This window comes from Corvus moneduloides, chromosome 8, assembly GCF_009650955.1.
Source record: "Corvus moneduloides isolate bCorMon1 chromosome 8, bCorMon1.pri, whole genome shotgun sequence".
In the NCBI taxonomy this organism is placed as follows: domain Eukaryota; kingdom Metazoa; phylum Chordata; class Aves; order Passeriformes; family Corvidae; genus Corvus; species Corvus moneduloides.
This window is the reverse complement of record NC_045483.1, coordinates 23,934,550-24,178,342: the sequence shown is the minus strand read 5'-3', so window position 1 is coordinate 24,178,342 and position 243,793 is coordinate 23,934,550. Positions and strand designations below refer to the sequence as shown.

Below are 243,793 nucleotides of genomic sequence, written 5' to 3'. Positions count from 1 at the left end.
GCAGTTCCCTGGGTAGTCTTGTATGAATTGCCAAACTTAGTACCACTGAGGCCCTAGGATTTTTTTTTCATTTAAGAAATCTTCAAGGTTTTCACTATTTGCAGAGGGCTGCCATCCAAAGCGATCACACTTCTCTCTGCAATGAGTGATGGTGCAATTCCTATTGCTTTCCTAGCAAATAGGGAGAGGTATAAGGAGTGGCACTTCATTTCTTATTTTGGTTATGAGTCATCAGCTCTCACCTTAAATACTAGGGCGAGGTCTCCCAGTCAAAAAAAAAAATTACTCTAATAGTGAAAGAAAAGTAGCCAAGCCTGGAGAGAAGGTTTAAACTGATAGTTGTGAGGGGCTTAAGTAATCCTCACATTAATGAAGCCAAAACCCCTATAGCAGATGATACTTTGATAAAAACCAGGGCCTCTACTGGCTTAGAAAAGCCATTGAGATTGTGCCCACTCCTGTCACTCTGTGGCATCTCACAGGATTAGAAAACTTCTTGTTTTAAGCTGTATTCTTTCTGCAAAATTAAGCCTTCTGTTTCTCTTCCCCATCACCTAAATTGCTGATAATTATAGCAGTACTACGAGAGATGCTAATTCTCAGGCTTCTGGAAATAAACTACCCCGCTATTCTGAAGCGGAGATCTGGTGCTTGTGCACAGCAGAGCCCCTGAGCCAGCTCCTCCATGGTGCAAACCTACACTGAACTGTGAAGGAGGCAGGAAGGAATGCTGATTTATACCTTCTGAAGAGCTGACCCAGAAGCTGAAGTAAATGGGCTTGATCTAGCAATTCCCAACATCCTCACACTCCAGCAGTATTAACGATCAATTAGGAGGCACTTTGTTTCCATACCGCAGCAGCAATAGCTTTAGCCCTCCCTTGAAAGGGCACAAAAGGGCAGAGGGCAATGGCAGAGCAGAGAGATGACCAAATAAAGTGGGGAGAAACCAGGGACTCTTAGGAACCTAACTGCAAATCTTGTAACAAAATGCAATTGGACAGAAGGGGTTTGTTTTCAGAAGTAAAGTAAGCTAAATAGGTGAAAGAGTTCTCTTTAAACTGTCATCATTAATTTAAGCCAAACTTAATTAAAAAAATAAACTGAAACAGCTGGGTGTAGGAAGTGGCTGTCTGACCTCAGTGCTGAGGCTGTTTTCCTTTCTCCTTTTAAACCATTGTTCATCAGCTTCCACTTAAGGCAAACCAGAACCGTCAGACTAACCACAATCAAAACCATAGGGCTTGCTTGCATCTAATATTTCTCTCTGTGTCATGACATCCATTAAAAGAAAGTAAGGAGTATCACTGGAAAATCCCTTTTACAGATTCACATGGTGCCATGCTGTTACCTGAATGAGAGGACCAGTGAAATTTTAAAGCCTCAAAAGCATCTTCTATTCCAAAAGATCTATGAATGTGCTTACGTGTTTATAACATTTAAAAAACAAGATTTCTACTTCTTATTCTACACAAACTTCTGAATAAAAGCAAAATCACTGCTTTATCCCTGCTTCTTACCCTGGCCATCCTTTGTCAGTCTGAGATAAATAGTCAGATCTTTGGGGTAGGTACTATCTTATGATGTGTGTCTTCAGAGCCTCTCTACTACATTTCTACCTTGTTCATCCATGCAGAAATGCAGTACAAGTACATGCTAATGGCTGAAAGGCAGCCTATTTCAGCTCCGGGTGCAAAACAGAGCACTGCTCCTCTGGAGGGCATACAAAGCATCTAATTTACTTCTTTCCAAATAGTAGGAATATAATAAGCCTGCCCCAAAACCCTTCTAGTCCTAATGTCACTGTGCTAGTCCAGACCAATGGTGGGCTCATTCCTGCACTGCTGTCACAGTGGAGCCCTCTCAGAGGGAAGGACTACTTATGGCTCACCTACTATTGATCTTCTGTTGTGGGATGTCCAACGGAACATCTGTTTCTATTCGAAAATACTAGAGTGTTATTGAGACTCATCAATTCTGCAGTAGGAGGAGATTACTAACATACAGCTCACTCCTTATACATTTCAAATACAGATCAAGTGATAGTTTCTGGGAGAAGTTACTCCACAAGTAATCAATTACCCTTGTGAAGGAAACAAGATCTCTCAGCTTTTTTCTTAGCTGATAGTCATCAGTGCCCTAAAGCACATCCTTTTTACTTTGGTGGGACTTACTAATGTGTCTGAAGTTAATAATACGTTTAAGACCCATATTTCAAGAGTCTGAAAGACTTACATAATGCAAATAATCATCTTCCCTTTGCAGGGCTTGCTTTAGCTTGGAACAGGCATCAGAAAGACATTCAGGAGCAGTTATGTTTTACCACACAGAGAACAGAACTTAAAAAAACCTTTAACACCACACACAAAAACCAGGATGGACTAGTGTATATTTTTGTAGTAGTGAGAAACCTTAAACTCATTCATCATGGTAACAAAATGGTGGTTACATCACAGCTCTTACTACAGCAGGGAACACTGGTGCACACACAGGTGCCATGTACAGACAACAGGTTACAATATTTTTCAGTATCTCAGTAGCATATTGCCATACTTTGGAATTTCTAAAGGCAATTCAAGTCAAATATCCCAATCTGCAAAACTTTTAAGTCACTCTTTTTTTCTGTTAGTTATCATGTCTAGATTTCCAGTACCACTGTAACAAAGTAGGAGTTTCTGGTAGTTTTGTGTGAGTTCTCTATCCCTTTTAAATTAATCTAGTTAATGCATTTTTATCTCAGTGACATTTGTCCTTCCAGCCCACTGCCATGGCTACCTGAGTTGTGTAATGGCTTTGAAAAACCTACTGTCATCTCTGGATCATTTCACACATTTAAAAGCACCATCTATCAATTCACTGTTAAAAAAACACATCAAACTCAAACCCATGGTGGTTCTGTCTGTGGAAAAGAAATGGTGATCTGCCCATCCAACCAGGATTAAAGTTACCTTGTTCCTTTCTCTTCTGGCTAGCTCCTAAAAATCAGCTGTGACCATTGTGGATGCACTCAGAAATGTGCAAACCACAGCAGGAGCTTCTGCTGTAAAGGGCAAAGTGTTCCTCAGTGCTGTGCCTGGCACATCCCACTGTGGGCTGGGGGAGCACTTACCTGGTGCAGCTGGGGCACCGCTGAGCAAATCCCAGAGCTTCTGTCCCCTCCGTGGTGGGACTCCAGCCACCTGTAAATGCTGATGTTGCCTGGCCCTTGCTGCAGGGGAGCCCAGGAACCATGAGATGAGTGGCAGGAGCTGCCTTCCCAGGCTCTGCAGCACCTTGTGTAGTTGGAGTGGTGGTAGAAAAAACAACAGAGGGAATTTTCCCTGAAAAGCTTTGAAATCAATATTCCAGTAAATCATCAGATTGTGAGGAATAAACAGGTTGTCCCAGGATGAAGCAATTAATTTGTTTTACTCTTTGACCTGCTAAAATGCAAAAATTGCTGTGGAATTTACTCAGTGTGACACGTTCAAGCAACAGAGCAGTCTCTATTAGTGCTAGTGTTTTTCTAATTACAGCTATAAATAAAAGCTAACCTCCATCCTGATTCAAAATGGATTCCATGGACTTCCAGGTGCATAGGTGACACAATGCAGAGAGATGAATGCAGCAGCATTTGCATTATCATATTGACTTACAACTTGGGGGTTAATTATTGCATTCTTTTGCCAAGTTCTGGGACAGCCATTTTTAGCCATTTCTAAAATGCTAAAAAGAAACTTGACAGCTTCTCATTAGATTAGAATAGACAAGATGCTTGAATCAACAGTGGAATTTTATTAGCGATGCTCAAGTATAAAAACAAGAGCTTTTCATTTTGAGATTGTATACTTTATGCTGTATTGATTTGGTTTTATTGATTATAAATAAAAAAAGTGTAAGTGTTTCTCCAGTGGTGTAAATTAATTGTTATTGTGCCACAGAAAATGGAAGACTGCACCACAGTAATTAACATTTCCTGGCAAGGAAACTAAGTGAGCTTGCTGCTGAAATGGGCTTTAAAGCATATTTTGACATAGCACAAACACGAGCATATGCCTGTGAGGGGGTGATGTGGCAGGCACGGCAATCGCTCCGGGGACTCGGATCAGAGCAGAAGCCTCGCAGCTACACAGGGTCCTGTGTCCCTGAGCTCAGCTGGGGCAGGAACAGGCTCCCAGCCCTCCTCCTCCTCCACAGCAGTCCGGGGGCAGCTGTGGGTGGAAGGTGGAGTGCACCCCTCACGTAGCAGCTATTTTGAGGCAACCCACGGGACTGCAGAGGTGCAGCCATGAACCTTTCTGATACCTTCAGCTCTTGGCATCCACGCGTTCTCCTCTATCATTTCCAGGATGCCCTCCGTAGGTGTAGCTGGCTTCTGGGCAGTTTGGCACACAGAGAGGCCCTCAGGCCTGTCTGGAACTGCTGGGCACTGTAACGGACTGAGGAGCTTGGTCCTGTCAGACAAGGGAAAATGAAACAACACTTACAGCAGCTATCTCCAGCATCAGCTGAAACAAGGAAACTGAAGAAAAATGCCTCTTCTCCTCCTCCATGAGGCGCCTTTAGAGGACTTGAACAACTGTCAGCACAACGAAGTCAATACAGCTGATTCCTAAAAGATTACAATTTAACTAACAAGGAAAAAAAATAAAAGCACCTTCTCTCTGGGTAATCAGTAAGGAAAGGGAGGTACAGATAGTTGAAGAGATTAATTAGCAGCTGGGAGATGAACACCATTCTGCTAGCTACTGTAACTTAAACCAACTCAATCCCTTCTTTTGAGACCATCTACTTTACTAACTAATTATAAGCTGTGTGCTACAAGACAGGAAGCTCTTCTTAAATAAGTTAAAACACATCCAGTGACAGTGATAAATCCATTAATAAGAAAAAGCTCTCTACACTTTTTGTCACACAATCAAGTTTTCTTCTTTTGCGCTAAGAGAAAATTTTGATCAAGTAAATAATATTTTATCTCAGCAAAATGGCTCCATATCAAAAAATCACCAAAATCCAGGAGCTGGTCTGTATGCACCCTCAGAGAGAATGTAAAAACTGCTGGTGAAGACTAACCCTAAAGCTGGAAGTAGCATGGCATGGAATATTTAAAGGAATATTTAAAGGAAAACCAATATGAATGGAAAATCTCTGCAAGAAGGGAGAGCCCGTTTACCACCCTGACTGCTGTAGTCACTAAGGTCTTCAGACTCAGCTGAGAGAACAGCTAAAGCCCACCCTCCAGCTCAGGAGTCAGCATTCTTTGGCCTCTCAGGCACCTGGTTTATATCTCTTGTCCCAATCTCCAGTGTCAGGGAAGCTTACACTATTATTAACTCCCTGGTTCCTAGTTCTCTGGTGAAGATCCTGTATCTAGGCAAAATCTGAAAGGCATTGTGTAACTAGGCAGAAGATTTCTGTAACTGTGTTTTCATCGGGAGTGACAAAAAAGTGCAAATTGATTGTGCTTTATGTTTTGTTCAGAGGGACATGGGTAACATGGAAAGGTAAATCTGATCTCTCACCTATTTTCCCAAAAGTGTAGCTAAAGCTCAGGTTATTTCTGGATACTCCATCCCACTGCTATCTTTCCCTCTTGTGCAGATCTTCACATCAGGGTCTTGCTGTGGCATGCAAATCAGACTCAAAAGGGTGTCCATATGTTATTTAGCCTTTGGTAATGCCATCCAAGAGGTACCAACCTTCTTGTGAGAGCACCAGCGTCGTCCAACTATCCGGAACAGAATTCAGTTCTGGGGTGCATTAGAGGCTCCTTTGTGAAGTTTCTATGAAACGGGTTTCAATAACTTTGGACAATTGAACTAAATATTGTATCAAAACAAAATTTTCTGTCAAGGTAGTATCTTGCTATCTACTCTTCCTATTGTCCAATTGATTTTTGCCTGTAAAGGGTACTTTTTAGTGTACACATACTCCCAAGTACTTCAGACATCCTGCTTGTTGATTACAGATAGCTCCAAATCAAAGCCTCAGATTTCCAAACCTTGATTGGAAAGACAGATTTAGAAATAAAAGAACAGAAAACTTTATTCCATCAAAGTAATATTTTTATGAGATTAGTTATAATACAAAATTTATTCTTCATGAGTACCATTTTCCATTCTCATGCAATTTTCCAGAAGTCCTGCTACTGTATGAATGACTCAGAAAGCTTTAGACCCAACAAACACAGCCTATAGGAGCAGATGGTAGAAATTAAGGAAGTTGTGCTGTGTTACTTCAGCCGAGAATCTGAAGTTCAAATTTTTGTCTCTGTTTTTCATATAGCTGTATTTGATATCAGGAGCCTAAATCAGAGAAACTACCAGCAGAACTCTTACTGGTGTAAGAGGAAGACTGAGATGGGCAGGACTGCCTCCGAACAGGCTTGATAGAAGACATCTGTCACAAAAGTGACAAAAAGTATAAACAAGCACATGGGCAAGATGAGACCTATAAGGCAAGAGCAAAGCCATGGGTGTTTCTAACACCACTTGGTAGAGCACTGCATGATCAAAACTTGCTTTAAATTTTAGGAAATTATATATTCCAACGGGCTGGAACAAAAAATATCTATACCATTGAGTGGATCGAGACATTATGGTGTTAGTCAAGCTGATAAGGTTTTGTTAGCCTTATGGTGATCTGTAGGAGAAAGAATGTTTGCCTGCAGAAGAGATAAGACAGTAAAACTGCTCTGCTCTTGTACTGCTGTGATTCAGCGGTCAGGAGCTGTTTCCACTACTGAGAAGTTCAGGTCCAACAAAAATCCTCTGGCAGTCTCAGCTAGTGACTTCATGATAGCTTCAGACAAAGCCTTTTGCTCGAGATCGGATATGAATTGAAACAATCTGGTAAAGAAAAACATCCAGTCAGTACTCAATAGAAGTGTAAATATAAAAGTCTCCCCCCAGCAGATGTATTTTAATGAATGCATAGTTACAGGGTGACTATGTTATCTCATAGTTGTCTTGTATCATTAACTGAGAAGAGAGTTTCAAAAAAAGTGTCCCCACAGAAATCTTATTCATATGTTTTATTATATGTTCCAGCACGGGCACCACTTTAGTTTAATGGTATGTTGGATGATGGTACAAATTTATAGCCAAAGGTTTACATCACAGACAGCTGGAATGAATAACAATAAATTAATTTAAAGTGCTACAGAAGTGCTCCCCATAGTATGCAGTGCTTATGTGCTCAAGACTAATAATTTATAAATGCACGTCTTTTATAATACTGATCTAAAGTCCTTAAAGCACCTAGTTAAAAAGCAGTCACATGACATAAATTATTTTTATTAATATTTCAAATGCATGATTAGGGTGGGCACCATGGTCATTAGCATTAGATAGCTTTCATTTATGACCAAGTGCAATGAAGCAATAGCCAGACACAGAAACCAGTTAAGCAATGGCAAACAACCATTGGGGGAGTCCTGGGATCATTCCTGGTGCTTCTTCCACGTGCTTTTTATAAGCTAGTGGTCATCACAGCTATGGCTGTTTCCCTTCCTTTTGCTGCTCTGCTGTGTTTGTCACACTAGATACTCAGAAGGCCTGAAGAATAAGATGTGCTACTGAGTGCAGTCAGAAGCAGCTGTGCACCTCTGCATGGCTTTCCTTCCATCCCCAAACACTGAACAGCAGCGGTGCAGAAGGCAGTGAGGGGGCCAAAGGGTGCTCTAACCCCTGCCCTCACTACACCAGCAGTGCTAATTTCAACACTGAGTGAATACTGAACTCTCGTACAAACTCTTGCTTGGACGGTGTAGGTTACTTGAAAGTATTTTACTTGCTTTGGGATGACACATTTTTGGTTCTGTGTCAGGGAATAAGAGACAAGTGATGCCTCCAGGCAAACAAGTATTTGCAGTGAAGCATTGTGGAGACAAAGGATCAGGGCAGGCCATAAACTTCCCTTTTGGGGCACTGGACTATTTGTTTTGCTAGCATAACCCAATGTCTTTCTCTAGTCTCCCATGGTGAAAGAGTATATTCACTATTACTAGTGAGGGTAAAAGAGCAACCAGCTCAAATAACTTGGATAATGTTGCATCTTTTTCCCCAGTGCAGCTCTCTGGCATACCTCAGTGCAGGGATGTCACTTGCCTTAATACCAACTTTACTTTCCCCAGGCAAATTTGGCTGCTCCTCACTTTTCTTGGTGAAAATAATTTACTTCTTAAATGCAGAGTTATTAATCTGAGGTTATAGAAGGAGTCTTTCACACTGAAAGAGGGATCATGAATAATTTCTGTGTCTCTTCTTCTGGGCCATTGCCATATATTAGACTACATATTTGAGTCTTGGCAGATTGAAAAAATATGCGCCACAATCAACCCCATTCACTTTGGTGGTTCTCTAGCAAAGGAAGTGGAGTGAGACACAAAGTGGCCATCATCATCTGGTCCCTCCTTCCCTCTTTTTAAAGAAAAGAAAACTGTTTGTGCGACACAGAATTCAAGCTTCTAGGTAACAATTCCTGATTAATTTTTTTTAGTATCACAAATCTTTGCAAATTCATACTCTCTCTCCTCTTCCTTTCTGGTTTTCTTTGAAAGTACTTTGTAATGTAACACATTTTTCCAGAGGTCAATGGGGACATATTTGCATTTTGATACACTTTAAATTTTTGCCTCCAGTACGCCACTCAAATGCGCTCTGCTAATCAGAAGCCAGTAATGATCTCCTATATACTTCAAGCGGGTGGCTGGGCATATAAAAGCACCTCAAAATGCAAAATCTGTGAGACAGCAACACAGGGTAAAGACAAATAAATACAAAAAAGGGACAATGCTGGCAAAAGCAGTTTGGGTTTGTAAGCTGAGGGTTCTGCCTGAAATAAGCAGCTAATGTGTTTATGTGCACCACTGGAGTGATAAGGGGATTCAGGGGACTCCTGCCTCAGCCAGCTGCACTGATGGACTGCAGGTTTCTCTGAGCAGATCACTTGTATGTCAATATACCCAGATGAGGCATGAGCATTTCTGAAGGTTTTTATACTGTCAGTGATACCTCATGTTCTGAACAATCCAAATCCAAGATTAGGCAGGATCTAGAAAAATGAGGCAGCCCCAAAGCATGGGTTTAATCTGTGTGGAGATCTTTTATTTTTAGCAGTAATAATAGGTTTACACTCAAATTTGCCTGCCCAAAGTGAGAGGGTGTGTGAAGCTGTGTGGGAAAGAAAAAACAAACCCCAGAACTCAAGAGATTATTTATTAAAAATACATTTTTTTAAAGCATGAGTATCTTTGACAGACAGAGTTGCAAGAAAACCTGAACAGTTTCTCACTAACCACTGCATCAGGAGAAAAACTCCCAATAAGCAGATGTTGCTTAGGCAGCAATCAGCCAGGCAGTGTGTGTGTGTGTGCGTGTGTGTGTGTGGAGGGGGAGAGGGATGGAGAGAGAGCCAGGCAGTCAGGTCTTAAGGCACTGTGCTGAGTGTGTGTGTGGCTGCAAAGGATGGCAAATTTGTGTGAGAAAATCACATATGAGCAAAATCAAGCTGCTCTGCTGGATATTTTATATGTATTTTTAAAAGAAAGCAGCAAGAAGAAACCAGGGGAGAGAGACTGAAAAGACAAGGCAGGAATGACCAGGCAATTGTGTGTCTGGGCTACCAGCAGCATAAGGCAAGAAATCCAGGCACCAGGGAAATCATTTAAAGCCATATTGATTCGTTTTGGAGGTGAGAAAAAGCAGATGCACTCAGCTACTATGGAATGGCTCTGACAGCAGCTACAGCTGCTTGGTTTTACTTTTTTTTTTTTTTTTTTTTGACGAGTTTCATTCACAGAAAGCCGGCACTGTGAACGCAAAGCAGCCTGCACCCCTCACTGCGTCACCCCTTCCCCCAGCAACGGGAGCTGCCATCAAAGCCTGTCCCAGCCAGGTAGCGCCGCCAGGCAGCCAAATGAACCCTCGGGCAACACCAGAATGGAAGAGGGAGAAAGAGGGGGACAGAGGGAGGGTGGAGGATCAATGGCTGACATTCAGCAGCTCTGGCCATTTCCAGCGGGCTGGGAGCGACTGGAGGCAGAGCAGGTTCAGAGCCCATCCATCTCCGCGACAGACAGCAGCTCTTCCCCGGGAACTCTGCCCGGCCCCCGTCCTCAGCAGCACACAAAGCAAGGCTCCAGAGGAGAGAAGGATCCAGTACTGTGTGGTGCTGGTCCTTGCAGCTAGAAAATAGGAGGTGAATTGCACATGACATGGGAAAACAAGCGGGTTTAGTATTCTGTAGGAAATCCTATGTTTTGGGGAAAGAAAGGGTGGGGGTTTCTACATGGAAATACGGTCAGGTGCTGCCTGCACCAATACCAGTAAAGCAAGCACTCTGCCAGGCTGGGCCTTTGCTCCTTACCTTAATTCAGCTGGTCCTTCATCTATTTATCCAAAGATGTAATTATAGAATTCATACAGAGACGCTGTGGCTGAGATCTTTAAAACACTGCTTTTCTGGCAACCAGATACCTGTGAAGATCTGCCCTAGGTGACTTATCCTCAGTCACGGAGTGAACCTGATCCTCAGACAAGGCCTCTGAGTCTTCCCCAGATTCAGATTTTTCTCATGCAATCAACTTATTCACTGTGAGGTGTGGTTTCAGACTACAAAATTCATTCAAACTTCATGCATTTTTACAGCATGCAGTTCAAAAATTTCATTTTCTGTTCAAAAAGAAACCAGACTCCACAACAGGGAGGGTAAGGGATGCTCAGGAAGGTTTCCTTAAGAATAAAAATAGTGCTGTTTTATTTAATCTGAAATGAAATTTGGTATGGTTTTATTCTTTCTGGAAACAAAAATCTAGGTGCTCTTCTGAGTTAAACCCCAGTTGCTCTCATAGCACCTCAGATACTGTCCCATCCTTCCTGTTTTCTACTCCAGGAACCTCAAGTGTAACCAGGTAGGGATGTGTATGTGTGTGCTCACCAGCTTGGTCTTTCACAAACATCTGCTGAGGGGCATCTTATTTGTATGAATTGTGAGTTTGGCATAAAGCAAGTCAGAGAATTTCCATCAGGACAGTTCCTAAAGAAAACAGCTTTCTGTTTTCAAGAGATGAAATAGTTTGTAACAATATAAAACTCCATTTTTCCATAGAAAATAGGTATTCTGGTCAAAATTTAATATTCACTTCACTGAAGGTGCATGAAAAGATAATCAAACATTTTCTTAACTGGCACTAATTCACATTTTTTATTGGCTACACACTGAAGAGTGTAAATCCAGAGTAACTTCCTTGGCCTCATTCAAGTTACTTTGACTTACCCTGTTGCAAATAAATTTGAAATCTCAGTCTGTGTAATTGGTTCTTGCGATGAATATCTTTTTCTTCTAGGTATATACATACAGACAAAAAATGTAACAAAAAACCCAGTGCAATTCAAACCAAGAGGCTTAATGGATTCTGAGTCAGGACTGTTATGAAGAGTTCCAACTCCTTGTGGATTTGGTTTCAGTACCACTGGCTAGAACATGCCAAAACGTGTACATTTATAATTAAAAGTAAAAACATACAGCCAAGTATTTAAAATAATTTACAACTATATTTTTATCAGCCATAATTTGAAAATGATCAGTGTTACACAGAACACTGGCTCATTTTTAAAGCTTAGGTACATCTTCCACTAAATTAAACTTACCCTAAAACATCTTTAGATCTGATGACTGAGTAGTTTAACAGCATCTTAACAATACTGAGGCATCTTTGTAAGTCTTTAGATTTATTTGTAGACCAATACATTTTCTTTTTCACTTGCTAAAAAAATTAATCCTTTGCTTTAGATAAAGAAACAAAAATTACCACAAGATAGGGTGAGTGTCTTGTCTTCAGAAAACCTCAGACCGTTCCCACAGGAGCCAAACGCAGTGTACAAAGTCTTTGTGTTACTGGAAGTACTTCAGGATCTGGATTATGAGTCAATGGTAGTTCCCTGCATGGATTCAAGTAGAGAAGTTACTTATTAATATGCAATGCTACTTTTTGTTTCTATTTCAGCTGGTTTGCAGCAGGCCAGATCACTTCATCTAAAAGTATCAATTAAAATGATCATGAGTGCTGCACTGCTTTAGCGTGACAGGTATCACCTTGAGTAGGATCTCTTGTAATTGGCTTTTAATGCTTTTCCAAAGGGGTGCCACTTTTCTACATCTGATAAATGACTAAGTTGGGGTAATTCTGTTTTCCAAGGCAAATAAATAAAGTGAAGAAAACAGGATGAGGGCACATTTATCCTTAGTGTAAACTCACTGACTTCAGTGGTATTACACTAGAAATACTTGCAGATTGGGGTTTCTTATGCAAAACCTGATGTGAATTGTGCCTAATAAGAAAGTACCTTAAATCATGCCTTGGGCAAAATAGCTCAGTTAATCCCAAAATGTTGTTGCAAGAAAATTCCTTCCTTTCCACAGTTTTCTAGGGGAGTTATAAGGCATGTTACACAGCCAAGCTTTTCCAAGGAATTAAAATAATTTCTTTTCTTGATTCAGATCAGCCTACTATTTTTGTGAAGCATTTTTTGGTTAATTTTCATCTCTTTCACCCTCCCAGCCAAAAACCAAATAGATTTACAAGGTTACTTACTGCAAAACTTCACAGCTTTTTCAGTCAGCTCTTGCATATATTAAAGAAAATGCCAATTCTGCTTCCTTGTCTGTAAGCCCCTAAAATAATCTGGGCTCCCTTTTATTTCTGCTTGTATGAAGTCAGGAAACATTTTCCTAGAGTTACATGAGCACTAAGTAACACAACTTGCCCAGAAAGAATTTTTTAAAAATTTCAATATATAATAAAACCAAAATAAAATGAAGTGAAAATGGCCAGTGTAATGAAACGTTGGCACTCAGTCAGAAGTTAGGTGCTGAGTTTTACTTTCACTTTCCTGCCCTACCCTTTCTAAAATACTGAGAGAAAATAAACACTGAGATGACAATATTGAAATAAACCCCAAAACATTTCAGAAAAATCTTTGCAATGATTTTTCCCCCCGTAATTGGCATATAAACTGGTAAATGTTTTTGACAAAATAGTGTTTACAGGAAAAACGATTCTGTCAAATAATTTTCAGCCAGCTTTCCAAAGCAACCCTGCTGTAAAAAAAAAAAAAAAAAAAAAAAAAAATTCATCCCAATGTGTCTGTGTGGTGTGACCATGCCCATTTTGTGACTAATCCCTGAGTCCAATAGTCTCAGATTTGCCCCAGTGCTGAGTGATTGCTTTCTTTCCTACCGATTGCTTCATTTCTGGAGATGGCAGCTTTCACATGAACAGAGCATCCTGCTCCCTATTCCCTGCACAGCACTTCCACATACAAAACAGCAGCGACAAAAGTCCACTCTGCTTTGCTGGTGATGAGCTGTGCATCAGACCCGCTTGCAGTGCTGGCAGTCTGCAATATTGCTGAGTAGGGGCAGCAGGAGCTGGATCTTAATGATTTGCCCCCTCCCGATCATTTGGGTTCATTGATTTCTCTAATTAAATATGCATTCCACTTCACCATTATTCCCAATGATTGCATTTAATCTCAACGACAGGGCCAGGGATGAGAGCCTTTCTTACAAACTGCTTTTGCAAGCCCTGCTGTTCTGTAGGAGCTCTTGGATTCCTCCAGGTATTTGTCCAGTGCTGTTGGGCTCCATCCTCCTTTCCTCAACGAACTGTTTTCCCCCACGTATTCAAGCCTCTCTTCCTTTCAACTGAGCCTTCCAGCGTCGCTTTAGAGGGCTGGAGCTGCAGTTCTGTCTGACAGTCGTGTATGTAAAGCTGATTTATTTGGCTGCTGTGGCACTGCGCCAGGGAAGAGGCCGTCTGAATGGTGAAGCTGTTAGGAAACTAATTGCATGATGGACTGCAGTTACAGGAGAGTCTTCACTGTCTGCTTCATCTAATCACATTTGCTACGAAGGATTTTTCTTGTTTGCCCCTTTTCCATTGTTTGAATTGGAAGAATACCAGGTTTACACCAGGGATGGGCTTGGCTGATTGGTTCCCAAGCCTGTATCACTACCTTGTCAGTCCCTTCATTTGCTAAAGAGACTCAAATATTGTCACTGCTGTGAGTGTTCCCTTGCTTTCACCTCTCAGACTGGGAGGCTTTGAACTTGCCAAGTAAGCACTCTGTTCAGCACTCTGTGTTGTTCAGCACTCTGTGTTTGTTCTTCTTGTGTGGATGAAGTCAATAATCTCTAAATGAAGGGCAAGAGCTGTTTGGGTTAGCAATTTCATCATCTTCAACACAGAAAACGGACAGCCTTGCGATAGAGGTGGGTTAACAAGAAAGGAATTTCCCTCTGCCTCGCTTTCAAATGTCTTTCTGAACACTGAGTCTGAACTGAAACCTTGGGCTGCAAAATACTGGCCTATGGAAAGAACAAAATCTTGGAAGAACTCTGTGTCACCAGATCACCTTTATTTGGGCCATGCTCCATTTCTTTGCAAGCAAACATGCCTCATTAGTCATTTACCTGACAGAAAAGCAGCCATACTGCTGCTTGTCTCTACTGTTTCTACCCAGGGAAGGAGCGTTGGTAAATGGTAGACCTAATGATAAGCTAAGTGACTTCCATCCTCAAATCACAGCTCCCTTGGGGCCAGTGCCAACCACTCTTCCCCAGTAGCAGCAGATAGATTGTCACTCTGCTTGCATGGCAGCACTGATGCTGTTTGCATGCTCTTGGTGATCACATTTTTCGTTTGAGAGGTTTATGTTCATCTTCCTGATAGGTACCAGGTTCAAGTCAATATTGACTCATTCCAAACTAGTGCGAAGTGAAAACTCTGAGTTTTTCCTGATTCCACCACAAAACTTTCTCCACAGCCACCGCCTGCCTCCTGGGAGATGTGAGCTGAAACTTGAGCTCAGACCGCATGCTGGCACAGGGGAATGGCTGCAAATGGCTTTATGGATATTTTGCAGGCCCCTGATAAGAAATAGTTTTAGAACCCAGTCTTATTTAAGCCACTTTTGGGTAACCTTTGGCTGTTACAAGTATGTTTCAAATTGGACATGTATCACTCAGCTTTTCAATTTCAGCTGGTGTTACTCTACCCTTCTCTTTGCATAAAACAGAATTGCGCTGTTGGTCGTTTTTTTCTGAGGTCAAGGGAAAGTCTCCCATCAACTTCACTGAGCAGTGAACCAGACCTGCTAAATTTCAATTGTCAGGGCAATTTCCTCCCCTCCTTCATGGTCTCAAAGAGCCAAGGCATATTGGAAGGTGTGTACTTGCAGCAGTCTACCTGAGCTGTAGGAGGTGCTCCCTCTCAAAAGCCAAGAGCTTCAGATGGGAGCCTGCACCCAGTGGTAACAGCCAGCAAGCAAAAGGAAATGACAGCTGGAGCTCAATGCAAAAAGTCAGTCTGACAGCTTTGCTACATCCTCCCAAAGAACTCAGAGTGAAACTGTTGTGAGCTGAAATCTTATTTACAACCCCTGGTGTTCCTTCTGCAAGGACAGAATAATTTTTAAAGCAAGATTGGCTACAGCTTTCTCCATCTCCTAAGGTAGCCACTAGTAAGAGCTCTGCAACTTAAGCAATCTCAGGATGTTGCAAATTTCTATCTAGCTCCCTCATTCATGAACTTCAGCCCAAACTTGAGGAAGTTCAGCCAATACATCATCTTAGATCTCCCCCATACACTTCCTTGCGTAGGAAGCTGCAAACCTTGCCAAGCCCCAGGCAGTCACCCTTCCTTTACATAGCTACACTTCTCAGCAATAAGGGGCAGGATGACTCGGACAACAGAAACATTCACAAAACAAGACACCATTGCAGAAGTTTTCAGAACTTGGACTTTTGAGTAGGAAAGGTTTGGAGAGCTACAGTTTCTTGGGAAAGTGGAAAAAGGAAATAATTAAAACAGGATGATGAGTAGAGGCTTACTTTGATAGACCCAATCATAAATTTTAGCGAAGAAGCAGAGTCTGGTTGTCCTTGTGATATTGCACATCAATAAACAAGGACTGCTCTGTTATATTCTGTACAAATTAGACCTTATAAATCTCTCCCTGCCCTAACCATGCATGTTTCAACTCAAAGAGAGACTGCAGATTTGATAAGCAGGAAAACTACAAGAAAAAGCTAAATCAGGGAGAAACATACATGCTGCCTGGTCAGATGATGGTAATAGTAGATGGAGGCTTTGTGGAGCCTGAGGACATTCAGAGCATTGTAGAAACACTGCAGAAAAGAGCCAGTGGCCGTGCCACTGCACTGGTGGCAGCTTTGAAGAGATCAGATCAATGTAGAAGATTTCTTGTGCACAGTGACTACCAACAGTACAAAATGCATAGATGTACAGAAACCCATTTTCTATCAGTGGTTTTTTTGTGCATCCCCCTCTAAGCCCTCGCATAGTTTGAGCTGCACATCCTCCTCATATACCACACTCCCCCAAAAGATTAGCAGTGCTTATCTTGTGTGTGCCTGGGGAGCATGTGCCAGCGCACCTGGGCAGGGAGTTCTGGGCCAGCCCCAGTCATTTTTCTGGGTCCTCCTTAAAAGCAATTAGCAGCTTCCCCCTTTAACTTCAGAGGGCAAACTCAATCATAGAATAACTTTCCTGCAGCCGGTACAATTAGCAGGAATGCGTTTGACCCCAGCTTCACCTTTTCTGAAATGCAGTTCCTGGTACAAAATGTTGCAGTGCTCTTGAGAGTGACATGTTATGAGTAACTGGATGTCAGGATCCTTGTATGAAAACAAACAAATCCCCAAATAACTGGAAAGTCCTGAGCCAGAAATGGGCATAATAAAGGTAGAAATAATTCCTATCTTCACGTGTTACTTCTCCTTTCTCTTAATACCAAACCAGTGCAGTGCATCACAGCCCTCACCCCAAACATGTTCTGATACATACTGTGTCTTAGAAAAGCACAGCCAAAATTTGGGGTTTGACAGCTGCTGCTATGTGGAAATGTAAGTATCTGCTTTCACAGAGACAATGTCTGAAACACTTCTGGGTGCCATGAGGAAAGCGGAAACCTTTTGTTTCATACATATTTTTCTTATGCATCTTGATATTTCAATTAATTTTTCTAAGGAAACAACAATAACAACAATCTCCCTAGGCTTGCACTGCTTCTCTATTAATATGTAGAAAAGAACCATCTATCTTAGAGCTATGAGGCTGGGATTTCTAAGTCAGGAGGAAAGTCCTGGACACCCAACAGACCAGCAGTGCTGGCATGTGGCACCCAGTCTCATCTGTGGTATACTCTGGGAATATTCTTATTTCGTGAGAAATACCACACACACCACCCCGTCCTTTCCATGATGTATGTCCAATGACCTCTCTTTTCCATGTCATACATGGTCTGATCTTTTTCCCTGAGCATTATTTGCACAGTAATCCTTTTCCTTCTATGACACAAACACAAAATTCCCTTTCCTCCACTGTCACTTGTAGAACAATCCCTTACTTCTAGTGGCATGCAGGCAGAAACCTGTTATCTTTGTGCCAAACACAAAATGATCATCCCTAGCTTGCCTCCAGTGTTTGACAATGCAGCCCTTATGTCAATTCTATGAAGAACACACCACAGTCCTTTCATTCCCAATTTATCCAAACACAACCTTCACCTGACCGGTGAGCAGTATGAAATACAATAGTGGAAAATGCAAGGTATACAGCCCAATTTTTAAAATCTCCTTTAGAAAACTTCAACTTTTTCAAATGTTTGAAGAGAGAGACAAAAACAGGTGTATGGATATTCTAGTATGTTTGCCATTACTTTTTTTTCCTTTTGCTCCCCTCTTTTTCAATGACATGATGAAAAATCGTCACGGGGAGGGGAACAGGAGGAAGATAGAAATTTGGATGTGACTCAGAACTTGAACCCAAACCTAGCCTTTTAAATTTCTCTGGCTTGGGTATCTTACATGTGAAGGATTTAAATTTTTTTTTAAGTTAAAAAATGTTTTGGCTTAACACACACACTCCCACCCCACTTGCATCAGACCAGTTACCACAGCAAATCAGAGTGAGAAGGTAAGAGAGCAGTAATCAGGACTGCCAGTGTCATCAGCTGAACACGTAATTTAGCCTGCTTTACTCTGAGCCCTATCCAAACTCAAACAGATACCTGTTTAACCAGGGCTTAACAGGAAAGCCTTATCTCTAACTCATCCCCTGGGAAGCTGCAGCAAGACAGGAATCTGGTGGGGGGTGGGAATCAGCCCCCTAATTTGATATCCCCTGTACACAGCAGCACTGCATTTAGTGATGATTTGGGCTTAAAGTGATCCTGTTTATTTCTTTGGGATGCCTATTTCCACCCTGCTGCACAGCATGCTTTCAAAACAGGGCTCAATTAAATAAATATTGATTGTGACCTTTTGCAGAAACCCCAGTTTAGACCCACTGATTCTAAATGGGTTTTGCCTGCTCTTGGAGTGACATATGTGTGCCAGGGTTGGTTTGGCACTGCACCTTTGGTTACTGCACACAACTTCCTTGTAACAGGACTGACCAATACCTCAAGGTGCTCCTGTGTTTGTGACTTGCTATCCCATGTAGCTGCTGCATTTGAGGCATGAGATTTCGTGTGTTTGCTCCCAGAGCAGTCGCAGTCGGTGCCTTTAGCTCCTGACTGGTACAGCCACAAGGGCTGCTGAATGAAATTCAGGGTGGAAAACCACCACTGCATTTCCTGAACAAAGATAATAATTATGGTAATTGTATCACTTTAGCACATTTCTCACTTGTGTTTTTGAATAAATGGTGTGAGCCAACGAGATCAGCAGCTTCTTCCCTTCAGATTAAGTTGTGCTTTGAATAGCAGCATAGATAGGACAAGACTTTTCGTTTGCTATGTTTTCTTCTGCATCTTTTCAATGGTGCATTACACAGTCGCCACAATTCTTCACCTCTACTGTCACTTTTATGGCAGTGTTTTCCTTTTCCTCCTCTTCAGTCATGGGCATGCTAATCTTTTGTGTCACAAGCAGCACAACCCCTCCTTTATATGGGCCTCCTCCTGCCAGTGCACAGTTCTGAATTACACAGTTAAAAGAAAAAATCATTTCACCTACAAAATGTAAAACAATGTAATTTTTACCATTGCTATTTTTATTTCCATTACCACTAAATCCTGTCTGGATTGAATAATTAAGCAGCTATTTGTGTCATGGGTTTCAATGCTGAATGTAACCCATTAACCCTGCAGGAGCAAGGTCCTTGAATTCTGAATAATTCTGCGACTAAGCTGTGATGAATCAGGACTGAGATAAGAGCCATGCATCTTTAAAAAAATCTGGAGCATGTTCTTGGCATTCGAGGTTTTTTCTGTGTTGCGAGCAGTTTCTGCTCTTCCTTTTCTTTTTGTCTTCCCTCATTCAACTGACTGTCATGAGAAATGCAGAAAACCTCTACTTAGAAAAAGTGTTTGTTATAGTTCATTCTATTATTTTATTTTTTCCCCTCTGAAATATTTGTATGTAAAGAGCACCTTACCATTCTTCGAGGCTCATCTGTTTGTATTGCTTATTCTGTGCTTGAAATTGTCATAAATCTCACTCTGGTCTCATTTTCCCCCTCAGATAGACCCTTATTAGCTGTAACTAGTCTTGGACATGCTGATACAGCATGGTTGGGTGAGCACAATCAGTAGCAATATTCCTGGCACCAGTATGAGTGTGCTGGCCTGTCTTAACCTAGCAAGCTGTGGGGCTAAGCTGGTCTGTAAACTAAAGGTGGGCAGTTCTCTCCTAATACATCAGCTGCTGCTGGAAGAAAGGGAATGAATGTTTTCTACATAACACAGTCCATTTTAAGATCTCTTCCATAACAGGTACCTGGGAGGCAGAATGACAGCTCCACCCATAGATGCACAGTTCTGCAAAATAAATAAAAAAAAAAGTACCTCTGGGTGTACACTACACCCTCCCCAGATAAAATTCGTAGTATCACAGCATGGTTGGAAGAGATCCACAAGGATCATCAAAGTCCATTTCCTGGCCTTGGACAGCATCACCCCCAAGAGTCACACCCTGTGCCTGAGAGCATTGTCCAAACACTGCTTGAGCTCTGTCAGGCTGGTGCTGTGACCACTTCCCTGGGGAGCTGTTCCAGTGCCCAACCACCCTCTGGGTGAAGAACCTTTCCTGGTATCCAACATAAACCTCCCTGGCTCAGCTTCAGGCCATTTCCTTGGGTCCTGTCAGCAGAGATCAGTGCCTGTCCCTCCTCTTCCCCTCATGAGGAAGCTGTAACTGCAACGGGGTCTCCCCTCAGTCTCCTCCAGGCTGAACAGACCAAGTGACCTCAGCCGCTCCTCATTTGGCTTCCCCTCAAGGCTCTTCACCATCCTCGTTGCCCTCCTTTGTACTCTCTCTAACAGCTCAGTGTCTCCTCCTATGCTGTGGCACCCCAAGATGCCCCCAGCACTCGAGGTGAGGCCGCCCCAGTGCAGAGCAGAGCAGGACAATCCCTCCCTTGCCGGGCTGGCGATGCTGGGCCTGATGCCCCCAGGACACGCTTGGCCCTCCTGGCTGCCAGGGCACTGCTGACTCGTATCCAACTTGCCACCGACCAGGACCCCCAGGTATCTTTCCTCAGGGCTTCACTCCAGCCTCTCACTCCCCAGTCTATACACACACTCAGGGCTGCCCTGTCCCAGGTACAGAATCCCCTTGTCTTTAATCTGGTCTGCTGCATAAAAGCAGCGATACAACTATTTTGCCCCCTATTTTTTCTGTCGGCCCCAATCACTTCTAACTGGACTGTCCCTGTCTGAGAGATGACCAGCTCTGATTTAAAGACTCTGACTGATGGAGAACTTTCCCACATTTGTGATCAATTACAAAGTTTAGGTAATTAACTGCTTGCTGTTCTCATGGCTACAAAGCACTTATCAGCCACATGCATTGGCATAAACCTCATGTGTAGTCAGCTATGTGAAAAGGGCTTCTTACCTGAGTAAGGGTGGTGAGAGCAAGCCCTGCCCTGGGCCTGTTGATTCAGGAAATGCAGACTGTCAGATTCCAAGGAAGGTCTCAGCCTGGGATCGCTGCTGGTCAGGATTGACACCACCACTGCATCTGGTGCTCTGCAGTGTTGGAAACTTTTGTTCTTCCTGATTCAGTTCCCCTTTCTCTGCTTGAGACCACAAACTACTTCTCAGATTTAAAACTGCTTACCTACTCTGGCTGGGGAGAAGATGAAAAGAAATAAATAAAAAAGAAGAATGCATTAGGTGTAACATCCCCTTCTTTCAATGCTAGCCATGTCACAAGGCAGACTACCAGACAAAGGGCTAAATCCTGAACTTCAAGTATAATCTTTCTGTACTCTAAGAAAACATGTACAACCTGAGAAAAGTAGGAATAGCATTAAAAGAATGTTATGAGAATGTTCATGAGTATATTCAGATATCTCAAAATATATCCTCAATCCAAATACCAGATTGAACAAACAAAACTAGATATAATCCATTAACATTAGTAATGCTGTGTAAGCTGGGAGAAATCACCATCATTTAATGATTGGTTGTGAGACATATTCCAGAATATAGTACATTAGTAGTGAGCTTTGTTTTTATCACAAGAACATAATAACTGCTAGGAACAAAATACCAAAGAGGGGCAAAGCACAAAAATGAAACCACTGCTTTTCAGGTAATAAAGATTCTTAAGTTTTCTTACAGTAAGTTAACACTTTGCAGAACAGCATAGAACCAGAGCCTGATGATGGATGCAGGATTGAGGGCTGACTAAGGAAATGTATGAGCATTTGCAGGAGAAGGACCTTTGTTTCTTAAAGAAAATTTGGCACTATAGTAATACAGAGATTAGCTGCCTACAATACCTGACATGAAATAGATGAGCATGCTAGTGAAATCTGGTAGTGAAATTTAGACATCTTTGCAATATCCAGAAGTATCCTTTTCCCTTTGTCTTCCTCTCTCTTCTTCATTATCTCATTTTCCCTCCCTGAGGAAGAAACAATAATTTAATTCTGTTTAATATACAGAAAGTCTCCTACAATTGAGATGGTTAGCTTACAGTGAAATACGTTATGAGCCACGGCTTTGGCTTAACTGAATGGCTTCTGTGCAGCTTTAGCTTTGCCTTATGACTCTCTAAGAACATAAGGCCTCAGCATATAAGCAGGACCTGTAGCCAGTGCTGGAGATTGAAGGGACCTCCTGAAGTAAGACACTGACCTGTGAAAGACCTATTGTCTTGGGAAAACTGCACCGGTTTTCTTCTAGAAACCTAGAAGAAAATATAACCACAGCAGAAACCAGCTTGCACATCTGTGAGCTGCCTCCAGCTCCTCATAAACAAGAGCTGTAACCTCATTGCCAAAGAGTGAAAGAGCCCCAAGAGAGACCTGTTGTTTTACTTGTGCAAGAAACCTCATTCCCACTTTCTCCACAGAAATAGCAGGAGTAGAGAGGTTCTGATGCGAACAAGCCCTGTCCCAGGCATCCCAGCCCATCCACTTGCTAGGGAGGCTTTCAGTGGACTTCAGCCACCCATGGTGGCTGAAAAACTGAATCAAGACACTACAGAAATAAAGTGCTGGTATGCCCAACCCAGGGTGCTAAGGGTCAATGGCTGAGATGACCAAACTTCATGTACCTGTACTTGGCCTACAGGCTGGGTCACTTTCAGTGGCCTGTGTGCTTGGGGTGAGCCCCTGCTGTCTTTTGCCATGTTAGGAACCAGCTCATTCCCTGAAGCTATGGAGGCATGTGCTGCTGGTCGAAAAGGACCTTGCCTCAGCCTTGGGCCATGAAGACAGGTGTCACGCTGCCACCTCTGCTGCTGCCATTGCCATCATGCCCAAGGATGTGGTGCCAGGGCACGTTTCACTGAGCGGGGATGTTGCTGACGCTACTCCAGATGGACATGCAGTGAGCTGTGCCTTCCCATACAGAAATGCCACATATTTCTGAAGGGTTGGAGACTGCTAATGAGATCCCTGGTGTACACGACCTGCCACAGTGACAGGTTCTTATCTCGCCAGTAGACGTGTGTTTCTCAAGGAGAAAGTTACAGTCTGGGGAGGCACTCTAGGGGCTCAGAGTGTACAGGAAGCAGCAAACAGAAGGCGGCTGTGGTGTTGGAGAGAACGTGGCACAGTTGCATGAGTCAGTCTGGTATCAGAGTATTAGAGAACAAATTGCACTACCCCCACCCTAAGGACTGCAGATAATGCACAGCAATGAAGTTTTATCTGTGCTCAAGTACGTATTTTTTATGCAGCTAAAGCTATGTTGCAGATGTTCTTCACTAGAATAGATTTTGCCTTTGCTAATCCTGTGTTAATCTGCTGGTAGAGCTATAGCTGCGTGATTACCACTGGGCTCCTTGCAGAGAGGAGCCCCTGGTCACTGAGGGCACGGTTCCTCCGCCTCTCCCTCGGCAGAGCTGCAGCTGGGGTTCGGGTTTGTTGTGCCGGGGAGCACCCCCTTCCTGTTCCCAGTGCGGTGCTCTGCCAGGAGAGGGAGCTAGGACTCTGGGATTCAGGGGCCTTTGATGTTTTCTGTTCACAAACCATGAAGGTGTTACAGCTGTCCAACACTAATGTAGGCTTTGCTCTGTGGCTGGGTGCATATTCAGGGGCTCATGATTTTCTGTGGAGGCCACCTACTGCAGAGGAGTTTGGTTCCTGCCAGAACTCGGAGGACTCTGCTGACCTGAACTGTGTTTTGAGGCTCTCAGTCCCTTTTTCTGACTGCTTCATCAGGTGAACTCCAATGGGAGTTTGGACTGGGTGAAAACAGTGAAGTGAAACCTATGGATTCTGGAATCATGCAGTAGGTTCAAAGCCACTGCTGGAGTGGAGAAGGCAACCAATGGGTGCATAGCAAGGCAAGCAACAGCTGGGAGGAGGGAAAATTTTTGGTTAAGGCTACCATGTGGTAAACAGATGTTGGACAACATTTCTTTTAACATAGAAACACATCAGCCTTCTTCCCCCTGCAGTATATGTGTTTCATTTTGAACAAGTAACTGGCAGCTGGAGAAAGTTATTAGAAAATGCTCCGTCTATATTCCAGCATTTGCAACAGCAGCAAAATTACCTATTTCCTATTCTGCCCAAGCTTTCTGTCTCCTTTTTGGAGATATTGTTGGCATCAAGTCAAGTTTTGCTTAAGTTATGTATCAGAAAGAGAATAAGTGGAGCTCCGACCTTATTTAAAGAGTAGAAAAGAGAATTTAAACAAAGCTGACACAACTATTATCTAGGTTCTGAATGTGGTTGGGCCTGCTGGTAAGAAAACAGGAAATAAGTGAGAAAACAACTCTTAAAAATGTGAAAACCAGCCAATTTTACAGGGCTCCACTCTGTGTTCAAAAGTCTGTAAGTACTGATAAAAGAGCACATGTGATGTGGAAGTGCTGTGTCATTATCACTGGCCCTTTCAGTCTTATTATTGTTTCAGTTTTCTCCAAGTGATGAAGTCTGGCAAGGGAAGGAGAATAACCCCATTTCTGCTTTGACTAATGAATTGTGGTCACTGACCAATCTGCCCTCTTTGCCCTCAAGTGGATAGTGAGTTGTGGTTTCCTGATGTTTCCTACCTGATTTGAAAGTAAGAACAGAGTAATTTGTTTGTGACAATTTTAGAGGCTAAAAGAAGAGCTTCTCAGTCATAGCTGGGCTCTGTTAGCCAGGAAGGGGCCAAGCTAGAGAAAACATTGTTGAATAAAGCACGGTGTGAGCAGACACTGGAAACAGTAAATAGTAAGGGAGGCTCCTTCCTAAGAAATGCATTTTATTGTCTCTGTATGAGTCAGACAAATCCTTTGATCTGTTGCCCTCAATGCACATTACCCCGTGGTCCAAGGGGTTGGCTTTGACTGCTGGTGGCTGGGAGGCACCAGGAGGCACTGCAGAGCACTGGAAAAGAATCTGCTCCCAGAAGTGTGGCCAGTGGCCATCAGGGTGCAGGAGGTGTCGGTAGCCAGGCCCCCAAGTTTATAGCTCTTAGCATTTCTACCTTCACAAGGGGCTCTGACTGATAAGAATGAATGGTGTGGAGTTGTGCATGCAAGAGCTGTGGTTGTGACTTCCTATCTCTGTACCAGCCAACAAGTTATTATAAAAATAAATACCTCAGTGGCAGCAGCAACATCCCCAAGGGCCTATTTACTTCCGCTGGCATGAACTAATTCCTGCAGAGGAGCTCAAGCCAAATCCTGCAGAGACCAGTGGGAATCTCTCCAGGCTCTTGCAAAGGCAGTTTGCACACTGGAGAAAATGTTGGTGCTTGGTCAAATTTATTGCCATGTCAGTTAAAACATGTTGTCAGTTAACACCTTCCCTAACACAACATATATTTTCTAAATCTGAAGGAAAGAGCTTTTTTACCTCCTTTTATTCTTCAAGTAGTTATTCTGATTTATTTCTGAAATTGCACAACACACTAAATGCTGGTTCATGAAGTGGCCAGGGATCAATTATTACCTTTTCATGTGCAAACTGATCTTAAGGCATCTATCAATCTCTTATAGTCCTATCTGCAGAAGATATGTTCAATTTCAGAAAACTGAAAACATACAAGGGAAGCTAAGGCAGGGTGACATTTGCTTTCCGTGGCTTGCTCTCTAGATGTTTGATGGGTGACTTTATTATCCATAGGAACAATGAACAAGCCAATACACCCTTTTCAAGGTTTACAGGTACCTTAATGTAACTTGCTCATTTAATTTGGATCTATATACCTCATGAGAAGGGCAGAAGATTTTCACTTTCAAGGCCTTATTTAGCCATAAAATGTGTGTCCTGTTAGCTAAGAGCAGATCTATGAATTTCATTTCATTTGGTGACAGGAGAAATAGCGATAGATGTATCACCCTCTCAGTAACTGGTATTAAAAGGTGCATGTTTCATGAAGGAACAGTGTATTCCATGCCATAACATCTTTCATGAAATAAAATTCAGGGCATTTGTAGTATAAGTATATGAAAAATATCAGTTCGCTCTTATTTTAAGAGTGTGGGGAAAATAAAAGCCCCTTTTGTGGCTGGAGCTGGTCACCTGAAAAATTAGGATGGATTTTGCTGGCTCCAACAAAATCAGTAGGAGATTTTCTATGGCCTCAATGGGGCCAAAAATTCTCCTAGATTTCATAGTATTATAGATATTGTACAATTTAGCCACCAAGGTCATTAAAATGCTATAATCCCTCGTGTGATACATGATGGGGTAAAAGCACTTACAAAGGTATTGCTTTCTAAACTGGTGTAATTATGGTAGTAATTCCCAAAGAAGCATTTCAAATGCATTTCCAGTTCCAGTTTCTCAATTTTTTGAGTGTTCATTACAGTAGTGATATGCTTGTGTCTAAATCTTGTTGATGTCCTTCCAGAGGGCACTAAAAACCCTAAAGTAAGTAAAGAAAAATTTAGTTGGTGATTCTGACTGGCTGCTGAATTGCTGCATTTTGAGCCCTGTCCCTCAGGTTATATTCTATAATGTTTGCTCTTATACTGCACAGACTACTCACTCTTTGTTTATATCCATTCACTTACAGTTTGTCTAACTTAAAGAGAATTAGGGAAAAAAAAAGGAAAATTTAAAGTTCTCCCCACACCAAACATGGATGGTATGGGGCTAACAAGCCTGAGACAGCTGTCAACACTGAGCTGTATTTTCAGCCCCTGGGAAGTTCACAGCTGGGGCAAAGCTGCCCTGTGGGGCAGTGGGGGCTGCTGTCAGTCGGGCTCTGGTGACAGTGCATGGGGCTCGGGCACCAAACCTCAGAGCAGAGGGTCTACCCTTCCTGGCAGTGCAGAAAACAGGAAGCTTCTCAAGGTACCAAAGAAACATTGAGTTGTGAGCCCCCTTTTGTGGTTTTAAGAAAGGAATGGACATACAGGTCTCTGAATTATGGCAATGGAAGATTAAAACTGAGATAAACACAAGTCTTGCAAAGGGTGAGGAAAGGGCCTGACTGTTTCCTGATGGTGATCCTCTCAACAGTGACAAATATCAGCTAGAGGTAAATAAAATTAAATGTTGTCTTTATGAGAAATGAGAAACCTGATCTTAGGGCCCACTTAATTTTAACCTTGCAGTTGTACCACATTCCTCAATGGCTGGGGATGGGGCACAGAGGTGCTGGAGGCTCTGGTATTTTGTTTTCCCCAGGGCTTGAAATTAGCCTCGTGCTCTGTACATGGGTGATACATGAATTTCCATCTGCTCTGAAGATGTGGATTTCTCTTTGCTCCATAAAGCCACCTCCTTTCCTCCTAAACTAAGCTCTCAGATGTTATTTGAACAAAGAAGTGCTGTTCTTTACAAAGAAAACCAGGAATAAGCCCAGGGTGCTTATTCTTTTCCTTTGAGTGTGTCAGTCCTTTGACTAATGCTGACAGGATTTCTGTTCCTGTAGAGTTGCTAGCTTCTTCATAGGTGCTACCACATAAATACCTCAGTTTGGAAGATGATTTCTTACAACTGCCTGGCAAATTGCAGTGACGCTGTCAACTCATTCCCCATATGCTTTTATCAGACAGATACCAGACTAAACACTAAATGAACAATACCTACTTTGATCAGATACAAGATTAAATATCAAATGAACAATACTTACTCACCTAGATTTGAAATGGTCACTGGGTTCACTGTGGTTTTACATCTCCTTATTAGCCCCTGGAGGTATCCAGTCACTAACAGAAAACATTGCAACAAGGAGCTTTGTGTCTTCTAAGGTAGAAGGAAACCTGCAAGTAATAACATTTTGATTAAATAACCCTCCTGAAAGCTGGTGGTGTCTCAAACAGACTGCCAGTTTGGAGTTTAAGAAACCATGCAATTCAGTGTTTCTTAAGAATGAAAAGCATACAACACTTACATCTCAGGATTTCATACACCCTTTTCTAGTAAATAAAGCCAGGAATTTCTATTTTGTCTTTAACAAGAATTTTGTTGATGTTTAGTACCTGTGTATAGTACACAAACAGTGCACTAAATCCATGTTTACAGCTTTGTTGAAAATTAAAGAGACATAGAGATGAGTGGATATAACACTGAGCTGGGATTTACCATGCTCCCACCTGGCTGGGAAAGACCCAGTTATTCCACAGCTTTTGGATTTAGTTGTGGGCTTTCTGCTTTTTGGCTTGAGATCTTTTGGCTGGCAGTGCCAAGAAGCCACCACATTCTAGGCCAGGATCTCCAGTAATTACCCAGGAGGTGTTGCAGCCCTTGGTTAATGTGACAGTCTGTACCACAGTACAGGAGACACAACAAGGGTTCAGCAGCTCTGTTGGCCACGTAGGTGAGCTGTGCACAAATCAAGCCCTTTAACCAAGACTTTATGGAACAGAGGGCTGCAGTATATTTTACTGATATAAAAGAGCTCAAATATCCCATCTGGTGGCTTTGGTTGCTGTAATAACAATTATACTAAAATTAGTACCTGATATACTAAATAATTTTTTCACGATAAATAGCTTGATCAGTTCTATGAGAAGGACAGAAAACTTGATAGGACATATAATCTACTGGGACAGCAGGAACTCTCTGTGATTACTCATGTATCTACATGGGAAACAGGAAAGCAAGAAAATGTAGTGCTTCAAGCATATTCTAAACGGATTGTTGTGCAGAAAAATTCTCTCAACACAGAAATCAAAAGGTTTATAACAGGGAGAGGCAGTGCCTGCTCTGCAGTGACAGCTTCATGTTTATTTATTCTAGAAAGAATAAGAAGGAGATACTAAAGTAAAGACAGGATAATTTTATTCCCAGATCAAATAAAGGAACACAGAGTGTGTTCTCAACAATGTGATTACTTTAGGGAGAACTAATACAATGAATGTTATTAAATTAAACAACTTTTTTATAGGGCATCTCACATTAAGGATTTTAGTGTAAGTAATATTTCTGTCAGGCAAAGTGATGCAAGACAAAATAGCTTTTATAGAAGTATTCCTTAATAAAGATATTCCTGTAAAAATGTATTTTATCCGGTATACTTCCTCTGTAGCAAATTATCACTTTGCTTAACAGCTCTGAGAAACACGGATGTCAGGAGCAAAGATGACTATTCTCCTTTCACTAGCTGCCTGAAATCTTTGATTTTAAATTAGTTTTTAGGTGCTAGTATACATAAAGCTGAGGTAAATGTCTGCTCAGCACAGATAGCTGGGAGAAATCCTCAGCTCCATAGGAGCTGTCTTCAGTGCAAATCCCAACGACTTGCCTGTCTGCCTTACCATCATGTGGGAAGCCTTGGGAGCGAACCCTTGCAGTGCTGAGTGGGAGGTGCAGCTCAGCTGAATTTTTTACAAAAACCATGCTTTCTCAGTACATTTACACACATTAGCTGTGGCAATCAGAGCTAAGAAATGTGGACCTATTGCATCTTTTCTTATCCTGAAATGGACATCCGTATATCACCACACTTGAAGACCCAGAGCTACATTTTATTATCCTAGAATCTGAGAGGTCTCAAGGGGTAATTATGTATAAAATGACTAAAACATCTTGCCTCAGGTGCAGAGTTCTGGAAAGCCATGTCTTCTCTAAGGGTCGTGAAAGTGAGATGAAAAAGCCTGACTGCATCATCTTGTATTGTTCCCTCCAGTGCCTTTGCTAGTAATTTATCAAATCTGTATTTATCTTAGCATTTATATATGGCTCCCATTGCACCACTTTGCAATATTCAATTCCTTTATTCTCACAAGGGCCCTATCTGGTATATTCTGCATCACATCTCATGCAGTCTTGAGGAGAAGGATCATAGCAACAGAAAATGACAGGAATGTAGTCCCTTTTACTTATTTCCTACCTCAATCTCTAAATTGTGGTTGGATACTTACTTGATAGGGCTTCCGTCTCTCATGTGGCAAATATGAAATGAATAGGAGGAAACTGAGTTTATTTAAAAATATGAAGGGCTCAGAGTTGTCCTCTATTTTCTGCTACTTTCTTCCAAAATATTGAGGAGTTTTCAGGAGCTAGAGAATTTACACAACATGTCACTGAAATTATTTGGTCAAGGTCTATAGCTTTTATTATTCAGGAGGTTTGACCGCAAAATGCACATGTGCTTTTTTGTGCTGGGGTATACTTTTCTTTTCTTAAGGCACTTGCTGAAGTAAGACCTGCATGTTTTAAGCCATTTTTTATTTTAATTCCTTTTACTTTCTCAATAAAAATCTAAAAAAGCCCCCCAGAAAATCCCACACAAAACAAAGAAACAAAAAACGTTAAATTAATAAATAATCAATCCTCCAACCCTTTTGTTTCTTCCTGTATTGGGAAGGATTTTGAAATCCTTTAATCCTTGCTCTGACCAAACATTACTAACCCCAAGTGCTGAGATGACATCTTCACTGGTCATATGTGGAGATAGTAGAGATCTCTTCTCCAACCCAACTCTTCTCTGGTACAAGAGATTTTGAACCTCTGTGGTTCCTGAAGTATTGGATAATCCCAGAGAAAGGCTGTTTGGGTTGGGTAGAGAACCAAGAGCAAATTGCTGGGCAAGGCAGTGTCTGCCTATTTTCTTTATAATTCTTCCAAGGAGAGAAGCATAGTACATGCTGTTAGCTATTTATGCTCATCCTGACTTCATAGAATCATGGATGGACACAGCCAAGTGACACATGGAGATACAGGACTCAAGAGTTCTACTGCTCCAGCAGAGCTTAAGTGGTAAAAGCACTATCAAAGAACAATGGAGGATATATTTTGTATGGAAAATATATTTCTGGTTGGGCCTAGACTCAATTATTAACCTTAGAATTCCCCAGGTTTTTATTAGCAAAGCACACTACCTTCAGTCACAGCACTTTCAGGTAATGTCAGATCCTGCTGTCAGAAACCACCTGTGCTGACTTGAGTGGTTTATTGGTCACTTGCACAAGCTATCAGCCAAAGTACAGTGGAATAATAAAACAGATTTCAAGAAAGTCTGCTAGAACTCTTTCAAAAAGTTAGAAAGTTACCTACAAATACGGAAAAGGAGGTGCAAGCTCTGGCACTTTCATGTCTAACCCTCAAACAGCCATTCTCTCCCTATCAATTTGATAGTAATACAAGTTTTGAATAATACATTGAAAAGACTGGGATCTTGAGGACTTGTTACAGACATTCTCTCAACAGTCCTAATCCAGACTGGAGGCTGGAGGCTTTGGCTACAGGCTAATTGTTGATTCTTGTTTACCCTCTGGGCACTTTTCACAGTTCTGGCAGAAAAAAACAGCCTTGAAGTGTTTGTAAAATATGGAATACATTTGAATCGTAGCAAATGAGAAATGAGTCCCAAAGTCTTAATGCTAATGTTGATATGAATGTAAATTTAATAGACCTGCAGTTTTTCCTTAACAGCCCCCCATATGTTCTCTTTGTGATTCACAAGAGAAAATAACCCTTCTATAAAAAATATTTTTACCTTAGAACCATGCAAAGAAATATTATCATTCTATGTGAAGAAAAAGCATAAATTCAATATTATTTTCCATTATTTTTATTTTACTTTTCACATATAACTATATAAGCCTTCCCATTACTCCTGTTATTGACATACAGAAATGTTCAGCTGCAGAATTTGCCCCGGTGATGAGGTTCTCTGAGTTGTTCTAAACCACAGATGTCAATGCCCAGACTGCCAAAAGGTATCATTCTTTCATTTATGAATGCACATTTATGAATTTCTGGGATACTGAACTGCCTCTGACTACATATTTTGAGATAAGATAAGGACAAGTGCTGATCAGACTTAAATCATCACCTTTGAAGACTTTTTATTAAGGGGTTTGCAATACACATAAATGCTTTTATTATAAATAAATGCACCAAAAAGTGTATTAAAAAAAATCTCTGATATCACATACTGACTTCACATCTTTTTTGAACTCAAATTTAATCATGACAAGTAAAACTGGATAAAACACTTCTTACCAGCTTTGTAGTTTCAGACAGATTATTTAATTTACTGCTGGAATTTTCTCACCGACAAACCTGAAGGAGTAAAACTAAAAATCATGGACTACCAAACAGCCAGTGACAATTTCTTCATGCCAGATAAAGAACGGGCACAAAGACTTTTTTAGTAGGCTTAAGGGCAGGTATTCTACAGTCTCATTTTTAAAGTTCATTCCTCAATCAAGGCAAATAATCGTGAAAATAAATTTAAAAATATATTAAAAGTTTGCTCAGTTCCTGTATTTAAATCATGTGAGCAGTTTAGCTTTCTCAGTACTTCAAGATGCTTGAAAACTGAGCTATAAAGGAAGCTAGACACCCAATTTGCAATGGAAATATATAAGATGATGAATTGGATTTAATGGGCTCCAGTAAATCATAACATTAATGCTGTTACATGATACTTCACCTTAGCACCAGATTAAAGAAAATCTATCTCAAGCTGAAAAACATATGCTCCAAACCCTCCAAGTTTGAGAAAAGAGCCAATTACTATGAGATCTCTAAGCATATTAAGCACTTCTGACTTCTGGTTTCAGTACAGATATGAAACATGGATGAAATATCCTTAAAAATTTTACTCTTTAAAATTTAATATAGGAATTTTCAGGACTGATGGACCTTTATAGATTAACATGTTTGTCACAGTTTTAAAAAGAATTGAAGAGGACGTCTGTTTTTGTGATGAAGAAACATAACCAATTTCACAAATCCCTTTTATCAAAACATCAATCCAAGAGAAAACACAAATATCACACAGAGAAATAATTAAAAAATGTATGAGCTGTTAATCTTGGATTATAACCAACTTAAAAAATTGCAAAGTCTTAGTAACTTTGTTAGATGCAACTATTTTGTCTGAATTTTCTACCTGGAACTCCTATGCCTCCTTTGAAATCACATATCATAAAACAAAACAAAATGCTAAAACAGGTCCTCATTTGTTTAAAGCCCAGTGGAAATTCTTCAGGCAGTTATTTTCCTGGGTTTTTGTTGTTGGTTTTTTTTTTTGGTTTTTTTTTGAGGACTGTACATTAGCTATCTAAAATTTTGAGTGCAGTAGAAGCTTCCATCATGGGGAATGGAAAGGAAAAAATATTTTGGCAACTGAGTAACTTTAACCCAGAGTGTCTGTTGCTTAATCTTTGGTCAGGATATTTTCCTAAAGTTCTTCAACATGAAAAAGAAACCACCTTCTTGGGAACTTCCAAGTTTGAGCAGTAACAGAGTTCCTTACGATTTTCCAATGGCCTTTTGAAGGATAAGGAAACTGTAGTGTTCACTTATTTCTGGCCCTTCCTTCAAAACTGCAGAAGACATTTGTTCAAGCAAATGATGCATATATCATTTAAACATAACCCTAAAAAAGGCAAATAATTTGTCAACCCGGGAACCTAGCAAAGAAAGAGATATTAAAATATATATATAACTGTAACAAGCCATAGAAAGGTCACAGAAGTGCAGGCACAATTACATAATATTCATGCTTAGGAGAAAGATAATCCAGAAATTCTCAGTCGTACTAAATCAACTAAATCAAATGAGAGAACAAAGTAAAAAACAAAGCCTCCAGACACAGACTGGAGTGAAACAAAATTTCATTATTCCTAAGCTTGCGTTCAGAAGGGCCAGACACGTGTCCAGGTGCGTCTGAGCTCCTTTGGGGCACACATAGAGCAGGCAACTCCTGCCTCTACCAGCGTGGGCTTTGGCAGTGTCTCTGGTCCATGGTCCCTCCCAGGAGCCACAGAACCATTCCTCCCCTTTCTGCAAACTTTAGTGAGTTATGAGCAGCTGTGCAAAGACCTACTTGTTTGCCCCTTGTTACCAGTGTCTAATTAGATACTGCCTAACTCACAGGAAAACAAAGAGAAACCTTGGGGAGGAGGTTTTCAGCTACAATGAAAGAACCAAAGCTCATGAAGAGTCTCAGAACATGGGTCTCCATGTGCACAAGTGGAGGAAACTCTTGACTGACAGCCACGTTTGGGGATGAAGCAGCATCTTTTGGGTGTGTACTGCCTCCGAGGGACACTGAATACCTCAGCCCCCTTTAGCAGGACAGACTTCCTGAAACAGCCTCTTTCCAAACATTTGAATGATTGGGTGTGGCAAAGACAGCATTGCCATTTAGTGGCATCTTTGTCTAAAGGAGTTAGTTAAGTAGCCATTGAAGAAAAATGAGTTAAAGAATTCACTGTTTCTCATTTTCAGTAGAAATAGAGGAATTTCTTCACACTGCTTCAGAAAAGGGGAATCTTTTCCGGCAGAGAGGGAGTGGGAAATGGGCAGCAAGGACAGAATCACAACAGCTGACTGTCTGTGCAATTATGGCATGATTTTTCAGAGAGAAGTGCCCCATCTGTGCAGACTAAAGAAGCTGCCAGCAGTAGAAACAGGCAAGGTTTTTTTATATACTTGGAGGTGCTGATGACATTTCCCACTTGAAGCTAAGGACAGAAATGTGGGGTGCAAAAGGAATGGTAGAAGTATTCCATGACCTGTTTAAACATGGTTTTAACAAAATTAGGGCTACGGTCACCTAGGCCATCTACATTTTTACTGCAACTGGGCATTTTGTTTTAGCAGGTTCTGAGTGTCATACTGAGAATTTCCATACTTGATTCCCTCTATGCAAATGCCAGCCTGCTTTTCAATTGTCCATACATTCGAGTGAGGAATTTGCACTCTGACTTGTGCATGAGAGACATACCAGAAAGGGGATGCATTTTATCTTTGGCAGTGCAGCAAAGCTTTTAACCTGTGGTTCACTTACTAGCTGGACACCAGCCTTTAAGAGCTGCTGCAGTTATTATTTATCCTAAAAATGTGATACATTTTCTACTGTCTTGTTAGGTATGACAGAAGAGGAAATTACTCAGATTTTGCCTTCAACATCTCAATAGTTCAAAGAAGCAAGCACAAAATGATTACGTGAAGCAAAGGGAAAACTGAAGCAACCCCATAATTATTGTCTCCCACACAAATAGCTTTACTGGCATTTGGAATTTCCTCCTGCCATCAGGAGAACACCTGGATTTCCCTTTCCATTGTATGATTTAAGCTTCTATAATTTCTGCACACCCAGAGCAGAAATATCTTCTTCTATTCCCTTGCAAATACTCTACAGTAATTAGAAATGACCTGACAACACAGTAGGATGTTGGCAGTTTCCCAGGGAAATCAAAGATGGGAGTTGCTGGGAGAATTTGGGTTGGGAGGGCTGCGTCCACACTGGGCTGACAGCACCCACAGAGCATCAATTGCATGGTGAGGCAGAGAAAACAAGAGGGAAAGGTGGCTCTCAGCCAGGTCAGAGGTGGGAGCTTGGGTCCTGTGTACTGGTGTGACACACTGCGCTCAGCTCATGTCACCATGCTGCATATGAGGTGGATGTGGACCATAGAACTTCTTTTTCATGTACCATCAGCCTCAAACCAAGCTAATCCAGGAGGCTGGCTAAGCTTTGGGCAAGTCAGAATGGTTTTCATGCCAACAGATCATATTGTGCTATTGACCTTGACTTAGGAAGATAGTGGGTTTTGTCTGAGTCACTCAAACACTGAAATATGTCCTTGACTTTAGGCCTGGGACTAAGTCCCACTAAAACACTGTTTAGGGTGCAGAATAGTTACCATGAACAGTCCTACTTAAAGCCAGAGTAAACTTAGAGCAAAAGTATTCACAGTTTTTAATAAAGGCAGGTAATGAGACCCCTCAGAACAGCAGGAATTGTGCCTGGCCAGATGCGTCTGTGCAGCCAGGTTATGAGATCTAAATTTAGACAAGAGCAACCACAAACATAAACAATGTGTAGTAAGTGTTTATGGCCTGCTCATTTATATATGCCATGATTTTGTCTGAGCATCCGGATCCCATAAAATCATGGAATTGTTTAGTTTAGATCCCAGAATATCAATTTGGGTACTGCTGGTTTTTCTCCACAGGAAGAACTTAATTTTCAGGAGGTGCTGAAAGAGATCTATTCAAACTTATCTTGTGCTGTGCATCGATACAATAGGGGATGACAGCTGTGGAAATGATGGCTGCTCTTATAACTTCATTGCACAGACCAGTTCAAAAACGTACTGTAGGTGAGGAGTTCTGCGATCGAGAGGTGCACGTGCATGCCAGCACCACACATTCAGAAATCCACATCTTCCAAAATGATAAACCTGGCTTATAATGTTCTTTAAGAAACAGATGTTTGCCTTGACATATAACAGCCCATATAGAAACTAAGATCTTGGTAGGAGAGGGAAGACTTCTTAGGCACAAAGAAAGAAAAAATCAAGGCTCAGATAAAACTATCTTGACACCTGAAAAATGAAAGGAAGAACTGAAAAAAACAACACTATCTATATTGTAAATATTCTGGAGTCTTTCCTGGAAGAGAAAAAAAAAAGAGAGGAAAAAAGGTTCTTCTGTAGATATATGTAAGAAGTTGAAGGTTTTGATTTGATCAGTTACTGGCATGATGCCATAACTGACAAGATTCTTCAATAAGTTAGATTATCCACCACTAAAATCCTGAAATATAGGGTTATTAAGATCCAAAGTCTTGCTGAAACCAAAGGAATTTAGGATCCAATTCTTAATTCAGTTTAGATTTACAAGGTAGGACCCTCTGTAGAGCTGAGAATAAATCCTGCAGACAGGTAGTTCTGGCACTGTTCCACCTCTTATAAAAGCTCTGATGTCTTTCTAAGAGGTCCAGAAACCTCGGCACTTTGTGATTTTGTCTTTTTGAAGATACCTGCTGTGTCCACGAATGCTCCTGCTTCTCAAACCCCACTGGAAGAACAGGACCTCTTAAAACCAGTGTGGTGGTGATAAAATCTCACCTTAAATGGGCATTTTGCTATAAAGTACAGGAAGGGTTTGAACATTCACAGCTTTTACTGTCTCCTTCTACATGCCTAGTACATACAGTGCCCTGATATACCTCTTCTCACACGTACAACAAATGGTGCACTCTGTTGCTTAAAACCCACTGTCTGTGCACTTACTCTCATTATGAAATGTTATTGTATCTGGAACTTGACATAATGATGACCATAACTGACCTGTCAGTGTAGATCAGAACAAATCATATTCAGCATGGCAGGTAATTGTGATTAAACCTTGGCCCTACTTCATAATATGAACAAGCATCTCAAGACCTGACTGAGAAGGGTTCTAATAATCAGACCTCTATTTTCAAAGGTACAGAAATTTTGTCAAAATAAGACAATGAAAGGGAGACAAGAATTTTAAAAATTAAAGGAATTAACACGATGTATATGCTGCAGGCTGTAGTTTAACCTTTGAGAAACACAGCTATCTGTGGCATTCTTACAGAGGCATATAGTAAATTTTTAAGGTAACCAATGGTAAAGGTATAACTTCCTTTCAGAACATCATCCTGTACATTTAAAATCACTGTTGGAGCAAGCCAGTGTTTTCAAGCTGCTCTCTGCCAAAATGCCCAGTGTGTCCTATTATCTACAACAGTGTGTGTGCTATTCTTTCCCAAATCAAAGCTGGTATTCAAAACTGGACACATATGAGTAAAAACTAGAAAGGAGCAGGACCTGAATATGGCCCAGGAAAGATTTTTAGTATTTAAAATCAGAGCATTTTACTCTTTTGGAAGGTGTTTGCAGGTGCTTGTTTTTTGTGCAACATGATATTCGCAGGTATGGCTCAGAAGATACTGTCCTCACACACAGGAGTGAATGGATCCACGCCTGCGTGGCTGCACTAGATATTGATCATGTCTGCTGGGAATACGCAAGGAAAGAAAAGGAGGATTTTTCCCTTTTAAATCCGTGTTAGGAATTATGCAGTCCTCCAGTGGAGCCCCTAGCTGGCTGTATGTGCTGCTTTGTTTCCTGTAGGGAGAGGGATATAAAAAGTGCAGATAACGAAACCTAACTAGAAGGGTAGGCCTCTTAAAAGTATTCATTGTCTGGGGAAAGAGGGAGGAAGGAACTCACCTGACCTTGACCACCCAAGCTTTTAACACTCAAAAAGAATTTCAAAGCTTTCTGAGGGAGATTTACAACTGTGAAAGGACGCTGGAATTACACTGCGGCAGAAGGAATATAATTCACCTTGACTTACTCCCCTCCCCCAAAGTCACCCAAGTCACTTCTGCATTTTTAGAAATGTGAATACATCGTTTTGGAATTGATTGACAGAATCAAAGGAATTCCTGGCTTAACACCCTCACACAGTCTCTTCCTCTAAATTTCTAGCACTTCTCTTACACTGGCTGCCTTTGCTGTGAGAGTCAGCCTCCATGTCCCAGCTCTCTGTGCTCCGTGCAACAAAACAAACCTGTCACCCAGGGTCTGGGGCAACTAACACATTGCAGCCATCATAAGTTCCTAAAAGGACTTACTGATAAAGGATAAGCCACAGTTCTCAGCCCTCTACGCTCCTATTATCAACAGCAGTCCAATCTGGATGCCTCTTTACTAAACTACTGCAATATTATTGCTGGCTCTGTCCCCAGAAAGTCCAGACAGGGTTAGGGAGCCACTGTGTTGCACACTCAAAATTCACACTCTCTAAATTTTGCATGATATTGTTATTGTGCTAATATGTCCCAACAGCAGTAATCAACAATATCTGCTTCCAGAAGCACCGAGAATGACTCCAGTTCCACCCCCCGTCCAGTCCTCCAAGAGGTCAAAGGTCTTTTTGTCAAAGTCTTCTTGAGTAATGGGGAGTATACATATAAAGCTCCCTGAATTCTCAGCATCTAAGGTTGTTGTTTCAGTTTTAACTTGCACAAGTACAGGATTGTTCTGGTGGTGAAAAGCAGGTGCTTTTCTATTCTTATTGTATGTGAACAATTTCAGGGTCTTTGGGTTTTTAGCGCCTAAGGGTACAAAACAAGTCAGTGCCTCAGAGAATGTATCTCTAATAGTTCCTTGCAGCCAGAGAGGCTGCAAAAACAGAAGAAAGTTTTCTTTTTTACACTTCTTTTCATGCATCAAGAAATGATTAGAGGCTGGGGTAGCTTCTGGCAGGTGCAACTCCCAAAGGGGCCCTGTGCCACTGATGCCGGCGGTAGGCGATGTGTCAGATAGCACTGGGGACTGCTGCGCTGAGCCCCAGCCTTCTTACAGTGCTCCTGCCCAAAGAGAGCTTTGGAGTGCTGGGATCTCTGAGTCTGCTTTCAAGTTCTTTACTGAAGGTACGAATAATCATGACAAGCTACAGGAATGTGATCTCTTCCCTTCTCTCCTTTCTCTCTGCTGTGATGTATTATAATGAACATTCTGGGGCAAATCAGTAGAAAACCCCTGAATATATGCCTCTGCACTCAAAATATTAAAATTGCAGGTAGGACTGTTTTTCCGGAGCTTTGGAAAAAAATGGTACAATTTTATTTGCAGGCTTTACTGCTAGGATCTTCCTGAATTATTTTATTCATTATGTTTCTTCTTTACAATCAGTATTCATTTCACAAGTCAATAACATATGGGATGTATCAATACGCCCAAGTGAAGATGACACATTCATAACTCACACAGCTGTTTTTTCACACCTGAGAAGGAATATAATGCTCCACAGCAGTGCTCATCCACAGCTGTACCACATAAATAAAAAACGTAGATTGTGCGGAAAAACGAAACAGTGACTTAAAAGAAAACTCAGCTGCCTAACTGCACATTGCTGCACTCTTAGGGAAGCTAGGAATCTATTGAGCCCAGTTGTGAGAAGTTGTTCTTTTGAGATTAACTCTTTCCCAGGGAACACTGCCCTGCTGACTGTGAGCTATGCTTGGAAATGAAACGTGTAAAGCACCAGGAGGAGAAACAGCTGTGTCCTGAGCAGGGAGCATCCCTGGGAGCTGTGCTGCATCCCATGACCTCGGAGCATTTTGGACCAGCAGGAAGGGGCTGTAGATTTTGCTGCATATTTAGGTCTTTACTAAAACTCATGTGTCATCAAGACCCAGCTGGAGCTCTCTAGATGAACTCAAAGAGCCAAGACCCACGCCCCCCATAGCTTCTCTTCCCAGAGCAAAGCAAACCAACAGCCACTTCTGACAAATGCCAAAACTTCCCCTTTCTTGCCATCTCTCCTCTTCCTCAGCATTTCTTCCTCATCTGGCAATGCTCAGACTTAGGAACCTTTGCTCTCCTGACAGCACTCATCCTGGCCCTGTCCATAGCAGGCACAGCCAGGTGCCCCAGCAGCCCTGAGGTGGCAGCAGCTCTGCTGTGAGCAGGTGGGCACAGAGGGCACAGTGGCCCCAGGCCCCAGTCCCTGCCCAGCTCTGGATTTTTAACAATGCTCAGACAGTCTCCCCTTAATATCCCCACCTGCTTACTTTGCTTCAGCTTCCTCATGCTGTGTATTCGTGGGAGCGAGAGCTACAGAGCAAATTCGAAGTATTTTGTTCAAAGTACATTAAGTTGTCAAGATTTTTTAAAATGGTTTCCACTCTTACCATTTTTTTTGACAGCACTATCTGATTTTAAAAAAGATCATCTGTAGAAAGAAAAAAAAAAATCTGTCTTTTAAAAAATCTGCCAATTCTGAGACTTTAGAAGAGAAAGAAATAGCCACTGTTTCTCTCAAACCTAGCCAGGACCAAAGCTGTATGTTCCTGCAGAAATTATGTAAATAAATGCCCTGATCTCAGAGAAGCACTGGCCTTTGTTGATGTTTGTGAACAAATAAAATAGCAAACAGAAAGCACAGTTATGATCACACTTCTCTAGGAACAGCCAGAAGGCAATTGGTATTTCCTGAATAGATTGGGGAGCAGCTGAAATTAGCATTTCCTAAACTCTTTTTTTGGGTCTAAAAAAATAATGGAGGCAAAAATAACTACTAGTAAAATTCATTTACTTAAGGGTTATGAAACTCCTTCCTGTTCCTTGTTCCTGGCTGTCTGCTGGACAATCTATTGCAGGACTGTGACAGCATTTAGGAGTTTAATGCCCATGGAACAGAAAGTTGTCACAGGTTGATGGGCTCCTGCTGCTAGATAGTGTCCACATCATTAATCATGGACACTTATCTCCTCTGCCTCACAGGAGAGCCATAGTGACATTTGTTCACTGTACAGTGGAGGACACCAAAAACTATAATCTACCAGGGGTAAATTTACCATGAGATTGTGACAAGGATCACAGACAAATACAGGCAGCTCAGGAACACATTTATCACCCAGTGATGAGGACTCCAGCTGACCTCTGGCCTTACCTCCACATCCCTGCTCCCATCTGCAGACCCCACAGGGCCGCTTGGCCCCTGTGCTGGGGACTGGCTGCAGGTAAGCCTGGTCCCCAGCTGCCACTGTGCCAGCACCTCAGTTTGCAGTCTGATCTGATGCACCAGTAAAAACAACAGCCAAGTTTGTGCTTGAACAGAAAGGAACTTTTTTCTTTGCATTAAAAACGCAAACCTCCTTTGCTTTCATTTGACACAGAACTTTGTGGGGAAGAAAATTATTTGCCTTATTTTCTTATAGACATTCCTGATGTAATTAATTCAAATGAAAAGGAAAGGTTAATTTCATGCTGCAATCAGAAGACAGAAGTGCGTGTAAAAGTAAAACATGAGTCAAAAGACTCTGGAAACCCAGATTAGATGAAGTTCTAAATAGGACTTGAGTTAACAAGTCCATTTTAAACAGACTATTGTAACTCATGGATTACAGAATATTCTAAGTGCTGTCAGCTTTTTCTCTTTAAGCTGTCCAACACTACAGGGAGATAGGGGACACTACATTGTCCAACACTGTAGAGTCAAGTCACTTTGAGATTTGAGAGACGTGCATAAAGAACAGAGCAAACATCTGAGTCACGTTCTACCAAGCTACCTAGAAAAGATGTGAACACACACACTGTATAATATTCTGGTTATTTAGCACTAGCTGGAACTGGGACAGCAAATACAATATAGTTAAGAAGAAAGAGAATTACCCACTGCTATGACTTAGTGAAGGGAAGGTAGATGGCAGTGTATTCTATTACTTAAGGTACCTAAATCTGTCTACTTTTATACAAAACAAACATATAAATTTAAAACAACTACATTTGAGTATGTAGGGAGAATTTTCCCATGGGAGGTTACTTATCAGCCCTCACAGATTTTTTTTTTAGTCAGCTGAATAAAACTTTTTTTTGCAGGTCCTGCTTTTCTGTAGGTAGCTGATAATTTACCTTGGACACCTCCCTTTACACGAACCAGGATTTCCTTAAGAGCTGGAGAAGTGCTAATGACAAATGACATGATTATAAGCAAACAGTCCTCTTGATATTTGCAGCTCATATCAAAGGGCTGGTCAGTGTTTTATTTAGTTTCTTTGGAGCAGATTTTGTATCCAAAAGCCAGAAACTGGATATTTTGAGTACCAAAGAACATCACAACTGATTATGTAATCACAATGGGAATTATATTTTTCGTTATTTTCTTCTCTATTGCTTTTACTTCTCTGTATGATCTGTAATGTGTCCCATATGTAGAAATAATAAGCCAATTCTTACTGATTTTAAAACGAAAAGAAGATGTTAGTGTTAAAAGTACAAATAACAAATCATTATAAATGTTAATACATAAAATAATAAACAAATAAAGAAATGTGCTAGATGTTATTCATCATGTTAGATGACCATTCAAGCAAATGAAAAGATGAGTACATTGATAAGGATGAAGTACTTTGAAAAGATTTTGCTTAGAACTCAGTGTTACAAACACTGAAGGTGGGATTTTGATCCCACTGTGGCTTAAAATTGGTGTAATTTTGCTGAGTTAATTTGGCTTTATTGAGACATAACTGAGGTCAGAACTGTATCTTGATGCTGCTGTGAGTGAATAAAGGATGAATCAATATTAAGTTTGTTCTTTCCACATTTGTGGTTTTTTGATGGCCTGTAACAATGAGACACCAGTGTGCTACTATTATCCTTCATAATGAAAACTTATCTTGGCTTGGACTCTGCATTTCAGAACTTCATTTTTTGATATTTTCAGATAGTTTCTCTGTAAAGATATGTGTATATTAATGTTATGTTGAAGGAGAGCAATAAGATACTGTTCTAGCTGAGATGCCAGCAAAGCTAACTCATGCAATTTATTTTTTTCTGTTTTGCCTCCATGAAATTCATACTGTTTGATATTATTTTGAAAATGAAGGAAACTCAGTGATACCAGATCACAGAAATAAATGATCCTTTTTCCTTGTTTCCATAAACCATTTAACTATTTGCTATGTGACATAAAACATGTGAACCACACACAAAGAAAAGAAAGATAAAAAAGAGGTGTATGTTCTTAGGTGATTCTGACCAGATCTGTTATGATCACTTAGATACAGTGGATATCTTTTGTGCCATTGGGTAGCCATACTACAGTATTACATAAATAGAAACAAAATGAGTGACCAGCGATGTCTTCTTTAGAGTAAAAATTGAAATATTAGACCAGGAGATAATCATCAACCTTTTGAATATTTGTGAATGTGTGATTATGAACACATTTTGAGGATACTAGGAAAATTCCAGGCACTTTCATATTTTCCTCATTTTTTCACAAATTGTAAGCTTTCAGATGTATTGGCCTGCTGCAGGTACGCTTGAAACCTCCCTCTATGCAAACACAGCCTAATGGAAACACTCTTGCCACAGAATTACTTTGAAAGATATGCTTTGCACATATTAGCCTATTTTAATGCCAAACATATGGTAAACCTTTATTAGTGATCACGGGTCAGGGTGGAAACGAAACAGTCAAGGTAGAAAGGAGGAATACTTGTTCACCTTGAATTTATTTCAGGTTTATTAATTTTTCCCATGTTTGAGCCTGTCTCTCATTCATCTTGCAAACTCATGAATGAAACCTAGAATTAGTGTACATGAATAATTTAGTGTAACCACATACAGTATATGAAAGCAAAGCTCAGGAAGAAAGAATTACTTGACATGAATACACCTGTTTTTCTGACAGTTTTTCTGGCCTGATAAAATGCTATATTTGTATATTTGCAGTGCAGTGTTCCAGTAGCATGTGCTCCTATATAATTCCATCCAGTTTCTCAACCTCGAAAAACAGACCTGATGCTTTCTATCTCATATTTTACTTGAGATATTTTATTTACTTTTAGTTATTTTCAATGCTTTTAAAGATTAAAATATGGAATATCAATAAACTGGTACCATAATTTAGGACAATTTGGTTATTTACTATCTTCTGTGACACTCCCTTGCTCTCAGGTTTAAGAGAGCTGGTGAAAGGCAGAAAAGCTACACTCGTGTAGAAGGAAGAAATGCAAATCTCCATTTCCCCTGGTCCCTTGCAGCATTTCAAACTCTTTATATCATTAGGAATAACCTCCCTTCACAAGTGCTTGGGTCTATGGCAGTAGGAAGTTAGTTCAGTGTCTATTCGATTTTAAAACATATAATTGTGTTTGTTTAATCATGGTCTCTGCTCAGACATGATCCTATGATCCTATAATTTTTTTACCAGGCTTCTGGGCAATAAAAATCCCAGAGAATTCAATGCATCTCACAATGCTGATGATTTCAATGTTTAAAAATTCGCCATTTAAGAAGTCACTACCATGGGCTGTGGTAACAAGTTCCAAGTCCATCTCAGCACAGGATTGCTTAAATTACCTCTTCACAATGGATCAAAATTGAATCACTTTTATAAACAGCTGTTTCAGGGTAAATATGTGAATAAAATCATAGACTTTGGGACTTTCAAAGACATCTGAGAGAATTCAGCATCTTGGTTGTATGTCAGTTCTACAAGCTTTGAAAACTTCAGTTGCGTGTGCTGAAAAACTCATCCTATATATTTTTAGATATTCACAGTGATAAGAACATTTTGTATTTGTACAATATGTGGGTACATATTGTCCCCACTTAGTGACAGGTATGAGGAAGTGTCTTAAAGAGAAACCATGTCATGTTGGATGCATGCAGCCCTCCGTAACATCAGTGTTACATGCTCAAATACTGAAATTTTATCACAACTTCTCTGTTGTTTTCTGGGGAGACAAAGCTCACTTACAATACTCCAACAAATGTTTATCTCAAGGATTATTGTTCCTTAAGGAATAAAAATTAATATGAAGCACCAGTAATCTGAAGGTTATTTGTGAACCCTAGTCACATTTGCATTTATTCCTCTGTCAATTGATACAGGGATGTTATGTCACATTTTGAATTTGCAGATAATTGAAGGGAAATAACCACAATAATGAAATCACTGCTGGATTACATTCTGATAGGTGACAAATCAATTCATTTATGATACTTCCTTTGTCATACTGAGGTGTTTTATTGTGCAGAGGAAACCTCTCAAATTAATAAAACTGTTAAATCCATAAAGTCCTATGTACCAAATAGCACATAATAGAAAAAGTATCAATCATTAAAAGAGTAAAACTGATAAATGCTAGCAAGAGAGATCATTTGGGAAAAGAATCTTGCTTTCAAGAGGATTATGCTGTACCAGTAGTACACCACGGTATGTATACATGCTTATAACATCACTGCGCATACATTTGTAGATATGCGCACACACAGCTAGGCACACACACAGATGCTGTGACCTCTATTATCTCTTTTGTATTCAATTAGTTCTGCTGGCAGGTACCAATTGCACGCTACACAGAAAGAGCCCAGTGAGTCCCAAACTGTTGCATCACAGCGTTATTTAATAAGGTTTCTGTGGTGCTTTTTTTTTTTCTAAATGAAATATGATTTAATAACAAGAAATAAAGCTGTTATTAGGCTCTTTCTAACATGATTTAGCTCAAATGGGGTTTTGTAAAATTGCTAAACTTGCGTAAAAAGGAAAGAGATTAGAGAGACTTAAAAATTACATAATAATGTATTTATTCACCCCCCTCTTCCACCACAGCCTGTGTACATTTGCAAAAGACTCATTCATGTTGCACAATACACTTTAAAAGGTCATAATGAAGCTGTGACACCAACCACCTTGCCAAAGATACTGCATTGAAGACCCTGGCAAATACAGAGTACAAAAAGCTCTACAGCAGTGTCCTTCATATTCATGGTCTCTCTTTAATGATCCCACCACTAACAGTCACTTATTTGGTAACACTGAAAGAAACATTTTCCTTCTTTAAGACACTGAAAAGTGACATGGCACAAAGCAGGCTAGGCTGAAAAGTTTAGGGAATTGACATATCCTGAGGAAACAGAATTATGAATTACTGGAAGACTGAAAATGCCTAGCCAATGGATCAAGACTAACTTTTAATTAATTATTTAATGCATGTTAATGTTTTTTTGCATTTTGAAGGCTCTCAAAGTGCACAAGGCAATAGTGCTAACTAATATTTCAAAGAACAGCTTGTGTGCTTTCAACAACAACAACAACCACAACGACAAGAAAAAAAAAAAAAAGAAAAAAGGAAAAAGGCTTTTAGTTCTTTAATTTCAGGTTCTGGATGTTCAAATGTTCCAGTGCTCTATGGTGGGGTTTCAGTTTACCACTTCTTTTTTAACAAAGGAGTGGATGAATGGATGGATGAAGAGGGGACTAAGGAATCCCAAAGCTCACCCAATCCTGGCTGCACTTCACAGTTGAATAAATGACAAAACCTACTGAAACTTGCTCAGCTTCCAAAAATTGAAATAAAAACAGAAACTGAGGTAGAAATTTCCCAAGATTTCCTGGGAAATCTTCATAGCTATTTTCTCCATTGCCCAGGTAACCCTGTTCAGATTATTTTCATAACCAGACCCCTGAACCCCAGGCTCAGCAGTGTGAGTCCTGCTGGCCCAGCCCACACGCCAATTCAAAGGAAGAAGCGCGGGGTGAGGGAAGGACCAGCCTCAGCCAGCTCTTCTGCCCCCTTCTTTTTGAACCCACAGGAAAGGGTGCCCAATGTATTCAGAGGATGAGGAGAGGCTCTGCATGGAGCACTTGAGTCTCCTCTGAGGCTGGAGGAGTTCCTCAATAAAACCACAGCAGGGTCTGTTGGACTGACACCAGCGAATCTTTAAACATGGGTGGGATTTGTCCTCTTAGTAGCCTTTCAGCTCATGTGAAACCACCTATAGTGCAGAGACAGAAATCTGGATGGTGGGGATTCCTGCAGTTGTTAGAGGCTTTTCATGATCCCTCCTGGATCAGGCATTCTTATGCTACTTGTCATGTCACAAGTTTACCTTTTAAGAGCTCTTTGAAACTGTCATGTCCTATTTGACACAGATACATCCCCAAGCCAATGTACGGAAGATGAGTAGATAGCAAGAGCAGTGCTTTTCACCATATGCATAAAAATTCCCAGCAAACAGAGAAAAGACAACACATGTATTAATACCCTGAATAGGCTGTTAATTTTTTTCCTTCAAACTGGAAACTTTTGCTAGAGCGTCAGCAGTTTCACAGTAAGTAAACAACCTGTAGTTTCACAGTGATCAAATGATTACAGTATCTACCCAGCAGTCCTAAAAAAACCTTTTGGTACATCATGGGCCACCAAGACTGAATCTTAATCAAACACAATATATGTTCACTAAATAATGGAACACCTGAAAGATGAGAAATTCCTATAATAATTTTTTATTAATTTGATGCTCTGTGAATATGTTTAGTGAGTTGCCAAAACAAAATCTCAGCCTAGCTTAAGAATAGTAGAGGAAAATGTAAACTGCCCTATGGCACATCTGTATGGGAGGCTTGGCTTGCTAGGATTCCAGGCACCAATGCCAGCCTGATTTGCACAGATATAACTGTTGAATTTTGAAACAGCAGAAGCACATATAATTCACAATGAAATATGATTCTGTTTCCAAGTGGCACGTCAACAATGGAAATATCTTTATTTAGGCATTTAAAAAAAATATTTTTACTTTAAATGGAAGCATAATTTTTTTCCCCATGCGTTTACTCCTAATGAGGCAGTAGTGGCAATTGATCTGATTTACTGGAAAATATAGGCACATCTTCCATAAATTCTTCCTGCAAAACCAGTGAGTTAAAAGAATTTAGAATAGGGAGGTTTTACCTGCATCACTTGTGTCAGCAATCTGAACGGAGGTGACAAATAGGCATATAATGAGACACATGGCTTTATACCTGGAAATCTCACACATAAAAAGAATGTCAAGTGTATTTGACAGAATGAAATGAAACTAAAATGTTAGCATTAATTGCTACTTAGTGCTGTATTACCAGTCCCACAATCCAAATCAATTATGAAGATTTGTATCAGTTGTGAGACCAAAAAGATTTTGGAAGCCTGTCAACTCTAGGGTGTCATTACCTAATGATGATATGACTGCTCTGGGTTCTGCTCAGAACAAGGAGAATCACAACCACCCACTTCCAGGACTGCAACCAAAATGGTACAAATGGAGTGTTTTAAAGGAAAGTTGACAGGTGTATGGTTAAACATCAGAGGTTTGAGCAAAAAGATGTATTTCCCACGTGGAAATACAAATCTCAGATTGCTTATGGGAGTACACCTCACCCTTCCCCATCTAAGTTAAATGAGAATTACTTCCATAGTAAGTAGAAGCCATCACTTTTATTGGATTATCAAAATTAAAACACTGGTACGCTGAAAAATTATAGACTTCTTTTTTCCTAATAGTAGATATATTTTGGTACCTTAAAGAAACAGTTGTGTGATGACTTATCAAAGTTTGCTGCCTTGGTGAATTAGTCAAGGGAGTAGCTACTCAGTGGTGACAGCAGAGACGATAAAACCTTTCAGGTGAGTGCTGTTAGATGAACTTCAAACTGCCTTTCTCACCAAGAAAAAAAAATTCCATCTTAGGAGCCATGACATGGGATGCTTGCCACTTCATTCCATCAATGAGATCAAATAGATGGTGATTTAGGTAACAAGAAGAGATTTCATGTTAAGGAACACTAAGTAGATGTGGCTCTTTCCATAGGCCTTCCCACTGTGCTCACAGGAAGATAGAGAGTACTATACTCAAAGGACTGCTTTTATTCAAACAAAAAGCTTCCTCCATTTTCAAGGGAATAAATTAGTCTCCCTTTGGAAGCACAAAATGCACAAGACTGTCTAGAAAGTGTTGCCTCCACCTTTGTGGTGGGCAGCATCTCATCTCTGTGCACAGTGCATAACTCCTCTGCATCCCTATTGAATTGTTTCATTTGAGAGAAGTCTTTTCCATATACTGAGGAGAAAATACTCAGTAAAGCAAAATATTTCTGCAAAACAAATCTGCAGAATGGAAGAAAGATAAAAGCAGAGTTACCCAGAGGCCCAGCAGTCTCTGTCTCTTAAGGTTTCTTTTCCAACTACGCTGAGTTGTGATGGAACAGCAGCACAGACAGTTGTTACTCTTGTCTTGCATATTGGCCTGGTGCATCAAACATCTTCTAGTTTAAAACTGCAGCAGCGTTAAATGCCAATAACTGGTTAAATCACACAACCCCGAGTCCTGCTAAGAATAACACACCTGCATCCACAGGAGAATGGAAAGGAGAAGAAACTGTCAATGAAGCATGACTTCCTGAGTTCTGGTGGGTTTTGCTCCTTGGTTTGTTGTTGGGTGTGTTTTGGTTTTTTTTAATGCAGATTGAAGTATCTGAGTATAAATATGTCCCATCTTGCGAACACATTTAAACTATCCCTATCTGTCCCTGATCTAAACTCTAAATAGAAAAGAAACAAGCAGTGCCAAATGAGTGAAGTATGCCACTGGGTGAAAATATCCATTAGAGAAGGATTCTAATTTTAGAAATAAGTAGCTTAAGAAAAAGTATATTTAGCTTTTCTTCAAGATCATCAAAGCATACATTATTCTTTAATGAAAAAATGACAGCTACTTTGTGTTAGCCACAGTTTACCAAATAAGGATGCTCTTTGGATGGTGCTGGAAATGAAAGTATTAATATCAAAGCTGAATGAAGCACTGTTTTACCATATTTAATTCTTGCGATAGGAAACAGGCTCTTGATTTGCATCTTGGGACTGGCTCATCAGCACTTATCCCACCCATCAATTATCAGCCTGCAATATTTTACAGATGTTGACACTATGTGTTGGAAGACAGCAACAGTTCAGGAAAGATCACTGAGGGAAGGAACAGTATCCTTCATGTTCCTTAGTACAGAAGTTCACTGTCTGCTTCATCTCCCATCACCAGTGTATATAACTGAGGTCAAGAAGATTTAGTACTTTGGAGTATTTTAGTCAGCCAAAGAAACGTTAGAAAAGTTAGAGAGAAAATGAAATCAAGAGCCATATAACTTCTGCTTGGGCCATGTTCAGTGGAAAGAAGGACATGAGCCCATCACATGGAAAAGCTAGGTTAATGTTTATGCATTTTCAGTGGTTTTCCTCTCCATATGTAGGCAGTATAAAGATTAGTCACATAAGACTTGATTTTTGTCCCTCAAAGCCTCTAAACAGACTAGCAGTACAAAATGTTGACTGTGGAGCCCTTGTGATGGCTGGGCTCTGAGTCTCCTACAAACCTTGAGACTTACTGAAAGTTTATTTTTATTGAGCTACATCAAATCCTGTTTTAGCAAAATTTTCTAGTTTTCCTGACTCCTTTTCTTCTAAACTGCAAATTCACCATTCAAAAACAGTTTAAATAGGATATATATAGTAAAACTGCTAATAAGAGAATGGAAAACCAGTAAGTAATTGACTTTTCAGTAGCATGAAAAAATACAAATGTGCAAAAGTGGAAGACTTACAATTATGTCTTCCAAATGATACACTACTCAGTGTATTAGAGACAAAGTGTGAAACCCTGACCTGATTAATTCTAGTTGTCCGGGACACAAAATTATGTACCAACTAAAAAGACTTCCAAACTTATCAAATCTTCATAATGCCTGTTTTCCCTTACATTTCAGAATACCATTACCAAGGTGATCAGTGCTAACTACTACTGGTTACCTTCGAAATTTGTCTCATGGTCAAAGCATCAACATGTTTTGGACATGCTAAACAGCACAATACAGATAGTTCCTAGTAAAATTTTATACCTACTCCCTGCTCCTCCCTTCCCCCACTCCCAAATTATAATTGCCTTTCTGAAATCAATATAAAAAGTTAGTAATGTATCTGTGAAAGACTTTTAATGGCTACCATGTAATTTTTTTGATTACATCTTATCTTGCGTGCTTTCAGAGAATAGTATCAGGTGCTTAAAAAGAGACCTTAGGAGAAAGGCTAAACCCATGTGTCCTGCTAACTTTCCTGTGATTATGGGGTATTTTGCTAATCAAGAACATTCATTCACAAGTAATATCTTGTTATAGACTTCCTAAAAGAAACTTGTTACACATGGTTAATTTTTCAGCTAATAAGAGCCTATTCTGCTTTCTTCAGTAATTCCTAAGTTCCATGGGGCTTCTTTTTGATTACATCCTGGAGTTCAAACCAAACCAAACAAAGAAAGTACACAGAAGCAGTCCCTCAGATTTAGCTACTTCTGCCTGCACTACAAGAGCAGACTCTGAGGCAGGTTGAAGTCTGCCAGCTCTCCTGAAGTTTATGGCCTCTCAAGGATGAATGGTGCACTTCAAGGAATAAGATTCAGAAATGCACCCAGTTCTGAGGAACTGAGCATCATAGCACTATGAAACAACAGACTGCAAGGATGAATATTTGCTCTGGCTTTTATTAAGTCACAAAGGCTTAGTAAAACATTGCTGGGAGAGCAACTACATTTATCTTTTCCATTACAGCATTTGAACCCTGTGGATCTAAGAATTCCTATTCTTCCTTGATATCTGCTTGAAGACAACACCAGTTGCTGGTGTTAATATCATTGATGGACAGCATTCATATGTGTAAAGAAATAAGAATTTTACCTTCCTTCACACACAAATCCTTTACTTCAATTTTTGATTCTGTAATTTGTAATTGCAACTTGCGGTTGATTCACATGCTCATAGTCTGCTACTTAAGTGTTTTCCATTGCATTTTTGGGCATCTTTCATACACAGCAGGTGACAAAACTTGGTGCAAACCTATTCCAGGGAGACACCAACCACTCTGGATTCCAGTGCTCCAACACCCAGCCAAACATGGACAGGGCTGAGACCAGTCCTGGAGTGGCGCATGCCAAAGGGTGGCTGCTCTGTCCTGGAGCTCTGCCTTGTTACTGCCTCAGATCACCAGCAAGCATTTAATTCCCTCAAGCACCCGGCTGCTTAAGATATATTCCCTCTGAATTTCATGTCTTGTTTGAAAAGATTACTCAAAATCAATGAGGAAGACAGGCTAGGAAAACAAGTGTAGCCAAGTAATTTCTTAAGCACGGTTATCTTTACACTAAAGAGAACACCAGGGAGTTACTAATCTTTACAAAACAAAAAGGATCCCTGAGACGTGCTACTTTTCTTTGCAGCCCTTCAGCTGATATATGAACCCAAAGCCTGGTCAACACTTAAATCCAGACAGACTCCCTCTTGAATTCTCTGCACTGGCTCGCTGTTTTTCTGGCAAGTTGCAGTGGGTCTGTATTTAGCCCAGAGAGCATCTTCCCTTAAATACATTTTTAATCCTGTTTTGCCACATAGTCGGCCTACATTATTTGAATCCTGAGCCTGGGGAAGCAACCCAATAGAATAATTACCGAGTCTCTCCTAAGCGATGTGTCGGGCCAGGCTGTTACAGTAAAATCAACGTTTAGCATCAGCTCCCAGTCTCTGCCCCTCCTTTCCTCCAACTTCCAAATCAAGCAAGTTTTTCAATAAAAAGAGGCCCACACAGCATTTCACAGACAACCAAGGATTCGAAACCAGAGTTTACAAACCAGACCTGGTTTGATACAATAGATACTGACTAGGATGTACAAGCTTTGCTCAGTGTCCTCACCGACTTCTCCCAGTCATTAAAAACACCAGTTCCCAGGAGGATTGCTGCCTTTCCTACTCTGCCATATTTCAGTGCAGCTCCTGAAATTCTCTCTTCTAAATCTGTCTGTTCTCATTTCAGCAGGATACAGTATTTATTTACTTCAGAAAGGAAAATTCCTGCTCAAATTGACTGTTGCACTGCATGTCAACAGCATTTCCATTTGATTCCAAGGGGAAGAAATACATACAGAGACAATGTTAGTTCCAGAAAGTGAGAGTCTTTAAATTCTTTAGAAAGAGAACTGCTGAAATAAATAATTTCCATTAAAACTCCCATTGCAAAGAGTTTGATCACAACACAGACAGATTCAAGAGAAGTTTACCTTTAGGTCAACTAAGTGGCAAAATACACTGCAAAGTTTTAAGTGATGACATGGAAAATGGACTGAAGAATGGATAATGTTGATGTACAATTTATTCAGCAATCTTATCCTATTAACTTTGAAATAATGGGTTTCTGCATAAACAGGACTTTACTGGTTCAGACAGTATTTCTTTGTGGATTAAAGTACCTACTATATGGCCTATAATTTTAGGTACTTCTCAAAAGCATGCACAATCTCGAAGAGCCTACATTTTTTCCCTTTTTTCTTTCTTCCAAAATGAGCCTACAGTTCTTTTATCAGTTCTATTCTTGGTATTTAACCAGTTATTGCTTGAATTCTTTGGCAACACCCATAAATAAGAAGAAAAAGGGTGAAATTCAAGATTGCTTCCGTATCTCTACTGCTGCTTTTAACATCTTTCTATGTTTCAGAACAGTGATGGTTAGACTAAACACACAGTGCAGCATTATTTTTACTCAAGCCACTAACTATATTCTTTAAAGAAATTAGAAATCACATTTTCTTGTAAAAACAATACTGTCTAGCATAAATGCTGTAATAATAAATAGTATCTTCTAGATTAATAAAAAATAGCTTTTCAATTATCATCATAAAAAAAGGAAGTTTAAAATCCATTGGAAAATGCAAGTCATTTAAAGACCCTTTTGAAAAACAAGAGCTACTCTGGGCAGATCAGCATTGTATTTATTATTGTAACCATGGAAACCATATAAATTCCCATCTGCCTGCAAATGATGAGTATACTGTACTCAATAGGTGAATGAAATAGTTATAATTTCAATGAGTAGTCAGATATACATTTTTTTTTTTTCTCTGTAAAACACAGAAGAGAGCTCCGGGATGTGATTTAAAGTTCCATGAAATATTTGGAATGAAAGCACAAACTCTGGGAAATTTGCCTGGCTCCAATGCTTTATGATAAACCAGAAACTTGGACTCTGCCTTTATGAAGGTTCACACCAAGTTTTGAGAACCTGGGGAGAGAGGGGAGGGGGGAAAAGCAAAAGAAAAGCAAGAAGAGAAGAAGAAGAAAAAAAAAGCTGGGGGGAAAGAATAACTTTTGTGCCATCACAAGGTATGTTCAGTCAATCTGGTCTGCTTGATTGAGTCCTGCTTCAAGTTTTGGGCTCATGCAGTGTGTGACTACAGCAGAAGTGTCTGCTCCAAACTCTTTGAACTTTCCACATGCTGAGAGCCAGATCGGAGTTTGGGATTTGAACTCCACAGCTCAATCTGTCTGTAATGGGCTGCAATGAAACAGTTAAACTCAGCACTACAGAAGCACATTTGATTGTGGAATTCAGGCTTATTTCTGGTTCAAAATTGCAGTCAGAATTTCAGCTATGCACTTTTTATTGCTCCTTCGTGGGCACACTTTGAAATATGTGGCACCTTCCAGACATTCAAAAAGGTGTTGATTCTGTCTATCTGACAAAGACAGACTGTGTTCATCTGACTCTTTTGTCCTAAGGGAGCCAGCATCTAAAAGATAAGGAAGCTGACAGAACTGAAGAAAGAGGAGAAAAAAAAAGTTTTTATGACAGTTACTAAATTCTATATAAGTCTAAATGTTTCTTTGACAGAGATTCCTGGCAACCTTTGGGATTTTGCAAATAAACTTATTATAATACAGGTGCAATATGGGAAAAAGGGAGGAATTCAGAAAGAAGCCCAGATCTGTTGTATAATAATCCTTCTGACTCTGTGTACATCATTATCTTTTATAGTATGAAATAGTGATACAGGAAGGAGGCTTTTCTTGGACAGGACTTCTTTTCTTTGAATGTTTGAAAAGGTTGCTATCCAAGTGATCAACAGCCTAAGCTTTGAAATGCAGTATTTTTACTTCAGGGGGAAATCAAAGCTGCCAGCAATGACTCTAAAATGGTCAGAAGATGAAAATATTGAGAATGTCCGAAGAATGTATTGACTGATAACTTTTTTCCTTTTCATAATATCCCCAATTAGACTTAAAAACCTACTTTACATATACTGTGAGATGTTATGCACTATTGTCTTACAGAGTATTTTTAGTTAAGGAAAATATATTCAATGTCAACAAAGATGAAATTAAAAAATAATTGAAAAGTTACAATGCAAAAGGGATACATTTGTTACATGTAAAGCCTCTTTCCACGTGTTTTTCATTCAAACAGCCTGAGAGTGAAGTCTTAGGATGATAGCAGGTAGTCCCACGTAAAAATCACAAGAATGGACTTGCAAACTGGAATTGGTTCTGCTTTTCATATCAAAGGAGTTATCAATGGAGATCGGAAGTGACAAATATTTTTGGTAAAAATTCCCAACACAGAAAGAAAATGGATTGGTGTTCAGAAACTTAGGAGAACCTGCACAGCAGAATCTATGGAAAAAAACCATACTAACTGGATTTTGGGATAGTTTGTGGGAACTGAAGAGCCATTTGAATATAAGCATGCATTAAAAATATAAGGATTATTAATCTAATTTTTTAATTTAGGGGTTGTTTGAAAAATCTTCCTGCTTTCTCTTGCTGTGGTTTTAGTCCCTGTATATATATAGATATATATCTATATCTAAAAATAGTTGGAGGGAAAGGTATTTAAAAAAAAAAGGAGCACAGGAGTACTGAAATACATGCCCAGATTTAAAGTTAGAGCTGGACTTAAATTTAGAGGGTCCTCTCTGAGCAGGTAACTGTGAGAGTCATCTACATCACAACAAGCCAGAGAGCACACTAAGATCCTGCTGGGTTTGGCCATACACATAAGCTATTAGGTTAGAAAACATTTGCCTTAAATAATTGTCAAAATTTTCACAGAACATCTTTTCAGAATTTGTTGAGCATCTATTTGTACATTCTCTGTGAATGCAAATGGTACTCGTGTTAAAGTGCAGTTTAATGTAGAAAGATGCATTTGGGGAGCAGCAGCAGATTTTGTGGGCATATTTAAGAATGATAATTTGAAAATGTGTGCTATAAACTTTGATAATTTTGGAAAAGACCCTGAAGAACTCTCAAGTGGCAAACATACAACACCTACTCAAAAGAGAAAGAAAAATAAAGAGCACATCAACTCCATTATAGGCAAGCAAGCAGAGCAGAACAGGGAAATTACTGGGAGCAATTTTACAAGACTGAATACCAGAGTGCCTTGAAAGCCATCACCAACCTTCCAGACACAGCTGATTTATTGTCTGTGGAAGGACATGCTTAACTAACATGGAGGGAGGTTTTCTTTCCAGTGGTGACTGCTACAGTAAACATGGACCCAATGCACTGTACATTTTGATTTTCAAGAAGCATCTGATACTCACTTTCAGATCAGAGATTGCTGGCTTTGGCACTGAGACATTAGGAAAGGTAAAAAGCCACCTTCTAGGTAGGGAGCTGTATTTAGCAGCATCTTTATTGATGGAAATGCAAAGAAAGAGGAACTAAGAATGGCTCCCCTCTCTTTGGAATAAATACTAATGATTCAGTCAAAGAATGACATCGTGAGCTGTGAACTACGAGCTAATGACAATTGTAATGTTACAAATAAAACCGTATGTGTGCCAGAATAATCTCGCCACATTGTACCAGGAGGGCAAACACAGGAGACTCAATGTTTTATACACTCCCTTCCCTGAAAAATACTCATGCGTTTTAAAAGATGAACAAGGACAAAACTTGTTGAGTTGTAGAGATTGAAACAGACAGTCCAAGTAAATAACAAAAGTAGAATTAAAATACATGGAGGCTTTTCTGAGATGTCCTATGTATTCTCCTTAGAATCAATATACCATCACCATTTCTAACTGCAAACTAGAGACTAGATCCAGGTTCATTTGTCACATCAGCAATGTAGACTTGGTAGCACTTTCAAACTGAACCCAAGACCGCCAAACCTTTTCTTTCATCACTTCTTTTTTAAGTATATGACTGCTAAGTATAAGTAATAACATCTTTCTTCAAAGTAACTAGAGAGAGAAAATCCCTTCTCAGACTGTGAAGGAAAGGATTATACTAAGTCAAAGGCTTTTGTCTTGACTGCCCTGATCATGTGTTCTAATAATTTTTTAGATTTTATAAAACACAGCAGTTGTGCCTTAAATATTTATTACTAGTAAAATAAATTACTTAATTTTATAATATATGATCTGGCTAAAAATAATGCTTGCCCTAAACCCAAAATATATTTATAAATCACTAGTATGAAATATCTCTCAGCTGTCTTATAAGAGGTAGGAATTCTCCCAGGGATTCTTGCTCTTGGAGTAACTGTTTACTGTGCGTAGCTAGATTATTATTTTAGTAAGGTGTTTTCTCCTTTTTACTCCATCAGGTGTTACAGGCTGTTCTCATCTTTCAGGGGATTCTGAACAAAGACAGTATTTGAACTCAGAGATTTTATTTTTAATTTTGCTAACATTACAATAATTTAATTTATCTTCTGCTTCTTCCTTTCAGAGAATCAGATTTGATTTTCTGTCTCCCAAAACACATACAAGAAGGGAAGGCACAAGGTCTTGCACTGCAATAGAGAAGAGTTTGTTAGAGGTGATGCGTGCTCTCTCACGCCTCTGGAAGTCTCTCATTTTCGCATTCTAATGTAAAGATAAAGTCTTCTCTCAAATTCAAATCTCAGGCACAGAGACTCTAAGCAGACTGCAAGGAAAGAGAAACAACATTTGCTCGGGTTTTCTGTGACTTGAGGTCAGGAGAACTGTCAGAGCCTGTGCTGACTGTTGGTATTTCTCTGCTGGGCTTGGGTCTCTGATAAAGGTGATAGGTAGGTGGTCATCTCTCCTTTCAGCCTTCCTAAGGACCTACTGCCTGTTCCCTTTACCTCACCAACTGGCAGAGAAATTAGAAGTTTTGGGGATCCTGAACTAAGTGGGGGGGTGTGTGCAATCTCTATTCAGCCTGAACAATAATAAAGATGTGTAGGCTAACATGCCTTCACAGGACAATAAAGCACTGCAAACCCCCCAAAATATTCCCTTGCTATCAAAATCAATAGCCAAACTGTTTCTGATTTCACAGCTAGCATAGCTTCTGTTTGGGTCTTTATATTGTTCACTATTGCAAGGTGTCTGTATGTCCTCTTAATAGCTCTGTGAAATGCTTGGAGAAAGCATTTGCTATTGGTTATGATCACTGAAGGGACTTTTGCTAAAAGTAGAGGTAGCAGTCACCTAAGGCCCCCAGCACCTGGGGAAATACTCTGTACTCTGATAAGGTGCTGAAGCTGCAAGGTAAGACTACAGTCTTTCAAAAGACAAATACACACATCCAAGCAGCTACTCCAATGCGTGCATGAAATTGCATAAGCTCTGTATCTGCTGTGTCTCTCTCCCCTGCCCCTTGACCATAGCAAAAAGTCAAATTGCCTCTTCATGGATGCCAGAGAGAGAATGTTTATTTGGACCTGAAGGGCAGAATCAATAGGATCCATTTAGCAGATGAAGAATTTCAGCTCTTGACTGTTCTAGTTTATGTGGGGTAGCTCCTAACAGCACTGAGTAGCTTTATTTAACATGGTGGTAACACAGATTAGAGGCTACAGGGAAAGGTGTCAGAGAAGTATTTCTGGATAAACCCAAATATCCTGACAGCCAGTGTGTTCCTCTGAATTGCTAGAGAAGAAATAGGACAAGCCTGGGCAAAGTTGAGTCTGTAGCAACTGTATCAAAGTTTTTAAAAGCCCAGTAAGAATAAATTGCCATGATGAGATCACTCAGATGGACTTGTGTGGCATTGTGCCCAAAAACAAAATGCAGGAAGAATGGAAGCAACTGATGTCATACCCCCGTCCTAAGAGGAAGGGGTCAGTCAAGGGTGCTCTGTAGCAGCTCCTGAACTCTACCAAGTTCCTGGCTGAGGAACAAGAGTCAGGAAAAATGGGGATCTACTGCTGGTTTTACTTATCCCATCGGGTATATTGCAGTGGGTCATTACCAGAGTAAAGCTACAATTCAAGATTCACTTTGGGTCACACATTTAGAAGAGAGTGCCAGATGTCTCATCATAAAGAGAAAGTTGAAGGGCTTAAAAGGTCAACTGGATTTTTGCAGATGTACAATTAATTAAGAAGGCCAGAAAATATGAGAAATATAGCTTCTAGAGGGAGGGAAACTCCAAAATATAAATTCCAAAAGCAGGCCTCCTGCATGCATTCTGGTAGGCTCAAATCGAGAGATTTACCTGCCATGATTTCATGCTTAAACACTGGTGTCCCCAGTGGATAACCACTCACAACTTCATTAGTCTGACATGCCAATTCACCTTGAAAGTTCATATGTATGAAAAAGAATCACCACAGGAAGGGAACTGGAGAGATCTAACACCAGGCAGCAAATCAAACTTGGGATATGAGCACAAAATCAGAAAACTGTTTCTGATATCCTCTAGCCTGTGAATGGCACTAATAATCTTCTATTCCAGTTGTGAGATATTGATACTAGACAGAGGTGCCACTGAGGCTGACATCTGTACTATATTTTTTTATCAGTGTAGAGTCAAAGAAAAAATAATTACCAAAAAGCCTAAAGCCCAATCTCCCAAAAATCTAGTAGTTTTTACCCATACCAAGGTTCTGGTACAATTAATCCAGCAACTTGACCAAGTGCCCCAGCGAGATATCTTTTAGAAAAATACCACAGTGATATATATAGTATATATAGTATATATAGAGCCCTAGCCGAGACAGCAGTGGGTAGCAGGAGGCAAACAAGCAGAGAGAAGCAACAGATCCTGTATTGTCCTTCATGACTATTGAAAGAAAAGACTCAGGCCTTTCAGAAAAGACCAGGACAGTATCAAGTTGTGATAGAGAAGCCTGAGGGCCCATATTATGCCTCCTGCAAGAGGTCCATTTGCCATGCAAGGGCAGTACATAGACTAACTATTCTGCTTATGTTTCTGAGAGAATCACACTCAGAATTTTGAAGGCATTACAAAGCAGGAAGGCAGAAAGCGAAGATGTTCAGCTAAAGGACCTAAACATTTGTACAGTGGGGAGTCTTTCCCTTTAGATAAGGCCTGAGTAAAATCTCTCATTCGCACATTATCTGTACAACATCTCATATTCCATTATAACTGCCCAGACAGACATGCATGTAGTTCCTCCTTTCTGTGACACTTCTGGGACCACTGCTTGTCACTAACGGGGATAATTCATACCCCTATAGGGATAGATCCTGTTGCAACACTCTGAAGTGATGAGTTGATGCATCCCCTTCCTGACATACAGGAAAGAAGGAATGAACTAATAATTACTCGGAGTTAGAAATTACTAAAAGTAGTCTCCACAACAACCTCCTCTTGCTATATTTTGAAGCACTGAACTTCACTTGCTGTTGCCCAGCTACATCATCAATAATTATAATGTGCCTTGAAGAGAAAAATGAAAGAGCATGACCTCATGCTATTTCAGAAACAAGATGGGGTTTTTTGCATGTGTTTCATAGTGAAAATCCCTAGTATTACTCCCACGCTGTAAACAATACATTTGCCCAATAATGTCTGTATCAGTGTGAATAGCAACAATTTTTACATAATTAAAATAGGGAGTAATATTTCTCAGGCTCTTGCATTCCAAGAAAACACATTCTTTTTACTGGCTCAAATTTTTAAACAGAGGCAGGGAAAACACAGGTGATTAACATGTAAGACACAGAAGAATATGGGATCAACTCCCTTGTAGTTGCCAAGCAGTGCTGCTCCCCTGGAACTCCTGAGTTAGGAACTGGAGAGGCATCTGCTGCAGTTTGCTCCTTCTGTTTTGTTCTGTTAATATAGACAAGAGTTACCACACTTTGAGAAATATGGTCCATTCCCAGCTACCTCTTCAGGCCAAGGATATTCAGGGGACAGTGTAATTGCATTGCATACGGTACCTAGGAACTGTGCTCTAATCAATCACTGGTTGTTGGAAATGCTGCGGAGTTTAAGGACTGTAACTGCCCATCCCGCTCATTTAGGTGCAGCTCAAAACTTACTTGTTTTGTTGTGGAATGTTCCATATAAAAACCAGATTAATTTCTTAAGCATGGATGGAATTTTTAGCATAAAAGATGATTATCTAGATTACTCTGCTACTCTGTCTGCATGGTGTTATGATTTAATAAATAAAAACGAGAGCTATGGCTTTTTTCTTTTCAGGAATACTAAATTAATTATGAAAAAAGAGTTAAGATTGCAGAAGTGATGCTTATTTGAACCAAGAAATTGAAAATTCTGTGGCCATCAAAGGTGGACAGAAAGACACGATTGTATTGCAAACAAAAATACCTTCTGATATGATGAAAGCTGCTGCTGATTTTCAGTAAGAAAAAAAATGCAGACAGGATAGCTCACAGTCTATCAGGGATGCTTTTTACATAGCTGAAGTTACAGAAATAATTTTTCCCCCAATTTACACCGTATCCTGAAATTTGAACATGAGAATTTTATTATTAGAAAATTATTACTAATGAATAAAATATTGTGGGTTTTTTTTTTTAACTGGACACAGCAAAGCATTAACATTTATATGAATAACTTTTCTAGATGTGTTTGTGACTTTTTAACATCTTTCTTGTTAAATAAGGCTTTGGAGGCATAAAAAAATAATTTAAAGAAAGAAAAATTCATTTTCAATAGGTTTCCTTTGAGCATTCTCTGTTATATGGTATGAGGGCACTACTAAGTCTGTTGAACAAACAGTGAGGTCCAATTAATTTGTTTCAGTCTTTTGAATTTCCTCAAATTAAAATTTACCATTGATAACTTAAATCTATTGTCCTATTAGTGTTTCATTAATCCAACATGAATGTAATTTTAGTCTATGCTTACTCCTTATTGGCCCAAGGAAGGCATTTAGCAACGTTTAGGAACATGAAGAAAAGGTGTATTACTAAGAAAATTTATTACCAACTTTTCTCAAAAACAATTTCTTGGATCATTTATTTTGGCTCCCAAGTTATTTTTGAGGTTAACTCTGCCTGTGAAATTTAAAATATGTTTCTTAGACTGAAACAACAAGACTACTGATTGTCTTAGTGGACCCTCCCATTCTGTGCAGTTATCCATAGCTTCAAATCCAGTCCATTACAAATGCCCTCACATTAAGTCTCACAGTACAGTATTATTATTTCAATGGTCTAAACCAGTTTGAAGGATGTTTTTTTCTGTTAACTAAAGAAATCTAATTTGACCATATTTCAGGAAGGTTTCCTGAATGCTTTTTCTTTTCTTTATATCAAATGCCTTGGATTATATCAGAATGTTCTAAAATCAATGAGAAGGTACACTGAACACTGTTTATCTAGCATAGCAGGCAGAGTGTTGAAAGGATGATGACTATTTCTTCTTCCAATATCTGAATTCAATGCATAAACTGGGAATTGCATAAACTCGGAATTCCACTATAATTCCAGAGTTAACTGACACTGAGCATGAAGAATTTAAACATGGTACACAAACATTTGTACCTATTCAGCAGAGATCTTAGTGGCTGCTTTTTACCTTCCTTACTAGACCCTCACCAGGAATTTGAGAGGTATTTTACTGGTCTAGGGTTGGTTATCTCTGTATCCTCTCTTTCCCCCCTTCTCCATGGAATTCCTCAGCGTGAAAGAGAAGAGACCTCTTGCTCCCCCAGTGCTTGTGACTTTGGGTTTGAAAACTAGGTTAATTAGAGAAGAATTTCTCTTTGAGGCAAGTGTATGCTATCTTCTGCTCTGCATTCTGAATTCCTTAGGATTTAAGTCTGCAGCAGTGGTTTACATCAGTGGTGAATTACCTGGATTCCCTTGACTACCTTGGCTCAGTCTTTACTTTTGATTTTCTCAGGGGCTAACAGAAGACTCCCAAAGCACTTACTAAAGCCTCTTTTCAAACAATTGCCCAACTCCTTCCTCCTGCCCCCACAGGACCACCTCCATCTCAGTTGCTGTATCCCTGTTCCACACCGCTATACCAGCTCTGATTTCATGACCAGCAGGCAATAAAAAAATGGATACAGCTGATGGAGCTTTTCTCTTTCGCTTCCCCCATCTCACAAGGACTTTTCATGAATAATATTCACTGCCAAAGACACAACCACACTAAGCCTTGTACTGGGAAATGAACAGCAAGTGCTGCTACAGATGGCCTTGGAGTGGTTAGCTCCTTAGCAATCGCTGGTGCACATGCTGACAAGTGTTATGATTCATTTTGAGTGCCTGGTTAAGGCAGGTCACTTATTGACAGGGGACAGAAAAAGCAATCTCTTAACATTCTACCACATGGAAACAGTAAAGAATTAAACAAGAAAGGCAGCCACATTTCTCTACCAAAAATTCTTGAGCAAACATGCACATGATCCCTTGCAGAAGGTCAGGGAATGATATATTTCCAAAGTGGATGGTTCATTTAAAAGATTCCGTCTAATTTCTGTTAGCAAATCCTCTTACATAAGCAATACATTTTTAAAAAGTGCTTGAGGATTTAGGTATTCCTCAGTTTCAGAGCTCCCATTTTAGTAAGCTTTTAAAGAAACTAAAATTTTTTAAAAGAACCATTTTTTCAGCACTTTCTGTAAAAAAACTAGGTCACTGTCTCTCTGTCAGTCTGGAAGCACCAAAACAGAGTTTGGAACTCCCTACGCCAGGCAGTTCTGCAAATGGTGTCATTTGAAGCAGTGGTTCCCAATGATCAAGGTGTGATTACATTGCAGATCTTTGGGTATATTACAGGAGAGGTGTGGATCTCCCAGACCTCACATCCAGAGCCGTGGCATGACAGACTTGGGGCTGACAAGGATGGGACCTATGGATTGGGTCAAAGCTATGGTGCAGGGGTGGGGGAGGACCGAACCTGACTGGGACCCACGTAGAACAACTTGTCTTCTCCAGAAAGTTACAAATCACTGACTGGGGGGCTCACACCTTCTCTCCTTGAAGCTGCTGAAAATCTTGCCATTCATAAGAGGTGCTAGATCTGTAGTTCAGTTACTTAACTTTGAATGTGTAGTATCATTTCTTTCCACCCGCAGCAAAAAGAATTAGCTCCACTATTACATTTTACCATTTGACAGCACTCTGGTAAACAGTGCTCAGAAGTAAATATAGGAACACTTTTAACCAGAATGCTGATTTACAGCTCCAGAGTGATAAGTAACCTAATGCAAATAAAAATCAAATCCCACATATTGCCTTTTTTTTTTTAATTAACAGTCTCCATAGCTGTAAGCGAGAGAAATTAATTACGCCTGGCCTTACATCATGCTCAGTGTGTACTGATGCAAATGCACCCTATTTTAATTCCTCTGAATGTTAATAATAGAGTAAATGAGCACTAGATTATGTTATACAAAAGCAATGGAAGTAATTAAACTTCATTTAATAAAATCATCAGGGATACAGAAGCATTAATGACTTACGCTCCTCCTTTGCAAGGAGTGGAAGACATGTTGGTACACAGGAGCCCAAGAACCACTGAGATGAGAGCAATGTAAATACATAAACAGGAATGCTAAGGTAAGTAGTGTATCATATATGAAAAGTCTTGGAGTGAAAGCCCCAGGCTACAATAAATTATTTACTTTGAAGCACCAGGAAATAGTACCATCTCAGGCACATGACAACAGAAATATCTTCCATCCGCTCAGAGGCAAAGCATCAGCACTGAATTACTTTGTAAGTGCAAAGCTGGTTAAATGTTGTACTGGCAGCGTTAGAGAAAAAAATGCTTGACCTGTGAATGGTTGTTCACTTTGTACAGCCTTCTGTCCCTCTCTAAATTTATATTCACAAAGAGTATTGTGTTTGTACAACTCCTGTCTGGGATTGCTGTTAGCTCTGTGAATGCTCTCACTTGGACACAAAATCATATATTAATTTTTTATGACCATGAACACTGGCTGATCACCATTTATTCCTCGTTTTCACCCATCCCTAGTCATCATTTTTCTGTTAGAAAAAGTACAATAACTGTCTCCTAGTTAGGAAGAGGGAAAACTACCATACAAATTAGTAGACATGTACACAGTAGATAAGCTGTAAAAACTGCTTATCAGAAAGATAATTTAAAATCAAAAGGAGCTAGATTTGAAAGAAAATAAGAGAGAAAAGTCCACATCAACAAGCACTATTTTGTCCTCATTGCAAATGGAATGGAATTCACTTCTTTGCCATCATAGTACTCCCCCAAAAATCTTTCCATGGATATTAAACCTCCAACGACTGCAAGAATCTGTAGAAAGCAGATTTAAGTAAGTATTCATTTTTGTTTGGATTGTGTGGTTTTATTATAATTATCTTGACTGCCTACAAAGGATTAATGACAGCTGGTGGTAGCAATGATCATATCTCTGTAGTTTTTCTGTAGAGAAAAATCTTTGTGTAAGTATGAACCATTCATGGGAGAAAAAAAGCCTAACTGGACAGCAGACATTAGCAAAATGCCTCAGATATTTAAAGGTTTAAGTCTGGTTACAAATTTTACAATTTTTTTTGAGCATTTTTCAGAAAGTGTACTCATAGCCTAATTCATGCTGAGCCACTTAGCTGTGGTGGCATTCCACCAAGAGCTGCACTTCCTAATTTTTTGTAATTAAGGCAGCCACTAGTGATTTGTATGATAACTCGAATTTTTATTTGAATTCCAGAGAAAATAGCTACTAATGTTTTGTACAACATCTTCTGTCTGTAGATCATTATATTAATTGAGAAGATTTTCTTAAGTCTCTATCTCCTGAGTATTTCTTTTTTTAAATATACAAACTTTTTGATGTTTATCTCAGCTCAAGCTTCATACACCTTTTCACCTCGTGTATATTACACAAGCCAAACAAAGATTTACCAGCAGAGCAGAAAGGATTTGTCCTGAGCTTAGCTATGTCCATATCCGGCACTTTCTAAAAAGAGTTGAAGTGACATAAACTGAGCATAAAATATCTGTTGCACAGTAAATGAGAGCTGTGGTATGCGATGAGGCTTTATGGGATTTTCTTGGGAAAAAAAAAAGCTTTTATGAAAATTAAATGTTGGTATTACTGCTCATAAACGCTTGCAGAAATATAAATACATTTGGCATAGATGTGACCGTTAAGAAAATGTATTGAGACTGTGACATACATCAATGTTTGGTTTTATAAGCATCAATAATGAATAACAATAAATTTTCACTTCTGCCAAATGAGTCAGGGCTCTCTGCAGCACAGGTATATTAGATATACTGCTTCTCATTAGGTAAAAAATAAAACTTGGAGGTCAGTGGCTGGAGTCTGACCCCAGCTTCACAGGCCAACGTTTGGGGCATTGACTTCAGCTCCCAAGGAGTTACTTTTGGTTTGCATTACTGAGTCCGAGATCAATATCTGTCCCCACAAGTACAGCAAAGGCTGATTTTCCTTCACTTGATGTGCAAAGAAAAAGGGGTCATGCTAGGAACATTGTTCTCTTGAGGAAAGACAATAGCACAAAAAAAAAAGTAACAGCAGGGAAATGTTCAATCAATCCTGGAGCATTAAGGTGGCACATCAATTTGTGCAGCACTAGTTTTCACTGTGTGGAAGCTGGCACTGGTGCCATTGTTTATCCAAAGAGATTTGACTTATTTTGTGAGCAACAAAAAAACTCACACAGTACTAGGACCCCCTTCTCCACTATGAGAAACCTTTATTATTATTTCTATGACAAAAGAGATCTATTTCAAGCTTAAGGCAGGCTGGATAAAAGCAAAGAGTTCAATCAATAGCAGGATCCCTTTCCCACTTATATTAAAGAATGATTGAAGAGGAGTTAAAGACAGGTTGGTAAAGACAATTTCAGCAGTACCACTGAACTGCTGAGACACAAAACTTGGCTCTTTTACCTTCCTCTGACCAGGAATTAAATATCTTCTACTACTACTAGATATGCAGCGCCAGAAACAAGATTGTGGAGGTGTCCTCAGATTTACATCAGCATGATTGTGGTATTATTATCAGGACAGTGTTTTTATATTTTTGTGCTTCCGTAATTCCCATTGAAGGGCATCTGTTTGAGGTACAGTAAATAGTACCTGTTTTGAGAAGCTCTTTACATTTCTTCACTTGAAATATTGATGACTGTTTTAAGCTGGTATAATAGCATATCATATTTCATGAAAGTATTGCAAAACTGCTCATGCACAAAACTGCCTAAAGTGATACTCAAGCTAAAGACTGCAGAGGCTTTTAAGAACAGCAAGAAATTGCAGGAGTTGGTGCCACTGGTGTGACTCATTTCAGAACCTCCTTGCTGAAGTTTTCCTCCAATACACACATTGTCCCTGACTCTGCCCTGGTGGTGCAGCACATCTGGTGCATGAAGCACCCACTGCCTGGAGAACTTTTCCAGTTCAGCCTAACAGAGAAACAAAGGGTGCAATGCTGGAATGAAGGAACACATATTTAGTCTGAACTGCGTAATTCTGTGTTTCTGTAGGTTTAACACTAACATCCATTCTTCTACCTAATTTCTAACTTGTGATGCTACATGTACTACTCTGTATTTCAGACATATTGAAATGGTGGGTGGTTTTACAGACCATATGTGCTGTAATCTCTAGACACATCGCAGCATGTTAAAGATGGAGAATCAGATGCAGTCCTCAGATTGAATTTTTGGTTCCCTTGTTTTGTGGGTTTTTAACAGATTCGCCATAAAGTTAATTGAATTCTGCTTTCATTCGGCCTTAAGCAGATGTGTAAGTAAGAACTTTTCATGGAATTTGTTGTGACTTGAAGTGAAAGGTGAGATAGCCAGCAAAGAATTGATCACAATTCAGTGAGAATCAGGATTAAGCAAGAGACCAGTTCTTAATTCACTTTGAAAGTTTTAAAGTCACTCCCCTCTTCCATATTATGCAACATCAGAGTACAGTATGCTTAGCAGATACTATTAATTTCTAGTCTTGTGCATTCTGGCATGCATGATTGGCTCATGAAATAATGACTGTTTTAGACTATGATGTAGAAAGAAATGAGTATTACTATGAAGCCTTAGCCAATTTTAGAAGCAGTCTGTAGCCAAATCTTTCTTGAATTTTTTTGTGAGAATCTCAGCTTGATTTTAAAGCATTAACAATGTTAAGAACTTGACATATGTTTTAGAGAACCAGCTGAAGTGTGCAGGGTTCTCTGCATGGGCCCTAGCTCACTTTTTTTTTATATTTGGCTGCATATAGTTATAGAGGATGGTCTTTTCCATATTTTGCTTTTTTACAATGCTTATTTAAAAAAATAAAACAGACAATTAGTCAAATCATTTAAAATACCTTTTAGTTATCTCCACGGATTTAAAGATGGTGTCTCTGAAGATTTAAAAAGAGCCATGCAGAAACCCTCTGTTGGAAATAGAAGCTAATCTGATAACAATTTTGCAAGACTGTTTCCCGTCACCATTTCATTACATTAAGCATGTCAATGCCATACAGATACAGCTCCAGTCTCTGTCCCAGACTGACCTGGATGCTAATGGTGTGTTTTCGGCTTGTCTTATTGGTCCATTTTGATAATTTTTACTCAATCTAAGTAGTTTTTTTCTTCCTTTCCAAAGAACTGTTTCCAGAAGGACACTTCCAGTGTGGTTAAACAAGACTTAGAAGAACACACTTACCTCTTAATTTAACTAAGTGCTATAAATATTAAAAGGAAGTGAATTTTGGATGAAGTAAGACAAAACCAGAAAGCTTCAAGGATATTATCACAAAATTATAACCCGGGCAGATTGCAGAAACGAGATGATTCTGATCTAAATGAATGTTTAGAAGTGCAGTCACTACCTGTTTGTACCAGACCATAACCACTGAAGGTCTGAAACAAAAGCTAAAAAATTTCAATTAATACAAACTCTGCAGGAAAAAATTACAAGCATAGGTTTGAAATGTGCACATTGAATATTGCTCATTTAATGTTTTATATCCAATGGCACCATGGTAGTGTCAAAATTTATGCCTCAGCTGGATTGGGGTGATCCCCCAAAACCTTCACTTATACCTGTCTCTCAATAAAATTACATATCGCACAAATTTTTTTTAGGCTAGCAGCCTGTCAAATTAATGATACTATTTATAGTACCTTTAAATGATTACCAGTGCAGTCTTTTGAATGAGGAAATGACACCACTGGGATGTAATAAATCTGGGGGTCCTGACTTACAGAAGATGACTAAAATGTATGTTTGAACAAGACTGACAGCGAGCACACAATTCGCTGTAGAAAGTATTTGGCTTTAGTTTCAAGACTTTTCACACTCCACATCCCAAAGTATCTACAGAGTAAGGCAGAAGATATTATCGGTATGCTGCTGAGACATGACATGCCAGCATATTATGCATCAAGTGTAGTTTATTAAACATGACCTCTGGTAAGAGTTCTGGTGCAGAGTTTGTGTATTTATTACAAAAACCCAACCCAAGCAACCAGAACCCCAAGCCACCCACACCTTCATGATCAATACCTTTCATTTCATTAATTGCCCTGAATGTGTATAAACACAGTAAAAACAACTGAACAGAGTACAGCACACCTACTCAATGGTACATGGCCACCACTGTAACACCATCAGTGGTGTTCCCACAGGTATGCTGGGAGGAGTCTCACTGCGATCCCTTAATTAAGATATCAGAGTGCTGCCAGCTGAGCTGGTGTTGCATACTGAACCAGACCATGTACTTCCTGCTAGGTGACAACCACGTGCAGGTATTCATAGACAATCTCCAGAAAGTGCTACTAAATAAAACTCTTCAGTTCTGGCTTACCAGTGAAGATTAACATTTCTCTCCAGCCTAAGTATTTGTAAGGCATCTACCAGCTCAGTGTGCAAGCAGTGCTTAGCCATCTGTGAGCCAGCAAGACATTTGTGGACCAGTGTTATTTACAGAAGCTACAGGAGCACTTTTGCTGAATACCTACACTTGGGCAAGACACTTCATGGATATTCTGCATAGGAGATAATTTTCCTGATCATGCAAGAACACTTAGAAGAAAATGCACATTTATATCAGTGAGATGAACTGGCAGAGCTCCCTCCCCCATGCTGCACCCCAAGAGATGTAGAAAGCCATATATAACCAGACAGGAGCATCCCTGCCCCCAGATGTACAACCATCCATCTTTGGAAGTTACAGGTTGCCTGCCAGCTTTAAACTGGCCCAAGTTACCTAAACTTCATCTGATATTGCTATCATCAGAAGATTCTCTCCCCTCTCCACCCTTATCTGCCCTAAACAGGTCCCCCTCATACTGTTATAACATTATAACAATATAAAGTATAGCTAGTTAAGGCAATGGTCTTGGTTTTAAATGTTATTTCATTTTAATATATGACAACTTCAGGGTAGAAATAGTTCTTCTTTTTTCCTCCTTCATTAGACAGACTCTTAAACTAGATGCTAGGTTGTAAATTAGTACAATTTGTTTTTCTAGAGATGTAAGTGAAACTACTTTTTGAAACCAGGAGAGTTAAATCAGCAAAAGCCCATATGGATATTTTTATTTTAAGCCAAATACTTTAGGAATTGTTTTTGGCTAAGGTAAAATATGCTACCCTTATAGCATGATCTAGGGGATTTACATCTGTTGAAACAATTCCACAGAAAAACGTAAAATGCAGATGATGAAGCAATAGATGAGTCCTTAGTGCAGTTATTTTCATGACTCCCAATGTTGGTTCAGGTGGTTTCTCACAGTGTAACTCTTGTCCCAAACTACACAAGGATGTAGAAGCTTTTATTCTGGTGATGTGAAACCAAAGGAAAGAAGCCAGCTAAAGAAGATTCATGAGGAAAGAAAAGAATTTCAGGAAAAAACTTAGGCTAAAGATTGTGTGGTTGCCCCCAGTATGTTTAAACATCTGTCTGTCATGTGGGAATTTGGGAAAAAGGAAGTTTCACTTAAAGCATGAAAAGAAATAAAAATATTAATTGTAAACTCTGCCCATTGTAAAGTAGGCCCACTCATTACACTTGTGATTATTAACTTTGTAAGTGCCAGCAGCACATGGAGAAAATGTGAATAGAAAGAGAATAGAAAGTTCATTCCCTACAGAGCTGTGTCTCACGGCTCAGCTGTGAGCGTCTGAGCCCCACAGATCTGATACTTTGACAGAAACAGCCATGGGTGGGTTTGAGGACTTGCCCTTGCCAACTGGTGCTGGAACTCAGAAATAACACGTCAAAAATACGGATTGAAAAATTGGAGAAAAAGGAGAAATAGCAAGGAAATCCTACCAATACCCTACACTTCTTGCTCATACATACAGCACATACAGCATGGTAATTATATTAAAAGCTGTAAATTAAGAAAAGTACATATAAATACGTACATGTGTTTATGGAGAGAGATATATTTAGCCTAAGTTGAAGATAAAACATTTTAGGAGGGCTTGGAAGCCCACAGTCAGGAAAGCACTATAGCTTTTAAGTATATGTTCTAATGATCAATATTTAGCAAAGCTTACTGCAACACATGGGGAGTCCCACTGGTGTTAACATAGATTTTTTAACTTGCTTCTGATGTAAGCATGTGTTTAGCTGACCTGGATGCACAGAAAGAGGAAGCTTGCAAACAGGCTTAGGGAACATATTTTTTAGTGGTTTAGCACAAAAGAACACATAGAGATGGAATAAAATTTTTGTTCAGTTTAATATTCTTTACCATAAACCTAAATGCAAGTTATGTCCATATTAACAAAAAAAAAAAAAAAAAAAAAAAAAAAAAAAAAAATTACATGAATTTGAACATTTCCTCCAGACTTCTCTCCTTAGAGGCAGGTTCTTTGCTGGTGCAAATTTCCATAATTTAAATGAGTTACAACTGCTTACACCAGCTAGACTTAGTCCCATCTATCACCTCTATTATCTAGATAATGTGGAAAATAATCTGTTCAGAGCTTTCATTTTGAAAACAATGTCATGTTACAATTCTCAGCAGAGTCAAAAGGCTCCCCAAAGCCATGCATGAAAAATAAACTGTAACCTTTTAAGATTTCCAAGCTGTATGATAAATAATACTGAACTAATAATAACTCAGAGAGAAAGAGAAGCACTGTTTATCTTATTTTTCTGCTTTAGGGGAAAGAATCTAGGTAGCAGATTTTGTCATGATTTTATTGCTCATTTTTTGTTCTGCAGGTTTCTTTCTTTGTGCTCATAGACTGTAATGACTTTTGCAAGAGAAATAAATTGTATTTCCATGGGAGCCGGGGCGTTAGGCAAATTGCAAAAGATAATGATGAAATTTGGACTAAGCTCACAACACGCTCTAGGTCTTGATGATTTAAAAAACATTCCTTTAGCAATAAATATCAAGTCCTTAAGTGCAATCCTAGCAGCCTGCATGAAAACAAAAACATACATAGGATTATTCTGGTTTGATTTATAGTGCTTTTGCCTACTGGAAAACTTAGTGCAAGAAGCTTGCCAAGGTCAGTGCTTCTGCTTTCAGATTTCTTTATGAAAAAGGAGATAGCAAGCTGCATTTTCAATTTTTTTAAAGGCTCTGGCACAACGCCAGCCACTAGGCATTCAAGAGGTGTTCTGTAATCCACTCAACTGTAACATAAAGTTTTGTAAAAGGTATGCTAGCATATTCTGGCCTGGCTGTGCTAATCAGTAATGTTCCATTAAATTGGCCACTGTCATATTAAAGAAAGATCTACACAGTTTGTGCCCTCTTGTAACAATAATATTTGACAATAATTATAGTGATACCAAGGTGTAGGTGGTCCAGTTGGCAAGAACAGCACAATATTTCTCTTTAATAGTGACTTGATCAAACACGTGTGGGTGCTTTGTTGAGGCTTGAAGAGGATTATAATAGCTGAAATAAGATGAGATAATTTGCTGACAAAGTTGTTTCTTCTTTAGGAGAACACATCCTTCTGTGCATGTGTGTGTGTGTGTACATGAATATCCCCCCACACAACCACCTCTCAGAGAAAATAACCCTTAAGCAGCTGCGCACTGAGAATGCTGGTGGGGTGGAGCACTATGCCAGAGGGAAGAGGGAAAGCAAGCCAGGCTTTGTCTGTTAGGGAAGAGGCTTTAACAAACAAGGGCACAGCATTGAGGTTTCTGCCCTCAATGAACAAATCGTGACTGTGACATGGCAGACTTGGTTCAAGGATAAGTTTTGTTTTATACTGCAGGGTCACCTTCCCAGCTCTGGACAGTCATGTCGGCCACGTGCTACAATTTGCCATACATTACTTACACCAGCACAATAAATAAAACAAGCCAGAGCACTGAAATGATCACCATTTAAGAATACAGCAAACTCTCTATCCTCACTGCCTACAGAGCACAGGAAAGAGCCAGCAGCAGCAGGAGCTCCCAAGCCAGGCGTCCTCCCAAGCACCCACATTATCCCCTCCTGTGCTGAACTCCCAGCTGCAGGGTCCCACTATTCACTGGGCCAGACAGCTCTATGGTGCAGCCCCACCAGGGCCTTGGGGACAATTCTTACCAACAGCTTAGCTCAGATTTCTTAATGGCGTTCTTGACAGACCATTGTGTGACAAGGCCCTTCTGCATCCTTAGCCTGCCTTGGCATGGCAGGTGAGGCCAATTAAAAATGTCAAAATGAGAGACTGCTGCTGCTGCTGGAATAAGCAGCACCCAGGAAAGGTCCAGTGGTGGGAGCTGGAGTTGTGGTTTTGATGTTGTACAGAGGTGTGTAAGTGTGTGCAAAATGAAAGAAGCCTCAACCTTCAGAAATAAATCTTTTGAGATGACACAGGAACACAGAATGGCTGGGGTTGGCAGGCACCTCAGGAGATCATCTAGTTCAACGCTCCTGCTCCAGCAGGACCAGCCAGAACTGGTTGTTCAGTACACTGTCGTCAGGTTTTGAGTACCTCCACAGCTGGAGACTTCACAACCTCCCTGTCCAACTTGCTCCAGTGTTTGACCACCTCCACAGTTAAGTGCTCTTTTGTGTTCAGATGGAGTTTCACATGTGTCAGTTTGTCCCCATCGCCTCTGTCCTGTCTCTGGGAACGTGCAACCTGAGCCAGATGAATGATCTGTCAATTCACACTGTGAATTCTGGATTCATGGAAATCTGCATGGACACAGCAATCAGCCTAAAGAAGAAACCTGTGCAGGTACAATCTGTCTGAGGGGAAGTGTATTTTTTCCTTGATTGCTCTCTACTCCTTTCCAGTATCCTGTCCAGTTTATCAGGAAAGCCTAGTGTGGACATCTGCAAAGATGACAACTTGAATATATTGAAATGCATGGAAGAAGTGAATGGAGGCTGTGGAATGGGGTGGTTATTTGCTGGTGCAGCATGGTAAAGATGCCACCTGGGATAACTGTGGAAGTGTCAGATTTTCTTCAGCTGTACATGAAAGGTGAATATAACCAATGCTTCAGATTTCAACTTGCTTAGCCAGTTCACAACCTAGAATTGAATTTGTACCATGATGATTTAAATAATTTGGTGCTTTCTTTTTTGTGAGAATAAAAATTACTATTCTGTCAATTTCCAGATGTTTTAGCCCCTTCTTAAAACAATAACATAACTAAAACTGACTGCCCAATTTCAATGAAGCCCTGTATTCAATCCCTGGTAGTGTGTACCCACTGCCTCTAGCATTTTACAATGCAAACCAGTTGTTAGCAATCAGAAAAGAAGCCAGAGCCTGGACTAGTATTTCCCATTGCACTTACTGGTGGTACCTCACGAGGTTACAAAGAGATAATGCACAAACTCCCTGTGATTTCTCCTCCTTTTCCTCAGTGTCTCTCTTGTGTACCCTTGGTGGTATTCAGAGGACTCCAGGCTGCCCGAGTGCACACAAACCCACAAGTGTTCACCCCACAGGAAAGCTGCCACCCGCACACAGAGTGACACATGAAGACACTGATTCAACACAGATGCAAGGGAGCACAACTGCTCCGTGCTCCAGCATGGCCACCAGCTCCCAGGCAGCCCCAGTGCAGCTGCTGATGTCCCAGCCTGATGCAGCACAGGGGGCTGCACAAGATCACAGCCTGAGGTAACATGGCCACAGGCATATTTTATGTGATTGTTCTGTTCCTCACCTCCACTCTCACTTCATGCTGCGAATGCTTTCTCATGCTGAGAATACTTTCATTTGAGACAGTGGCAAAGACTGGCAGACCCCAGAAATCACCTGTTGCAGTTTCCCAGGGAGGACAAGAAATCCTTTATGGGGTATAGCTCAATGCTCCCCCTCCTACCCCCCTCAAATCTGGAATACTTCCCTGGATAACTTCCAGCAACTATCTCATATGCCAGAATAGGCTTTTGTCTCTTTGTCCTAGAAAGGAACTGACAACAGCAAATCAAAAAATTAAATAACTAGCAGAGAAACTAGAGAGAGACAGCAGTTGCTAGTGAAGGATACTGCAAGATGGTCACTGGTCAAAACAAACAGGCCAAGTTCTATTTAGTCTTCAAAGATTTAAAAGAACCACTTTACAATATTAATACTATATGGTCAGTAAAATGATTTCTGAAAAGTTCTAGATAATTTGGAGGTACAAGTTATTATCCTGTCCTTGATTTGTTAATTCTCAGTAACCAGGAGGTGTGAACAGGAATGTTATTAAAGCCACCTGAAAGCACATAACTGAATTTTAAGCAGATGATGTTATAATTGTGTGCTAATTCTGACAAATACTTTGATGACTTTTCTCTGAAACAGCAACAGAAGAAGAATATTTTGTTTCTTTTAAGTTCTAGTGTTTTGATATAGTTTGTCAGCTCAGTAACTTCAGCCCATGTTCCCGCTCTGTACATTTTCTAGAGATGAGCATAAAAAATAAGTGGGCACTCATTTCCACAGGTGCAACTATAAAATAGCGTGAGAGAGATTTTAATCACATTACATAATTTGCCCTCTTGCAAGACAGAACTCATCAACAATACAGTCCAATATTTATAAATTGGAAGAAGTATTTGGAGAGGAACCTGATTCAGAATAAAAAGGAGTTCTAAATTCTTTGTCCCTTAAAGGTCATACCTGCTTTAGGAGGCTAATTTTAAACACATCTGACACACTATTCAAAGTAATGAGCTCAGAGCTAACGGGTTTGTTCATCCATCATCTCATTTTTTCTGTCCTTAATGGGTGCTTAAAAATAATAAAAAAAAAATTTGGATTTTTATCATCCAAAGAGGAACTAACAGTGAGCATGAAAGAATAAGCAGTTTTCACAGAGGAGGAGATAGTTTGATTTGGCCTGACTGCTCCAAGGCATGAGACATCCTGCTCAGCTAAAGGACGCTGGAGCCTCCACTCTTCACAACACTGGGTATCTTCTGTGCGTGGGTGGTTAAGTTTCATGTGAGGGTTGAACAGTCAGCAGCCAAGGCACCCAGCAGGTGTGAAGCCTCAGCACAAGCAGGGGAGCACCCTTTATGTGCCTTTGCTGGAAAGTGAGAGCAGCTCAGCAAATGTAAGGCAAAGCTTCTCGGGAAGTTTACACTGGTTATTTCAAAAAGAGCCAGCTGGCCACCATCACTGGCAGCTGAAGCCAACATGCAATTTAAATCAGACCACAGGCAGAGATTTATCTGTGCTCCATCTGTAATGCGGGGATGAGATCGAACTGTGCAACTTTGTGTTTGCGAGGTACCTTGAGACTGGGTGGAAGGCCAAAAGGGAGTGCCAAAGAGTCTGTTATTATGAGAAGCCATTCAAAGATAAGCAAATGTTGATGTTAGCAAAAGCATCAACTTCCAAAGCCTTTTAAAATTCTTCTATGAAGTAAATTAATTTACATATGAAATACCCCAAATGTATTTTCTTTGGTAACAGTAAATTATCTTCCTATCAAGTAAGTACAGATTGCAGAAACCTAATTGGACTTTAACAACTTGTGAAAAATTATGGATGTTACATTTTATACATGTAAATGTTTGATTTTGTTTAAAAAACAGTTCCCTACCAAAGAAAAAAAAAATCAATACATTTTACGTAAATGAAGCTAAACATAAATGTCCCTATTGTAGGTTCAATTTGTTTATGTAACTCCCATCAGCAGCAATGGATGCTGTGTACATATCCAACTGAGAGACATATTGTGTTAGCAAGAATCTCACAATTACAGACAATTACCTTTTTTTTGCACCTGGTGCTTACAAGCATTCTTTGTTAGTTGGATTTCTTGAAGAAGGAAAGATTTTTATGTAAATCTCTAATGTCTCCGGAAGTTAAATAACCCTAAACCAAACCGTCACCACCACCAAAACCCCCACAACAATCAAGCAGAAGAACTACAAAAAATCACAAACAACTGTTAAAACCCCACCATGTTATGGTGATGTTTTAAATTGTGCAAAAGTAAAGAAGCTCTAGGTATAAACAGCCTCTCTGTTCAGAAAGAAACAAAAAAAGGAATACCAAAATAATTATCAGCAGTCTGAGTCTCTGGATTATGCAAACATGTACTGCAGGGGCATGGCTCAAGAAATCCTTTTCCACCCACTCTTCTGCACATGTGCCCCCCTCAGCAGTTTATAACGAGTCAAGTTTGAGTGCTCATGTAACACAGGAACTACCCTTGTTCTTCAGAGCATCAAGAGGTAGAGACCCTTACTTCCCAGATGCTGTTACACAGAAACGGCAGCAGTCCCAACGCCCAAGCTGAATAGTAATTTCTGCTGTTAAAGAAACTTGTGGTATTTTTTGAAAGGCTGCAACACTTCCACCACTTAAGGTAAAATGCTAAAAGCTGACAGTGACAAAATACCTGTGATTAGAGACATGCTCTTTACTCAGCCTATATATTCCTCTTTCAGTTTGGATAAGTTATTAACTTCTGAACTTTGCCACTTCCTTTAAAGCATCTGCAGTATTCTAGAAATTTTGTGTGTTCAGCCAAAACCCTAACAAACATTGTAATGTTCGGCTCATGTCTCTGCCAAAGTGTCAGCAGTGCCACATGCTAAACTGGGAACACATGGACACTGATGCAGCAGAGAGAAATAGAGTGAGAAATCCAGAATGTCTCCTCACTCCCAGAGCTTCTGCTTCCCTCTGTCCACCCTGATACAGCTGAACCTGTGGGCTGTACTTCTGCTATGATGTAGTTCTCTCTCCCCCACCCCTCCAACAAAATGAGAAATTTTCTTTGGATTTCCTCAGCGAGCATCCAACACTAGAGCCCAATAGCAGAAACGAATGGGTCTCTTCAGAATCACAGTTTCTTCTACTGCAAACCAATTTCAGTTTAATTGAACTAATTGCAACTCAATAGAATACTCTGTCTTTGGAAAAGTACAGAACTACATCCACAAAAGTATTTTTAAAATAACCTTTCTAAAGTAAGTTTAGGTACTTGAAATGCACAAAGCAGCAGATCAGTCTGGCACTTGACCTCAACTCAGCCTTCTTGCATGTACAGGGTATGATGCAGTCTTTAATGATATGGTTACATAATTATATTTCCACAGAAACCCAGATTTCTTCAGTGGAGTGGGATATAGAATGAAAGCATATGGCTTTAAAAATGTATTTATGGTAATTTAAAGAGATTAAAAAACAACCAGTACTGAAAAGATCATTTATCTCAGCAGTAGCAGATGGGGCTCCTGCTGAGATCAGGACTTCATTGTGCTCTGCTCCATACATGCACATTAGATCAGACAGCAGTTGTTCCAAAGACTTTACAGTCTAAGTAGGGCAGTCAGGCAAAACTACAGGAAAAGGAATTATTTCCTTCATGTCACTAAGGGGGAAGTGGACGTACCAAAGCACAAAAAAGTTTAAGCAAGGTCAAGTGACTGAATTTGGCTTTGTTAAGGTAAAACCAATTTTAACTCATTACTACTGGCCTCCTGATCTTATACTGATTAGAGCTACTGGTCTGTAAGAGGAATATAGTTCTAGGCATTCACAGATTAAGAGATTGGAAAGTGTTATTACCATGTGCTAGGTTAGTATTAGTAGTTTCCCATTATTCCAGATGCCTCTAAGTATCTGAAGGGAGGTGTCAGAGGATGGAGCCAAACTCTGCTCGGTGGAGACAAGCAATAGGAGAAGAGGAAATGGACAGAAACTGATGCACAGGAAATTCCACCTGAGCATAGGAAGAATTTCTTTACTGTGCAGTGACCACTCATGGGAACAGATTGCCCAGAGAGGGTGAGAGGGTGTGGAGACCCCCTCACTGGAGATATTCAAGAACTGTCTGGACACAGTCCTGTGCCTTGTGCACTGGGATGGCCCTGCCTGAGCAGGGAGGTGGGACCAGGTTCACCCGCTGCTCTTCCTTCCAACCTGGCCCATTCTGTGATGTACTGCTGTACTTGTTTATCAATGTTACATCTGTAACAGTTTTGCTTTTCCCTTCATGGCCAAGTCAAGCCAAGCTGCTCATTAACCTTGCCCTAGTAGATAATTTCGTTACATAAAATTAAAAATTATCAACTAATATTTCCTCCTAAGAGAGTAAAGTTCAGAAATGGCTTCACAAAATAAAGTAAGTTTAGCAGCCTTAGAATTAGCAACTAGCTGGGTAAGCATGTTACACAAGTATGACACGTTTTAATTGAATTCACAAGTTCTTTGCAAAAGAGAGGCAAAGCACAGCTAACAAATAGAGTGCTGAAGGTCAGGGCTAGGGATAATTTGTCTCTTCAAGTATCAAGAGTGGCTAATAAAAAACTTGCAGCAATCTAGACCAAGTAGAGTGGATTCAAGAATTTCAAGATCTGAAAAAATTGATGAGAAAGGATCACTGAAATTTTGCTTATCCAGGAAAATGTTTGTCAAAGAACAGAGATTTCCTTTAGGCTAGTAAAACTCTTCAGCCGACAACTTCTAGACAACCTGGCAAAAGATTTCTTAGATCTCCTTTGTCTGCTTTCTCTCACTCAAATATGCTGCAGAATAGTTAGTTAAAGGGAGTTCTTTGGAAAGTTGTGTGCGGGTTAGAGAAGATTTTGAACAGAAAATAATTTAATAATGTAATGTTATTTCAAAAGAACATTATGCTTGGTTGCTTATGCGGCCATCTGACCTGCAAAATCCAGTGTTTTTCTTCTGTGGGAAAGCTGGAGCAAGGGTATTTTTATTACGTGCATGTGTGTTACAGGTAAAGTAACAAGATACAACACATTATTCAATTCAATTAGCATGGTTAGAAAAAAGTTTTGTAACACAGAACTCACATTTCCTTTACAGATATGAATTTCCAAACAAATTTTTCATCTATAAACCAATATAAATAGCTGCAGCGCTTTTCAGGCCTCGATGATACAGGTAATATAGAGAATGTAGCTAAACTCATTTTTTGAAGCAGAAGAATCAGTCTCTCATATTCAGCATGCTTTTAACCATCTGTAGGACGTACCTGAAGAAACCTTGCCATTGAAATATTCTATAATTTGTAAACATTACTGTGTATTTCAAAAGAGCAAACCTGTTTCAGTGCATAGGAAAGCCTGTAGTCTGAATAAACTTATTCAGATTTTTCTAATCATCTCTTTCAGACCTTGACTCAGAAAGAGCATTCCTAATATGGATATCTTAATGAAACTCTTAGAAGATTCAAGGTCAAGCCCTTGAATCTACAAGGGGAATCTTGAAGCCCAACTCTGCTTCTTTCTCACAGCTCTTTGCTATAGTTTACATACTAGAAGTGGCAATCTTCTTTTACACTTACCCTGAACAGCTCTGAAAATGAGACTAGCTGGTTTAAACAGAATAGGAAAGGGTGTGGGGAATGTAGAAATTCCCAGTGTTGGCAAGATCCCAGCATTTATAGGATGGATATATAAAATTGTTACTTCTCGTGGAAAGTGTTGCAATCAAGAGCAGATTTCAGAAGACAAGAAAATGACAAAACCGTGTCTGACATCTTGCAGCTGATATACACAGTAAGATTAATACAGAAGAACCAGAAAAGGCAGAGACAATTACGATGCACAGTATTTCAAAAGACTTCCAAAACTGAGTCATCTTGAAGCAGCATTAAAACAAACAAACAGAAAAGCCCTCACCACCAAATTAAGTCCCTTATCTGTCTTTTTATATGTTTAAAAAAATTGAGCCTGGAACTCTTGTCATAAGAGGCCTCCATTGTTACAACAGAAGTTGTAACAGTTTTATTTCTTTGTAGAATTGCTGGGCTGGAAATGTCTATAAAATATTAGAAAATACAGTTCAATTGCTAAAAGTTGCAGAGCATTACAGCATAGTATTGTTATGCACAGTGAAGTTATGTTCTACAAGATATTCCTGAACAAGAACATTTGAGCCTGTCCCTCAAAACTGAGTCCTCAATGCAAGCTTGAACAATTTAGCAAGAAAAACACGAACAAAGCCTTCAAGAGAAAACAGATACACCACTGTCTGAAAAAGTTAGTCACATTATTTTACACAGGTGGTTAATTTCCCATCCCATAAACAGAAAAAACATTCTACTTGCAGAGCAGCACAGTCATTGCCTTCAAGTAATTTGGAACTAAATTTAGTTACATGTATCTTTACCTATCACAGTGAAGCCAACATCATCATCGTACTACTTTGGTTTTTACTCTGAAATTTCTGCTGATTAAAAAACTTGAAAGATTAAATTTGTTTTCTCATAAGCTTCTGTCTTTCAGATGATAAAAACAAAATAAAAACTGCCTATGATTCATATGCATTTGATTCAGAACTCTGTGACTCTTTAGCAGGTAATTAGATGTAAAACAATAAAGGCTGCTCATCTGGCTGAAGTGAGGAAAATATCCTGAAAAAAAAGTATGATGATCTCCTTGAGTAGCAGTGCAGGATATGAGCAGAGAAAGACAGCTTTGCAAAAAGAATCAGAGACACAGTATCATCATGATGTGCAGTTAAATCTTTAACATAAAGAAATAAACATACATAATCTATTAGACTGCATAAGAATTAAAAATAACTCTTTTATTCTCAGTATAACTTTTGCTTACTTGATTAACCCCAGCACAGTCTCCTTTACAGTGCATTTAGTTCATATCTGTACCATAAGTCTACTTTGCTTTGATCAGCCTCTCTACCAGCCAAATGTTTCAGATGGTTTTCAAAGGAGCACATCTGCTCACAGAGACAAAGTCACATCTCATGCTCTGTTGAGGACAGTGGTGTTGTCAGAGCCTGCAAACAAGTGACAACCCACAACTGCTGCCAGGAACTCTCCCTTGGGCTAGTCACACCACCTCTGAATTAGAGGTTTGTTTGTTTCGAGGGAAGCCGGGGAGTTGAGGGGCTGATGCAGCAAACCAGAGAGTAGATGATGGGGGTTCATTTCTGATGCCTTAATCCACATTAGCTGTGCCAAGAGCATAAAGCTAAATAGAGTGAGCCTTACTTTTAGGGCATGTTTTTTGGTCAGTTTTACATCCTGCTCTGTTTGTACTGTGGGATTTTATTCACTCAATGTTTTGATAGTTGTGCTGGTTTATATAATTGCTGCCCTTAGCTGTTCATTTCTGCCCCTGTGTTACCCCTCTCTCATGCCAGCACAATCATTTCTGCAGCTGATTTTCTCAGTTCACTTTACTGTGCAATCTGGCTTGTAGTTAGCAGGAGAAAATGTGGGTTTTTCATGAACCAGTTTCCTGATCTTGTTCACTTTGAATATGCAAAGAAGGAAAATGCTTCTGAATACCTAAATTCTTCATGACTGCAAAGGGAAAGAAAAGCTTTTCTAGTATTATCCCACAGGAAATGTTCCAAATTCAAAGTAATAGCCAGCCTGCAAAACTGACTCCTGAAGCACTACCGCCTTCAAAAGGCACACAAAAATTTCTCTAGAGCTGGCCATCTAAAAGGGTAATGGTTGTCACACCAGTTACAAGCAGAGCAGTGACAGTGCCCACACCATGGAGGAGAACACCAGAGCCTCAGCTGAGCTGGGTGCTGTGCCACACAGAATGCGATGGGACATCTTGTTTTGTACCAGTTCTGGATCCGAGTCTGTATAAGGGAAGGGAAAGGTTCTATCTGCATGAGATTTCTCAAGTCTAAGAAGAGCCAGCTAAGCAGTGAAACATGACAAAATGCCTAATTCCAAGGCTAGCATTGCTAACCCACCAGCAGAGCACTAGTGAAAGCAATCTGCTACAGTTGGCTATGTATTCATCCTGATATTTGGAAGGCAGCATGCAGAGGGACTTCAACAGGAATAAGCCCTTTCTGCTCTTTGCCTGTATTTCATCCCCTGCCTCAGCTCTTAAAGATCTAATTTCTCCTGCTAATATAGCTTAAAAACATGACTGTAATAAGGCAGTGTTTTCCTTAAACTAGAATGAATTTTAAAAACAATTCTCTGTATATAAAGTCTAGGTAGATTTATTTTTCTATTGAAAATTAAAGTTTACTTTTGGCAGATGATGAGGGAGAAATGGGTTAGTGGAAAGCAAAGACGTATTCTACCCTTGACTTCTTTTGTCCGGTCATCTTTCCTCCATTTGCCAGAAATTACAAAGCAATTGAGTTCAAAGGCACCACACATTGTGAGTCAGAGACTGGATTTCCAGCGTGTTTATGTTGGATGTATTTGCACACTGGTTGTAGCGAGCGCTGTGGCCCCACACCAGAGACAGACATGCCCACGCCCCCACTAGCAGCCTTCCAGCACCTGATGAAACAGGAATTCCTGGCTGGGTGGGACTCCCTTAAACTCTGCATATTCGGAAGAAAACAGTTTCATATTAGCATAACAGATTCCTCATCAGTGCTTTTTTCTTGTTAAAGCACGAGACCCGGGCCAGACTCTGAGCTGGCTCAGGCAGCGGGGCAGCGCGGCTGGGGCAGGTGGGCACGGAGCCCCTGCCCACCATTCCTGCCCACCATTCCTGCCCCGTCTGTGCCGGGACAGGCTGGCGCTGCCCAGCCTCGGCTCCGGGCACCGGCACAGCTGCTGCCAGGGCCTGGGGGAGCGGCGTGGCAGCAGAGAGTGCCAGCCAGCAATTAAAGCAGACTAACAAAGAGCCTCGCCCTGCTCCCCGCCCCTGCCATGTACCTCTGAGCCAAAACTTGCACTTCTCTAACCCCACAGTGAACCTGCTCAGAGCACTACACTGGCAGAAAACTCACCCTACCAAATGAACAAACAAAAATTTGACAATGTTTCTGCCAGATTTCCTCCCTCCACCACTTGAGCCAAGTGCTGGTGCTGCAGCAGCCAGCCAAGGGGCAAGGAATGCAGCGTACTAACCATTAGCTGAGTCCCATTTTGATAGCAGCCAACACCAGATCATCTTGGTTAAGGTGTCAAACCATATCCTGATGGGATACAGACAGTCTTCATAGCCTGCTGTAGGCCTTAACGAGGGGATGGACAAACATAGCCTTCAAAAAGCTCCCCTGACAAGACTTGAACATACAGAGGACGTCAAATCTGGCAGATGAACTCTGCACTCCCTTTCTAAGGAGGAGGGAAACCCAAGATCTTTTAATAAGTAAGAGGAGTTAGAAATAGAGGAGGCACTCATACATGACAACAGATGTTATGTCAAGGTCATTTTAAAAAGCTTTCAAATTTTGAATTTTTACAATTGTATTCGTGCCCCAAGGATGCTTGAGACAAACAAGAAAAAAACTCAGATGCAAAGAAAGCAACAGTCAGAAGTGTGACTCCAGGGAAGGGCAGGGAGGGAGGGCTCTGTAGCATGAAAGTAGCTGAGGAAGTGAACATGGAAGCTGAGAGCACAAGAGTGCCCATTTGGGGCACAAGACACTGTCTTTAGTTTCGGTCGATGAACAGAGCCACACGGGAGAGACACACGGTGTGCACACAAAATGCTTCCCTTCTCCATTTGAAAGGCATGCTTAGGTCAGGAGCTCTCTCTGGGCTAATTGCTTGAGCCTGAAATGGCAGTGCTGGTGTCTGGGAAACTGTTTCTATTTATTATAAGCCTGTCTGTTCCCCAGGCTGTAACCAGCACAGACTCCACAGGCAGGATCAGACCTTTCAGGAAGGGGATGTCACACTGCCTTGCTGGGCAACTGATGTCGCTGCCTCCTCTGTTTGCCTTAAGCACGTTAAGGAAAGTTAAGGCTCTCATTCCAATTTTTTTTTTCATGCAAGCTGCTTGTACTAACCAGCTGCCAATATTTCAAATGGAAAATGTGGTTGGTAGGGCAGATTAGCAACTTGTGTTGTCCTGTTTCTAACTGGTATCACGTTATCACGTGCTAGTGGCTGCAAATGTGGATGCAAATGCACCTTATGCCAAAACACTGTATTAATCTTCGAATTCCTGCACGGTAGCAGTACTAAAAAACAAAGCTTCTCTTTCTCTCCATAAAAGAAAGAAGGAAAAGAAAAAAAATCAGTGTGGGGAAAAATTCCCCCTCCTGTAAGGTTTTTCTCTTCTTCACTGACAATTTTTGTGTGTGAACTACAGTAGCTTTTTGTATTGAACGCTGGCCACTCCTAACTGATGAGCTCACTGCTGTTTGCATCCTGAAGAGTCATTAGGGCAGAAACTCAGCAACAGCAAATCAGTTGCTTCACTGAAGAAAAGAGAGCAGTGTTGATTTATGTCAGCTGAATCTAGATTCATCCTGCTTAAAGACACAGATTGTTCCAGTAAGGAACCTCACTCAGCTTACAGGGGAGGGATGAAGCAGCGCTTAACCAGGTCAAAGGGCAGGTGGGGAACCACAGATATTTCCAAACTTACAGAGAAAAAAAGCCCCACCACTAGGCTTGAAAGATGTGTTGTAAAGAAATCGCTGATTATACCAGTACACTAGTCCTATGAATTTTTCAGGAGGAGAGTCACACAGGCCAGGGGACATTTGATTACTTCGTGGTGGGAGTGTAAAAACACATGCCCAGGAGCAGCAGCAAAAACATAGCTCCTCAGGCAGCAAAATGCCTTCTGGAGTTTCCTGGTACTGGTGGAGCAAGCAGTGCAGGGTGGAGTGACTGCAGATTTCTCTATTTGCTGAAGAGGTACAGTGCTTTTTCCCCTGCAGGGGGAAAGGAGTATGTGGAGGTACACCCTTCTCCCATCAGCTGTCTGCTATCCCTTCCCTTTGGAAGTCACACCTTGTTATCAGCTCCATCTCCCCCCACTCCCAAAATGCATGTGCTGCAGTTTGTACAGATGCCATGTGGCACATGGCATAACATCTTGGGGAAACAATGCACTCACTTCTGTTGTTCAACTGATATTAACTCTGTGTGCTCATCGCACTCTAAGAATCCCTTCTTGGATCAGTGATGCCTTTACTGCAAATAGCAGTAGAACTACAATAGACTCTATCATTCTTTCCTGCATTTGAATTTCATCTTGTATTGGTTGGTGCAGTTTTTTCTGGGAGGCCACACAGTTAGTTCCCATTGTTTTACTCAATACAGTTATATTGGTACTTCTAACTGTTTCAGGACAGCAAAAACTTGTTTGCTTTTATTTCATCCTCCTCTTATGTATGGATGCAGCCATAGGTTTAAATGTGCTATGGCTCACAGTTGACAGCTGTGTAGGTTTCTTTTCCAGTATTCTAGAAATTACAGTTTGCCTTTCACAATTCCTACTACATGCCACTCCTACTGCTCAGTTGTTAGGCAGCAAAGCACATTAAAAAAAAAAAAAGAAAATAATTAGAGGGTGTCAATTCATTTTAAAAGAAAAAAAGCCACTGAAAAGCCACATCACTCAATTCTGATTCAGAAAAGATCATGTTCATACCTGGGCAACAGTGCATTTAGTACTGCTACACTGTGCAAGGACTCTGTGAACCTACACCACAACGCAGTATTTCCCTGCTGTTCTGTTGTAGGGAAATACCATGACAGACTGTGAGGCAGTCATGGTAAATATATCTCTCGGAAAAGTTAGTTTCTTCACCAAGTAGTTAGAATACTACGCAGTATTCTATTTACCTGGATTTTAGAAATTTGTTTTGGCATTTGTCTAGTTAGTAGGACTGGCTGAAATATTCTGTAGCAGAAGGAGTTAACTATGTGGAACTGCTCTTTAACTGAAAGGTTTTTTTTGTCAGGGGCAGTAAATACTCAAGGTGGGGGGGGGTGGTGGAAATAAAAAAAAAAAAAAATCAAAGAATTTTGCATTTCCCCCCACATTCTAGGAATGCTTTGTCTTGATTTGTTTTATTTGACAGTTACTTAGTAATTATTCAAGTCTGACATTATGAAAACTAATGTTATTCCATAGTATAAACAATCTTTGAAGGTCAGGTGGGAAAAGAGGATATAATCATATCTTTGAAGTACACAGTTTATCATTCCAAACTAGAACAAAACCACAATTAAAAAAATGAGAGAGTTCTCAGAGTAACAATTCTGCCTCCTGACTGATAATTTGTTTTTAAGACCTCTGCATTTTTTGCTTCATGAGTGATCTGCTGAATGGCCTTGTACAAGTCACTTATCCTCTTTATGCCTCAGAGCAGATACGGCTGAGAGAGATACACACGAGCTATAACCATGTGTCATTATGCCAGGGCATTGCAGTGTGTCAGCCTGACTATTATCTTCTTCTACCTACATGGGGTGCATCCATGCAGATTTTGCTTACCTAGACAAGTCTACCATTTGCAATTTCTAATAAATGGGGTAAGGAACATATACTGTAACTGCTCAAAGTTTAGAGAAATAATCCCTCCCTCCCTGCCCCAAACAACAACAGTCATTTTCCCTCTGTCTCTTGTGACTGCAGTTCTTGGAAGCAGAGCTGCATACGTGATGCAGCTAAAGGCAATTGGTGGAGGTACTGTTTTCAGCTGCATAAGATGTGATCTCCTGTTCCATGACAGCAAGAAAATTCAGTGCCTGTTTTTATGCAATAGCAGAGAGATGTGATTGAAATGGCAAATACACTCTAAAAAGAACAGACACGTCCAAGGAGGGCAGGGGACACAACCGTGTGGGCAGCAGCCCTGGGGATAGGGATCTGAGTGGCAAGGCCATGTAACAAACATTTTGAGGTGCATTATTTTTAGCTGCTCTGAGATTGTCAAGTTGCTACACCTCTGGTTGCTACAGCCAAAATACACCCCATAGTTATAAAGCTTCCCTTCAGAGGAAGCTGCAGGTTTAGATGAGCTCTCCTGCTTGAGTGAAGACCTTTCCTGCTAACTACAGATCTATATATGTGTTGTCAATTGTGCCACCCTGGAAGCGCTTCATCTACTAACAGCAGAATGTTAGAGGATATTACTGCTCACAAATGCGAAGTTAGAAAGATTATATTAAGCACACATTAGGATACCTGACATTAACTACAGCATGTTTACACAGTTTATCTTCCCACAGCCTGTCTGCTATAAATGCCTTTGCTGAAGTGGCAGGTTTCCATTCCACAGTTACCTGAAAGAGATGTGAGCAGGAAGAAACTCTCGAAGCTGCAGCTCTGAGCTAGCCATATGTTACTTGCAGATGCAGAACACTTACCGATTAAAATTCAGAGCAGCTGTGTTCAATGATAAAATGATAACTAGTATCAGCTCTTTATCCAGGGAGCTGAGCCACCATCATCTGTATAAGGGAAAAACAGTGAACTGTTTCCAGTGAACTGGATGGAAAGTCATAGACAGCCAAAGGAAGGACACAGAATCCCAGGAACTCGTTTTGTTTGCAGCATTTATCCAGGTCAGCTCACAAGGTGAGGAATCCTTAAAGGACCTGCACATTCCACAAAATCAGACTTATTCTAGTACATCCTTAGCACTTTCTTCACTCTGTGTGCATGGGAAGCTCCCTTTTAAAGTTGCCATTCCTATTAGAAGCACTTTTATTATCTTATCCCTTCTAGTTTCAGCCTCAGCTCAGCAGTTGCTATTTAACTGGCAGCTGATCCTCTGTAGCTGTGTGAGCAACCAACAAAGGTCTTCCCACTTTTTATCTGCTGCTCTTTATTACAACTGGAGCTGAAAAATGAGATGACACATCAAAAGGATTCGGTCTGGATTTCAAATGTCATAGTATTCAGGGTTTTGTTGATTCCCTGGTTTTGGATTCAGACCACTTTAAAAAGTCAGTCCCCAACAGCTCATTTCACCTCCAGATATCAAGTTCCCCCACACAAACTCACAGTGTGTCTGGCTACACAGTCCCAAACCATTTTACTCTGAATTGCCTCTTACGTGCTGCCCCTCACCCTGATGACAAGTCTCTGGTGGCATTTGACAGTGGCTTCCACTGTTTGCCCTTACTTTGCTCTCACAGTTGCTGTTGCCCTTTCCACCATGGCAACAAGAGGGTGTTGCATGGACCAGCTGACCCCTTTGTGCTGGGCTGTAGGCACTCCGTACTCCTGATCCATCTTCTCTTGAGTGATATTGTTCTCATTAAGGATTCAAATCCATTACTGGAAGGAGGCTTGGGACATAATGCATCTTCAATGTTTCTTTTTGTGAACGCTTATTTTTCCTTCTCCCTTGTAATTCTTGATTTAATTAAACCCTGAAACAAAATCATTCAGGCTTACTCAGTAGACGTTCCTGGTGTTCTCAAGACAAATCCTCTCACCAGTAAAGCTACAAGCATACACCCCAGTGGGCACGTGAGTCAGCCTCCTGCCAGTGTGGTACGGGCTGTCAGGGTTAGAGGAGTAAGCAACAAACTCCTTTTTTCATGGCAATGCACATAGGTGCACTCTTTCCGCTGAGAATTCTGGTGATTTTCTTATTTCTGCCCCTTTTGGCAGTGAGTCCAGAGAGGGGTGGCAAGAAGGCAGAATGAATCCTCAGATTTTCTCCCCGCTTTGGGCACTGCAGTCCACACCATCCCAGTGCATAGAGCACCTCGATTTAGTTTTCTCCAAGATCTACTCTCTCCTGCTGCGGGAAGTCTCTGCCACTTGTATCTCACTGTGGGCTCCAGATCAACGATGCCCTCAATCAGTGCCTGGGATCATTAAGTCATGATCAACATGCTTTTGATCAGTGCTTAATCAACTGCAAATCCAAAGTCTCAGAAACGAAAGATTTCCCCCACATGCTGTGTTTTTGCAGTTCCTCACATAAATGCGAAAGGCTTCAAGAAACACAGCTAGGGATGAACGGCTGCAGTAGACAAAAGTCTGTTCCCACAAATACATTACATATGCAGGGCTGTTGCTTTTTAAAATTCTCTTCTTGTGTCAGAATAGGAGACTTACAAGCCTTTCTTCATTTAAATATGAGTTTTTGCTACCAGATTTCTAAATGATAACCTAGACCTTTGCCTATTGATAGTACCACTTTGACCAAGATGTGAATGTGATGCACCATCCTCTGCATCTCTTTATAGAATGATATTTTCATTCATTAGTTTTAGCTGAAAGCTGGTGTGGTCAGGAGCCTTGTTTCACTTGTCAGTCAGGACCTACAAGTAACTGAGTAGTAATTTGTGACTGGGAATAATGACAGTTTTTCTCCATCATGGAGTCAGTGGAATTGCAGCATGGCAGTGGCCAGCAAAGATGTTTCAGAGCAAATCACAGCCATCACAAATAGGTGCATGCCAGAAACTTTACCAGAGTCCCAACGCTATCACAACCACAAGCTCTTAGCAATTCTTATACTTGAAGGCAGTTCAAGCATCCTATGCCAGTTTTGCGCTAGAATTTACTAATATTTTGTGGCTGTAATTATGAAGATCAACAACCTTTCCTTCGTATAAATATATACCCGTAAGCTGTTGTCCACTCCCACTAGCCCTACTTTTCTCAAGACCCAGGTGTCAATTTCACTTATTTTTAACCTGGAGACATCCCTAGTTTTCATTCTTGTAACTGCTTCCTACAATTTGTTCTGTCCCCTTGGATGCTTCCAACCTACATACTATTTCGCTTAACTCCCACCCCCTCCTTGTAAATCAGGAACATCTTCAGAAGCCTGTCTTTCTTCCATGGTCTGGTGCCAACACACAACCTGACAATGAAAACTCCACAGCTTTTTGGTTTTCATAGCAAGTTTTATCACTTCACTCTGCCCTTACCAAACAAATAAGCAGTGCAAGAAAAGCTTCATTTGTGCCTTCTGAAACAGGGTTCAGTACTGTTGTCTGTACAAAGAGTCACTATCTGTACAGAGAAGCCATAAAAAATAAAAGAACAAGACAGAAGGAACCAACATGTGCATTTAAACCCAGGGGAGCAATGAAAAGGCCAACTGAGTGACTAGTTAGGACTAATTAGTACAGAATCTGACCAATTTTTCTATTCAACATTCATTTCATATATTCTTAAAGAAGTATTAATTTCTAATCATCTGACAAAACTCCACTAGCTGTTAAATAATATGTTCACAAGGTCTTTTGCCTTGCAAGCTTAGGAATGTGCCCTCCTTCTTGCAGCACTGAAATATGAAACCTGAGAAATTGCAGGTTTTTATATGCTACTGAATCACTTCAGAGGCAGAAGCACAATGCATCTCCCTTCTGAACAAAGTTGTAATAACTAGAAATAACTGAACAGAATTTAAAACTAACCTCTGCAAGAGCAGGCCATTTTTGTTACTTTAAATGTAGGGGAACAGTTTGTTTTTGTTTTGTTGTTATTTTTCAAAGCACATTCCATGTAGGAGAATTCCTATTTCCTTTTGAGGCACAGCTAATCCAAAAGTTAAACTTAGAGGGCGTGGCACGGCAGGGAAGATAGGACACTAGCCTTGCTAAGACCACAGTTATACAGAAGAAAGATGAGAAGATGGAGAAATGGGAAACTCACTGATTATTTCCATTTGCTTTCTCTTGCTCAGGGATAATCATAGAAGACAATGCTGGAGATGGATACATTTTAAAAATCATAAATGTAAGGCGCAATGAGGCAGCAATCCACAGCTGCAGAACATAATAGTACAAAACAAGGAAAACACAAGTATAATATAAATTGCTATGCAACCAGTGAAGATGGAAAATATTAAAACTGTAAATGGGACAAATAGTGGAAGAACATGGATTACTAAATCATTAATGTGCAGTAAAACTAGTTTTTTATATCAGTTAAAATTAAAGTTGAATTTCTCCAATTGTCATTCTGGTTTTGTGTGTAAATTGATTAGCAGTAGCAATTGCTGCTTTAAAAAAAACAAACACACCCCCCCCCCCGAGACAAAAACAAACCAAAAAATCCAAACAAGAAAATCTCAACAATAAAAAAAAAACCGCAAAGCCCCACCAACCTCCCCCCAAAAACTGTTTTAGCATGATCCCATAAATTGAGTCAAGTTTTATGATTACAGATTTTTCTGTTTCATAAAGTACCTAGAAGACACTTAAAGTCTTTGGGAAAGAGAGAAAAAGAACAAATCAGCTGTTGGTGTACTAGAGAGCTCTGGATGTAGTCAAAAGATCTTGCAGTTCAGACACAGAAGAGTTTAAAGGGGAATGTTTTATTTGCTCCTGGAGATAGTCTGGATTGTTTAGGAGCAGAAATTTATTACTGGCAGTGAGAATGCAGCTGATTTTCCATTAGCTGGTATTACTGGGCAGTGGAAGGGTCACAAGCAAATAAAAGCTTTCAGGTCTGCCACGTCTCAGGTAAGTTAACACCAACTTGGAGCATGTGGAATTTCAAGTTTTGAAGAAGATCAACAGCCTTGTGGCCTCTCCTAGCCCTGCACCTCCACTTCCCTGTTTGTGTGACAAGGTCAATAATGAAACAATGCTTCATTTTTGTATGTTGGGGAGCAGAGGCTGAGGCTCAGCTGGAGAGCAGGAAGGGAAACCCATTTTATGGAACTGGGAAGCCACACACAGCACAGGATGCAGCATGAATGGCTTTGTTTTCCTTTTAAGAAGCACACAAATTCTTTCACAAAGAACATTTTCATCAGCCAGCAGTAATAAACTCCCAGGCCTCGATGCATCACTGATACTATTCTTACCCCCTTAAACAATGGGCCACACTCCAGATCCTCTGAGGAAAGCAGAACACATTTGGAGAAAGGCACAGGGGCCTTAAGCCATATGACAAAGCCTACAGTACACAGCAGTAGGCGCTAAGGCTGCTGACAAGTGTCCAGGCACCACCAGGCTCCCTAAATAGACAGATCTGTAACAAGTCTGATGTTTCACAATTTCCAACCTGTAAGAACATCAGTTGCTAAACACTCCACCTTCATGAGTTTAGAAAGGAGAATTTAGAAAGGAAGTAAGTTTAATAAAATCCAAAGGCAATTAAAATCCAAAGGCACACAACATTACTGTTAGTCTTGTAGGTAACACCAGAGTCCATGTACATTAAAGTTTGCACAAGTGAAAGCCATCTTGCATCACAGCAGAACTATTTGAGCTGGTGGGCACAGATGCCAAGCTAACACAAGCACCAATGTGCACAGTTGCAGCAGAACTGTTCTATTGAACAGAACTGTTCTATGTTTGCAAGTATCTGCAAACAGTGAGGCTAATGGCAAGTTTACCAGCAATAGGAGAGAGCTTTTTATCTGTGTGATAGCAATTTTAAGGCTTAATATCAGCAGGAGATGCAGTAACAGTGATGCACCCCTTGTTCTGTGTGTTCTGGACTTTCTTTTGCACCTTTTGGCCTATGGCTCATCAGCCCTTATGGCTCAAGGTCTGGACAGCTGTACCATTCTGGTGCCCAGTCTTACAGCCATATCCCAAAGAGATAACCCAAGATTAGCTCCCCATCAGGGTTAGTACCATATGACTCAGTAAGAGACCAGCACTTCCATTAATATATATATTTCAACGCATAACATTATTAGTAAAAGTATGAGATCACCAATAAAATAAGAGAGAAATTTAATTTATTTTTTCACTAAGACTCTAGCCAGTGTTATCTAAATCTATGGTCAACATGGTTTTTTACACTCACTTGCAGTATCACTCGTTTTACACATCCTACACTGCTAGAGCACACTGTGCTTCTGCTGATGCCAATAACAAACAAACCAAAAAGGTATGCAACAAAAATCTACACACCAGACCTTTGCCTCTAGCAGAAAAAGCTTGCAGCTACCCCCACTAAAGTGCATCCACCTCACAGGGGGCAAACAGCAAGAGCTCAACAAGCAACTGTTCATGGCTAAGCAACAGTTTGAGATTTGTAGAAACTTTGACTCTCTGCCACCTTCCAGTTTACTCAGCTTGATTTCTCTCATGCTTCAAATAAAAAAAGATATATGAAAACATAAAGTATTCCACAATAAGTTTCACAGCAAAATATAACACTGGGCACCAAATAAAACAACAACCAATACAAACAGTTTGGTAAGATAGATAGAAATTGGATTACTTACAGCCCTAGCAGCCTTCCATCATCTTCTACAGAGTGGTTGCCAATTAGAGTTATATGTTTTAGTAAACTTTGTTGTTTGTGCTAAAAATGAGGACAATAAAAAAAAAGAGGGGGGCACAGAAATCTGTTTAGGATTAACCCCTACCTCTGAGGTTGTGGTAACAAAAGTATTCCAACTCCCTGCCTCACACTATGGGCCCTGGAGAGCAAATGAGCTGTGTCATCTTTCTCTCATGCAGGGCAAATTCACAACATCTGGCTAAACAAAAAGATACTCCCCCACCAGAACCTCATCATGCAAAACAAAGTTCCTGCAATTAAGCCAATCCGTTTTACCCCACTACTGCTGTAGCTCAGCCCCACTGTTATAATCCTTTCTTATTTGTATTCTTTGTGTGGCTCTTTTTATACAATGTAAATATGCATTTTATAGTCAATGAGTACAGCTATTTTTGAGAAGGGATTGGATCAGTTTTGGAGAGTAAGAGAAATGTAAAATGAGCACAGAGGCAGAAAAATTGAAATTATGTAACAAAGCATATCGTAGAAGGGCATCTAGGTTGTAAAGCCAAGTACTTTCAAAGCTACAAAATACTAAAATTAAATTTGTTTATGCAATTTTTTTGGAGGGTACTCTTGTGGCTATATGGTATAATAAAATCCTTAGAAAGTGATCACATGCAATCGATTCTTCTGAACTCTCTCCCTTTCATTGCATGAAACAGACAATGTTCACTTAGCAAGAAGCTATTCACTCTTTTGTGGGTTGGTTTGTTTGTTATTTTTTATTATTTTACTCAATATCTGGCCCATGCCTTACACCCAGTATAACAGTATACATCTGCTGAAAGTATAGAAGTATTAGTGGGTTTCGGTCAATTTTATCCTGTGTGTTATATTGTATCCAGCTGTCCCACTGGCAAAGATGATTTTAACATATCCATGGCATGAGAATGGAACGAGCCAGACTGCAAATACAAAAGTGGGACAAAAATTGGTAATGTAGGAAATACCCTATACTTTTTGGTGTCTGGTTCAAGATGTGTATATTCTGATTTTTTTCTGTCTCATTCCCTTCTCTCAATGACTGTTTACACAGGTTAAAACAGAAGGAAGGTGGTAAGGACAGAAGCCCATTTAACCATCTGAATACTGAAAGTGAAGTTTCAAATGAGAAAAATGTTACTGTTGTATCACTCTTATTTTGCAAACAGAGGAAGCAAATTTAAATACCAATTTAGGAAAACTAGTGCAAGCTCCTATGAGGATATCACCACAGTGGTGCAGTGTATTTCAGTATTTTTATTACTCCTGCAACATTCTTTGGCATTCACACTTCAGTTTTTATTTCAGACCACTATAAAGAAAGTTCAAATTGCTGTAAGGATTTCCATAACCAAAATAAATTTTGAAAAATAATGCATAATTGAGCTAGATTCATGTGACGCGGTATGCACCCTGTAAGGTTGTCTACTTTCAGAAGTCTCCTCTTAGATCAGTTGCTGGATTCCCGCAAACTACTCAAAGTAAGTGGTTCTACTTTTGTTTTGATCATTACTGCCTTATACAAATCTACCTGAGCTTGTAGTTTCTTTATTCTTTTCTTAAAGCCAGTTTCTGATACGGGACTGTAGCTAATATATCAATCACAAGTTCCCTGTTCCAACTTCTTTTGGAAGAAGTGTCATTGGAAGCTCCGGCCTTGTGCTGGAGGAGCTCAGGTCAGCATTGCATTATACACCTGCAGACTGGTACACTTCAGTTCAGCCAAAGTATTTAAGACTTGTGTTTGACAGAGCCCTTGATAAATGGGTCTCTGCCAGAAGCAGCACAGTGAAAATCAGAACACCAGCAGAACAGAAAGATTGCTGGTAAGGTAGGAGATTGCAGAGGTTTCTGGGGATATTTTCCAAATGAAATATTTTCATGTCCTCTATGAACCTGGCTCACCTCCCTATCGCTGAACATGAAGACAGGCTTTAGTCGTCAGTGACTTATGTGGTTTTATATTGATCCAAAATCAGTGGCCTGGAGCTTTTCCTGAAAGATCATTTAAGTACCACAACTATGTTTTCATCTCTGCCTTTAGTCTTGGTTCATCTCAGACAGACAGTAACAGCTTTCAGGAAAATATCTTTTGGGTAACAGGGAAAAGAGGAAATAACCTCCGCTATCAAGGATAAAATCGTTGAATCATAGAAGCTTTTAGATTGAAAAAGAGCTTAAAGATGATTGAGTCCAACCATTAACCCAACACTGCCAAGTCTACCACTTATCCATGTCTCTAAGCACCACATCTACATGTTTTTTAAATACTTCCAGGGACAGTGGCTCAACAACTTCCCCAAGCACCCTGTTTTAATGCTTGATGAGCCTTTCCATGTAGAAATTTTTCCTAATATCCAATCTAAACCTCCCCTGGTACAATTTAAGGCCATTTCCTCTTGTTTTGCCACTTTTTACCTGGGAGAAGAGTCTGACACCCACCTGGCTGCAACCTCCTTTCAGGTAGTCGTAGAGAGATAGGTCCTCCACCTCCATGTAAGCCCATAGTAATTACAGTTGATCTTAATTAGTGTATCTTAAATTTAATGAGTTATGGGCATAAAATGCAAAGTTGAACAGTTTTGAGTGCACTGGTTTATTAACAGAGACAAGCAAGTCAAAGTTGAATAAAGATCATACCAGCTTATTGTTTTAAATATCGAATTACAACATCTGCAGCCATCATGAATTCCATGTCTGTGTTCAAGTACTCATATGGGGGTAAGATAAGGCTTTTGCATGGGATTTAAAGAAAACCATTTTAAACTTCCAGACCATGGGAGCTAAAGCTGCAAAGAAAATTCACTGCCTCTCAGTACAACTTGTAATACAATTAATGTGATCTAGGAACAGAGTATTTACAGGGCAATTTGCAGTATGTAAACTGTTAAGCACAAAATGGCACTCTTTAAGTCATTAAACACAATTCACCTTCATTAGAGGCACAGTTGGGATCCAGGGATTTCTTTTTTTGTGAGTGGGAGCAGAAAAAAAGGTTGTTGTCAGGAGGATGACTTCTGTAGAATTTAATCAGGTCTAATACCAAGTAAAAGTGATCAAAATTATGTTTGATCAACACAACTCACAAAATATTTCTTCTCAACAAAACTCGGATATTAAGCTTATTAATGCACTCAGGAATTCACCTTTAATATGTAATTCTAGAGCACAAAGCAGTTAATGTGATCACAGTCAAATTGCAATTAGGTTTCATCAAGACTGATATAATGGTATTTTCCTTCATGCTAGACAAACTGTTAGTTAAGGAACTATAGCATCGTTTCGCATGCTTTCTGGTTTTAATAAGCATACAGACTTGAAAAAGCCCAATAGTGGCTGTGTTTTAGTATGTTTTAATCATCCCAAGTAGTAATTCCTAAACTGAAGTCTAGAACTATGTACAGATTTAACTGTTTCACTGAGTGATTTTAAAGATTCAAATTCAGTTTTTCTTCCTGTGATTTATACATCTGTTAGGGCAAATAACATTTTCCTAAGGATCCTGGACCTCATTAAGTATAAATTACCTTTCCTCATGTGAAATTCATGCTGATTTCTACCAGGAGTAAGTTTGGGTGCAAGTACCAAACACTACAGTCTTGTTTATAATTTTGAAAAGATGGATGGGCCAGAGGGCCCATCATTCTTGTGTGAAGTTTCCATGAGCTCTTCCAAACTAGATAAATGCAGCCTATGCATGTGACTTCCCATCTGTGTTCACAATCTAAAGTATAAGTTCAACAACACCGTTGGTTTGTACAAACAGGAACAACTCTAGTGTCAGTACTTATGTAGAAGGCAGTAGGCCTTACTCTTACTCATGTGGATGACAAGAAGGAACAACAAAAGTATTTCTGACTAAAGGAAACCCTCAAAACCCAGATCAGGCCTCCTGTAAGAACTCAAGAGACTTTCACACTGAAGAGTAAAAGGTATAACGAGAAAGAAGAATTTTCTTTTCCTAAGAAATGTGATGTTGGAGTCACTATTTTACTACCTTCTTATTTCGAGCAGATATGATCTAGTGAGCCTACAGCACACAACTCAGACTAAAAAACATTACTAGACAAAAATTACTTGCAAAAAGAGAAAACTAACAACTGCCACGGATTTTGATTAAGAGAAAGAAATAACTTATTTCCCAGCATCCAACTGAAATACAATTCTTAGAACCTGGACTTTAAGAAATAACAGTAGGTATTTCAATACTTTCCTTGATTCTTTTTTAATTTTAGTTGAACTATATTATGTATCTTGAGATGGTATTTCTTAGACCACATGACCATGGCAAGAGAGCTTTAAAAAAATATTTGTATCTTAGCTCATAGAGTTAGTCACCTCTCTAACATTTTTGTTTGATGCATAAGAAATTAATAGAATGACCCAGATTTTTTTAGAGTTCCATATAAATTAAAATCATAGAAACACAGGACAGAAGGGATCTCAAGAGAGCACTTAGTCAAACTTCCTGCATGAAGGAGGCATCAATAACACTTAAATCATCCTTACCATATTTAAACTGTTCTTAAAATTGCTGGTTAAGGAGTTTACCAGAATGTTTCTCTGTAAACCACTGCAATTTCTGAACACACAGAATTCAGAAGTTAAGCACATTTATTTTTGATATCATTGTAGACCACTGAGTGTAATTATTCACAACTTAAAAATATCTGGGTTGTATTTGAAAGTTCAGTATTTCCTGTAAGTCTTTTACTTTCTGGGGTAATTAAGCAGTGTTTATTCAAACTTGCTCATATGCTATGCTTTATAGACATCATTTTTCTATAGGTATACATCTTCTGTAGAGTGTGGTGTCCAAAATTATTTACCAGCTAAAGCCTCAGCCATGCTTAGCACAGCCATATAGATACTTCTTATTTCTAATGTGACGTTTCTGTTAGTACACCCCAAAACAAATTCTTTTTTTTTGCAACACCATCCCATTCCCTGCTTTATTATTACTTAACACTCTAACTCCTAGCACGTATTCTGAACTTTGTAACTGCTATGTTTCTGACTGCACCTGTTGATTTTACTCTTGTTGACACCAAGCCATTTCCTCAATTTATCAAGATGTCTTTGAATTACAGTTTTGTCTCTCAAAGTGCTTGCAGCCAAACCCTTGTGTTTTGGTGTCACCTCCAAGTGATGTAACTGTATTCTGTATTTCATTGTGCAAGATACTAGTGAAAATAATATAAGAGATGAGTGCAGAACTGGTCCCTGTAGATATCCACTTGAAATCTCCTAGTATTTGAGACAATCTTTAACAAGCTGTGCATTCCCGTTACAGTCATCACACCAGAACTGCCCTTTTCCAATACCCTTTGAGAAAGCAATGTTAGAAAATACCAGATTCTTTATGAAAGATATATCCTATCTACCATTTTCCTCTGAATCACTTATCACAATCTGATAAAGAAGGGAATTGTATTGCTTTGATGTGACTTATTTTCCATTGACATATCCCCCTATATTTTAATTGTACTGTTGTCTTCCATTAAGAAAATAGTTCCTTCTAAATAGTTAATTTTAGAATATTTGCAGAGATTGATTGGTCTATATTACTCATATCTTAATTTTTCCATTTTTTTATTTTTGAAAGGAACATTCCATGTTTATTTTTCACTAGTCTTCCACAAGATCACCAGATTACTCAGAGATTATTTTGGTTAGTTTTCTTAAGTGCTCTAAAATTAACATCCTCTGCTCTTAAAGCCATATCCCGCACAAACTAGTAATTACAAGAGTATCTTTCAATTTTCTTGCCTGGTTCTCTCTGGTCCTGTAGAACAGTGTTCAATACTTATATAATGATACATATTTACACTAATGACTTGTGTGACGTGATGTATGGACTCATGAAGCAAATTACTCTTCAATTCCTATTTTAGTGATACAACTCTACTTGTCTGTGGCTGAGAGATGGTTAAAAGAAAGGGAGACTAGAGGTCAGGTGTAGATGGTGTAGAAGGAAAAACTGTAGATTGTTGTTGCTTTTGCACTGCAGTAAGAGCACAACAGACGATTTAAAACATTATTAGTTTCAAGTCCAGTTAATTATTTACTACTAATAAAAATAATTTCAGCTGATGCATCTGCCCTAGAATCCCTTGACATGTTTTTGTACTGCAACCATATTTTTTTCTCTCTTTGAAACCAATTTTGTCCTCTGAGATCCTCCTGTCCCCACCTTGAACCACAGCAGTGTACTCACTGACTGAACGTGGAAGGTAGAAAAGGTGGAAAATTTGTCATGCAGCATTTGTAAGGAATCTTTTTTAACAGCAAACGAGAAACTTCCTTGAAGACTGAAGAACAGGATTTCTGTTTCCCTTCCCACTTGCAAAAAATTCCCATGGAAATTTCTGGACTTCTAGTTAATGGAAAATTATTTTAATTCCTCATGCTTCTTCTCCTGGAAATATACCCTTGATAACTGAAAGTTTGGTCTGAATGTTAAAGTTTTTCTAAGTGTTACAATGTCTCTTTATTTAGAGACAGTCAAAGTGCCAGACTTTCTTTGCCCAATGAGTAAAGTGTGCACAGGTAAGAAGTAGACTTTTATCTTGTACAAAAAGATTTCTAGGTAGTAGAGAGGAAGGGAGAGGAAAGGCAGGGTTGATAAGAAGATGGTCTGACACTCTGCATTGTGCAAATTGAAAAGAAAACTACACCCTTCTTCCTCTCAAAACCAACCCAAAGTAAAAGCAAAATCCAAGACAAAGAAACACTGCCAGAAGTGTTTACTACCTCTTTTTAGTACTTTTTTTCCAAAAATTATCTGTTCACTTTTTACACAACTGATTCAAAAGTCTCTTCTTATTCAGTAAACAGTATATGCTGAAATGTAGGTCCATATGTAGGGCCTAGTGATGTCAATACAGATATGTTTCATGTGGAATTGCAGTCATACTACACAGACAATAAAACTAGGGATGCTTTTCCAAAGTAACCAGAAACTGTTAGCATTTGGCATTAATTGTTAGCATTTTTCACAGCCATAAATACAGTAACTTTAAAAGTCTAATTCCTCATCTACTCATATAATAATTCCAGTCATGTAATAATAGCTTGTTGTGCTAGCCCAAATCAAGTCTGTATAAGTATAAAGTGTGTCTGGTCACATATTCCATGAAGTTATGACATGTGTCTGCTTTCAGTCCTGTATTCATCTGTGATTTGCCATAAAATAGCAAGTTTCATAAACTTAGAAGTGGATATATTTCAGAGAAAAAAAAGTTATACAAATATAATTCTCTAAGGAAAGTTGGAATCCTAGGAGTACAGAAAGGGATATCAGCATTAGGAATTATTTCAAGGGCTAAAGTCACAGTATCACAGATATTGTAGACACTGCAGACATTATAAATTATATAATTTAAAAAACCTCTAAATATTTCATGAACTAAATTGTATAATCTGGCCAACATTTACTGTAAACCAAGTAAGTAACCAAGCTGCCCATTAATTCAGAGAGCAGAGTGCGATAATAAAACTGCTCTTAAAAATGGGAGTCGTTGTGAATGACTGCTTTTAACGTTTTAATAAGCATCATTAACTTCATATGAAAGGTTTATAAACATTTACTTTGCAAAACTTCTCTACTAGCAATAGGACAGATTTCATTGCCTGTTCTTACAGAGGTTCCTTTCTTAAATCATGAACTGAAAGTAGGCAATGTGCAGCCCAAACTTCACTGCAAACCTTCAGACCATATAAAATATTACAAACCTTCTCCCATTCCTGAGATCTAGTTCCAACACATACCATAAGGTGGTCACTTATATTCCACAGAGCTCACTTTTCTTTGGATATTTTCCTTCTTTGTCTGTTGCGCTTCAGGCAAAACCTTCCTTCTCCCAATATTTAATGGAATAAACCTACCAGCAGTCAATCATTAATTCCTAGAGGCTCAGTTCAGTAAAGAAAAAATTACCTCCACAGTTGTCTGCTGTGAGATCTCCTGATGGCTGTGCAGATGAAGAGTCTGATCAAAACAGCTTATGTGGAAGTAATAAAAGGAATACATTGCAGTTACATGGCATGTTCTGACTTAAGAATCTTCATGTATTAATTAGTGAAACTTCACAACACCCATGTGAAGCAGGTGAAGACTATGAATGCTTCATGAAAGGATAACCAAGGTATACTGAGCTGAAAAGTACTTCCAAGGGAAAACTGTAAATTGTTGCCAGACCAGGGATTAACGTTGCTCAGAAAGTCACTCGGTCTGTCTATGCAGTTTCTCACACAGCACTGCACTTCTGCAGGTAGAAGTTTTAACTACACACAATTCTCTTTTTTTCCTCCCTCTGTGATGAATCCCAGTTCTTCACTGTTCTTTCCTATGCCCCTTTCTCACCCGTGTCTGGCTCAGGGTGGGTGCACTGCCCCTGATGTGCAGAGGAATGTCACCAAGAATGCTTGGAACAGAAGTCTATATATCGTATACTCAGCATTTCCTGACGAGTGTTATGGAAACAGGAAATTTCAAGGAACACTGGGTGCTTTGTGTGCTGGACTGGAAACAACTAACACAACTAAGTTTACTGTCAGTGAATTTCTAATGAAGCCATTGCTATTATTTGTTCCTTACAGCATGGTCTGTTACTGCTGGGGAGGCATTTTATCTGCTCATCAAAATTAGGCCAGGAGTGCATTTTTGCTGGTAGTAAGGACATGATCCTTTAAGAGATTTAAGAAATACTGGCAAAAGTCTTACTGCAGACAAACAAGTATCAAATTAAAGGCACTTTTGTTGATAACTCTTATTTGCTCACAACACCCAGTATCAATTATACTGTCAAACCCACTTTTTTTAACCTGGTTTCTAAGAAAAAGAATAATGAAATCACGCTACCAGCCTGTCCATCAGCCCTGACCCTAATGATCTTGAACATGCCAGCCAATTTCAGCCACATCTGACAATGCCTTCAGGACACAGGTCTCAAAAATCTTCCTCTCCTAGGAGCTTAATGAAAATCGGGCATTGGTAGAGGAGAGAAAATGGCTGTATTATTCCTTTCTCTGAGGGAAAGATACGGAGAAAGGAGGCTTTCTTTACTCAGTTGGCAGCAGCTAGCTGGGCAGTCGCATGTTGTGTAGACTGCCTGATCAGCACAGCTCACTAGTCAGCACAAATATCCGTGCTCCAGCTTTGCAGAGCAGAAAGCCAGAATGTAAATAGAGGGAGGTCAGGAGAGGGTGGGAGTGGCACAGAACTGCAGGGAGCAAAGCAAAAAATGGGCAACATTGCAATTGGGGGTGATTTTAGGAACAAGAGATGGAGGAGGGGTATGGACAGGGATTCAGGAAATGGAGGGGGCAGATTGTAAGCATCTTTGGGAGAGGGGGAGGAAATGGGGCACTGGGTTTATGGGGGAGACCTGCAGATAATGTAGGCAGTGCTGCCATGGACTGGCTTACTGAGTGGAAGAGATGTAGGTTAATTAAACCTGCTGCTTCTGGAATCATTTATTAAATTACCTGCAGCTTCTGCACTGGAAAGGTTGGCTGCTATATGCCTGGATAGCATATTGTTTAGGACAGCCCTTACACAGGAGTGGCTTTGAAATACAAGAGAGGCATTAAAAGGACTGTGCTTTTTGCTCTTTTCATGGTGGGCAAATAGGCAATGAGTCAGTTCAGCTAAGGGGAATGATTTAGTGATTGATCTAAGTGTCAGGTTTGAAATCACTGCTGTAGACTCCTTGAAGTTACAAGGTCATCTCAGCCCTTCATCGTTCCAAGGAAGAAAAATTAAGTGCCATGCAGTTACCACATCTGGTCCTGGCCTTTAAAAATTAAGGCCTATTTGTTCTACACGGATTTGAAAGAATCTGAGGAACTTGCTCACATTTTCACACCCCCCAGTGCTATGTAGCAACCTACACAACACAGATTTGTGTGTTTACCTACATCCAGCTGATAAAGTATATTACAGATAGATAAAATATATACATATATATATATTACAAAAAGATCTATAATATAGATTGCAATATGAATGAGCGCACATTTTGTACTGAAAAATGAGAGAACACTGTTAATACCAGTGCAGAGCATCACTCTGTGTGAACAGATTTCTAGACCACTGATAATTCACCCCTGCTGTGATACACACATGAAATTCTCCTCTTCTCTAACTTTACTCAGAGTAACAGTATAATGTTCAAGAAAAATATCAAAATAAATTAATTTATAACAAGCTCTATGGCACAATGACCATCACAGAGATTTGGCTGAAGCTAACACTCTCACAGGGAGTTTTATCTGAATTTCATCCAGACCCATATATTTGGGTGTTCATGAGCTGCCATGTTCAGAGAGAATATCCTGACTGAAAACACCCAAACAGCACCTTTTCATCAGCTCTGCACTGACTGGGACATCTGAGCTGCACACTGGCCAAACATGGAGTTCAAACAAGTCCCTTACTACCGAAGGTTACCTCGCCACTGTCTGCTCTTGCTTGTTTGTACAGCACACAGGGTACTGTGGGGTTGTCCTCCATGGCTGAGACTACAACGTACTGCAGAAACTGCACCTGCACGACAGTACTGATAAGAAACACTGGCCTCTGCAACTGTCAGTGCATCAACTTTACATCCCAGCAGTACATTCACTATTGTCAGATTCTCATTTTTAGAGAAAGAAGTCAGATTCAACCATTTCACACTGAAAACTACTAAAAGAGAAATAACCCAAAGTGGAAAAATTAATTTCATGCCACTTTTAAAATAAACTTAACAGAATAGAGAGTAAGCCAAGTAATAGCTACTTGTGTTTTCTGTAAGCTACTTTGACAAGAAATCAAATCAAGTCAGGGAAGCATGTTTCTCCAATATTGAGAATGTAGCTATAATAACTGTTACATTAGCTAACACAAATTGAGAAAGCCTCCAAATCTGTGACTTGTCTCCACATGTCAAAAGGAGCATCTGGTCCTGTGATTTGCTGAAAATGAAAAATACAGCTTAGTGTAGGGGGAGGGCTGTAAGTGACTTCTGAACAAAGGACATAGCTATCTGAGTGCAGAAGGTGTCTGATTTAAGTTCAGTTTAATCTTTGCACTTTTGCCTTCTTTGTTTGAACGTATCCCTTCAGATGGGGGAGGTGAAAAAAAGTCTAAAAGTAAGGAACATCAGGTACTGTTGAAACTCATTTAAAGTGCAATCTGCAATAGGCAGGGACTTAGATTGCTGACAGAATTATAGCATCTGAGGGGCCTGGAGAGAGGGGCCTTAGCAAAAACGTGTGTGCTTTCGATCACAGATAAGCCTTGACTTTTTTTCTTACACGGTCTGTGCTCTGTACAAAGGCGTCGCTCCTGAAAGAGATAAACTAATAGTAATGAGTTGGGCAAAGCACAGAGCAGACAAGGAATGTGCAAACACGCACACAGAGCCCTGCAGGAACCTGGGCTACTCCTGCTCTCTTCTAACCCAAAGGCTCATTGAGCTGGCCTGAGCTTCCCAGCTCTCCTTCTAAGGGGATGGGTGACATGAGAACTTTCACACAGAGCTCTACTCTTGAATAAAGTAAATGTATTTCAAGGTATTGCCAGTTTATGCACAGTTTACTTATTTCTCTGGATTTCCAAAACTCATCTTGAACTACCTCTACGTAGTCTTCCCAGTTTTGTATTACTTAAAACCCACATTTTATTATTGACCTATAATTTGTTTGCCTTTATAGGACTCCTATGAATAATGGTTATTGGTTTCATCCTCTTTTTACTACTTATCTACAACACACCTTCTCACCTTCATATTCCAGACCACTGAGCTAGTTCTCATGTAAGACTTTCCTCTTTGCTTCAGCCAAGGACTGGCTGACCCTATTCATCTTTCTTTTCCCTTTCCTCTAGCTTGCAAAAATCCTGCTTGCTTGCATTTTTTGCTCTTTGAAAACTTAGTTTTCTTTCCTTGTCCTTGTCTCAAGTTTTCTCTTGAGATGTTTCTCTACTTGTGCAAAGTTGAACTGTGATGGGACCAGGTCTGCAGAAGTGGTTTCATTCACTCGCTCACTTTGTGAAGGAACAAGATCTCTGTCCCTCACAAAGTTGGTGGGATAAAAGCTAAGAAGCAAGGGAAATGTAGAAACATCCCATATGGAATATGAAGAAGGAATGCATCTTTCAAGGAAAAGGAGAATGGAAAGTCTCTGCCAAGTCAAAATATGTAGAAAGCCCCAGAAACATGGATGCAGTTGGTTTCTTCAGTAAAGAGCACCTTCATTTTTACAAACATGGACTCTTCTCATGCTATTTTCTAGGAAGGGAAAATTAGAAAACATGTGGCAAGGTATGTACCAAAATCCTCAGCATACCACACAACACCCTAGCCCTGCATTTTCCAGCATATTCTCCTCTAATTTCATGTGGTTTTGACTCAAAGCTAAACTCCAAATAAAATAAATGTACACATTCTTTTTTACTGTCCTCATCTGGTTATCCGTCCCTTTTCACAGGCTCTTGGAGGTCAGACATCAAGACTTCAAAGTTTAGCAGTAGCCTAGCTTGTGGTAAGAATTTATTCCCTGCAGTAAGTGCAAGGGCTAATACTGAAATGCTTTCAGACTGAGACTTGGAAGATGCCAGAAACCCTTCAGTGATTTGTATGCATTGTTTCAGTCAACTTTGCTCCCAATACCCACAATCTTAAACATGCAAATGTTTTTATTAAAAGTGTGTCTGTATTGTTTATCTGCATTGTAATTCCTACTGATTTCAAGTAAGAGACTACCCAAAAAAAGAGAGAGAAAGGAATACACATCAGATCTTCAGCTGGAGTAAATAGCTATTGATTTATTGAAGCTTTACTGAAGCTGATAAAGCCAGGCTAATTTACTCCACATCAGGATCTAGACCAAAAATTGTGCAGGGCATTCTCCAGATGAGTGGCACGGAAATCCAGGTGTTTCTGGATGTGCTTTGATAGGGACAGGAAAATATTTTATGTGCAGTGAAGATATCATGACTTGAGCAAAAGCACACCTAATGGTTTTGGAGTTTAGATGTGAAACCACTTTGTGGTCTCATTTAAGTAGATGTATTTCACTGCTGACTCCCTTTCTACACATTCAGTCTAATACTATAAAAATCCAACCTGGCTTATGGAAAGACCTGATGTCCTCCAAAAATACCTGAAAAAAAAATTAAAAAGTTCTCTCCTCCTCCTAAAGAAAATAGAAAATGAAGCCTATTTTCTAAAGATTCTTATTTAGTCAGTTCTACTCACTGTTTTTATAGCATCCTTTTGTGAATAGTAAGTTTTATAACAGATGGTTGTTAGCCTGTGTCTGTTTCGAGGAGAAAAGTTAGTGCAATCTAACCTCCAGTAAGTTAGTAAACATCTTTACGCAGAGAAATAAGACAATTGAAAGTAGAAAAATTCAATGGAGTGATGCTTCTTGGTACATTTTAGATATGCATTACCTTGTCTATACATTGATTGCCTTGAAACAGAGCATGAACAATTACCTTACATCTAAGGCACTGTGAGTAGTTGGTATTCTTACACCAGCTTGTTATTAATCAGTCAACATAGTGTAGAAATAAGGCTCTTTGTTTGAATATAGTCCTTTCTTTTTGATACTGCCTGCATAAGCAGCTTCTCACCCAAAGAAGTGACCATTGAAAAAGCAGTGTCACCTCTCTAATAAAATGTGCAACAAGCCAGGTCTTTCCAGGATGCCACAGGACGCTGCACAAAGTCCTCTTCTGGCTGGGGACAACTGGCCAGAGAATGGGAATCCAGTATTGAAAAGCATCCAAGAGAGACCTGAGATAAAGTATTAGTCCTCACCCCATGTACCTCAGCCCTCTGTTCATCACAGCAGTTAAGCACAGAAGTAAGGTGAAGGTGAAATTAAGGTGAAACGTCTCTCATCTTAAAACCAGTGTCAGTTTTACCATTCCTTGAGTAAGGACAATGTTGCATCCCAAAGTATACTAAAAGTTTTGTAGATACTGAAATAATTTTCTGAGTATTTGCCTTTTTAGGCAAATACAAATCCTGCTCTTTAGATTTTTTTTAATTCCCAACAGGAGATCTATTTCTGCAGCCTCAGATTCATGATACTGCTTTTCTCATTTTCTGGAGAGTTCACATTTATCTGGAAAGTAGCTAGCATTGAGACTAATGAGAAACATCTGAGAAATGCTGCTTTCTTATCACAGTAGAGCCAAAAAACCTTAAACAAAATAAACTAGCTCCTTTTTTGGGTATGGAGTGTCGTCTTTTATAGGAACTGTTTCACATTTTATGTGTTGAATGGAGCCAGTCAAAAAATCCAAACGGATAATCCATTTGATAATTTGAGAGAGAGCTAGTAACCACTCTTTAAATATGCAAGTGAAAAGCAAATAGATTTCATAAGAGTAGTCATGGTAGCCTAGTCATCACCAGTACAAAAAAACTGATTAAATAGCTAAAATTATGGAAGTTAAAAAAAATAAGAAAAACGCTATTTCCAATATTTCCACTTGGCTATTTCCAGCCCACATGTTCCGGTTACCTCAGATCAATTCCTTTATCCCTTAATTCAAATAAAGAACACTATTATGCTGTTCCCGTACTATTATGCTGCTCAAATTATTCTTTTAAAACTGAAGTGCCATTAGAGCACATGTTAAAACAATCTCCTTAATCAAGAGTGACCCAACACAATCTTGCATGCTGGAGTAGCCCTAAGCTGCACTCCAGAGGATGGCCGTGCCTGCAGAGCCTTGCCATACATTTTGGAATGTCTTTGAGGGGGCTGGAAGACGCCAGAGCAGGAGCTCCCACCATCCCTGCCCACCATGGCTGGGCACAGCGTGGTCTCTGGGCTGCACAGGGAGCAGGCAGGCAGAGGCTCCCTGCGTCCCCAGCCCCCTGTAGGGGCAGGGCTCTCCCCTGGCTTCCTACTCCTCCCCTTTCACTTCTGACGTGGCCACTATAAAACCGGTGCCATCTGTACTCAGAATCATTTTCAAATAGGTTTTGAGACATTTACTTCTATTATTCCAATTAAAAAAAATTGTATTTTTATATTACATTCTTTTACGCAAAAAACTACTTCTGTACTTAAAACTAGTGAATGCTAAAACCAGATGAATTTGGAAAAAATAAGTGAGGTGTGCTCTGTAGCTTTCAGTGCAAAACCAATGAAGCTTCTACTGAGTTCAGTGGAGATTGTTCTTGCTAGCCTACAAAATTTGTCCCCTGCTAACCAGTCATCTCTACAATATAGCTAAGAACAAGGACTGCTCTTTGAAAAAGTCTTAACTTTAGAAAATGTCCAAGATTTTGAAATTATTTATAGTCTTTTTATACTTACTATTAAAATTTCATATTTGTAACCCCTAACCTTTTCACCCCACAGGAGGTTCAAATTGCTCTGTCCCATACTGTACACATATATACATATATATATTTATATATATGAGCCTAAAGGCTTCCTCCTGAGCATGGCCTGAGGCCACTGCTGTCCATACAGTTGACTGAAATCAATCAGAGGTTTTGTGATTCCCGTTTTTTCAGCAACTGTATTTAATTTCTCAGGAAAACAACAAATATTTTAATTTTATATCTTCAAGTCTCTGCGGCCATTGATTTGTCAGTAGAATGGAATGAAAAACACTATCAAGCTCTGGCAGCTGAACTGCAGTGGTGATGAAAGGTTGCCCTGCTTTTACTCTTTATTGCACCACTCACTACCTTTCCAATGATGATTTGTCTGCACTGTCATTTTTATTAGCTTTGGTGCAAAACAAAGAGTACTCTTCTCAGGTCATAGTTAGAATGGAGAAAAAAGTAATCCCTTCATTTCCATCAAGGAGTTTCCATAATAAAAATAGCTGAGAAGGAAAATCCTTCCAATTTAATTTCTATTTAATCTCTTTCCTGGCTATACAACACTTAAAAATATAAACTGTAGCCAAGGTTATGGATAAATGAAGCAAGCTGAAAACAGAAGATGGGGAAAAAAGCAACTCTTCACCACGTTCTTATCAAGATGTTCTGTGCATAAATATTGTGACTATCCCTTAAAACTTGATCAATTTTCAATAAAAATCTGCATTTTATGGTAGAACATTAGCTTATGTGTATTTTTCATACAACAGTAGCAAGAGAAAGAGTTGGGAAATCATTCATAGTTGTTGCAAGTAGTTCATGTCCATAAGGATGAGTAATAGTCTCCCTGCCTGGAGCTTGAGCCAGAGTTGTTCTTTATTTCACTCTGCATCTCCTCCAAATCAGAATCTCTTACTGAGCAATTGAGGAATGTAACAAAAACAGGTTTTGGATTGATTTGTAGACTAAAATTGCTTCCAACTCTGAAAAGGTCTTTATTTCATATTATATTTATGGACTTTTGGGGAGAGGGCAAGGAGATTGTGCTCAGTATGAGGAGGAGGAAAGATGGAAAAAACCCACTCCATGTAGAGGTATTAACAGAGCTTGCCACTCTGAGTCTGTTGCCTGGGTATTTACTGCTGCTGTGAAACAAAGATGGAGACACACGAGTTTGAGGTCCACTAGGCACTAGTGGAAGCACTAGATAAAGCACTCAGTTGTGTCAGGATGAATTCATTGGAAATGTTACTCATGAGAGCAATCCCAGTGAATGCAATGGAACTGCTCAGAGGAGTAAAGCCACCACAGCAGTGTTGTTGGGCTCAGACCCACGCAAGATTCCCACGTAGAATAGCTGATAGGAGAGAGGCACACGTGCTCAGCAACAACTGATAGTGCTTAATGAAGACCATGTGTATTAATAGGCCTGAGCACAGGAAATGAGAGATTTCCCCCTGCTCCTCTAATGATGTCTAAGAGCAAGTTCTGTGTAAAGAAATATTTCTTTAGGAAATAGCTGACTGACTGGAATCCTTAAGGAAAAAAGCGACAGATTTCCATTGCTTTTTTTCTTGGATTAGAGTTAGTTTTGGTTTATACTGCCTTCCCAGATTTCTTAAAATTGTTTTCCAGACCTTCCCACGGTGCTAATGTCAGACCTATATCTAATAACTTTTTCCTGAAGGCTGATATTCTAACACAATGTCTTTCAGCTCAGAGTGCATAAGCCAATTACTTTATTCTCCCAGCCAACACTCAGGACACACAGAAGAACCTTCCTGCTTCTGATTAGTAGCAGATATGGTTTTGTAATGGATTGAGACAAAAATTTCCAAGTGCTAACAGGTTTTCATGACATGTTACCGATATATATGTTTAAGCTGCAGAGCCTGATCCATGCAATTAGTTTATAATGTAAATTCTTGAGCGGTCCAGGTTTAGTAGTACAGAAAATTACATTTGTTGCTATTCATAGTTAATTATTGAACAGAAGCTTGAATGTTTATTCTTGTACAATTGCCTATTATCACAAGTAAAACTTGAAGTTTAGTCATAATTTTTTACTTTTTTTTTTTTGCTCTATCAACATAACTTGATTTTCTTGAGATGTGTCACCGAACTACCAGGAATTAGATATAATTATATAAGGAAAAAAACACAGCAAGTTATTCCCAACAGCTTATTTATTAGACAGCACATCAAATTTCACTAGCAAATAGGACGACTTATTTTGGTTAAGCAAAGCTGTGCACAATATTTATAACACCACTACATATGCAATTTTAGCATACCTGCTAATAAAGAGATCTAGAGGGAATCCAAAAGCCCGTGTAGTGCATTCTCACATATAAAGTGCCATCTATCTTAGAATACTATTACCTGTATTAAGATAGTCTGATACTTGTCTGCCGTTCATACCAGATTAACCAAGCGTTGTCTCAGAATAGTTCTAAGAGGTCCAAGAATTTCATATATGATCCTAGCCTAAATCAGGAATAATGTGGCTTCCCTCTTCAGACTGTTTTTATGGCTCTTTATACTTTACATGTTTAATCCATTGTGAATAGCATGAGGCAATTTCTGTGAAAAATGCTGTCTTTTCACATGACTCTTCATAGAACCAATTGCTCCTTAAAGAAGATGTTTTATGTTATCTTCAGGAGCAGGAATAGATATAAAATGTATATAGCAAAAATGATGGAACGCAGTTTACTTTAAAAACTGTTAAAAAGCTACCAACTGTCACTAAGAAAAGCTAAATCAAACATGGTGATCTTCAATTTTCTGTTGCCAGCCTTTAGAAAAGCACTTTTGAAGCTACCCCATTCAAGTATTTGGCCATGCCAGCCTCAGTCTTTATTGTCATGCAAAGTTCCTAACAGCACTTGGCTTACCTGATCGTGATGCTGCCCCAAATAAATGGTTGCTCATATGTATTACAGTTCTTAATCTGATTTTTCTTCCCTGCATTAAAAGGAGTATTTGGCCCTTTCTTGATACCTTATCGTCTACATTAGCTCCAGATCTGGGCAGGGAAGATACCCAGTTTTCTTTGTAAAAGTGAACCTCCAGAAGCATGCAGATTTGTTCTCTTCTGGACAAATCACAATCATTTACTTAGGAGTTTCAAAAGAAAATTCTTGGAATGACTTGTTGAAACACTTTTTAAGAAACTGTTTTCTTAAGAAAAGAAAGAGTTTTGTTCAAACTTCTGAATAGTGGTCATTTATGGAACTAACTGGAAGACCTCTGCTTTTTTTAGTATGTTTATGCCACTAATAGGAGGATCTCCACATTTTTAGGGTGTTGCTGCCAGATGTGACCAGCTGTTCTTGAATTGTTCACCAACATGATTCCCAGGTGGATCCTAGAGGAATTTCTTCAGAAAAATTTACCAAATATGTTCCAAGACTTTGAGATCAGTTCCTGGAAGTGAGCAAGGCTGGAATAAGTAAAGCCCCAGTTTTCATGGGATTATTTTGTAGCCTGTCCTCATATTTCTATAATACTTTAAAAGCATAAAAATGATGCAATGATGCATCAAAATGATCAAAGAAGATAACAGCTCAAAATGTAGACAACTTTAAATGAAGATAGTATTTTTGCAATTCAGTTACAACAAATCTTTTATTGTTTTTAAGGTACTTTCATTTGTATTCTGACTTCTTAAAAATGTTTTTATGAGATTGAGATAGCTTTATTTGACCTTTATTTCTTATCGTTCCTGCACAGGACACACCTCTGTGTTTATCTTTTGCAGTGTCCTGGTCTATAAGCAAGCAAGCAATGGGGATCCAAGTCTGAACCACACAGCCCTGTCACTCTGGACTACAGGACCTAGTTCAGGCAGTGCGTGGGCCAACTGGCCCATGGTGATGAAAAAGAACCACCAAAGTTCAGTGTAGGTGTGGCACATTTTTTCAGATATTTTAGGTGTCAGAAATGTGTGTGTGTGTGTACATACACACATGGGACACACTAGAGACAATAAGACAGCAGCAGCCCAGAAGCTGAGTCTATGTTGTTTCATTTCCTCTTGCTCTGGAGACCTGGGCTGTTCCTCAAATCCATCAGTGACTGGAAGGTTAGCACAGGCAGACAGATTCCCCCCTGGATGCACTACAAGGAGTGAGAGGTGCACCTGCTTCCATGCACTGACCCCACCTCCCTCCAGGAGGGACAGTGCCCTCAGACAGAGCTCTGCAGACTCTGGGGCTGATCCCCTCCAAAACCCTTCATCTCATAGTCATTTTACTGCACGTAAGCCCAAAGAATAGTCAACATGATGGCAATCAAAAATTAGCTCACAGCCTCATCTAAAGTATGGATCTGCAGTTAGCAAAGGAAACTTAGTTGCTTATTGGTTTCTAAATGAGAAAATACATGGTATGCCAAAACACCCAGCAGCCTGAAATCAATCTGTACTTCTGCAGTGTAAGTGGAAAAAAGCCATCCTCAGATCACCACCTACGTGGGCAATAGAGCTCATGCAAAGCCTGGGGTAGACAAATCCTGCAGTTGCATGGAAGCAGCAAGGAAGGGCCTTAGGACACCAGGTGCCAGGGAGAATGATATTCACGTATAGATTTCAAGAAATCATCCACTTTGCTTTAGGTGGATGACACACTGTCCAGCCTGAAGAATTAAGAAATGTGTCATTTACTGGAAAAAAAGGTAGTAGCATATAAAACTAATGAGAAATAATATGAGTAATATGACTTTGAACTATGGACTTGCCATGGACTTGACACGGAACCACCGGGATAAGATCACTTAAAACTGTAGACAACAGCTTGCTTTCATACCACGAAGTGTTTTGCTGTAGCAGAAAGGAAGAGTAAAGAGCTGACAGGTTAGAGAGGAACATAACCCCTATGAATGCCCTCACATAGGAAAGTTTTGGTGCTGGCCTTTGGGTTCTGCCTCCCACAGTCTACACCCACTTCCAGCAGAGTGGCTAACTGAAGGAGAGATGCTTTTTGCTGCTCTACACTTCTGAAAAAAACTGAAGGACCAGGGTTGAGTGGACAACATTTTAGTTAATGTTCATGCTGTGCAGAAGTTTGTCCTGAAATGCCAGTCAGCTGGGCTTTCTCTGGGTGCTGGCAGGGGGATGGGCAGAAGAACCTCCAGTGTGAAATTCTTGAAAATGCTCAGTGCATTTTCATTACATTTCTCAGGCAGGGCTGCGGCAGGAGGAATGGAAGCAGAACATGTGCCTGCACATGTGCAACTGCAAAGCTCAGCAGCTCCTCAGCGTTAGCCTGCCTCAAGCCAGCATTTTCAGCTAAGGCCCTGAACTTCCTATTAAAGAGTTAAAGTACAAGCACTAAATTCCTTCTGCTGAAAGTAAAGGGAAGTATCGGGTAGAGAGGCAGACCATAAAACTGAGGTCAATAGACCTTAAAGTTCGTTGGCAAGATCTCTGAAAGTGTATTGCCAGAGCTAAGGCTGGTCAGACAACAAGTCATGGAGCTACATAAAACTCACCTCTAGCATGCTATTTGTACACTCACTGCATCAATTAAAAAGACAACCCTGCCTCTAGTAGGATGTAATTTTTGAAATTAAAACAGGAATATATATAATGGTATTTCACCTTGCAATTTGTTATGGTTCTGAACGAATCAATTAGGCTTCTTACTGCAAAGATAAATATTTTCAATGATGTTTTAGATAGTCTGTTTATAAGGGAGCCCAAAAGACAGCTTGACTTTACTTTTTTTGCCAGTAGCTATTAAATGTATAAACCAGTATCCTAGAGACTTGCCTGCAAGTGACTTTGCCTGCACAGCTAAATGGAAAGTATTATTTGTTCTAACTGCTGCTTGCAGATGATTTCTTTGTGGTTTCACAGCTTGGTCATATGGCAAAAGTTTTTAATTTTTATTTTTTATTTTTACAGCTGTTTAATTGGGATAGTCCCCTCTCTGGTATTTATTTGTGATGTTTATTTACACAGAAGGCTTTTAGGTTTGCAAGGGCCGAGTTTTGCTGGGAAGGGCCAGGTAGAGTGTTTGTGCAGCTGGTCACCAGGTAACCCTCCCAAACACTGCTGGAAACCACTGGAATCAAGCACAAGGATTGAAATGGTGCTCTCCCCAGGACTGTTTTCATTGCAGCACAAGCTCTGATGTTTGCTCAATTTTGTTTGATATCATGCAGACCCATAATTCTACTTTGAAAAGATAAAAACTGCGAAGCAGCAATTAACTTTCTCCAATAAGCACATTTTAAGCAGCAGAAAATTAACAGTTTTATTGCTGAGAGTGGCTGGGGAAAACCATGATGGCTTATTAATACAATTTTAATACATGGTTAAACTGATGCAGTCAAAAATCCCAAATGAGACACCAAGATGCTTAAAAAAAAAAATTAAAAATCACATTCATTCTCAAATAATGAATTTGAAACTTTACTTTGATATGATATTAGAGAATTTAGGCTTAAATCACAATATGGTTTTGAGTTTTTCTCTCTCTGGTTGAGGAAGTTAAGAACATGGGCCTGATTCTCAGCACTAGATTTGTCTCCTGTCCCCAGGATCAGGCACAGCATGTGTGTAATTAGCAGCCAGCCCTGCAGGAGAAGTGAGGTCTGACTGTAAAGGAAGGCCTGGGGGTGCTGGCAGAGCTGGAGGAGCCTTTCTGGAGGGCCACTAGTACCGCTGGCTGTTGATAAAGCTCTCTGAAGCTGGCAGTGCTGCAAACACGACAAGATCTGAAGTTTATACCAAAGTGTACAAAGCATCCAGAAAAAAACCAAACAAACCAACAAACCAAACCAAAACCCCCACAACCAATTGCTGAAGCCGTTGGACATAATTTAATCTGGTTATGACTGTTCCCAGCTGGATATTCATGGCTGTGGACTGTAGTACAACTCATAAGAGAAATATCCTATACCTTTGTGAGTAATAATATAAATATAATTAATCTATAATGTAAATATGAAATCCTCTCTTTTCTCCCTCCTTTGAGCCAGTTGGAAGAAATTCCCTCCCATAATTACTTGGGTGGGTTGGGTGTGTGCTGTTGCAGAAAAATTTTTGAGATTTTCAGATATTCACATGCTTTCAAAAGCTACAAATTTAGAAGAGCATTTTTCACCCTGGTCACCCCTAAGCAGGCTTGAAATTGGTTAAGCAACAGGTTTATTTGGAACCACTGGGATGTAAAATATATATAAATAATATTTTTTTTAGTACCTTTTAGCAATGAAGAAGTGCCAAGACAGTAAAATGCACGTTTATCAGGCCTCTTATTTTTAATTTTGGTAATATCCTGAATTTCATTGTGCTTGACATGTTTACATTTTGTAGTGCATCTGTAGCATTTCTAGTCATCCCTCTCTGAAACCTGAATTACCATAACCCTTGCAATTCTGCACTAAGTGCAAGATAGGCAGTCTGCATATGGAACAGTGCCTTAGAACAGAACTTACTCTATTGAACATATTTGTGGGCATCTGTGAGACAACAAAAGAGCAGGAAAGCCTTGTCCTTAAGGAATATGTCAGTCACGCCCCTCACCCTGAATAACCTAGATGGTGAATGTTATTTGGTCTAAATTTCTATTTTCTTTTGCCTGGATCAATCACTGTGAACCTTTTTCCTTTTTAGATTATAGTCACCTTCTGTCTTTTCATCCAGATGTAACTTCAAATAATGGATTCCACCAGAGATTTTTTCCTTTCTCCTTTTCAACATAGACAAAGAAGTTAAACAAGGAAAAAAGGTTCTGAGCAAATCAATGAAGCTGAGGTTAGTGGCTTTTGAAAACAAGACCCCTAAAGTACTGATACCAGTGGGTAATGGTAATTTACCAATCTGTATCCATTCCCATGGTAACTGAGTACTATGGTAACAAACATAAACAAACATAAATATTATCTTTCCTATGGTTTCAAAATTTTCACATTCAATGCTGTTTGATAAATAGCTACACTAGCAGTTCCTCAACTGTTGTTCACAAAGACATACTACAGCAAATAGACTCTCATTGTGCCTACCAGAATCTGCAAGCAGTTGCAGTACTTAATAAATAATAGGTGATTATACATCCAGAATTGGTTTTATTTAGCAATATAGGTGCAGGTAACAGTAACTAGGCACATGTCAATGAAACAGCATTTTAAGTAAGACAGGCTTCATGAACTTACTGGCATGGCTTATCAGTTTGTTTGACAGTTTGCAAAACTAAAGCTGTTCATAGTACCAGTCAAAAATATATTATGTGATTAACTTATGATTGTAAGGAAAATAGATGTTTCCTAAAATTATTATTCTAGTGGAAATTCATCTCAGAGTTCATGCAGGCACTTGGCTCTTTTCTTCTTGATCTGTTTCTCAATGTTATATACATTATTATTTACTCAAAATTCAATTTTTGTTTGGTAACTTGATCACATCAAATCTTATATTTCTAACACAAATATACCCTGCTGCTCTCTACCACGTGAGCTTTCCAGTATAGACATCCCGGAGACTTTGCAAGCAGCTGCCCGGGGAAGCCCTGCCTGAGCCCGGCAGGGACCCACTGAGCCCCGCGCACCCTGTGCGTGACCCAGCTCCAAGCAGTGCCTCAGCTGGGTGTGCTGCACTGCCCTTCTCCACACACTTGGATCAGCACTGCCACCTCCACACAGCTGTCAGCACACTACAGACACAGCTCATCTTGCATGCAAGTTTTGCACAGGCCTCTAATCAGACAACTTGGGTTTTAAGCAGAGAGGAAGACAGCACAAAACAGTGACTCTTTAGAAAAGCAGTTGAAATGCAATAGATCTCTCTCTTATCTTTCCCTTAGAAATCCAGAAAGTTTGACTGTGCTCAAGAAGACAGGTATACTCTGTTTTATGAGGCAATATCTCCATCACAAAATAGTAAAGTTGGTTTCTAGAGCTGGGAGGCTCTTGCCCTTTTGTCGTGTTCCAGTCTGCTGTCACATGGGCAGCAAAGCAAGCGCAAACCTTAAAGCTCAGCCTAGCTGATAAGTAATGTCTTCCCATACAAATCTGTTTTCCAAGGTAAGAGCTGGTCTTTAACTTGATTTGATTTCAGTGGTAGTCATCAATTCAACACTATGAGTTTTCTGTCTCTGGCCTTCAGTATTCCATCATGGAATTCCAACCAGAGTATGAGGAGCTCAGTATTCATAGTGGAGTGTGGGATTTGATTAAAACTGATGCAGAGAACCTCACAGGCTCAGACAGATTTACACTGCCTGAAGAAAATAGTTCCTGACCTAGCCAAAGGGAAAGGGCAGAAAACACTAGCTCAAGTACCTAAGTGCAGGCTCACGTCTGCAATGTTTTCACTAGGATTGCTGAAACTACACAAAACACAACAGCCCTTGATCCTGGGCTTGTTTGGGTTGGAGGTCTAATGCAAAATCTGTTCTCAGCTCTAGTCAGCTGCTCCTTGGCTTTGGGCATGACCACAGTTTTGCATTACCTCATTTTATCTGGAAAACACTTTGGATTCTACACAAATACAGTTAGTCTTAAAATGACAGATTTCCTGCTTTAGATTTATATATTTTTCTGCAATGTCTGGTTCACCAAATGTCAGCAGGGATAACTGATCACCAGGAAAACTGATCTTGTTGCCTGTCTTTCTTGAGCCAGTTCATAGCTATTGGAGTTGCAATGAGAAATACATTTCCAGTGAGGCAAACTGTTATTTTTGCATAATGTGAGCTGATAGTCAATGACTGATAGTCAATAGTCAGTGGTGCTCACAGACACAAGAAGAGGCAATGGGCACAACTTGAAACACATAAATTTCCATCTCAATAAAAAACCCCAAATCACAACTTGAGTATAGAACAGCTGTCGATTTCTCTATCTCTGTTTTGCCTCTGAATTGTGAGTTCTTTTGTCTCTATCTCTGTTTTGCCTCTGAATTGTGAGTTCTTTTGTCTAGAGAGGCTGCAGAGTCTTCATCCCTGGAGATACTCAAAACCTGAGTGGTCACAGTCATGGGCAACCTGTTGTAACTAGGTGACCCTGCTTGACCTTTTGGGGGCTGGACCACAAACTGGATCTCAGAAGGTCCCTGCCAACCTCAGGATCTGGATCAGGATTCTGTGATCTCTGTTTCTGTGCCAAATACTGTGCAAAGGTAAGCCAGGAAAGGAGTCATCAACCTTCAGTGAGGCTTTATCTCTTCAATTTTCTCTAGTCAAAAGTTATATGAGTCACACTATAGCACTTCTCGATCCTATTCTTAATTTGTTGATAGAGAACTCAAAATCTACTGGGACTTCCAAGGCAGATGCTTGCACTGAAGACCATATTAGTGTCTCAAGACAACTATTTTCTTTCAAAAAGTTCCTAAATTCCCTGACCTATAAGACAGGTATAGCCACCTAAAGACATCTGTTCTTTGCAGATGTTTTCAGACTTAGATCCAGAAGTATGTCTGGAATGTAAAAATTCCTCAACAGTGGATTGAATCTCAGAGGGATACAACTGGAGAATCTATTTGCTTTTCTTTGAATCTGGAAGCTCAGTTACTTCAACAGTACAACTTAGATTGGGAAACTTTCCCTTAGTTTGCCAGCTTTTTTTTTATTACCAGTTATCTTTGCTGCTCTTTGTCAGCTAACGCCTTAAGAAAGTTACAACATCCAAACATAAGATTTAGCCTTTTCTCAAATCCAAGTTAATAGGTGCAAAGATAAAATCCTAGGCAGACCAACAGATAGTTGATGAACAATCCATATTAGGTATTTCAATAATTTGCAAACCTTTCTTCCCTTTAGTTTGGAAATCAAAAAAAAAATTTTTTAAGGGGCCTAGCTAATGTCTCCAGATATTTGGTAGGAAAACGCATATGTTTGATTTGTCTCTTATGCAAGCAGTCCTCTTTTCCTGGATTCTGGACTGTACATGCACAAGAGTGTGCTCTGATGAGCTCACAGACAGGAAGTGAGGTATTTGCTTACCAAAATGCTTTAAAATAAACCAGCAAATCTGACACACATGCAGAAGCTTGTTCTCCAAGTGTATTGTTCAGGCTCTTAAAAAACCAAACTATTGTTACAAAAGTGTTTAAATGTCACTATCTGAAGTTTGAAGGAAAGAAGAATATCTTTTATGGAATGGGACACTGTAAAGAACTAAAAGCATTTGATTGACTTGTTTTATATTATAAACACTCCATATTTTACACAACTTAGCCATAAGGAGTTAATTTTTATTAAATAATAAACTGCAGTTAAGTACAGTTTATTCAGATGATTTTACTGTCACTAAATTGCTACTAAAATTATGAAACCAAAAATCTGAAAAACTTCCTGTCAACTGATGTTAGCAGACAGCACTAATTACAAAGGCTACTGCTTAATTTTACAAAAATCTGACCAAATCCACATTCTTTTGAGCAAGTATGTGGCTCCAGTTCCACTCAGGTTGCAAGTAAGTGATGAATAGAAAACAGCCACACAGTTCTAAAGCCCTGCAGTATGAAAACAGCACTGACAGTAACCCTGTAACTCCCAGACAATGTGTCAGATTCTCTTTCTTAATAGCCTGGTGAACATATTACAGCTAGTTCTGAGCAATGTACACCACCATTTACTACCTTTCTAGTGCCTTTTGCTCTTCATAGATCTATTAGCCATTAATACTTTTACCTAAACTCTGTGATATCTGAAAAATCAATAACCATCCTGAAAAATAATAATAAATGTGAAACTGAGAAGAAATTAGCAAATTGTACTTCATATGAAGCCTAGGTATTAAAGAATTAAAGCATTTTGAACCAAGAGAACCTGAGAGTAAGTAAACTAAGGAATGTTGGAAATAGAAAATTTGAGACTAATATTGTAGTGGTCTTACAGAGAAATTAAGACACTTCTCACAACCAGAATTCCTAGGACAGAAATTTACTGCAGGCAGGAATTTTTTATGATGTTATTTCAAGGTATACTCCTTTTTGGAATTCCTAGCTCTAATATTTTTATTTTCAATCTCCTAGCTACTAAAGTTCAGCTTAAGGAGGGTAGCTTTTCCTATACACCATTATTGCCATTAGCTGTGGATTTCTGTCCATTACTGGGAAATCTGAACTCTGGAAGAACCAAACCTGGGCCCTGGAAGAAGAGAGGAGGATCTGCACTCTGGCAGTAGAATTTGTCTCCTGCCTCATGGCATTGTGGGTTCTGTTGTTTCATTCCCTGTTCTGGAGTCTCTCTTATTGCACAGCTCCTTTCTGTTGCTGGAGCAGGAACGAAGAACACCAAAAAGGAATCATTCATTATTTATCTATTCACCTGTCCCTTTTGGCATTGATATAATATGATACTATGAGGTTTTGGTGAGGGTTCACTGACACAAAGATGCAGCACATTGTTTTGAATGGGGGTTTGTATTTTATGTACAAATATTACCAGAAGCATATTTCTCTTTGTGCCCACCACACCACCCAAAACAAAAAGGACTGTGCTCTCTCTTCAGGACTGGCTGTATAAAAAGAACCCTGTTAGTGGGAGCATGATGCACTGAAGTGTTTCTGCTGACAAAGTACAAGGTGTTACACTCTGACCCCTCATAGAAACACATTTCCACAGCAAATAGACAAACTGTTTACAATGGCAGTAATAAAGCTTTTCACACTCATCTCCTGCCTTCCTGCTAAGACCAGAAGCCAAAAAAAAAAGTGGAGGCTCCTAGATATTTTGGTAGTCTGGAAAAAAATGACCATAGGAGGCAGAGGTCCACTTTAATAAACTGAGTCAAAGGCTATGTTGGACACTTTTGTCCTTGTCAAGCTTGTACTTCTTAATAGTTTGTAGATTTGGGTTATTCCAGTAAGTGTTTACTCCTGGTGATTACTGTAGTGACTCTGCTGGTGCTGCTGGAGAGGGACAGAAACCATCAGCTACTTGAGCACTAATTCCTTGCAGGAGGCACAGGGTGAGAGCAAGCTCTGCCTCAGAGGTCTGGGCAGGCAGGTATGGGAATTAGAATGCTGAAGAACAGAGGAAGACAGCCATGTCCTACAGTGAACCAAACAGAGCCTTGCAAAGAGTAAATAAGAAAATGGACAACATATGCCCTGGTATCAGCTCTCTCCTGCTCGGCCATCAGCCACAGATCTACACTGACATGTTCAATACTCGAATGAAGGCAAAGAAAAAAGTAGTTTTCATAATTATGAGCCAAATTCTCCCAACTCAGCTAGATGCCTCCTCTCATCCTGGCATGGTACCCCAACTTATCACATCCATAAATACAAAAAAATGGAACAGTAGTTGTAGTTGTAGCTGAACAGATTAATATATATTGGGATATTGGAAACTTTCCGCTTTGCTTCTTTTTTTTCTTTTTCACATTGCTCCAACAACCCACATCCCTGCTGGGCTTTGATTGCAGCTTTAGCTAATTATATTAGTTGAGACATTTTGTCATACAGTGAATCAGGTCCTCAGATCCTCAACAGATCTAAATGAATGCAGCTGCACTGATGTTAGTGGAGATTTTCCTGTTCATACCAATTATTCATTTTCTCCCCAAAAATGAAAATGCAAACTGCCATACTCTAAAATACATTTTTAAAAGCAAAGGGACATACCTTTAGTAGCTCTTTCCAATTTATCTCTTAGAACACTTTGGAAACTTTATTTACACTCTAGAAAGCACCAAAACAGCATGCTGGATAACAAAGAGAAATGAACCATGCCTTTGGTATATTCTCCAGATGTACTTTCCCATAGGAATAAAACTTTAAGATTATTGTCACATCCAAATGTATTACATATATCCAAGAAGTCAACAAGCATGGAAGTCTACTAGATGACTATTTTCATATAGAGTATAAGAGAAACCAGAATAGGGAAGATTGCCTCACAGTTTTCCTCCTGACATGGATTGTTGCATAGGAACAACCGTTAAAATATTATTTATCTTACACCAGTTCTATTTGGTCTGAAAATGGTTGTACTTTCTGGCCTATCAAAAGCTTTACAAAGCTAATGAATAAATCCACCTAGAAGCACACTAGCTTTGAAACACACCAGTGTTCTGCAGCTATTGGCGTTTAGGGCACTGGATTTGCTTTTTCGAATGGTGTGGCATGAGATAAAAGCAGATGACTTTCCACCATCAGCTACAGATTTCCTCAGTGTTTTTGCACAGATGACTGTACACATTCTTCAGCAATCGGCACCTAAACATTCAAATTCTTCCTGGCAACATGAACTCCGGTTAAATTTCAGCTGTCATCCTGCCTTGTTCCTCATACCTAGAGATACATCTTCATAGACCCACTCATTTTCAATAGCCTTAAACCTTCTGAAAAAAAAACAAAAACAAAACACAACCAAACAAAAGAGGCAGTCTAACGGAGGTTTATTTCTGCTTTGGCATCCAGCTTAAACTTCATATATCAAATATTTAATGACTTGTTTTCCACAGCATAGCTGGCGGCAGCTGTGCTGCCGCCGCCTCTGTGTTTGCGCAGAGGTTTCGGGCTGCTTTGTAGCTGGCAAAGTTGCAGGAGGTGGCACATGAACCTTGCAGAGGGAGCGCCGCTGCCGCCCCGCACGCAGCCCGAGCTGCGCCCGCCCTTGGCATGAGCACCGGCTCAGCGTGTGTGTTCCCCCGCTGGGAACACAGAAACAGCTTGCAGAGATGCTGCGGCTTTTCCAGCCGTGGAACTGGCACTGCATTTGCTGCTCCGTGCCGCCACTGCTGCTGTTCCTCCGGGCAGCCCTTGGCTCCCCCCTTTCCCCGAGCGCAGCCCGCCGGCCGCCCGGCTCCTCGCTGCACGTGGGGAGCCCTGGAGTGGGAGCCGTGGGAGGAGAAGAACTGCACCTGCTGCAGCACCTACTGCCTCATTAGAGCAAAGAATCCTCAAATGTTTGGGAATGAAGCCTTCTGCCTGTGCTGGCTCTGGCGCTTGCTAGATGCAAAATAAAAAAAATTGCTAATCGTTCAGGTGACTAGTGGATTTCCCCCCCCTTTCCTTTCAATTTTGTCAATCTTAGTGTTCAAAGTGCTTCTCAGGCATAACAAATAAATTAATGACAATCCATAATAATAATCTATACCTTTTCCATTTCTCAAGGGAAACCATTAAAACCAATCCTTCCTGCTATATGTAAGCTGAGAAAATGTTTTCCTCTATTCTTTCCTCTGACATTGTTACACTCTTAAACCCCGCTGAGAAAGTCCGTATTTATGAGACCACTATTCTTTTAATGGCGATTTTGCTGACTTTTCCATCGTAAATGCAGATGATTTTAAACAGTGAAGTGTTCAATTGCTTGATTGTGAAACTCTGATGTTAAGAGTATTATTCATGCAAGCACTCTCATAATATGCAACAATTGCATAATCACTGCCTGAATACTGCCTTAGGTTCCAGCTCCAGATTCTCAAAAATCTCATCCTCCCACGCTGTTACAAGTTTTCATGCTGCATGCAGCAATGACAAAAACTCCCCGCAACAAGTACTGAAGATAAAGCACTTAAATTGGGATTCTTTCAGCTTTCTAATGCACATCGTAGCTCTACAGTTCTAGAGAAGGCTTGATGGGGTTTGGAGGATTTTTTCATGTGATTGTGTCTGATTTTTTTGTCCATTGTTGTTTGCTGAAAGGAACAGAAATGCCAAAGACAAGACAGTTTTCCCCAGTTTCTTCCTACAAGTGAAACAGTTTTGTTTTATAGCAAACACAAATGGAAGTGCAGCTGTTCAAAATGGGTTTCTAGACTTTGCCATTCTGAAATGGAAAGAGGAAAACGAGGTGATCATTGCTGCTTTTTCTCAGCTTCTCACATTCGGACTTTCTTTGTAGCCACTGCTCTAATCGTTTTACTACTCTTCTAATAATTACATTGTTTCTATGTGGTCAAAAGGTGGATAAAAACATTCAGCGTTTAGAAGGCGCATTGCTCTATAGGGACCAAGGCTCATCATCCATGCTAGAAACAGCAGTAAAATTAGAGACCATCTGGCCTATTTACCTGCTGATGGAGAAGCCACAGGCCCCAAGCCAGCTGGAGCTGTGTTTGCCAACATTTTGGAAGTCCCCAAAGCTGAAATTAATGACCAGATGTTAGTGGAAGCTCAGCTTCACCACCTCCACTTCAAACATCCTTCTCCTTTCAGTCACAGTTTCAGAAGCCTTTGGGTGCAGAAAGCATGGAAAAGCTGGCCTTAGATTCTCTGAGCCCTGGTTTGAGGCTTCGAGTAAGCCAATTTTGCACGGTAGTAGGGAAGGGATGGAGTGTGCCCGTGTGTCCTGGGTTTGGCTGGGATAGAGTTAAATTTCTTCCGGGTAGCAGGTACAGTGCTGTGTTTTGGATTCAGCAGGAGAATGTTGGTAACACACCATTTTTTTTTTTTTTGGTTGGCACTACTTGGTGCTGACCTGTAGTCAAAGACTTTTCAGTTTCCCCTGCTTTGCCAGCAAGGAGGTACTCAAGAAGCTGGGAGGGAGCACAGCCAGGACAGCCGAGCTGAACTGGCCAAAGGGATATTCCATACTACAGAGCATCATGCCCAGTATGCAAACTGGGACACTTGTTTGAGAGGTGCCAATCATGGCTCCGGGATGGGTTCAGTGCTGCTCAGCAGATCATGAGCAATTTCATTGTTCATCGCCTGTCTTTCTTAGGTTTTAGTTATTTCTCTTTTTGCTCCCTCCATTTCCATTATGATTATTTTATTTCAATTATTAAATTGTTCCTATCTCAATCCATGAGTTTTACCCTTTTTTCCTATTCTCTTCCCCATCTCCCTGGTGTGTGAGCAAGTGGCTGTGTGGTCCTTAGCTGCCAGCTGGGGTTAAACCACACCACCATGAAACAATGTCTGTGACAGTAAATCCAGTCTGAACCTCATAAATATGCTTCATACTTTGGGAGCTGCATGTATGAAAAGCTGATCAAAATTCAAATGCTGTTTACTCTCAGGCCCTATCTGTACTAACATATTTTCAGTTTTTCTTTACAGTATCATTAGCAAGTGCCCTGAGTCTAGGCTCTCTGGTTTCTTTATACTTGAATATCTGGCTTTTTTTTTTTCCCCCTTCTGTCATTATAGCACAGAGCTAGGAAAATACAGAGCATTGCTGTGTGTGCAGTCAGTATGTGCTGGTTCAGTGACACAGATTCCTTCAAAAGACAATATTATCAAATTTATTACAGCACTTTGTGAATGCACTTGGCATGCAGCACAAGCTGTTGAGATATGGAACTTGAAAGATGCTGGAGCGAAACCCCTCAAATCTATTGGTCTCTGGGGAATAAGATGGCAATTGTTGCCTGATGTATCAGGCAGCTGCAACTACCAGCAAATTATGGGTCATCTCCATGGCACAGGAAGAACTGGAAGCAGCATGGCATTGCCTTCCCCCAGCCAGACTCTTCTGCCACCTGACATCCAAGTAAAGGTTGAGGAAAACAGGACTATTAGTAGGTACTGCAGACAATAACAGAGACTACAGATTAACATTACAGAAGTTTTCCATATTATTTTCTGAACGAACTAGATTTCAAATATCCAGTAATGTTAATTTGACATATTTGCAGAATTTTTTCCCCCTTCTATCCTTATTAAAGTCGGGATAAGAGACATCCATTTCTCTACTAGTCCACAGAACCACTTATTTCATCCTAAGTAAACTTGCAGATTGTTCAGCCACAGTTTTCTCTGGTCAGTCTGTTCTGGCTCTTCCCCAGCACCATCTTGTTCTAGATGGAACTGAAGATGGAAAATACAAAATGGTATACTGGTGACTAGTTACAGCCCACATAGATTCCTGAAGACTACACATAATTATTACAATGGCAAGACTAAAAGTGACAAATTCAAGACATGAAATCACAAGTATAACAATACAAGTGTCCATTAGCTTCCCCCAACACTCAAATCCCAGGAAACCACCAATACGCATGCCTATTTTGTATATGTAGGGTAATACAGATGATCCTACATTTCCTATAGCAACCACTGTTTGTTAGAGCAATACATTCCCAATCTCAGAAATTCCAACCTAATATAAACCAGATGATACCAGCAGTAGCCAACAGAAACCCCTCCCTCTCTCCAGTTCAACTGCTACCAAATGTGCCTGATTTATTTGAAGGGACATGGGGCATCTCCACCTCTCCCCATTCGGGTAGTGCTTGTGTGAGAAAAATGTGAAATGCTGGCATCTACATCATTTTAACAGGGAAAACACATTAGTAACTGCAAAGCAGCTTGTCTATGTTTAAATCTTGCCTTCACTGCTTTCTTGATGCTTACAGCTTCCTTTGCTCAGGCACACACCCCGTTAGATTAAGCGTGAGAAATTTCAGAAGCTGGCCAGTAACTCAACAAATTGGAAAGCATTCTATGCATCAAGTCATGTTACCCTTTTTCCCTTCACCCCCAGCCTGAGGCACTCATAAAAATATTAAAGCTGATATTTGTGCTTACTTAAGGACTGATCTAAATTTCTTTGGAATCAGTGGCAAGGATTCCATCAACTGACATTGGACTAAACCCCTCCTGCTCAAGACATAACTTTTGTGCATCACAGGATTTAGACATACCCCAACTGTGTATGTTAAAGGAATGTGTGCAAAACCTTCAACTGGTTAAAACAGAGAGGGGTCCCATGTGAAAGGCAAGACTATAACAGGGTAGGTGAATGACTTTCCCCATCTTCTCACCCCCTACTCCAGGAAAAAAAAAATCCCACATAAAGAAATGTGACTTTTATTCTCTGCATGTTAAGACGCTCTTAAAGGTATTTGCTCTCGCACTGTTTTGTGTCTCCTGGAAATATTCCTCTCTATACTTGGTCAAAGGGGACTCTGTTCAAAAGAGACTTCAGTTCTGGAGAAAAAAAAATAGCACACTGAGCTGGAAAAGTGAAGGAGGACAGCAAAAATTATGCAGAAAAAAGTTAAAAAAAATCATCATTATAGCTATAAGGAAAACTAGTCAAAAAGTAGTTTCCAATTCCCAGGAACTATGCCTGCTCTGGAGTTCAGGTTTGGACAAATTTGAGTTGATAGCAAGACATTGTCAAACTCACATTTTTTCCATAGAAAATAAGTTCTCAGGACCCTGAAGCTGCACGGACTCATTTTCTGTAAGCCTTATGATTCTCAAAACTGATGGATTTTGGACAGACCTGCTGAGAGTTCAGCCCTGAAGCCACAGGCACAGGACAATTATTCCCATATTTTCCCCCAATTCTTCAGCCATGCTTCACAGCAGGAAGTGGCAGAGGGGCAGAGCCAGGGCTCCAGCGGGATGTTCCACCAGACGGTGCTACAGGGCCCACCCTGCTGGGGCTGCTCTGGGTGCTTCCTCCTCAGGACACAACTTGCAGTTTCTGCCACAACAATCTCAGAGACAACTGGTTCAGGCCTGTGTCCAGCTTTGGGGCAACTTGCCTAGGCTCCAGAAACTTCACTTTTGGGACAAATCTCAGGACAGCCACTTCTCCCCTGGTAAGTATCAGGTTCTTCTAAGGTTGCTAATCCTAGATAATCTGAATAGGATGTCTCAGCTTTTGTGGTCCTTTACTCTGGGAAGGTTTCATTAGACTCAAAAACAACTGGGCGACCTTTGTGAACATGAGAAGTGTTTTAGTTTCCACCAACTGTCTTTTGGCATTTGTACATGTAAGAAAATTCCTTTGCCTGAAAGACCTTTAGCTTTAGTTCCTACCTTCCTTCATGGGCCAGGTATCAACAAGCTAAAGCTTTACCTGTCATCCTTGTCAGCTGATGGATCACAAACAAAAACTATATGCAACTAATTTAAGATCTATTCCATCAGTTCTAGTACAATTGTTTAGTCTTTTACGTATATATTGTACTGCATTTATATTAAATTTCTTTCATTTCATAAAATGAATTCATGAGACATCTACTGCTCCCAAGATTTAATCAATACCGGATCAGATAGCAGGTTGTACTTTCCACACAAATATAACTACAGACCAGCAACCTAATTTGTGAATATAAATGCCTCTTTCTACCAAAATATGTTCTATCTAACAGGTCTCTGAAAGCCAGTTAATAAATATGCCACTAGATCCTATCTCCACTTTACACATACAAGTTTGTGACAGTACTCTTGTGTGTTAGTAGCAAAGCCATAAAAGCAAAGCATAGGACAGTTTATACATATATGAAATACTTTACCAGGAACAGATGGGGAAATGGAATCAGAAGGAAAGTTTTCAGTAATAAGAAAATACTTAAAGGAAAAAAAAATCATGTGGAACGTTTAATTGTTTTTCCCAAAAAAATATTTGGTCCTGTGCAAAATGTGGTATGTATTGTAATTAATAATGTCAAAGTGCAGAAATTTGTTGTTTCTCAAAATTTCATCTCTGATGCTTTTCTCTGATTTTTAGTTCACGCCAAAAGCCGTTATGAATTTTCTGAAGGATGAAACTTTTAAGTTCTGTCTCATTGTGATATTCCATTCCTAGAATAAATCCAAGCCCAAAACTTCTATAGGCTATAAAGGCTTTGATGAAGCCATTGTAGCATCACCATGCTTTCTTCACAGACATAAAGATGGACACGTGGATGAAAAATACTAGAAGCCTTCAAAGCAGCATGGGTTTACTGAAGTGACCAGGACACCTCACCATCGCAGAATTATTTTCTGTAGTACACTGCAAACAACTTTCAATGATCCTGATGGATATTGTGTGGCTACAAGCTCCCCTTGTCATAAAAAGCCTGAGTTTTTCTCAAGATACTTGGTTTGTTTTTAAAATAAATTGGTTTAGTTCTTTTAAAAGTTAAAATAGCACAAAAATTAAATACACCTATTCCTCTCAATTTTTTAAAAATTAATTTCTGTTCATTACTGCTGCTTCTTTCAGAATTGCTTAAACCAGAAGCCATAATATAGTCACAGCTACTTCTCTTAGTCTCTTCAACTGAGTGGAGAGCACAGAGTGGAAACATGAAATACCCCAGCGCTGAGACTGACAGCACACCCCACCTACAAGTAGTTTAAAAACTGCTTTGACAGCACTGATGGAAGGATTTGCCTGCTTCCTAACACTATACAGCTGAGAAGTAGTTTACAGCACTGAATATCTCAGAAGATTCAATCTATACTTTTTTTTGTATAAAGGACCTAGAGAATCTAATCCACTGTCTTTCCACTGCAAAAATAAATTTAATTGGTAGCTCTTCTGCCATACCTAAACCTCACAGTTTTACACTTCAATTTATAATTTTGATTAGATATTTTAGCATTCTCCTATTATCACTGGTTTGAAATGTCTAGGGCAGATACAGTCATTCCAGCTCTTCCCTTTTTTAACTATCAAACTAGCTAAACCATCAGCTAGTGGCCCAACTTAGTAGTCTGACAGATTTCCAATATACACAGCAGTTACAGAAAAAAAATGGATTTAAATTAAGCTTTGTAATACAGGTTATCATGCACTCATCAGTTTCTAAGTAAGAAAAAAAATGGTGAGAGAAAAGCCTGATGTAGTTTGGTTTGAGAATGTATACCTATATCCAATATGCAGCATTAGTCCTGGTGCCTGAGAGTTGTGGCTTATTCTGTGTACTATCTTAGAAAATGGCCAGTCTGGACAAGACAGTTCATTTCTTTAAGTAAATAAATAGGAAAACAGTGGGTTGACCTCAGAGCAACTGAGCCGTAATATACAGTCATCTACAGAAAGTTAGTGAACCTGGTAAATGTTTGGTCACTAAGAGGATGGACATTAAAAATTGAACCATATGGACAAAATGAGATAAAAAAGCTTTTACTTTTAATGGAATACCCTTTTGCCAATTATATAAGCAAGGTCAGTGTGTAATGGGATAAAACCCTAGATACACAGGAAAGAATAAAATTTTTTACCATCAAGATAACAGTTACATACTACAATTTAGCAAAATTGAATGAATGCTTAAAGTCTAATTCCAGCTTTCTTAGGGTGCAGCCACTATTGACTTCATCCCAAACCTTTGGCTTGTAAAGGCTTCTTCCTTTATACACACCTGGTTTTGCTGTGTGAGATTGCAGTGACATACTGCAGATGCTACTACAGCATTAGGCATTGATTATGGAACTGCACTGGGTTACTCAGGAAATATTTTTTCCCTTGCATATGCCAGGTATTTTCTGCTATTCAGTCAGTGATTGTCATTTACCTCAATTACCTGACTCAATGGTAAAACTTACTTAGTCTTTTTCCAAAAAAAAAAAATCCAAACCCAAAAAAAATCAAGGAAGAAGAATTTAAAAAAAAACAACAAACAAACAAACAAAAACCCCATCAAAACACACCCCTGGATATCATCCAGAAAATACATTATCCTCTTTTCTGTTCATGAAGGTCTTATTCTGCTCCAGCACAATTACAATTCATCGTACTGCTTAGCATTTCTAAAAGAAGTGGCTGGACCTTTCTGCTTATATAAGCACAGGAAAGATTCTTTTTTTTTTTCGGTTTGTAAAGTTAGAATGATTTGTTTGAGGTTGAAATGTTTTATATCCATCATCACTTACATTTTCTTTACCTTAAAAAAAAATCCCCGTTTCATCTAGATCGCTTCAAAGAGAGAAAGAGGAACCTCATCACATTTACAAAGTTTAACCTCCTTGCTTTAAAATATCATGGAATAGTTTCTTGGGATTTGTTACAAGCACTATGCACAAAGGCATGTTAATTATCTGATCTAAGTTTACATTTGCTTTATCTTCCTTTCGTGCAGACTGTAGCATATTAATTTCATGCTGCCTCCTTAGAAATGGTTACCAGAGTAGCAACTGGCATTCAAACCAGCTCAAGTCAACTTTACACTGGACACGTGCCTCAATAGCACAGCACTGTCCACTACACTCATATTAAAGAAAGATGAGCCCAATGACAAAAAGAAAGAAATCAACTCATCCAATGTCGAAGATTTCTTTTAGTGTAATTCCTAATATGTAGCTGCAGTAATTTTCCAAAAAGAAAATTTTCTACTGAGTACAAATCTTGTTGATTTTCAGTAAGATCTTTGTGTATGGCTCCCTGGGGCATTTTGGAAACTATTCATTTCAGTGCCAGTGAAAATCCTTGTATGTTTTCTGTTAGCCTAAATAGCAAACTATGAGTCTGTTTGAAGGGGTAATGGGCTTAATAGAAGCTTAAAGAGATCATACTTGTACTCCCAGTGTCCAGACATTACAGTACCAAGTGAAGAAGGCAAGTGGCCTTGTCAGCAAGTGACCTTTTCAGGTATTAGTCTACCTCTGAGAAAAATTATTGCATTGCAGGACACTAGAGACAGCTGTGAATGTTTTCCTTCATATGAGGTAAGGACAACTGAGGAAAATGGATGAGATTTTTCTTCATTTCTGTCAAATTCCATACACAGAGAAAACATTTCATTTCTGAACAGGGTATGAAGCAACATGTCTAAAATAAACAAGTCTAGCTTAAAAAAAAAAAGTCAGGTATGAGATGGCAAGGACTGCTGCCAGCATCTATAAGAAATGATTCCATAGAGTGGGGTAAGGTACATCTGAAATGACAGGACAAGATAAATATAGCTGTGTGTTACCAACTTTCACTGACTCACAGAATATAAAATCTAAGATTAATGTTTTCTTCTGCTGCAGTTGGTCTAAAACAAGCCTTTCTACGATCAAATGTTTAGAGGAAAAGGCTGGGAAAAACATATAATTCTACTTCTGAATAAGTCACTTGTTTTCCAGCCTTGGTGATCTCAATTAAAATTCCTGCCTTATGAATGAGTTAATTGTTTTAACTTTCATGACCAAAAAAACCAAATCTCTACCTTAAGATTTCTAAGGCAAGGAACCCTTATTTCAGGGTTAGTGGAAAATCCAAAAATAAGTACCCTCACACATCAGGAGGGCCGCAGATTCCTTCTAGGAATACTTGGTGTGCTGTTGCATGTAGGTGCTCTCACATGAAACCAGTGTTTTTGTTGTAGCTGGACTTCCTGTTCTGACAATGCCAAACATTTGCACATCTTCAACAGAGATGCACGTCCAAATGCCAACAGCTGTGACCTGGAACTTTGCAGCTCAAAAGCAATCCTTAAGCACAAAATCTGCTTTTGGGGTAGTGAACCACCTTGGCTAAAAGCTTGCTGATAGTGCAGTGGAATTCATGTTCTGTCTGCCTATGCTACATCCACAGGTAAAGAGCTTATGAAGAGCAAAAAGCCTGAGAATTAGTTATAGAAGCATTATTGTCTTGCAACAAGGGTATTGTCTATTTTACAGACCGTACCAGAAATCTCTGTGAAAATGAACTGAAGTTTTAGCTCGGAAGGAATTCCTAGGTGGAATGGAATTTCCAAAGCTCTTGGAATTCCAGATTTAGGCAGGGAGCTCAGAAAACTGAAAAGGTGACTAAATTGAGGTAAGTACCTACACAGATAAAAGTCTCTGAGGCAACACACAAAAGCACAATAAAATCCACTGCAAAACATGCTGGAGGCAGAGTCCCGTTTGTGGTGAAATAGCATGTTTCCCATGAAGGTAGCAAAACCAAAGGGTACTGAAAGAGATCCCAGAGTGGATAAGATTGCAAGGAACCACCCTCCCTGCTCAAGTGGGCCCATCCTTGATCACATGGTACGGGATTGTGTCCAGATGATTCTCGAATGTCTCCATTGAGGGAGACTCCAGGACCTCTCTGGGCAACCTGTTCCAGTGCTTGGTCACCCACACAGCAAAGAAGCTCTTCCTCATCTACAGATGGAACTTCTTGTGCATCAGTTTTGGTCTGTAACATGAGACTCTTCTAACACACAGCACCACACCAGCCTCAGACTAAAAACTAAATGGAAAGGGATGCTACAATTTAAGGCCCTTTTCTAAAGAGTAATTTAAGAACTAGCTCATATTCCTGGTTATTCCAAACTTGAGGATTATTTGCTTTGTACAAAAGTTGCTTTGAAGTCTGTGGAGCGCGTGAACGAGTTGTTTGAAATAGCACAATGATCAGAGGGGACGGCTCACATCTGGGGAAGAAATTACAAGGATCTGCAAAGAAATTGTTCCATGAGCAGTGGCGCTAACTACATCTGGTTTCCACTGGCCTAGTGTCTTCTAGTTGATTAACTTTTAACTGTACGTGTGAGGTCACCCTAACTAAATATTCAGTAGGTATTAGATGGAAAAAACCCAAACTTCTTTTGTTGCTCCTTGTTTTAAAACTGGTAATTCACACAGGAAAAGCTGTAATTGAGGAGGGGATTCTCTAATGTCTGAAATAGAAAAAACGCCAAAAGCTGCTTTTTTCCCAAGCAGCTAAGCATTCATAATGTACTATTCTGTGTAGGTTTTATGCTTTAGTAAGAATTTAAGTGATTTTTATTTTCCACCCTCTCCAGTGGACATACTAAAAAGATATTTGCTCTCCAGGAGAGGTTTTTTATTACTTATTAGGGATTTAATGTGATTAAGAACTTTATTCACAAATATGTCTGATTCAAAATGGAAGACAGGTAAAGATGTTTTCATAAATCTTATTTTCTTAGGAAATGAGGATTCAAATAAATCAGATATGCAGAGAGGAGGAAACAACCTGGGGGACTGGGTAAACTTGGAATTCATAGTGGTTTCCCTGTTGATTAGTGAAATCTTATTTCAACATTCCTCACAGTGGAAGAACAAACATCCTGGGAAAACCCAAGTACTTCTGTGATTACCAGACCTCCATCTACTCCTGAAGGAGCCCGTGATCCGTGCAAAGAAAGGAGGGAATATTATTGCTGTTTTACAAACAGGCAAACCTGACACTGTTGCCATTTATGATTTTGATTTCTCTGCATGTTCAGGGACATGTATCTGAATGTCAGAGTTCAGATTTCCACATCGCCATGCTAAGGCCTTAAACACAGACCTGCTTATCCTCCTGGACATACTCATGGATATGTGTACTCTTCCATGTGAGTAACCTCAGTGGGAAAGAAGAGAGAACTCTATGCAGTGGAACATGGTATCTGGCAGACTGCCAACAAACACAGCACTGGGGATTCTGAGTGTAATTTATAAAAGGGAATTTAGACTGCCTCATTAGGTTCCAGATTTTTCTCATTGTGGAGTGCAACAAGATAGAGAGACTAAGCAAAGACACTGCTACAGAGAAATCAGGAATATTGGGTGACAGATAAAGGTGCAGACACTCTTTGCATGCTTGAAACAGTGCTCCACTACATTGACAATGAAAAACTATTGGAAGGAAAAATTTGTTATATTCACATTTTAATTTATGGAACTGACAACAAAATAAACTTAAGGTTATATTAAGGGCATATTCGGAAGAGTATCAATGTGCCTTTTTTTTTTTTTTTTTTTTTGATATATGTGGTAACTACTGGGGTCTATTTCAGAGAATGACTTGGCTTTGAGATAAAGTGAGAGCATGCTTCTAACTGCTGCCACTCTCTTCAAGTAAAAACCCTTCTTAGCACCAATTCTCAGCCACATAGCATTTCCATTATACTTGGTTTTGGTCTTTTTGTCCAACTTACAAGCGGTTTTGTTTCTTTTCAAATGAGTACAAGTGATAAATCTACTATGAAAATACAAAGAAAACCAAAAGGCTTGCATTTATTTACAGGGAACCAAATTAGACCCTACTTGGCTACTAGGCAAAATGTACTTTACTATTTACACTAGAGAATACAAATTAAAAAGAACTAACCAGTAGAAAAAAAGTTTCCTGTCCTGCCTTTAATACAGTCAGAGAATGTGTAAACAGAAGAGAAAAAGGAAGGTGTTACCTCCTTCAGAATGGAAAAGAAGCAGAATTAACACAGGGTGTCTCCACTATTTACCTGCTTCAAAAGGAGTGGGAATTATTTAGCCCTAGGAACTTTCCAAGGTATGGGCTCCAGAAAAAGCAGTAGTTCATTAGCCAGTCCCATAAGCTGGAACCAACAATAAGCTGGAACCAACAACCTCTAAATTTAAGGTCAATGACTGATTTTGTTGCTTATTTTTATTCCTTACTTGAATTAACATTAACCCGTTTGTAAGTAAACACGTGGCTTCAATGGCTCCTAAATGCTCTATCCCAGCACAGACCATTCCAATGGCAACAGGCAGCTGGAGACTGAGTAGCTCCACCCTTCCAGTGCTGTGCATCCTGCCTCAAGGCACAAAGAACAGGAAAAAGTAACTAGGTAATTCTTCTTAAAAAAAGCTTAACAGGCGGCTTTGGAGATTAGAGACAGTACTGGATGGCTGCTTGGAGCTACTCACTGGGTGATGGTGAGGATACTTTCCACTAATCACAAGTACAATCCAATTGCACAAAAACACTGCAGTCCCTCACCTTCACTCATGGGCAGATAAGCTACTTTCCAGGGCACTAAGCAAGAGCAAAAGCAGTCCTTTGTTTCCCAGTACTGCTGTTGTGATTAGAAGCAGGAAACTAATTATTACAAAGTAATATCTAATATATAGAGCATTTGCACAGATTCAAGAACAAGAGCTCTAAGTAGCGTAGAGAACAAGGAACACTTACTGCTAGCCCTGATCATAGCGCAATTTCTATTCAATTTTTCCTCACTGAGAAACGGCTTCCTTAGTTCCAGTTCTAGGCAGAATGAGCCAATTTCTTTAAAAAATTATGATTTATATGAAGAGATAGCACATTCAAATACTACCTCCTGGTCCTCAAATCCACTACTTCGTAATGGGGAAGAGTGAAATCAGACAGTTGGCCCTGTAAGGACCACCAGTGGAGACTGCGGAGCAAAAATGAAGAAAATCCTTTATCTGCTTTTTCCATTTCTGAAGCTGCCTTGGCCATCTTCCATCACATTAATAACAGCAAGAGGTGATGTCATTTTGCACTGCCTCCACCCTTCTATCCTAATCTTCAGGGAGGATGCTCTGCCACTGGGAATTCAGATCAGTTTTAGAAACTGCCATCCCCAAGAGCTAAACCCCACAACTTTCTGGTTTTATCTCTTTTGTGTCTGGGAGATAGAAAGATTCAGATGCCCTCAGTATTTAAACATGTCTTCTCCATGCAGTCAGTCAAAACTTCTCTAGGGGGTCCTTCCTCTCTGACACAAATAGCTTCTGTAGGTCCAGAAGGAAGTTGATGCACATTTTCTGTCTGTTCCACACAATCCTTGCAACAACTGCAGCTTTTCAGTGTAAACAAAAACGTAGTAGGTATTGCTTATTAAAATAGGGAAATCCCAGAGCCCATATTTAACAAGATACTTTAGACAGAGCTGATCACGCTCTCCAGAAGCTATATAAGCCAATAATGTGTACAAAACAACAGGCTGAGCATTTGATCCTCTTTCCATACTTCTGCTTTTACACATTTTAGGCAAAACTCCAGAAAATATCTGTGGGAGTCACAGTCTTGAATCCTTTCTACCTTCCTATGACAGTATATTGGTTTTGAATCTGTTTTTACTCAGTTTTAGAGGATCCTAAAAGAAATTGCAATTGTATGAAGCCACTGTGCAATATGGAGACAATACAGTGGCACTTGGCCCAGGTATGAGTGTATTGAGTGACTTGGCAAACTCAGTTAATTCCTCTGATGGAAGTTCTTTCTCTGCAGTCACACCTAGAATACATTATTTCTGTCAGTGATGTGTTCTGGGACAGAGTTTTACATGAAGGCATCCATTTTTAGGCCCGACAGAAACCGCTGGCTGTCCTTTTTAAATACCATCTCTCCTGCCTCTGGTCAAGTGCCACCTACTGACAGCAAGAGCTGCTTCTGTTTGCTTAACTAAATTCATCAAGTATTCTAACCATAGTTCCTGTTGATCCAGGCAGCTTTGCTTCAAGTCCAAATGGTGAACAGAGGCCTCAAAGATGAAGGAATATTTCAAAAATCTGGAATGGTACCTGATTCCCTTCAAAACCCACTGGTCAGAGATGCTGATGAAGAATTCCCTAACTCTACCAACCTTTTCTGAAAAAAAAAATAAACAAATCCAACAAAAATATTCATACACTATGGATTATCAAGTATTTAATTCAAAAGGCAAATTAGAAAGAAATCAAAGGAGGCAAAAATCGGTAGAAATATATGTCTAAACTGGGACAAAGACAACAAAGCTCTATGTAAAGGAGACTGAGTACTACAGGAATAATAAAAATACCACTGCATAGTAAAAAGTCAGCTGCATGGCTTCATCTAAAAATGTTCTGGAAAAAATTTGCTATCAATTACACCTCTCCTCTATATGCAAGCTTCATAAATGAAGTATAGGGTTTTAAGAGACATTTTCTCTTTCTTTTGTCAGGTCTGGAGTCATTAAACAGAGATTAGCTGGATAAATAGAGGAAGTGATTTTTAAACTGTTTGCAAACTTAATGTGAAGAGCCCAGCCTTGCAAATTATCACGTCTAATCAGAGATGCACGCTTCACTGCTCCAGTAATTGTACTAGTATTAGTCAAATTCTTGTTGTCTCCTCATTAGCCATGAAAAGGAGACTCAAGATGTACTTCATTAGAGTATCCTGAATACAAATTTTTAGTGCAAGGAGGAAGAGATTTGTTACACACCATACTGTATATAGAAAGAAAAACTATTAAGAACATAATTGAATCATTCTGGCGTTAGACTGAATATAAGTCTTTAACAACCAAACCCCTCTTTTCTCTTTTCATTTTTACTGTCTTGATCCCTTCTTTTATTTTCAGTGAGAATATGGCACTTGAAAATGTAATTTACAACCAATGTCATTAAAAAAAATACTAAGAAATGTGCTGTTATTATGCAGCCTTTCCTATTTCCAAAGCCAGAAGAACACAGCTTAATCAAGAACTGTCTTTAGTAGAGACGTTTAGTAAATTCTTGACTACTGGATAGGTGGTCTAACTTGCATTAAATGTAGATCAAATCAAAAGGTTTGTTCCTTTGATCAGCAAAGCATTTAAGTACATGCTCATGCCCTTCTTTATTCAGCAATGCCCTTAAATATATGACACTAAATCAAGAGAATTTAAACACATGCCTAACATGTGAAGTATGTGCTTAAGGGAATTGGGGTTTGAAAAATCCAGCTTGAATAGGATTTCCAAACAGGTCTATTAGAAGGCTAAAAGTAAAAACATTTCCAATAATTTCAGTAGAAGGAGAGGCAAAGCAAATTTTCACATTTGTTTTTTCACAGCTCTTTTTTTTTTTTTGGTGCGAATCCCAGTCTGAAACATTTGTATTACTCAACAGCACTTAAGAGAAGCTGAAAAGGAACTAGGCAGGTCACCAAAATGCTACCATTAGATGTCTTCTACCTCTCTATGACAATTAAAAAGAACCAGAAAGCAAATAACGTGCAAAAATTGTGGAACACTAGGAATGAGGACAGTAAGCAATTCCAAAGGGGAGTTAACTCCATAATCCATTGTCCAGCAACTCTGGACTGCAAGAAAGCAAACTGGATTTCTAGGCCTGAGGTTTGCTCTCCAAGTTGTGTCTCGTCAGAACACAGCAATATCCTCACCCAGCTTCAGCTCTATCTCTCAATAAAATACTAGAATATTCAGTTTACTATTATTTATTATCATTTATACAGCATGCAGGAGCTCATCATGGAAAGGATGATGCTTCTTGGTCAAAGAATCCTGGCCAAAATTTGAAATACCAATTTTGAAATACTTCCTGGTGCCTCTTTGAACAATATTAAAATACTTCAGAAACCTTTCATTCAGAACTAATTAACATAAAAAACAGCCTCCACAATACGGCAGAGCCCTAAAGTGGTTTGTGGAATTTAATTAGGCTAACCTTCTTTTCTCTACATTGGTACCACTCTATAAGAAGTGCAAATCATTATTAATTCCTTTGGTGTTCACTGTAATAACATTAAACATGATGAACTCTTTTAGTAGTAAAGTGTATGTAGTAAGTAATTCCATAATAATTTAGCATTAGCTTGAAATTAATTTATAAAATATACTATATTTGTCACCACACACTGAACATTTATAAAATTCCTCCTCACCATTAGTGTTAGGATAATGAGATGATATTGAAGGTCCTGTCCAACCCAAACTATTCTAAGACATGATTCTGTGAATAGTTCAGTAATACATAATTTTAGGAAGAGCTGAGAAGAGGAGGCATGTCAGTGCAGCAAAAAGAAAATCAAAGCAAGGTCAAGTCCAGTCAGAGCAATTGTTGGTACTGGATCCCCAAAAGATGTGTGATACAGAGGTTTCTTTGGTCTAACCCTAGGTGAAAAACCTGAAGGAAATAAATTTTTACCATTTTTTTTTGGTTTCTCCAGAATTTGAAATAAATCCAGAACTTGTGTATTGTTTGTAAAGAAACAATTTACTGCCAGAAAACTTCACCTGCTCATCAGTTGCATCATTGTGTGAGAAATACAGCACAGACCTTGAAGTTTGGGGAAAAAAAAGAAAAAAGAAGAGGCAGATACAATGCGGAAGTGCTTGTCAAGTGACACATCTTGTCACTAGAAATGGCAAAATGATTAAGATGCTATCAGACACCAAACATACACAAACATCCTCAGTGAATGAATGATACTAATGGAAACCAGTGTTGTCTTTCCACAGATGATTTGTTTTCATCACTGGACAATGCAAAATCTTTTATTAAAAATTCACAAAGGATGCATTTGGAATCCTATTATCTGTCTGTCTTAAGTATTTCTAAGGTGCCAATCACTACATTATCTAAACATATTAACAGAATAGCTGGATTTTACTAAATACGAAAAGATATTCCAAAAGAATTCAAGATGAAAACACCTTATCCAGCTACAGAAAGCCCTTCTTGGTGCTGGGAAAGGCTTCTCACAACAGCTGTGAGGATGTCCCTTTGGCCGAGTGTAGACACAAGCAGCATTCACTCCATATGCAGGACCCAGAAACTGATGAGAACACATTTACTCCCACAGTCTCCAGCTCTGCAGTCCTTCTGAAATTATGGATATTACAGTTTTTGGACTACGCTAGAGCTGACAAACTGTGTGTGATAGTGAAGCAATAGCACATGTAAGCGTATGCTGTGAGTGGGAATGAATTTAAGCATGTGTTTATACACTTGGCTGAATTGGGCCCCTGACCACTTGGGCAGATCTTCAGTGGATTTTGCATCAGCATTACCTCAGCAGAGTTGCCTCTCCCTTAAAGTGGTACAAGTGAAACACAAGAAGTATGTTCCATAAATTTGTGTGTTGAAAAGTATTTCCCACCTTATATGAAAAGTACTGAGCATATATTTTACTCTATATGATTACTTTCCCAACACATTAGGTTTCTATAAAAAAAGTTTATTTAAACAATTTCTTCTAGCCTTATATTTAAAACTATATTTTGCTCTTAAAAAATTATTAATCTCATTTACATAAAAGAAGACTGCTTTGAAAAAAAGGATCCTTTGCCTCACCTATTTCCTTCAATGATTTAATGATGGATAAAATAGACCAGAAGGATCAGATCTCCTAGCATAAATGGTTAGCTGCAGGCCTTGCATAATAAATAGCTTCCTCTTTTATATTATTGATAATATTAATTACAGGAGACCCTGTAAAGAAGCATCAGCCGTGATCCTGTGGTATAGTCTGCACTAATCTTCCTATTTGAAATGCACATTCAACTATTTAGCAACACACAAAGAATTCAGTTTATTTGCCCCCAAATCATAACATCTATTTTTTGAATGCAGAAAAAACTTTAATAATGTATATATTCATACCCAAATGACTTACATTTAAGAAGTCTCCTCAGACCCGGCGTTTAAAGTTGGAACTTGACTGAATTCCATTTATGTTCCATGCCAGTGACAATTCACTGTGTGCTGCAAAGAAAGAAAAAACAGTTCGGCGAAATTTTCTTCTTCTTCTTTCATATTTGGCATTAGTGTGCTCCTAGTCATGCTGGAGAGCTCTTCCTCATTCTGCATTTTTCTGTGTATTTCCCTCATGAGTACTGGAATTTAACCATCAGACTAGGAGAGGGACAAATTTCAATTAGTCTGAACCTCATTACAAGAGCTGTCAGGATTCTTTTGTGAACTGCCACAGTCGAGCACTGGCCTAATTCCACTCTCCATTTTTTGATATGCTGTTTTCTGCACCATTTTCCCTTTCCCAATTCACATTATTTTTATATCCTCTCTCTATCCTTCTCTTTCCTCGATCCCATATCTAGCCTTCAAAACTCAAGCACTCACCCCTTTTATTTTTCTTTTCTCTTCAAGTTTTCCCCTTTGATGAAGGCCCCTCTTGTCTTCCAACCAGCATCTTGAAAATTATTCCCAGCAAATTTCCTCTCTGTACAAACTCAGACTTTCTTGAAAGAGACCATTTTTATTGCAATTCAAAATATGCCTCTGCTGATACCACAACATCACTCAACTCAAGGTCATAAAATGTAGCTTATATATTTTATCAGCCTAGTGATTTCAAGTGTTTATTCTCAACATATGTGAGCCTGAATTAAAGTTTCCAGCACATGCCAGAAATCACAGGTATTGCTCCAAACAAGTTACTACTCAAATGACTTTATGACACTGTCATTCCAGGAAAAGCATCCTAGGTATTCTGTCAAAGGCTCAGCTGAGCAACATTTGAAGACCTACATATAACATTTGTGCACTCTGTAAAGTACCTTTCATCCCTAAGTGTTCTTGTTTGGTTGTTTGTTTGTTTGTTTTTTAATGCACTATCCCTATGTAGATGCCTTTGGGTTGCATTTGTTGGACAAAGGTATCCCAAGAAGAAGTTTTAGTGAAGTATAGAGGGTAAGATTCTTATAGAACAAATCGTGTAGAATGTCTGATATTTCTGGACTAAAGAGAAAGTTTGTGACTTGAAGGCTCAGTTGAAAAATACCATATTGCTTGCTCAAAAACTTATAATTGCATAAGGTGGGAAAAAAAGGAAAATAGAATATTTGGGACCTTTTTTTTTTTTAATAAAAGATTCCTTGAAAGTGTTCTCAGCAATTGGCTGTGATTTAAAATACCCTTTTGTGTGTGGAATTGCATGCAGAGAAAAAAAGCTAAGTCAATTAATTACACACAGAAATTGGGCCAGGTAACATTCATGAAACAGTCTCTTTACATAACACAGAACTCTTGTGAACATGAAAGAAACAGGAAGTTTCCCAAAATTATTATATCAAATTCTTGGCTGGAGTAAATGAGCACAGCTCTTTTGTGCTTTGAAAGTGGAAGGAATTTATATGGCTAAACTGTTACTTAACCACTGATTAATAACAAGAATCATGTCTCAGTGTAAGATATTATACTCCTGTCTAATTTGGCCCTGCAGTTTATAGCTCTGCCTTCAAAGGCAGAGGCTACCCAGCCATTTCCTACAGCTTCTACCTCTGGTCCACGCTCAGAAGTAGCAGACTCTCCATGGGACACAAGGTATTGTAGCTGGAGCCATTTATTTCAGTGGAAAAAAAGGTACTTAAATGCCTCCCACAGCAATGAAATATTACAAAACGCTTCTTTCCTCCTTTTCCCCATTGCACAGCAGAGGGACAACCAGGCTCTGTACTAGCCCAGTGGTCAGAGCCTGGTGCTAATAGTGCCAAGGTTGAGAGTTTGATCCCTGTGTGGGCCACTCGCTTAAGATTTGGAGTCAATGATCCTTGTGGGTTCCTTCCAATTCAGAATATCAGTGTGATTCTATGATTTTCTCTACTTGAGCATCAGCTCCTCCTCTCTCAGGTCAAGGGGGCACTTGCAAGGCTATGCACCTATGTAAGGCTCTGGCTTAGTTCTCCAGAGCAATGCAGTCCTTCAGCAAACTGACTTAGTGCTATGTGTGCCCAGGAGATGCTTCCCACAGCAGACTGTGCTGCACACCTGCACTGCCAGATCAGCTTGCCTGGGGATCTGCAGTTTTACTAGTGGCAAGGTAAATACTCCTCCCAGTAGGTCTGCACAGTATGACTTTGTAAGCACAGATTGCTCCTTGCTCTTAACCTATGGATTTTCTTTTACACACCTGTTTGATTGTGTGCCTAAACCTTTTTGAGCATTACATATACTAATTCATTAGCAGAATTTTCAGGTAATCCCCATCTATTTATACATTCCCAGCTACACCAAAGGGAAACTTTGCAGGTTGCTAGCAAAAAATCACCTCAAAAAGGTAAATGGGTTGCTTTAAGTGGTAGGGAGATGAGGAGGAGAGGTTAGTAGGGGGTTGGTAGTAGTCTTGGTTCATCTTCTAATAATAAACTAATTCAAATAGCAAATATACTGAGATTGATGATGAAGCTGGAGTACCCAGTGAGTAACAAAGATTAATTCAAGTCACTTTGATTATGTCAATTCACCTCTTTTAAAGAACCATGATAAAACCAAGGGCACAGAGCCACTTGCAGTTCACTCATCCAAAACCAACACAAAACCTTATGGATGCTGCACAGGTCCTCTCATGGCGGCTCTTGGAGGTGGAAATCACAAACTGAAAGAGAAGCTTCCCCTCTCTTCTAGTGAAGCATCACCCACATCTACAAAATTAATGGCAAGTCTACTGGGCCTCCATGACACAATGAGGAGAGTATTTACCTCTTCCATCAGAAAAACCTTCTTCTAAAGATTAGGGTTGATTCACTGAATCTAGTATTGCCTTACTGGAGAGAAGGCAGGCTATGCCCTCCCATTAAATATGTCTGTTGCATTAAAGGATATTAAATCATGATTTTACCTAACTTTTCAGGCTGCTTCTGAGGATGAAGCTAAGAGTTTACTGCATTTTTCAAAATCATTTGTTTAAGTGAATATTGCAACTCCTGAGTAATTTCAAGGAAATTGTCTGGATAGGAAAACATTTTATTCATTGTTTTGGGCTCATATAAGGTCCCACAACCTCAATACACCTCTGCAAACTAAGCCAAAGTTCAGACACGATTGTGTTTTTCACAATTAAAGAAAAAACCCCTCACTTCCCACATCCTCACCTTCCTGGCAAATTCCAGCTCCCTCTCATGCTACTGTTACAGTGAAGCTACTCACTCAAAAATGCAGGCATTTGAGCAGTGATTGTGATGGATGATAACTTATCTTGTGCATTCAAATCACTCTTTCTTTACAAACATACATAACCACATTTATAGAAATTGGTTAAGGATAACACACAATCAGCTTGCCATCAGTACTGAATCTATTAGGGAAAGACTGCTAGGTGCAAACTGGCCTTTCTTGGAGATATAAGAATGGGTCAAACAGAAATTGCCAGAGCAGCTCTGGGCAGTACACTGGCTGACACAGCCTATCATGAAAATCAGCATTTTTCTTCCTTTGTGATTACTCCTGTTTCCAGTCATGAAGGGAGGGAGCTACACAAACCAAGAAAAGCTACCAGGGCTCACTAACGAAAGCAAGGAACAATCTGGAATCAGTACAAGCTAACAGCTTGGGAAAAATGTTTAGAATTTTATCCCATATTATAAATATGGGATAAAGCAACCAACCAACAACAAACACCAAAACAAAAAGAAACAAATCTTTAGAAAGAACTTTTCAGAAGCCCCTACTTACCTGAATTCTGAAGTTATGAAAAGCTTGTTTACCCTTTTCCCTCCTTTTATAACCTCGTCTACCTACTCAGCACAGGTGTTCAGCATTTCCATTTCAACCTGCTCAGCACAGGTGTTCAGCATTCCCATTTCAGCACAGGTGTGAATCCTTACACAAGGCTCAGACAAGGAACTTGTGTGAAAGAAGGTTTGTTGGCTCCAGGAGAGCTCTCAAGTTCTTTCTAGCAAGTCTTTCTTTGCATTTAAGCAGTACCAGTATACCTCAGAAAACCTGACTCAGCAGGCAAGTTGTTCAGCTTCCCTAGCTCTGAACTCCTGATACAAATGATTTGGAGGAAATGAAAACAAACTTCATAATCTCACAGAAGTATTGAAATTACTGATAGATTTATTCTAATTTTTCAAACAAGGAGCACCAAACTATCTCCTCCTAAAACAGCAGTTCTCGCTTTACAGCCACTATTATGCACTTGCAGGATAACATCATTACTAATCCAGATGTTGAGCTGGATGCTAGAGAAAGAACTAAGGAAAACAACTCAGTGAAATTAATTTCAGTTTAATTTTGTTTCTTTTAAGTTGCACCTTCCTAACTCCTTCTCACTGCTGAGGATTTCCCAGCCCCTTGGTCTGCTGATTCTTTTTTCCCTTTGCTATCCCCTGCCCTACCTGTCTTGGTGGCAGCTGTCACATAGCCCCATCTGCCATACTGGCCTTCCCTTCTAAAGCTGCATGCTTCTTTCCCCATTCTGCAGCTAGCTTGAGCAGCACTGTAGGAATAAACTCCAGCATATAATAATCTAATCTATTGGGTAAAAAAATTAACCTTACAATCATTAAACCCTCAGCTTAGTTCTTTTATATTAGGTATTTTTGAACAGGGAAGACAAAGGAAGATGCTTTGTTATTTTGTTGCAGGTTTTTTTCTTCCAGTACAATGCTTTAGACAAATTATTTTCCACAGACAAAAAAACCAAAAAACCACAAAAGAAAATATAGCCACCCTATAGTAAAATTATGGGCAGTGCCTTCCTTTTTAATCATATAAATTATTGCCAGTTGACTGATGAATCCACTCTGGGCAACATGACACAGTTTACAACCTTAAGGATTACAGTAGTCCAGATGCTATCATCTTAATTGGAAAAGCACAGTACTGCCAACTGTCCATGTTAGAAAATGGAAGGTTGCATTACTATTATTTTTCCTTCACATTCCCCTGCTTTCCTTTCCTCTAAATAGCCAAGAACTATTAGATCCTTTGTATGGTTTTCCTTGTTGAAGTCATTTTATCAGCTCATAAAGACAGCATTTTTGAGACAACTTAAGTCCCACTGCATGAGAGCTCAGCATTTCCATTCTCTACACTCTCATTTTCCTATCAAAAAGGGGAAGATGGAGGAAAGTCTTTTCAAACATCAAGTTCACCCCAGAAACTGCCTGAGCTTAAAGCTCTATGTCAATAATACAGTAATTACATCCCATGTGATAGGTCACAGCCAGTAATTACAGTGAGGGAAGGGAAGAGGGATAACTAAGTAGTTATAGTAATCACCCACAAGTCAGGAATTCCTGGTCTGAGTTCTCTTGTTCTCCTCTTAGCTGTGTGCCAGAACAACAGTTTAGAGCACTTCTAAACTTTTTATGCAGTTACCTCATACTACTGTGAAAAAATATAATTATCTATTTAAGGGACACAAGGACTTTCAGAAACATCTGACAAGGCACCGAGTTAAATTGACAAGGCTCAGGCAAATGCCCTAGCCATTGTTCCTTTTTACTGTCCTTGGGAGAACCACTTAAATCAATTTCCCATCTGCAAAAATCCCTCGTAGACTGTAGACTCTGCGTCACCAGGTTTGCTCCTTTTGTGGGGAAGGTACAGTCACAGTGCTTAACTACATAATGTAAAATAATTCCACTTGGGTTTATGCATGTGAAGCAGCTGGTGAAAACCTTCTTCAGGTCTGTCCTCCTTCAAAGTATCCAGAAATACTCCCTTGTGATGTGGCCAGTTTGGGAAGGAACAGGGAGGAAGAAGGGGCTTGAGACAACCTTTTGATGCAGGCAGTGATTTAAGGGAGACTGCTCACATGCAGTTCAAACGCAATTCTTTCCTGCATGACTGCTGAACAGAACAACACATTCCTACTGCTGGGGTGTGCTTATAATCCTTCCAGGACAAGCTTTGAGGATGGGAGTTTCAAAAGCATCCAAGGGAGTTAAGGACAAACCTCTTTGATGTCTTAGTGGGATTTCTGCTCCTAAATTCCCTAGATACTGTCAAACCCCCCTTTGCTTTATATTTTTGACTCCTTCTAGAGGATGGGGAAGAAAGGTTGCTTCTAGTACATTTTTTGTGAGACCAGAATCATCTCACAGTATTTCCTAAAGGAAAATCTGTCAGTGAAAACTGCCTTATTCCAGCCAATTGAATCATACAGGTTTCTTTGTAGAGAAGGTTGTAAGAGTAGGGACAAACATCGAGATGCTCTAGGGTGGGGGGGCCTTTATGGACTGATGAGATATTTACTACTTTTGAAAAGAAAAGAAGGAGACAAAGCTCTCAGTGCTGGAGGCACTCTGGAGTTCTGCCTGTAGGGTAAAATGAGTGGAAAATATACACGGAAATAACAAAAAAAAGGTACTAAACCAATTAAAATATGAGATATTAGAGGGTAGAAAAAGGCTTAGTTGAAGCAGCATAAAATTAAATAAATAGCACAGAATGAAAAAATAAATTAACAAGTCCAAGTCTGTGGGTTTATTTCAGGACATCATACTCACACCTACTGCAACCTTCATGCCTGATTTTGTATTGTGGTTGTTATGGTTTGTATGTAACATGACTGTGGATGTAAAATAAGCCACCAAGTCACTCTTTCTAACCCTTCAAATTCTCAAGTCCTCATCTCAAAACCAGACACAGAGTAGAACTAAAAAAAGAGAGGAATATCGTTTAAGGGGTGGAATGGTTTTCATAAAAGTAATGACTACAGCTTTTCAGCCTAGAAGAAAGACAGATGAGTGGGTGTATGATAGAGATGTTTAGAACATGAGTGGAATGAAGACAGTAAATACAGAATCAGTATTCATTGTTTTTTCCAAAACAAGGGCTACAGTGCATCAAATGAAACTAGCAGGTAGAAAATTTAGAAGAAAAGATATTGCTGTTCTGAGCAGCATAGTTGTGGAAGTCATAACAGGGCATCTAGGAGCTAACATTTACATTTGTTCAACAAACGATAAACTCATAGAAGAAATGTCCACAAAGGGCTATTGAATAGGAAAGTAATAAATTTAATTTTGGAAAGACTGAACTGCAAATTGCTGAAGGCTGTGACAGGGTGTGGACAATATTTGCCTGTTCTGTTCTTATGAACTTCTGTGGGTGCTAATGGTGTCATGGGGGACAACTGTAAATCCCATCTAGTCCTGGCTAGTATCGTTTCTCAGCATGGCTCCTCTCAGGTCTAAGTTTCTGTAGTTTCAGCATGCAAAGTCATTTGACCCCCCCTGGAGTCAGCAGTGATGGGTTCTATTTGTTGCTGACTTGAGGGAAGCCTTTGGCCCTGGTGCAGTCCTGCCTTCAGCTGCGGCTCAGTGCTGTGGGCCGTCCTTCCCGTGGTCTCTGTCCCACTGGTCTGCAGCCAAGTTGCTTCTGGCTCACGAACCCTTGAAGGGAGATGTACTAAAGACGGTCTGGCAAACGCCCTGATACATTAATGTAGCACCAGAGGAACACAAGACCAGTCACATATGAAACACAAACAGAGGCTCTGAGATTTGAAAGAAATGCTGTCCATGTGCAGAAGTGTGCTTTGGGGTAGAAGGATGAGCAATTAAGCTGCAGACCCAAGTGTCTGTATAGAAAATATTTTTTAGTATGAATAAAAGAAGATGAATATGATAGATGATTATGCTCTATTCCTCTTCTGAGGGACTTAGAAGTGAGTAAACACTGTTATTTCTTAATATTTCCATACATAGAAATGTAGCTAATGTTATTTAAGCTTTCATGGGTTTCTTTCTTTAATTCTTCCTGCCCCTCCAACATGTGGGGAAAAAAAAAAGTGTATGTTCTAATTAACCTTTTGCTTAATCAGTGAAAACATAATATTTCACCCCTGCTGGCACTACAAGATTGGACAGAAAGGCCACTGGATGACAGTGCTGAAAACCAGGAGTCAGTGTGAGATGGAGTGGGGGACAAATGGGAGAAAGATGAATTTCTGATAACACAATCAGCTCAGTGTGCCTGTTTGGCTGGGAGGTACATCCAGAGACACTGTCTATCCTACAGCCAAACAATTTTCCCTTTTTTTGCTGTACTTTGTTGCCAAGTAAATTATACTACAGTATGTTGGTTCTCTTCACAAGATGTCTGACATCTGTGAATGCATTAAAAATGCCAGCTTGGTTTTCCGTGAATATGAAAAGCCACAATAAATCCAGCACTTCACACCTTTGCTTGATGAATGTGGTATAACTACATGTATTTCCTTCATTCTATTATAAAATGCCATAAAGGAAACTAGAAAAAAAAGGAAAAAAAAAAGGAAGAGCTTCCTTGTACAGAGTTAAATAAACCCCGCAACTTTAATTTGACATAAGTAGATGATAATGAAAACCAATCAGAGGTCACATATTTGTTTTGTCATGAGCTGGAATGGGAAATACTCTAATTAAAACTTGTAGCAGAAAGCTTTTTGCAAGGTTTCAAAGTTCGGTAGGCTTGGGATCTTATGAAGTGCTTAATAACGAAAAAATTCTATGGAGAATTTTAAGACAAGGAAGAAGAAACATGACATTTCTTAATTAGTCTGTAGCCTGTTTCCCCATTGGGCAGCCCTGTCTCTCGAAGCACTTTAAGTAAAGCAATCTGCAAGCAGCTGCTTCTGCGACAGACACATCTCTGCATATTCACTGGATGGCTGTTTGATTTGGCATCTCAAAACCAGTCAGATTCAAGACAAGGAGGAAGAAATCACTCATCAGTATTAAATCATATGAATACCCAGCAGATAATTTCATTTTATTTCAGCAGTAAACATAACCAAATAGCCTTTGACTCATCTGCAGTGTTTTGTTAAGACCTTCTCCACCTACTGAGAGATGAATATTTGAAACTCTTACTATTGATTTCAAAGTTGAGCCGTACAAGCCTTTTCACCTGGAGAAACACACCTGAGAGAAAAATACAGATCCTATCTGTTTACATTCAAAGAAAAAAGGAGAGATATGCAAAACATGAAAAAAAAGGTAGAAAATGGAGACTCAGAGAATCAAGACAGAAAAATGTACATTTAGGGGATGAGAAAGGCAAAAGTCTAGAAAGACAAATGAAAAGGAAATATCTCCAATGTTATTTTCTTGAAGCATAATATTATTTTTTATAGTTTCTGTTTTCTTGTGTCTCTTCTACCCATCATCCCTGGACCACAAATGACTGCAAAAGGCAATCAAAACAGATCTGGCTTTGTTAAATCTTACTAAGACTAATCCAAGTGAAAACTCAGTCACTTTTCATAATCAAAGTGAGATCTCTGACTAAATCCTCATGATCTCAGTGTCATTTATCTGTCAGCCTTTTATTTCCCCATTTCTTTTTTCTCACTAACTTCCATTTGTCTTATACATTCTTATTTTCCCTTCCTTTTCTTCCTTCATGTTCACCCTGAAAACGTAAAGTAGAAATGGCAAAAAGATAATCTGGAGCACTCACCATTAAAAGGGACATTAAAGGTATTAATTAATTCACTGGCAGTGGCACCAATAGCAGAGAACCATGGCAGACACTTACAAACAACAGGAGACCCATGCCACTGTGATGGTTCTCAGCTACTGATGGCAATCCAGTCAGGACTTTTCCGTCTCATGGCTCATCCGGAGGATCACAGAATCAACAAAATGGTTTGAGTTGGAATCAGAGAATGGTTTGATGACATTACAGATCATCTAATTCAAACCCCCCTCCCCACCACGGGCAGGGACACCTTCCATTAGACCAGGTTGCTCAGGGCCCCATCCAGCTTTGCCTCGAACACTGCTGGGGATGGGGCAACCAAAACTCCTCTGGGCAACCTGTTCCAGTGCCTCATCACCCTCACAGTAAAGATTTTCTTCCTAATACCTAACCTAAACCTACACTCTTTCAGCTTGAAGCCATTACCCTTTGTCCTGTCACTTTGCCATAAGTACCTGTTCAGGTTCCTGTAGGATCCCTTCAGGTGCTGGTCGGTGTTAGAAGATCTCCTGGAGCCTTCTGTTCTCTGGGTTGAGCAGCCCCAACTCTCTCAGCCTGTCTCTGTAGGAGAGGATAAATAAAAACTTTAGCATATGAAGAGCTAAGAGCTTAGAGCCTTCTAACTTTTCTTACATCTAAGACCAGGTCTCCAGCTGCTGTAAATCGGCTGCTTTAGTGAACTCCATACAGTGTCTAGGAGACGCATGGAGGAAGAAATCCATGGTACAGGAAGACTTATTCCTTCTACAAGAAACTGGAATGATGACATATATTCCTCAATGCCATCTGCCGGCACTTTACTTAAGAGTGGATTTTTCAAAAATATCTACATTTAACATGCTTATACAAACAGATGTCTGAAGTTTCATATTGTTTACATTTCAATGGACATACAGAAACATGAATCTAGATTGCTCATGACCACTGCTCCACTTCTCCATTATCTTATGATCTATAAGGGATGTCACATATTTTTAGAGTGCCAGGAATGACTGAGCTATTTAAAGGGCTCTATTCCATCTCTAACTGTTTTCATTTATTTAAAACTTTAATTTTATTAGCCATTTCATAAACTAACAATACAGAATAATTTTTTTTAATTGCTGAGGAAGGTGTCTGAGATAGTCAAATTTACAGGGGATTTCCTAAATCTATATATAGATATATAAATTATATCTATGTGTAAAAATAATGAGAGCACTAATAATTGCAACTAATGTGCTTTCAGTCAATGTTTCACCCACAGCCATTAACTGGAGCTTTTCCTTGCTGTTTCCTGAGTCTGTAGGCTCAGTGCACAGAGCAAACACTGTGACGTTACAAAGCAGAGATATATTTATAACAGGACCAACAGCTGAAAAATCAGAAGACTTGTAAGAAGCTTAATGTGCAAAAGAGCTTGATGCTGGGGTGAAAGGGAGGGCACTGGGACAACCAGTGCTTCTGATCTCTGCCTAGTCTCCTTTTAACATAATGACAAATGATCCTCAATGATTTCTACATTATGGACTCCTGATTACACTTAAATTATTTTGAAAGCCTAGATTTATGTTAAATTAACACTTTCTCATGATTTCTAGAATAAGGCTGTCCAGTGCTGTCACCGACTGTAAATGAGCTTTGCAGTATTCAGGGTTAGCCTCGAATGGTCCAAATTCTGTAAGAAATTTATCAAGTTATGTAATTAAGATTGTTTTCAGACTTCTTCCATTTGAGAGGAGCAGCAAGGTGGTTACCTAATTTTATTGGCATTTATTGTATTCCCCCTTTTGTGTACTATTTTAATTATTCCAGGACTGACATAATTCAGAAGACCTTCAAAGTAATCATTGCAGATTATTAACCTATTAATATTTTAAATTTTATCAAAACAGTTCAAACACCATATATCAAATTCTGCATTCACTTACTGTCCCAGCAGAGTTAATCCAGGAGGAAGATGTGACCGCATGTCACAGGGGACACAACCAGACTAAAATCACTTAAATAGCACGAGAAGATTGGAATGGTTTGTGACATGTAGCATGTCATTCCCCATTGTCTTGCACCTTTTGTAGTCATTTACATCAATACATTTACACCAATGTCTGCAAATGGCACACACACACAGGATTGTATTCCCAGGAAACTCTAAGATACCAGACCCCATTTTTACAGATACTGCACAAAGAAATGGACTACAATTTATACCCTGTTATTCATCTGTGAAAGGCTAATTCAAGGTTTTGAGCTACACAATATTCATATCCTTTTAAATTATGTGAAAGCTACTCCTTTTTAATAATAGTGCCTCTTACCCATATTAATACAGAAAAAATTACTTGCATTTAAAAAAATTCTATTTGGTCTTTCTGTGCAATGACTTCCTTAATTGTGACGATTCATTGACTCTTTAATTTCAGGGCTGAATTCAGTATGAAACCAATGCATAAATCTTTTCAGGAAATAGGCAGGTTAAGAAGCCATAGATGTCCTAAGAGCCAAAATGTAGAGGCAATCATGTAGCTCCAAAAAAAAAGAAAAGAAAAGAAAAAAAAAAAAAAAAAAAAAAAAATTTGAAGATAAAGTCAAATGCTTGTCAGCCTACCAATGACCCCATTCTTACTACACTTTAGAAGCTGAATTCCTCCAATTAAAATAATAAAAAAGCCAACAAAAGGCCTATATTTGATGAATGTATTGAATATACTTTTCTGTGCTCTCATCAGTGAGACCTACAGAAGTTAAGTTACTGAGTTTCAGAAGAAAGAGCATGGGCATTTTGGAAAGACTGACATTTATACACATAGGTTTGTATAATGGAGAAAACTATCAGCCTTTGGTACAGCATTCAGGGGTGTTAGTCAGATTTTTTCCAGCTAGACCTGATTCAAACTGTGGTATAGCTATTAATTACTAAAAAATTATTGATCTGGCTTTCTAATAAGCTCAAAAATAAAGTCAATCATATTTCAAGCTATTGGAAAATTAATCCCTTTTTAGTAACCTCTAATTTAAAACCTCTTTGCAACTATTCTAGAAGCTTTCAAGAGGGAGAAGGCAAGGATGTATCCTGCCCTAATGACAATAATAGAAAATGAACCAGAGCTGACAAGTCTCCCAACAGAACCAGGAAGAGAAAGTACCAGATGTGGCCATAGGTAGAAACATTGTATGACCTGGCACAGTGCTATATCATCAACAATTTGACACAACTTTATCTTGTTCTGTCAAACACTCCTTGTGATGGCAAGTGAATTGTTCCACTAGAATTTATAGCAGGCAAAATAAAGGGGAAAAGGAAGAGACACATAACATTCCTCATGACTAAAGTGATATACCAATATACTCTAAAAACATAGAGACTGAAATCTGCTCTTGGTATAAATCCATAGGATTTAATTCAAGGATGAATTCAGGGTGAACATTGCTACCTAGCCTCAAATTAGAATAAAGATTTTAAAAATAGAATGCACAACAGCCTCATTTCCTTTCATGAAGCTACACAGATTTACATGCACCTATCATTTATTCCCTTCTCTTGATTAGAAACTATTTTACTTTTTTGTGTCATTCCAAACTCATTTGGGCTTTGCAGTTCAGGAGATCAGCTAAAATGTGAGCACTGATTTTTATGCGAAGATGAAAAAATAAAAAAGTAGGACTGAAAAAACAGAGAAAGCATCACAGAAAATAAAACCAATCCAGTAAATATGTAAAAAAATAGGCTGAGGCATTAGGAGAGGAGAAAGAGCATACTTTCCTTCTGGGCCAGGCTTTACCTTCTCAGGAGCCAGAATCCCTCATAAATGCATACTTCCTTTTTTCTTTTTTCCTTTTTTTTTCTCCAGTACAGTTACACTGAAAATTTAATGTCTATGACATGAACAGCTGGTATTAATGGCAGCTAGAGTCACTAACTTAAAAAAGCTGCTCTGAAATGCATCTTTCACAAAAAGCTCGATCTTTTGGTTTTGATCAAAATTATCAGTATTTTTATCAAGCCAGCAAAATCTTTTGGACTCTCCCATTATTTCTGTTGACAAACAAAAGAAATATGAAATTACAAGCAAATGAGGAAAAAGCAAAAGGCTTTTCCTTTGCGAGAATTAAACATATAAATGACTCTTGAACTAAATGACAAGGAGTACCCTCCACAGAGGGATTATTCAGTCGAGAACAGTGGTACCACGTACCAGGGAAAAAAGCATTCCTGTTCCACAGTCAGGAAAGGGATAGGGACTATTTCCAAAAGTGCCCACTATGTGCATTAAGTCCTTTCTCACTAACATCAGTCAAAACTTCCAGTAGGATTAAGTTTTTGAGCCTTCTAAAATGGAAACTGTCATACTGGACTCAGAATATTCCGTGAAGATCTGTGGAAAAAAAAAAGGAAAAAGAAAAAGAAATTCACACTGAGAGAAGGCACTCAGAGAAACACAGTATAGAGGGCTCTAGGATTACTAATTGGATTTCAAAATCTCCATTAATCTGATCTTACAACATGAAAAGTGACAAAAGTTAGTACAGGTGGGTTAGAAGTAGTACCTTAATATTGCAATAAAAATGATTATCCTAGAAGGAAGCACTGAATCTCTACAGCATCACAGAATTGCAAGAGGAAAACAATTTTCAATGTTTTCAAATTACTAAAGATATTGTTTGGGATCATAAATATTAGAAAAAAAAATTCCCAACAGCAGGATTTCCTAGCCTATAAGACAAAATCTTAAGAGAAGTACAGAAATCCACTACGATCTACTAATTTAGGAAGGATAGGACAAACTGCTGGAAGATACCCCGTAGTGAACAATATAACATTTGCCAGTGAGTTGCACAAGATGACCTAAGATCCCTTTTGCATAAGCCTGTGATTTAGCCAGATGCTCATGATTAAAAATACTCATCTGAGGATGACTGACTACTAAGAAGACCAGCAAGGTTTTGGGAAAATCTGCCTCATGAACAGTCCCATTTTTAAAAAGAAAAGTAGAGCCCAGTGATTGGACCACGTCAAAAAATCAAATTGAAGTCACTGGAGATATAAGCCAGGAAAAAAATAATCCGAACAATTAGTTGTTAGGAGATGCTGTTTTTCCTTTTCTTGAAAATGCTTCAAGTTTCTTTCCAGTGTCCCACATAATGGAAGGATTTGGGATCTGTTCTTGCTCCTGGGTTGTCTGCTTGATGTTACACTTGAAAACTAGTTGGAAATTATTGTCCAGAGGAGATAAATAGGTTTTCTTCATGAACTATAGAGAAGCAGTAGTACAATCACACAAAACTGTATATAAGTTGGAGCATAGTGCCTACCTCAGCATCCATATATCACAACGTCCTGTTGACGATGCACGGATCTCTCTCTTATATATTGTATTTGGGATCCATTAGTAAGAGTAGGCATTCACTTTGTGCCACAGGTGCCCAAACTGTTCTGAGGTATACTGCTGCACTGACACAATGTTTCTAGCAAAATGTATCCCACTGCTCTAAAAAACACTGCCTGGATGTGATGTGCAGCCTTCTCCAAATGCGCCATTTCACAGGTGAAATTTTTTTTATGCTATTGTTAAATCTGAAACAGAAAAGTTGGTTTGCTCAAAGCAGATGTTTTGAGTTTTCAGTCAGGAACACACTCTTCTATCACCTGCCCAGCAAAGCCTGGATTCATTTAATTTTCAAGCATTTTTGATCTCTCTTAACTCCATTTCTCTGAGCAGAAAGCTCAGAGCATTTAGGTGAAGTCATGTGTTTAAAGCAAAGCCTAGAAGTGCCTTTAAGTTGATTTGTCTTTATAATTTTCTGTTGTTTAATTACATGGGACTACTTCCAGAGATTACCTGCAGGTACATTTTCCACACAGCAAACACTAACACATAGAGAGAAAGTGCAACAAACACAGCGTTGTGGTTTAACTCCAGCCAGCAACTCAGCTCCAGGCAGCTGTTCACTCACTCCCCTCTGCTGGGAGGGAGGGAATCAGAAGGGCAAAAGTGAGAAAACTGTTGAAATAAAGGCAGTTTAATAGGGGAAGCAGAACAAGGAATTTATTCACCACTTCCCATGGACAGGCAGGTGTTTAGCCATCCCCGGGAGAGCTGGGCTCCATCACACATAACAATGACGTGGGAAAACAAATACCAGCACTCTGAGCCTTCCCCCTTTCCCCTTCTTCCCGCACCTTTATATGTTGAGCATGACGTCAGATGGTCTGGACTACCCCTTGGATCAGCTGGGGTCAGCTGTCCCGACCATGTCCCCTCCCAACTCCTTGTGCACTCCCAGCCTCTTCCCCGGTGGGGTGAGAAGCAGAAAAGGTCTTGGCTCTGTTTAATGCTGCTCAGTGGCAAGGAAAACATCCCTGAATTATCAACATTGGTTCGAGCATATACCCAAAACACAGCCCATACCAGCTACTAGGAAGAGACTTAACTCCACCCAAGCCAAATTCAGCACCATAACCATGCCATGCCAGGGCAGAGGGACAGGGCTGTCACCTGGGCTGTGCGGGGGCAGTGTGCTGTCCTGGCACCTCCTGCACACAGGCCAAGGTGAACTAGCCAAGCCTGCTAACTGAGCCAAACTGCCAGGGAAAGGCTATGTGGTTTGGAGGGTGATGTTCAGCAAGACAAGTATAGAATTCTTCAAGCAGCTGAGAGAGAGATCACTAGAAATTATTTGATGGAATTGGTAAAGGAGACATTTCAGCGTAATATTGTGACGCTCTCATCAGTGTCACCAGGACTGGTAAGACTTGTTCAACTGTGTAATAATCATCCAGGAAAACAGATGAAGTTTTGTCACAAGAAAAATGGAAGAATAATTTGACACATCATTCAGATGTATACTTTCTGAAAGAGTTCTGTACTGCCAGGTAGATAGGACAGACCAGTTCTTTTCTAGGTCTGGGGCCAACTTCTTATCAGCATCTCTTCTCTGAAATTAGGAGAGCCATCCTACCTTACATCTGACAACTTGACATTGAATTTCTGTGAGGTTTAATGTCTACCTACAAAACACCTCCACTGAAGTCTCATAGGGATTTTGACTCTGCAATAATGTGACATGAAAATTTCCAAACTGGTAATAGAAAACTCAAATACCTCATAGGAATAAGTGATTATTTCTTGCTAAAATTTCTTTATGACAGTACAAGAGACTTGATGCCTATGACAATTCCATGCCTGTAGTGGAAGGCAGAACACAATCTGTTCCTTTATGGAGGAGGAGGGATGTTTAAAAAAAAGTTGAAACATCCCTTGTTTTAAATGCAAAGCGGTTTTCAGAAAAAAAAATTCTGCTTCTCATTTCAAAGTATTTTATCTGTGAGCTGAATTTTTTTCCCTCTAAGAGAATAGACAGCTCTGCAAAAGGAGTTGATATTAGGATACTCATTACAGGGCAATTATAGTCTACAGCAAAGGCAGTTCTGGAACTTCCATAAAAATCTTCTGCCCCTTTTCTACTGGTCATAGATCACATTTTCCAGGCTCAGACATCAGAAGACTCGTAAGTGAGTAATCCTTAAAGAGTTTGCCTTCATCTTTTGCAACCTGCAGGGAAAGGTTTTCTCTGAGATCCGAAAGCTCACTGATGGTAAACGGTTCAGGTGAGACCATTTTCTCCAGCAGTTTTATCCTCACTGAAGTTAAACCCACTGCACTGAGTACTCAGTTGCTGTTTGAAGGGGAAAGGAAGAAAGAAAAGGAATAAAACCCAATCTTTCTCCAGCTCAATCCAAACGCCTTTTCTGTAGACCTTGGAAACTGATTGCAATTTCAGTCAGAGGAGCTTATCTAGTGGGGGCTACCATTTGCTCACAAAGCACCCTGGACAAGGAATTGTGTACAAAATGCACCCCAGGAGGATTAAATCTGAGTGGGAGTCTCATTTCTCTCTGTCACTTGGTTTGCTCCAGCATGGGAGGGAGTAGTATATTATCAGCAAGGGCAGGAGCCACAATCTTAAACCCTTGCTTCATCTGGACTGTGAGAAGTGAGAAACGAGACTGGAACACTCACCATTTCCCTGCTTAGGCACGTGCTTGACAGCTCAGTCAAGTGTTTCACCCATGGCATTTCATCAAAGCTCCCACATTCCCCACAACTCCAAAAACACACGCACAACCACCCACAGAGGTGGAAATATTTAGGAAATAATAGCAGTGTGCTGACAAATGTTCATTGTGAAGCATGCTGTCACAGCAGCAAAGGCCTTCCTAAATCCACACAAATGTTTTCCATTATCAAGATCCAACTGATGATGCTTACCCATATGAGGCAAAATTGACACTTAAGAAGGACAAAGGAAAAAAATGAGATCGTGGTTAGACTACATGATGCTGTGGTAGGAGGAAGGGAGCACCCTCTATTAGGGGACTACAATATACTTATGTATTTGGGTAAATTGTTTTTGCATCACTATGTTTCTTCTTGACTATGGAAGAAAGGAGACTGACATCTGCCAGTCTTTGCATTGTACTTCTCCAACAGCAGGGCTTGTGGAATAAGATGTTTCATTGCCTGCTCATTTATCACCTCGACGAGAAATATTCCTAAAGAATGGCACTTACATTGCAGCAGTGGATTAAAGATTTTCCTCAGAAGAGGTGTCTGAATCTGGACTTTCCCCCAGCACTGAGCTCTGTGGAGCAGCTGTCAGTCAGGAGCTGCACATGGCACACCTGCATGGAGGGATGGAACACCTCAGTCAGAGCCATAGGAGGCCTTTTCACCCTGCTGCACATGGGAGAGGCAGGATGGGGAGCTGGGGCACGTGTCCTAACAGAAGGACCAAATATATCAATTTCAAATGCTTCCTTTCTTAGAGCCCTGCAGACAGATCTTAAAGGACAGCTTGGTATAGAATTAAACAGCTCTTCTATAAACTCAGACAAAATAAGAAGAAAATAAGGCAAGGCTGGTCCTCACAGGATTCAGGACACTTGTTTGGCTGGGCAGTGGGTGGGAGGCTGTGCAGTTGTTCCTTTCCAATGTATGTTCTGACAGGTATTTAAGTATTTGCCCTCCCACAGCTAGGGGAGACAACCCCTTGATTTTTGTTTCATTGTAAACAGAACAAATAACATTTTTTGTCATTCATTAACTCTCTAATATTTTCTAATTTAATCTCTTCCACTTTCAATTATGAAAGCCTTTGAGACTTGAGTTGTTAGTCAGGCATGGGGGTGCTTCATTTAAGGGCTTTTTGCAATGGTTTAATTAGCAATCAGAGGCTTATCTGCTTTGCTCAGAGACACTGTCAGAAGCAATAGTGATCCTTTGATATTAAATTTGGAGAAGGAGATTTCTACTGATGTTTGATGAACTGGGATAGTTCTGATTATTTTTTTCTTTCTCTATTCTCAACACCACTATCAGAAATATGTCCATTTTCTCGTTGCTGTCCAGACAGCTGTTCCTTCTCTAACCTTGGCTAAGCAGAACTTGAAATTTTCATTACTTAAATAGAAAAATCATTAAATTCTTGAGGTCAAGGATGACCATTTGATCTGGTAATACATGGCTGTAGGAGACATTCACAGTCAGGTCTGTATAGAAAGCATGTTGCAAAGTGAGTAGAGATGCATTTTATAGCCTCATGGCATGAGGACATGCAGTTGGCTGCTTAGATGCTTGTGATCAACTGCACATGCAAATTAACTGCACAGGCATTTTTCTTCCTGGCTTTCCAAATAGATTATGAACTTGATACACTTTTAAGCGCCTTTCCCCCGGTTGGAAAAAAGCAATTTTCGTTATGCAATGATCTTTATATTTTGAATCCTTAATTTTAACACTTAAAGCTCTCTCCCTGTGGAAGAATAAGCATCAGAGTTCACAGTATAGTCACAGACTGTATACATTTGCTTTGTTTTAATGCATCTGGTGTTATTGAGGGAGAGCTGGCAGTACAGCACTCAATTGAATACTGTAGATTTTAATACAGGTTACATTTTGAATTTTAAACAAGGCTGTGCATACTATGAAAATGTAATTCATCAAGCTACCTAATTAATGCTTAGAGATAGCTGAAAAATAAATGCTAGCTTATTTCCTACAGTAATTTTGACATTCAGAACTATTTTCTTTAGTGGGCTTTTCAGCACAAAGGTATAATATGAAAGGGTGTTAAGAAATATTTTAGGAAAATTACAGAAGGATCTTGATGAGAAGTTTTGAATTACCTCATTGCAACATTTAGTTTCTCTATTTTCATCACAAATATAATTGACTTCTTCTTATAGAAAACTTTTTTCTTTTTTTCCTTATTTGCTGCTGTGAAAACTGCCTAAAATATTTTAAATTATGATACTTCTGATTATTTAAAGTTTATATGGGATAGAGATGCTGTGAAATATATATAGAGCAGATAAAAATGTATAATCCAAATTATATGGATTTAAGGCCTTTTTTTCCATGCTAAAGCTGTTAAAAACTGCTTTACTTCACTGGAAGTGAAGCCTCTGGGATAGCACAGTATTCTGTGCCTAAGTGGCCCAGAGGGAATTGTCACTAGGATTTCAGATGGAGTTTAGATAGCTTAAGGCCATTACAGGTCACTTTTCAAGCTGGGGCAGGATGCTTTCAGTGTCTCGAGCATTACGTGGTACCAGGTGCTGAACCAGCCCTTCCTTGCCTTGGCTGCTTTGGCTGGAGAAGGGATGAGAGGGGGAAGTGCGGTGCTGCACTGGTCCCTTCGTTACATCTTTGCAGCTGGGCAGGAGACACCAGCTAGAATGTCAGTTATTTCCCTAAGGACAGCTTGCTAAAGAGGGGGGTAAATGAAGTGGGAAATACCGACATAATCGCCAGATATTCAGCTTCAGGATATCAGAATGCTCCAATGCTCCTACTGAAATCCGAATCACTCTGAGGATACCAGCCGAGCACCCATGTTCCTTTGGGCTGGGCAGCTGCAGGAAGCTCGACTGATGCATCTAAAGGACATTCTCCGAGCAAAAGTAGAAGACAGTGGCAGTGATAAAACCCACAGTGATCCACACCGTGCCTCATATATTAAATAGGTTGAGCCAGGTCATAAAGTTTAAGAATGTTTGGTCTATAAAACAGAAAAAAGTTTTAAGGCAGTCCTATAGAATTCCACAGGAGAGACCCTCTCAGACTTAGGAGAAATACAGGTAACTTAAAAGGCACTGGCCATGATTATATATATTACTGCAATTAGTCTTTGAGCACCCTGCTAGGAATGCTTGAAAGAGTGGCAGTGATGATCAGTTACTGATTTATATACCAGACACATGTTGTCAAGGGCTAAAAAAAAAAGTATATTCTGCCTATTGCATAAGGCCTCAGCATTACATAGAAGTATTTTTAAAACAGATTATGCTGATAGAAGGTTAATATAAATAGTTCTTCCTAATGGAGGCAAAGTGAGTATCTGGGCATCTGAGCTAGATTATGGCTGGCTACTGTGTGTGCATGTGTGAACATATGTGACTAAAATGACCAGTTTCCCCTGCAGAATGCACCACTGGGGAGAGAATGATACAGGGAATGGCTTATGGCCTGTGTGTCTGATGGTAAAAATCAATGACTTGCCTTACTGAAAGGTGCCCTCAGGGGCAAAAAGCAGTGAATAGCTTATTAGTTTGTATGTGCATGCTGGCAGATGATAAAGCAGCATTGAAATCAGTCATAGACCATAATAAAGTAGCCATCCCCATCTTAAAGCCAGTGTGTACTTCTGTCTCAGGGGAGAATGCCTCCATTAACCCAAACTGTGCAGTAACTCATCTTTAACCACAGAACAAATAAGCAGTAGAGGAGGAACCAATAACGATTTCTTATGGTTACTCATGCAAAAAATATAGCAGATAAATTACTGATGTGTAGGGCAAGATTCTTTTTGGTGTAATATTCCATAATTCTATTTTACTGCTATTTGGAATGGTGCGGAAGAGTTCCGCTGGGGATCCGACCTGATACCAAAAATATTTTACTCGTTTCCAAAATAAAAGAGGAAATCATAGAGTGATGCAACAAAGAGTAGATGCAAGAGACAGAATGTTCTGACCTTTTTATCCTGTCAGTGAACTCTGCTTCAGAGTATACCCAAATCATCCGCTCGGAGACATAAACCCACATACAACTACGTTGTCACTGAAGTATTTGTTGACCTTAAGATGTTGTCATCCTAGGCATGACGTGCATTTGTTGGCATACATCTGATTAATGCCAGTAATGCCTTCAGCAAACATAAGAGTCATTTAATGTGAAGCTTTCTCATAAGAACATCAGGGCAGATCTGGCCTAAGAAGGGAGGTGATGATTTGGTTGCAAGGTGAAAATACAAACTTCTATAAGTATTTTCATACTTTAATTATTTCCTAAGAGATGCTAAGGGCATCTGGGCTTGCATCCATGGACATCCAAAACTAGTACAAAGTGTGTCTTGTTTAAAGGACTTGACACTGCAAATATGTAGTATTTTGCCTTGAAGTATGTCATAGTGAAGTCCATGTGGGGCAGAATAATTCCCTTAGCTGGAGTAACTGATGTGTAGTGCTTATTAAATAGACAGATAGACATGTGTGAACTCACAAACAGATCTGCTAACATTATGATAGTTGTGGCACTCCCTGAAGGACATGCCTCTGGAAACCACAGGCAGAAATCCTGTCATCATATTGTTATGTAGAAAGGTGCTAATGGCTTCCATAACAGAGCTTTGAATAAAATGCAATAGGAAAAGAGTTCAGGATACAGCAGAGCAGTGGCATCCAGAGAGTCAGTAGGACTCTTGCATCACTTAACCACATGTCCCTGTCTTAGACATTTCTGAACTTCCTACTGTAGCAGCTGCTGAAGGAAGAGCAATCAGGCTATCTTTGCAACCCTGCTTATCCCAAAGGATCCTTGCAGCAGGGGGTTTCTCAGGTGTAAAGTCAAGAAAAGCAAGAGGGAAAGTCTGACTAAGTAGCCAGGTTCCAGTAAGGCTTGTGCATTGGAAAGAAGCGGTGGAAGTATTGGTGAATAGGATAAAGATACCCAAGTTGAGAAATCTACAGCTAGAAGTTGTCCCCTCTTCTTAAGGAAGCACTCCTTACCAGATGCAAAACATACTCCTTTTACATTCAGAATAATTCTTCACACTTCATCACAGTGTAAAAGACTATTCCCTTTCTACTGTGGCAGATGTATACAGCTTTACTGACTCTACAGAGTAATTCAAAAGAAAAACTAGAAAGAGAAACAAAAATCCCAATCAACTTGATACAAATATTTGTTTGTTTGTTTGACAGGTACACATATACCATGCTGCAAAGAACTGCTCAAGACATAGAACACTTGTGCTCTTCTCCTACTGTGCGTCTTCAGAAAAAGTCATGCAAAAAGCTGCAAACATTTTCAGTTACTCATTTCTTCATTCCACCACATAAAGCACTATTTTGAGGGTGGTCTGCATATAGGCACTTGGACAAGTGAGTCCTTGTGTGACATTTTCCCACCAGCTATGTAGGGTAAAAGCATTTACAGCGGTAACATGTTGTGAGAACTGGTTGTGAAGAAAAATTGTGAGATGGAAAAATCTTTGGTAATGTGGAGCACATATGTATCTAAGACAGATTAACACTGGCATGCTTTATGTGATATATTATATAAAATGTGTTTGAAATTTGTCAACATTGGACTGCTCCATTAAGGATCAATCTTATCCTTATCATTGCATTTTGGGCTTTCAACACAATCATGAAAGAAATAGCACTGAGAGAATACGCATGTCAACAGAAATGGAGGAGTGGGAATTGCACTTGAAAAAGGAAGTGGGTCTTTCTTTAAAGAAGACTGTCTTTTATCTCCTGATGGGCCATATGCTGAGGAGGGTAAGCTACTCCCCAGATAAACAAACAGGAGGGAGAAGCAGATAGAAAGGCAAAAATGAATCCATTATTACTGCTAATTTTTTAGAGAGGAAACATAGCTTTCCTTGTACAGGGTTCCTCTAGTCCTTCAGAAGATGCAGAGTGGTTTTGGACTTGTTGCACCGCACATAGAGAGAGAGAGAATCAAAATGCCTGTGCTGCCAGTATGGACAATTTCCGAGAAGTTTTCTCCCAACCAAGAACAACTTGCAATCAAGACCAGTCGCTGCACACTTGATTATTATACTTCCTCCTCAGAAAGTTCACACCAGTAACTACACCTGCTGGGTACCTCATTCTCTCATAACTCAATTCTCTTGAAAAGAAAAGAACAGCTGATAGCCTTATCTGACAACTGATCCAAAACCTGCTGAATTCAATGTCTGTATTCATGTTAGTGTTTCAGATGAGATAATGCTTGTCCTAGAAAAAAATCCTCCCGTTTTCCCCATTTACTGGGCTTTGGCTTGCTCTTGGAGAGCGCTGGATTTGAAACTAAATGGGAAATGCACTCCAGGAGCATCCCTATGTGTGCCAGTTCATGGTAGGAGGTCAGTCCATGAAACTAGACTAGAACTCAAGTAATGCTCCATTCCCAAACACACACCCTGCAGGTGCCAGGCCCTTAGCACCCACTGTTTCAAGCTGCTGATACACTTCTGTTGTGCTGCCCTCCTTGTGAATAAAGATATAGCTAAAGAAATTCCCTTCTGGACAACTGACCCATACACAGCCTAACAAAATTGAAGAGAACGCTGCACAAATGAACGGGAAGATTGGGCAGCATTTTAAGTCATGAAAAAGATTACCAGCCAAATGGGAAAGTATTTTTTGTTTTCTCTAGTTGCACCTCTCTTTGGGAGCTGCAATTTCACACACAGAAAACAAAGTAAATGCAAAAATTACTGAATTACTATGGGCAGTAACATTTTTTGTTTTGCTTTCCTAGGAACCTTATAAGAAGACTATCCTGATTCCCCAAGGAGGTAAATTTGATATTTCTCCTGTGAGAATCCAGACCCCTTCTGGATATTAATCCACTTCACAAAGTCATTACGAATAATTTAGCATAAAAGCAGCCTTTTTCCTCACAAGACAAAGCACTGAGACTGAAGCATTTGTAGAGCAGTGTGAAAAACATACTGTAGCTGCCTTGGCTCCATTTGGATGGAGTATAAACAAGGAATTTTGGCTGCAAATCCTGTCAGTCTCTTAGTCTTATTTAGGACAAATATTCAGGAAAAACAATGATAATATAATTTGGCTTGCTTTTTTTTTTTTTTTTCCCTTTTTTTATTTTTATAGTGTTAAGTCAATGCATAATTACTGGAAAGAATTTCTGACTGAATTTTAGATGAGCATTTTGATAAAATATAATATTGGAAACAATCTTTATCAAACATTCATGTGTAGTGTGAGAGATAAAAACAGGAATCCATAATTCATATGGCAGAATGTATTACCAAGTGTGAATAAGAGGCTGAATTTAAATGAGGGGGTCTGAACAATATTTTCTGTGAGGCATCTGCTTTAATCATTTACATTATTCACTAGGTTTTCCAGAACTATAAATCTTAAATATATATTTGTGTTAGTGAGAATGTGTATGTAAATACACACATATATGCACACATACACAAAGCATTATGCACATCCACACATCAGCACATATTCACGCAGATACAGAAATGTGTTTGTATACAGAGACACAACAGCTTAGGGTCTGAGTATGAATCATTCTACATCACTGAGAAGACTCCTGTTGACAATGATGGATTTTGGGATCAAGACCTTAGTGCCTTGGTTTGTCACCTCACCCCGAGTTTGCAGTGATATGAATCAGATTAAGGTTAAAGGAAAGATGAGTCTTTATTTACCCTAAAATAATCAACACATTTACTTATTTGACATAGTACAGGAAAGAGAAAAACCCACAGTGAATCCCCCTACTCCAAGATGAAATCCTTAAGACCTTTCTGTCAAATGTTATATCCGACTGACCTTCTCACCCAAGTTTTCAGTACTGGCTCTCTGTACTTCAAGGTGCAGTGACAAGAAAGACCTTGAGTGAGTAACTGTGCAGGGCTTGATTGGTCTGCTCAGGGCCCCATCCAGACCCAAGGCTTCCCTTATCCCAGCGATGCACCTTAACTCAGATGGAAGGAATATTAATCCTCCTCCCAGTGGTTCTCCCTGCTTAGTTTGACTCTGGCTATGCACTTCGATGTTAACTCTTGCCAAGGTAGAAAAAGGAATCACCTAATGATTGCTGGGTGCTTCACTAAGCCCTAGACAGATTTTCGGTCCTTCATGATTAAGCAAGCCCTCTTTTCATTGTGCTTCCAAATCCCAGAGGTTTTTTTTCCTCTTTGTTGTTGTTTGTTTGTTTTGTTTACAACATAATAATGCCTAGATTTCACATAAATGTATCTACTTGCCAATAATACTTCATGCTTTCATAAAGGTACACTTTATGCATATAGCAGCCACTGGCTTGTTTTTCCCTTGTATGAAGGCAAATGAGGCTGATAATGATTTTGAGAGCTTGCTGCTCCCCACCCCTGTTCTGGAGGGACACCAAGACAGTCTGTCTTTTCCCACTTGTGGTTACTGTGTACAGTTCAGCCCTCTTACTGAGAATTCCTTTTCAGAGACTTCCTTAGCACAGTGTAGAACCAAAGGAAGATTCATGATGGCAAATAACAAAAGACAAAGGCCAGCAGTAACACAGACTCAGAGTCTGGTGCTCACATATTCATTCTGACATTATATCCCACATAAGGAGCATCCGCTGTGCCAGCTTCTGTGTAACTATGTCATCTGCATAGCTAATCCTTTTATTTCCATGTCCCAGTTTAGTGCCTGGTAAAGCAATGTCACAAAGCAGTAGCTGACATTTTGTTTCAAGAGAAGGGCAGAGGACTAGAAATGGCTGAGTTCTCCTAAAAGGGACAAGACCCACCTCTTCTGACAGGGCACAAGGACTGCCTGTTTGAAGAAATCTGTCTCTGCTCCTTCCATTACTGTTCATTTGTTACAAACAACCCACTTTTTTTTTTTTTTTTCTTTCCCCCTTCAGTGGAACTCTGAGTGCCTTTCACTTCTCACTCCCTTCTATTTAATAATGTGTTTCTTGATTCTAGCTGATCTGTTTGTCAGGTCAGGAACAGCTGGTATTGTGGCACAGGAGGTTGTCTTACTCTGGCATCTACGTGCTTATTTCAATAATTGTTACTTTCTTGGAGGGTAACAGTGAACAAATGATAGAAGAAAAATACTCAAACACTGCAAATCTTTCTTAATACAGGATTCACTGAGTTATATAGGGCATATTAAAAAAATCACATTTTTTAATTTTGTACAGCAGACAAGTCGATGAGGAATCATGCATGAAATCCAGGCACTCTGAAGACCAATGAAAAGGAATTTTACCTCTTTTTATGAAGCTGAGACCAAGTGATTAAAATGATTGTGCCCTATCATTTTAATTCTCTTTCCTCTAAGCTTTATTTAATGGTGCCCTCTTCCTCTGCTTAACCAAAATGATGAATTAATTCAGTTTCTCCCCTGTGGGGCAGAAGAAAAGCAATATTCACACATCCCATTCTGCCTATACTTCATTCACAAGGCACATTACATTTACCCATTTTTTCCCTCCTTGATTGTTTTATATTGTTGTCCTGAGGAATAGACACAGATCATAGAATTTGTGACTGTGAGACATTCTGATCAGACAAGAAATCAGATGCAGTGCAAAACCGTGCAATGTAATCTGGAACAAAGCACTGCTGAGAGGATGGGGAAGAGGGACAGGCACATATTTCTAGATGATGAAAAGGGGCTGGCTTGCCCAGGATGTGTACTCTTGAAGCAGTTACACAGCCCTAACAGCTCTGTGACCTGTAACTGGTCACTTGAGAGTTCTGACACTGCCCTTTAAGTGTCAGATGTGATGGTATCCTCAAAGCCAAATTCCCTAACCATGCCTACATTCTGAGGAATGCTCTTCAGGGTTCTTTTGTGTTTCCTGGCTGGAAATCCAGGAAGTGTAACTCAGGGCCTTTGAACAATGCCCGAGGGCTTGGATGAACCATATCACAAAGTGTCCCTGGTGAAGGCTGCCTGAATCTACCAGTTTGTGTCCCATTTGGCATTGTGGCGTATCCCTCAGTACCAGGCCTCACAAAATGTCCCGCTACTCCAAAGCACACCATGCTTTATGGCACAGGCAGTACATGCATCCCTTTTTCACACCTGATCCTCACATCAGCATCTAGATCCACTGTCAGCTTCTTGTCCAAAGGATAGGAGACAGTTTTGAGGTGGGAGATGGTGTAGGTACTTCTCTTCAACATCATGCATTACTCCTGAGAAAATACTTTGAAAGGCTTTTCTGAAACAGCACTTTCATTCACAGACTAACTTGGTTTAGATTCTTAGATGAAAAGCAGTTTTGTATCAGAGTTATAAACAGAGTAAAATTGAAAATAAGGCTGTGACCGGTCACTTCTACTTTGATTTGGATACATTCCTGCCCTGGAAATGGACAACCACTGTAGATCCTTATCAGGGAAGTTGCTATAGAGCTTATACATGATCCCAAAAGAGGAGGGCAGGGATCCTGTATTTTGACTCTAATATATGCAGGGAAGAGAAATCTAGCTTACAGATGTGGCCATGGGCCTTTTCCAGCCAAAGAATAGCCACCGGCCCAAAGCAAGTTTTTGACAGCCTGGCCCATGTGCAGTTTAGGCAGTCTCTGTTGTACACCTGTCATGCTGAGGCTGATCACAGACCTCACTCCAGTAAGAGTTGCTATTTAGTGCTATGTACTTGCCCAGTGGGCCTCTTTATCAGTGATTCTCTGCTCCGTTTAATGACCATGACTCCAGTGGGTGGAAATAGGTCATCTCTTACAGAAGACATGCCAACGCTTTCTTGTGTCTGAGTGACAGCTGGCTGCTCTAAGCTGGAAGTCTTGATTAAGACTCTTCTGGTGTATCTTCTCCAAGTAGTATTTTCCTAGTGGAAAGCTCCTTCCATCTTCTTGGACAAACCTTAGTAACAAATAAGGAATAATACAGGATGTCAGTGAATTTTCTGGATTATTTTGCTCACAAAAAGGGAAAGATTAGAAATGGGATTTAGCATTGAACCAAATCTTTGTTACAGGAATGTGGATAGGGTATGAGACCTCTGTGTTTGGGTCCAAACTGCAGGATCATCCATTATCCAGACTCTTGGCACAGTGCAAAATATTTTCACTTGATGAAGCCTTTGTCATGGTAATTGATTACTATATTGTCACATCTTTTCAGTTAATCACATCTTTTCAGACTCTGCCAAGGTCTGGGTTGACTGCAGCAGGGTCATGGAAGTTATCATTCAGGGAGAGAATAGATTGTGATGGTAGCACAGGGCACCCATATGTTCCTGAAAAACATCTGTTTGAGTGCCCTTTTTGGGAGGCTAAAAGAGTGTAGAAAATGAAGGCTAGAAGTGGGCAGGGACTGTTAGATGGCACAAAGCATGTATTGGGCAGATGAGTGAGGCAAAGGCAAATACCAGAAGGGCCTTGCTCCGGGAGCTTAAGGAACAGCCTCTGAATGGTTTGAAGGTTTGTCTACCCACGTGATACATAGACGTGATTCAGTCTGGGTAAGTAGTTATCCTAAAAGTTTTAAGTGTGAATTTGCAATGTGCAGCTCAGGCAGTTAACACTGGTGGAGAACCCCAGTCAGTGTCAGCAAAACCATTACCACTAAATGATGACCCAAAAACTTGAGATAGCCAGCAGACCTCTTTCACTGACCTGTAACTTTTACCTAAGACATGGGAGGTTGTTTGAGGGCAGTAAGAAAATCCTCCTTTTATGCTTCAAGGCTCAGTAGGCAACATGAAAATAAAGAAAGTGAACAATGACTTCACAGGTTGACCAACAAAACAAAAGAAATGCCCTTAAATATATTTCCCAGCCTTAACAGTAGCAGCTTAAAAGGAAGCAATTTAAGTGTTTAGAGCAATTGAAAAATGACCCAGAACAACTAAATGCATAGCAGCAAAGATTAAAGAAAGTGCATGCCACGTTTTTTGTATGGTCAATTTCTCCATGAGAAAGATAACTCATGCCTATGTATACATTCATGAAAGAGTGGATTTAGATGAAATATTGTGCTGCAACTTGAACAAGAGCAATGTTAGAAGGTAGTTTTCTAATAAAGATTCCATCCGCATACATAATGGCTTACTGCAGCCTAATAAACCTACCCCTCCTACATAATTATGTAGGAAGTGTAATACTGTGTTGCCCTGGTCCAACAGTCTCCTCCCCGTCACACACTCACACACAAATTCCATTTGCAATTAACAGGAAAATTCTCTGTATTAGTTTTCTTTGCACTTTATAGAATAACAGAGAGATTAATTAAGAGGTCTGTATTTCTATTTCAAGGTTCAAGTACTTTCATTGAGCACACTGTGCTTTCAAAATCTGTAGTGTCAGCAGAATTCCTTACTCCAAGACACAGACATTTCTCTTCCTTAAGTTTTACTTCTATATATGCAATTACTAAATGATTGTGGGTAGTTAGGAGGCCCAGACCACACTGTCACCTGTTATATATATCAGCTGTGCTGTAGATGTGTGCAAGGGAGGCTGAATAAACATTATAAGACCAGGTGATGCTGACTGAAGAGGCCACTCGATCTCCTCTGTCACCCTCTGAGCTATCCTGAAAAAATCTGAGCTTGGCAAAACCACCTACATCTTCACTGAAACCAAGGGCACCTCCCCACACCAGCTCATGTCTGTGCTTCCCACACAGACAGAAGAAGGCTCAGTAGAGCTTTCTGGGATACTACTATAACTTAGGTGCGCTGTATCAGAGACATAACTCCTTCTGCAGCCTTTGATGGTAACCATCTTCATATCCTGCCCCTGTAGACATGGACAAGGAGATGAAATATCCTGCACTAACCTAAAAGCTGCCACCTTTCTTTTTCCCTTTTCTAAATTTTAAAATAATTGTTGTCATTGATATTAAGGCTCGCCCAGACATCTAAAATATTATCAAATTTTGCTCTGATGACTCCAATCAATTATTTAATTAATTTTATAAACTGCTTAAAACCACTCATATACATGCAGTTAAAATTTGCTTAGTGTGCACACACACACAGAAAAAAAAGGTTTCAATGACGCTCATGACTTACTGCTGTCTTTAAATATAGCCTTTCATTAGCAAAGCAGCCAAATGAATAGAAAAATAGTCTTTTCCCTCTAATTATAATCTTCTATGATATGTTTTTTCTACTTTTTCTTTTTTTCCAGTGGGTGAACCACCGCATTGAGAGGACTATTTATGTAGTTGCTAGTCCTAAAAAATATTTACTTTTGTGACTAATTTCTGTACAGGAGTAGTGCCCCTAGGTGTGAGAGTTAGTTTGAACAAGGGCTGTCATATAAACCACTTAGTCTTGTTCAGCAGAAATCTTTGAGTTTTACTTACTGAGTTTACATCTCTCCTTAAAGATGAACAGAGATTTAAATGACCACCCTGAAGAGGAGCCTTGGTGTCTGCAAATGAATATACAAAAATCAGGAAATGGCAAAATTATACTGGCTTCCACTTGTGCCCAGAAAAACACTTCTCTGCTGTTGTGCTGTAACTCTAGCTCTGTGAAATGGGAAGTGATCTCTCTGGAATGACAGAAATGTTATCTCATGACAGAACTGGATGGAGATCATGGGCCTGACTTCTGCTTGTTTAGTCCCTAAGCAGCTGAGTATTTTCAGTAACTCCCATGGAGATCTGTAGGCATCAAGAACACTCACTCACTAATAAGGCACTGCCAATCAGGCATTAAGCGGCAACGCTTTTCTGTGGACTCTTGTAACCAAGAATTTAAGCTCAAGGTCAGACTTAAAATGAAGAAAGGAAGGGAACAATTCTCCTGCATTGCAGGGGCCAAGGAACTGCACTTTGAAGCTGCAGCAATTCTTTTATGAAGACTTTATTGTTGACACCATCGGCACACACAGAGTTCTCATGAGTGACAAAAACACTATCATTAAAACAAGGGGAATGCCAGAGGCAACTGATCATTCTGGGATGTACTTGCAAGGGGACTCTTTTTGTCCATCAGGGTTAGGTAAGGCTTACTTTATATGATCTTGCATACTGCTTAATATATAGTTATCACAAAGAAAAAGACTAAGCAGCAAATAATAACAGACTAGATCCAACCATTTACTTTCTAATGTGTCACTGAAAAGTTCTTGAGAAATAAGGTATGTCTGTATTTTTAAAACAGACTGTAGTGAAGTGTAATAAATTCAATATAAACTGTGAAGACAGTTGTAGCCAATGTGCAACATCTAAAAACATCTGGGACCAGACTGAGATGAGCTCAGTATCTACCCACTTTTGTTTCATGACCATGCATAGCATTGCTTAAAGACCAAGAAAAGGAGTGGGATTGACATGTACTAGAAAATATGTTCTAAAAATGTTTCAAAGGCCTACAGTAACTGAGTGTATAATAAAATGTTCACTGACTGGTCCACATTAGGTGGTGTGAAAATACTGGAATACAGTGATTAACATATCATAACACCATAGTTTTAGACAAAGCCTGGATGGTAAAGATAACCCAACAGCCTAGCTCTCATATAGAAAAAGCAGTGCAGGTTATTTCCCAATAATGTGGAACACAGATAAAAAGTCTTGAGTGTTTTTTAAAGTTCTGTACACAAGAAAATTAAAAGACAAGCTCTAAATCAAAGCAAATATAAGAATCACAGAAATGAGGCATTGCAGAAGAAAAGTCTTGCCTCTGTGCCAGCAGCAGTGACAACACTGACAGGTTCCACTCTTGCTCAGCCCCTGGGCTGCATCACCATTGTCAGTCTCAGGTGGACTTGAGCTTTCACGGCTGATACATTTCAGTCAGAGAATCCAACCCAGAGAGGAGAATAGCAAAATAAGGTAACCAAGCTAGATTTTTTTTTTTTTTAATGGATAGATTTTTGTGTGAAATAAGACTTTTTTTTCCTGGAACCCTTGCTGAAAAAATTTGCAATGCTAAATAATTTTTGAAACAAAAAAAGTATTTTTATCTGATATACATTGGAAAATCTTGATTATTGTATCAAGAAGTACTCTGTTTGAAGCTTACTTGCACTGCCTGAGAAAGATCCCAATGAGATAATGTTCTGCAGGCCTTTTTCCAATTTCCAGTTGTCTTGTCAAAAATCAGAGAGCCACTTGGCAGTGTTTGCCCTCATTATTGAGAGAGGGAGTTGAAAAGCATTGTCATGAAAACATTAGTTTTAAAAATTAGGAATAAATATTCCTGTTGTTCATGTTGATTGACCTTAGATAAACATATTGAGATAAGGCTGTATTCCTACACCAAAGAACTGAAACAACATATATAATTTACAAACAATTATTCATGATAATTTAATTAGTTCTTTGTTTCCCCTTGATTCACCACTGAACTGTGAGACACTTTGTCATGAATCTGCAGAGAATGAAAAAAATCAGAGATGAAGTGAAGCATGTATTTTGGAAAGTAATGAAAATTTTACACTTTCTAAGTAGTCTTTAACAGCCTGTCATCCAAGGGAAAATCCCCACGGGTCTTCTAATCCCAAACAATATTTTTGGAAAATCCTGTCATCTCTTCCCACTACAGCCTTCTGTAATTGAGACTGAGAATGGGATTCAGTTAATCTTTGGGTCCACCTAAGTATTTATCACCCTTCAAGTCTGCCTTTCAAGGTGCCTAGTAAAGCTCACTGTTTTTTGAAGAGTAGACTGCTAAATCATGCTGTGCTGAAGATTTCTTTATGCAAACAAGATCTGTCTTAAAAATTGAAAAAAAACAGAAAGCAGAACTATTTATTCCAAGCAAAGGAAACTCCATCTGCCTTTAATCAGTACATGGACAACAAAGAGACAGTGCAGATTTTCAGACATATGCTTTTGCACAGATGTGTAAGCCAGAGACTGTGGGTGTGTAAGACACAGGTACATACATATCCCTGTGTATAAGTTTATCCCCATGCCCCTTATAAATGACAGACACATGTAGAATTGTCCTATCTCACCAGTTTGTGTCCACAGGTTTGCATAGCCATTAGAATTTTTTTTAAGTCAGAGTTGTTCTGGGGTATGTCATAAAACAAACAAAAAAAAATTAAAATTGTTCCATGTTCTATTTTAGGATGACTGAGGGGAAAAAGAAAATCTTTTAAAAAGCCATTGATAGTGGCAATAGTTATGAGGTTAACCTATTACTAACATGACTTCAATCTTAAAAACCTTTTCATCACCAGCTCAGATAGTAGGAAACAAAAATCATTATATATCAGGTAGTTGCTCAGAAATCTAAGAGTGCATGAATGGAGTACCTCAATCCATTTCTTGGTGGATAAATATGGATTCACAGTATGCAAATGCTTCTCATGCTGTCAAAAGTCACTAAATTAGCTGTGATCAAGGGCTGATTAGGAATTATGAAGGCTATTCAACTTTTGTCCTCATCTAAAAAACCACTCTCTAAAGAACAGGGCAGAAGGTAAAGGATGATGTTGGCTTTTTATATGTTCATAGGGTTCAACAAAACGTGAGCCTGAACCTAAGGCTATTGTATCTGGCATCTTTCTCACAGCTGCTTTTGTACTTCAGGAAAACTTTGTAAATTAATGCGTCAAACCATATCTGGTTGAAGCTCACATTTAACCAAACCTTGTTCCCGAAACACATTTAGTACAAGAGAAGAAAACTTTTGTTTCCTGAAGCTGTGTCATCACTCAGACTTTCCAGGCCCACACTCTCTGGCCATCATTACCTGGTAGGGTGATGAAACCTGTATCAGCTGTGAAACCTCCTGCAGTGATCTCCCCGCTCCTTTTCCCTCAGCCCTCATGAACTCTCCCTTCCTTCAGGAACATGCCTGGCTTGCTCTGTGTCTCTAGAACCATTTAGTTATAGTACTAACCTATAACAACATGAATCCCACCCTGTTCCACAAAATTCCACAGAATTAATTTATTTTTAAACTGTGTGTTTTAATTGTTATATTCAGCACATTTTTTCAATGGGGAGTGTGGAACAAGAGAGAAGTGCTCTCAAAATGTTTTCCTTCATATTTATTTTAAAAACTTGGTGTTCCAGGAAGTAGGAAAATCACATCATGTGCTGGTTCGGGTTTTTTTGTGGGGGGAATGGGAAAGGGAACAGATCACTCGGTTTTCTTCTGCTGCATCCTTGGGGACTGTGCCTAGTACACCTGCACATTGCTCGATTAACATATTTCCTCTTTTAGGAGGCATAAAGTTGCACCTCATGAGATACATGACCCTAATAAGCCCAGTGAGATGTGGCCAGACTTGTCACATTAGTGGGCTTTCAGAAAACAGTGCTGAATTCATTGCTTTTTTTTCCCGTAAACCTGATTCAAGCTCAGGTCTCAAGCTGAGAGGCTGGTGAATTAACCTAATGTGCCCACTTGACTCTCTCCTAAGTATCATGATAGATTTCTTTTAATCTGCTGCAGAAAATAAATTGCTGGAGAAAAAAAAATAAAGATTTGTACTCTTTAAAGACTAATTACTTTCAGGCACTATATGGCAAACAGCAAGATTCAGAATGAATCCTTTTACTGCATTACTCATGACAGCTTACAACCCAGACTATTAAACATTCATCAATAAAAATTTAACATCCCATCTTCCCTTTGATATCCTCAACTGCTCCCTGCATAAGACAACAAGAAGGCTTTCCACGGCTCAGTGTGATGGCAGGACATCAAAGCAGCCTCCACAGCTAGCCTGCTTCGAAGAGTGTCTTGTATTTAGAAAGCAGAGTTGTCACATGGGAGGAGAAAAAGCAATGCAGGAGATTCTCTCTGGTTTGAATATATATAATCCCTCCCGAGGGGTGCATTATGGCCATGTTGTGGCTGAGCAGCAAGTTGCAATTCACTTTTCTTCGTATAAGGATATGACAGACCACACAAAAGCAAAAAGAAGAGCTGGGTATTTTCCTTTGTTAGGCAATGAGCACTGCATGCCAGACTTTAACTGGTGGAAAAAAAAGAACAGGCCTTTGCTTAAAAAATTACCAGGTTTTATTATATCCTGGATTGGGAAATTTGTTGTAGCTACTGTTTGCTGGAGAAGTAAAGATTGTAAACAAATAAATCTATTTGCTTTCCTGCCACCTACAGAAGATTTGTGCTTGACATTGAAAAGGCAAGCAGGGAATTTTCAATGGGCAAATTCTGTTCTGTTGAGCAACTTCCATTTTTAGCTACTTAACAGAAAAGAGCTGGAAAATTAGACCCTGAAATAATTGTCTCCCAACAACTGCTGGGCATCAGTTGTACTTATTGTCCTGAACCTGACTCAAATCCCATTGTAAGAGTTCTGTGATGCGGGTGGGTTCAGATGCTAAACTGAACAGGCCTTAGGGTTGACAAGCTTAGACTTGTTCCATCTGCCTTTCTCCTCCTCCTATATCCTGATGCTGGTCATTTTTACTGCCTGCTGTCCACCTGCAAAGGCCTGGGGTTTCAGCAATGCTCCTGGCCAAAGCCTGCCTGTTTCAGGAAGAAGGAAGGGCCACAAGCTGGAGAACAAATCCCACAGCATGCATCTTTTCAGTTATTGTGTTCTCAGTCATTGTGTTCTCAGTCAGAGCTTGGCTATGAGGAGGGAGGTAACAGGATAAAAAGGAAGAAAGCAAAAGAAAGAAAGCAAGGCTCTCATGGTGATAGTAACTCTCAGGGGTTTTTTATCATTTGGTTGGTAACTTCCAGTAGCTGCCATTCAGCATAGATTTTGATAGCATATTACAGTATCAGTTGACTAAATAAATTGAATTTATGTTAACCAAGGACATGGAAAGAAGAGCAAGTATTGCCCATGATTATGTGGTAATTAACCTGGTTTTGCTTAGTCTGTAGTGACCTGTTTAGCAGGTGGAGTGCTGCTAAGAAATCTTGAAAAGGACACATTCCCTGTCGGCCTCTCTGTCATCCTGCGTTACTATCAGAGAACCAAAGTTATTCAGATTCCACATGGACTGCAATCACACCTGCTACAAGGGTTTTCTGTGGCCTTCCACTTAGCTTTAGTTTGTCTCGCCCAAAATCCTTTGCAGTCTGCTCAATTATAGCAGTAAAATATTTGCAGAACAACAGGCTAAGTTAAAAAAAATGCAATAGAGGCAATACGTGCATTTTTTTCTGTTCTTAGATTTAAAATCAATTCCAGGTATTTTAAAATTTTCACTAGCAATAGCAGCAGCAACCAATATCTTCTACTGAGACAAAAATGTATCTGTCATAAAGCCACAGGTATGTTACAGAACAGTTAGTGGTAAAAAAAATAGTGGAAATTAATACATTTTCCTATTTTGTTTCCCCACTTGAAGAAGCAGATTTTGTTGTTGTTTAGTTTGGGTTTTCTTTTCAGTTTGGAAATAATTCTGTGTTCAGCAACTCTGGTCTGTCTCTAATCTGCTTAAGGGCTTTCTATTGACTTTCAAGCTCTAGCACTGAAATAAAATGGGGTGAGAGAATGAAATGATCAGGGTGAGACAAGAGATTTCATTTGATTTTGAGTTGAGAAGGACCAGGGAAGGAAAATCACACCACTTTATGTTGCTTCAGAGATGTAAAGTCAATACTACCAGGGCAGGCACAGTGCTGAAATCCTGTGACTGGTAGTGCAATCAGTAGTGCAACCACTGGCTATTTGAAAATAGCACAGTGCCTTGTATGTCTCAAACCACACTGTAATTTTTGTTTCAATGCCAGTTCATCCCATGCTAGGCTTGCCTTTGCAATGAACAGATGTCACAGAATCAGTCACAAAATCACAGAATGGCTTGGGTTGGAAGGGACCTTAAAGATCACGTAGTTCCAACATCCTCTGCCGTGAGCAGAGAGCCTTCCACTAGATCAGGTTCTTCAGAGCCCCATCCAACCTGGCCTTGAACATTTCTAGGGATGAGGCACCCATGACTTCTCTGGACAATCTATTCCAGTGCCTCACCACCCTCACAGAGAACAATTCTTCTTACTGTTATCTAATCTAATCTAAGATAGAACTACTCTCAGTTTAAAACCATTCCCCCTTGTCTTGTCACTACATGCTCTTGTAAAGAGTCTCTCTCCATCTGTCTTGTAGGCTCCCTTTGGGTACTGGAAGGCCACAATTAGGTCATCCGGAAGCCTTTTCTTCTCCAGAGTGAACAATTCCAGTTCTCTCAGCTTTTCCTCATAGCAGAGGTGCTCCACCCCTCAAATCATCTTGGTGGCCTTCTTTGGACTCTCTCCAACAGGTCCATGTCCTTCCTGTGCTGGGACCCCACAGCTGGATGCAGTGCTCCAGGTGAGTGTCACCAGAGTGGAGCAGAAGGGCAGAGCCTCCTCCCTTGTCCTGCTGGCCAAGGGGCTTTGGATGCAGCCCAGGACACATTTGGCTCTCCGGGCTGTGAGTGCACATTGCTGGCTCATGTCCAGCCTCTCATCCACCAGCACCCCCAAGTCCTTCTCGGCAGGGCTGCACTGATGTGCTCTTCCCCCTGGATTGATACTGGGGGTTGCCCTGACCCTGCACTTGGGTCTTGTTTAACCACATGAGGTTCCCAAGGGCCCAATTCTTGAGCTTGTCCAGGTCCCTCTGGATGATATCCTGTCTTTCAGGTGTGGCAACAGCACCACTCAGCTTGGCTTCATCTGAAAATTTGCTGAGGGTGCACTTGATGCCTCTGCCTTTGCCATTAATGAAGGTATTAAATAGCACTGGTCCCAATATAGACCCCTGAAGGACACCACTCATATCTCAGCAAAGATGATTCAGACTGAAAATTATGTATTTTCCGAAAATTTTGGACATTTCCTAGCATCTGTTGTGTTTTCGTAGAAGTGATATCACTAAGCACACATTCCCTCCTGAGACCCATTTCAAGGGAAATTTAAACAGGTTGGACACAATTCACCCAACTGCGGTTTTGCCAGGATAGTGAGAATAGCACCTTTCGTTTCTCAGAAGTTCCATATGAATTTTAAAGACAGCATCCTTTGAAGGCGTCTCTTTTTCTTCCTCTTTCACCTAGTTTCCATTACACTCCTGAGCAAACACAGTACAAACACACACCATGATTTTTGGTTCTTCAAATATGCTAATATGCTCTGCTTATGGAGGTGTGGTATGCAGGTTCAAGTCATGGATTTCATTAGTGAAACTTAATCGACTGAAATTTGTATGATAAACATTCCTATTAATAATGAATTTTATTCTTTACTACTAAAATTGGTGCAGAAGGCATTTCTAATTTTAAACAGGTCATATTCCTAATATAAAAATCACATGATATGCAGATTAAGGCTTTGCTGCAGGGCAGAACTGCATCTGTTACCTCAAATATGTAAGCTGTGACTATAATTTTAAAAGTAAAATTATCTCAATTAAATACCTGTGCATACAATTTTCTTTCTCCTTAAGTAGATTCCAAATAGCCATCTGTCCTAACTGCAAAGCAGTTTGAGCAAATTCTCAGTACTTTGGTCAAAATTCACACCTGTGCAGAGAGACAGCACAGACCCTCTTGTCATTCAAGCCCCACTCACATTCAGTGAATCTTGTCTCTACTCATTTTCTAAAAGATGGTGAGAGGAGAAGGTGCTCAGCATGTCAGAAAAGAAGGCACTTTTTTTGTAATAGTGGGCGTTCATTGTTTTCAAGTGGCCGAGGTAGGTGTTTTGCACAGCCATGAAAGAATTCTCTGGTTTAAAACCATGTCTAGTTAGTTATAATTCTACATTGAAGCAATTTTAGCCCTAAATTTGCAGGATGTTCTAAAAATCACACAATCTTTTCAAATTTGCACCCAGATATAAGAATCAGGGGAAGTATATTGTGCCAGTACCAGCAGTAATTTTAAGCTTAAGCGGTATGACGGTATAATAGCAGTATAACAACAACAGTGAAACTGTAAGCTGTAACTGTATTAATGCGTAAGCCAGTCAAAACTGACTTTGACATTTGTGCAGTAGAAGCAGAATATAAAATAACTCATGACAGTAGTATAATAAAAACATCAATGATACTAACACAGATGGTAGATTTCACCACAGTGAAAGAGTTCTACAGGCAACAGAGGGAAAAAAAGCATGTCAATGCATTGGACCCCCTTTTCCTGCTGGTAAAAGAAATTTACGGTCAAGCAGTCTCTCAAACATCAGCCATCGACCTATACCTGAACTGAATGTTTTGGTGAAAAACTCCTGTGCACAGAACAAATACTCTTGTAAACTTCTCTACTCTTGTATACTGCAAATCTGAACTAAAAAGAAAATGCAGAGTTAAGTATAAAATTTTCCCACTCAACCACTTTATTCCAGCAGCTGACAATCAAAAACACATTAGCTGCTGTCAGTCCCCATCACAATTTTATAATGTTGATATCTGTATAGCAGGAATTTAATCAACATATCAACTCATTTCACATATGTAAACACAAAGAAGCTGATTCAGTCATGATAACCCTAACTGTACTAGAGAATTTCAAATAACTCAATTTTTACTCCTCCAGCTTGCACTGAAATATATTATAAATGAGGGAATTAAAAATAACTGAAATAGTATCCTCAGTCTAGAGATAGCGAAGTAAAAGCACAAGCTGTGGGATAAAATAAGTAGAAAATCACTAATAGCTAATTTTCAGTGCTGGCCCCAGGGGAAAAGAGTACAGGGCTGACACCTAAACCATTGCAGCTCAGTGAAGTCAGTGCAAACCAACAGCACTGAAGAAATGCAGTTCCCTCAAAGAATGCCTGCCTCAGATAACTCTGAAGTTAAAAATCCTAACACACACCCCTCCCTAAGATAACAGAGGTTTTGTTTAATTACAGCAGTGGTGCCGCAAGGCCGTGCTTGCAGGAACAGTTGGTTTGAAACTGGTCTGCCTGGGAGTAATCACCGGAGTGGTCCAACAACCCATAACTTATCCTGAATTACTACTGACCACCAGTGTAATACCAACAGCTCCAGTACAGAGTCCTGGACCAACTCTGCATTCCTTGAAGTTTGAATATTTCTGTGTGTTCTTTTCAATCTGAGACAAACAGCTTGAGATTCAAAAGTCTCTGTTAAGGAATTACAGCACAGTTGCTTAACCCTGTATTTGAGCTCATCATTCATTCACAAGCTTCTCCTCCCAGGGTGAATTTGGCACAAAACGTGCTGGTCCAGGGATTTCTCACTGCTCCCACTGCTCACACACACACTTTTCACACTGAAGCACTTGGCTGGTGTTGAGCTCTAGACTGCCATGAGTGCCACTGTACTTACTGGGCTGCAAACATGCCAGTAAGGGAGAAATTCTAAAAGCAGAAATTAAGAGATAGCAGACATTTAACAGAAAATATCTGACCAGCATATGTTTATATACAATGAGCTGTCAGTGATAACAGTAAAAGTGGGCAAGATGTTGAACTGTTCATTTTAGTGAATTTCAGTTGCTTTGAAGGAATTGCCAGTCAACCCACTGTTTGGATATTTTACAAATATAACCAAGGTTCTGTAACAAAACCACGAAGCCTCCTGCTGTGAATGTTGCCCATTATTTGTTGAAGCATCATTCTCCATATAGCTGGAAGTGGGGAAGACAGAAAGTACATACATAATGACATTAAGGCACAAAATCACAGAGTCACAGCTCTATACCTAGGGTGACACTGGCCTTAAATATACACCATCAACATAAGACAGTCCCCAGGCCAGAGCTTAAAATCAGAACCTGGAGCACAAGTTGTTCATACTTCATGTTAAAAAAACATTTGAAATGGTATATAGAGGGTTAATATGTAGTTAATAGATTCTTTAACACATATTGCAAGCTCTTGTAGGTTTTGTGGTGATTATACATGGTTGCAGATGGTTCCATGTACATCAGTAGAAAGTGATGAAGATGGTTATGAGTCACATTTGACCCTCCTATAAACAACCTATAATTATTTATTAAAACACCCACTAATCTTTTATTAACTTTTCACACACTATATATGGATTTCTTGGTTCCAGAGCTGACTACCTGTCATTTCTCAGAACACTCAAATCCCACAATTATAAAACAAAGATGACAAAATTTGCAGCTATGGACTTTATAAAAATACTACCTAAAGTTAAGGTTTGGTGGCATGACTTATACAAGCCAACTTGAGCTACACAGTTCAGTCACTATAATTACTCCTCCTTATAATAATTCTACACATTCATTTGTCACAGAAGAGTTCCATGATACTTAGTTTTTGTGAAATAAATTCACAATCCTGGTTAAAGACTCAGTGTCATGTTTGGTATAAAGTATCCACACAACAGCCAGTACCAATCCAGAACTATGAAGGATTGTATCTCCTTTATGTATACAGAGCTGGGATGTGCAAAGATAAAGGACCACATTTTCCTGGGAAATCTTTGCCTTCACCTGCAGACCATACTGTGTATACACTGTAGAAAATACCTGGGTTCATTTTTAAGATAAGGAAGGCAGAATAAAATCCAGTGCTCCCATTTCCCAGTGCTATGGGATATAGTTGTGCTTTTACAACAAGATCATCCTGTCACTACTTGTGAATGAATATCAGACATGTATCTAGATAAAGTCATCAACCATTCATGGCTGAGGACACTTGGGATATACGTAATCCCATCCTGTTTGTATGGAATCTTTGTAGTTCTGCCAATCCCAACTCATAATAAAATAATAAAAATGTGAGCCACGTGTCAAAATTATTATTTTTTTGCTTCAGTTTTTCTTTTTTAACTACCTTTAAAACCTATTAGGTTTTATCAATGAGTAATCTCATTTCCCAAGCTTTCCAATCATATCTTCCAAGTATAAGGGCTAGAATCTTGCTTTGCAAGTTTTTAAATGAAAGCTAAGTTACTTCTCAACAAAACAGAAGCCTCAAGACATGCTAGAAAACCAAAGGAGGCAGAAATACTGTATTTTTTACCATTTCTGAACATACAATTTCCCTCCCAATTAAACCAGACATTCTATCTAGCAGGTAAATTTGAATTATACCCAACTCCAAGGAAATCCAGGGACCACACATTACAGACTTTCTTGAGTCAAAGAAAGTTAATGTAATTTCTACAGATGCCTGTATGCCATCAAAATCCATCCTAGCATTTCATCAGATTTATTTTTGGTTCTAAGAAGGTCCAAGAAGAATACAAAAAAGGAAAATAAACTAAACTATTTTTAACTCAAATTAACTGATTTTGACTGAAAGACTGGGCAAAGTTCCAGTGGTGAAGTGTGTGTTTTATACTATCCAGACTGCTTTGCCCTTTCCTTCACATAATGCTAATGAGTAACAGAGCAACTTGAAAATCTGAGCAGTGAGGTGTGCTAGCATTCGGGTTAGTCTATTCCAGTCTTAAGAAGGATTATGGATTGGGAACTACAGCCCTACTGAGGTGTGGAGCTGCATTAATGGTTTTATATGTAATACTAAATCACCAGACCTGTTCCTGCGATTCTTTAGTATCCGACTGCATTTGATTCCCCTCTCAAACAATTAGACCAAGCATCTACAATTCAGCAGAACAGAAAAGAGCAAAGGGGACTCATCAGGTATTAAGCAAGAAAATGTCTGTATACTCTGCCTACACCATGTAAACATCCTGATTTTTGCAAGCCATCCAAGAAGGGAATCAATGCTGAGTACGTTAATACTCTTATGAGCCAAACAATATTTTTATCTCTTGTCTTCTGAGGAAAGTAGTTAACACAATTGTTTGGAATAATTTTCCATGGAGATGTTATATTAAAAATTTATAATATTCTGGAGTAACTCTTCAAGGATGACAGTGATTTTGACTTTGGAACAGGAAGGCTGCACAGTTAACTCTTCCAGAACAGTTATTCGGCAGCAGCTAAGCTGGTATGTTTCCTCATGTAAACATGGACACTGATGGATTATCTTCAGATGATTAATCCTATTTATGTTTCTTTTATCCAAGGGAACAGTTTCATTCTCAATTAAAATTTATCTGAGTCCATGCTTCTGTCAAAAGGGATGGTCCCTTCTCGTCCTTCAGTTGCATATACCTACTACTTCTCTCTTGTAAACATTTGTGTTTTATGATTGCCCAGGGATGCAAAGGAAAGGAGAAAATTAATCCAAGACTGAAAAGGGATAGTTTTCATCAGGATAATACTGTGCATAAAGCTCTCTAAGATGCATGCTGGCAGAATAAAAGATATTTCAAGTGCAATAACAGTGGGGATATCCCATTTGGTATCTGTGTGAATTTGTATCAGTTGAAAGTAATAATGAAAATGCACCCTGGCATAATTTCCCTTTCCTTAGGATATGTCTTTCTTTTAAAATTATAACATAAAACCTTATAAAAACTATAAAATATAAAAATTATAAAACAAAAAATTTACATAGGAACATAGTATTCAGGTGACTTTTTCTTTTTTCTTTTCCCTATGGGTAGAAACTTTTTCCTACCAAGATGAATTTTTATAAAATGCAAAGTTTGATTTATGCATTAGTTCCAAAATATAGGTTATTTAAGGTTGTTGGCAAGACAAATGATGACAGCTGGGTTAACAGATAACAGATAATAACAGATAATTCCACTACTTTCATTTAGCAGGGGACACTTAGTGACTGGCTGCTGTCAGGGCTTCTTAGTCTGTTAGCTAAATAGAACTTGAGGTGCCATGCCTGTAAAATTGTGTCAGACAGGGAACATTCAGAGCATTTTCCTTTAGGCTCCTAACCCAGGTGATGAAGTAAGAAATTACTTCCTGGATCCTATACATGCACTGGAGGGACAGTAGCTTCTCTGGAGTTCAAGTCGAAGCTTAATGAGGGTACTGTAAATGACCAGAGAAATCTCTCGTTTTTACTTGTGACTCTACAGAGAAACACTTGACTTAAAGGAAAAAAAAATAAAGCTTGACTTTATCATGTTAATAAAAAGAATGAATGATGTATCTTAGACCTTATTGGAGTGAGTTATATAGTCCCAGGCTTCACACTTGATTTGTTTGAAGAGACTGGGTGGAAATGCAATAAGACAGAGAGAGTGAAACTCGTAAATCATAGGAATTAAGGATAAGGAGGAGAAGCTTTGCTTTTCAATTCCACAAGCTCTATAAAGGAAAATGGAATCTCCAGAAATCCAAGACCAAATCACCTTTGAACAAAGGAATCATTTTATAAAGGAGGATTCTTCCCTAGTCTTCGCCCCATGTCTCTCTATCAAAAGAAGACTACCAAGACCACTGTACCAGCATTTTCTGGCTTCTTGATATTGTCCTACATCATCAGGAATCTTGAGGTTACAATCTTGAAAGTTCTTCTAACTTTCTCTTTTTTTTGTCTTCTGATTTTTATTAGCTGAGAGATGGACAAGGCTTTTATGCTTTGATTATAGAATGTGAATATATGCTGTATGTACATGAGTCTCGATGATCCTGTAATGTGTACACAAGGAAGACGTCAGACAAAGGTTTAAGTATTATTGAAACAATCTAATAAATACACTCCAATATTGAGTTCTAAACTAGCATTAAGAGCAGCTCATTACTTTTCTCACAGTGTGATTTGCATTGTTTTAGAAAATGTTAATTTTGCTGTTATGAACAGTAGCCTAGCACGTGACAACATTTTCTAAGTGTTAATTTTTAAAATACTTTCATTATAATGCATAAAAGGGAGTCTGTGTTTCTTTCCATCAGCAATGTGTTCAGGGATCTTTCAGCCTCTGTCTAGTTATAAGCACGTTGACCTGAACGACATGAGCAGGCATGGACTCACACAGAATTCACATCCATTCCCATGAGCTGCCTACATCTTCACAATAGACCTTGTAGCTGATGTAGCATGATAAACAGGAATTCAAATTCAGACTTGTTTTCCTGCTCTGCAGAAAATGCACTTAAACTTTCTTTTCTCTTGCCTTACACTGGCCCCACACCAAGCACTATCACAAATACATCAGATATAAATATACATTTAATCCATGTGTAGCTAAAAAAGGAAAGTCATGGGTGCCAGCCGCATTTGTATTTTGCATACAACCAGTTGCCTCAGGCCACTAGAGGCTACTGTAGGCTAGTAGTAATACTCATTTTCCAGACTATTCTGCCATATATTGTTTAAAAAGGGAGGACATGGAAACAGGAGTTAACACACTTGAAATAATGAAATAACTTGAGAAAAAAAAGAAAATTAAGGATGCCTATAAAGAACATTTTTGCCCCCTCCAGAAGATTTCTGCAAAGAGTATGAACAGTGGCAATTAAAAACAGAAATTGTTGATTACTAAATAAATTAATCAGACTTTGAATTACCTTACACTCAAGGTCTTAGAGCAAAATTTAGAATTTATCTTTCCTAATCCTCAAAACCTCACAAAGCATCCTGTTTTGTTCTCAAACAAGTTTCTAAACAAACACAGTAGAAACAACCTGCTGCTGCCATAGGCTTTGATGAATCCTTTAAACCAAGGTAAATGATGTTAGACTCGGATCAGAACCCCTCATGTCTACTTTATATCCTCTCTCATTTTCATAAATATCATAGAGTCCTATATGCCTTCTATATGCTTTATAATTTTTTTGCTTTGTTTTCCCTCAGATGTCTCTGCAGTAGCGTACCTTTTTAGTTACAAAGAAAAAGTGCATCTACATGAAGCAAACTTCCCTAGGTTCTGGACCTAGGGAAGTTATGTGCATTTCTAATACACAGTGGGACCAACACTCATTTTTGAGAGCTGAACAGTTGTTTATAGCAAAAAAGAAGTGAGAAAATACATTCAACACTTTACACGGTTTATAGTCTTATCCAGGCTAAGATTTTGGGCATTTGACAAGTGAATAAAAAGCATGATATAAAAGTAATCATTAACAGCGTTACACAGAACTTTTTATGAACATATTTAACATTAGCTCCTAAGGGAGAATTTTTAAATGAGAGATGAGCTGCTGCAAAGGGAATTTAAAGGCCACAAGGCAAAAAAAGGATCAGGAACTCTAAAGCTAAAGAATTAATATCGAATTTTTGCCACAAATTTACTTATTACTCAATTCTTAAAGAATTTGCACAGATTCACTTACTAAAATAGTTCTAGAACGTTAACCATATTCTCTGTATTTTTAATGCTATTGTTAGTGGTCACTCCAAACCCCTATTTTCTCCTTACACTGTGTTTGTACAGTACCCAGCATGACAGAGACATACCCATGGGCTGGGCATTTGAACACTAGCATCATGCAAGTGAATAATTCAGTAAAGAAGATGATACAAGGGCACTAGTACAGGGAAGTCACATTTTGTGAAGTCTTAGGTCACTGGTCTGACTGACAACAGTAACCAGATTTTATTTGCAATATTTTTAAAAACTACCTGCTCTCAGTTAGCTGCTGTTTCAGAGGTTTCCAATTACTTTCTCTGAAGCAAGTGTATTTTCCCTCCAAGATGGTTTTATCTTATCTTGTTTTAACCCCTGTTTTTCCAAATAGGCTGTGTAGATAGCACTGCCAAAATAATCATGATAGTGTGCTTTAACATATAGAGGTTATCAACATCATAATATGGATCAGAAGAGAAACTGGACCACAACTTGTGCAGGGATTTATCACAAGCTGGGTCTGTTAGCAATGACGACTTCAGAGACACATCTCCCTCCTGGCAAATTCCTGCTAGGGCAGGGCTCTGCAAAGCTCAGCCTGGCCTGGGGCCCATGCCCTGCTCTGCTCCAGCAGGCACCGCCTTGGCCTCTGCCCACTTTGGGCTGCAGCAGGGGACAGGTGCGGAGAGGTAGACACTGTGCTGCTGGCAGCCTGCGTCTGGAGAAGGTCCAGAGACAGCGGATGGCTGAGCTGTTCAGAATCCAAATGGGAAATCAGAACAGATGTTAGTGGTGCAGGAGGTTCTAAACAAAGGCTATCTCTGAATCTAAGTCAAGTTTTGTGTTACACATGCTCTGATTAGGACAATAATGAGTTGTCAGTCTCCAGGGCAAGAAAAGTAATCCTGGATTTTTGGATCCAGTAGCTGGTTTTGAGTTATTCATGAACAGTCATTTTAGTATGTTTCAAGAACATTGTGGGCCATAACGTCTGTTCCTGTGAATGAAAAACCACCAAAGTGAAAGGAGCTGCATGACATTTTACTAGTAATAAGTTTGGCTTTAAAACATCATTAACATAAATTACTGACACAAGTTTCATAAGGGCTTTCTAAGCCTTGGCACTATCTCAGAGCAAAGAAATGAACATAATGTTAATATATCTCATTCTCAGAGTATAATACTGGTAGTTTGCAACTCTTTTGGGCTCCCACTCCTGAAGCTTTTGGTGAGCTATGCTGGGCTGGGCTGGCCAGATAATGTCTTACTGCAGTGCAATTTTACACTGTAAAACACTTTTAGAATTGTATTACCAAGTAGACTGCCATTATATTACACTAGTGTCCTCTGGAGCAGGCAGAATTAGTAGCCTGTTTTCTTTTAATCTTAGCTCACAAAAAAGAATACACTGAAACAATGAGACAGAATGATATGGGCACCAGGTCTGTAAGAAGACCCAGGGACTTGAACTACTGAAATGTCTGTTCTGATCCTAAAACAAGGCATGCTGATGAAAGAAGCAAGGAAAATTTCCATTTTCCTTGTCCTGAACTAGTAAAGCTATCCATGGAAGTTACTGTTATGCACTAACACTCAGTCACAGACTAGAGAAGAATGGATTTTTCTGTCTCCATCTGTGTCCAAGTTAGAGGTTTGCATTTTTTTAATTTCAAGTTATACAAAATTCTGCTCTGCTCTGTGAAGAGTTTAGAAGGTCACCCACTACAATTAACCTATGTAGAAGGGCATATACAACAGTCTGTTGTTTTTTTGTGTGTTTCAGATAAAAAACTTGTCAACAAAAGTTGTATTTTTAATGCATGTATTCTTGTACAACTCCATTGTAATAGAGATAAGACATTCCTCCACACGAAAAAGAGGAGCTTGCCCAGTAGGTGAAAAGAAAAAGACATTGTCCTAAAACAATAAAAATAAGCAAAGTATCTGGAAGGATTAAACCATTCAAAGAAACTCTCCACTCAAATAAAAAGTTGTCCTTCTGTAAGTTATTTTGTTAAATTTAAAAACTGAGTTTATGTTGTCTCAGGTATTCTTGTTGCTATTGTTTTAAACTTCAAAGAGTATTAAATATAAGGTGTCTCTTTTGCTTTCACTCACTGAACATAAACCCTACCTAGAAACTAGCAAGAAGATTGGGCTGAAGCAAAATGTAATTTAAAGTTATAGTGTAGTCCAGCATGGAACTGTTTTGTTCATATGGCTTACAGAGAAAGGAATTCTATTCTGTAGCTCCATTTTCCTTTATGCAAAACTTAAAGAATTTTCAACCCAAGAGAATGACAGAAGCATTTAATTCTATTCTTTCACTTCATAGCACCTCTGGCGAGGTACTCCAGCACAAACATCACTTTCCAATGTAGCTGATAGCGCACAACTAACATCTCACTGTCCTCACCAAGCCCTAAGCATGTGCTGAAGCACTTTGACAAAGATGGACGAACTTAAGCACATGCCTAACTAATTATTCAAGTTTGGATAGATTCAAATGTAATCTGCTATAGCTCCCTGAAGGCTAATTTGTAGTAAATTTGAGAGAACATTCATATTATAAATAGAAAACAGATCTAGCTCAAAAATTCAGTGATAGTTTAGCCTTCGGGGTGTTGTGTCAAAATAGGGTAATTATAACAGGCAAAACTGGAGAACTGCTGAAGAAACTAATTTTTATGTCTTGTTGAACTTCAGTCTCAGAATATGATACCCTAGTTCTTGTTAGAGCATATGCCTGTGGTAAGAAAATTATCAGTGTTGGCACTGGAGTTTTCAATTGACGATCACATAAAGGATGGTAGTAATAACTCTGATTTCAAGCATCTTAATAACCAAATCTCACAGACTGTTATAATGATTCATTCTAGGGTCTCGATAGGGAGGACAAAAATCGAAATAAAACACTTTAATCATAAGTCATTCAAATGACAAATGTGAAACAGATTCAGAACCTCATATCCGTTTCTTTTGGGTGTTACGTGAACAGTCTTCTAATCTGGAGAGGTTCCTGATACAGTGACTGTAACTCTGTAAGCCATGGACATATTAATAACTGCAACTGCATAGTCTCAAAACAAATAATAAGTTTTTAAAATGCAGATGGATAATTATAACGCATTTATAGTCAGTCATACTAATATAGTTAAAATTTATATTATATTTATGCACCCAAGATTATCAAAAAAGGTGTGTGAACTGATTTTTAGTGAGAGATAAGTGAGAGATATTTATCTTTTGAGATTATTTCATTTTCACACATATGTGTGTAACTTTGAGCGGCTATTTCAAGAAATCTTATCCATCATTTACAAAGCCCACCACACTCTTTGATGCATCTTTAAGCCCTGAGAGGAGCAAGGAGTAAAGCTTTTAACTACATAATACAACAAAAGGAAAAGAAAGAATTTTTAAAATTCTTCCACATTCTAAGGACATGGGAGAAACAGTCCTGCTGAGGTGGTGGCTGCCAATTCACTCTGGTTTTTCAGTGTTATTCCCCTCTACCCTCTTGCAACTGAGAGACTTCACTGCTGCTAATATTGCTATCACTGCTGGTATCAGTTAGTGATTTTTACCTTGCTGTTACGTTGGTAATGAAAACAATGGCAAAATCCAGCTTTAAGGAAGATCTTCACCTTTAAAAGTCACCCTGCAAGTCCCAGCTATATATATTCCCATAGCTAATCTTTAGGATCTGAAAGGATAAAAGCAAACAGGGCTAAGAAGCAACCTATCTATTATACCTTTCACTCACTGAATTGCATGTTTTCATTAATTCTAAAGAAAAAATGTTAATAAAATGCACCGTGCCAGAATAGCATTAGAGAGAAGTGCAGTGGCATCAGTGCTTTTGGTTTTCATTAACATCAGAGGAATGAGGAAACTGAAAATTCTTCTTCAATATAATCCCCTAGTTAAGTCAAAATTCACTAAGAGGCAAAGAATTAAAAATAATGTATTATTGTAACAAAAAAAGAGCACATATTAATGAATTAAACCAACCTCTTGTTAACAGTGATACTTATTTACATATTTGAATCAACATAAAAGCATCATTAGCAACTTGTATGAACATGTTACTCCACATCATTAGGTTTCAGAGACAGTTTTCAACCTAACAGAAAGAGTGAAACTTTAACCACAGTCAGCTGAGTTCAACCTAATGCAGGAGGAACATTTCATAATTAATTCTGTTGGCCCAGACACAGATGTCTGGAAAATAAATAGGTCCACTAAAACATTATCTGCCCTTATTAATGCTGAAGTCCCATATTGCATATTCTCTAATCACCAATATTTTCCACAGATTAAATTAGATGCTTAAAGTTCTTACATACCTTTAAATTCTCATCTTCTTAGTTGTTTATCCTACTTTTACTTCCTCAGACCAAATCTCTCCTTCTCATTGCTGAGAAATTCACCATGCCCCAAATGTCTCCTACTCCAAAAACTTTGTTTACTTCATCAGTTGTCAAGAATATATTTTATTACTTCCTGATTTCCTTCAAATAACATAATACATAGTGAATGTCCATATTCCTTTTTGAAATGTCATTGTTGTTCATATAAAGCTAAAAAAAAATCTGATTTTTGGAGACTATTGTTTTTTCCATCAATTTGTACTGTCTCATTTCCCATCATTTTTCCCCAGTAATTATATTGCTTAGCCCTGATTCACTTGATTCATAGCTTTTAACATATTTTAATTGTTTATAATTGATTTTCATGACATTTATCACGGATGTTATCTTCTATATATTGACCTTAAGCCTCTGTTCTTCACTAGTTTTCTGCCTCAGTTCAAGGATTTGAGTGTTTTACAAAAGGTCTTTCCTGGAACTGATGGCCTTGTTATTCCAAAATGCATTAGCTCTTTTTTTTTTCCTTTGGAATTCAAATTCCTTGATAATTTTCAAGTTTCTTAGTGTTTTTTGTTGATAGGTGGATTTGGTCTTTGAGAAAGTCTTCCAGGATGTGGGAAGTCTGTGGTTTGCATAGATTGCTTGGACAAAGTAGTGCATCAGAAAAGTTACAAAGACCCCTGGGGGCTGAAACAAAGTCTAATGGCAAGTCATGAGCTAGAGAAGTTCTGTTGCTTGTTTAAAGTACTTTGGGGTGCCAAGTGGCCCTGGAACAGCTTGGATATCAGAAATTACATGTATGATTGACAGGCATATTTTCTACCATCCCCCCAGCTGTGCCAAGTGCAGCTGATGCTTTTTTCCAAGGAATCTGAAGAACAGATTTCTCTAAATTGAAGATGCTCTCTCTATCTATTGTCTCTGGGTGAAGCATAATTTTCAGGTATTATTATTTTAGATCATTCATTGAATACTTAGTCTAAACATTGTTTTCAAAATCTTCACAGATTCTGCATGAGATCCAGAACTGGGACATAGTCTCCATTCCTTAATTGAAAGGCTCCTACTGTCTGCTTTCACTTAGAACTTGTTCTATCTGTCACAAATAAAATGTATTGCTTTACTAAAGGTAATTTTTGATGCTGGCCTGATACAGCTGTTTATGAAACCTATCTTTTAGAAAGTCCATGGAGGACACAGGCTCAAAGGATTCCACAGCTGAATTCATGAGGACAAATACACAAATCTTTTCCTTTTCTCTACCACTTGCTAATAAGCCCTCTTCCTGCATAATCACATGGAGAAGTTAATACAGAACACCTTTTTCCCTCTAACTACCCCACTCTAATGCCTCTTACTCCAGGATTTCCTTTTCAAAGCTTTTATCAGAAAGGAAAGCTGTGACAAGTAGTATTTTTCAAAAAGAGTAGTTGTTGCATACCCAAAGCAGTTGCAGGCAGCAACATTCAAACACTGTGGCTGTAATGTCCACTTGATTTCTACACCTTTCCTCAAGGACTCACTTGTCTGCATGGCAAATAAGCCAGGTTTCTACTGTTTTCATTTTACTTGTAATGATAATCAAGAGGCAAAGGGCAAGCAGTAACCTATCACCAGTGATATAATTACCGTATAATTACCGAGTTTCTAATAAACAGGCTTCAGATTTACTCTATTGAAATAAAAAAAGAAATATTTCAACAAACAAACATAAAAAAAGTTAGTAACTGGTATAAAAGGAGCATACTCTCTCAGCCTCACACTTAACTGATGCATTCCACAGTGGAATCAGCACAACAAGTCTTTTCTTTGTGTCTGTCATTTTACAGTTTTGACAAGTAAACATTGTTTAAGGAAAGAAATGTAAATATTAAGAGGTCTGGTTTAGCTATCAAGGCTGGAAAATCAGATTGACTAAAACAGGATACAATCACAGACACTACCTTGCATGTTGCCTGCACTCTAGGCCTTGGAAATGGCAATGGCTGTTCTGATTAAATGTGTCACTTGTTCACTGAGAAAAATCATGCCCATGAACACAAGGGCTACCCAGAGAGAAGCATAAGAGTGTAACAGGGCAGCAGAGACAGTAAACTGAGAGCCAGCAGGGCCCACACAAAGGGAGAGTTTACAAGTGGGAGAATGAGTGGGGGAGCAGTTACACAACCTGGATTTGCATACTGGCCCCAAAGGAAGTGAGAAAGACTGGAAAATGGCTCACAAACAGAAGAAAACCCAGTGTAGCCAGATGCTAAAAGAAAGCTTTTATTGCACAGTGTTGGAACAGAAAGATAATGCAAAATCTCAAAGTTACATGGGCACAACCTTATGGAGATTTAATAGTACGAAAGAGGAAAAGGAGGGGGGAACAGTGCAGTAGGATAGCCCAGTGGTAGCCATGTGGGCTCCAGGAAATCCCTTCCAGGACTACTCAAACAGCCTGTTTAGCAGCAGCTCGCAACACCCCTGGGGGGATATACTTGTAATGTGTCACTGTTTGACACTGCAGCCTGTCAGATACAAGGACACATGTGCCTCCCTCTCTCTCCAGGCTTTTCTGGGACTCTAACATGGCTGTTCTCTCCGGCCTGGATCAGCTCACTGGGATATTAACTCTGATGGGAGCATGGCTACAAGGAGGGGTCAGGTCAGTGCCTCACTGTCCTCTTTCGATGTACCTAGGTAGAAGAGGTGCAGTTGTGCATAACTCAGGCTCAAGTGAATGAAAAAAAAATACTTTCCCATATATTTATTTTATTTTGTGTTGAAATGCCCCCTGCCCAATCACAAGCCGGTCAGATGCACCAACAACAGAGACACTGGGAAGACACCAAAGTATTCAGTGGCCTCATCAGCACTGTAGCCAAATGCCTACCATTAACCATTCTCAGCTGCTCCTCACTGCAACACTAAGAATTTTTTTGCACCCTACTTTCATAAAAATATGATAAGATGATGTTCGTTTGTAATTCCTGCAGACAAAGCATAATAGGTCATGCATTTTTTTATCTTCTGTATCCTTGTTATTATTTACGTCATTTCACAATTTAGTAATGTCACAAAATGCTTTATTACTGCTGCTATAATGAAGGAAGTTTTGGAAAATTGGTATTTCATACTGAGTGAAACAGTTATACTTTTTCCAGACTCAAGGGGTTTGTTGATTTGTTTTGTTTAATTAGTTCGGTATTTTCTTAATAATCAATTTAACTTGTGCTATAAAATAGAAATTAACATTAAATATTTCATGTCAAATTATATTTTTCTGAAAATTAATATTTTCCTGAAAATTTGTATTTCTGTATCCAAATTGAAACTTTAAAATGGTGATATTTCTTGTAGAATTAAACCTGGATACTTTGGTTAGCTTTACACTTCCATTTATTGAAGAATGTCACAGAAATGGAATGGTACAGTCACTGACCATCCACACAAATGTGAGTTTTGCACTCCCTGCAAAGGGCGCTGGCTGTTTCAGCTCAGCTCACATATATGTTCATAATTTTAACTATGCAGGTCTCTGTTTTGAATTCAGGTCAAATGCCAGGGGTTAGATCTGGACCTGTAGCAAGGGAGGAGGAAAGTGACACCTGGTTCATGCCCCTAACTTGAATTTTGGAATGAGAGTGAACAGCTGGTAAACCTACTGGCTTTTTTTAATATGGCATCATCAAGGCTTTCTAAAAATGTGTGGGGCAGGCTTTTTCCTTTGCTATTTCTATCACCGAATTGCTTTTGTACAGATTTCCATATTCTAGACTGTGTTAATTATGCATTACATTGTTCCTGTGAACAATTGCTGGTAGCTCAGTCACTGTTCATTTTGACTTGACATACAGGTCACAAACATCCTTGATTAAGGAACCATGTCAGTAAGCATCAGCTACTTAGAATAAATATGATTCTGAATTAGGAATTCACCGTCCATCTTCTGTGATACTTCTTTCGAAACTGTAGGAACAATAAAGGCACTTGCTCCCGAAAGTGAATACTGGGAAATCCTTGAAAGTTGAAGTTTCTAATAGTGAAGCAAACAAGCAGCCAAGAAAAACAATGAAGTATTCCAACCACACTGTGCTTATACCACTCCTGTGCTTGTAAGTATTTGTCTAGAGTTCAGAATTCTAACTTTTGTTGTGTACAAATGTCAGATTCCGAGTGGGTTTTCCTATACAAAACAAGATTTAGGAACAAAATGTTGGACTAATGAAAATATCTGACATGTGACAAATGTGACAAATACTAAATAGTGCGTCACAAATTTTATATGATATGCTGCATTTTGAAAAATTTGGGATGATTACTGATAGCTTTTAAGATTTTTGACTTTTTTTTTTTTTTTTTTTTTTTTTTTTAGTTGTAGAGTTTCTAATGGCTCATTCACTTTGGATATCTTATCATGGCCTTTATTTGGTTTTTACTACAAATAATAAGGTCACAGAGCTATGTGACAAAAGAATGATATAAATAAATATGTATGTCACATGATACAAAAAAAAAAGCTATTACAGAGAAATATTCAAGAAGAGAATGGTGGCACTGTGTTCATGAATGATACTGGGCTTGGTGAGGCACAAAGGTACCAGCAACCCTCCCCTTGCTGCATGGAACGATGACTAGAATTGACCCTGATCCAAGATTAGCAGTCAGGCGTGTCATCGGAAACTTTTACATAACCATATGACAGATGTCACAGAGCATACATGGTATGAATGCATCCTAAGACTCAGGATAAGCTGCACTTAAAACTGATGTGTAGTCCTTATGCTTCCTAGGATTAAATGAGATGAGTTGCAGGGTGTGCTCAGTCACTGCAGCACACATTTGAACAGATCCTCTGATCTTCTCCTTTCAAGCAATTTAGCACCAGTGCTCTTACAGTATCTACTTTCAGCTTGTGGAAAACCAGTTGAAAGGTTTTCCAGATTGTAAGAATTTTTTTTTTTGATTTATTCCCTTTTTTTTTTTTTTGCCACAGAACACCAGTGTATCAGGGAATCAGTCACCTGCAATAAAACATTGCCATCTCCAGGAAGCAGTTATTCTGCACCTACAAGGCTTCCCACCTTGCATTCTAAAAAAAAAACCCAAAAAACCTGATAAATTTGGCACCATAAAAAAGTAATTATATAGGTAAGATCCCAGAATTATGTTCTATATAATGAGAAATGCTTGAAAATCATTTACAAATTAGGATTGTTTTATAATTTATGCAAAATTACAGTATTTTCTAAAATTTCTGGATGAGACAAAAATTAATGTAGACTCAATTTCAAGGCAGAATTTGAAGCTCTCTCTTGCTTTTACCCCCTGTGAATATCAAACTGATCAAGGACTTCAAAATGAAACAGCCAGTCTTTTGATTGGCCATCACCACCCAGATTTCTTGTTGGAGAAAACTTTTGTCATCCACAGTAGGAACAAATAAGCGCAGTGACAATACAGCAGCAGAGAACTGGCTGCTTGTAGATGGAGTGCTTAAAAAACCACAGAAGGTATGCATGTGAAGTTTAAGACTTGCTTAGTCTAATACTTCTACTATTTCATGTCATATCAGTCAGACTGTCTTTTTAAATTTAATGTTGTGTTTCACAAATGAATTGTGGACTTTTTAACTTTGCAAGAAAAGTGAGACTTGATTTACTTATACCATTTAAACAGCTCACAATATAGAATGTTAACTAAAATTTCCATATTTGTATTCCATGTAGACCCTTTCACACATATAGTAATAGACATATAATAGTAAGAACAAATGGAGAACTATAAGGAGCCAACCCTCATACAAAACAGGAATTCACTATTTTAAATACATGGATTTATGCCAGTGCAAAACTAATTTCTCAAGGACTGCATCAACCCAACCACCTACCTGACAAATGAAATCATAATCATATAATAAGTCCATAAAGAAAGTTCTGTGATATACCCTCAGCATAACAATTAACATTTCTTATCTAGAAACAAAATATTTAAATTGCTTCTGCTATTCCTTTTGGTAATGGAGATGTGATATGGAATACTCAATACAAGAAAGAGCTAAGCTTCTACCAGCACAGACCCAGCTGAATCAGCCGTGCTGACCAAGTCAGGGGACAAAAACTTTGGAGTGCTGGTAACAACTGCAACATTGATGGCCTTGGAAGGAAGGAGAGGGAATCCCTTCCAAAGTCTCTCAGGAAAGGTTTGTGTGAATGAAAAAAAAAAGCACTTTAGAAGCAGCATCTACCTTTCCATCCACACACCTCATCACAAGTTAGGAAGCAGATGTCTCTGCAGGAGGCTCCACTGAATGAACAAGTGAACAGCCATGGTCTGTAGTATATTTCTAAATCACTTGTTTGTTTGATAGTACTGACAGAAGCTTTCGACTAATTTGAAGTCCTTGGATGAGACCTTCAATTACAAGGAGGACAAAAGGAAAGCAGAACTTGAGATACCTACTTGAACTATTTAAGTATAATATAACATTACAGAGCATAAAAGCATCAACTATCTTTCACTGACAAATCAATTTTCAACTAAGAAAAAAAATTCCTTTAAAGCTGTCAACAATGTCTTTCATTTGAGATGAAAGAAACTCCCAGTTTCTAAGTCTTGGACACTTGGAGTAAGTCCTGGAAGTTGTCCCACTGACAGTTGGTTTTTAAGACTTCCAAAGATTCAGACCCATGCAAACCCTTGGAAAACAAGAAAAATGTCTGAAACCTTCATACAAGGGGCAGATGGATTTCGCTGTGTGAAAATATAAATTTTATGGAAAGAGAGATACAGAATTAGGCTGAGTAAATGCTCCCATTCATGTTATATTGCACTGAGATCTCAATGTTACAATAAAAGCCATATAACACAGACAGGTAGGATTATAGGAAAAAAACATGTCTTTCTTAGGCTAAAAGTTACAGGTTTAACATGGACTGAAATACCAGAGGTTTTTGAATTCTGGCCAGGCCTCCTGCTCATAGCTCTCTGGGTTATTGCAGACAGAACATATTACTCCACTTACACTCCTGTTACAGTCAGTGGTTACAGTTCATAGTCAGGCAATACATACTACAGATAACAGATCTAAAATAATCAGCAAGAACACCTGAATTTTCATCACTCTTCCATCAGCTGTAACAAACTGAGCTGGTCCTAAATTTGTTCAGAGCTGAAACTAAATTTACATTATTTGCAGCCTTTTCCTCCCATGTGCTACATCAGGAAGCTTCAAAACAGCCTTTTAGCCCTCCCATCCCATTCATATATATGCTGAGCAGCCTGTAGCTCTCTCATTACCACTACCCCATGCTTACCTGTTCTCTGTCACACAGCAGGAGACAGACTGAATTGTTGCACAGGTCCCCAACAGCATTCTTATTTCGGGCAATCCTGTATATGGTAAATGATGTTTATTAGGCCTGCGGGCTGTAACAATATCTAAAGCCTTAAATACCCTTGAGAAACATGAAAGAGAAAGTATCTTCTCGTGAAACTAATATTACATGAAAATAAGCATGAGTGGCCAATTTGAAATCCAAAGGAGTTCTCCTATCTGCTCCAGTGGAGCTGGAATTTCAACAAGGGCCTGTGAATGTAAATCTCATAAACTGTAATATTCCCAGGACGTATGTTCTCCCTCTGTTCAGGGGCTCACGGTGGAGGCGAAGCAACACTGAATCACTTAGGGCTCTTCCTTCTTTACCAAACAACTGCACATCCATCCCTGTGAGTCTTCCCCAACAAAGGAGGGAAGAGATCAGTGTTGTGGATGTGGCCTTGTATGTACAATTCCTCAGTGCTTTGGTGATCAAAGATACATCAAGGTCTGATCTTCCCGGACCATCATGCTCCTGTTGACTTGATGTCATTACTGTTACAGGAGCTGCATGACGTCCTTTGTGCCTTCACAGCCATTTTTCTTGTACTACACGGAACCATGCAAGGCCATGCAAACAGCTGAAATGAGTTTCTTTTGGACTTTGCCTTAGAAAACCCTGTGATTCAGTGAGAATGTGAGGCTGTCAAGATATCCTCATTTCACTAAAACTTTGCCTCCCAAAGGAGACAAGTGCCTTATAAGGAAAGTCTCTATGATCTTGAGGGAGAAAGAAGGATTTTAATGTACTAATTTAATGCCAAAAACCAGAGGAGTAGGTTTCCTTCCTTGTGAAGATGAGATGAGATGAACTTGCCTTTGCATCTCTTGTGTATTTTAAGGCACTTACCCCTCAGCCTTCATCTGGATTACTATTCCCAACAGCGTGTTGTGAAACTATTCAGATAAAATACTTAGAAGTGTAGAATTGGCAATTTTATATTATCAGTTATGAAACTGTTATTTAGGTTCTACCTTTTATTAACTCTAGGGTTCTCCTATTGTCCCTAATGACATTATATTGCATCAAAATTAAGCCAAAGTTTTTACTGGGAGTTGTGCTATTTCTCATGACTTGGCAGTGCTAATGTTTAAATTCTGAGTCCTCTTACTGCTGATTAAACCTCCAAAGACTGCAGGAAAATTTCTGCTTCACTGCTAGAAAAGAAGAAAACCAGCACAGTTTGTACCAAAGAGATCACTTGAAGAATGTACGTAAGGTTATTGCATTAATGAATAAAGCAAAGAATTATCATTTTTAATAGGAATTAAACAGCTAGAGGGAGAAGTAGGGCAATGCTGTGATCAGTGCAAAGAAAAACAATCTAACCATTTTAATTAACTGTATTTTAATAGCTTTAGTTATAATTGAATAATTTAAATACCAAGGGAAATAGTTAAATCTCCTAAAAGCCTTCTTTTTATTTACATTTTAAATACAGCTCATGGAGAAGGGATGGCACTGTGAAGGCTTAAAATAAATAGGTGGGGAAAACCTTACTAATTTCTGCAGCTGCTGGACCAACAGGAAATATTTATGGGATCTTAGTCATTGCTCTCTGCAGGAGCTCCAGTCCAAACCCTAATATATTTTCTGCTTTTCTCTCCACTTCCTCAAAATATTACACAGTCCCTGGTGCTGCTACCCTTGACTGTTATAACCATAAAATGCACAGAAAGATAAATGTGAAGCAAGGATCATCTAATCCAATTTTTTTAAGTAGGCATCGGTGAAGAGGATCACTGCAGAAAATAGAACTATTGGTCAATGAGGAGTTTCACTTAGATTTAGACAGAATAAAGATATTCCAGCAGAATAAACTGACACACACATTTGTCTTATATACAAAACCCAATACTAGTCATAAACAGAGCCCATCCCTACTACACTACTCGTGTTGCCTGGAATGATGATCACTGACTTCCGTGCTGGCTTGCAGAGTAAATCTGTTATAAGGCTCGTGCTTCCTCTCATGCAGACTTTACCTCTTCATGGTTTCACTGACTCTGTTCCATTACAGCAGTTCAAGTGAGAGAGGCAGGATTCCAGCCCTGTCATTCCATAAGTCTCTGAGATGTACCCTGCCCTGCACTTAGCCCACTGTCCTGCCTGCCACAGCTCCCAAAATGCCAAACGTGCCTTTGCAGGGTAAACACACAGTGATACCTCTCTGTGATACAATCTTTTAGCACTCAGCAATTTTTGCACTTTAGAGACTTTCTCAGCTAGACAAAATATTTCTGTATTTGAATAACACAAAACAGAGTTTCCTTCCAGTAGAATCTCTACACAAACTTCTAAAAAGATGTAAACTTTTCATGTCCAAATTATCCTATGGTGAAGCTTCTCTGCCATGCATCGCCGTCTGCTGTTTTGACCCTGCTATTACTCGAGGCCAATTAAAAATGACAGTAAAGGATAATTTTCCAGTCACTTTTGCTTGCTGGTTGGGATGTAATCGACCTCTGTCATATTCCCCCTCACTGGCTTATTTTCCAAACTGAAGAACCCTAGTCTATTTAATTTTTTTTTTTTTAAAGTACTTCCAAAACTTTGATGTGCCCTTTCACACACCTCCACCTCTCTAAATCTCCTAAAACTTTTTCAAAAACAGAGAAACTGTAAATCAAAACAAAACAAACTGTAAATCAAAACAGTATTCTGTTTACACATTTTTACTTTCAGCAAAAGAATATTTCTGTTTTTCTTCCTCTGTTTCTCTTTTTAAAATTTCATGTAAAATGTGGAACATACTATGGATGTACAGCATTTTGCAAAGGATAGAGACAAAAGTGCCAGTAACTCTAATACCAGGAAATAATTAAAATAAATGCATAAATTAAAATATCTGTATATTCTTAATGAGAATATGTAAGCCCAAACACAACTAAGGGACAAATCTTACTGCTTTTTTTACCAGGTGTTAATAATGACAATAATAACGGAATGAAATTTCAGTCAGAATAAAGTGGCTTTTAATGGAATTATTTGTAAAGTGTTCAAAAATCTTGATCCAAAGGCCAGCCTATAAATTTTGATAGGTTCAGATTTCTAATTCTGGCTCAACTCTTTCTGAAAATATAAAGATAATGCTATTAAATCTCATTTTTATTGTTTTTTCTGAGACCCTGAAGTGCATTAGGTACCTCACAGGCCAGGAAAGAGACTGGAGTCAGTCTCAAAATGCTTCCAACCCAAACACACAAATTAGATTAAGAGGTTGGAGGGTGGACCCAATGTAAAAACAAGATGATCAGTTTGGTGTGGCTGACATTTTTCATTAGAGGATATTTGGCAATACCATAATTTCTAAAATTCAGTTCTAGACATTCTCACATGTTTGATTCCTAAAGCCTTTAACCCCTCATAATCAAGGTTAACATTTTACTCAGTTTTAGTTTTTGTTTTCCCATTGTTGGAAAAGTCATGACACACCTGCTTGCTGTAGCATGCTTTATATTTAAGCAAAACCAGGGAATAGGATTCTTTTTTTGCCATGAATGGCAAGCTGAAGAATCCCACAAGTAGGAACTCTGACCGGATTCCAGAGGATGTTTGACTGCCCCAGTGTACAGCATGATGTGAACATCTAATCTAATTTGCATCCTATGCCTTTCTATTGCTGAAATACAAAATAAGAAAAACTGCAACAGGCTTCCAAAGTTTCAGTCTTGGCTTGAATCTCTCACCGATTTCACTGGAAACTTTACAGATTTTTATGAAATACATGGAAGTTTAAAAACCCAACTGAGCTCTTGGACGGACAATCAGTTGCAAGACTGCCTATTGACTCAAAATCACATAGAGTTGAGGTTGTGTATTATTCAACATAGGATATAACGAAAATTCTGAGCTTCTTATCATTAGTTTCCTGAAATTCATAATTCACAGTAAAACATAGAATAATGAAAAAACAAAACAAAACAAAAGAAACTCTTATTAAGCCATAGAGTTGTCATTTCTACATTTTTATTATAAACAAAGAGAAGCTCTATTGCAATTTCTGATTCATATTTAACAACAAATATTTTTTGCAATGATTCTGGGTTCCACTTGGCAACAATGCACTCACAGTTTATTTTTGAATCCTGAATTCATTCAGAATATATTTTTCTTGGTTTTTACTTCCAAGTCAGGCTTTGTTTCTGAAAGTTAGAAAGAGAAGGCTAAGAGTGGAGAATTATGATAATACCATATATGGCAGGAAAAACCCCATCCATCTAAGATCAAGTCTTTTCCATAGCTGGAAAGCACTAGGAAGGAAACGGTGTTCAGCTGCTCTCTGGATGGGGAATATTCACACTTATAAAAGGTGTTGTCGTTACTGCAGTGAGAAGAGAACATGAAAAATGGCAGCAGGAAGAAATTCCATGTTCTGGAAGTGAGAAAGTAGAGAGGAGGAAGTCTTGAATTCCCAAAAATTGTCTAACATCTGTAGTCATAATTATAAGAATAGCCAATGAGTAAATTGAGACAAGGAAAAGGATAACACTGCTTTATTTTACAGTGTCTGCCTATGTATATTAAAATCATTTTGATAGAAAACCTGTGCAAATCTCAGACACAAATATGGACTGAAGACAAGGCTGTCTCCACATTTGGAGCTTTAGGAAAATACATGTTTATGCTGCTGGGGAATATGGAAATGAAAAGTCAGCAGGAATCCTGGGGGCCAAGATATGACTACACGTTACCCATATCTCTCAATCAGATCACAACCTTCTACCAATTACATTCTGTATATAATGACACAGTCAGAAAGGGAAGAGGAGGACTCAGTCCAGCTAAATAGCTACTGTTGTGTTATATAACTAAGGGCACAAATAAGTCTAAAGTTTCAACATGGATAACATAGATCTCTGACCCACTATCTTCTAGATTAAAATTGTTCAATCTCCTTCTTTCCTTCCCTCAAGTTTCATTGGATATCAACCAACACACTTATTAGGGATCTGACCTAATCCCCAATGACACATCTGGTGTGGGTGGCACTCATTAGAATATGCTCTCCAATAAATGATCTGCTGAGGTTCTGACAAAATAAATGCTTATTTTCATTATCAGTCACTTACTCTCTGCCACTTCAAATGCACATCCTCCCAGGTATGGCTTCAATCCAAACTGACATTTGAATTACAGTCAAGCGTGATGCCAGATTTTAGTTGATAACATGAAAGTGCACATGTAAAAGTGGAAGACAGACACAGCTATTTACAATACAGAAACAGCCTCAGAGGTTATGGTAACCAAAAGAGAATAGTGCAATTAATTACTTAACTAGAGAGTTTGCAAGAAAAAGACCAGAAGAGAAAAAGGATGAAGCGTAAATAGCAGCAGTTTGAAGAGCCTAGCTATGAACATTTTAAGAGAGTCCCATCTATCAGTGGGAACAAAGAACAGAAATACAGTGGTAAGAGCTAACTGGCTTCATTATCGGATTGTCCAGCAATCTGTTAGCAATATGTACAGCTGATTTCATACAAAACCTACATCTGTCTTTCTGAAGCTTGTCAGTAACCAGGAAAGTGATGCAAAGAAAGCATTATCAGGGTGTGTGTTTGTAGATCTGTGGTTACCGTTAGTAGGGAAAGCTGGACATGCCAAAAATAACTATATGATTCTTTTTGACGTGAAACTAAAAGTAATGAAAGAATGTTTACAGTATGACTCCTTCTCATAAGGGAGAAAAATGATGATCTAAGCTGTATGACGGATGTCAAGAAGACTGATGTGTGGTTTAGGAAGATGCTTTTAATGACATGCTTGCAGCAGTTGGAAACAAACTGTCAGACTAATAGCAATTCTTTTTACTGCAGACCAGCCCAGGGAAATAGAAGTTCTGCCTTGGAAAATACAGACGGGAGAAAGATTTGCCTTACCACAAGGAAACAAATAACTTTCTTAACATGAAAGCAAAATTTTCAGAGTTAAAGTTTTCATTTTTATCATCTTCAGTGTTCAGGGTGCAGTGGTACACGTTAAACTGTATCAGTCAAACACTTTGGACCATGGTATTTTGCTCTTCAGTGATAGCCATGCCCTGCCACTATGCTTCAAATTCCTCAGCGAGTGGATAGTAATACTAGATCCTACAGTTTAGGCAGAGTGAGACTAAAGGACTTGCCAAGTTCATACACCAATTTAGCCCCATCTCCCGAGTCTCATTCAATGCCCTAATTAGAAGATCTCTGTTTCCCTTTGTAGTGAAACAGGAGATTTACCTGGTGTGCTGTTGTGTTTGAGGTAAGACACCACACAGGCTGAAAATGTGGCAGGGAAGAAAGCAGGGGAGAAGGGGGTTTGTACTCTGTTCCTTCATGCCCCAGGGTGCCATGCTAAGAGGAGATACCAAGGCACTTAAGGGAGTAAAATGAAGTAGGACTATGGGAATCTCTAGAGAATATTCACAACAGGGCAGTAGTTGGACCATATGACTCTCCAACATAGTGTGAGAGCTGAGACCTTTCTTCAGATTTTAACTACTCTATTTTTAATAAATTAAACTTTGTACCCTGGTAAACAGACTAGAATTCCCAGTCCACAGTCAATTCATATTTTTTTCCCAGTTCCAGCTGCTGTTGGTGTTTTACTTGATTTCCTTTCCTACTTGATAATTTAATGCTACAACACAATCTTAAACAGATGGCAGCACTTCAGAGACAAGTGACTTCCCCGTAAAGGTCAGCAGGCACACACAATCCTTGGAGACGAAAACAATTATTTAAAGGTATTGTTGTCTTTAAAAGAAAACCAATGCATGATTTCTCTAGACCCTTTTGCATCAGTTTCATTCTCGTCTCTTCTCACCTAATATTTCAGGATCTTTACTTTCCTTCAGAAGGCAAAGTTTCCCCTCCTTTCTCACAACGTATTTTTTATTTGTTAGCAGATGCTGAACCGCCCAGTACAGATCAACTCTCTCTTGTGATGATCTCTGCATGGGCTCTGCCATAAAGACGAGTAATTGGTAAACAGATCTTGAGAGCTAAAGGACTTATCCAAGGCAAACAACCAATGGAAATCAGCAGTGAAAGAAGTAGGACTTGAAATAACTCAATTTAGGCAAGAAGTTACAAATACAGATTATAGAAATATGTAGTCAGTAGATCTGTATTGTAGATCTGAGATCAAGGCTGGAACGCAGTTTTCTCCTCACATCCTCATTTTTTCTCTCAATTTTTTTTTTTTTTTTAAAGGACACATAATAGCAATGCATTTTATACAAAGAATATCTTCTTTGTTGTAATCTTTTCTTTTTTAAAGGACTACTTTAGCTTGGAGGAAGTAAATAAAAACTCTGTGCTTAAATCTGCATTTTAATGGCAGTCTCTGTACCACAAATGAGTCTCCCTGATCATAGCTATGATCTATTATGATGTACCACTGAAAGTTCATTACCTTAATGTGTAAAACATGGTTTAAAATGTGACAGAAAGTGACTACAACGTAAGAAATCAAGTCAAACTGGACTAAATGTTAGTGTAAACAGCATAAAAATAAATCCCCTGAAAATTAAAACCTACTTTCTTACTTAGCTTCGGGGTTTATTTTAGCTCGTTGTAATTTCTGTGCAGTGAACATTTCTTTTGGGGCAAAATCCATTTCCTAATAAGTTTATATAACGTATATTTGCAGTCAGAAAATGATAATGCAGAATTACTTTTACTGTTTAAGAAATGGAGCCTTCTATCTGGCTATCATTTGAGACATAAAATTTTCTTGACCACAGGCAAAATATCTCATTTATAGATTGCAGTAAGTGGAGGGCGAGTCCTGTAGTCATAGTACAAGATGCAAGTTATAGAGTTCAAGGTCATATTCCAAGCAGTGTCATACTTTTTACAGATGAAAATAAACAAGTCACAAGCTCACATATTTATGGATTAGTATTAATTACCAGTATAGACTGGAATTTTCTGGACTGGAACATGAAAAGCAGATATTGCATAATTTAAATAGGTCTCACAGTACCTAGGAATTCCTTGATGCTACATTTTTATGAAAAAGGTAAATATGGCTGGGATATGTTAGTTTCAGTCTTACGAGAAGCACCGGGGAAGTAAAAATTGCATTGTGCAAAGTATAAAGCACAGGTAGAAATCACTCTGCTTCGCTGCATCATCCATGTTCAAGAAAGATTAATTCACATGCAAAAAGTATGCAGAAAGGTTTTAGCATGAATAGGAAGTGACATGAAAGTAGCCTTTCCAGAAAGCTGAAGAGAGCTAAGATTGTTTATTTGAAAATTAACAGCCATATGACTATGGTCTGTCAAAGAATTCAACTTGATCAAGAGCTGATCTTTCAACGCTCTGGTTCACAGCTGGTATAAGAACGAGCAGCAGCAAACTAGACAGAAATGTTTGGACAGAAAGATGTTTCAGCCACTAGACAAATTAAGATTTCTAATGCAGCCAAAAAGCTGGTTTAAAGATGGAGTTTGATTGGGGTTTATGCCGCTGCTGCTGTTATAGCAGCAGAGTGCATTTGATGACCCCAAAGTTTTGCTCCTGCCAATGCTGCCATTTCTCTGTAAAATCACCTCAAGTCCTGAAACCAGGCTAATGTTCTGCTTTTTCCTCTGAGTAAAAGTCACCAACATGTGAGAAGTGTTCAGATCCTTCCGTGTTGACTACTCTAATCTACTACCTTATTAAATCATAAAACAGGTTTGAAATAACTAAGCAATACACACACTGGTCACACTATTTATTAGGCACTTTATTTAATTCAGACAGATTTTCTAATTCTGAATGATCTACCAATACACAGATATTCACTACAGCACTATAAGTATTTTCCTAAATCCCTATTTAATAGGGTTAAGGAAAATTTGTGATGTAATGTGGAATTTGCCTTGTCAGTACTTCATCTCCTTGAGCAGATATACATGAGATGTAACTTCTAGGACACTCATCATTCCACAAAACCCTCAACATCACTACTAATGGTTGAAATTTTACTCTTAAATAGGTTGGTAAGGATTCTGTCTAATATAAGAATGGCTGAAGTCAATAGGAAGACTCCAAAACTCCATAAGATTCAGATTATAAATGTTATTTTTCCTTTTTTGTTTGGTTTTCTTTTTACCACAAGTAGAGAGCTATTAACGTAAGTTCCGTTACGCTTGCTGATATACTGAGGCAAGAAACAGTGATATGCAGTTTTGAAAGTGATTATTATTTGATGGAATTGTTCTACATTGTTTATGTTAAGCTTTCAGTTGAAGCCTACAGATTTAATTTATGGAAAATGCCTAGAGTGTTTGACAGATGCTATAAAATCAAAATGAAATAATTAACTTGTAATGAGAAAAATAGGTCTAAGGACAAAGACATGAAAAGAACAACAAAGTGATTCAGGGTGGGGCAGCAGGGAAAGCAGTGGGCTTCATCTAATTAGAGTATTCAAAAGATGACTGAAGAGTGGACTCATTGCAAAGGCTTTCTGAAGGCAAAGAAAAGGCATTAAGAGAGAGGTAGAATATGGAGGTTCAAATATTTAGTTGGCTAAACATCAAAAAACCTGACCACAGGTGAAGATTTACCTCTGGAACAAACCATCGCAGCCAAACAAACTCACTTGATATGTTCAAATGAAGATAGGAAGTCTTTCTTGAACATATTGCTCAAGTTCAAGTTAAAATAAACAAATTACTTAACTGACTATACTGAAACACGTAAAGCACAATGGTCTGTGAAATACAAAAGGTGAGGTTATAAACTAATATTAGAAGGGAGCACTGTAATCACTTCTTGTGTAAAACAGGTATTGTGGCAATCAGACAACTGACAGATTAAGGTGCTAATAAATTAGTCTATGACCTGCTCAATTTATGTGCCTCTTGAAATGTAGGACTGCCCTTCTAACAGGATCTGGGCATTAAATTGCATAACTCCGTAACATTTCTCCCCCACCCCGCATCACAGTCAGACCCGTGCTAGTTTGATAGCCACAGTAAACTCAAATAGGAGGTGAACTGCTGATGCAGTCAGCATGGCAGATATTCTAGTTTCTTCACAATAACCGCAAGGCAGAGCTTGAAGATAACATAGTGGAATTTGTTAAATAATATAAAATGACAGGGAGGCTACCATCACACAGCAATTGTACCCTACGGTTCCTAAGAGGCACGAGGCAGAACCAAATGCCTCCCTGACCCCTGCAAGCATGATTATTTTATAATAACCATGCACACACCCTGCAGCTGCTGTTTGCCTTATAAAATATATTTCATTGTCCTGTGGTGAAGAAAGAAATTGTCATTCTTTACTAATTAAAAACACAAAAGGTGGCAGTTAAGCTGGTAATTAACAGCTGTAGTAGACCTAACATTTAAAAAGACTAGTCCAGTAAAGCCTACTTGCCCTTCTACCTCAGATGGTTCTGAGACATCAGTACCTGTTAATGTCCTAGTAACACATGAGATTAATCTTACTCCAGCCTTTTGAAGCTAGGACCTGTGGCTTTCTGGGGTGCTCTATGGTTCTTTTCAATAAAAGGCCTCTTTGCACCTTATAAAGAAACTTCTTTAAAAAATATAAATTAAAGACCTGTTTTATTGTATCCTTAAAATACAGGTGGATAAATCTCTATAGGGCAAGAATAAAAAAAGAGAGTCATAAGCAAGCCAAAATGCTTCAAGTGCTTCCTGACTTTCCTAAGTAGATTCTGTCCTCTTCAAACACTACCATTCCCTTACTGTTTTACAAAGTTCAGTAAGAGGATGGTGATACAAACAAGGACCAGCTAACAACTTGCAGGGAACTGTGAGGGTTCTTAATCAATAGCTGCACCTGGGCTGTGCAAGGAGGAGCACTTCCTGTACATCAGTGGTTCAGTAACTTCTGTTGTTTCCATGGCTCCCCTTGACCCTTTTGTCTGCTTACTCAATTTGTTTGTAAAAAGTATTCTGTTAGATGCTGTTTTCCTCTTGAGCATGCTGAACAGTCAAAGTGGGCTTCTGGTATCAAGCATTTACCCAGTAAAAAGAAGCGAGGCTATAGCTCCGGAATTATGATATCTGTGCTACCCGGGATAAAGTAGAAAACAGACTGAATCCAAGAAAAACTTTCCATAATCATCTAGAAGCACATAATAGCAATGTGAATATAGACATCAAGCAGTAAGAAGAAGGGGAGGGGGAGAGATGCTCTCTTTTTTGCCACAAAGTAGAAGTCTTGTCTCAAAACAAGCATTTAAGATGCAATTCTTGCTGTGGTGAAAAAAAACCTGACAGAACAGAGTAGTGTAAACAGAGTTGCTTGAGGGTATCCTTACTACTGCTAGCATATGGTGGCCCCCTATTTCATATGAAATAATTAAGCTCACAGAGTTGATACAAATCTGTTGCCCTCAATAAATCCTTATTTTTGTAAGACTGAGTTATGTGATTGCCCATTTGGGAAGATCCAGACTCAGCCAGCTGAAGCTATTTGTTCAGGTAACATGTACAAACACCACAGCCAAACAACACCAGAGCACAACAAGAGCTAACAGGACTACTTTCTAATGCTTTTCTTCAAAACATCCTTCATCAAATCACAACAAACCTTCTCTACCACTAGAGTTTGTTACTGACTATACAAACGCTCCTTGTAGTCTGAGAGCTGCTTTTAATTCATCAGATTTAATCTTTCAAATGAATACCAAGTTTTCCCCCGTCCTCAGCCTTTTTTGTAGTTTCTTAGATAACTTACGGCCTCTAATGGAACACTGCATACAGAGCAGCTTTCTCCCTAATCAAGTTTTTGAAAATTACACCTGACACCTTTTAGACCTAAAGAAGAAGAAGAACAATTTTACTTGATGGAAAGAGCACTCAATTTTATATCACCCTAGCTCAATAATTCATGAAAAATCATGATCATCAAAGGGAAACTTGTGACTAACTTCCCCAGCTTTTAAGAGGACAATTGCCTAATTGCCTGGGAACCCTTTACTCTGTAATAGAAGCAAGACCTGAGAAAGAAGCTCTTTGCTTAATACTGCTAACAGGCTAACTCAAACATACACCCTATCTGCCCATGTACAGCAGCTTAAAAAGAAAATATGAAAGCACTTTCTGCAAAGTTTGAAGGTAATAAAGGGAGAAAAAAAAACATGAAAAGGAATGTATTTTTCTTTTTAACCCTTGTTTTCCCCTGCTGTCCCACACAAAGAATCTAACTCCTAATAAGAGCCAAATTGACCCCTCTGAGCACCTCCCTTTTACAGAGTGCTGAGGAACTACTTAATTCTTGACAGCTGGGTCAGCCCAGAGACTGGAAATCCCTGTGCTTAGGGGATGCAGCTGTGGACTTCACCCCCCTCCCCACCGCCCCCCAGTCAGGGGGAGTGTTAACTGGGAGTGTTAACTCTTTCCAGGACTTGCTCCAGCAAAAATCCACGCACAGTATCTGCTTGTAAAGCAAGACTGAGCTATGTGCGTGATGAAGTGCTGGAGTTCTCTGTAAATACTCTGTTAGGGAAGTATTTTTCAATCTATGTCACTGGAAATCTTCCTCAAAGAAAGTGTCTCACATTTTTTCTCCTCCAAAATTAGTATTTTCTCAGAGATTGGTTTACACTATTTTGCACTCAGATGATATTTAGCTGAAATCCAGCCATGCTAATTAATGAATTAGTCAAATATGTAATACTAAAGTCTCTGTACTACTCACATTTGGAGAAGAAACTACGCAAATCCATAAAACTCAGAGGAGTTAATGACAAAGTGATACTGAATCAAATTAGCAACCTAGGGGCTAAATTTGCCCAGATCCATTGCTCCGTTAACTTTCTAACTGTGTGGGGTTACATGTCGATTAAGCAGTCCAGCCTATTTAATGTTATGAAAAACAAAATCGGATTGTGAAGCCAGCAGCTGAGCTGATGTGTTTGAAGCAGAACTGTCTCATTTACTCATTTGGTCATGGCACAAGTGCAGCAGGAAGAATGCCTCTCCCTCCTCACATCTTTCTGTGCGCCTCGGCTGGCTCCAAGCAACGCAAGAGCATTTTCCCTCCATGCACTGCATACTGTATATACTTTCCACAGTGCTGGTTCAGGGGAGCCTCTATGTTCATTCTCATGGGCTCTCCAGGCCATTAGCAGGCTGGATAACTAGCTAGAGGTGCACAGATTAGTTGGCCACTACCCACTACACTCATTAGCCATGCTGCAGGAATCATACTGGGCCACTGGGCCCACTCCTCCCACTGGCACAGTTCGAGAACCTGCTCTCAGTTTTGAGCAAGAAGCTGTAGATTGAGATATTGCCATTTACTGCATCCAGACAAAACTCCTGTGCCTGTATGCAGTGATGCACGAGACTGGTAGATGAAGGTATAGGTATGCAATGGGTATTTTTTAGATACAGGTACTTCATGTATAATTAAAATACAGTGTATGACAACTCAGCACCTATTAATCAAATTATTGGTATTTTGACTGCCTCTATAGCCAACAACAACTGCAAGCTGCACTGCCTCAGTATCATTTCAATACCATGTATGCTGGCCATAAAGTTCATGAAAAAGGTTTAATAGGCCATCAAATCCTGTTTCTCTGGAGTACTAGCACCCATTTATATGGCCCTTTTCATAAGGGTATCAACTTCTGATAAGGTTTATTAGACATCTAATCAGTTTCATTCCATCTACAAGGCTATTCCAAGACCTCTCCCTTAGGTAATAAATGGTTCAGGAAGTTTCCAACCTATTTTAATTCATGGCAAGCTTAATTTAGCTCTTTTGTCTCCATGAAGTTTATTCCTATGAAATAATTATATAATGCAATCTTGTTACCCCCAATGGGAAAGAATGGACTAAACCCAAGCCTTTCTAAAAAAGTGTTCAAATCTATATTTTTATTCATTGTGTTGACTCTTGGCTTTGAATAAAACACACACACATGAGGAGTTCCCACAGTTTTTAAGGTTAAAACAGCCCAGCCTCATGGGCTGCCAACTGCAGCTACTTGTCTGTGTCAAAGTTATGTGAAATTTGAAGTTAGCAAGACATTCTTGGTAAAAATAATCACATGTATATAGACTGTTTATGGAAAATTTCATCTTTCAGTGGTAAAGGCAGCAGTGAGACACTGTTCAGGAAATGGCCAATCAATCAAATATTCCAGAAGGAAAAAAAGCAAATCAATTCTCAGCCACAATGAAAATCTTTGTTATTTAGAACCATGCAGGGGTATTTCACTAACAGAGAGCAGAAACCCTGCTATGCAATACCTGCTTTAGAGCTAGGGAATCTGCCACTAGTTCATTAATGGCTTTTTCTGTGGATTAATTCTGGTAAATTGGTTCAGAGCAAATAAGAATAGCCAAACTGTCTTTTACTGTTCTAAAAAATACCAAAGGTTAGCCCTTTCCTAAAGGCCCTCCAGTTAGGCTGGTGCTAAGCTCATGAAAAGAAATGCTCTTACGATTGCCATACTCACCATGAGACAAAGCACAGAGTATGAAGCTTTTATTCAGATGTTTATTACCCAATAGTCATCCATTTGCATGATGATGGAGAAATGAGAGATCTGTGGAAAGCAGTTCAACAGCTTACACTGGAAAATCGTTGTCTAATATTGTGCATCTAACCTGAAGTTGCAGATTTATACTTCAGGTGGATTGTGTTTTACCTCTGAATCTTCTCTTGGGAGGGGGTAAAAATGGAATTGGATTTATATCTCTGTGTTTTCTGAACCAGACACTGCCTAATAATATAGGAGTCTAGGTAGAATGACATTAAAGGCTGTGAGTATTTGATGTTAATCAATGGATGGCTGTCTCAGTGGGAGTTTGCTCATTTCTGCCTTAAGAGAGCTAAATTGCTACATCTAGCTATGCTGGGAAGGATGGAAACAAGCAGTCAATACTTTTTTTTCCAGAATCAATATATAAAAAAGTAATTCAATGGAAATGACCTGAGAAATGTGGAGGAAGAAAACAAGAAGCAGTCCACCTTGTGCACCCCATGCTGGTTAACCAGACAAAAACATACACACACCTGTAAGAGGATACAGTATTTCACAGAGACATTGCCTGGCCCAGAACTGGCTATGTAAACTCCTCGACAGTAAGACTGAAGATTAAAAGCAGAGACGACAAATATTTCCCCTTCCATTGACACCTGATACAGAAAAGCACTTAATCATTTGCTTAAGTCTAACCAATTCAGCCAAGCTGTTAAGTGCTAGAAAGTCGATAGGATACAAGCATGTGTTTAACTGCATTGCTGAAAGGGGCAGTTTGCAGCTCAGGATGTGGAAGGTACGATATGAAACACTGTTTTCTGCATTGGCCTTTGCCCAGTGCCAAATCCAGCTTTCATCGGTGTCAGCTGAATCCCTTTCCATCTTTAAACTGCGAGAATGGTAAAGATGTTACAAGTTATACCCCCTGAGAAGTGCTGAGTGCTGGGAACCTTCCTGATGTCTCTAAAGGACTACAATCTCTCCAGTGGAAAGAGAGGGAACAGGTGGAAGTCCTTAAGAGATATCAATAAGTACATAGCTGACCCAAGGTGGAAGAGTGCCTTGCTGGATCTTCTTACTGCTGCTGATCCTCACCATTAATCCAGTATTTGGGGAGGACTGGAAGGGACTCAACACAGTTTTGATGGGAGAATAAATGACAGCCTTCCTAATGTAGTCTGGTGCATTACTGTGAAGCAGCTGAAGTCCAAGTGAATTTGACAGACTGAATACCAAAAGACAGGGATATTGTGCAGTGACATGGTAACACTGAAAGCATGCAGTAAGGGTGTGTGTCTGTGTGCTTGTGCCTGTGTGTTTATGTGTTGGAGGAGAGCTGCACCTGTGCCTCAGCCCCAACATCTGCTTTATTAACGGGTAATACGCGCTCTTTACAAAAACAACTTTGTTACGTGATTTGCAAAACGTGAGCCCCACGAGTGTTTTAGTGGAAGAGTAGAGAAACTCTGCTCTAATTTCCCAATCAAAAAGTAAACATGAGTGACAAGAAAAATAAAGTATTATATTTCAGAAGTAATATTTTCTTCTTATACAAGCTTAACAGTAATTCCATTCATTTTACATGGTCTCAAAAGAGGCAATTAAATTTGCTGTATCATAGGAGCCTAGAAATTAGTAAGGAAATGGAGGGTTGTCATAATGTGCTTTTAAAATCACATCCACTATCTGCTGGTAAAAGCTCTCTTCATATAAATGGAGAGGCAAGACCAAAGCGTACTGTGAGAGGCAGCATCCTGGAAATGAAGAGCACCTCAGTTCTTCTGTCAGCCTGGATTTTGTAATATGCGTCAGACATCTTTACTGACACTAGAACTTAGGGTCAGAGTTGCACCTAAACTGATTTGGCCTTTTTTCTTTTTTCTGTAGTGTTTTTATAATATAACAGACCAAATAATAGTTTGCTGGAATTTTTTTTTCCCTTTAAGCTTATCAGTTATGAAAAGTGTGAGTGCATGGAGCAAATGCATTTGAGCTATTGCTGTTTCTCCGAAAGGGGTAAATCTCTACAGAGCAGTATATGCAAGCAAATCTTCACCTGAACCAACAATCCAAAAATAAGCTCAGGACTCCCAGGAACAGAAATACATCTCCTCAAAACCTTCAAGGACTATTTTGGGTGTTAATATGCTCAGGCAGCATGTCCTGGGAGAAAAGCATTCTCTGGGCATAAACCATTACACTTCTGACAAGAAGCAGCAACAAAAGGAGCCTCAAAAGTTGCCCATGGCAGCTGAAAAGAGATGAGTGTTATTGGATATGACAGAAAGTGATGGGGAGCTGGTTGCTAACCAGGTATACATAGGCTGGAAATAGATGATTAAAAACACTGTGAGCCTTAAGTGGTGGATCAAAGGAATAGCTAATTTTTTTTTTAGCATCTTCTTGAATAGAGTTTTACCACTGTGACAAAAGTAAATCCAAATTAATTTTTATCTCTGGCTCCAGATCATTAATTGAATTGACAGTCCAGTTTGATGGGACTACTATGAAAAATCTAGCTTGGCTGTTGTTCTTTGTGCTCCTTCTGTAGAAGCTGCTTGTCAGTCATATGGGTTAGAAGTTGAAAGCAACCAGAGTAAATCATGCTCCAGCTGAAATGAGCAACCTACCAGTTTAGGAGAACTTTTTTTAAGAAGATCATCTTTATATGTATTTTTTCCCTTGGTGTTTGTTACATAAGTCTTATGCAACTTTTTCAATTCAGCATCAGTATTTAAAAAATTAGCTTAAATTTAGAATCATACTTAAATATCAAAGTACGGTGTATTGAATTGTTGGACCATACAAAAGTTTATAATAATCAATTATCAAAACATCTCTAAGATTTTTGTTAATACTTTAGAAATAATTTAGAAGATCAAATTTAATATAAAATTAGAGAAAAGTGACAGACATGGTCAACATGGTTACAGTGAACATGTAGCAAAATATACTCTTTTTTATGCCTTGTATATCTATACGCAAAAAAACTCAAATTAAAAATATCCTGTGTTTTCTGAAGCAAAGTTAAATCTCTTTCCCAGCTATTTATGCTAATTCTGAAGCTGTGTATTCAAAATTTTATAAAATGCATTTTATATTTCAAAAAGGAAAAGCATTTACACTAAAAATCTAGCTTGCAAATTAAAAGTTTATTGTAAAAATGTGTCCTCACTAACACAATAACCATTTTTCAGTTCACAGTAGTTAATTCCTTTTCCACTTCAGAGTAGTTCTTGTCTGGAACTTGCTCTCATAGATGGTGCCTATGGGGACACAGACAGTGTCTACTTTTGATTATTTAAATGCTATTAAGAACCTAAAATTTGGACTTTAAATTGCCCATTCAATACTTATACCCTTCTAAATGAAAATTCAGAGCAAATGAATTATATATTTAAATAGGAAATAGCAAGTTGTCCCCAAAGTTTCAAATATAATTTAAAAAGGGAAAATTTCTCTTCTTTTCATATCCAAGCTTGCATATAACTATTTCATTCAGAGAAAAAGTTTTAATACCTTGTAATGAACAAAGTTTGGTTTTCTTTACCTTGGGGAGAAACTCTAAGTAATAAATAAATGTAAAAACCTGCATCAATAAATTCAGCCATAACTCAAAAGCTCTGGTGACATCAGGGTTATGGTGATTTGTGAAGATTTTGGGGAAAATTATGGAAAATGAGTGTGTAAGAGGACATACAGCCCAGCTTTGTACCAATTTGCCACATACCTCTCTAAATTGAGAGTTACATTGATAAACAAAGCTACCTGGGTTCAGTTTCATTCCTAGAGTATGAAAATGAGAACCCAGTATTTAACACAAACTGACATTTCCACTGCTGATGTCTTGTAACGTTAACTAGACACATTTGATCGTTATTTCAATGTCTAGAAATGTGGTCAGTAAGACCTCTTTCATACTTCTAGAGACCTCTACGAGTATCAGTTTAAAAAAAAAAAATTCACAGCTAACTGAGAAATAAGTCTTTTTCCTATGCCTCAGGGCATATAATTGATAATACTTACCCCGAATGGCACTTATTGCAGAAAAATGTAACCAGCTGCACAGCAATGAAAAATCATGATAGGACTTTCTTTTACATACCAGTGCAGCCAGAAACATAACCTGGAAGGTCCCATTGGCCATTAAAAACTGTTCTGACTGTAGTGAGGTCATGTTAGGTCGGCATAGATGCATATATTACTGACATTTGTATTGTAAGTAGACATTAACTTGAAATCAGATGGCTATAACCCACTGGAGATTAAAAATGAGTCTATGCTTTGTACAGCTGGAAAGGAGAACGCAGGGAACTGGTACACAGAGCCGCAGCTCCCATCCAAGAGGTACCTGTCGGTGTTTTGTCAACAAACTGGACGGGGAGCTTGGACAAACGTTCCAGGAGCCCTTTATTATTTTATTCCATTATCAGTCTCACATACAGAGTTGAGACAGAGATGGTACAAAGCTCACGCTGTCCCAGACATCCAAAGACTTCCTGGTTATGGAGCATTGTTAAAAGCTTCTCAGCCAATAGCGTGCTTCGAAAAGTTACAGACAGCTGTTTAAACCAATCTACAACAGTGCACACACATCTCTTGTACACAATGCTCGCTTGTTATACCTTCTATAAAAGCACACAATATTCCATTATTAAGCCTAAACTTATCTATCTTGCTAAGCGTATTTTTTGCAACCTCAAAACCTATCTCTGCCAGAAACTCTAACCATTGTTTTAATGTCCTTGCTTGCTATTAATTGTATCCTCTTCTATCTTCAAGTTTTCGCAGCTAAAGCTAATTCCTAAATTCTTTTGCTTTATTTCTGAAACTTGCTTTTTTCTCACACGTAAGAGCTTTTTCACCTTCTGCGTTTCCCCACAGTACCGATAGCGAAACTAAAAAACAATAAAAGCAACACCAACATGGAGACACAAAAAATCCACCACCCTGCTTCTGGAAAGGCATTGGAAAGATGAGTAAAACAACCCACTAAACTTAATGGCATTTTCCTTCTTTGACTGCACACCTCACAATCACTATCAGTAATTTCCCCAATTTCAGAAAGATGTCCTGGCACCACTGGGAAGGATTCAACTAATTTGAGTGCAAATATATACTCAGCTGAGAAAATTTTCATACTAAATGATTATATAGTCATAATATCATTAAAAGAGATTAAGTAAAGTTTAATAGAGTTAAATTAATCATAGTTAATTGATTAAGTATATGCACAATTTTTTGCAGCATGGCACCTTCATTTGAAAAGCAACTTGGTCTGGATATGTAGGAGTGGGGAATGGGGAAATTAAAGCAGAGAAATGTATTGAAGGAAGATGGTAAAGCCTGAGAAGTAAATGCTACAAAAATTTGTGGGATTTAATATTTCAAAAATGGAACTAAGTACCATGTAAATCCAAGAGGATGTTTGCAGCCTACAGGTGAGAATTATATATTTTGGGACTAGCAAGTGTAAACACAGGATATTCCTCAAGCTATGTCTCACATGTTACAGTGCACCTGTTACCAGACTGAAAGTAGCTACTCCTTGAGCATTTAATAATAACTGGAAACTTTCCAAAGCCCAAAAGAAATATGAGTATAATAATATATTGATTTTAGTGTTTTATAGTGCCTCAATTGGCTTCATTTTCTTGAAAAAGATTTAATATCCTAATTCAGCAAAAAATAGAAGCAACCATTTAATTAATTAAAGTTCATGTCACTCGATTAAATTGTGAGTTTAGAAACCAGAAGACCATTTTTATAGTTTTACAAACCTATCAGAAATACTTGCTGTAGGCTGAAATTTTTGAAATTTTTGGGTTAGGTTTGTTGGGGGTTTTTTGACTAAGAAATCCATTTTGGTATTATGAATAAAAAAAGTAAAAAAACCCCCAAACTTCTAAAATGTCAGCTTCTAAAAAGAGAAAGTCATGAAACTGGCTTAAAAATATTAACAGTACACCAGTGCTGTAAAATCCACAGAAGGTTTAATTTATTCATATCTCCTACAGATATATCTCATTTTTCACTCAGGCCAGTGACCCTTCCCACATTTCAATTATAGTGTTTATCTATCCCAGTTTCCTCTTTTTGGTAGAAAACATGTCTAGAAAACAGCTGTGGAAAGGACCTTGGGAAAAGGAGCTGTACTTACGTAATACCTGACAAACACATCTAAATTATAAGGCATCAATCAATGTCCTTCAGTGATTCAAAGCCTTTAGCATGAGCAGGAAGTTTGTGTTGTGTATCTAGTGTAGTGCAAGCTGCTCACATCAGTGGTTTGGCCCAGAGCAGCAGTACAGTATGCAAGTCAATATCATGTTATTTCTGTTCTCAGGGTATTTTGGTGTTCATTAATTATAATCCTTTTGGAGAAAGCTAATCTGAAAGATCTGTCACAGGTACACATCAAATATATACCAAAACCTTTGGGAATATATGGGTTTGAACCATTTCATCCTTCTTACTGTTTCAGACTTCACGGATAGCCAGGGCGCTCATTCCAGGGGACCAGACTAAATTTAGTCTAGAGGAAAACACCACAGTGAGTTAGGGTAGACATAAAGGCTTTAGTACCAACTGTTTAGATCTACTGCCAAACTCTTATTGTGCCTAATTACCTGCTAGCATAGTTACAGCCTAACACTCTGTTGCTTTCATTTAGGGCCATTATTTCTCATTCTAGATAGTAAAACAAATTATCCTCTGAGTAACAAATTCCCTTTCTCTTTTAAAATAACATTTATATACCAGAACACTGTCTTCACTCAGTCTTCTACAGACATCACAGCCTAATCCTTCACTCTTTCAAGATTTTTCTCCTGGTTTTCATCTGGAGTTGCTCTAAGTACTCCACCCATTCCCAGAGGTGTGGTGCCAGCCTTTATTGGCTGGCATAGAATACATATTCATGTATTTTACGGAAGATGCTTCTCTGACACTTTCCAATACAAGATCTCCATTTTTCCAGTAAAGGAAATGGACATTATGCTGATTCTTACTCACTCAGGCTCTGTTAGAAGGCACGGATCCTTTTGTACAAAATTGCCCCACAAGACGTTTTTCTCCGGTGCACGTCTGTAAAGCTGATTATTGCTGTCTAAGCACACAGCCTCACGCAGAGTGGCCTACATAATTCACCAGCAGAACTCTGTGAAATCTGCATTTTCTACTTTATGAGAAATTTTGCTTACAGTTCCTACAATAATTTATTAGTGCTTCATTTCATAGGAAATGTTGTCATATATAGATTTAAGAAATAAAAGTACTTGTGTTGATAAACTTTCACTTGATAAAATTATGTCTTAATCTAAACATAAATGATTGAAACACTCATTTCAAAGTGAAATGTGCTTTTCAAAAAGTCTAAATTAAATACTTTTAGTAGTGTGTTTACCAGCTTTTAAAGAAATAGCATCAAAATTGATGCTCTTCAACAAAATGTTTAAATGAGCTGATGTTTTTGTATATAAAAATGTATTATGTCAGAAAATTTTTGACCAGCTACTCTCTGTGTGATATCATGGATAATTTTGTTTTGGATATTGATTTGAGAAAATATTATGCATTAAGAAAAACCTCAAAGGTTGGTAACCAAGACGGAGAATAGTATTTCCAACTGAGCTAAGTCTGCATTTCACATAAACAGATTAGAGAGTTTAGAGACAGTACAAGCTGGCCAGTTGTTAAGTAATGTGATAATAGGCTACAAATTATCAGTCTATAAAAAAGGGGAAAATGTCACAGAAGTAGTTCTTCATTGCAGAATGTTTTGAATAAACCTTTTTTTTTGACACAGTTAAAAAATATCTCAGAACACACAAATATCTCAAGGTGTTATTAAATAATGTGAATAAAAATGATAATAAAAATGCATGGAATTGATGAAAAATTGAACTTTTTTTTCCCCTAAAGCCCTTGCTCTGCATTTAATTTTCTTAAAACACGTTGAAGATAGATAATTCCATTCTGATTACTTATAGTTTAAAAATCTCAACAAATGCTGTAACAGGGCCTCGATGTTACTCCAAGACCTGTAAATGCTCTCCATATGAAGCAGAAAGGTGGTAGCAACTAAATGATCTCTGGATGCTATTCTACTCCAACAGCAGTGAGTTCCAAGGTAAGAATTTCTGTCTTGGTGTTAAGGTAATTCTGATCTGGGGTTTTAAGACGAACATATCTCTGTCAATCATGCTTTAGGGTTCTGTGTAGTAATAGAGTATTAAAAAATTGTAAGCATGACACAAACATCACCGATTTAAAAACTTTAAACAACTACATGGGCAACCTTCTGTTTCATACATAAATAAAATTAAAACAAGATGACTTCCTTTTTCTTTTTTTTTTTTTTGGGATAACTACATTGATAATTTAACCTACACCTTTTGAAAATAATGATTAGAATGATATATGTTAATTCATATGTATGTACAATTGGCACAGTTAGTATTACCCACAGTTGCTGGGCATTGCACTCTGAGCAGATGGTAATTGTGCACACACTCTGAAGCTGAAGCACTAACCCAGAACACACAGCATAGAATGAAACATAACTGAATTACTTTCCATGCATTTCTCTTTCCACTCTCAGTCATACTCAGTGACTGAAAACCTAGAATGACCTTCTCTCCTTTTGAACTCTCTATCCACTTTCCTTTCCATTTGTCTTACTCTCTCAAACACCAAACTGAGCCCTAGGCCATGGATTTCACCTGAGAGTTGCTTGCCCTAACCTGTGCGGTGCTTGATGGCTATGTATCTTCTTCTGTATATTTTTATCTACTTATTTTACAAGTGAGAGCGGTGTCTCTCTGCTTCTCTCAATGCAGTGCCTAGCACCATCAGGTCCCACTCTCTATCAGCAATGGTGAAAATCTTTTAATCAAGCTGTAGCTCCAGTAAAATTTTTGGAAGGCAAAGTTGCTGCTGTGTGTTAAGAGATGAAATACAACAAAGTGCTACCCCTTTGGTATTCACTTTTTTCTGTTCTTTAGCTAGCTTACCTGTGGCACTGTGGGTCTGCTTCTCAGTTGTGGTAATACTGCTTTGACAGAATGAAGGCTCTAAAAGTAGATGTAGAACATTCCCTCAAACTCCACCTTCTACGGTGAGCCCTTATCCTGCAGCCTCTGCACAGCATCAAAAAGGCTAAGGGGGTTTACGGAAACCGTGCTTCCAGAGCCCAAATATGGGCCAAACTGGGGACTCAAGCAGTTTCAACCTGTGGAGTCTACATTTTTTCAGGGAATCTGATGAAGGTATGTAAAGAAAATATGCATTTTATCAAGCTTCAATCGTCAGCACAAAGGTCATACCTCCATTGGGAAATTCCTACAAACTGGAAGTTAGCAGAAAACTTTGAAATATTGGTGCTTGCTTCCATATCTGGTCAGGGATAACAGAAAGTAAATTCACATACAGAAACCACAAGACCCCACCTATGCCAAGATATAGGTGTTTAGGTCCTGTTTATTCTCCTCCCACTCCATTAGCTGTATTAATTGAGATTCAGGTAACAGGGTATAAATAAAAAATCTGGATTGTGCTAGTGTGTTCTAATGAATGAAAAAAAGCCATCTGCAAAAATAGGTGATTAAAAATATCTGCTTAGAAATAACAATTTGAAATGCGATTACACATCTGTATTTTTTCACTGATGGTTGAATGTGGCAGTTTATGGAATATACATAATTTTCCTCTTCCAGATTCCTCCCAGTAAGTAGAGGAGGTCATCCACCTTTATTGGTAGCATTTGCTCTACAGCAATTCACTGTCCTTCAGCAGCATCCAAAGCCTCTAATCAGCCGGTAGTGTGGACCCCAGCTGGAGAATGCTGTATACAGTAGTGAACACGGTTGCTGTTCAGAATGAAAATGTACTGCTCTATTTGCTTAAAGCTACCGGCAGCAAGGCACCATTCCTTGCATGTAAGTGAGTTTGGATTTGATCTTTAGAAAACTGGTGTTCTGAGAATTTGCAGCTCTTGGAAGGTGGCAGTGTTTACAAGAAGATGATTAAAATGGCTGAAGATTTGCATGCAACTGTCCTGTCCCCCCAGCCACATACTATTTTTTGAATAATTCAAGAAAATAAAAAAATACACCTCTGTATAACACCCTGTTTATCTGACAAAGAAAAGAGCAGAAGATGTAAAGCATGCAAACATTTTTTTGTGTATAATTTTAGCACAACAGTTGTTGGCAGTCTCCCACAAACATCTCTTCCCCGGCAGAAATTAGTCTCCAAGAAATACACAGACATGATTGTTTACCAGTAAGGACAGGACCCAAGACATACCCTCTATAAATGTAGTGTGTGACAATACTGTTGCCTGAAGATGTCTTCATAAATGCATTTAGCAGATCTATCAGATGTGATACTTGACACACTAATTCCTCAAGGCATTGTACAGAAGAATTAATCAACTGTATGCAGAAAAAAAGATACAGGCAGAAACTATAAAAAGAAGGTTCACACATGTAATTCTTACATTTTATGGCTTTTAATAACTCCAATGAATGCAGCCAGATAACAGAAGTTTCCTCAATAAATGCACCCAGGGAACCAGTGAAGGTAAGTGAAGCTGTGCAGGAGACACTACAGCAGCCAACAGAGAACAGCCAGTGGCCAGAAATGAGGTTTTGCACTTACATCACTGATAAAGTAAAAAAAAGCTAAAGCCAGAAATAGTCCCAAACCCACCAGCTGTGATTAGACCACAGCCATGCAGGTGAGGAAGCAAGGGAGAAAGCGCAAAGACCCAGTCAGTGACTTTCATTCATACATGAGGTAGTGCTGTGGGGAACTAGGGGGGCAGGCCACAACCTTTTGGCCCCAGTCATGTGGAAGCTGGTGAGGAAGTGATGAAACACAAAGGAGAAAGGCAGCCATCCATGCCATGTACTAGGCTTACTCCAAATGAATACTGAAATCTGCCTGTGAAAGTAGAGCGTGAATTCTGCTAAGTTCTACTAAGACATCTTGGCCAAGAATAAACCAGAGTAATTTTCCATGTGGAGACCAAATATCTATACAAAATGTTTCCTTTTCTGCAAAGAAGGAGAGAAACAGATGTGTCAGGGCAGCCTGTGCCTTCAACACCTTCCTTATCCATGTCAGCTGTACCCTGACCCTTCTCCTGAATGGTGCTCCCTTGACCAGTCACTCAGAACAGATCTTTGGGCTGCATCTCTGGCTCATAAGCTCATCTATGTTCCTACTTGTACAGCTTTTTTCCCCTGGCAAACTTCCAATACTTTCATAAAATATTTTTTTTTAAAAGCTGACTTCTAAAGCATTAGTTATTCATTTAAAGTACGCACAGCACAAGAATAAAACAACATGCAGGGCTATAAATATTTTTCCTTTACTAAACGCTTGATCTTGCAAGCATTATTACCCTCTTTTCATTACAGCTACTCCCATCCTTGGCTAGGAGAAACATCTGTATACTGTTTGAGACCATGAAGCCCTGTTAGCATTCACAGATATTTTCAGTGCAGTGCTGGGAAAGTACTCAGCCCCCTTTCTCCCTTTTCCTCACCAGGGCAGGGCTGGGAACTGTAAAACTTTTCTAGAACGTTGGAACTAGGCTAACAGTACTCCACCCAAATAATAGCTTTCCCATCATTTCCCTTGGAACATCAGGTATTTTCTAGATTATCCTCATTATTACTGTGTGTGAGGGAGATTTTCCCAATAGTCTGTTGATTTTAACTCTTTACAGGGGGAAAATGTTAGAAAGGTAAACTGAGGTACATGAGAGAGAGAGAGAATAGTTTTTTTGTTCTTTAGTCTCTTCATGCTCACATTTTCCATGACAACCCTGAATCAGTAAGAAGAACCTGTCATGGAGTGTACAAAGTGGGGATATTAATGAAAATTTCTTTGACTTAAAAGCAACATAGACAAATGCCTAGCAGGGAAGTTCTTGTTTTCTTTTTGTTTTCTTTTTTCTTCTTTTTTAATAATGATCCATAAATTCATGCTTGTCTTTAGAATACAGCTAAATCCTAAGAAAGAATGACACACCACATATTTTAAATAACTACTATAATAATCAATTTCATGGGTTCTCCAAGGTTGAGAGCAAATTAACCAATCAACCTCCACTTTAATCAACTCTTAGGTGATTAGGGCAAGTGATTTGCAAGGCAGCATGAACAACACACATCAGCTTGCTGAGTTTCTGCTGACTCAAGGAGCCTTCTGTGTTTGCATAATAGATCTAATAAAGATTGAGAACTACAGCTGTGGAAGGCTGCCCAATATGAAATATTCTGTGAAGGATGTTATGATGATAATCTTTCTACTGCTGCCATACAAATAAGTCAAGTTGTATATATGTTTTGTTTGCACATATGCCCAATTACTGGCTCACACCTCTCAGTGCAGCTTTTCAAAACAGTAATAAAAAACACAGGCTGCCTCTATTTAGATACCTAATATGACTAATCAAGCAATTCTGTTCAATGTCATTGTGCTTCTTCCTCAGAAAAAGCTCTTCTGACCATCTTAAATGTCCTCCTAAGAAAAAAAAAAACACTCCTGAATGTGAAGCTCTCATCAGGGTCCAGTCCTTACCTGGTGACATAGAGAGATGAAAGATACTCAGTGGTTCTGTAACCTGTAAGTGGTTCTACTGTGTGCAGCATATTTTCCTGAGAACTTAAGTGCCAGTATATACCACATTCTCCCCAAATGCAAGATGGGATGTGAGGGAGAACTATTTCTTTGAATCGGGACAACATAAAAGCCTAGGATGCAGTCTAAGTTATCCAGAAGCCTACTATGCTGAACACCTGCAGATTCAGGTGTTTCCCCAAGAAAGATGCAGTTGTTCAGGATTCCTGAGGATTTATCCAAATAATATTAATATTACTAACAACAACAATTTTCTGGGCACTTTCTCTGGTAAGAACATGTGCAGATAAATCAAATAATTATACAACTGAATCTAGGTATTTAAAATAACTGAAACTACTTGTATCAATGCAGTGCCTCAGGTACACATACTCAGCTCCTCCTGTCTGCAGGGACAGTTATGTGCTGTGATGTAAGAAACACAACTGGCCCTTTTGCTAAAACCATCTTTTCTCTCCTGGCTTATTACAGCTCCCGCTCCACTGAATCACAGCAGGATTTTCTGGTCTCTTCTTGCCTCAGATACATTCTCACAGTCATAATCTTGTATAAATCAACAACTTAGTGCTGGACAGTCAGATCTCTGGTCCACTTGAGGACATGGGAATCTCAGCTACTTTCACAGGCTCCTGTCACTCTGGGACTTGGTGAGAAAAACAGCCCAATGTTGAAAAACAATGTGAGATCATCATGGGGCAGTATTTTTCTGAATTTTCAGACAGTCTCAGGAGAGGCAATCACTGTAGCTTCTGAAGCTAGACAAGAAACTTTCAGACCCCAAAGCTGACTAAATTGTAAGAAGAAATTGCACTGGGCACTCTGAGACAGATTTACTAGACACTCCTTCCCACAGCTGACACGGGAGACCTTCTGGAAGTTACTACTGCTTAATATCCAGCCAAACTTTGCATGTGTTGTGGCAGGTAACATTTTTTGACAAAACTGACTTTAGTACCTTGTCAGTAGCTTGCAGCCTCTAAATATACAGTTCAGCACCCACAGAAATCAATGAAGGCTCCAAATAGTAGAAAATTAACAAAGGGCTGATATACAATTTTTTAGCCAAGAAATGGGTTTTACTCTGCATCCAAGTACCCAAAACATGTTTTAAAAAGTAAATTGACGTTCAGAAAGGTATAACTGAAGATAGGCTGTGCAATGTTACAAGGACATTAAAGATTTTTTTTGTCAGGAACTTAAAATCTAAATAAAAAAATTAAAATTCAAGCAACTCTATAAAACTATCAACCGAAAAACATCTGCCTTTTCACACAAGAAACCAAAGAAAGACATTCCTTAAAAAGTCACCTTTTTTCCTCACTTATTTATTTGCAGATTTACATGTATTTATGTTCAGAAGGACTTGTTCTCAGCCTTAATCAGATCAACATGCTTCTAAATGTATATATTTTTCATAAACTTGGGTGGGCTACTAATCTGTGTAGCCCTAATAAAAAGAACTGTGTGGCAATTAGCTCTAACCCACCCTTATATATAAGCACTATTACATACCAGGAGCAAATTATCGGGACAAGTCATTAGAGTTATAATAAAGAGATCTGGAATATATTGAATGTCTGGTTACATAAACACACAATCTACCATACCCTAGGAAATTAAAGGAAATATTATCCAAAGAAAAATAATCACTCTTTATTTCTGTTATAATATCTTCATTTTTTCAAATATTTTCTCATTTTGTCATATAAGACATTTTAAATCAAACTGTGAAATGAGAAATGTTAAGTGGCAAGTCTTTCAGGAAACCTTTTTCTGAGGAACTCAAAAAACAATCCACTTGCAATATTTCTCTGTCTGAATTTTGTGGACAAGACCTAAATTTCAACTTGTGTTTTGAAAGAGAGAAAAGAGACAGGTACCGAAAGCAGCTGGTGCAACGAAATAGCTTCGGTTCATAGAAGTCTTCAGACTGCTCATGTGAACAGGCTGTTGTAATTTCCTACTACCTTCAGAGTCATCTACTGCTTGTCACGAGAACCAAACCAGACCTACTTCCCATCTCTTCTGTAAATCCTTGCACACACAGGTGTGCAAGGTGTGCCCATGGTGGGAGGATCTGTGGCCAGGCCACTGCTTTAGCTCTTGGCAACATCACCACTGGCTTCCATCCCCAGCTGCCCTCTGAAGGAGCAAGCCCACAGTCAGTCTGGATTGTGGTGGTCATTAGCAGTGCAAAATCAAGAGTGGACTGAGGTGTCTTTAGGCTGTAGGAAGCACATCAAAGGAATAATGCTCAAGGCACTTGGGAGTGACCCAAGGAAGGGAAGAACCGACATATCAGCATGAGAAATTACTCATCAGCAGAGTAATCCCCCACAGGGCTCTCAGGGTTAATCAATTTATACTTTATGTAAATCACAGATGAACCTGTCGCCTCTTTGCTGGCACTGTGGTCTTTAGCAGTCTCTCTTCTACTGGATTATTTTAACATTCTTGTGAGTCTTGTAACCCCATAAAGTCAATGCAGTATTGCTCAGTTTCAAACCATACCTGAGCTCAGGAGCACTCCAGAAGCATGAAGGAACGTACCTTTCAGCATCTGTGTACCACTAACTTTCCAGCCAGTAGTTGTCTTGTATACACAGAACTGCTCATTCATTACAGCTCTACCAACAGTGAAAGCACCAGATTTCAATATAAACAGCCTGTGCAGGTACAGAGAAGCCAGTTTTTTGTTTAAAAATACATCTCTAAACCAAAAAAGTAACACCATAGTTTTGTTATTTACTGTATTTTGAATTAAAGCAATGTATCAACTTGTATCAAGCCATTTGCTTTATTCTTACTCATAAGCTATATTTCCTGGTTATTTGAAACTCTCATCATTTTGAACTATACTGAAAATAGGAAAAACTGGTCTCAGTGAAGAGTCTTGATAACAGAGTTGAACTCTGTAGCTAGGCAGACAGAGCATGATAATTTGGTCTGCATACAAACTCGCCACTGACTCCCAGTTATCTTCAGAAGCTCCATTAATAAGGCGAGGCCACAAGCCATGGCTCAACACCTAATTGAAAGTTTGGCCTTTGATCCCAGAAGAGGAACTTTACTCTTTCATTAAGGATGGCCAGGTCTTGACTTCTGTCCTGAAGACGTGTAATACACCAGAGAAGTTTGCTGTTTCTGTTTGCTCTCGGGATCTGCTCACATACATAAACATGTGCCTAGTCTCTTCAAGACTTGAAAACTATTTTATTTGCCACAAGATAGCAGCATTCAGTCCTTATAAAATAATTATATTTTTTTAACGTAAATGCTTTTAATTACGTAAGTCTTTTTTTGACATTACCATAAGTAAAGGAAACTAGCCAGAAATCTTTTTTCTGGGACTTAAGGAAGAAAGGTCAAACATTTCCTTTAATTCTGGTCTTTGACACATAAACTTTAAAACATGGCCAAGAAACTACACATCTGGCACTTTTGTTCTTACTGTATTAATCTGTTCCCATCCAGTATGAGACCTGAGTTAATGAATCACTGGTGCTGGATATGATCCTCAGGGAAGTTTTGAATTTACTGTGCTGTGTTTTATATTGATGGCATGGTGCTGCAGAACTAAAACAGACACCTGCCCTGGCTCAAAGGCATGTCTTTCACATGATTCAACTAATAAAGTTATATGAATAGGAATTTATTACTGAATTTTATGAACACTAAAGTCACCATTTATATAGTCCAAGGCTGGTCTGAACCTTAAGATGCTACAGTATGTTATGTTGCAGTGTTCTGCTAAATAAACTGAGCTGGCTGTGAATTAGCCTGAGTACCAGAAAGAATATGCCCATATTAGCATATTGGTCCAGTAATACATAACACCCTGATCTACCTTTTTCTAAGCTAATATATCAGCTAAAATTATTTTAATGGAAATTACTGATCAAATTACTGCTGTTTTTATTTGCTCAGTTGCACTCAGCATTCAGCGATTGGTCTGATCAGGCACCACGACTAGAGACACCCTTCCAAAAGTCTGTTATTTCTCACCTAGGCCAGGCAGTTTTTTCTGAACTACCCAGAAGAAGGGATTAAATAGGTTAGTTGATCTGTTTCCTCTCTTATGAGCAGCCTGGCATAGGCCTGAGGGAGAGTACTGAGCTCAGGAATGCTGATGAGATTCTACATTTATCTTCCTGATGAAGAGGTTGTATCTCTGTTCTCTTCCTTTCACACAGTTTCTGCCTTTTCAGTCCTCTTGTATTACTTGCACTCGGCCGAGGTACTCATAAAGACCGTGTTCTCATTTTTGTTCTCCTCCTGAGGCCTGGACTCCAGGGCATTCTGTGCCTTGCCATATGCAGCAAGGCTGCTCCAGGGCTCTTGCTCTGGCTGAACAAGCACGGCTGGCTGTGTGAAGTATGGGAGTGTGCCCTCCTTCCCCCTTTACAGCTGACCTGCTGCTGCTAACTGGACAGAGGGATAACCCTGATGCTGGATTCAAACAGCAAGTGAGTCTAAAGAAAACAGTCTATCTGTTATCCTCATAGGGAACAGGAAGGGTTTTAATCATGGAACTCAGCCTTTACCCCCTGTTCTCATGGACAATCCCTTTTGTGTCCTTTACAACAGAATACAGAGAAGTACTCAATGCAAGCAGATTTCTAGATAATGATACCAATTCAAATATATTTTATTAGTATTTCCCCGCATATTTAGTCAACGGCTTTGTGAGGCCAAAGTTGAAAGATGCTACAATTTTACAGGGAAAGCAAAAGAGTCAGGAAGATATATAAACTGCCTTAGCATAAGAGGAAACAACATGCAAAACTTTAAAACTGCTGCTTTTACAGCTCCAAATCAGTGTCTATTGAAATTATTGCTTCCTGCATCAGTCCTTCCTTGCTGAAGACTTTCAAGGCACTTACCCATTCTTGCCACTCTTCAAGATCTCCCAAATCATTATTATAGTCACTAAAGTAGGAGAGATGATTTGCAACTTATTGTCACTAATCTGTGTTTGTCTTAACAACACCATTTCCAGTCTTTATTACAGTCTATAAATGGAAAATTAATGAGAAGGGTTCAAATTGCCTCACTGAAACTAACTAAAAAATGAAAATATCTACAATGAAAGAACCATAGACTGGTGCTGTACAAATATGGTTTTGAAACAAGTCAGGCTATTAAGGCTCACCCAGCCTCCAGTACTAGACAAGACTGAAAGCATTAACATCCCAGCTCCAAAGAGCAAAGGCCCAGAGAGGATCTGACAAGGGCTGGAAGCTGAACTTTAAGAAATAAACCACTATTTAGAAAAAAAATAGATACAGTTTAAAAACCTTGATTACTTTTCTACTGTATTTATTACAAGACAACAGTTCCCACTTTCTTATATTTACTAAATCTTTTCCCAGGGTTTTTTATGTGTTCTGTACACATGCATGATGCATGACTGGCATTCTGTCACACAGTAACAAACACAGCAACAAAAACGTCCCAATAAACAATATAATTTAAAACACTAATTAAAATATATACTCTCAATTATTTTTTCAAAGTCTAACCCTCCTTCCTTCTCTCACTGCCCTTTGCTTTTTTATCAATATAACAGGATATGTAAGACAGAATATCTATTTAAGCCATGCCCTCACTATAGCTGTAAATTATGTTTTTTATTCCCTTTGAACTCAAGTCCTATCTAGTAAAGGAAACTATACCTACACAGAAACTCAAAGTTTTAGTTTGCTAATGCCCTTGATGACTTCATCAGTCTCTGTGCTAGTAGGATGATGTTATGTTACTAAACTTAAGCAGGAAGGGACTTTTTTTTCAGAGGCAAGCAATCATAAAACAATCAAGGCATCCAGTCTCAGTTAAAAGCCACCAAATTTTCTCAACTCCTTTACAATGCTAGGACAGCTGCTTCAGAAGAATCTTTTTAATTTCTAAAACATATGATGCTCAGTTCTATTTGTATCAGTATTTTCTCAAAAGACAAATAGTCCTTTTTCTTTTCCAGTCTTTCCTTCTAGCAGAAAGAACATTATGTTAGGCTGAATAAATCAAGGTGTTTCTTCCTTCTCTTCTGGAACAGTATATAAGTTTCCCTGTACATTCCAGTAAACTTTTTCTGTTACACCTTGGAATCATCTTTCTTTCCTAAGAGACCAGTGTACTCATCATTCCAAAAGAAATCTTCAACACTATCAGGGTTGCCTATACAAATTATTTTACCAGACATATCCTCAGACCACACCTTTTCCACAGCTGTGTTCACTGGTGATTCTTAACTCTACTGTGATCAACTAAAAGGCCCAGAATTTTTCCTTCCCCATTGTTTTCATTTGTATTGCTTCTAAATTATAATATGAACTGCTGCTTCACAATTTGAACAATTAATCCCACCTCTACAGACCATAATCCAGTTTTCTTTGTGACATTCTTAATCTCCTGCTAGCAGGCATCCCTTATCCACTTCTCATCTAGTGTCATTAGCTTGTGTCTATTTTCAGTGCCTGGGTCATTAATAAAAATATTAATATTAGTCCTAAGAGTGGTCCTTGAAGACTTAACTGACTGTAGCCTTCCTTCCCCTTTCAGCATAACCCTCTGTCTCTTCTTTTTAGCTGGTGCCTTATCCACTTCACAGTCCTTGCTGTAATTCCCATCTCACCTGCCTTCACCAATAATTTCCCATGTGGTACCAAACGCTGTACTGAAGGCCAGAAGCATTAGAACTACCACATTTCCCTTGTCTTCAAACAAGCTATTAGAAAAATATGGGAAACAAGGGTTGAGTTTAGATAAAAATCTCAGTAAGAAATAGGTCCTGCACCAAAGGGAATAACAGGAAAGGAAACACTCATGTCAGGGAGAAAAAGGTAGGCATAAGGATGCTGTGGGCCTTTGAACAAAATAGGTGCCATTTAGAATTTCTTGGAATGACTTTCTTGGAAAAGAAAGAGTACATTAAGAATGTTGGGTCCTAGATGAATTTTTATCTTTCAGGATGAGTGAAGAAGATTTTGAGGTGTTCAGAAATAAGCTGATAGAGAAACTCCCCATGAACAGTCCTGGGCAATTGCACTGCAGAGTCTGATGACGAGTGAGAGTTGAGTCACTTGTGTTTCAGGCAGCAGCATTGGCCTTTTTCGATGCATGGATCACTAATAGTGATGAAGCAATTATCCATGTGTGTGACATGGTTATACTACTAAATTAAGCTAATTGAGGTGCCTCTTCTCTCCTTTGCTCCTCAGTTCCTGAGTCTTCCAGGTGTGTCCAACAAATCTTCTGATAGAAGCAGATCTTTTTTTTTGCTGCCTCACAGACTGTGACATGCACACAGGCAGTGCCCAGCTGCTGTGGACGGCATGGTTTACATCACAGATAACTCAGATGTGCAACTTAGCTACATTTTTTCCCTGCCACTGATTTATTCACACAAGTATTGAAGAAATTACCCATGGTTTTCAGTGTGGACTTCTTGATCTCATATGTTTTAGATTAAGTAATTTAAATTATCAAAGCAAATTCTGACACTTGTATATGCCATTGCTGAATGGGTAAGTTCTTTGTCAAGTGTGACATCAATTACTACATCACAGGCTATAAAATGGACTTTTGAAAAAAGACAAAAAACCAAAACCAACCAAAAAATGTTCAAATTGACATTTTTGGTTGTTATTCTTTTCAGTCAACATTTTAAATGCAAGATAAAATTTAAATTTAAAATTTAATTCTCTTGGAAAAGTAACAAGTAATTTTTAAAATGGACTCATTCCACTTCAAATCCAGATGAAAACTGACTCGGCCACATGCTCAAGTTTAAAAAGAAATGTGCACTTGTTTTTAGCTGTTAAGAGTGTCTTTTTCTTTTTCAAATAGCAGGTTCATAGGGTTAATATGAAAATAAAGCCTTTCCTATCAGCTCATGATGACAATAGAGCAGCATAGGATATTATGATCTGCAAGTGATGTGAATTCATGTATCCTGCATGCTACAATTGGGAACTTCATTTCAGACCTGAGTAAATTGGCATGGCAGGGGCAGCAGGAAGGCAACTCAAGGAAGGAATCCTAAGGACCAGCCCAGTAGCACAGAGTGGCCCCAACCTTTTTTTCTGGCCTCAAGAATGAAATAACAGATGTCAAGATTCTTTGTTATAGTCCTGTTGTGGCCTGCCTATAGATTGGGATATTTGAATTTCATCTCCCTGCCTCCACCAAGAGTTTCTTTGAAAGCCTGGTGACATTGGCTTTGTGTAGGTGAGGTGGATTTCCTCTATAGTTCGTGTAGGCACAGTAGCACTTGAAATGCAAAACACAAACATTTTCTTAACAGCGCTAAATGTCCTCATTATTCGAAGGCATGGAAACAGGCCAGAAACTGTTCAGATTACCAGTGAACCATTCAAGCTAGCTTTACAAAAGTAGGTATTATAGCATGTGAGAAGGTAGAGAGAAAAGTGACAACTCTGTTGACTGTAGGAACAAAAGCAGCGACAGTATAGTTTATAGTGCTTAATCCCTATAATCTGAAAGGTGAGAAAGGATCAAGAGGACTGTATTAACTCAAGTATGTCTGATTTTAAGGTTATAGTTGCTGCTGAGAGATAATCAAGCACATATTTTAGAACAGTGTGTAAAATGGAAAGGAATAATTTCATACCTGACACTGGAATTTCTTATTTCAGAAAAAAATATTTATCAGATACTGCCTAAACAAAAACTGGTGCAGAAGCAGGCAACATAGGGTTCTCCTGCATCCTTCAAAAGACAATCACTATCATTTTAAATAAAATAACATTAAAACAAAATGAGCTTTGATGGGCTGAAGAGCCTTTTTTCCTTCCAACATTCCTGATGTTCTTCATAATGTGCCTTTTTTAAAACATTACCCCCTCAATTAACTCATAATTGCTGTCCATGCCATGAATTATGCAGGATTTGATGTAAATTCAGATTCCCTGGCACCGAACAAATCTAAGGGCATTTCAGAACTTGGTGTAATTACAAAAGCAATCCCTTTAGACCGAGAAAGAAAATGAGTATCATCTTTTTTCATCCTGGTTGATTTGTATGGTGCTCCTGTGCTAAGTTCCCCTTGGGCTGCCATGAAAGTGCATGGATTGGATCTGACTGAGACGGAATTCATTTTCCCCACTGCAGCCCTCACAGAGCTGTGCTGCATCGGAGCTAGAAAGGTGTTTCTAACACACAGTGTTTTGGCCCCTGTTGAGCAGGGCTGGCATAGTGTAAGGGCTGTCTCTCCAAGATTCACCCCTTACCAATAGGCTAGGGGTGGGCAGGAGCTGGGGAGGAGACAAAGCCTGGAGAGCTGACCCAAAATGACAAAATACAATAAAAGCTAAGAGAAAGAAGAAGGTGAGGCGTGTTTGTTTTTACAACTTTTGTCTTCCAGAGCAACCACTATACATACTGAAACTCTGCTTCCTGGAAAGGAGTTGTACATTGTCTGCTGATGGGAAGCTGAGAGTAAATCTTTTGTTTTCCTTTGCTTCTGCTGAGGAGGGGAGTGATAGAGAGGCTTGGTGTACACCTGGCAACCAGCCAAGGTCAGCCCACCACCGTGCAATAGCAAGGAAGATCCTACTCTGGTGTAAATGAGCACAGTTTAGGAGAAATTGAGGGATCTAGACCAGTTTACACCAGTGATATCTGTGGCTGCGATTTCTCCTCAAATTTTATCCTTGGTGAGTTTTTTACTGAAACTCTAACTCAACTAGAGTCTAATGGAAAATATTACTGAAAAAAGAAAGCAAAACAAATCTTGCAATGTACTATGCTCTGAATTATTCAATTGTTGAAAGATTCAACATTTATCCAAAGTAAGAGGAACAGAAGCAGTAAATTGGTGCATTGAAATATATGGCACCTTGTAGAACAGTGGACAAAGGAGTAAGAGAAGAGGCAATGGGAAAAACTGAGGCATAGGAAGTTCCACCAGAATATGAGAAAGAACTTCTTTACTGTGTGAGTGACTGTGCACTGGAACACATTGTATAGAGAGGGTGTGAAGTCAAACCGTCTGGATGAAATCTTGTGCAATATATTCTAGGGTGACCCTGCTTGAGCAGGGAGGTTGGGCCAAATGACCCATGGTAGTCCTGACCTTCTCCTTCCTTCTGTGTGATTCTATGAATATTCATCTAACTTGTTACATCTGTGTTTGTTTCTAGAATCAGGCTTGTAAGAGAATAAATAAAATATGCTAGGAGGGAGTCTAGATTCTAAGCGATCTCTAATGCTCTTGGAAAGTAACAGACTCTCAACAAATGTAAAAAATATAATAAGATTTATGTGCATCAAAATTTTTCAGTATACCTAGCACAGAAAAATCTATTTCTGAAATTTTTTTTAGGATGGGAATATATTTGATCAGCAAAAATCCAGATGTTTACTATATTATCCAGACATAAAAAACCTCAGCTTACTGATAGCCTTGATATCAAGGTGATTGGTGGGAATTTTCACTAAATACAAGATGAGAGAAGGCAAACTAAGTAAGATAAGGTGCTCCAGGTTGACTTCCATGTGCATTTCTTAGCTAATGTGCTATTTTCAGTTCAGAGACAAACAAATTTGACTCTCCAAATCTGCAGATGGGGTGGGGTGTGTTGCCAGGGTTGAGGAGATCCTAATGAAGCAGCAACAAGAAATACTTGGAGGAGCTGAAAAAGCAGCAATAGAGAGAAGACAAAAATCAAGTAGGGGAGACAAGATATCAAGAAGATACTATGACCAGTAGCACAGGTGGATTGCACACCAAATCAACAGTTTTTAAGGCCTACAGATTTTCAGTCTGAATTTTCTCCAGTCCAAGGGAATTTGGGCTAATGAAAAGCTTTGCATTTAAACAAATTTGACACTGAACTTGACTAAACTCAGCCTTGAGCTTTAATGATTTATTTTTCTTCAATACCAGGAGACATAAAATTGCAAGACAACACTGAACAGATTTGGGCCAGAAAGCCTCAAATACAGAGATCCCTAAAGAGTCAGGTGAATGAAAGCTTAGTAAGACTCTCTCCAAATATGTTTTTCTCTTAGATTAATTAAATGATTAATTAAACAACACTACCATCAACATATATAAATACAGTTCCTTTTTTTAACTACTCCAATCTGACTGTAGCTCAGATTCAATGATACAATGACATTTTTATCTTCTTAATCCATTTAACAAAGATGTGCTCTCACCAGTACAATTACAAGAAAGAATTTCTGAAATACATCAAGCACACCAATACAACTGATAAGACTGTGGTTTTCAGCAATTTTGCTATTGTGTTTGCTGCCCCTGATCACTCTAGAAAACTTGTGAAGCTGCACAAGTAGGAGGGAAGATGGGCTATAAGCCATGAAGTGCCTGTGTTTAACATCATGCTATTGACCCTGCTGTCAGGGATGTTTATGCAGCCCTTCTGATGGATTGCCTGAGTATATTATGATCTTTATTGCAAGGAATGTATGAAAAACAAAAGTGTGACTATTCCTCCTTTACAGAAGAAAGGTGAGAGTCAAGAAAGATGATGTGATTTTCCTGAGACAACTTAAAAAAAAAATAAAACTATGTGAAATCAAGGATACTTAATTCACCATGGCCAAACTCAGGCTTCCTCCTCTACAACAGGAGATAAGTAAAATTCTGCCTCCAGTTTTAACCTGGTAATCACATTAATTTATCTTAGTGTGTGTGGGGGGGGGGGGGGAAATAATCCAGCTCCTTTCTCAATATGCTGCAAACACAGAACTTTCTGTCAAAATAAAGAGCTGGACAATCAAACTGAATAGATACTAAGTTCCATACAATATTAAAATAATTGCTACCAGTATTCATCATCTTTAGTATTTCTGGCTTCTGGTGGTATTTCCTGACTGTCTATAACAGGAATCATTAATATTATCCCTGCTTTGCTTCCTCTTTGTCTCCCCCTCCCCCTCCTTTTCTCTCTTTATATGGAGACAAGCTCTGTAGTCTCTACTGAAAACTGAAGTCTAACCATCTAATTGTTAATCAGCCAGTAGAGAGTGGCTGATAAAGCAAAACACCCTGATGGCTTCCATTTGAGAGTGTAAAAAAATTAGGCAAAATTGATCTTTGGTGTACTCTTACCATAACTTTTATTTCTGGGTACTTATAGCCCTAAATCCACATTCTTACAATCAAATGTCCTTCCTTTTCAACAAGCATTATTACAAATTTGAAGTCAGTTGATGGTTTGCATTGACTTGAAGAGGACAACAGTTAAATGATGTGCCCAAGGTCATATAAAAAGTATGTATGAGGATGAGGAAGATTTTATTAGCTATGTACATTAACATTTTTTTCTCTCTTGCTACCACAGCTCTAAAATTTATTGTCATTTCCCTAGGTAGTGCCCTGTATTGCTAGTCTGAAATCATCAGAAGCAAAATTACTTGTTTTCAGAGGTTTTTTAAGTATCCTAAAAAGATTAGGGAGTCTGACTTTATTTTCTGACACTTGGAAATAAAGTTGCATTGCTACTGAAACAAAATTCAAGAGTAATTATGTTTCTGTCTAAATATTTGTCAGTAAAGCTTTTTATTCCACCTCCCCTTCAAAGTCTGCTACATTCAAAATAGTTAGTCACACCACAGAGCAGAGATTCCTTTCTGAACATTAGCCATCCAATCCAGCTTTTTTTAGAAGCCACCAAGAAAACGGTGACCCCTTCCACACACATATAATACAGACAGTCACTCATGCATTAACAGCCATAAACCCCCAAAGGTCGTTTCCATGACAACCCCAGGGTCCTTAATGACCCTGACAGTTCAATGATTTTGTTTTGTTTGAGAGTGAAGGAATAATAAGTCTTCTCCCATCACCCCCTACCCCCTCTGCTGCACTGATATGCTGTTCATTATCTGATCCCAGGCTCAGCCCTGGAGACAGAGTGGCAGCCAGCTCTGAAAGACAAGAGCCTCGCTGCAGACAAAGAGCATCGAAGGAGCTGAGCGTGCTCAGCATACTGCAGCAGCACCAGCCTCATTAATTCCATCACTAGCCCAATGAGTTTAAGCAAGTGCCAGGGGTATTACAATAGTTTGTAGCAATATGTTGCATAAGTGAGCCCCAAATCACTGTACAGTTATTTAGAAAGTACATTTTACATACCACTAGCAGGAGTGCTTTTATTAATGATGTGTACCAGAAACACAATAAGACATTGCAGCTAGTCTGCAGCAAGACCTATAATTTTAATGACATGATGAATAAGGCAATTAATGTACTTCAATCTATTTCCCATATGTATCATATTTAACTACAGAGAACTAAAGAGATATCCAAGAGAAAGAAGTGTAATAATGCATCACTAAATGGGTAGGCTACTCCTAATTCTTTGAATGCACGTTTCTTAGTACTGCTCTTCAGCTGAACCTTCTATTCTTTTAATTAGAAATCAGCCACAGGCATAATGCAGACTTCCATTCCCAATATTAAATAGAGTCTTCATTAAATGCTATAGAAACGGGCTTGTTGATCCAATGTCATTCTTTATGAAATTCCACTAAAAGCCACTTCCATTGTTTACATGAAACTATATACATCCATTTGATCCCAGTCCAGCATTACCTCGTCGTGGCTCTTACTAGTGCCATATTAAACCAGCTCTTTGGTGACCTATTTTATGGACGGATGAATCTAAATTGCCTTCGTTTTCCTTCACTTCATAGATTAACTGTGCATTGAACATAAATGGTATAAATTACAGCTTCCGAAAGGTTTCTCCAAGTAGTATCAATGGCCATTGGCCTTACAGCTTTCAGAGCCGCTGCAAGCTGCAACTGTGTGGGGAGACCACAGTTGTGTCTTCCTCTTCCTACTTATACAAAGATCTCAAGGCAGTATCCTGGGACTAAAACACTCAGTACAGCTGAAAGGTCCCGGTCTTTATAGGTAGATATGCTACTGTTGGAGTAGTTTTGTACCTGTAACATAAGAGGTGGCCCAACCTTTCTTATGAGAAAAAGAAGTCTTTAATGTGCTTTAGATCCAATTATAACAATTTTGCTGTGTTCAACTTTATTGTATAACATTCAATCCTTTGATCTAGAGAAGTGTTTAACTTCAGATGGCTTTAGGAGAAACATGCTATGGCACAATCCCCTCAGGGTACACACATCCATAGAACACAGGCCCCGTAATGCAGCCATGCAGAAGAACTGTCCCTAACTCTTTAGTTCAATGCCCTGGCATTTATCCAAAAAAAATTTTAGACAAATGAATATTCCCAGAGAAACCATCTCCCTCAGTACTTGAACTCAATGAGCTGCTTGAATTTTTGCTGCTATTTGTATGTTACAGTCAGTCATTATTTGAAGAAAGTTACTCAGTATTTTCTGGGATAAAAAAATTTAACAATTTTTCTTTATTCTGAATAGTAGAATCTAATATGAATCAAACTACTTACAGAGGAAGTAGTCAGAGATAGGACTGGAGCACAGTCCTAGGTACTAGACCCTTATGCTCTTTCCTAGCACTCAATTTCCACTCCCTCAAATATAATGATACGCCTTTTAATCTTGCCTACACTCGGTTTATTCCTCTTCACTGCAACCTAAAGCAAGGTCACTGGAAAGTCAGAGACAACACAGCAAGTCCAAGTCTCATGCAGGAAAAAAGAGAGATTTAAAGAAAAAAGTTAGCATCTTGCTTCTACAGTTACTTGTTCCCAGCAGCATGTCTTGATTGTATACCACAAAGGTAATCCAAACTATCAGTTATAGCCACACTACAGCCTATGTGCTCCCCAAATACATTTCCTCCTGCATGTCATTGATGTTTCTCTCCATGTTGGCAGAGTTTCCCAAGTTCTGCAGAGCCTCCCCACAGAGCGCTATACATGCCTTCCTAAGCAAATCCTTTGCTCTCAGTTTCATTACCATGTTCTGTGTATACCCCACGTTATGCAGAAGTAGTCTTGGTCTGATAGCAATTAAATATGCCCAGAGGCCTGGATTCTCTCTTCGAGCGCTCATGCAGCTCTCATTAATGTTAATGTTGGCTATGCACCTTATCACGAGGAGAAGCAGGGAGATCCCTCAAAGTACCTAACCTGGGGAAAATCTGGCTGGGAAGCAAAATGATGTTGTGTGCATGCACATAGGATGCAGTTCTCTATTTCAATCTACTTTTCATAAACAGTGGAAAGTCTCCAATTCCACAAGGGAAAGAAATGAAGCACCTAATGTGTCAGGATTCTTATACAGCCTCCAAATGTAACCACACTATGTTTCTGCCCTTATAACAGTATAACACAGTCAGCTATGAAACACAATGTGTAGTCCTGTAGAAATTTGGGGATTTTTTTATTAGTTTTACCACAACCAGAGACACTCAGAGACCCTGAATGAGATTAGGATCCTACTGAAATCTCTCCTCAGAAAATGTGTAATATAAGTGTCTCTTACCCAGTAAGTTTAGACATAAAATAGGCAAGACAGACAAAAGAAGTGGTTATCTCCATTTCACACACTAACAACAGAGGCATAAAGATGAAGTTACTTTCCCAAGTTTACAGTAACAGGAAGCAGGAACAGACGGCAAATTTCCTGAAATCTATCCCAAGTCTTTCACTACATCAGCGTCTTTTCCCAAATCTGAAAGCTTCATCTCCCATCTCATTCACTTCAACAGTTCATGAAACAAAAATGCATCCAAAAGGATCTTTTGTGGGATTCCCTCTTTCTTACATTTCCTCTTGTTAAAGGCATGAAGCACATAGTAAAATACAACACTTCAAATTCCTTTTCCAGCAGGGAACAAAAGACTCTCACGGGACCAGGTTTTACTACCTCTAGGAGAGATGCTCCACCTAGAAAGTGAAAGATTGACCCAATATATAGGACATGTCCCCGCAGCTTTTACTTCTGTTTATAGCCCTAATTTGGCAGGTGTTGGGGTCCCTCCCCTGCCATGGAGCCCTGGGAGAGGGGCCCTGAGGGCACAGACACGGGGCTTCCCTGCCCCTGCTCAGCCTCGTTCCCATGGGTTGGTTTGTGTTCCCTGCGCGGGCAGAAGGACCCTTGGGCCCGTGACTGGAACAGTTCCTCGG

At 39.2% G+C, this 243,793-nt stretch overlaps 1 long non-coding RNA gene across 2 annotated transcripts; it reads right to left on the bottom strand.

Annotated features, from left to right (window-relative positions):
* Positions 1-5,998: 5,998 nt before the first annotated feature.
* On the bottom strand, positions 5,999-152,392 carry LOC116447619. 2 transcript variants are annotated; one of them, XR_004241614.1, is made up of 7 exons: positions 152,291-152,392; positions 142,297-142,385; positions 27,550-27,675; positions 21,797-21,921; positions 20,905-21,138; positions 11,792-11,921; positions 5,999-6,827 (listed from the first exon to the last, which is right to left on the bottom strand). It is a non-coding gene; the product is annotated as an uncharacterized LOC116447619 (long non-coding RNA). The 2 variants fall into 2 exon arrangements; XR_004241615.1 differs by lacking the exon at positions 5,999-6,827 and adding an exon at positions 8,451-10,165.
* Between the last annotated feature and the right edge of the window lie 91,401 nt (positions 152,393-243,793).